Source organism: Gymnogyps californianus, chromosome 2, assembly GCF_018139145.2.
Source record: "Gymnogyps californianus isolate 813 chromosome 2, ASM1813914v2, whole genome shotgun sequence".
NCBI classification, from domain to species: domain Eukaryota; kingdom Metazoa; phylum Chordata; class Aves; order Accipitriformes; family Cathartidae; genus Gymnogyps; species Gymnogyps californianus.
In genome coordinates, this window is record NC_059472.1 from 81879446 (window position 1) to 82143468 (window position 264023).

Consider the following 264023-nt stretch of genomic DNA (forward strand, 5'->3'; position numbering starts at 1 on the left):
AAAATACAGAGAATTTTGTATAAGTAAGTGAAGAAGGGGATGCTTTCCTGTTTTGCTTTTCATCAGTGCCATTCTCATAATGTCAATAAACTTAACATAGGTTTATTTCTTTCAGTGATTAAAAAAACCTACATGTATATAAATTTTGTGTACAAATTTTGTCATGGTTGTTGAAATATGTGAGAGCATATGTATCTGTAACAAGATCTGATAGATAATTTGCAGTGTGCTTGGTATGTGACATGTGTGTTTAGAATTCACCTAAGAAGAAAGAGCTGCTCAAATTAAAAAATTGTTTATGAGGAAAAATAGTAACTTGTTTTTGAAACATACATTAGACTTTACTGATCTCACTGTGCTTGCATGAAAATTTCTTCAAGCTGGAAAACAGTGGTACAGCAGTTGACTTACCTCAGACCTATCATCCTGGGAATAAAGAAGGGGGTTTTTTTTCTGTGTCCAAGTTGCAAATATTTTGCAATTGATTAGAGTCAGTGAGGAGACTACAAGTACCTCACCAACAGATAGGTCTTTTCGTTGTTCTTCTCTTTCCTGTCACAGGGAAAGGTCATCCTGTCAACATGGTAATGAAAAAGAGACAAACTTCATGCAAAGGAATTTTGCACAAGAACACTGAATATATGCGAGGGCCCAACGGTGAAATGCCAAGATGTATATCAGTGTGCTAACTCTACTGTTATTATGGTAAGCAGGCTTTTACAGCATCTAGATCCACCGCATTGTAAATACACACCAGACTCCCCTGAATGAAAGTGTGGTATTGATTTTGGTGTACACTGCTGCACTGTTAGGGTCCTTAATAACATGCTGGTACTTCAAACAGCATGACAAAAACTTACTAAAACAATCTATTTTTCCTCAGTAATTAGAGGCAAAGCAAAAGTTAGATGATCCCAAACAGTCTGATGAGAATTTCTCTTACTGCTTCTTTTGATCTCTAGTGCTCCTGCTCTGAAGTAAAGCATCTAGGTAAAAATAAAATCCTATTAACTGTTTCATAGGAAAATGTTTCTCTTCTAGAGAAATTTCAAACATTTTGTCTCATTAAAAAGGTCTTTGCCACTGACCGTACTGAGATAGGGTTTCTTAGTAACACCTAGTCGCCTCTGGAACACTGGGTCAAGGTAAAAACCCAATTTTGGGTTTTGAAAAATGAAGGTAAGGTACCACAGCAATGGTACCTTGTGGTTCCATATTTATTTTCTCCATTCTCTCCCATCCTGCCCATTTGAGCTGGCAACAGAAGGAATATAAAGTCTGCCTGCACTGGGTGATGCAAAGATGAAGTTGAACACCTTGAACCTGTTCTGAGTTTGGTACAAAGTTGTTACGTGTCCGCCATCCCTTTCTTCAGGGGACCTTTCTGTCCAGCTCCTATGTGTATCAAAGGACAGATCTGTGTGTTGCCTCTTGAGATCATCTGCTTTACAGTGCCACGAGTATTGCATGAGGTTATTTTACTATGGAGATTGTTAGTAGTGAAATGAGTTTGGGAGTTTAATGTCAGGTAAGGGAATACAAGATGTGATATAGCAAAATGTCGCTAAGAATGAAGCTATACAATTTAGAGGATCTAGCTTTTTCAGGCATTTGTTATAGCACAGTGAATGCAGTTCATTTCAAAGTGATTTCAAAAGCAGATAAGCAAGTATGTGCATTAAAGGAATCACTCAAAGAAGATGGTTTGAGTTTTGCGACCATTCCTCTCAACAATGCTTCAAGAGTGCAGAATACCACTTGGTAATTTAAACTTTGCCTTAATAAGGATCTATGACATTGGCATTTCTTAGAGATGATTTTTTTCTTTTCATAGAAGAGAAACACTTACCATACAATTAGAAGACTCAGATCTGTCCATTACCGAGATCATGTTGTGTCCTTGAGACCTGTGATAGAATCGTAGAATCATAGATTGTTTTGGGTTGGAAGGGACCTTTAAAGGTCATCTAGTCCAACCCCACATCTTCAACTAGATCAGGTTGCTTAAAGCCCATCCAGCCTGACCTTGAATGTTTCCAGGGTGATACAAGTTGTGATGTAGTTCTGCAGTGCTTCTTCACTGTCCTGTGCCTTCTGCTATGTGGTGTGCATTTGTAAGCCCATGAGAGGAGTCAGGCATAGTCTACAGCTTTCACACTTAAATTTCATAATGATAACAGTAACTTTACTTTGAAAGAAGATTATGACTGGTGCCTTCCCTTTTCCAATGTACTTTTTTTGTTTTCCCCTTGCCCAGTACCACTTTCCAAATAAATCTTTTCCCTTTCTTTTCATCAGTCATTATGTAAAACATTGTTCTTCCATCCCTGACGACCCATGCACCAATGTTAATCATATACAAACTATTTCACACAGCCATATTGTAAAGTGACTAAGTAGTATGCATATCAGAAAGTGACAGACAGTATAAGCGTTCAGTTACTTGCCTATACAAGGTTATTGAATTAACCTGGACATGATTAATGGTACTAGTTACCTTATTAAAGGTAATTGAAGGAGAATCTGGTGTTTCAGTGTTAAAAATCCACAGAAATACAGTTTTAATAAAAGCAATTGCAACTGCAAGTAACTTTCAAATTTAAAAAAAATTGATGAAAGGTTATCTGTATGCAGAATTATATGGTTAAGTTTCTTTACTGGCTAAGTAATCCATCCTGCCGGTCTTTGAAATGAAATTAAGGGAACAACTTCACAAAAGTTTTAGGAATGCGGTAACTACATTTGAGTGCTGGGTTCAAGATATGTGTGGAGCTCCAGAAGAAACCGCCCATACTGACCCCTCAGAATGGCAAACATGGGACCTATGGCCAACTGAGCCAAGGAGAGTTGCGTGCTCAGCTCTGCTGGCATTGGTACAGACCTCTCATAAAGCACGTCTGTGCACATGCTCTTGCTGTGCAGAGTGAAATCTGCCATGACAAAGACTCTATCAGTCTGCTAAGACTTGTGTTCCTCATATGTTCTCGCCGATAAGCCATAAATATCCTCCAAGCTAGTTGTATGGTACAGCACTATAGTTATGGTGGTCAGGTTTCTGTTAAAAGTACCATGTAAAAGAGCCGAGAAATGTGAAACAGATGAAAAAGTTGTAAAACAAAGATGAGAGATAATGGCTGATCTCATGATAACTTCAGAAATTGTCAGTGCCATAAAGTGATGTGTTAGTCTATGGCTTTAGGAGAAAACATAAATGCAAAACAGGTTTTCTGTCTTTCTCTATTCAGCTAATGAGAATTTGACCAGGGTATAAGCATTTCATCTTATACTGACCTGCTATTTTCACTCATTTTGGAAAACAATTGAGACTTGGTTATTTTGTGTAACAGCTTTTGTAACCCAACACATACATCTAATTTAGCAACTTGCTGGATCATTGCATCCCTCATGGCAACGTAGTCCCTGCTACGCACTGAAGCAGGCCCCTGCTCTGCCTTGACTTGATCTGAGTTTCCTGCTTTGGCCACATCCCTTTCCCTCTGCCCTTGGCTCAACATTTTCTGTGCAGCATTCCCTCCAGTGGGCCGGATGACAGTGTAATTTTGTACTGCACCTCATCTGAGATCAGCCAGTCTCTCCCTCCTCCTAAGGGTAGGGACAATGGCTGCTTTACCTAAGAGGGTGATAGGAATGGAGAGTGGCTTCAGCCTCCCTGTCTTCCTCTGTGTAGCCACAGGGCAGAAAGAGGGCTCTAAATCTGTCAAAGTTTTATGAGGGATCTGTAAGTCTCAAATATTTCCCTGTGCATGCAAGAAGAGAACATGCAGCTAAAATGTGTGATGGTAAACCCCTTAATTCACTGTGTTAATGCCATTTATTCCTAGCATTGTAATTTTCCCTTTCTCATTTTACCTTCTTCCTGTCTCTCCCCCTGCCAGCTGTGAACCACACAGACAACCTCCTTCAGAAGCTGGACTTTGTCATATTATTGAGTGTGTGCCACAGCTGAAAATGCAGCTTCTCCCAAAATATCACTGCCTCAGTTCCTGTGGCAAGGTCACTGAAGCCTCATTAGGTCAAATGATCCATTCAAGGTATCTGGGTGCTATTTTCAGTTTTGAATGAGCCAAGACCAGTTATCACAAAATACTCTGCAACAGATTTGATTTGCTTAAAAGTGGCACAGTAGTATCCAAACCAACAAGAGGGGTTGCCATGAGGGGCATCTTAAAATGGGTGGACCACTAATCAAAAGATAATTAAAATTATTAGCAAAATACGATTTTGAAAGTGTATCACTTTCAGTAGTGGTTTTTCCTAGGTCTCTGTTTTCTTGTACTGTAAGGCATAACAAGAAATAAATATCCTAAAACACAGGCCCATCTGCAGCCTCAAAAAAAGCAACTAATGTGAAGGAACAGTAACCCCAGCTCTGGGGGTTTTTTGTGTTGTTTAAAGCCCTACATAAATCAAGAGGAGGCCCACAAAGGGAAGACTGTTTGGCTTCAGGGACTGGTCTTGATTTTCTGCTTAGGATAATCAAGATCAGGAATCCATCTCTAATTAAAGGCAAACAGAAAATATGCAGGATTTTCACATACATTCTTTTCATACTCATAGTTTAACGTGTTATGTATACAGTATTCTTTTCCTTTAATTCAACTTTCTCAAATTATGTGCAGACAGCTTCAGCTGCAAGGAAAGGTGGGAGTATTTAGGATATCTAGAATTTAACTGTTTCACTCCTACTACAGAAAGACCTGTTTCTTTATCAGAGGTATTCAATAGAAATGTGGTTTCTATTTTCAACAGAAAACCTCAGTGATTCTGTGTGATTCTGTTGGGGGTGGGGGGGTGGGGGGGGTGTTTTTGGTTTTTTTTAAATGGGTAGATCCTAGTGAAGATGTTGGTCTGGCTTCTTTGAAGAAAGACATGCTTTTAGTTTTAATAACCATAGTGCTTTTTCCTCGTCTGCTTCTGTTGTAGCTCTGGTTCTTTTTGCAGTGATTTTCCATGGAAATGTCATTCAAGTAAATGAAATTTAAGCAGGATGTGGGTTTTGTCACTTTGATGGTGATGTAGTTTCCCAGATGTAAGTTTTTCATTAAGAAATTAATATTGGCAGATTGGGTATTACAGTAAACTGAAGAAGCTCGAGTATGCGGTAGGACCACATCATTTTGTATGGTGATGTTCAAGTTTCCCTCTCTCCCCGCACAGTGAAGTCTGGGGTTGATTTACATAAATTCTTAGATTTCTAACAGCAGCACCCCATAAGTTGAACTATTCCTCATGCTTTTGGCTCCCTTTCTGAGACATATTGCTGACACTTCCATCACTGAGTCAGTACAGCCCAATGAATCAATGTCTGATGTCTAGTTTTTAACAGAGGGAAAGGTTTCTGATGATATATGTGGTTGCATTTAATTCTATGGCAATAAGGTGGATGAAGATTAAAGTTTGGCTGAGATAATTCTACCCTGAGATCCTCTTCACCTAACACTCAGAGAACACTTACTCACACAACTTGACTTTGTCCATTAAACATGCTTTCCATAATTAAAGAAGCTCTGTGTGTTGAACTGGACGCTGAGAGCCAGCACAGCCTTCTGCTAGGCCAGTTGTCCAGAGTGGTTTAAATCGTAAGCTCTTAGGAGAGGCAATACTGAGGTAATTTCCAATCAAGCAAAAGATTCAGTATCTCCAGCAAAATAGTTTTCTCAGGGGAAAAAAAAGCATTAAGAGCCAATTTCCTTGAATAAAAGAGTGAATGCCCTTCTTCCCTGATGTAGGAATAGTAATAGCTGTGCAAGGAATACTGGAATATTTTTTTGTAATGACTGTTTATTTCTGTGGGCTGTTGGTCCAGTAGTTAGAGGCTTCCTGTAAATCATTGATATTCATGCGGGTATTTTGGGGGTATGTATTTTTTAAGAAGGTTATTTAAAATATTAAAAGCAAACATGCACTGCTCACTTGGTTAGTCACCAGTGCATCCTTGGTTCTGCCTTTTTCCTTCTCTTCTGTTCATACGGACTCCACCATTTACTCCTCTGAAAAAAAGTGAACGGTAAGAGAAGGCTGAAAACAGAGAGCAGGCAGCTAGGTCTGAAGTAATTCATAAGGACATCACTGCAGAGGGAAGTTTAGCTTCACCAAAATGCAAATAAACTGCCCATCCTTCCCGCAATGCTATCAAATTGCATCCCTTCCACAAGACCAAGTACCTTTTGCTTTCTGACTATTCTCAGCCCTGCAGCTGTTGCAGCACGCACCTATTCTTACTCAGATTTGCTGAGTTACTGTGACTCACCATGGTCTGCTTTCTCTGCTGCACTGATGGCCTGTGAGTCTTCCCTGTAGCCATGACCTCGCTGCAACTCCTTCTCTCATTTTGCTGCACCATAGTCTGCTTTCTTCTGGGCACGATGGGCTCGCTGCAGGCTTTGGTTAGAAGCACCAACTCATGAACAGGGGTGACTTCAGCTGAAGTCCGATGCTGTTCCTGCTTTGTTGTCTGCCTAACTCCACTGTATGGATGGTTTACCTTCTTGTAAAGCAGCTCCTGCATTGCCACAGGTCATAGCAGAGTAATATTTTAGTGGCATGAGAATGACCTCATGAGTAACTCAGCCTGCATGGGTGGTACATGTCAGCAACTGCACTTGCAGGGCTAGCCTAAGCTGTGCTTGCTTGCAGGCCAAAAACCTCACGGGTGTTCAGGCTAATGGAGGTGACTAGATATGACACTGTCTTTAGTTAGAATAAATGCTGATTTTATTTGGCTTTTCTGAGGTGCATTTTATAGCTAGTGTTTTTCACTGTATTACTCATCGATAAGAAATTAAATTGGCAAGCGGGTAGAATTGCGCTTCTTAAGAATTTTTCCTTCTTAAAATTGACTCTAAGCAAGTTTCTGATTTACGTATTTTGAAAAAAAAATGCCTTCTAACAATTAACATGTTACTTTTTTTCTTATAAGGAATCTTATTAATATCTCACTTTTTACAGATTTACCATAGTGGAAAAGTTTAATCCAAAAATATGTAAGAAATCTTTTTTCTGTAACTTTAAAATTGGCAGTGAACAACCACTGTAATTTTAAAGCAGATATTTTGTGTTTTGGTAAATGTTGTTGCAGCTTTTCTCTTCCAGCTGAAGAATATTTTTACTTTTTCCTTTTTCTGTTTTCAAAGAGTGTAGAATGTTGTGAACAGTTCATTTTTTTTCTGTTTATGTATTACAAGAAATATTATCTTAATTATTCAAAGAATAATTTTAAAAAAGGCCTCGTTTTTTATAGTATCACTTTTTTCAGATAACCTTATTTGGCTTATTTTCTTCTTTTCCTTTCTTTTCTTTTTTTTTTTTTTTTTTGGTAGTTTTTGACTCTGAGAGTGTTTTCTGAGCTTCTTAACACCATATCTTCCATGCTTGTTCCTACCTGTCAAACAATTGTCAATAGTTTCCTAAAAACATTGTCGGCCCAGTGCCTTTGTTGTGCTAATTACTGGCTTTGGGAACTTAAGCTTCAAGCGTGCTAATCTAAAGTCACTTACTACGAGATAGACCAACTTTTCTTTCCGGTCTTGAGTCTCCTACTGCATGTTGCTTGATGTGGCCAATTTGCTTATGTAACTGAGACCACCATTTGGTCTTGAGTAGCTGAACTCCTCGTGAAATCTAAGACTGACGAGTATTTCCAAATAAGAAAGAGGTAGTTATGTATAAACTGTATACTCTTGACGGCATGCAAACTGGTTTTTTGAGTACAAGCACAGGTAGGGATAAGCGTTGTCCTGTACAAAGGACCCCCACCACCTGACCTGCACTTTTACTGAAGTCCAAGAAGGAAAGAAAAGTTTGTGGAATTTACACACCTTGTGGAGTTTAAGTCTGTCGATAAAGTAAAGAAGAAATGAAAGTGAAGTGTGTGCAATTTTGAGTCATCTGCTAGCTGACTGTAAATCTACAGCAGTCTATTTATCACTTTCACCCAGGCTACAGCAATTCAAACAGGCAAGAGAATACAGCTGCCTGTGCCTGTACGCAGAGCCTATAGACGGGTCAAAAGCTGAACATAAATCAACAATATCGAGCTGCTGCATAAAAGGCAAAGCCCACAGTCAGAGGGAGAAATGGAGCAGTGACTGCGTGCGAAGTAGCCCTCAGCACTGCGTGGGACAATCAGGTTCTGATAAGGTTTTAACTTGGATATTGTACCTAGTTCTGGGTGCTGCGCTTAGAGACGCTTACAGACTAAGGAGAGAAAATCCAAGACCACTCGTGAGGTTGATCAGGGCTCTTAACAACATTTCTCTCGAGGAAGGACATAATGAAGTGGTTTTTTTCATCTTGGAGACGGGAAGACTGAGGGGGAGGTATGATAACTGTGCTCACATATGTGAGCACTTCATGTCCACAGTGGGTGGAGCAAAATCTGGTGAGGTGCAGCAAGGAAGATTCAAGTTTGATATTAGGAAAAAGTTTCTCACGGCAAGCATATGGAAGTACTGGAGAAGTTGTCTTCATCACCAAAAGTCTTTGCAACTGGATTAGATAAGCATGGGCCAGGAACAGTTTACGTAATCCCTGCCTTTCCCAGGTGACCCTCTGAGATTCTTACCAGCCTTGAGATTTCTGTTGGAGGACGACCTAAGTTTCTCCTTTCCTGTACCTGAATAATGTAGCATGTTTTTTTCCCAAACCTTGCAGTGACATAGCCTAAAAGCAATGGTATCTACTTAAGCACCCAGTCCTACTGTAATTTGTTAACTGTGCCAGGCTGTTTTTTTGTGAGAGCTTGTAAATTTTACAAGAATTTTATGAATGTCTTATCTAAAGATATACAATTACCGAAGTTTTAGAACATCTTCAGAAAGGCTTGGAGCAGGGACAGCCATCCTGAATAAGAAGAAATGTGTCTCTAGGTGTAGGTGTAGCTTTTCAGGGCATGCCAGTCCTGGGATAGCTTGTGAGGCCGGTCACTTCGCCTCCACCAACCCATCTGAAATAATGAAGCGCTTACAGAGAGCTCTTGACGGTTAGGCCTGATTTTTTATATTCCCTTGCACTTTTCTAACTGTTGGAATTCAGACTTGTTCTTTTATTTTTCAAGGCAAAAGAGCACACATACTTCAAATTAATAATGATGCAATAATAAAGCTGAGTTGCACTGTTCCGACAAACATGGGGTGCGAGCGTGCAGGGTTAGGAGTCCTGGGGTATTTGGGGCACTGTTTTACTAAACTGCAGGGGCCTCACTGTAGGCTGATAACTCAGGGTGCCAGGTCAGTGGTGAGATATCTTCTTTAAGTGTTAGCCAGAATTTGTTGGCAGGCAGCAGGGAAGTGGATAGGGGACTCGAAGGTCAGATGTTGTTCCAAGTTTGTCACAAGTATGCATTAGGGAACAGCAATGTGGGGGTGGACAGGGCTGAGATGCTAGATTTAAGCAGGAGACTGGTGCCTGACACCACCATCATTGCAGACAGGAGTGTGGATAAAAGAACACAAAACTACAATGCTGTTTTTCTTCAGACTTCTGAAATAATGAAATAACTGTAGGGCTGCCCATAATCTATCAATGTTAACCCGGCTCTATCCAGTACAAAAAACATGATCGCATACTTCAATAGTTTTGAGGCGTGTCTGCTGAATGTCATGTAGATTCCTGATGGTGCAGTTGCAAGCAGGACAGATTTTAACTGCCTATGAAGAAGGACATAAATTCTCTAAATGCTCTACAAAATCAGACCAGCTGTCTTGCCCAGTACACTTTCTCCTCAGCAGCATGGATAACTGTAGTTGCTATTTATTGAGACCGTGCAAGCTTAGTCATTTCCTCTGGTCCACTCCCATTGCATTGCACCAGATCCACCACTGTCGGATTAGGGATGTTACAGGGTGCATTCCCTCCTGTTCCCTTTCTGTTTATGGACCTACTGTCCATAAATTTGTGTGATCCTTTCTGAATCCGCTGATGGCAACTGCCTCCATGATCTCCTGTGGCAGCAAGTTCCACGAAACTGATGTGAGGTATAGTGTGATTTTTCGTGAGAGGGACTCCTGAGCCTGCCTTTCTGATTTTCTTTCTAGAAAGTTTTGGTTCCTGTACCTTGGTCACTTCAAAATAATAGCTTTGAAGCATGTGGAACTGGGGATGGAGTTTTCCTTCTGCACCTCCATTTGCACGTATCTGTAGACTTTCTGCTGGCTACCAGTGGGACTGCATGTACATAACAGCATCCTTATAGCCTTTTATCCACTTTCTTCCATGTGATGTATCCTTAAGATGGCGTCCATATTTCACCATGTAGTAACAAAACTAGTCAAAGTATTAACTAAAACTGATGCACTCCCATCTTAATCTTTTTAGATGTCTGGGTTTTAGTATTTAAGCAACAAGTGTTACATGTGCCTATAGCTAATTCAGGTCAGGATCACATCATTCTGCAGGAAGATGGGTGGTGTAGGAGTAGCTATACAATAGGGAAGAAACTGTGAAGAGTACTCCTCGCAGTATATCTATACTTTTCGAAGGGGAAGTGTTTGATCCAGTGTTCACAATATGGGTTGAGGCTTATCCGCCACACAGGCATACCCTTGGTCTCTCTCCTGTGAGTGAAGTCATTCCTACGGAGACGCTGCCTCTGCCACTGCCCTGAGTGTCCTCAGTCTGTCACAGTAGAAGCTGATGGTGGAGCAGCCACTGGAGCTTCCTGTGGCTCTCCCAGATCCTCCTTTCAGAAGGATATGAGCGCACAGAGGTTTCTACTGATAAAAGGCTGGTATAGCGCAAGGCTTCCGGAGTTTTCCTGGTGGCTCTTGAATGTTCACAGGATGACTTTACGTGCAAAATGTTAAGTCAGTCTTTCTTCCCCTGTAGTGCCTATTGACACAGAAATGCACTCTGCAGCCCTTCAGCCACGCTGAATTTTGTGGCATGGGAGTGAAAGAAAAGGAAAAAGCCTTTGACCTTATTAATTGAGCAAATTGAATTTTCTGTGGCTGGCAATATTATGTCATCTTCGTGTCATTTTTACAGTACCTTTCTGACTCTAACCATACTGTAAACTATGGCCAGAAGTGCATTTTCAAAGCTCAGATCTGGAGCTTCTAAACAATTACTTTATTGAATTTGAGAGTGGTGATGGTAGCTCACCGGGTGTTACTGCAGCCAGAAACGCAGTTAAATCTAGATGGAAATAGAAAAAACGTCAACATTTGTATATTTTCTGTAATAGCCTCTATTTGACTAATCTGAACAGGTTCATACCTGGAGCCAGAGAGGCAGGCTGGTTTTTTGTTGGGTTTTTTTGCCAATCATTGACAGCTCTTTACCAGTTTTCAAGAAGCAGTCAACAGAAGAAAAAAATATTAGAATGGTTAGAAAGTTAATTTAAAAAAAAAAAAAGTATCCCTGATCTTTTGGTATAGATTTATGTTTTTTCCCTGTAGACAAAAATCTCTCAGAAGCCTGGAGGGTAACAGGAGCTGAGATGGAACATCTTAACTTAATTCCTTCAGGTGCAGTATCATATATTTGGGGAAAAATTTTTAAAGTGTTTTTTAAAGTTTTGAAAGTTGGGGAGAGTTTAAGTATTCAGAGGAACACACATATCTTTAAACAGATACAGAAAAACCCTAAAAGGAGTAAGTGGTTTTGTGTTTGTCATATACATACAGATATACTTATGCACATATACAAACCCACATTTCATTTAACCTTCTTGTTGATAATTGCCGAAGGCCAAAAGAGTAAAATCCTGATTTGCTGCACCTCGGAAAGCAACCTCCTCCTTTCAGATGCCTTTGGCAGGAGAGAGCACAGTTAGTGAAACAGAGCACTGCTGGGTTGAAAATGCTGCCAATACAGATGACAGCAGCACTTTGTCTCAGTGGAAATGCTTTGTAGCTTGAGTCATGCCTTGCCCCTTCAGACATGCTCCGTACAGCTCCCCCCCGTCCCCCACCTCCTTCTCACAGCCTTCCTAAAATGCCTTTCCCTCAACAGGGAGGGATCCTATGTTGAGGGTAAACATGTAGCTCCACCTATTTGCCTTTTTGTTTTACTTCATTTCAGGTTTTCAATATTGTTTAAGCATAAGATACAACATATTGCAGAAATGGCAATTCATCCAGCACTTCTTTAAAAGTTAAGATATTCGGAAGCAAACTTAATGCTTTCTTTTGCCTATATTCCTACTGCACAAGTCCACATAGGATGCAGCAAGTTATAGTTGTTGGCATATTGAATTATTTTAATAAGATCATTTCAGAGGATTCCTTCTCTCCACTTCTCAAATTCTCCAAACTTATCAGAGTGTCAGAGGAAAGAAGGAAGTGTGTGACACCAGTTGCATTGCTTATTTATGGGCTCACTGGTTTTTCTTATTTTTATTTTCATTTTTACTTGCTCTCTCCTAGCTCCTTGCTGAAATAGCAGAAACATCTGTCTCTCTTCCTTCATTGAGGAGAATCATTTATGAGTCCCAGATTTACCAACGGTATCAGTTACATCCAGCAAACCTCACTCTTGGTCTTATTAATTACTTTCCATCTGCTTTTCCCTCAGGCATCTTGGTTAGCAGAAAAATGCTGACAATCAACAGTAATGGCTTCTTAAGTTAGTTATTTATTAAGTCAAGCCTTTTGCAGATACAGTTTCAATAAATACACGTTGGTTTGTTTTTTTTTTTAAGAAAGAGTCATCTTTGAACTGGACCTAGTTGAAAAACAAAAATGCAACAATTCCAGAAGCTGGGGACAGTACGGGAGGGGGGAGTGGTTTGCTTTTTTTTATTTTTTGTTTTATTTTAAACTGACTGATGGTCTTAGCCTCTGCTTTGAACTTTTAAGCTGAAAGAAGCGCCATTTGGATTCTGTAGTTGTATGCTCAACTCATGGAAAAAGTAGAGCTCCAGAAGCTGCTGTTAGAAGCAGTTACTGTGGGCAGAAGGGGATGGTCCTACTAGGGTTTGGGGGGTTTGCTTTTGTTTGTTTTTTTTTTTTGTTTAAGTGAACATTTATATTCTTCTTTTCCCATGAATTTTCCCTCTTTTGGCTAGGTTGCTCCCTCGGTCTCCTACTGGGAAAGCAGCATTGAACTTGCAGTGCTGAAAAGATGATTAATGATAGGCAAAACTGTATACAACATGCAGTTTATTTGGGGGGGAGGAGCGTGCAGTGAAATGCTGCATTGGAGAATTCTAGGCAAATGGTGTGTGAAATTGTTGACAAATTGCCCTCATTAAGCTCCCTAAATGAATGCTTTCATGAGAACATTGGCTTGATATCACCATGTATAATGTAACTTCTACTTGAAATTGCGTGTGCTGCTATTCTTATCTTTTAAGCCCTTGTAACAGCTTTAACATCCTGATAAAGCCAACCATTGTAGCTGTCTTCACTGTTTAGTACATGGGATGTGAAGGAAAATTGCTGAGGGTGACTTCCATGAGTGGTTCTGAATTATTCATTAATTTATTCATTATAATGAACCATTCTGAGCCTGGTCACCAGAGTTCATAAATGCCAAGAAATGGATTTAGAAATGCCTTAAGTTCCTCAGACTCTTTAACTTGATCCCTGTCAATGAAAGGGGCAGTAAAAGGTCAACAGTCACAGAAGCCTCTGTTTTTGGAAAATGCAACTTTGGACACTGTTTAGCCTTGTTGATGGTAGAAAACTTTCAGAAAAAATACGTCTTCAAGGTGATGGTGTTTGATGATCCAGCACGTTCACTGGCATTTGAGTAAGGTCAGTGTGCACTACACACTTGCCCTACCAAGTTGAATTCTGGCCATCAGCCTAAATATGCCCCGCTGGGCAAATAATGAAGTGTGAAGCCATCACAGGGAGAACTGCATAGACAACCGAGACCTTCAAAGATGAAAGTCAGGCCATGGCCTAGCGTCCAGGCTTGTACCACACACAGTGTGTGTTTGTTACCAGGTTTTACTATAGTAAGAGGGACAGTATCCATGCAAAAAGCTACCAATGTAAACTGTTTACCTTTGATTAAGCCGTTGCTTTAGCTGCTGCAAAGGAGTAGGAGATGACAGTCAACCCATATTGAAAGATGACCCATACAATGAAAAGTTGAAAAACCCCTGTCCTAAACCAAATGTATACCATGCAGAAAATGACAGTATAGATATAAGGCTGTCTTTCTGTTGAAGACTGCTGGTACTTTTGAATAGGAATCATAGTATAGGAAGAAATATGTGGCATGAATATATTGTCAACCATTGATCCACTTGGGCTAAAACCAGATGTGGATGGTCCTTCTTAGAGCTTTTACTGCAAGGAAAGCCTGGCTGGAAAAAGCCGTCATATAGGAAGAAGAGGAAAAGCACACCATGTAAACAAGAGAACAGGAGGCTGGTTTTCCCTCATCTTTCTTCTCTATCACACAGTGTGACTTCTCAACTCATTTTGCACGGCTCTAGTAACCCCCTTTCCTTTCATTACAGCTAGGTAAGCATGGGTACAGGAACATCTGGGAACTTTGGGAGAGATTTTTCATTTGTAACTTGGCTTTCCAATATGGGAAAGATTGGGAATGATTGAATTACATCGATCTCCACTGTTATGAGCTGCACTAGAAAACTGCATAAGCAGCTGCAGACAGGGAAGGGTTCGTGCGGGTGCTCTGTAGTTGGCCTCAGGCAAAGTCCGGGGTGTACCTTAAGGTACCTTTGTGGGCCGTTAAGCTCCCCTTGCTGACTTTAAACTAAAGTACCTTGAGGAGGGTACCTGTGATCCCTTTCAACAGTAACACTGAGGGTGTGAATACACCTATGGTAGGTGACTGGCACAAGCACTTGGTAACATAAACATCTGTCTGCATTTTAGTTCAGATAAATAAAATAAAGCCACTTAGATCTGCCAAGCTGTCTTAAGGCAGGTTATTTGGTTTATTTTCTTACTTGGGGATGAGTGTGAACAGATCTTCCCCACTACAACAAACTATGCAGTCCAGTTTCCGACATTTAGGGAAATCTCAGATGAGCTCCATTACCTTGGTAAAGTGTTTCCTTGAATATGGTGTCTCCCCTGCTGTAAAAATCTAGATATTCTGTGGCTGTGATGTGCTGAGGCTAAAGCTTCGGTGGGAGGTACCTCTGGGATTTGAACTTGACTTCTCCTGTTTACTAGGCAAGAACTTGAACCAACTAAGCTATTCTTGCAAACAGCTGTGTAAACTATGTCCTCACTGTTCATCCTGCTGTCCAGAATAGTCTGGAGTGGCCTCTCTACTGGTCAGCAGTGTTGTTGACTATAGAGTACATTGGACCTGAAGTGGGTTTTTGAGTCCTTTAGAGAGGCAGCATGTTGATTGTTATCAACTCAGAGCATCCTGGTACCTCATAAATGGAGTACATAAACTGTGTATCTCATTTTATGTGCTATAGGATTTAAAGCTGGTCATATAAAGTAATTTTTCTAAGACTAGTAAGTCCAAGCTTCCTCTCTTTTAGCAATCATATTAGAAAAAAGTGACTTAAAAGAACAGTTGATATGTCCTCCATAGCAAATCTGCTAGTGATCGCAGCCTAATGCAACATCTGAGAAATTTTACAATTAGCAGGTTACAAAATCAAGGAGTTATAATAATGACTACATTAACCCACTGTGTTTAATCTGGGAGTTAAGACTTGTTGGGAAAGAGGGCAGGAAGGAAGAAATAGGAATTGTGAAGAACATGGAGAAATGAATAATATCCTGCTTGGGCAGGCCTAGTGTTTCTATTGAACGTGTGGGACAGATACTCCACAATCATTACAAGCAGCCTGTCTTCATAAGCAGCCTCTCCTGGGAGGTGTCCCTTGAAAACACCAAGGATTATGGCACCAACTGTCCAAGTGTTCATGAATATGAACAGCTAGCAATTAGAGTAGTAGGAGTGTTTTTTTGTAGGCACCCCCAAACCTTTGTTGACAGAGACAGTTTGAGACTGGAAGGGATGTAAGAAAAATCCATGACCTCCACAAAGAGGTGCTCCCAAAGATGTGGTAGCCCTGCAACAGACCTTGCAGCAGCTTCTTGCAGCTTCATGGAGCAACAGACTGAGCTGGCAAGGCTGTCGGGGTCTGGAAGATCTCTGAGCCTTGACTGATGGATGGCTCAGTCCCAAATGCTCCCTGTTGGAGTAGACCATATTTAGCTGCTAATGCCTTGATGGTCCACCAGTTCTGGTTAGAATAGCTACTTTAAAGGCATTGTAAGCTTGCATTTTGGTACTTGCCCTTGTGATGTGTATCTTAAGTATCATCTTGCAGTATTATGACCTGAAGGAGAAAGCTGAAGTTCACCGTTTCTCCTAGAAACTGCTTTACATTAAGACTCTGGCTAATGTTCCTCCAACAAAGGCCTGTGGGAGTTTAATATCCCACTGTCCTTCACCTATTTGTAATGTCCATCCATTGTCTGTGATCCTGGTGTGAAGCAGAAGGCATCTTTTTGCCCAGATGCCTGTCATTCCAGTGTGCTAACACAAACCTGCATTTATTGATGGTTTAAGTGAATACCTGGCACCTTGACCAGAGGTGGCTGAGGAGTAGCACTCAGGTTTTAAACCATTTTGGCTACAAAGCAGTGACTTCTGACATAGGAGGACACACAACTTGGGATGGTAAAAATCAGGTACTGACAGAGCAAAATCTACCAGAAGAAATCTGTTAAAGGCTTTTAAACTGTTCATGGCAGTTTCTATGGTGGTTGGAAGATGCCAGCTTTGAAAGCAGACAGTCTTAATTTAAGCTATTCATTTTGATATTCCTTTAAGCAGTATAACATTAGATTTTGACATATAAAGAGAAGGCAGTGGGGTGGAAAAAAACACCTAAAGAGAAAATATCCAGAGCCTTAGTAATAGACAATATTTCAATATGGGATTTAAAGTTTTATGTCACCCACTCCTGTACTGATTGCTATCACCATCTGCTTGATCTATTTGATCTTCTGTCCAGGGGAAAGGAATGAGTTAGGTACTTGATCCGAGCTCCTGTAATCTGCGAGTTGATATGAAGGCCTCTTCTTCATTTCTTTCTGTCAGATCCTGAAGAACGGATCTACCCTTGTCTGTTGCACTCTTTGCACTGTCATCAGGTGTCTCTTTGAGCCAAGTTTTGTGGTAATGAAACTGGCAGACTCCTCCTGGAGCCATCAGTGAGGGGCACATTGTGTGGTGAAGGGCAGAGTCTCATAAAACAGAAGTATCAATGAAAAGCAAATTGGAAAAGTAATGCTTCAGCTGTTGGCTCACTTTGTAATAAGATCCCTATAATATTTCTCTTAACTATGAAGGCCATGTGCAAGTGATTTAGTATGTATGAGCAAAAATATTTAGAAAAATAGATCTGAATGTTAGAAATGAAGCAATGACACTTTGTTTCCCAGAAGCAATTGACTGATTTAATTAAGCCAGAAATTAGCCTGTTAGATGATGGCTCATAAAATTTCTGGAAATATCAAATGCATGCTAATTGTGCTGGCTTTACATGCGGACACTGTCCTTATGCAAATTTCCAAATTAGTCATGGACATATGGGACAAGGCAAGCTGTCTATGGGGGGATGAAAACCAGAGGAGGCAGGGGGGCCTTTTCACCGAACCTGATGCACTGTGTGCTAGAATCACTCCGCTGGAACATTTGCCATAAGCAGAGAAAACTTGCTCTGTTATTATGTGAAAAACCTCCTAGCAGAGCACACAAACAAGACTGTCCTATTGCGCAAGGGGAAGTATACGTGCTCTTCATGGGCTCACGCTTGAACCGTTCCTTTGCATCAGGACAGCTGCCATCAGTGTCCTCTGTGGGTTCATGCCTGGTGTTCGCACCTTAGCTTTGTTTCAGCAGGTAAATGCCAATGTTTACATAGACGTGCACTTTTCCTGCACTGTAGCACAGTAGTCCAGCTTACAGTATTGAAAGACCTTCTTGTGCATGCTTCTTCAAGCACCCATTTTTCTCAGAGTACCACACTGCTGTTTACAAACCAAGTTCTGGTTCTTGGTTAAGAGCGCAGGACATGGTGATAGAGTGGCGTTAGCGTTACTGACAACAGAGGCACCATTTGTTGGCTTTACCTTCGGGAGAAGGCACATAGCTTGCTCTCAGTGGGCACAAACTGCCTCAGAGGAAACGTAGTTCAGCTCCATCTGTGAGTCAGGTGACCCAGTAACTGGGCAAGATATGACTCTGCCAGGTCTGTGAGGAGATCTAGGGGCATCAAAGAGACTTTTTTCCCCCCCAGTAAGCCTCGTGCAGAGCTACCTGTGAATTCTTCACTGGAAACCGGGGAAAGTCAAGCCAGGATCTGAAGAAGTCCAGGCTGGCTGTGCAGGGAGTGACACCACCAAGGGAAAATTAGGCATTCTGGCTGCAGGCTGGACAGCTCAAGTGTGATGTCTCAGAAAGCTCTGGAATACAACCAAACTTTCTGATAGAAACTTGGTGAAACTCCCCTTCATGTGGCTAAATTGTGCTGCCTCTCCTTATGAAAGGAAGAAAGAACTGGGAGGAAGCCCGTCAGGACTGAACAATTTAAGAGCCACTGCCTGTGAATTTTCTTAGGATGTTTTGCATTAACATCTGTCTGAGGCAGAAGAATGGAACTGGCGGCAGCAGTGGCGAGAGACCAGAAGAAGGTTGGTTCAGGGAACACCGACGAAGACTGAATATAGAGGGAAGTTAGTGGAGTTTAGTGCTGAGGGGAAAAATTCTGTGGAAATGCGAGAGGTTACTGGTTACTGCCTTGTGAGGGAAGACAGTAGAGTAAGGAAGAAGGAAGGGAAGACCAGAAGGGTGGAAGGGAGCTTTGTTGAGTGAGGTATCTGGGATAAATGGGGCCTGAGAAGCTGAGACTACAGCTATCCAGACGTGAAGAAAGGATGTGAAATGAGGCGTTGGTGTGCATGTGGTATGGCACTGTTTGTATGGGTAGTGGACCAAGGTCAAAGCAGAAGGAACAGTGTTTATAGAGATGCAACGGTCAGAAGAAGCTCGTCTAATGCAGCATCCTTTGTCCAGCACCCCGTGATCCCACAGCACCTGCTGCTTCTTGGGAGAAGATACACATCGCTGAAAAAATGCTTTATTTTTCCCCAATGTTGATTCCTGCAGGCTGTTTCTAGACAGGGGTTTCCAGAGTTTTTCCACATCCCTGTTTGAGGAATGTCCACAGTGTGAGTGTCCACTACACACAACCCAGGCACAAATCTCACCCTGCTCTGTTTTTCACAGAAAGGAAACCTGGCCGCATCAGCTGCACAGTGTGCTACAGCCAGGGTCCCGAGAAGAAGGACAGCGTAGACACAACCACGGTGCTTGGAAAATCTTCCGTTGCCATCAGTGCTTCTCTTAGTCCAACTAACAGCAGTCTGTTTAGCAGAGCTTAGGCTTCCAACCCTGCAAATGATTGCTATAGATGTCAATGAGATGAGGCAATGTATCTTCTTAAGTTCATTCTTTGCTTAGTTCTTGGAGAATGCACCGGCTAACCCTGTGTTTTAAACCAAAAAAACCCGCAACCCTACATTAAAATCGCAAGGTCAGACATAAGCTATGAAACGCCAGAATTCATTTTGCCTCTACAGTCCCACTATGTCTCCATTGTGCTTATGCATTATAATGCCATAATTTACATAATCGCAAACTGCTTCTGGAAATGAAGTGGGTTTGCAGTGTTGGCTGTGGGCCCCAGCCTTGTCTGTTGTGGAAGGTGTATTGTGAGCAAGGCAGGGGAGCTCAGGATGGTGGTTCTGGAGCTGCACACAGTCTTCATTCCTGTGTTTTCTAACACTTGGGACTTAGGAGCTTGACTTTGCAAACTCACTGTTCTTTTCAACAGACTTTACATGTGTTGTAAAACATGTTTCAACTTTATTTATTGCTTTTGTTGGTGCAAGAAAGGAAAAATCAGGTCCAAATGAGGATTTTCTCCTGTAAAACTGAAAAAAATCAGCAAAAATGTCTTAAAATCTCAAGTTGGTGTCCTGGTTTCAGCTGTGATAGAGTTAATTTTCTTCTTAGTAGCTGGTACAGTGCTGTGTTTTGGATTTAGTGGCAGAATACTATTGATAACACACCGATGTTTTAGTTGTTGCTAAGTAGCGCTTATCTTAAGCCAAGGATTTTTCAGTTTCCCATGCTCTGCCAGCAAGCAGGTGTGCAAGAAGCTGGGAGGGAGCAGAGCCGGGGCAGCTGACTTGAACTAGCCAAAGGGGTATTCCATACCATGGAACATCCTGCTCCATATATAAACTGGGGGGAGTTGGCCGGGAGGGGTGGATTGCTGCTCAGGCATTGGTCAGCGGGTGGTGAGCAATTGCATTGTGCATCACTTGTCTTTTCTTGGCTTTTATTTCTTTTTTTGTTGTTATATTCCTTTTCATTACAATTATTATTATTATATTTTATTTTTTTATTATTATTGTTAGCATTATATTTTATTTTACTTTAGTTATTAAACTGTTCTTATCTCAACCCACGAGTTTTAATTTTTTTTTCGATTCTCCTCCCCATCCCACTGGGAGGGGGGAGAGGGGAGCGAGCTGCTGCATAGTGCTTAGTTGCTGGCTGGGGTTAAACCATGACAGTTGATTAAAATCTTTTTGTTTAAGATTTGAATTAGTTGAACTTCTGAAAGAAGTTTAAAATAAAACTGGATCTTTATTTGATAGAACTGCCTGTACTTCATCTGTTCTGCGATCCCATCAGCATCTACCATAAGACAAACTCGTTAAAGTCCAAAGTGTCCTAGAACTTGAGCACCACCTCGATTTAATGCATTTTAACCAGACCTATTGAAGTCATTGTGGGACCAGAGCCTTTGCTTGGCTGGAGCAGCCTGACCTCATGTGAGGGGATGCTATGAGAGTTCTCAGCCAGCAGAACAGACTCTGCTAAAAGCTACCCTTTAAAATACAATCCGAGCTCTCCTTAGTTCCTGCAGCTTTTTAGCCATGTAGATCAAGTCACTCATAATTATACTAAGGCTACTAATGATAAAATGGCACATACTCTCAGATCATATGGCAATGAGGCCATGACTTTTATCTGTAATGATGAAGATAATCTAGATTTTTTTTTCCTTTAGGAGGTAGGTAGTATTAATGGATCATTCTGTAGTTAATAAAACAATATGCTTTTGATAATTACTTTAAGTTGCCAGCAACATATTAGTCAAATTTCTTTTGGATTCTTTTTCACTTTAGAATGCCCAAAAGCAGTCAACGCAGATATTATCATGGAGTGTTCACAAAATATATGCAGCCATATGAACATGGTGATGTAAAAGTAGAATTAATTAGAAAAATATTACTTGGCTTCTCCTGTCTTTAAAAGGATACTCATTTTTTTCATAATTTTATTTAAATACAAAGTGTGAAAACAAATGCTTAAAATGTCTCAAGTATGAAAAATCAAAACTTCCTACACCAAATAGGAAACTAGTCTTAGTTTTGTTGCTGGAATTTGAAGGCCTGGGATACAAATGGCTTTTAAACTGAAGTTCAACATAAAGCTAGTTGGAAGTAGCTGGAAGTTTTTGATTTTTGTTTATTATTATTTCAAAGAGGAAAGCTTAGACTAAAACTGAAGGAAAAAACCCACCAAAACCAACTGTGGCAAAAATTCCAGAGCCAAAATATCTAGTCTTGGAATTGCTGTGATGATGCCTTATGGAAATAGTTCAGCTGCTTTCAAAAATTTTTTTTTTTTTTCTTTATCCAGAACCCTTTGTTTGGCTACTTCTTCCAAAATTGCTGTGGTTTTATTCATGGAATAGGAAAATGGTGCATCATGAGACATGTAATGCACCACAGAGGGAGGCCCGTAATGAATAGAGATGTAACACAAACAGTCCCAGGAACAATTGTAGCAACACATCCAAATAGAAACATTTTGGCCCATAGCTTTCTTGGTCTTCCTCAGCCCTAGTAATTTCTAAGTTCCTCTTGCTGGGACAGGATACAAGTCTAAGAAAAACACATTGATGTCTCCTTGTGAAGAAGGAAAACGGCAATATAGGAAGGCACGTCTCATATAACAATGAATCTTTCCCAGTCTTGCAAAACCAGTAGTTGATAGTACTCCATCTCCTCCCGTCTTAGGTGGGCTCCTACTGCTCATATTAAGAGGCAACAAACCCAAAAGTTATTCTTACCCTTACAGAAACCACTTCGTCACCTTTGGATTGTTGAAAAGATGGCAGAACCGATGTGCTTTCAGATTCTTTGCACCGTTTTGAAGGCTAGGGTGTCTTAAAGGGTTATTGTAAACAGTTGCACAAAGGAATTATATGTGGTGGTTCAGGCAGCTTAACTCAGTCACAGCCGAGAGACTCCTATCAGTCCTTTGTACTTATACATAAACACACTGTGTTTGTAGTTCAAGCTGGATAGTCTCAACGTGTAAGGTACTGACTGACTGGAAGACAAGGAGCAAGTAGAAAAAAAAAGACTACTACATAACTTTGCCAAGAATGAGTGACACATCTCTGAAACTGTTAAAAGAAAATATCTTCTTAGGTCTCATCCACAGGCACCATAATGGTACTAAGTCCCAAACCATATGGCTAGGCATAATAGGCCTCCCAGACTCCCACAGCGAATCCCACAATGAACCAAGCGTTGGGTAAATACTGAAGGGCCATAAGATGACTCAGTCCTAGTTGAAACTTGTAGGGCCTCTTTGAACTAACATTTCCCAGCTTCTCTGTTCATGTTGATGCTTTTGGGCTAATGAAGCTCCAAGACTGACTGTCCTAAATGCCTTGCACAAAACGGTTACCCATTGTCAGTAGTATCATCCGTGACGAATACATTTCTGCTGAGAGTTTTATGTCTTTGTACCAAAATGAGTGTGGTACTTTACTGCTTCTCCATGTGCCCTCCATCTCATTCTCCTCTCGAAAGAGTGTAACGGGATGTGCAGCAGAAATATTCAGTCCTTCATGTGAAAGCTGAATTCTGATCTCCTAAACCAAGATGTTGTTTCCCCTCTAGGCTTTTTTTCTGGTTTTGTTTTGGTTTTTTTGTTTGTTTCTTCATTTGTTTGGTGGGGTTTTTTTCCTTTCCTTTTGGTTCTGGTCATGTTGGAATATTCCTGGGATTTATGTCACAAACTTGATGGAGTGGTAACTTGTTTGTCTAATGTCTTTATTCTTTACAGGACTCCCTCAACAGCTGAGCTTCCTGTCTCACAAAGCAGCAGCCTATGCTATTCTTGATGAGCAAAAATACTCCTTGGCAAAGGGATTCATTTTAGTTGTGGTGCATCAAATTTTGAGTTTGGAAGGAAACTGTTATATTCCTTCTCGTGGAGGCTCTGTTCTTTCTGAATCCCGTAAAATTATTTATGTACAGCTATGCACTTGGGCCTATGTGAGATTATGTTTCCAATCGGTCTAAGAAATTTCTCTCTTATATGCAAGAAAGGTTGCTGCAACAAATGCAAAGCCTTCTAGGAGTTAGAAGTGGGATCGTTGGCCTTCCTGGCCCTATGACCCACACAGGAAAACTTTCAGGTGGTTGACCGCCACGGGATGAACAGCACACAACGTGACGTGAGGAGCTGAGAGGTTGCCTAGGGAGTCGTTTGCAGCGGCTACTCCCATCACTGTGTTTCAGGCTAAGATTAAGCGCAGCCGGGCTGCACATGGAGCAGGGACACGTGTTGGTTTCAGCCCGCGTGTGCTCTCCCACAGCTGGGGACTAGCATTGCCCCGCAGTACCTGCTGGGGGGAGGGTGGTATGGCTGGGTATGTTAGCCACAGCTGCCCATCGCTGAGTTGGAGGTGAGGGCTTGAGTGACAAAGCTAGGCTGCTGTGCCGCAGAAAGCCCTAGTTTTTTTCTTTAACATCCTACACTCCCTAGGTGAGTTCCTAGCAAGTGTTTGGGCTGGGTTTTTCAAACCCTACAAGCCACACGGCAGGAAAAAATAGTACTTGGTTGTATGTCTGCGTTGGCAGTCTGTGGGCTCGTACGTAAAGGCAAACATTAACCTTGCACCGTGATCTTTTACCTTTTTACAGAAGGCAGATTCTTCTCCCCCACCCCCTGAACAGGTAACTCCCAAAAAGAAAATAGAGGATGTTAAAAGCAGACACTTGTGTCAAAGCCTACCTGCCTGTTGTAGCACAGTACAAAGTTTGTTTAATATCAGTGGTTAGAAATTAACCTTTGATTACAGAAAACTATTTTTAGACTAATTCACATTTTCTTTTAAAAAACCTAGGATGGTCATTTGATGAGTCTGACCCCAGAAGGCAATATTTTCTTAGACCTTCACTGATTTTTGAGAATTGAAGAGTGTGTGTAGTCATCTTGAATCAGGACCAAAACTTTTTCACAAGGAGAAGCATTAATGACCAGTATCTGATGGGATTAGAGCCTAATTAATGTTGCCCGATTACTTGTCAGTCATCTGTGCTGCTGGTACTCATTTCAGCTTCAGGTAATTAGCCCGCCTCTTAATGAAAATGCATATTTTTTTCTTTTTTAGTTAACCTCCAGTCCCCAAAACTTCAGGTTTTAGAAACTTTCTCTGTAGTGCTGTCAGTGTTGATGTTTTTGCCTCTGCAGTTTCATATGCCATTTGCATATGTTTACAAAGATGTAATTTGCTTAGAATTATCTGTACATGCAGTAATTGTCTTGTGTGTGTTGTGATATATTTAGGAAGACAGGCTTTTTCATACATAAGATCATAGTGTGGTGCAGGGAAAACTGCTCAACTCATGGTTTAAATCAAATCAGGATTAAAGCGGTTTTGTCTTTTTAATAAGGACACGTAATGACCTAGCAATCAGTGAGCTGTATGCTGAGGATCAGTATCAGCAATACAACACATAAGCCACAATCACAGATACTTGCAAAATGTTAGTAAACAGCTATAAACTTCTAAAGACCCTTCTATAACTAATCCTGAAGAGTCCTAGTCTCACACACGCATGGCTGCGGGCACGCCACTCTCCAGGCTGTGTGGGTTACAAGCACACACACCTCTTCTGAGGGTGTGGGTCCCCCTGTTTGCACACATCTCCTGCAGGTGCCTGCGTAACCCACATCTTAGGTGTAGTTACATGTACCTGTGCTGCTCCCTGTGCTAATGTATGTCCCACAAGTACCCCCGCACACCTGGGGTGTGGGTCCCCGCTTGTCGCACCCTGACCTGCCACCAGGCAGAGAGCCGGTGCCATCAGGCCGAGGCAGAGGCGAGATGCCAGCGGGGCGACTTTTGGCAGTGTCAAACCAGGTTGGACTGCTGCTCTGTGCCTGCTCCAAGGTCTCTCTCCACCTATCGCAAACTTTCATCCTTCTTTTTTACTTCTTTTCAGTCTGACTCTTTTCCAAAAATCCTTTGGTAACCCCTGATTACCACTTAATCTGGGTAATAGTTGTCTTGAGCAAACGCCATCATTATTTTTGTTATTTTAGTGTTAGCCCTTTGGGGGCGAGGATCCTCTCAGGACTGGCAGTTTTGGTATTAACCTGTTCACGCACGCAGTTTACACTCACTCCCATCTGGCAGCATCTCTTGTTATCCAGCCCCTTTTGCTGGGCAGAGGCGGTGTGGACTCCCCCGTGGTAGTGAAAACCTTGATTCCCAATTCTGTTGTTAGGGTGGGCTGCCCTCAGGAAAGGCCCTTACCCCATCAGTGCTGTCCCTTACGCTGCTGAGCATAGTCCACCATTCCAGATACGTAAAGTCCTGTTAGACAACATCATTGCTAACGGTAGGTGAGTCCCTATCAGAGTTTGTAGTAACAGCCCTAACGTTTGAGCTGAATGGGCATATATTGCTTCTGATTTCCTGACAATCCCCATGGTCTTGAGAGTTAAAGAGTCTGTCTTTTGGGGTGAAAGAAGGAGAAGCTGTTTTTTAAGAAAGCTGAATTAAATAGAAACATCTCATCTCGAAGCACCAGCCCTATAGGATAGCTGAAGAACTAATTTCAGGATGTTAAACAGTTGGGTTTTTTTCTGCGATGTGGTGACAAAGGCTAGGCGTGATTCAGTGAAGTGGAGTGTTTGTGGGAAGACTATTGGCAAAGGAGAAAACAGCTCGAACTCTGGAGGAGCCGGGAACGACAGGTAAACGGACTGCCTGCGTGTCTTCCTTGTACACACGGTGGCTTTCTGACAACTTCTGAGCGCTGCACAGGGTTGGAGGGTGCCACGAAGGTGCCCGACCCGCAGCTTCTAACCATCGGAAGGACAGCCGGGCAAACAGCTTCCAGTCCCGCCCTGGATGGTCCTCTGCCAGCTGTGCTGCACAGCCCCCCCGCTGCAGCGCCCGCTGCCCTCACGATGGGCTCCGGGGCTCGGCCGTGCGGCCGGGCAGCCGGGCGAGGGCCCGGCAAACCCTCCCGTCGGGGCACGGCCGGGGGCGAGCTGAGGAGGGCCGGAGGGCGGCGGGGCTGGGGCTGGGGCAGACCCCTGCGAGGAGAAGGGCTGGAAGGCCGGGCCGGGCCGGGCGGCCCCCGGGGCGCTCCGCTGGGGCACAGCCGGCGGGGGCGGCCCGCGGCCGGGCGCGACGCCGGGGGAGGCAAGGAGGGAGTCGCAGGCTGGGGGCCCGGGCTGGGCGCTGTGTCTTTAAAGGCCGGGGCCGGCTCTCGGCTCCATCCTCCATCTCTCCCTCCCTCCCCCCCTCCCCTCGGCCCGGCGGTGCTGGGCGCCGGGAGGAGGCGCCTGCCGCTAACAAAAGTCTGCGGCGGCGGCTCTCCCCTTCCTCCCTCCCCGGGCAACAAGTGGCTGGCGGCGGCTTCCCGGGGGAGGCAGCAGCAGCGGGGCTGCGAGGAGGAGGAAGGCGGAGCGGCGCGGCGCTGAAGTACCGGAGGAGCCCCAGGGCCGGCCGCGGGGCGGCGGAGCCTGCGCCCGGGGGCCGTCCCGCCCGTCCCGCTTGTGGATTATAACCAGAGCCGCCTCCCCTGCCCTGACACCCCGGCTAGAAACCGGGGCGGGGAAGGCGCCCCGATACATCGCATTTTTTATTCTTTTCCTCTTTTTTTTTCCTTTTTTTTTTTTTTGAGAGAGGGGGGAAGGGAGGGTGGTCGGCCACCCGAGAAGAAGCGGAGGAAGTTGCAGGGCTGCTTTGGACATGTCGCCGTGAAAGCTCCCCGGGATTCCTCCCCACCACCACCACCACACCCCGGCTCCACTCCATCATCCGCGGTCGCTCGGCGCCCCGCGGTAGCGATGCTGCGAGGCGGCGTGGGGAGGCGGCGGCGAGCATGAAGCCGGCAGGATGGGCGCGAACAATGGCAAGCAGTACGGCAGCGAGGGTGAGTCGGGGGAGAAAAGAGGGGTGCTGGGGTAGCAGTGGGGGTCGCCCCGGGCCGGGGGGGGGGGGGGGGTGTGCCCGGGCGAGAGGCGCCGCGGCGGGGGAACCCCGCCGCGGCGCCTCTCGCCCGGGCACCCCCCCCCGCCGGGAACCAGGACACGGCCCTCGGGCTCCCGCTGCGTTGAGACCCTTAAAATACCCTTAATTATGTTTGTTGTTTTTTGGGGTTTTTTTTTTTTTTGTTTTTTTATTTTTTTTAATAGGTAGGAGGTAACTGCTGTCTCAATTCCTGATGTAGGGGCAGCGGTGTGGCTTAAAATGTGGAGGCAGCTCAGGGGTTATGGCAGCGTAACTCTGCTAAAAACTTTTAGGGCGCTCTTTGTAATCCTTTTCTACTTGTCTTTATATCCCAGGATCCTTATATTATGCGGTATGGTATATGACTGCTTCCTGTCTGAACAGAAAAAAAAAAAAAATTAACCCCAGGAAAGAGGGGGGAGAGTTAATGTTCTCCAGCTGTTATCCATAGATTGTACTCCTGCAATTTCGCTTCAGTGAAACTTTAGTGGGTTTGGTTTTAGATATACAGGGCCTGATTCATTCTTGTGGAAACCTATTAGTCTCTCTGGAGTTGCATCAGGGATGAATTTCAGCTGCTTTGCTGCTGGTGTGAAGGACTACTGGAACAGTCAGCTGGTGTCAGGCAAACCAATGGCAAAGTACAGAAAGTTTGTTTTCCTGCCAGCTAGTTTTAAGCTTTCTTTAACTTCTAGCTGTCTTGTATATGTGTTGCCCTCATAGTATTTAGGCAACTATGTAGGATATATGTTTTCCCCTCATAGTATTGGGCAACTATATAGGATCACTACGTTCGCGCCTCCCCCCCCCCCGCGCCCTTTTTTTTTTGTTGTTGTTGAGGGCTTGTGGGTGGAGCGAGGGAGATGGTCCTATGGTCTGCTCGATTCTTTGGGAGTCCAGAAGGTAACTGCCAAAGAATACACCTCTCTCGCATCCAAAATATGCGTGAAAATTGTGAAAAGAAAAGGGGAAAACCCACCACTTCTCGAATGGATTCTGCAGTTCCTTTCATTTAGTGCCAAATGAGCTCTGCTTTCGGAAGAGTTGAAGAAGTCAGAAGCTTTGAGCTAGAGAGATTCTCACTGTTGTGGGGCTTCACTCACTTGATACCATCACTAGAGTAACTCCCGCATAAATGGGGTGAACCTGGAAGTTGCAATCAAAGCCTCTCTGGATTCCTCCTGAAAGGGGAAATCCTAGTTTGTCCCTGGAGTTGAAAGGGTCAGTGTTTATAGTTCTGGTCACTTGCAAAAAAATCATGTTGCCGAGGGGTGTTTAGCTCGATGATAGGAAGGCATGGCTGCATCCCTGAGCTTTCCTATGAGTTCAAAGGAATGCTTGCTTCAATTAATGTACCATTTTGAGGGAGGAATGTGATGGACACCGAGACTTCTGCAGCCCTTGGTGAAGTGGAGGAGAGCTTTACTGTTCCAGAACTACTTGATAGGAACTGTGAGGAAGAGGAGGATTGGTGCAACTAGGATATTCTTAATTAATTCACCTCTTTCCTCCATTCAGAGTGGAGGTTGGATCTGGGAATGCAGACTAGATGTGGCAAATCAGTCTTTGCAGTACGGACCATTACCTGGGTTGAGAAATAGGTAGAATACTGGTTTAAAAATAGAAGAAAATAAATTTAAAAAATCCCCAACCCCATGGCCAAAACTTTGATCTTTCAATTTAGGTAACTTGTCCCATGCATCATTAGTGTTCTCATAGATCTGGGTTTCCTGGCAGTTTCTATACATCATCAATTACTGTGAAACTTAGAGAAGCTCTTGTTTGCTACTTTCTTTCTGGGTGATGCAGAGGACAACAAATCTAAATCTGATAAAGGGAGGCTTTTTTTCATAAGCTACTGGGGCTTTTGCTGCCTTTGACAATTGAACTGTTTAATTGCCATAAAAAGTTGCTTTTTAATAGGATGTGATTATGATCCCGGGTGGAGGGGTAGCATTCTGAGGAAACACTCAATTGCTGTGTGCTTTAAGAGCAACCTGAATGTCTGGGTTGAAGTTCATAGCGTGGCATTTGTGGTTAGGTATGTGGTACATAGTTTTCAGCATAGTGGGCTTTGTAGGCTAACATTGTACTACAGTATGCCATTTTAGGGATGGAGAAAAGTACCTTTGTTAGCTAAACTTCTTGAATGCCGTTTTCTCATCTGCTGCTTGCTAATATCTTAGGTGAGATTTCAGAAAGACAACTGCAAATGATTTTTAAAATGGCTGTTGTTTTTTCACACAGCCTTCCCATCCGCTGTGAAACTGCGGAACATCAGGAATTTTCCTGAATTGCTTCTCATCTCAAAGCTGAAGAGATACATTAGGGCAAGGATAAGTCCTGCTCGAGATACCACTTCTGAAACACTAGATAACCTTTATTACTTAGAAATTATGTTTTGCATGGATTGTTACATTGTTACAGTACTAGACAATTTTTTGAAATTCACATATACACTGTGTATGTAATAATCTCAGGCAGCTGTCTAAGTGTTTGTGACTAATCACATAAACTACACTGTACTGCCTTATTTATTTATTTGCTTGTCCAAGGCTTCATTGAATAGAATTTTATTGGAAGTGACAATTGTCATGTTAAGATGGACAGGAGAGTTGCATGTTTGAGGAGTCTAAATTAGTTTGTTTACAGCATCTGGTGAATAATTTCTGACACCTTTGAGTATATCTGTTTTCCATAAATTTAATTTTCTAAGACAGGCTGAACCTTGCTCTGAATGAAGCTTAAATGTGAATAAAATTGCTTCTCTGAAAAATCATGTCATGCAGATGGGATATGAACACAACACTCATTTAAAAAAAAAAACCAAACTATAACATACCAAATTTTGTCTATAGGAGTTTACCTCTTTTAAAAAGTAAATTATTAAATACAAGTTTATTTTCCTAGTTTTCATTTGGCCTTTTAAAATGTTTCTATAAGGGAGATGATTTCTGAAAGCTTCTTTACCTAGAAAAATACGGAGCTTGAGATTTCAGGCTTATCATAGTGTGCAGTAGATTCTGACTGAAGTGTTAAAGCTTGAAGTTAGTCTTTCTGAATGTGTTCCAGCAGTCATGTTTGAGTAGCATGACTGAAGCTAATAGATCACTGGAGGAAGAAATCCATTCGATCATGGAGCAGTTCTTGTAAGGCTTGCACCTATGCAGTGGAAATGTATCATCAGTTACCTTAGCAAGAGTGCTTATTGTCCTTCACTTTCTTGCCTTAGGGATAAATCATTCACATTTCTGTCGATGATTTAGTTCTTTGCTTGATTTTTAAATAAGAGGAGGCATGCCTACCTCATGTCTGATAGTGGAAGGAACAGCCTATTGTTGTAGAAGCTATCAAAAATCAGGGTTTTTTTGTTCAAGGACCTTTGTTAAAATGTATTATTTGGTGAGCTACAATTCTCTTCAACAAGACATGATTCATCATCACAGATGAGGCTGAATTGAAGTATATTGCCCTTTATTGCCGAGTTGATGAGACACCTAGGCAGTTGCTGTTCGTACTTTTCTGCACACCTCTTCTGTAACAGTTCTGTGCGGAATAACCTTATGTGCGCTGGGCACGAGGCTAGGCGGAGGCTGGCTATATAACCTGCTGTTGGAGTGGGGAGCAGCTGGCATCTACCCGCTTTCTTTGGGAAAAGGTGACTGAACGCTGTCCCTCTTACCACCTGAGACAATTTTGCATCCATAAGGGGAGGACTTTAAAATCGCAGGCTTCTGTTCTATAAGGAAGTTGGCTTTGTGACATGAGCTGGAGGAGCAATCTGTGTTCTTAGGTACAAAAGGAAGATGTGGCATTGAGGTGGAATGGCTGCTTTGCAAAATAACCATAACTTTTCAACACTTGTCGTCTTCCCAAGTGACTTCTTCATTAAATTGAGACCTAAGGACCAGTCAAATTTTTGAGAGCAGCTAAATAACGGTACAACATTTTGACAATACCGATGTTCAGACCTTATGAAGGGATGTCTTTTTAATAAATCAACTGTCCAGATTGCTGCAGTTGTTGATAAAACTTCCTTTGGGTATCTCCTGCACTTTCTCCTTCCAGAAGCTGGTCTAGAGAGGGTTGGTGACAGCGTGCAGCAGCTCCAGTTGATCAGCTAAAACGTATCATGAAAGACTTGATATGACACAGGAGCCTGGTGCTGTGGAGAACAGAGGATGGCAAGGGAGAAACAGATGAAATGGCAGCTTAGGCAAGGAAAGCAACATCGTTCCTGAATCACAAGCCTTGCTGACAAACTGACTTTTTTTTTTTTTTTTGAATCTGAGTACTTAACTTGGGAGGATTTAAATGGAAACCCTTTGGGAACAATGTTAACTCAGTTCTGGTTTTGAAAACGTTCCTTCTCCAAACTCTTATTTGTGGCATTTTCTATTCACAAACCACTTGGAGGGAGAATTCCTGTGTAGATCCAAGTGTCCTGCTAATGTAACTGGCAGTGCAGAAACCTGCCTACATCACGGGATATAGTTGCCACAAAGCACAGGCAACGTGGTTCACAAAGGTAGCTTTAACTATGCTGTTGTGTGAGCTGGTGTATGGTAGCTGAAGCTTTCTAGGGATTGCCAGCATGTAGCACTGTGGCAAAATAGGTCAGTCTGTGTTCATTCGGGAGTAGGTTACTCTCTTAAATCCCTCCCTTCAGCAGGGGGAAATGGTTAAGCTCTGCTTTACAGACCTAGGATTTCATACTTGTGTTCTTTTTCTTGAAGGTGCTCTTGGACACAGTAACTCCTTGTGAATGCTGCCTTTGATTTCAAACTAGATTTCTACTAATTCAGTGAAGGCAAGTGTTCAGACACATCAGACATTGTGTATGGAAATCTTTCAAATCCAAAAGTTCTGTTATTCAGGACCTATAGACTTTTGCATATATTGGGATTGTTTCCTCACAAAGTGTTGGTAGATTAACTTCAGACGCACTGCTTATGTCAGGTGTGGAAAAACAGTATAATGTGGTGGTCTTGCACTAGAGAAACGGTATTAGTGATGGGTAAGCTGTTTTGTTTAAAGAGTTGAATCATAATCGTTTACCAATGGTTTATACTGGTTGTTAGAATCTCACAGGGTATTTTAATGAGGGTAAGGGAATGGAAAAGACAGTAAATTAGCTTTTACTGAATTATTTAATTACAAAATTGTGAAACCCGCACCCCCCCACCCCTGTGGTATCTTCTCTGTGCACTGCATCTTCAGCAGCAAGGACAGTTTTTGATTCTGGTATTTTTTGTTTTTTTCCACCCAATAAGATTCCCAGAGTCAAGTGAAGAGTCTCATCAAGTGAGGTGCTAAATGGCTCCTAGGCTGTGCAGTTTTTTCCCACTTTTTGATGTCTGAGTTGCATTTACACATTACTATCTGACATGTTAAACATGAAGTTTAGCATATGGCTCTTACTGCTGTCTTGCTTACTGTTCTGATTCTTTCCCAGGTGATCTGTTGTGATGATGTATCTTGCTGCTCTTGTAGAAGTCTTTTTTTGTTCTGGTTTGGCTAGTCTTCTCTCGTACACCTCCCCAGTGTGTAATAGCTGCAACTGAACCTTAACACCCTCCATAGGACTACTGTAAATATTATGGTGCTGCTCAATGGCACTTATTGTGTTGTGCTTACTTATGTGATCGTGTTCTGCTTTCTGGTGCTTGGCCAGGGTTGCTTCTTGCGTTTTACCTGTAGCTGAGTTTCACTCTGCTGCATTCAAGGAGTTGAGACTTGCCTCTTAACAGTAAGATTGGGACAGGAAATATAGCAACCTTCAAGATGTCAGTCCTTCAAGCAATGTTGATTTTTAAAAGTGAATTTGCACTCTAGACAGTGGCCAACTGCTGCTAACCAAAAGTAACCTTCATAAATGCTGCTTATGATATTCTTTTTTTATGTAACTTTCAACTGAGCAATGCAAAAGGATTGTGTGTGTATGTGTTTACTCAGTTTGTCTCCAAAAAGTAAATTTAGTCTAAGCTCAGTGCTTATGTTGCTTGTTGTCCAGATCACATGGCAGGGGCAGGAGGAGAGTCGGACACAGCACTTAACTGAGCTACTGTGCTGCTTTCATTTTCTCATAATACAGTATTTTCTTTTTTAAAAAATGAACTGCCTGCGTGTTTATGTACACAGGCATGTGTGTTTATACACACACACACGAAGTAACAGATTTGTGGGGGATTTAGGCTTTAAAAAGTTGCTAATGTTATCTGTAGTTACTTTCTAGAAAGTAACTTAGTGGCTCACATGCATGCTATTTCATAAAATGTTACTCTTTCATAAAATGCTTCTGGGGGAAGGTAGGGTCTTTTTTATTTTATTATTATTTTGTTAATAGATATAAGCTAACAAACTGTACTCTAGGGAGTTATCTTTGACTTGGATGGTTGCTTCAGCCTGGTGCAAAACTAACTGGATGCTCTTTCTTTTATACGTTAAAAAAAAAAAAAAAAAAAATCATTAGCTGGGTGCCAGTCAGAGGCCTGAATAAACTTTGGTGCTGGTGATGCACGACATGGAAAGCTTCTAGCAGACCTCTCTCAGCTAAGGTAGTAGGAGTCTAGGACTTGCACATCCTAGTCCTTCTTTTACCTGCTCCCCACAGGCAGGGAAGGAAATGAGATTGCTTTGGTAACTTTCCTGAGCTGAAACTGTATTTTTGTTTTCCTGAAAGAAAGTCCTTCTACCAAACTAGACTTGATAAAATCCAAGCTGAAGTTGATATTGTATCATTCCTTGTGGAAAAACATCGACAGGTATTCAGAGTTGGGTACCTGGTTTTAAGTCTAAATTGCTAACCCCAAAAATCTCCTCAGCAAACTTTTGTTTTCTGGTGTCTTCAGTCCTTTGGCTACTTCTGAATTCCTCACTTCTGTGAACAATTCCTAACTAGGAGTTGGTTTGCTTCTTTGTGGGTCTTGTTTGTGTTAGGAAAGTGATTGGCAGGAGGCAGTGGATGACATTTGGAGGCTGAAATGCACAAGTGGTTTATTTTTGCTCTTTGTTTTGTAGTCAGCAATGTCTGTATCCTTTAATACAGGACATGTGCTTTGCTAAATTAGGGCAACTATTTCATTAAGGAGTGAAAACCTTCAAAACTTGAAAAATGGGTGGTGGGCTGCCAGTAGAATCTGTTCCTTCTTAAGGAAAAGAAATATGCAACATTTTCTAGGTATATAGATGTACAACTTGTGATTGGATAGATGTGCTGCGGGACTTTGTTGCTCAAGTAGCTTTTAGGTTGAGTACTAGTAGTGTTGTAGCTGACCTCGGGGAAAAGCTATTAGTTCGGTCTGATCACACCTCTCACTTTAGTTCCAAGTCTACCTGTGTGCCTTCTAGCATAGACATCACATTAAGGACAGTTTTATGCGAGATCTCCTTGGAGGAGTTGAAGCATAGAGGAGATGCTATCATCTTGATGTTATGCTGTAGGTCATTAAAGAAGTCCCTGTTATCCTAGATCACACCTCTTACATGGTTGCCACTGTGGTGTCTGTATCTGCAGGTGTCTGTTCACACAAGGAGAATTCAGCAGGGACCATGGCCATTCTTCTCAAGAAATTATTAAAGTCTGTGTATTGACCAAAGTAAGGGTCTTTACTCCAAGAAGCTCTAAAGCAGAAACAAACAGGACTAAATTGTGCTGATCAGAGAAATGCTCTTGTGTATCTTCTGTATGGAGGTGTGAAGAAGTGCTGTTGTGATTGTGTTACATAGACTGAACTGTAGGAAAGCCTGCAACAAGCACAGTTTCAAGTACTGCCTTAAAGGAAAGGCTTGAGTTGGCTGTGCTTGAACAGATATTTAAGGAAAAAGCTCCAACTCTGTGCCAGTATCCAACCTCAACAAAAGTAATTTCTTGGCGAAGTAGGTCTCTTCACTCTACACAGTTTTGTGACCTCTGCCTTAAGTAACTGGGGAAAAAAATTGTGGGGTGATTTTTTTTTTTCTTTTTTTCTTTTTTCCTATATGCATTTCCCCCACCCTACCAAGTTGAAACCCATGTTGTAAGACTACCTGTCCATGCAAATGGATGTTTAACACACGTATCTCTATTTATTTGAACTGGGTAATTACTGTGGGGAGCTGCATGGCATTGGGAATTTTTTTCCTTCCTGTGCTCAACAGCACTGTTTGCTGAAAATGCAACCCGAGGTTTCATTTATGTGCATGGGCTTTTAGACGTAGGAATCTATAGTGGCATATCAATTATTGCTCTGATTTTCATGGATCTTTGCTCAGTGGGAAGGGTTTGTTTTCTAACACATCTGTTTTGGAAACTGAGATATGAAAATACATAACATACAGCAACTTGCATTCAGAAACAGGTGGCATAGTGACTTTCTTGAGCTGAAGAGTCATGTAGTTAGACTTACGTTGCCATCATATCCTTGCTTCAGTAGTGTGCATGGTAGTATGGTACTTAACCTGGAGCTCTATATTCCAGGCAGGCTGTGCTAGTAAATTCTTCCAAAGACCCTTCTTGGAGTAAAGAGAGAAACAGGAAGCTCTCTTTCATGCCCGTGTTTTCAATCAGGAAATTCCTGTCTACAATACATAAATTTGTCATATCAACATCTTAAATCATGTGACACTTTTCTTTCTTGGGGATTTGTGTACATATGTGTACAATAGCTGCAGGAATACTACACTGAAGTCTTCTCAAACAGCATATTAACTTGGAGGAAGGTGTTTTAGTACTCTTTTCAGTGAATCTATTTTAAAAACTATCTTCCTCGATTTCATTCTTTGTCCCTGTAAAACCACTAATGAAATTTGCAGATGATATTATAAAAGGAGCAGTTATGAGGTCAGATGTCTTGCTTGTTTGTTTTAAGAAAGAAAAGAAAAAGGAGAAGCCAGAAACACTGGCATAATGTCAATGATAGTTAACTAGGAAGAACCCCTTTTGATCAAGAGTCACACAGGCTTGTTTGGCAGTGAAAGGGGAATTTGGATCAAGTCTAGTTGTCACATTACAAGTATAATCTTGTCAGTTCGTGGGGAGCCCAGACTTTTATTGCTTGTATGACTGCATGCATTGTGGAGAAGCAGGCCATCTATTTAAGGCTCTGATATTACTTTGTTGCCAGATTGCACACAATCCTCTTTCTGTGTAAAAGTGTGACTGCATGGGATAGAGGAACTCAGAGGGTTTTTTTTCTTAAATTGTGTAATAATTACTTAAAGAACTAGTATTTCATTTAAATCCTATCCTTGAGAGATAGTAAAGCTATTGTGGGAACTGATGAACAGAAAGTGCATGTATTTGAGAGTTTCTTATAGTGCTTGTGGCTCTTATCGTGAAATATGTTGTTGTTTTGTCACTGGCGCAATGATGTTAGTACTTGACCTAGCTCACCACTGGCGTGCAAGTCAAAAGGCAACAGCTGGTCACCAACAGAAGTACTGAACAGATCATCTTTTCTGTAGTACCTAGTGAAACATATTTCTATTCTCCATATTCCATTTGCCTTTTCTTTGACAGTTTATAAGGAAGTGCCTTGTGGCATCAACATAACTTTTTTTTTTTTTTAAACTAAGATGATGGAAACAATAAGCTATGGCTGAAATATGTGGTGAAAACTGTTGATATTAAACTGCTACGACTCATGCTTTTAGAATTTTTGGAACCTTAGGATTTACTAAAAGAGGTATAAATAAAAGCCTCAGAGCAGAAGGATTTCAATTCCAGTTAGCCATGCTAGCATTAAGTTGAAACTAACAATATGCTCTCATATGTCAAGAAGATCTAGTAGCTGACCTTCCTACTTGAGTTCATGTTTGATTGTACTCTTTTGTAGCCAACAAGCTTGAAGGCCCTCATCTGTTTTTAGCATGGTTTGAGAACATAGGTGCTCTTGCTGCAAAGCCTCTTGCTGAGGAATTGCTCTCTTGTTCTGCAATACTAGACTGCCAGTGGAGATCAGTACAGGCACTAAAATTACATTATGACGTTTTCCAATCAACTCCTGGCCATATCTCCATGTCTGCTTTAGAGCCTGATGTATACAAACTCACAGATTGGAAGTGACATCTCTGGAGATGTCTAATCCAACCCACTGCTCAAAGCAGAGTGAACTAGAGCAGTTTGCCCAGAACCATGTGCAGTCAGATTTTTGAGCACCTCCAAAGATGAAGACCTTACAACATCCCTGGGCAGCCTGTTCCAGTGCTCAGTTACCTGCACGTTTAAAGAAAAAAAGTATGGATACTTTGCTATGTTTAAATGGAAGTGCTTGTATTTCAGTTTGTGCCCATTCCCTATTGTCTGTTCACTGGCTGTCACTGAAAAGAGTCTGGTTCTGTTTCCTTTACTCCGCTCTCTTCCCCCTTCAGGTATTTATACACATTGATAAGATTACTCCTTGACGACTCTTCTCCAGGCTAAACAGTCCCAGCTCTCTAAGCCTCTCCTTATGTGTCAGATGCTCCAGTCCCTTTATCATCTTTATGGCCCTTTACTGGACTGTCTCCAGTATGTCCACGTCTCTCTTGTACTGAGGAGCCCAGACCTGGACCCAACATTCCAGATGTAGCCTCACCAGTGCTAAGTAGAGGAGAAGGATCAATTCTCTCAGTCTGCTAGGAATGCTTCCTGCCAGCAATGCAGGCTGGGGTACAGCTGGCCTTCTTTTCTGTGAAGGCACATTGCTGGCTCATGTTCAACTTGATGTCCACTAGAACCCCCAGATCCTTTTCTGCCAAGCTGCTTTCTAGCTGGTTATACCTCCCCAGCTGCAGGACTCTGCATTTCCTTTTGTTGAACTATCTTCCTGAGGCTCTTGTTGGCCCATTTGTCATCCTGTTGAGGTCTATCTGAATGGCAGATAAGATAGATCTTGGTGTACCAGCCGCTCCTCGCAGTTCTGTATCATCTGTGAACTTGTTGAGGGTGCACTCTGTCCCATCATCCAGGTCACCACTAATGATGGAGTTCCAGGTGCACTTCATGCTGCTGATCACAATAATTTGTGCCCAGCAGGTTAGTCAGTCTTCAGTTTGTCTCACTGTCCATTTAGCTAGTCTGTACTTCATCAGTTTGTCTATGAAGGTGCTATGGGAAACAGAGTTGGAAAGTCTTACTGAAGTCAGGATAAACCACATCTGCTGGACTCCCCTCATCCACTGAGCCAGTCGTTTCATTGTCAATGTCTGTCGGGTTGGCCAGGCATGACTTCCACTTATAAATCCACACTAATGACTCCTGATCATCATCTTGGCTTGGAAATGTTTTCCAGGAAGCTCTATCACTTTTCCTGGATTGAGGTCGGGCTGACCAGCCTGTGGCTCCCTAGATTGTCCTTCCTGCCCTTCTTGAAGATGGGGTGATTTTTGCTTTCATCCAGTCCTTAAGAACCTCTCCTGATTGTCATGACCTTTCGAAGATAATTGAGAGTGACTTTGCCATGGCATTGGCCAGATCACTCAGCCCTTGGAAGTGCATCCCATCAGGTCTCATGGAATTGTGTCTGTCCAGTTTGTTTAAATGTTCCCTAACTTGATCCTCCTGTACTTCTACTGGTTACTTATGTTTACAAAAGGTACTACCAGGCTTTCAGAAGCAATAGAGTTCAACTGTAGCAAGTCCTGGCAAGTGTTAAGGCTGTCTTACAGTAGTTGAGTATCTCTAAACAGTGCTCTGTAAACTTGTGTCTACAGCTCATTTGGAGTTTTTCAGCTGTAATTTATTTTTACCTTGTATTATTAAGGTTTAAAAAAAAAAAAGTCTTCATTTCTACTGTGTAAAGAAACTCACTCTGTCTCAATGACTATGCTTTCTCTTGGCAGAGAACAGTTAAAATAGAAGAATCCTCTTAAGAGTTGTGGTGGTAGAATCTGACTCTTGTTTTTTTTGTTGCTGTTTCTGGCAGCGTAAATGGCTTGTGCTTTTATAAAAAGCTTTTTCAATGGAGTTTTGCTTGTTTCAGAAGGAACAACTAGCCCAGGATCACTTTTTTTACTTTCCTAGAAAATGAAGATTGTTGCTTTAATTAATGAAGAAATTATATTTGTATTAATCATGGTAGGAAATTTCTTCAGTTTTCAAGTTTATGTAGCCATGACTGGTAAAAATGCTTGGCAGTAATCCGTATTCTGCTGGTGTAAAGATTTGCTTCTTTCCATGTATTCTAGAACTGGATCAAAAAGGATTTAAATCCCCCATTTAAATTGTGGTGCAAGGGGTAGATTAATATTCAAGTTTAGAAGAAACAGCTTATTTTTCATATGTGAAATAATGAAATACAATTATCTTAAATTTTCTTCTGAAAACAAAAACCAGTCATTACCAGACTACCCGGTTAATTTTTAATGCTCTAAAGTGCTACTAGAGCCTTCTCAGTTTAGAATCTTCTCTTTAAAACTGAAGCCATGTACAACACAATGTTCTGGGTATTGCTACATTACGCTACTTGGCAATGGAATTTATGTTTTGGTTTTAGTACCGAAAAGGTACCTTTAGGTTAATTCACCTGTTAACATTATCTATTCCTTGAACATTTGTTCTGTGTGGGAGAAGGGGTAACTTTCCAGCAAGGTGGAAGGTTAAGTGCCCTGTGACATAATCAGGTCTATGAAAGATATTGGGATCAGAACTATATCCACAGTGCCCGAATTAAAATGTTCAAACATAAAAGATTTTAGGAGTGACTTTTTAAAAAAGAGATTTTCTTTCCATTTGTATGTATAGACTATACAGCATAGTCCAGTATGAAGTTTTCTTTGGCACTCATTAGGCATGAGCAGAATATTTTGCTTATGTCTTCATTCCTCTTGGGAAATTTTTGCTCTTTATTCCCCTGTGGGTGTACCTTTTGTTGCAGTGCATGGTTGTCTTTATGGAGAAACATGAATGCTTGTTGTGGGTATTTATTTCTCTTGCCAGGAACTGCTGGAACAAAGGTGAATGTGAGACTTCCTCTCCCTCAAACAATTACTAATTTTTCCCGCTTTGACTCTGGTTTCAAGAGGCTGCATGCGAGAGCGCTTTTCTCATATCTGAGAAATTATCCAACTGTGAATGGGCTTACAGTTTATCAAGAGGTAACACAGGAACTGCGAGTAAGCGGAAGGGTTAGTTTCTGTTTGGTTGTCCAGGAACTTATTGATTGAAGGATTGTATTTTGATTTAGGGCTTTAGTGATGATGTCATTTGCTTCTCACGGTGAAAGTACATAGTATGTCAAGCTGTATTTCTGACTCTGAGAGCTGAACTGGAATGACTGTCCAGCATCTTAAAAATTGTACTTGTTTCTCTAGTTGTGGGTCAGGTAACGAGGTGGAGTTGAACCACCTTATTGCTTACCTTTTTTGAGCACGGGAAGCAAATGTTGCCAGCAGAAGTTGGACACAAGTGAATGTTGTAGACCTGTTCCTTTCTGGGTTTCCTGCTTTCATTTTGCCAGGCCTCGTTTTCTATAGAAAATATATTCATGCCCTTCTGTGGATAAGATCTCCTCCTGCTCTCCCCCTCTCCGTGTCCTTCACTGAGGTGTAGGGTTTCTTCATTAAGTCCCTACATGAGCAAAAACATTCCTAGAAAGTGAAGTTTGGCTTCCACAGGATTAGAATCTAAACCAGAACAAGTCTAGTCAGACACAGGAGCCTTTCACGCAGCAGAGTTGGCTGCTAGTGGTTGTGTGGTTTTGTCTGTTTGTGCCTTTTAAGCACCAATTAATCCTACCCGTGTTTTCCTCAATTTTCTTCCTAACTGAGGTATCGGCACTTGCCTAGAAGGAATGTGGTAGGTAGGACACGGAGCCTGGTCTTTTTGTGAATTAAGTCATACTGATAACTGCCTTGTTTCTAACGCTAGTCATCCATGGTTTTGAGGAAATGTAAGACAAATTGTGAAGGAATCTGAAAATTTAGGAGGTATTTTTGAGCCAAGGCCAGGTCTCTAACTATGCACTTGAGAGAAAAAGAATCCTCACACAATCTTATTTTAACCCTGTGGATGCTGGCTTATGGGTAGCAAGTGGAGTGTGGACGAAATCCCTGTATGATCAGTAGAACTCATTCTTCTAAGTATTTCTTTGTTAGTTGAACAAATCCTGTGTTCACCAAGGGCTGAAAGTGGTGGTACTTGGCCATTGGGCAGCCCTGTGAAGAGAGCCCGCAAGTCTGCTGGCTCATACCCAAAAGTAACCGTTTTGTACAAGATGAGTCCTTTATCTCACATGGTAAAGTCTTCCAGTAGGTAGCATTCTCCAGAAATAATGAACATAGTCTAGTAAAAAAAACCTCGCTGTAATGAATAGGATAGATCCAACTCACCTATTGGTATGTAGTAATCCAGGCCTGTAGTCCTAGATGGCTGATGAGGAAGCCTGTTTTACGTACCCAGGTAAGGAAGGGCAGGGTGGGGAAGAAGGTGATGTCTCTGGAGTTCCTCAGTCTTTCACACAAATCCTTAACTAGCAGGCAGCATGACTGCACTTAAACAACTGTGCTATGTTTTATTTTCAGTTTTACGTGACAAATCTACTTTTGGTCTTTGTGTTTGTAACGTAGCAGTGTTGAAGGTGAAGGATGAGCAATGTGAGAGCTCAAGGGCAAATGCAAAGAATTCTCAGGGTTTTCATTAATTACTAATCCACTTTGATTTAGCGTACTCTCCAGAAACTGTATGATAACGGTGCAATGCTGCTTTGTAATACCTTTGCACTCAACTTTTTCCAACTGTCCCTTAAGCCCTCTGCAGTTCCTTCCACTTCTCTAGAGCTTTACCTTTCCACAGGAGGAAAAAGTATAAATAGTTTCTTCTTCATAGTTCTTGCACGTACTGTACTTCACTTGGTTGGGATTTGATCTGTTTGAGGTTCTGTAATGTCCAATGAAAAATCTTTTTATGAGCAAGAACTGCTGCTATCCCTCTTCCATCCTTATAGGTTTGGATGTGTGTTGCCAATACAGATTATTGCTACTTAAATCAAGTAGGGTTGTAGGAGAATTGGGGACTGCTCTTTAGTTGGTAGCAGTGGATGTCAGAACTAAGATTAACAAAACTGTTCCACTTCCTCTCCCCCACTTTACAAGTGGTAGGTGCTCTAAATTGATTTGAAGATGAAGATTACTCTTTCCCAGCATTTATTGCATTGTAACAACATATGCTGTTCCAATGTGAGGATTTTTGTGGTAAAACCTTTTCTTTGCTGTAGACTTGACAATAGTTGGTTTCAGGAAAAGATTCAATGTAACCTCAGCTACAGATTCTAGAGTCTTTTGAGTGTTACAGCTGAAAGCACAAAGAGGTGGGGTTGCAGTGGAAAGGTGTGTCTATGTACAAGATTAAGAGAAAAATCTTTCCTGGGCCATGCAAGAGATGTTTAGCAGGTACCCAGTAGAAACTTCTCTTCAATTAATAAAAAAATCCTTTGAATCAATGCTTTACAGATAGTAGGTCAATCTGTTTCATTAGTGAACTGAGATGTTCCTGGTTCTAACTATATGTGTGTTTGGATGATAGAAAATGGTGGAAGATTAGCAAATTACATGAAGTGTTCTCTGCTATTCTCTTCTACAGCAGTATCAAAATTGAGTTTGCTTCAGTTTTGAGAAAGAACCCCTATCTCATGGTATGGCTGAGCCTATTGCCTCTGGAACAATAGCTACTGCTTTTTTAAAAAGGGTATCTTTTTAAAATAAGGACTTTTTTTTTTTTTAATCATCCTTCATGACGGAGCCATGAAAAGTAAAAAAGAAAAAAACAAACAAACAAAAAAACCAAAACCCACCAACCCCCCCCCCAAAAAACCCCAACCCACCCCCTGCCCAAAAAACAAACAAAAAAAACCCCAACCAAAAACCGACCCAAAACAACAAAAAACAAGAACACCCTCCCCACCCTCCCCCCCCAAACCTTAATATGCTAATTCTTGCATCTAGATTTTGAGTTTGCCTGCCAGACAGCTGAAGTCCTGTGTTAGTGATACCAGGACTACAACATGAGTAACATGTTTTGAGCTTCTGCAAAGCTGTATGATGAGAATAGAAATACCTGAACAACAAAATTCTTTAGGAGACTGGCCTTAAAATTTTAAGTTCTATAAGGTCAATGTATATAATGGAGATGTTGTGTATTCACACTATGCAGTGTGTTGATATTCTGGCCTTTTAGTTTTCAGTGTAGTGTATTTAAAAAAAAAAATAGTGTTCACAACTTGCTTCAAGCCCCTATTTCTTCTTAGTGTATGTGCTAAGTTAATGGAATTGCTAAAATATTAAGCTCTAGAATTCCAGTAAGAATCCTCAAAGTAGTTTTCAATCTGGTTCCAGTAAAATGGCTTTGAAGAGTTAAGGCTGAGAATATGATTTTCAGTGTTCTGTGATCAGCATTGACTTTTGTGATCTAAAATGGATGGCTTATTTCTGAAATACTTCATTTGAGTAATGGAAGTGTACTGTTATTACATTTTTTTATTAAAATGTAATATTCTGATAGGGACAGTCAAATGTACTGAGTTGTGACTTAAGAAAAAACGCAAACAACCCAGCACAAGTGATGCAAGAATGAAATGTGTTAAGGAGACTGGAAACCAGACTTGCTGTACTTTCCTTGTGGCTGTCTAGCCCACATCAGTTACACAGGAAGGTCATTAAATCCTGGCTATCTTCTGAAATGCATCAGCTGAATCCTGATAATTGTAGTTGCCAGCAGACCAGAAACCAACTAATTGCATTTTTCATAAACAGTTTATGTTTTCATAGCTTCAACAGAGAAGGGAGGGAAAAGATATGCCCTCTGACTCTTATGTGAGACTGAGAGACAAAGAAATTGTAGCAAAATCTGTACTCTTCAACAGATGCATGCATCTTCAACTGATGGGTTTTATGTAGGTGTTCTCTTCACCAGTGTTGTCTGTTTGTTTGTTTGTTTTTAAACAAGTTTATATCCACACACCCCCTTCCCTGGTATTAAAAGTTTTAGTAGTGTCTTCATTAAAAGCAGAATGTGATTTGTATTTGAATGTATTCAATATATACAAACAATGCTAACACTAATGCTTTGTGTTAATATATATTAATGTGGTGCGTTGAACTGACCCAGTGAAATGTGACAGCCCTAGTCTTTTTTTGTAGGGCTATACCCTTTGGAAAGTTGGGGAATTAAAATTAATTTATTGATGTAATGTGTTCTTAGTTTGCTGCTCTCCTGGTGGAGATGAGATGAGGCACCAGATGCAATAAGCTGGGTATTCCCCTGGGACTCTGGTGGTCTGTGATGGAGACAGGGATGCTGCAGTGGCAGAGTAACTCCTATAAAGTGGAGCTGTGTAATCATAACTTTTGTGAACTTAAACAAATTTGTTGCAGTCTTCCATTTTCTAAAGGACTGACTTTTACCTTTCTTTTTCCCAGTAGGTAAAAAGAACTAGAGTAGCTTAATATTATGTTTCCTGTTTGGTCATAGTCCAAGACACCTCAAGGATCTGGCACATCAGGCAGTTCTTCAGTGCTAACTAGGTTGGGAAGAGTATCATTGGTTTGATTTTTCTTGACAATTTACTTTTTACAGTAGACATAAGAAACCTCCTCTGAAGAGATCACATCAGTTGTGAGCAGTAAATGGAGAACTCTTCCTATCTTATGTTTTGTAGTTGCTTTGCCACTTACATGAAGATTTATTCTGAAGTGTAATGGATTTATGATTTGATAACATTGTACAGATAGATAACACCATTTAGGTAAGTGACACAAAGGCTTTCAAATGTATTTTTAAAAAAAGCTTGCCACTTCAATTACTTCCTGTGCCATCTTGCAGTGTGAACTGCTATAACACTCTGCAACAAGTTGGAACAGTTAAGATTAGGTAAGAAAGATGTTCTTATTTTTGCAGGTAGGGCTTTGAATGTTTGTATGGAGTTGAAAACAGAACAGGTAAGGAATCCATCCAGAAGCTGCCAAAGGAATTTAAGTTTGTAATTTTGGGTCAAATCTGGTATCGCTCCTTCAAGAGCTGCCTCTCAAATTGTCTCTCTGCAGCTGAAAGAAAACATCAATCTAAGATCAGTCTGGATTCACCTTATTGTATTCTGAGAGACGAACATCACTGCTTGTCTCTGATTCTTTGATCCTTGGATTCACCGTTAATCCAATTGCCTGCTGCCCTCTTGTAAAGTCTGACGACAGTTCCTCATAGTTCAATGGCTGTCTTCAAAGTAAATAAAACCTTGGGTATGCTCCCATGTGGAGAAGGTTGGCTGGCTGCAACTGCTGCTTGACTCTTTGCAGCTCATGTAGTGTGGGGTTTTTTTTCCTGTACTGGTGTAGTTCAGACTGTCCAGAAGTGTTTAACATCCTGAAGAATTTTCCCTTACACCTCCTAATCTCTTGAGTAAACTGTGAAGTGGCTAAGAAGCTATTCTTCCCTTGCTTAATGGCACAGTTGCCTCCTCAGAAGAGTATAAGTATTTCTCTTCTGCTGTGTAGTGTGAGGAGAAGTGTGGGAGAGTGGGCACTGCAAGTTCTTGTGTTGTTCTGAAAATGCTTCTTGGGATCCAGACAAAAAGTAACGTCTGGAATATTTCTGTTTATTGTCTGTGAGAGGCACAGGAAATAAGAAAGGCCAACTAAATTATAGCAGCCAGCAAACTGAAGCAAACGAAAATTTAGGAGTGACAGAACTGGGCCTTGCTGCCCACTAGGTCTCTGTTGCACATTTCTCATAAATCTAGTGACAGAACTGGATCAAGGCTCCTTCATTCCAGAAAAGCAGAGGGGGAAATGAAGCCAGAGGTTCAGAACCAGATTATCGGGTAGAAAAGGGAGAAACCTCCCCTCCTCTCGCCCAAAATCTCCTAACTCTGTAGGTGAGTTCTCAAATAGGTACCAAAGCTGCAGGCAAGTTTATAGGCAGGATTTTGTTCCACTTTCACTTAGTAGAATAAATGGTTTTGATTTCCTCATGCTAGTTAGAGTTGCAGATGATAGTGGAGGATGCTAAGGACAGATATTCTGTCTAAATGTGAGAAAACTGATATAAAATCCTGGATGATCCTGTATTGGCTCAACTAATTGGGAATCTCCAGGCTTGGTAAAACTTTACCTACGTTGCTGTAAAGATAAATGACCTGCCAGGTTTGCAAGTCCCCTCACCTCAAGGCAAAGTTGTTCACATTTTCTGCCTTCTGTTTTCTTGCAGCCGAAACTGTACAATCGTTAGGTTAAACAGATGCATGAAAAAAAAAATTAAATCTGGGCATTTAGCCATAGTAAACAGACTAGAGTTGCTGCTTCTTTGAATGTTTAATGACAATAAATTGTTGTGAAGTAGTTTATGCCTCATTTGTAGCAGAGTACCACTTTTATCTTAAAACGTTGTTTGCACGTGTGATGTAAAAATGCTATTTAGACTTGAACGTCTTTATTTTTGGTTGATACTAACCTCAAATGGTGATTGATTCCTTGGGATTCATTAGCATGCTTTCTGCTAACCCAAAACGTGTACTTGACCTGTGAGAGTGTGCTGCTGTGGGACTACTTGCCTTCCTCTAACATGTGGTCGTCTGAGTGTTTGTCCTTCAGAGCAGTACTTTTTTTGTATGGGCTTCTATCAGGGAGAGACTCTGCGTGTTGTGCTGTTATATTTCTGTCACGGAGTTTAATACTAATTCTTTGCTCTTATGCTAAGAAATGTTGTGTATCAACTGTGCAGATGATGCTCATCTCTCAAGGCTGAGAGCTCAGGGTTTGTGTAGTGACTGTGTGTGTCCAACAATTAATGACTTAAATTAAAATCTTAATGGTAGTTATCAACAGTAGCAGAAGTAGGAATTGGAAGAAAAGGGCTGTATGGGCAAGATTCCTCTCTCTAAAGACATTCCTGGAAGTACCTTTGCACAGAGCCTGAAATACGTGTACTGGCTGAAACAAGATCCCTGTAGCCTGGTGTCCTATCTTCCACAGTAACCCTTAGAGAATCTCGAAGAAATAATAGTTTAATGGAATCACATGAAGAGTTATTTGACAGAACCTGTAAGCTAGAATTTTTTGGGGGGGTATGACTGGTATCTGAAGCAGGAATATGAGATATGTAGGTGTTAGGTCTTCACTCCTTATTTGAAATACTACAGCTACAGTAGTCAGAAGTGAAAAGCTGCAGTCATGTTTTGTGTTTAAAAATTAAATCCTGCAAATTGTGATCATGCATCACCACAGTAATCTGAAAATGTTTGTTTCTGACACCTTGTGGTTGAGCCCCAGAGCAGCAGCAATATGAGAAATTTCATCAGAGAGGATGAGTCTGGTGTTTTGGTTTTTTTTTTTCCCCTTGCTGTATAATGCTGCTTTTCTAGCTCTACTCCAAAAGTGCAGCCTTGTTGTGTGACAATGTATTAACCTAGTTGTGTGAACTACTCCTCTCAAGATGAGAATTAATTGAAGCTCCACGAATTTGCGTTGAACTATGAAGGACCCTTCTAGGGTTCTGGAAATTCAATTTTGTCACATGTATAGTACATCCTTAACTATTGGATTTATGGACCATAAGAAATAAAGCTGCCTTTTTCCAAGCTTTTTATTTTTCCTGCATAAGCATTTTTATTGTTCATCTGTTTTCAATAGCTCTCAATAAGGGATGGGTTTTATAAAACATTTTTACAGTAAAAGCTTTGAAGCGTATCGTTGCTTGAGTTCATCTTACCCTGAAATAGCTTTTTCTCAAATACTTCGCTTGTATCACATGGGACTGCTGTAGCTCCAAGCCCTGGCTTGGACTTGATGGGTCCGATTGGGACAACTTTCACTGAGAGTGACTCTGTCTGCAAGTCTAATCTCTGTTTGCATGCAGAAGGTATGCTGCTTCTTCTGGAAGTCTCTACTTCAGAACAAGTGAGACTACCTTTAAAACTGAGGGTGAACATACAGTGACAGCTAATCTACCAGCTAGGTATAGCTATAAGCCCTCTTAGTTTTAGTTTGGCTTATACTGGGAAAAGGACATTTTCAAATGTAGTCTGTGATGGTTTCCTCAGATCAGGTAAAGTACCATTGGAGAATCAATTTATTGCTGGTATAATTGTCTAAACTGAGATCCTCGTCCATGTAGGAGCTTTGCATGGGAAGAAATGTTGTTGCCAATGGACATCACTACTTCAGCAAAAGTTTCTAAAGTTGATCTGGCCTGTGAATTTCAAACAACTTGTGCAGAATTCCTTTATGACTTGAAGCCATTCCAGGGGTTTAAGAAGAATAGGATTGTGAGGTCTGTGTTTCCTACTTGGTAAGGATAGAAGACAGGCAAATGGACACATTTACTATCTGTGATTATTGGCTGAATCCTGCAAAAAGCAGATTTTGTAGCTTGATAACAGCTCTGACTCAAAGCTGCATAACTTGCATGTCTCTGTTTGTAATTATCTAATCCTGCTTAGGCTTGCTTTTCCTGAATACTGTTTTTTGTATGGTGAGCATTTCCTGCAATACAGGACTAATACAGGACTGAGGTCCTTTCCCATCACAAGGTAGGATGCTCCATATCTAAACAAATGTCTGGTAGTAAGGGCTTAATTTTTTCTGACTTACTCTGTAGGTCATATTTCTCTTTAGACCTAATGAGAACTGTTGCTCTCTCCTGGACTATAGTCTTAAAAGAAGAATGCTAAGTACTCTAAATATTTTAGGTACTTTACTAAAAGCTGAATACTGTTGGCATCTGCTGCTCTTCTCCAAGGAGTATACTTGTTACTGGCCCGTTTATTCATGTTTTGTGTCTGGCAGCAACAGCTCCTGGTAGCTGGATGTCAGATACCCTCAGGCATGTCAACATGGCTCTGCTTCCCATGTTGGGGAATCTGTGTTAATCTGGATTAAACAGAGCAACTGGGACCTGGAAACACTGCCTGTTCTGCATGCCATGGCCCTCTGCCTCTTAAATTAGCAAACAGCTGTAAAAGGTGATTCAAATTGGGGGAAACCCACTTCAGGGAAACTTGTTCTGCAGAAGTGTAAGCAGCGAGGAAACCTAGGCCTGAGGAGCTTTTTTTCATCTACATGTGTTGAATTTTAGGTATACTGTTGATTATGTAACTCTGGAAATACAGAAGCAATCCAACTACTTTTTAGTTAAATGTCAGATCTTTATTAAAAGCTAAAGTACTTGCATGACTTACCAGTCATTGATTGATTCATATAAAAAATTTTTAATAAAAACCACTATGGGAATTGTCAAGATAAGTTCCAAAAACATAATAGTAAGATGTGGTTCTCACTTCCTACACAAATCCAAAACTGTTGAGAAACATATGGAAAATGACAGCCTAAGTAGATATAACAGTGTGCTCCCAGCGTGGCTAGGTCTTCAGAAATTTTTCCAAGCAGGCGTTCAGACTTCCTGCCATGAGAAAATCAAGGTAAATATCTTGCTTGTTTTTAACAGCAAATCATATACATTCTTTTTGTTTTCTGCTTAGTTATGCTTTCTGTTAGAGGGTCCATACATTGAGGCTTGCTTTTGTCATGAGTTTTCTGTTTCTATTCATATTCTTGTTCAAATCATCTGCAGCAGACACAGGACCTAGAAGCTTAAGCAGTGTGTCTAGGCTGTTTAAGACCTCTACTATTTGAGCTAACAGCAGCCTGTGTTAAACCCTGATAATAAATTGTTGTTATTCCCAGGGATTTGCTTATTCAGTTGCGCAATTGACCAACTTATCAAATATTGTCTAGTAATCATGGTTACCTCTCTTCTTAATATGGTTTTGCCTGAAGATCAGGATGGTGATATGGGTAACTACGTGGACCCCAGTATTTACAAATATGATAGAGAGCTCTGCCTTATTAGTACATTTTCCTGAAGCAGGTCTGCTAGGCAGTCAGAATAGTTACAGGGAACATTTAGCATTCATTGCAACAGTTTTCACTTCTATACAGGTGTCCTTGGGTAGCTTTTAATGCAAATGGTGTTGCAGAGCTCCTAAAGGATATGTAGACTGTGAAGTGTTTGTAATACTAATTCTCACAATAATTGGCATATAGTAACCTGGTTATGGTTTAGAAAGGTCTGGTTAAAAATTGCTATCCTTTAATGAAACTATTGGAACCTTTGACATGAAAGAAAAATAAGCGTATAAATTCTTTATGTTAAAAATAAAATTTGACAATGGAATGCAAAGAGCCATTGTGACTGCTTCTGAGTGAGTTTGGAAACCAGGTGGGGAATACCTGACATTAAGCATATACTGTAACCCATTAGGAAGTCAGATTGTAGTTAGAATTTTCAATGTTTCTTTAAGAATTCTGACTCAAATGTAACTACTAATTGAAAGAATATAGGTATATTGTGAGGTACCCAACCAATGCACATCACTTACCAGTACATATGTAGTTACACACTTTTTTAACGAAAGGAGATTGGGAGGAGGACCTTTCTGAGATGAGATCTGACACCTCTACCTTGCTGGCATAAGTTTTTGTATAAGCAAATGTGTTTCTCTGTTTTAATTCAGCTGTGCTCTGTCTTGCCTGCCTGCCACAGTACTTCTCTCTACTCCAGACTTAGCAAGTTAGTAGTGGTCTTTGGTGGAAACACATTCCAGAAGCCTCATCTAAAATGTGGGTGTACAGAAACAGGTGTTTGCCCAAGGTCATCAGGGTCATCAGGACTCCCATTGCTTCTTGCTTAGGCAGAATGGAAATTACTGGCCTAGTCATAGCCATGACCCAGGAAATATAGTTAGTATTGGTTTCAAACAGATGGAGAAAAATAATCTGCTGTTATTAACCTTGATAATAGAAATTGCATTCACAATGCATACCAGCTTTCAAGGTGTCTTTGATTGTGTTTTGAAATCATTGCAGTCATGAATTTTGACAGCCTTTAGGTAGTTGGATTTTTGTGGAGAATTTTAGCCTCCATTTTTTTAAAAATGCCTGTCTATTCAGAGTTAAAATGACTATGCATACAAGAACTTAAAATCTGATATGTCATATGGGATTAAATGTGAAATTTAGTGTTTGCTACTGTGTCCTATAGAAATCCAATCTTGGCATGAGAACAACTTATAATACCATGCTGCAGCTATTGTATACAGCAGAGAAACTTTTAAAAGCTTCCCAATTCCCATAAACTTTCATTTGAACATGCAATGTGCTTGTAAAGACAGTCCAACCTCACATCTTCCCTGTAAGGTACTCTGTCTGGAAACTGCTCGATTTAATGGGTTCTCATGGCCAAACATACAAAGTTTTTCATACATTTGGAGCACTACAGTGTTTGTGTACCAAGATCACGTATTCTTGAAAACATGGGTTACACTTAAAGCAAGTAGCTTGACTTTCATAGCATTTCAATTATTTTAGCTGCAGGTATTATTGCTATTGTTGGTTTGTTTGTGGGTTTTTTGTTGTTAGGGTTTTTTGTTTGTTTTTATGGGTGCTTAGCTTTCAATTTTTACATGTGCAAGTATGAATCTTAGTTGACTGACTTAAAAGTTCAAGTTCACTTTTATGGAGTTTGACCATAAATCAGCCCTATGAGTCTTCACTTGACCTTGTGTTCTTGGTGGCAACTGTTACAGTTTTGTTTTGTTTTTGTTGTTTTTTTGTTTGTTTTTTTTTTTAAATTGGATTGAAAGAAGTTTGGTAAAGGGAGAGGAGACCTTTGAATGGATCTGTCACATATTTAGTGTCTTACTCTTCCTTTTCTCTCCAAACGCCATCGAAGAAAGTTTAATGATTGACAGTTCACAGATAGGAAGCTGTAACGTTTTTTGTAATGCTTGTGGTAATGGTTGTCATTATATTGAACATGATGCTGCTGGGTTACGTTTTCAAACTTTTCTTTTTGTCAAGCTGAATTTTAGTGTAAAACTATATCAAAACCAAACCTACATCAGTTTTAGTTCCTTAATGAAAGGAAGCTCTACCTTAAGTTGTTTGTCTAATGCTTACTTCAGAAAGGGAGTGTGTCTTCCCAAGGATAGTGTCTTTTCTACTGGCCAGTACCTGCAGGGTCACTGCAGCTCTTTGCTGCCTCATCTCCTTTTCCCCTACCACCAGTAGTCCTTGCAAACCTGTCTCCTGGGACGAGGCATTACCTTCTGAGCGTGCAAGGGCTACTGCCATTGTAGTTCAAATTTTCTCAAGTAGTGAGGCCTGCCTGTCACAGGCCTTTCAAGGGCTTAAGGAAACAAAATTCACGCACAGTTTGTCTGTGTAACCCTTCAGCCCTCTTTCAGAATCCCCTTCCTGCCTGGGGTGGTAATCCTCTGTTCTAGAGGGCCAAAGATCTCTTTATTATAGGGTAGCAACTGCAAAGAAAACAAAACTGTACAGCAGCAGTTTTCTGGTAGCCTCTCAGGTTAGGGAGCAGATGGTGGTGATTTGAGTGGAGAAGGGAGAAATTAAGTACTCAATGGGAAATAATTGATTCAGGTAGTTGGCCTGATTTTCATCTTCTCCAATTCCGTGCATTTTTGAAAGTGAGAGATCAAGCACAAGAGTTAAATGTGAACTCAGGCAAGAGATACTATGTTGGCAAAGGTGGGTTGTTTCCAGTTGAAATGTAAGACAATTGATTACATCTACTGCATTAGCCTTGCCTGTGTAGATTCAGTTAAATCCTCTGATACAGCTTCCTGTTGGGGAAAAAAATGAGGATTGAAATGAGACTTGTCTTTGAGTGAACAAAAGCTTGGCTGATGTGAAGAGTATAATAAGTTGTTTTCAAGAGGGAGTTACTACAATGGAGATGTTACTAGTGCTGTTCCCTCAGAGACCTGTCTTGACTAACATTTTCATTATTGACTTTGAACTAGATGAGCTCCAGCAGTTTGTGAATAACAATGGGAAACATCCCTACTGCAAAAGGACTGTAACATACTGCAGTGACAGAACTTTGTGAAGTGGTAAAAGTAGAAATGCCATGAACTCAGTGGTGCAAAATGCCGAGTAGTGCAGGGAGGAGACCATTACACTAAAATTTTTAGTAGGCATCTCATTGATTGGAGGCAGCTGAGGAGAGGGATCAAGCATGTATTGCTTGAGTCTAAACTGACCGTGGATTGTCAGCATGGCATAGCACACAGCTGGAGGCAGGGGGAAGGCCAGGTACATCAGGTAAAGTATTTTTGATAAAAGAATACTAGAACCTGTGTAAAAGATCCTATTTAGAGGGCCAGAATGGCAATATTGATTTAAACCAGAACATCTGTAGGAAATTACTGTTAGAGTGTTTGGAGAAAGTGGGAACTCTACCTTCCATGTAGACTTCCTTTAAGACTGTTATGTTCAGGACTGTGAAACTAGAAACGGGTCTTGTCTCCCAGAGGTAGAACAGATGTTCTGGGCAGATGTGCTTACTCTCTGTGTGCTTCTGGGGAGTCATCCTTGGTTCCTCTACATATGTTCAGAGGGATATAAATCACTCATGGGAAAACAGGCTGAAACTGGAAGTTGTAATGCTTGATCACAGGAATGAAGTTCTAAAATTGTCTTTCAGACCTGGCAGCAGGGGTAGGGATTCTATGTTAAAGCAAGAGGTCTTTAAACTGTTACAATGGTGCTGGCCTTTCTCTGTAACATGGGGGGAAAAAGTCACTTTCTAGGTAAAAATACCTAAAAAATCCTGACCGTCATGCTTGCTATTTTATCTTCCTGTTGGGCATTACATTTGTGTCTAGGGAAATGTGGTGGCATGGCTATTCTGTGGACCTTTTCGCACAGGAGACGGCAATTTGGAAGGACCCAGACCATCTTTTCCTAATAGTGGCTGTACAGCTTTCATTTGCCTGAAGTCAGTCAACGGCGGTTTTCACTGTTCTTGGAAAATGTGAGTGGCTTTTGTACTCCTGGGTGTAGACCACCCCCTTTAGCCTGACTTTAGGCACCCAGTGATCTGAAATGTTACATTCCTGGTAGAACTGGACTGCTCACAAAGTCAGTACTGGGCCATAGGGAAAGAGCTGCTATGAGGCACATCGTCAGGCCTCTGTGTCTCTTGGTCCGCCTACTGTGGGCTTTGCTTCAAAAAACGTCTGTTTAATTAAATGCCAGGACTCTTGTCAAATTCCAGCATGATGTAATTAAAACATTCTCCACAGGCAAACTCTGACCGAGCAGTCAGTGTTGATCAGAAACCTGATGCACCCTGGGGATTGTGCTCTCTGGAGGGTGTTCTTCCAGTTTGAACAGAGACCAAAAGGGGATGAACAGATGGGGAGCAAACGAGCTCATCTGCAGTACTGTAAAGTTTTCAGTGAACTGAATCTCTTCCTCCTGCCTCTGCAGGAGAAGTAGTAAGTAGCCATTTGCAAGCACACAGCTCAGTCATCCGTCAGTTACCGATACTTTTGTGGATTTTGACAATGCTGTCATGAAAGTCTGTCTAGTTCAGTGCACTGTATCAGTGCAGACTTGTTAGATGAAGAGAGTGACATGACCACCTACTTTATCCCCTGATTTTTACAACTTCTTTAAAGGAATAAATCATTGTGGAAGATAGTGTGTGTCATGACCCTGCATTCCTCTGCAGGGATCCTGTTATATGTCACTTGGCAGTTTGTTTTACCCACTGTGGTGGGTACTTGATCAACTTGCAGAGAAGTTCTTATTCTTTGCCGTTCTCTTCAGTGAAAATTAGAAGATTAACTGCTTGCCCTTGCCAGCAATAGGAGGAAAAAGCTTTCCCTGGACTCTTCCAGAATTGAAACATTGGTTGGGTTGGTTGTTCCTGCTGCTGGACTGCAGCAATAGAATAAAATTCCAGTCCTCCAGAGCTTGTCTTGTGTGTTGAATGAGTCAGATATAGAAAGACAGATTTAAGCAAACAAATAGTATTTAATACTAGTTGGCTTGATAGATATTTGACTACCTACTGGCAGACTGCTTAAGTCACGGAGAACTTCAGCTGAGAGACTCGAAGAGGGAGGTAGCTTTAAAGAGGTTTCATGAGCTTGAAGGGTACCTTGGGAAAGTGCCTGTCGATGTCACTAGGGAGTAGATGGAATTGAAGGCTGTGAAGGAAGAGCTGTTTGGCTGGTTTGTTTCAGTTGACCAACAGGCAGGATGGGTACAGTAAACTGTGAATAAGCCTGAGTCAACCAGTCATACCTCCCTTGTGTGAGGCAGTCCCTGGAGATAGCTTTCATTTTGTTGATTTTTAAAGTGAACAGTGCATGCAATGCGAGTCTTGCTGTAAGATGTTTTTTTTTTATCAGTGGTGACTATTTTGGAAAGAGAGACTGCCAAAATGCTTAAGAAAGGTTATTCTGCACTGTTGTAAGCCAGTGGAGTGGGGTAATGAAAGCTGAGGCTGAGATTTATCCCTCTGAAATAGGGATAGTTTTACATAGTGAAAGGTCACCCTCGTGACAGATCAAGCTGTACGTAATGGATTCCTCAAAAAAGGTTCCTTTTCAAATAGGTATTTGCTAATGGTTGTTACATGGCTTTAAGGTAAGAGAAAATAACAAGGGTGTGATAGTAGTCCTTTCTGAGAGAGGTGTGCTTTTCTTCAGAGTCAGATATGATAACTGTGCCAAAAAGGCATCTGCTGTCTGGCATTGTCAGCCAGAGCTTGGAGACCTATCAGTCTTCCTGTCTGACCCAGTCCAGCGGACACATGCTCAGTATCCATCTCTTCCGGTGTGTGCCAAAACCACTTTGGCAAAGGATCTTCAATAGTTATGTATATTTTTAAATGCTTTAGTGTGGTGGGTTGATACTGGTTGGACGCCAGGTGCCCACTAAAGCTGCTCTATCACTCCTCTGCTCAGCTGGACAGGGCAGAGAAAATACAACGAAAGGCTCGTGGGTTGAGATAAGGACAGGGAGATCACTCAGCAATTGCTGTCACGGACAAAACAGACTCGACTTGGGGGGGGGGGGGCAGGGAATTAATTTATTACCAGTCATATCAGAGTAGGATAATGAGAAATAAAACCAAATCTTAAAAACACCTTCCCCCCACCCCTCCCTTCTTCCTGGGCTCAACTTCACTCCCGAGTTCTCTACCGCCTCCCCCTCAGCGGCACAGGGGGATGGGGAATGGGGGTTGCAGTCAGTTCATCACACGTTGTCTCTGCTGCTCCTTCCTCCTCACACTCTTCCTCTGCTCCTGCATGGGGTCCCTCCCATGGGAGACAGTCCTCCACGAACTTCTCCAATGTGGTCCTTCCCATGGGCTGCAGTTCTTCACAAACTGCTCCAGCATGGGTCCCTTCCATGGGGTGCAGTCCTTCAGGAACAAGTCCTGCCAGCAAACCTGCTCCAGCATGGGCTCCTCTCTCCATGGGTCCACAGGTCCTGCCAGGAGCTTGCTCCAGCGTGGGCTTCCCATGGGGTCACAGCCTCCTTTGAGCATCCCCCTGCTCCAGTGTGGGGCCCTCCATGGGCTGTAGGTGGATATCTGCTCCACCATGAACCTCCATGGGCTGCAGGGGGACAGCCTGCCTCACCATGGTCTTCCCCATGGGCTGCAGGGGAATCTCTGCTCCGGCACCTGGAGCACCTCCTCCCCCTCCTTCTTCCCTGACCTTGGTGTCTGCAGAGTTGTTTCTCTCGCAGATTCTCACTCCTCTCTCCGGCTGCAATTGCTGCTGCACAGTAACTTTCCCCTTTCTTAAATAAGTTATCCCAGAGGCGCTACCACTGTTGCTGATGGGCTCGGCCTTGGCCAGCGGCGGGTCTGTCTTGGAGCCGGCTGGCACTGGCTCTATGGGACATAGGGGAAGCTTCTGGCATCTTCTCACAGAAGCCACCCCTGTAGCCCCCCCTGCTACCAAAACCTTGCCATGTGAACCCAATACATCTAGATACTAGATTCAAAATGTATTTGGTCATTTGTGAGTGGACTTACTAAAGATGTTTGTCATTAATAGATGCCTCTGTCTACAGCTTCAGATTTTATGGTGATGCTTTCTGAAGTTGGATTTTACTACTGTAGCTCAAATTAGACTGTTTTTCACTGCAACAAAAAGTGCACTGTATTGCAAAGGAAATAGTCAAGGAGCGTTGCATCTTAAGAAGTATCCAGTGAGAAAACTTGCTGTGAGGTGTTTGCTAACATCTGAAATACAAATCGTGAATTTCAAAGTAGTAATACTGGTGCAGTTTTTGCATTGTACAACTTCCATTTCTGAAGTGATCTTAAAAATGGAAATGCTATTACATTTCTTCTTGATTGTATACATCTGTGTACGTGCATTTATATGCAGAAATGAAGTCCCTGGCTGAGTTTTCAAGTCAGCATGGATGTTCAAATAGCGCTTATTCTTTGGTTTAACTATGAATTACTAGTTGTGCCATGCTGATCAGTTGCAGCAGGAATCTTTCTAGAAAAGAAACAGTGGTGGTTTACTGTCTAAAACTTAGTTATTTTACTACGGCAACTTCCTTTTGGTAGATTTTGATTTTTATTTCAGAGGTGTGGTGTGATCATTCCATTAGTACAAACATCTGTTCCACACTGTTGGAAGCATAGGAGGCTGAAAATAAACAGAAAATACTGTTTATATCACCTCACCTCTGCTACCCAATGTTTTCCATATATTCCTACTTGTTTTCTGACATAGGCATAAGTTTTTCTTGTATTCTTCACTTCTTCCTTCCTTTCCCTACAGACTGTCACTGCTTATGTTTTGAGCAAGTAACATCTAATAAAGTTTGCTGCTTCTTTTGACAAAGGCTATGACAGACAGTGGAAAAACAGGTGTGATGACTTTAAGTATTCTTGCCTTCTCTCAGGTCCTCTGGTAGCACATTTAAGATGAATGTGCAATTATTGGCGCAAGCAGAAAAATCAGCCTATTCAGTTTAAAATGCCTCTGGAGCTGGCTTGAGCTAACATAGCAGATTTTTGCACTGAGGCACATACTGTGCAAGAATGTGATCTGCTCCACTTGTGTTGCAAGTATTGCTTGCCACCGGTGCAGGTGAGGCAATAACTGAAGGGAGGGTAATAGTAACACGGACTGCTGCTGCACTGGGACCTGGTCTGGGTACTCACTGTGCTCCCTGGAGAGGGTGAGTGGGCTTGATTTGTTCTAGGGTGATGTAGGACTGTGATGGTCTTCCTGCTGCTGTAGGGCTTGTACCGACGTTTAGAAAAATGTTAGCCTTAGATTTCCTTTAATGAAGGTAAGGAGTACCCAAGGAAATACTCAGATAATGTTTAAGTGAGAAATTGCTGTTTCAGTATGTTGTATAGTTTTGGAGAAGTCAGCTTTAGTAAATGAGTGCTTGTGTTTCAGTATTAATACATATCCCATTGGCAGTTATTCCCTGATACATGGAATTATTTTTGCATTTCAATTCAATTATATTTTGCACTACATACTAGTGAACTGGTAGAAGAGTGTCTCGAAACCTTCTCAAGGCCCTTTCTGTGTTAGAGCAGTGGTTTAGCTCAGACTCTTTCCTGAATGTAGCACTGAATAGCATAGTGGAGAATGAGATAAATCAGCAAAACTTCTAACTGGGTTGGACAAGCAGTATTGCTCCTTGTTGTCACAGTATAGATGGTTTCTGAAGACTAAATTTTAAGAGGAGTAAGTCAGGTTCTTGGCATGGCATGTAGTATTTCTCAAACTGTAATTTTACAGTGGCATTTAGTTAAAACATAGAATATGTTGGGGGGGGGGGGAATCATATGAGCAGTTAGCAGCTCTCCTAAGCACAGTTGGCAAAGGATAAGCTGTCCTTTTAAAAGGATATTGTGGAAATGAGCACTGAAGCAAGCTTCCTGCACCTGTGTCTCTTTGACATCAGCTATGTTTTGATCTGATATGCAGCCATGGGCATACCAAGACTGGAGAGATGCAGGTGTTTCCCTCTGGCTTGTGTAAACTATATGCTTCCCTGGAAATTCAACACAGCTTGCTATTGCCTACAACTACAAAAGTAGATGCTTACTAGTTAAGGAAGTGCTTAGATATGAAAGGTGCCAAATAGCACTAGACAAGATTTTTCAAAAAGGAGGGAGTGGGAGGAAATGCACAACTGTCATCAATTCCCAGGACATAACTTTGCTGCTCCATGCTCTACTTTTGTGTACAAAAGTCCAAACTTGCTCTGTCTGCTAGCAAAAACTTACTAACATGATTGTAAATTTTATTAAACTTAGTTTCTAGAAATCATCAGGCAGGTTGGAGCAAATGCAGGAAAATGCAAAATAAATCCCAAATGGCTAAATTGTCAGACGTCTCTACTCCACACTTGAAAGTCGCTTTGAGAATGTTTCTTGTCAGACAGATTGCGGTCGAGGAGTTGGAGTAGTGCTCACAGAAATGAGTTAGCAGTGATGACTGCTTTCAGCAAAATGAAGCTAACCAGAGAGACTGAAAGAACTGGAAAAAGTTGAGTTGTATTTTGTTCAATGAGAAAAGTATTCGCTTATGTTTGGATACTCTGGCCTAACAGGTCTGCCATAAAGGCTGCTGTTCTGAACTCTGCTTAATTTCGTTTGGTTAATCAGGTCACATCTTTCAAAGTCACTAGGAATAAGGTGCTAACCCTTAAGTAGAGCAAACTGGGCCATCTCCCTTCATTGCACTGCACAGGTAGCATAGTTGGTTTCAGGATGATGCAAAAACCATTAAAATGAATAATTGAGTGGAAGTTTATGCAAGGAGAGAACCAGAAGGAGCTCATAGATAGTGTGCTTGGACCTTAGCCTGTTGACCACAGAGCCTGGTCTGTGTTTTCCATTAGCCTCAGACCAGTTGACAGCCCCATTTGGATTTGTAGTTTCATTCCCATGTTACCAACCCGATTCTTGACAGCATTTTTTGAGATAATGAACTGTTTCTTCTGTAATAGTTCTGTTATACTGCTGTAGGTGATTGTACCACTTTATATGCCCTCTCTGAACTTTTAACAACTCCCTCAGTTACTACAAAGCTTAACAATGTTTTTTGTTGGATCATTTTAGAGAATTTTTTTCATATTTCTTTGGTGTGTCTTCTGTTAGTTTTTACCAGTACTGCTTAATTAAAACTTGTTAAAGTGGGATCAAGAAGCAGAGATGATTTACTGAGGTTACACTGAGTGTTCCAGGGTGCCCACATAACATTGTAGTAAGTGTGGTGAAGATCTGGTGTCAAATGACAGAATACTAATGCAAGCATCGTGTCCTCCTCTGTCCCCCCTTCTGTACAGGTGATGAGTTGGGTCAGAGGAAGAAACTTAGCATTAATAAATGAACATTGCAAGAACTAGTGTGGTGCAGGGCAGGATGGTGGGGAGCTGGAGACTGGCCTTGCTGCAGTGTTGCTGAGGCAGGGAGTGATGGCCCTAGGGGGGCTGAAATAGGGTCCTGGGCTGCAGGCAAGTGGGGCGAGGCCCAAGGGGAGGGGGAGTGGGTATGGACAGACAGGGCTAGCAGTGCCCTCCAGGCCATAATGGTAGTGACTTTCCCCTGCTATGCTTTTTCGTTCCCTGAAAACCATCCGGATGAGAACATCCTGAGCAGGAGATTGTTTGGACTGTCATGTGTAATGGTCACCAACATATCCACTGTATGTAAATGTGGCTAACCCCTTTGGCTTCCAGTGTCCTGGGCCAACTCATTCTACACCTTTGCCAAAGGCTCTTGAGATTTTACAGACCTAATCTACTTCTCATTATCTTTTCTGTTTTTGTCTTAAATGCAAGAAGTCTAGGCTGGTTAAAATTGAACTGTGTGAGCTACTCTGGCTGTGCCAAACTAAGGTTAAGCAGTTGCTGTCCTTACCCTTCTTCCAGCTGCTTATCTTGGCTCCGGCTATTAGTGGCTGTGCTGTTGTTTCTGCTCTCTTTAATTCTGCTGCAAATGTACTCTAGTTTCAATATTTTTTTCCTCTAATGAGGTGCTAATACTGAATACTACAAGGATGATTTATTATACCTAAACCAGAATTATTTCTGGTCTGTACTGCAGGAAAGAAAGAGGACTGAAGCATGTCTTTTCACAAAGATATTGGATAAAACACATTTGAAAGCAGTGCCATTCTGAAATTCTTTCAGAATTATGCAGTTCAATCTGAGCTTCACAGGTATACTTCAGAAGGGATCTTTTTTTATCCTCAAACTATAACCAAACAATCTTTATGCCAGTGGCACACATACTACTAAATAGTGAGAATGAAAAAAATTTCAAGAATAATTAGTCATTAATCAACAGGGTAGATATTAGCTACCTTCACTTTTGCCTTAATGTGCCCTACTCCCACTGAATACCTGTATGGGTTATAAATAACAGGGCCCGGAGAAGGTCATAGGGCAGGCTAAAAAGTGTCCATTGTCTTTTTGCTGCTAGTCTGTTGGGATACCTTGGAGTATGCTATGCTTAAAATAGATGAGGAAATTCTAATGTCTTGTGGCTGATGCATTTATATTTAACTCTTCTGAGAGTTTCCATGCCATGTTTCCATGTTCTCTGAAAGGAAGGTTTATGTGGAAGACAGCTGAAATATCAATAATGCTGCAGAAGAAACAAAAATGCTGAATTGGCACTGAAAGCCACATTATTTCTATGGAGAATTGCTATCCTGCTCATATTCTGAGCCTCTGTGTTGTTCTGGACAAGCATGTATTCCCAGTGTTCAGGCAGTGAGTGCAGCAGCAAATTGTAGTGTGCTCTGTCTCCGTACAGAGTTAAGACCAGAAGATGATTAAGTTATGCAATTGAAACTACAGAGGGTTTTCAATAGGTATAAAGGAATTATTTCTATTATAATGAAATGATTTGTTAAAACTTTGTTTAAAAAAAAAATCTCAGGCAGGTACTGGGTGTTTTTTGGTTTGGGGTTTTTTAATTTTGCTTGCTAACATTGTCAGACATCTGTGGTTAGTGCAGCATTAGAGCTTCTTTAGATTTCTTCCTCCTTTTTCTCTGAATTCTGTGAAATTCAAAGTTGATTGTCAAATGTACAGTGTGAAGCCTTAGTTTGATTCAATTTTCTTTTGTAAGCACAGCTTCTTTCATACTCTTAATTGTTTTTAATTTGGTTATGTGTGCTGATGAGTTTGGTTTCTGAACCTGCTAGTATGTGGCTTGTAACTTTCCCAAACTTGATGGTCAATAGAAAAAATATAGACATATTTCTCCAGTGTGTGGATTATCCTTTTAATTGCCTTTAAGATACCACTTTGTATCACTGTATGCCTTTTTCACAAATCTGTTTTATTTAGTTTTTGTAATCCCACAATTTTTCAAGGTCTCCTTTTACTTGCATCCTTGAGTCACCCACTTCCCTTTCCCTTTCTCCCCCTCCGTGTATCCATCAGTAAAGAAAAGCTGGAAGGGACTGTGGTTATCTAAAGGAGTAAAGTGATCCTTGTCTGTTTTTCCTTAGCTGTCAGATTCCTTTGTTCTTCTTTACTTAAAGTTGTCTTAGGCTTTCAGATCTGTATTGTCATGTGAAAAATTTTCGCATCGCTTTTCACAGCGTACATTGATACCAGAGTACTTTGTACACTGCCTTGATAAAGCCATTTTGCTTCCTCACCTCTTTACTGTTAACTCTGACTTAATGAGCTGTCAACATTCAAACTGAAAATTTGGGGGCTATTGTGAGGTTGGTTATTGTGGTGTTACTATGTACTATGCTAAAAGAGCTGCTCCCCCAGCACTGCTGCAGCAGCCACCTCCAGCTGTGGGTTCCTTCTGCTACCGCTGTACCTGATTTAGCAGTCATGCAGTTATAGGAAGATTCTGTTTAGTTTGCTGATCCAGCTCAGGACTAAGATAGAGCAAAAAAGGAATTACTTTTTAAAATCAGATCTGCAATCTATGTATACCTTGTTGTGCCAATTTAGTGTCAGACCAGGAAAGTAAAACACCTTTAGTAGAAACTTCTGTGTGAATATTTTCAACCTGGTACCCAAACTTTGTTAGATTTCAGATAATAGCATCAAAAGTAGGCTGTGGGAATACTGATACCATGGGAGAGACTTTGGAGATCTATTACCTGACTTAAGCACATGCAGAAGCTCCTATTTGGGTAGAAAGACTTCTGTAAAAATCTAGACTTCAGTCAAGCTTGACAGATGTCATACCAATTGCCTTCATGCTCTGTGGTGCTGCTGCTGTGCTTGTTTTGGTAAGTTGGAGAATTTGCCTTCACTTGTCAACCTTTCCCAAGTGGTGTTCTGCAAACTAGTCACGCTAAGAACCAAGTCTACAATGGAGGCTAAGAGCAGGGACCGGTGAAAGCTTAGCCAGCCAGCGAAAGGTCTGGTGAACTGTGCTGGTTTTGGCTGGGATAGAGTTAATTTTCTTCATAGTAGCTGGTATGGGGCTATGTTTTGGATTTGGGCTGAAAACAGTGTTGATAACACAGGGATGTTTTCATTATCGCTGAGCAGTGCTTACACAGAGTCAAGGCCTTTTCTGCTTCTCACACCGCCCCACCAGCGAGTAGGCTGGGGGTGCACAAGAAGTTGGGAGGGGACACAGCTGGGACAGCTGACCCCAACTGACCAAAGGGATAGTCCATACCATATGACCCCATCTGATCAAAAGGATATTCCATACTGTAGGATGTCATGCTCAGCATATTAAGCTGGGGGAAGAAGGAAGGGAGGGCGTTTGGAGTGATGGCGTCTGTCTTCCCAAGTAACCATTATGTGTGATGGAGCCCTGCTTTCCTGGAGATGGCTGAACACCTGCCTGTCAATGGGAAGTTGTGAATGAATTCCTTGTTTTGCTTTGCTGGCATGTGCAGCTTTTGCTTTCCCTATTAAACTGTCTTTATCTCAACCCATGAGTTTTCTCACTTTTACTCTTCTGATTCTCTCCCCCATCCCACTGGGTAGGGGGAGTGAGCGAGCAGCTGTGTGGTGCTTAGCTGCTGGCTGGGGTTAAACCACGACATGAAGTTAACAGAGTAGTGTGTAGTAAGATTTCAGTAGAAGAGATAAGTCAGCTACTGAAAAGGGGTTGAGAGCTGGGAAGTGGATTGGGACCAAGACTTGCTTTGGATCCTCCTCATGGATGAGCAAGTGGAGTTGTCCAGCCAGACTGACTGGGTAACTTTGCTTTTAGACTTCCTTTTGGATGGAGAGATGAGGCGTGACTGGGGACTAAACACTGTATTCACGAAAAGGTTCTGCATGCCCTGTAGTTACATCTTTAAGTGCTGATTAAAACTCCATCTGTGAGACTGATGATGTCTGATAAGCCGTAAGCAGGATAGCTGGGCCTTAATACCAGAACAGTCACAACTACTTTTGACTGTGAACATAGTGCGTCTGTTCCTGCAGCAGTAATAGGCACTTTGTGTTTTAGTGCATGCATTGGATGCAGTTCTAATAAATGGATGAAAACTATCATTGAGAATATCGTAACTTTTGTGCTTTAAGTGAAACGAGCCGTAAAATTGATAGTGCAAGTTTAATATTAACCTTTTGTGCTCAAATGCTGCGACTAGTTGCTTGTGAAAATCTAAATACAGATTATAAGAGTTGATAGTATTATTGTGGAAGACAAACATATATTTGGTGGTTTTGATTTTGGACTTCTGAACAGTATGTTACTATCTAATGAAATTCAGACCTATACCAAATGCCTGATGGGTTCCAGTGCAACGGTATGTTCTGCAGCCACTTCAGAATCTATACTGGAGTTTATCCTCTCAGGCTACCTCCATCCACTGGCATGTCTCACATGGTAACGTGCAAATGAAGTCTCTACCAATTTATGTTTGGTATTGAACTGAATAGCTATTGCCTTTTCTGAATACAAAGGATTAGAATTTTGTTTTAAATTACAGTGGAGTTGGGGAAAAACAAATTTGAAGCAGCCATTAGTGGAGGACTTGGCAATGATGTGACATTCTCAAAGATTGTATAAAGCCAAAAAAAGGATTTTTTTTTTTGTTCTGACTCAATTGTGTTTATTAATTTCTTGTGTTGATTGAATAATTATTTTCAGCTGTTAGATTAAAATAGAGTTAAGGTTAGGTAGTATAGGAAGTGTTATTTCTAACTAAACTTTAGAACAGCGTATCTTGAGTAAATACCCCTCTTGAAACATGTTGGTGATTGGAAGGCAATTTGTAATGAAAAGCCCAATATTGAATGAACGTAACAGTTTCTAATAAAATTCTGTGATTGGTAGGAAGGGCAAACTTTCATTTCCCTGTTTCTGCGGCAAAATAGAAGGCTATGGAATAGGAACCGCTTTTGGAGTTGTCGTGGTTTAACCCCAGTCAGCAACTAAGCACCACGCAGCCACTTCCCCCTCCCCCCTCCCAGTGGGGTGAGGAGGAGGAAAGGAAAGGAAAAAAAGTAAAACTTGTGGGTTGAGATAAGAACAGTTTAATAACTAAAGTAAAAGATAATACTAACAAAAGTAATAATGAAATAATAATAGTAATGAAAAGGAATACAACAAAAAAAGGAAGGGGTGGGGGGAAGAAAAAAACCAGTGATGCACAATGCAATTGCTCACCACCCGCTGACCGATGACCAATTAGTTCCCGAGCCGCGATCTGCCTCTCCCGGCCAACTCCCCCAGTTTATTTACTGGGCATGATGTCATATGGTATGGAATATCCCTTTGGCTAGTTCAGGTCAGCTGCCCCAGCTCTGCTCCCTCCCAGCTTCTTGCACACCTGCTTGCTGGCAGAGCATGGGAAACTGAAAAGTCCTTGGCTTAAGATAAGCACTACTTAGCAACAACTAGAACATCAGAGTGTTATCAACATTATTCTCACACTAAATCCAAAATACAGCACTGTACCAGCTACTAAGAAGAGAGTTAACTCTATCCCAGCCAAAACCAGGACAGGAGTACAGGATAAGCCATTTCAGTGAAAGGTAGTATTTTAAGACTCAGTCACAAGACATGCTAATCCTGTTAAGTAATAAAAAGAGGACGTTACAGACTTCTCATCTTGTTTTCTCACTTTGAGTTCAAGTAAGAAACGTACTTGCATTCTTTCCTTCTCAGGAAGCATTACTTAAATAGTATTTACCTCCTAGACTAAATTGTTCATGGGCTTTTACCAGGGTTTGAAATGTAGAGCTTAACACTTGGAGTGGGTGCAAAGTTTTGCTGCAAATTAGCATTACCTTCTGGCATGCAGGCTGCTTAGTAGGCTTCAAAGAGAGGCCTTGTATCAGAGTAGTTTATGACACATTATTACTTCTTTATAAACTCGGCAGTGGTGTGTGCTGTTCATCACTCTGTACTGTGAAATGCTTTTATAAGTAGAGATGTACTATCTTCAAAAATGATGGTGAGTTTAGTCCCATTTAGCCGTTCTTGGTTAACAAGCCTCATCAGTGAGTGTTGAAATTCTCTGGAAAAGGGATCAATATCATCAACTGTTAGATGCGGGGGGGGGGGCAAAGGTACAAGAGAGACAGGTTACTTGAGAAAACTGAAATATGTGCCCTGCCCCTTTTTAATCATTAGATTAAATGAGTCCACTTGAAGACTTCATTAAATAAAGTCTTTAGCCGTTCTGAAATCAAAGTGAGTTATTTGGCACCAAGATGTGAGTTAAGGATGTCACAAATACAAACCCAGTAGGCTTCCAGCACGGCACAGCAAGTAGAATCTGTGTTTATACGAACAATCTTACTTAAGCTTTACATTTTTAATCCAGCCTTTCTGAACAGGCTTGCCTTGCTAGCAATAAACATCATTCTGCTCAACAGTTCTGAAAAATTCAATCCCACACGTGCATTTTTATATAAATTTTTTTAAGCATTATGTCTTACTAGCTGCAGAACTTCAGTCATATTTACCTCAGAATTAAACCAATCCTTATTGCCCTCCATATTACAGCTTCACCTTGCAGGTGGCTTGTTGAATCTCGTTGTAACACTGATTAGAAAAGGCGGTACTAAGAGGCTGTCTCTCAAGGCTTTGCTACTCTGAGCCACCTGCCTGTGGCTGAGGGGCTCAGCTGCGCCCTGTGGTGGGGCGGCTGGAGCCGGCTGGAACCGGCTGTGTCTGGCATGGGGCAGCCCAGGCTGCTCCTCACAGGCCCCACCCCTGCAGCCCCCCTGCCAGCACCTGGGCACCTGCACCTGGTACAAATTCCTAAAAGATATTAAAAATGAGTAAGGTGGCTGACTCTCTACAAGAGATATTTTAGTATACTAGTTATGTTCTGTTAGAGTTTGCAGGAGATTTTGTAGCATGCTGTGAGACTTGAAAAGGTGAGGAAGGCAGTGACTGGAAGAACAACAACAGAGGCCAAATTGGCTGATGTGGCCTGAGTTGAAATTTAGCTTAAAACTTACAGAAATGCTGCAGAACTAAGTATACTATTTCATAGCTAAGTTACACCAAATTTCACAGCCAAATTAAGTGATCCTGGAGGCTGCAGTTATGATTTAAAAATAAAAAATAATGTAAAAATGCTTGTAGAGATTGTACTCCTAAGAGTTTTAAGAAATACTGTCCCAAAGTGCCAGTGCTACCACATATCTGCAAACTCTTCAGTACGCTTCCTGTGAAACATTCAGCTTATTTCCTTTCCTTGGGGTTGGAGTTTGTGCAGATTATTGTTTGTTTTATCATATCCTGACAAATGTTGGGTGGAATGAAATTTGGAGCCCGTGTGTGTTACGTTGGCACATGTTTTAATTTGATTTGGGGGCAAAAGAAAACAAAACAGAACAAAACCACTTGAGAACCCTCCTCCTAAGATTCTAAGGCAGAAGGACAACGTGGATTTGTAAATTAATGTATAACCCATTCTGAAAGTGGTTCAATGAGTGACAACACTTGTAGGTAGGTAACTTCAATGTTAAATCAGTGGTAGTTTGCTTAGCAGTTGAGAATTAATAAATGGAAACCAGTTTTATGACATAATTTCCATTGGTAGAAATGTAAAGTCAAGGAGAAAGATTGTCCAAAGTGTGTAGTCCAACTTTGCTTTTACTTTGGATAAATAAATTGATATATTGCATCTTTAAAGGATGCCGTGTATCTTCAAAGCCTAAGTATCACAGCAGGCTGCTGATTTCCATGGGGATACTTAAAAACATACTAGGAGTCTGCGGTCTCTGGAGGCACAGATTGTAAAGAGATATATTTGAGGTTTTGGAGACTTGGACCACCATAATGTGTCATGGAAACAGGAGAAGGAAAAGAGATTTTTCTTTCCTCTTGCATGATCTCTGATGCTTTGAGGTTTGGATTGGGTTTTTTCTGGATCTCTTCTTGATGTAGTTGGCATATATTTAATTTAAAAAATCTTGTCTGAAGATATAAAAGAGAAAGTAATGATCATCTGGTAGAAAAGCCATATGCATATGCCCTTTCATGCTGAGAAGTTGAATTTGACTAATGTCATTTGTATAAGAATTGATGGCTTAAGTAAACAAATTTTTCAGACTTCTTTACATCAAAGTCATTGCAATATAATGCTTTTGGACAATTAAAAAGATTAATGGCTCTTATTTTTCTGGACTTTACTGCTTTTTGCTCTTTTTTTCTGAATTATTATGTTTTGTTTTTCTGTTTTGGCATTTTGTCTAATGTTTCACTTCAGCATGGCAAAGAGTGGATTTAGCCCTACTGTCCATTTAACTCCTGAGGTAACTGTCACTGCCTGCTGAAGGCAGATGTCATTAGATTAAAACTTGATGTCAAGAGTAATACTGCTGTTACGTTCCAGGGTGGCATATAAGAAGTCAGCGTGTTTGTATGAGATCTTAGAAGGGCATGTAAAATACAGCACAAAAATGCCCATGTGTCAGAATACAAGAGCAAATGTGCTGCAAAAAAACCTAGTAAAGCTATTCCAGAGCAGAGCGAAAGGGACTCACTACCAGGACACACCTTCATGGTGTCAGGACATCACATAGGTCAATGAGCCTTGTGTATCTTACGACTTGCATCACATAATTTGAGCAGCCTCTGTTTAAGCTTGCTGGATGTGCAGTAACAATGAGGAAAATAACAAAATGCAACAGAAGAGGTGGCAGTCATACAGTCAGAAACACTGTAATAGGACAGGCTTTGCATATGTGCTTCTCAAAATGATTTTTCAGTCTTGGACAGTTATAGACTGTACTTTCCTGGGTAAGTTTAAATTGCATTGCTTCTGTCCTGACTGACTTGTGATGTCTTTGACACTTTTCAGCAGTGAGTGTGACTGGCAGAATCCAAAGTTTGCTTTTCACTGGTTTATGCTGTTTCCTTTCCAGTGTTTATCAAATGCTTCCATTTGGCTAAGATGCCTTGTGTGTATTTAGTCTTCTGTCCTGCAAGTTTTTGACAGCCTGAAATACATTGATAGAGGTGTTTGGAGCTCTAATAAGTATGCTTTTGAAAAAAAGATGATAACTAGCTATACAAGCAGCAGGGAAAAGCTATTGCTTTTGTGCAGCAATATTGAAATATGGAGTAAGACTACCCAGTTCCATGCACAACCTTCTAGTAGTGTTTCATTGGATAGTCCATAGCACCTGTTTTATTAATATAGGTATTTATTCTGTTCTGATAGCAAAACTGAAGATGCAAGCACTTTTATAAAGCAAACCAACCTAATGTTTTAGTCAGTATAGCCATCTGTGATAAAAAGAAAATGGAACACATTATTTTAATAGTCACGACTCAAAAAGAGACCAGGTAGATTTAGTAGGGCTATAGGGCTATTGAATACAAAGACATATATGACTAAAAACATTCCTTGGGCTACAAAGAGCTGGAGACAGAGACAATGTTTAGGGGAAGTATCTGTTATATGTTTACCTTATTCTAGTTTTCTTTCCAGCAGGATAAAAATAAAATGTGTAGGAAATAGCATACTACATTAGATGGCTGGAATCTTGTTTCTATGACTATTGTAAGACTTTGGCACTAGCAGATGGAAAAAATATCTATACTCTTGCTTCTTCAGAAGCAGGTCAGAGGCATGATTTGAATTGCAACTGTGTAGCTGTGTGCTTCTTTGCAGGTACGGTGAAGTCCATGCTACCTTCGCTCCTGGTGTGAATTATGTTGTATTGTAGGAAAATTTGCTTTCTTCTACCATGTCTGCCTACTACCATAGTGCAGTTTGCTTTCTTTTGAATTGCAACTTCTGCTTTGAAATAAAAAACTATTGAACGTATGAAGGAAAATCTAGACAATAGCAAGGCATGCTAGGGAAGCATTTGGCAGGCCTTTAATTTGTTTAAGCAGAGGATCAAATAGAGTCATTACTTCTGTAGTCTTTGCAATATTGCCCTCTGTTTGGTCCTCCTAGTTGTCATTGCGTTAGAACCCCTGTCAGGTTATATTTACTTGCTATAACTTTCTCAGTGCACTTTTTAAATTGAAGAGGTGAACTGATCTCTGAAGACCAGTGCTATGCTACACCTTAAGTTTTCCTCTGGCATTAGGGAAATCAGCAGTCTTTGAATTTAGATGGTGTATTAGGCAGATAATGCCCTGAGAAAAGCACTGTGGAAGAACCCTGCCTCAGATGAGCTCAGGTGAGCGTGAGACCTGGGAATTCATGCTACTTGCTGAATGTTTGGCAGCACCAGTCCCCTGTACTACATCATAATTCGCCTCTTTCCTTTGCCTTGCAACACGCTTCCTGAAAGTGTTATGTGGGCATCAAATATGGCTTGGCAAAAGGCTTCTCTATTGAGTCAGGTGCTTTCTGACTTGAGGACTAGATGGTGTCTCCTCTAACGCAGAACTTCTGCTTAAAACATTTCTATTGAAAAGTTCCCGACTGTTAGAGACCCTTCTTGATGTGCTTTTCAGAGAATGAACCCTGGATGATAGGCTTACTTTCTTTCATGTCTGTTTAGTTTTGGGTGTTTAACTTAGTGTGTGTTAAGGATTATAGAAGGTGGCTACTACTCTTGCTTTTATTCATTACTAGTGCAGCTGCCTGCAGATCTTTGTTAAAGAGTTTGATTAAGATAAGCTGTGTAAGGAAAAAAAGGCAACATCTTTGGGAGCTATTTTTGCAGCTATTTTGGGTATATATTTGTTGGATATAGAAGTTTGTAGTGAGTTGCGTAGTAAGATCTAGTATTTTACTATTAAGTTGCTACTATTAAAGGTACAAAATGAAGGTGTGGTAAAAACTGGTGTAGTCACTTGGAAAGGCATTTGTATAATGAATTTTTCGTAGAAGCGCTGAAATCATGGGATGATTAACACAGCTTACTGGTCTACAAAACGCTGTCCTCAGAGGCACCTGAATTATAAAATTACAGAATTGTTGAAGTGGGAAGGGACCTCTGGATCATCTGGTTCAACCAGTGCTCAAAGCAGGGTCAACTAAAGCAGGCTGCTCATGGCCATGTCCATTTGGGTTTTGAGTATCTCTAAGGATGGAGACTCCACAGCCTCTCTGTGCAACCTGTTCCAGTGTTTGACCATCATCACAGTAAAATTAATAAATAGGTAAATCTTATGTTTAAATGTAATTTCTTATATTTTGATTTGTGCCCATTGCCTCTTGTCCTGTCACTGGGCACCACTGAAAAGAGCCTGGCTCCCTCTTCTTCACACCCTTCTTTCAGGTATTTATATACATTGGTAAAATCCCCCTGAGCCTTCTCTTCTCCACAGTGAACAGTTCCAGCTCTCTTGGCATTTCCTTTTAGGAGAGATGCTCCAGTGCCTTCATCTTCATGGCCCTTCTCTGGAATCTCTTCAGTATGTCCCTGCCTATCCTGTACTGGGGAGCCCAGAACCAGACCCAGCACTCCAGATGTCTCACCAGTGCTGAGCAGAGGTGAGGAAGGATCACCTCCCTCAACCTGCTGGCTACGTTCCTCCTAATGCAGCCCATGGTGCTGTTGGCCTTCTTTGCCACAAGAGCCCATTGCTGGCTCGTGTTCAACTTGGTGTCCTCCTGGATTGCCAGGTCTTTCTCTGTCAAGATGCTTTCCAGCTGGTCAGTCCTCAGCATGCATTGGTGCATGGGGTTATTCCTTCCCAGATGCAGGACTTGGCATTTCCTTCTGTTGAACTAACTTCCTGAGGTTCTTGTCAGCCCATTTTTCTCAGCCTGATGAGGTCCCTCTGAATGGCAGCAACCTCTTGATGTATCAACTATTTCTCCATGTTTTGTATCATGTGGGAACTTGCCAAGGGTGCACTCTCTCCCATTATCAAACCCAAGTTGTTTGGAGGATACTTAAATACTCTTACGTGTTAGCTCTTGCACGTGTACATGAGTCTGCAGTAGCCAAATCTAGCATATTAAAGTGAATGGCTTTGTTTTGCACTAAAAGAACAGGTGTAGTGTCTGCTAGTTTATTTAAAACACATTGAAAATTTACTAGAAAGTATCTAGCTCCTGCTTCTCCCCCACCTGAATGGAGAGTTTTAGTAGACAGTGAGGAAGAAGTCTTGTTTCGGGGCTGTATGCAGTAAGAGAAAACTCTAACAGTATCATAAAATATTAAAAGTATAATTGCAGGAAGAACTGGTATCCAACAAAAGCAGTAACCACTATGGGTTCTTTTTTCTTAATTTCTAGTTTTAACTTCTCACAAGGAGTTAATGTTTTAAAGTTCAAGTAGATTTAAATGGTAAATATCTAGACTTATATCTGGCATTTCACAGTTTCTACAGAAGTGTGCCATTGTAAATAATATGTTACAGTGGGTAAAATATTTCTGTTGTGCTCCTGGAGGCTTGCTTGTATGTGGTGTAAACAGAAACATTGATGTTAATGGGGGAGGTATGTAGCTGCAGGAAGCATTCACTTTGTGAAAATAACCTATGCCACAGATGACCAGCTAGCAACTCTGCTGTTGTTTTGTATCACTGACTTCCTTTTCCCCCAAAAAGATTTTTTTTTTAGAGGAAATCCTGTTTATTTGCTTTGAGGAATAAATTTTTTCAGTTGGTCTTTTTTTGTTTTGGTTGTTTTTTTTTCTTTCTATTAATCTGTTAAGGAGTGCTGATACTCCTTGGAAGCTTGTTTTGTGCCTCTGCAGTTGCAGTGCTTGGTACATGAGGAGTTGCTGGTAGCGGCAATACCATCTAAATACCTTTCTTGTCGTCAATGATTTGATTATCAGCTATTGCAGGTGTTTCATGTTCTCTGGCTTCTACCTGGGAAAGAGCATTTTACATTTATCCTTCTCTTTTTCTCATCTGCCTTCTACCACAACCCTAGTTGCCTTAGCTGGAGAGCTATTTTGGGGCAGTCATTCTGTAAAGACCACAGTCCATTACTCCAACTCATGTCACAGCTTGAAAGCAATTGAAGTGATATTCTAGAGGTACTGCTTCTTGGGTTTGCTTAACTTCTTAAAGGAATGTAAGAAGCAGTTAGTGAATCACTGAAAAATATAATTTTTTTTTTCCTCTTCACCCAACTACTAGCCTTAGCCATTTATTTTTTACTTCCTTCTGGCCTTTTTAATATCCTTTCACTCCACAATCATCTCTCAAATCTGAGCATGTTAACTTAAGCAACTTTATGTGGAGAATGATTCTCTAGGGCTGGCTGACGGATTAAGTGGCAGTACCTTGGTTGTGAAGCAACCTACGTTTGCACATTCTCCAGTCGTTTCCCATTAAAACTTAAATCCTTGTTCTGTTGTGGCACCTTTAAAAAGCAGACCTCCTCCTTACATCTAAATGTTATGAAAACCAGGCATACTGTAACCCAGAACCCCAAGGAATGCTTGATTGAAATAACAGATCAGAAAAGTCTCTTGCTAACATTCCTATGATTATAGGTTTACTCAAGTGACAGAAACATGGTGTCAGCTAGCTTTCTGCATACAGCCTAATTTTGGTCCAAAAACTAAAATAGCTCTTAAAGGCTTCACTGATGCAGTGTTTGTGGGGATAGATACTTCTTAAAATGTAACAGTACTCATTACCTTTCCTCTCTCTAGAATTATCTCACGTATTGCTGATTGGGTGGTTGGTCTGGTTCCTGCTGCGGAGCAGAATGTATTCCCTGTTAGTAGTTAATGAGGTTGAGTGGAGTGAGCAAAGGGAAACAGAAGTGACTCATTCTTAGATCCTCACAGGTAACCAAAAAGACAAATTTGTTTTAGACCCCTCTGCTCTTCTGTGGTATCTGTCTCACTTAATTTTTTCTTTGGATTTCTTCTGTTGGTAACTTGTGCCTGGTTTGACATCCCACATATAGGTCTGAGGGCACTGATGTAGGAAATGCAGGAAAAAGTCTTAAAGAAAATAAAAGAAGAAATATCCATTGGTTCTGTTTTACAGTTAAAAAATGAAAGGTGAAGAACAGCAACTGTAGAAGTTAGTTTAAAAATGGTGTATTACATCAAGCAGCGAGCACGGTGTAGGAGGAAACAGCAGATACCTTGCTTTCATTTTCATGTGACCAAGTGACTTGAATACATGATGTGAGCACATAAAACAGAAATCTAAACTCATTTAACACATATTGAATTTAAGCCTTCATGCTGATGAGGGTCAGTGTCCATTTGTCCTGATCTGTGTTAGAGGTATTTGAATGAGAAAACTGATCATGAAAGTTCTCCTAATGTTGTTAATCACAAACTTTTTGTTTACAATGGAGCTTAGCAAATATGTAATGAGAGCCCCTGTGACACAGGAGGCTGTTTGCAGCCTTTGTACACGTAAAGATGCACATGCTATAAGTTATAATGCAGTTAACTCCTACCCCAGTGTCTACAAAATGAACATCAGCTGCTTTAAACTTAGTTTAAAGCTTCCTGGAATTGTTCCAGGTTCTGATATGGAAGGTCTTTCTATTTCACTGTTGATACTCATGTTTGTTCTCTCTCCCTCCCACCATCTCCACCTCTTTCTCCCTTTGCAGGCAAAGGCAGCTCAAGCATCTCATCCGACGTGAGTTCAAGTACAGATCACACACCCACCAAAGCCCAGAAGAATGCAGCTACCAGTGAAGGTAGGCAGCTGGTACTCATTACCAAGGTCAGGCCCTCCAACATAATCCTAGCAATTTTCAGAAAAGAAACCCCTCCTCCTCGTTCCTTCTGTGTACAGTACCATCAGTGTACTAGAAATTAAGGAACAGTTGTTCTTCCTGTATACAGCTTCCACTACTACCTGCTGTAGTTTCTGATTTAAGCTTGTGACAAAGGATTTAAGATACTTCTGCAGAACAAAAACGTAGAGGGTTTTGAGTAATTTTGCATGTTACTTTTTCAGCAAAGGCTTTTATACTCAAGATTTGATGCGATCTGATTTTGAACTTACTTTTGAAGAATATACTTAATGGAAGTTTTTTGCATACGTTCTAGGTTAAATCTCAGCCCCTTATTTTCATACTATGAACACCATGAAAATGTGAGTTGTTTGTGCCAAGTTTTCGAAAGTGTAGCTATGGACAAGAAGAGCTGACAAGGATTTAATTAAATTGACACACCTCACCTACAGTTACTGGAGTATGTGATCATCCAGGACTAGATTTTTAATGTCTAGAGGAAGGAGATGTCTTATGTGTCAGTATTAATACAATGTTGTACTAACTAGCCTATGAACAGAGAAATGCTGATCCTTCCCTGCTGCCTTCTTATATGTGAGTAGGTGTGCTGTGTTAAATGAAAGTAATTGGCCCTAGTTTTTACAAGTGTCTTCGAAGGCTGAGAGGAAATCATTAGATCTATATGTAGTTTAATGATGTAAGCTGAAAGGATTTTTTTAAAATGATAAATTTATGTGCCCTAACCAGCATTTCTGCTCAACTCTGTCATAATAAGTTGGTGGTACTTGGTAATTATCAAATAATAATTCTGATTTCTTACACTTCTGTTATTACAAATTAAGCTACAAGCTCTGATTGCTCTCAGTGTGGCTTTATTTCTTATGGTTAAAAGAAATGATAGACTTTGAATAGCTCTAGTTTGGCAAGTCTGACTATGACTGTAGAATCTGTACAGTAAAAGCAGTTCATGTAAGTAATAAATGACCATATAAATCACAAGAGTTTATTGTTAGGCATGCATAATCCCATATCAAGGATGAAGATCTGGCACCTGTGAATCATGAGAGATACCGGTTTAGAATCTTTGCTTTTTAGTTCAGGCAATAAATGTAACAATAACTGAATAAATGGTTAATAAAGTTAAGCTGAATAGTAGACTTCATGTTTCTCTAAGCCTTAGATGCAAAAGTGTTGAGGTACCTGAAGGAGGTGAATTGTCAAGACATGAAATAAATTTAGGAAATGTATAAAAGCATTTTAACTTCTCTACGTGACAGCCAGGAAAAAAACGAACAAACAAACCACAAAGGATTAGTGGAAACTCTGAAGTCAGTACTTAACAATTGCTTTAAATTTCTGTTTTACTTCAGTCAGTAAAGCATGTTTTTTTTTTCCCTTATTTTCAAATCAGATAATGCAAAATAATCCTTTACTAATCTCTAAGATTTATGTTCTTAATCTCGCCCATTGTAGAGCTAGTGAATACCAATGTTGATCCTGAAATCTTCACCACTGGTTTGCAGCTGATTAATTCATTAGTGAGGGAGGCTTAAATGCAGGCCAGCAGATGCTGCAGTAATGATATGTTTTTATGAGTTCTCGTGCAGATTCAAAAAGAGTCCAGAGCAGTGGAGTTGTGTATTCTATACCTGAAGGCAATTTGAGATGTGAGCCTAGTTTTTCTGTGCCCTAGAAGAGTGTGATTTGACAAACACTTTCTTTGACCAACAGCAGAAGTAGTCTCTTCCTCAGCCTGTGCTACTACTACTTTCCTACCAAGTTTTTCTACTGAAGAGTTACTAATGTGGATCTGTTTAATATAAATTGCCTTAATGGGGATTGCTATATAATCTGGCAGATATTTTGAACGTCATAACCAGGGAGCATAAGAGTTCCATGAAGGCATGCGAGAGCAGAGATGTGGAAGTGGTGTTGGGGAAAAAAGGGACTGTTGAAACCAGTGCTGTTACTGGAAGGCACATTTATCAACCAGTGTGTGTCTGGATTTTTTACTAATGCTGCCTATTTTCCCCATGTACAGTACACTTATGCTGTAGGAGGATTCAGCTGAACAGAAAGACTCATACCTTCTGCAAGACAAGTAGAGTTCTGTGCTTACAAGACTGAATGCTTTTATACTGTTCAGTTATATAGTAGTGTCTAGGGACCAGCTAAGAACAGGAGCCTGACTGTGTTAGATGCTGTACAAGCAGTGGCAGTTATGTCTTTTCATTGGGGTGTTTACATAACATTTTATAACTGTTAGTTAAATTTACCTTTATAGCACTCCATGCTCTAGTATTTGCTTGCCATGATACAGTAGTACCTGCCCACCCCAGAGGTTGGTAAATGTATCTTGCTCTTCACCATGGGACTGGTTTATCACAGGGACAGGATGCTCCAATTCTGCCCTTTGCTTTAGCCCCGTATTGTAAATTCATAGCACTGTATGCTGTCCTATGAATGAGCCACGTGTTGCGTGTGGTGAGATGTATGCGTCCTAGGTACGGAGTGGGAAGGACTGTGAAACATTGCAGGTGAACTCTTCTTCACCTTCATTGGCATGTGAAATGATCTTAATTGAACAAGTAGCAGATACCTTCTTTGCATCGCTTGAATTTCTGTTAACAGCTGAATTCCTGAGTGCCCAGCTCTGTGAAGAGCGTAGAATTTGTGTTTGAGGCTGAAGGCCTTTCATGGCTCCTGCTTTCCAGCTTTGCAAACAGACCTAATTCTTTCCAGTTCTGCACAGCATGTCTTCTCTTCTGTTTCTGTAAGACAGTTGACACAACACTTGTTGAAGTTGAATCAATGAAATGCCTTGAAACAACTAGAAAGAAAATCTGTGGAACTGATTCATACAAGCTCTGTGGTGCTCTACAGCAGAGAAGCAATCATGTAAAGTACTAAGGCAGATATGGATTCACAAGGACTACAGAAAGGTGTCAAGCAGGACTCTTGCTTGAAAGAGCAAACCATCCCAGGAAGTATCTGACAGCAGGTGTTATCTTGCCATCAGTTTGAACAATCAAACGAACCACACTCTTTGTCTTGTCTACTGCAATAATTATATTTGTCAGGTTTCAGTACTGTGATGTTTTTCTATAGGATGGGTACAAGAAATGGGTAACAAGCTGCTTGAAATGGCTTATGTGGTGTTCCAGTCCTAGATATGCTGTTAAAGCAACTTCAGTTAAATCTCTTGATGGGAATGGGAGATGCAGTTATGGCCAAAATATGGTACCCTCCCTCACATTGTGGATTATGAGCATCTGTAGAGTTGTGGAAGGAGATTTTATGTTTCAAAGAGACAAAATGCTTGTCATGCTATTAAATGTGCCTGGATGAACTGCACATCCTCTGCCAGTGAAGAACAGACAGTATGTGTTAGTATCCTTAGCCAAACCAGCTTCACTCAGTGATGCATTGGAGAGGTAACTACTACCCTGTTTCTGTTGTGTAGAGGAATGCAGACAGTAGCTGGCAGTCCACGCAACTTCCTAAATTCACACTTGAGATACCAGTGATGCACTTGAAGGATGCAAAGGTGAGGCTGTGCTGGTGCAGGAACTGAAGTCCAGTCACTCTCATTGTGGCTTTCACTTTCTGTATTTCAGTGAAGGGCATGTGGCAAAAAATAGATGTCTGGTCCTCTCTGTAAATCGGAGTATGCTGTAGGGACTGTGTGGGTACAGCTTGGCTCAGAAGGAAGCATGGTAGACTGCGGGTGTGCATGCACACTGATGCCTCCACACTGTCTCCTCTTCTGAGGATACAATTTTCTTTAGCTTTGAATAGACACTGCTTTTACTTCTTTTCCAGTCTCAGACATTGTCTGCAATTCTTTACCCCATCAATCAATTACAGTTAGAAACTTGAGAATGCATGAGTTTTTGCTACCCCCCATTGCTCTTCTGGCAAGTGAAAGACTAAATGGATTTTTGTGGGCCATTTAAATGCAATTTGCTAGACACAGTCTCAGCTGGAATATTATTGTCTAAAGCTTGATTTAGAAGATTAGACTGAATGTTTTTGTATGGGCTTACCTTGATCAGGGAGTTTTCTTCTAACACTTACCTGCAGAGCGTGGAATGTTACGTCCAGGCTGGATGCTTCATATTAACTTGACTGTTTTTCAAATAAAAAAATCAATACTGTTTGTACTTCATGTATATGGCTGTTAAGCGGTAATCCAGAGGCAGCTTTAAACTAAGAGCTCGTGTATGAGCTCCATGTATGAGTTCTAATTTATTTCTCAGTTTCTATAAAATCAAATTGAAGGATTAGGCCTGAAGCAAAACACTGTTTTAGCAGAGGGGCTCAGTGCTGAAATACCTCTGAATATCTTCTGTTAAATGTTTATATTTTGAATTTTGTGGAAATACAGTGAAGTCAGCTGCTGTATTCTGCAGAAGTTAAAATTATATCTACTTTTAGTAATGTTGACTTTTAGGGAACTTCAAAAAGTATTTAACTTTTTTGTCTGTTTGTTTTTCCTTCTGCAGTACTCTGAGAATTCTAGAGTCTGGCTTCCTCATATGATGTTCATGTACCTTAAAGATACTTTAAAAAGACCATGTTTGGAAAACGGACAAATTAAGAGAACACAGCTTTTCACCCATTAGCACTGCAATGCATTTGATCTCCACACTAAACATAGATTTGTTCTGGCAGTACCTGTTTGTATGCATCTCAACAGAAGAGGTATTTCTTCTGAAGTTTAGGTGTGTACTAGAAAAGTCCCCCATTCTCATAGTTGTACCCTCCTTTCTGTTTTATTCGGGCTTTTTAGTGGTTCTGATGGACTTGGTAGTGTTAGGTTAATGGTTGGACTCAATCTTAAGGGTCTTTTCCAACTTAAATGATTCTATGATTCTGGGAGAAGCAGGCCCTATAGCCTGGCTGGAATAATTACGTTCATTAGGAACCATTCCCTCCATTAAATCATGTTTGGGCGTAACTGTGTGAAAATGTAGCATTTTGCAAATATGTAAGGTTTTAATTACTCATGTAAGAGTGTTACTTTATACCCTGTGCAAGATGATACTTGGCTAAGGTTGATCAGGCTGTGTTGTTGTGGTCCTTGGCATCCTTTTATGGTGAGTCCCTGCCACTGAAGCTTCTTGAAGTGGATGGTATATTAGTGAGTGCTGGTCTATGCTATGGAATTTCTGCTGTCCGTCATCTTCCCCTGGCATGTGATAAGTTCCAGAGAAAAGGATGGCTGTGAATGAGAAACTAGCCTTCTCTCAGTACTGGTTTTCATTCTGCTGAAGTCCTTGAGAAAAAAACCAAACAAAAAAACCCCCGCAACCAAAAAACCCAAACAACAACAAAAAACCCAAACCACAAAACACCAAACAAAAACCAAAACCAGGCCAACACAACAAAACAGAAACAACCAAAACCAAATAAACCCACCAAAACCCAGAGAAAACCCAAACAACACCCTCCCCAACTCCCCAAAAACCACCCCCCCCCCCCCCAAAACCCCCCCCAAAACCAACAAAACCCCAGAAAACCTGGAGCTAAGAGTTACAGCTGGTGGCAAGTTTCATGAAGTTAGGAACTCTCAGTAGGACTTCTACTATTCTGAATATAGAAGTACAGGTATTCACTCAAGTTTTCTTTAATTATAGAAATACCAGCTACTTAAGTAGCTGAAACGGGATTTATATCCAGTATTACATGCAAAAAGCATAGTTGGATAAGCTTTTCTAAGAGAAGTTAGCCTTGATTCATGTAATAATAGCAAAAGTCCTTCATGCATTTGCTGTACTCTTCTAATAATTTCTTAAGAAAATAACTTTCAAGTGACTTTCAAAACCACTGGAATTTGACTACTACTACTGCATTGCTTTATTCTACAAATTGCAAGTGATTTAATGTGTAATTAATATCTAATTGAGGAAAGTAGGAATAGAGAGTGTTCAGCCATACCATTCTTACTTTGACACTTAAGATATTAAAATCATTTTAGAAGACTACAGTGAATAATGGAACAAGCAGCTACTTCTGAAACATTTTTTATGAACTGTGGAAAGACAGCTTGAGCTTTATCAATATGTGAAATGTCTCGAAGCAGTTGTTTTGCACTCTTATTTTCTATGTCTAAGAATGATAGAAACTTTTGTCCCTGGATTTCATACTCAGAGGTACAAAAAATTAGTGACATCTTGGCTCTCTATATAGAAAATTTTCTTTTCCAGAAAAATGTTAGCTCTATATTAGAAAACATTTATCACTGCTCTACATGGGAATAAATTAAGTGACTTTTCTTGAACACAGAAAGATTTATTTGGGTTGTGTGCCTTTCATTTCACCTTACAAGTGAGGGAACAAAGTACACATTATAGGATATTTTCAGGGAGGATGTCATTCTGTTAATTTCTCTTGGCTTCATAATCATGTTCTTTCAAAAGGCTGGGTGTCTTTTGAATCTCCGAGTAATTCTCAATTTATTCAGTGAATTTAAGAGGAGGGTCCTTGCGTTGTGCACAACGATGGACACTACGAAAAATTTGGAAAGATGGAATGGGTCCTTTGCTACTGAATGCTTTTGGTATTTAAAATGGTTCCTGATGGAGAATCTGATCAGACTGAGATTCGGGTGAGTGCAATCCTGATTTTATTTCAGAGGGAGATAAAAATCTCAGAGAACCAGTTTGCAAATAGGCAACCCTTCTGTGTATTATGGTTCACGTAATAAGGTAGGTAGCTATGTTTAATATATTGGAGTTCCATTGAAGCTTTTGAGCGGTTCGTGTGTTCTCTCAGGACATTGAGCTGATTAAGTGTTGTGACAAAAGACTGTTGCTGAAAAGAGACGCTGTTTTCCACACAGTTTTTCTTGACAATCCTTTTGGTAGAAAGAGCTCTTTTGATCCCTTCCGATGTCTGATACCTGTTAAGAAATCTTTTCCCACCTCAGTTCTTTAATATTTTTCCTTTCATTTTCTCCTTAACATTAGAAACTTACTAAGCTAGTATCAGAAATGAAAACCTATATATGTTCCTTCTGGATCCATGTAAGCATATGAATAATTCCTGATTCTTTTGATGGCAGTTCTCTTCCTGTTTCTCTCTGTCCTCGTGTCTTTGCAGCGTCTCTTACTGGGAATTTGGGCTCTTCGTTCTATTGTTGAAGTACTGCCCAAGCAGACTTTCTGTGCACCAAACCATGTCTGAATTTGATATGAATGCCTGAATTTGCCCCTGCTTACTTGGAACTGGGCTGAGATTCAGTTGGCTTTGAGTGAACTGTGGCTGTTTTGAGTTGGTAGTGAAACTGGAGACCAGGTAAGTTTCCTAGGGTTTTGTGTTACTGTTCTAGCAGTGGAGTTTTCTAGAAAAGTGAAATGTTGCATTACTGAATGTGCCAAAACAGAATCATTTGAAGCCAAAAAATTGGGGAAGAATAAGAGGGGGGTGGGAGGCGTGACAGTTAATAAATCCAAAACTATAAACACTTTGGCAGAATAAACAGAGCTCACTATTTAAATTCCTTTAACCAACATATCTGAATGCATACGCAAATATAATCACCTCGAGCAGTATGCGGAGGTACAAAGTAGTATAGAGGTTGTTCTTAGGCACTATTTTTTGTGTTTAACCACATCTTGTTATGCTTTTGCTATCTAATAGGCAGTGTTCCTGCAAAGCTTTTCTGCTAATTATAACAATACCATTGCAATCAGCATTTAAATCAGAGTTCAAATACAAGGCAAAAGTAGTTGGGACATTGGCAAGGTTAAAGCTGCAAATTGAAACCTTACGTTATTCTGGCTAATTTGTACTGAAATGCTATAGCCAAATGTTTAAAACTTGCCCAAACAATACTAGGAACAAATTGGAAAGGTACATAAAACTGCAGTCTTACTTGATCTGCTGCCTGAAATGTGAGACCTACCAGAGCAAATGCACTTACAGTACAGTTAAAGAGAAATGATCCCAATTGAAAAACCTGGCATCAGCTTTTCCAAAGTAAGGTCTGATGCTTGGTAGGAGTGATTACGGTTTATTCAATTACCTGTAAATCTGATTTTAAGGAATCCAAGATCCCAAATGTAATTCTTTCTGTAAAATGCTGTACCAAACTACTTAAATACTGTTATCACAGGGAGGTTCTGACACTAAACTGTTCTTTGTCTGTTATTGCCTATGCTAGCTATTTGCAGTAGTTTCCTTCTTTGAAAAGTGATGAGTCATCTTGAAGAATCTGACTGCTCAACATTTGCTAGTCTAAAAACCATCTTTCTTGAACGCTAAACTGTCTCCTAAGACTGCCTGAAGAATATATACAACCTGATAATGCATATTTAAATGTTAGGCTTATCCCTTTTCCAGAATTTATGAACTGACACTAGCAGTTCCTCCAGATTAATGCTAGTACTTGATCGAAATAATGAAATAAAATTGGAACAGCAAGTTTTTGCCTTTAACTTGACAATCCCTGTTAAGATGCTGTAGTTTAAATTTATTGCACAAAATATCCTGCCTTATTTTCCTGTATCTTATCTTTTTATGTCAGCTTGTCAAATGACTGTATAATTTTTAAGACTGATACTGCCAACAGTGCCAAAACTAGCAGTATGCTTGAGAAATATCCACTTAGAGTGGCTGACTCATTCTGTTCTTCTCTTCTGGCTATTGTACCACAGTGCCTGCTACTGTGTTTTTCTCAAGTTACTGAAGTTTGGCGTCTCCTTTTTTCTGCCAGCATTCCTCAGATTTCCCTTGAGAAGTATGTACTGAGATTGGCTGACGAAAATGGCAGTGCAAGAATGGATAATGGTAATTCTTATGTTCTTGCTAATTCTGACTGATGGATCATCATTGGTTTAGGCAGTTACAGTAGACTAGGCTGGAAGTATAAGCAGAAGTTATGAGCATGAGTATAATCTGGTGATTAGCCGTCTACATATTCCTCTGACCTTCATCAGCTGCACTTGAACATATAACTTGTGGTGTGGTGGTGTGCCTGCTGCATGTTCAGCAACTGTCCATTGTGATATATCCTTTCATATTTAAGGCTAGTTTTCATCTTGAATTGTGATGATGGATCAGGAGTTTATTATCTCTTGAACCTCAAAGTATAATTGTTGGTTTTGATAGTTTAAATAAAAGATTTTTTTCCAATACAGGAAAACAAGTGCACATAGCAGCCTATCAGCTATACTGAGCTAGGAGATTTGTCCTCGCCTACTCTGGCCTCTTGTGTGTACGTAGGCTTGCCAGAAGGTGGGTGGGATTTCTTTAGAGATGCATTGTAAATGCTTGTTTGTAAGATTTGGTAGTCAATTTCGATCAGCTAGTTTGAGTTACCTTCCAACAAAGTGAAGTATGGAGACTTTTCATAGGCAGGTAGCCTACCCGTGATGTGTTTATGCTGCCTTACAGATGTGAATACGTGAGTGGGAAGAAGCTTGATGGCTTTACTGGATGACTGTAACCTGTTATGCTGTTTCCAATGACTTGGATATATTGTAAATCTCCATTGTAAATTATTATCAGCGTCATGATAGTGAAATTTCAGTTTGTACCAATGCCTAATCTAATCTATAGTGCTTTTGTTTTTCCCTAACATGAAGTCAATTTCCACCTTGTATATCCAAGAGAGTGACGTTTTACAGCACTATCAGGTATTCATTGTTTGTGGGAAGTCTTTTACTTGTTCGTTATACGTAAATAGTGCTAGGTGGGAATCTCTGAAAGACAAACATTAATGTTAAGAGATCTCAAGGATGTGGGTAGTAGGAACAAATTCTTCTTCCCAGCTGTGAAGCTTGTGATTTGCTTAATCTGAAGATATTTATATGTTCATGTAGACATATGTAAATGTAGATTTTTTTGTTGTTGTTGTTCTTTTTTTTTTTTTTTTTTCCCCTTAAATGTCCCTATCACATCCCCCCTGGCAAGACAAACATTTGTAAGCCTTGCCAGGTAGGTTTTTAGCTCCCATTTGAGCAATAAAAACTCTGTGTGGCACCTGAAACCTCAGAAACTGTGCACTATGCAGAGCAGTTCTTTACCTCGCACAAGGAAGGACTTTTATAGTATTCCTTATAGAACAGAAACAAATGTGGTCTAAATGATAAAATAATAATTGGACTATCTTCAGTGGGCTCTAGCTTGGGAGACTATGTTTACTTGATCCTTCTTCAGTGTGGGCTGAGATAAACCCACATCCTGAAATCATCATGCTCTTTGACCCTTTTGCTTTTCTTTTGCTTTTGAAACAAGATTTAGGTAACTTTTTGTAATCTGAGGCAAAATTACAGTCCAGTGTGATTTTTAGCTGTGAGGGTATTTTCTCTTTGCTGTTCCAGTAGAGTTAACTTTCTCAAATTTCTTTTAATGCCCTTGTACCTCAGATTCAGTTGTATTACGCATTATCTGTCCAGCCTTGCATTTGTATTTGGAAGGCTTTTGCAATGTTAAGCATGTGAAACTGATCAAAAGCTGATGTGCTTGGTTTTAATGGGAGATTATTCTGGATCTGGCTAAAATTCACAATATTCTGAATCTGTTTTGGCTACTTCCAGTAAAAAGAACTGACATCAGTAGGTGTCAATTGGTGCTGTTAATTTGTCAAACTACTTGACAAATATATTTTTTGGGAAAAAAATTCTTGAGGAACACTTGTTTTTCTTTCTGCTGATGTGGCATTGGATGAATGATGAATCTGCTTGTATGCTTCAATATTTAGTAAAGATCACTTCTGTCAGTGTCTAATTAAGGAAGACAGACTCCCATAGCATTTAATGAAATCTGAATATTTTGCTGGACTATGCTAAGAATGTCACCCCCAATGAAATTGTATCCGAATCAAAATAACAGCACTACCATTCACTCACTGGGTTCAGATTTTACCAATCACATTAAATAGCTTTTTGGGATGAAAGAGAATTGGTCTCTTCTCAGCTTGATGTGTTAACGCTTTCATATACTTTTAATTTTGTAAATGGTTTTTGTTTAGAATGTGCATTTGTATATGGCCAAAAAAAGAAATGAACCCAAAACACGCAGGAAATACTCACCTCCACCTAATATTTTCTGTGTTACTGTGATGATACCAGTCTTCTTTAAAATGTTGCTTATAAGGAGAAGACTGGGAGGCTTCAAAAGCAAACGTGAGATTCTGTCGTGAGAAACTGTCATGATATCCATAGATGTCCATTTTGAATTAGACAGCAGACAAATGCTGATGTGAACTGAAAAAAACCAAATGACATCAGAACTGATGTCATTTATCTCATGTCCTGATTTCTGTTATTGGTTATTCCAGTTCTGATTTGGACAGATGCCTAAAGGGGAAGCACAAGGGTATCCTCTTGAATTTGTTGATAAATTAATGCCCAAATTATTAGTGTAACTTTATTGTCATTCATTCTTTGACTCAGAACTTTAAGTGGTTCTATGCTGCTTAAATTTTGCACCTGCTAATTTCATAGAAATTGGAACATACTGTATTCGAGCAACTCCTTATATATCCCTATCTAAGAGAGAAAGATCTTTTTTCTCATGTATCTTGGAAATAAGGTGAGCATAGAAGGACAACATGCCATGAACTTGTTACTGTTTAACATTTGTGGGTTCTAAATGTTTAAATATGTAACATTCTGTGCTATTTAGGAGGGAAGAATAATGAAACCATAACCAAACAGTAACTAAAATATTGGCCTAAGGGGGGAAAAAAGGAATGTAGGTGGGAACTGCAAGCAGTAAAACTAGGTGAAAGAAATTGAAAAACAGATCACATTAGCTGCAAAGTCATAAAAAAATGAGAATGTGGTTAAAAGTATGAGTGACCAAACCTTTGTATCCTACTGTCTATTGCTCAATATGATATATTATGCTTATAAACTTAGCAGGCTCAGATATTGCTGAAAGGATAAAGTGTTTCCTTTGGACCCCTTCATAGAAATTGTGTCTCTTTGTCTGAATGGTTAGCCAATTCAGGCCAGCGAAACAAGCATTTTGTAGTGGATGGCTTAGTTAACAGCAAATGTAGTCATGGTGAATCTCTGGAATTTGGTGAGTGCTGGGAAAACTGAGGTATCATGTTACTTTGGTAACCAGATAGGCTTCCTTAATCCAAGAGAACTCATAAACTTTGTGAAACTTACTGATATCTGTCTTGGGATTGTGACTGTGGTTCTAAAAAATAGTTCACATATCAGTCCCAAAATGTTGCTTATTGTCCTGGATTAAATTATGCTTTTACTCTTGTCGAAATACAATAGTAACTGTCACTTAGTAATTTCAAGTCCTAACAGAGGCCATATTTCTTCAAAGCTTTCAAAAAGTTCAGTCAATGTTTGAGGAGGTTGTGGAACCTTGCAGATATATGCCATCAAGAAGTTTCCTTAAAAACTGAAATATTTGACTGCTAGAATTGTTCTTGAAAACTTATTTGCACTGGAATAGGGGTCTTGAAGGTTTAAAAATGCATCCATCTTCTTAAGTTGTTACTGGACCGAAATAACTCATGAAAAAGTTATTCCTTTGTTAAAGGGATATAGAAAAATAATATCCCCAGAGCTAGTAATAAACCATAACACAAAGCCTCTACGAAAAGACAATAGCTGAAAATTGAGTGAAAATCTGAGCCATGTTTGTCAGCTCCTTTTAACCTCAGGACCAAGGTCATCTTTGGTATGAAATGGACTGCTGTCAATGATACTGGTCTCCATTTATGTCCTGACACATTTCTCTGTAGCAAGAAAAATGTGTGTATTTTAGATGCTAAGGTGCTATTTGTGTGTTGGGTTTTTTTAAATTTATTTGTGTTTGCATTCATTTGCTTGTGTCCAGGAAACTAAATTCAAGATTTGGATGAGCTTCAACTCTTTCCATCTGTGCACGTATTGGAATTTTCAAGAAACTTGGCATGGGAGGATGCTCAACTGAAAACATGTCGCCAGTCTTCACCTCTTTACACACTGTATTGCAGTAGTTTGCGGTGTGTGTGTTTACTCATTAGAAAAGCTAGAAAGGTTTTGTTGCCTTGGTTGCTTCTTGAAAATTAAACAAGTAACATCAATTCTGTTCTGACTTTGAGTATGTTTTAATACTAATGTGGTTCAAATATCAACTGAAAGAATTTGTTTCTTCTTGGACAGTAATCTTCTTTTCAATTCTGACCCAGTTTTGTGGGCACTCTTGTCGTGGTCTGTGAATGACTTGTTCGGCTCAGAATTAGGTCTTCTACAGGGCTTGGAAGTTTTTAGACTCCTGTGCTGTTTTATTGACATACTAGCTTAACTTCCTCATTTGTATATCATGTCTGTGTTAATTTGATCCAAATGAAGGACACTCCTGCCCCCAATTTGTCAGGGCATCCTACACAGAACTCTGAAAGCATGAAGTGATGCCTTTGCTCACCAAGTCAGATGCATTGAGGATGATTCATCTTAATGCAGATGTACAGATTAGCTGAAGCTTTTGAAGCTTCAGGCATCCTGGTCCTGGTTATCCTGGTAATCCTGGTTAAATTGCCATTTAATATCTGGAAGTAGCAGAAAAAAATCAGCATTTTCTCTTTTTCCTCAAGGAAAGAATTGTAGGCTGACAGAACAAGGCCAGGGAAAACCAGGTGTTTAACTGTGTTGCATCATCTTGTAAATACTGCTGCCTTACACATCCGGAATATGATAGTCTTCAGATACAAGTATTCAAACCACGAATCACTTGATGGCAAAGGTTTAAAAGGGTGGGGTGGGGGGGAGTTTATATGTAGGTGTTGAAATACATGGTCTTATTCTCAGTGTTTGAACACTGTATGTTGTATCTTGGGCCTGGGTGAAATACTGTGTAGGAAACTTAAACACTGATTTGTAATGGTTTTTATCTCCCCCCCCCCCCCCCCCCCCCCCCCCCCCCCCCTTTTTTTTTTTAGGGTGAACTTATGACTGTGGAGTTGAATCTGGTAACTCCTGTTCTTTTGTGTCTAATTTTTGAACTTGAATGGAACAGTCAAGTAGGTATTGAGCTTGTGACTGAGTCTGAATGAACTAGGATTTTTTTGCCATTTCTGCCACAAGTTAGTTTGGTTTCGTATCGTGGAAGTACCAAACTGAATTTTATTTTGGGGAGGGAAGGAACTACTCAAACTAAAGGCACTGAATTTAGACTGGGAAAAGGAGGCAGTGATGACAAAAGATAGCAAAGGTAGTAAACCTTAAGTTGAAAATAAAGCTTCTGTGCTGTATAATACTAAAAAGATAGATGTAGTTTCAGGTTTCATATGTAGGGGTAACACACTGCTAAGCAGGGATAAGACATTAAGGCACATGTAGGCCATTGCATTCCAGCGCTCGTGTCCCTTTACAGAAAGCTTCTGGTGGAAGCAACAACATAATCTTGATAAACTAATTTAGAGGTCTAATAAAAGGAACCTTGCCAGTTCTAGGTGGATGGAAATCTGGAAATGCTAGAAGACTAGTACATTACTGAAACAGTAATAGCTTGTGATGTCAGATAATTTTGAGTTTGTACTCACTGAAGAATCTTTGTGCTGGGCAATCCTTGAAACAAGGTCTGTGTCAGGATGGTTGGATTGTTTTGCTCTGGGCAGTAATGGCCTTCTTCATGCACTGGTTGGAGCTTATGACTGTAGGTATGTACCACTGAACTCAGCTGAGCAAATGCATTTCAGCTATGAAAAATGGCATGAAGGAGCTAAAAAGAAAGTCCTTGTGTTTACTTGGAATGCAGTAGAAGCTGCTTTCCATTTTGCATAGAACATCACTGGTTCAGTATTATAATCATAGAATGTTGATATTATGATTACATAGAATAGACATATACATAGAATAGCATATTACACATGCTTTTAACTTCATGAAGGACAACTGATGGAATAAAAGTTGAGACTGAAATTTGTAATGTTTAACTGAAGTCTACATTGGAAATCATACAGTTCAGAGTTTAATTCCTACTTCTCTCACTGGAAAATCTTATAGAAAATTCTTAATTTTCTTTAATCTAGCATGGTGCTCAAACATGCAAGTCAGACCAGCAAAATCCTTTTATTTCTGTCTGCTTTCCTGTGGTCACAATGCCTCTTTGCATGGCACTGGTTTTACCATTGCTCTGGCAAGCTTTGGAAGACACCAGTAACCAATATACTAGAAACCTGTTGGATGATGGAAAGGCCATGGGTTTAAAGGTCTGTATGCCTGCCGCCTCCTTCTCTGTCATGATCAAAGCTTGTTTTGCTGGGCACTGTGTTCCCTCGGTCACATGGATGATATAGGACCCTGTCCCTTTAAGTTTAGCTCCTGGAAATGTCTTGCCATTCCTTATTCCTACACCAGTCTTCCACTTTCTGAATGTGAGATGAAGCTGTTCTCACTGCCAGCTTGTTGTTTTCCTGAATATGCTGGCCAGGCTGAAATGATATACATCGTATTACAGGCTGCTTGCTGCCAAATTTTAGTCATATATATATTGCTCAAGCTGCAAACCTCCAAAGCAAACACAGAGAGGAAATCAAAATTAAATTAATCCTCTCCAAGGGTGTATAAAGTATGGCTGCACTGAGGTTTACAAGTTGAGGGTGAGAGGGACCATTGGTTGTGTGGGAGTCAGAAGCCACTGGTATGCACAACCCCTTTCTATTGCATTGCTTGTTGGGCTGGAGTTGCTTAGCATGAAGACCTTAAGGTTTTTTAATGATAGCTAGACAAATGACTTTGCAAAACCATGGTTAACTATAGAACCATAGGGCATTCTTGGCAGTTTGCATTCACAGGATTAAAAGCAAATGAGTCACCAGTTTCTCTGGAGCCCTCAGAGCTATGCATTTGCTTCATGTAATGTAGTCCGAGCATCTTAGCTGAGACTGAACAAAGCTCTGGAGTCTTCACTTTTGGGCATGGTATGAAGGTTAGGTTGGAGACCTACTTTCTGTTGTTCTTTGAGATGACTGGTTTAGGGATGGTGCTTAGTTCTGTTGTACTGCTGCTTTCCTCTAATGCTGGGTTTGGGCTGGCCAGCAGGAGAAATCAGTGTCTCTTGAAGGCTTTGATGCCAGCTCTCTCTCAGCTGGCATGAGGGGCGGAGGTGTGAAGTAGTGGCTGATGGCTTTCTTGAAACACCTAGTGGCTATACCTAGTCCATTTTCATGTGGAAAACATGGATGAAAGAAGTACTGCCTGCAGGAGATGAAAATTAAATGGAATTGCATGGCAGAACTTTTTCCAGTTCTAAAGTAGACCTGAATGCTATTTCATCCAGATTTTTTTTTTCTGGCTTTTTTCCTTTCTTTTTTCTGGAGTTATAGGCTTTGGATTTTGATAATCTCACCTGAAATGAAATGATATCCCATATTGTATAGTTATTCAGAAAAAAATGCCTTAACAAGCAATGGCAGCCAAAATAATTAATCTAGTTCCACAAGCATAAGAATAGGCTTGATTGCTGAAGTGACAAACATGACTATTCTTTGCCAAATATTGTGCACAGGAAAAAGGAAGTAAAAACCTTACTTATTTTTTTCTATAAGCTTAAAAGGGCTTCAGGATTGTAAACCTAATATAGAATGTCATCAGTGATCACCACGATCTACCTGCTGCTTGCTCTGAAGTTTGTTAAATTGTTAGGGGCAGTTAAACTGTTGTCTTGGATAATTTAAATGTCTGGTTAAATTGTTTTGATAAGTAAAGCTCTGAGTAGCTTAATCTTGAGTTGTTCTGGGGGAAAAAATTTGAAAATGAACAGACCTGAAGTAGATGAGTTCAGTGGTTGAAAATGTGCCCTGTTTATCCTGATAATACAGAGGAAAGCATCTGCTTGCAGTCTTGTAATATTATCTGTTATTGAGACTTTGCTGCTACTCCCATGTTGTTCAAGATGAGACTTGTAGAGAATAGTAAAGCTTTTCCAGAAGAGCTCCTGTGGCGGGAAGTTACCAATGTGTTGTCCCACTGCAAATTATCTGTCCCATCTTTCGTAAGCTTAGTCTTTGTACAAGTCCTGTATGATTAATTTCTACTGATAGGCAAACAATTTTCCATGGCTTCCCTGCTAAATATGTCGATTTAGGTTACTGGTGAAACTCAGATGTCATTAGTCAAGCACATAACGTAGACCTAGAAGGGAGAGTGTAAGAATTATTGTCTATCCTTCTTGATGACTGTACAAGGACGGACCGCTTGCCAAAGCGGTTAACAGAGTTGAAGTAATGTACTGTGAATGTCAACTTGTTGATCTGTAGACCTCAAAATTTTTCCATGGAGTACAGAGTCCAATCGTGAACTTAAGCTTGCTGACAATAAGCTTGCTTTTTTTAATATCATTGATAGTAAAAGTTCTGAACCCTCAGATAGAAACTTCTGATATAATGAGATCTCTGCTGAAAAAGGAGCTGTTCTGGGGAGAATCAAGGAAGTTGCATGTCTTAGAACCTGTCCCTTGAAGCTGTAATTTATCATTTCAGTCCTTTTCCTCACCCATGAATGAAGCAGGGCAGCTATCTGCCATAAAAGGCAAACTTTAACAAGATGTAAAAAGGTGGGGGGTTTTTCGTTTGTTTAAATGGTGAATGTTAAGTTATAATTTTAATGACTCATTTAACTATACTTTTTGTCCTACATGTAATAAACTTGTGTCTAATTTGAATAGACAGGTGTTAAGTATCCATCAGTTTGATACTCGATGAGTCTGAATCAAGTTAAGGCTCTGACTTAAATTGTATTATATAGCAAAAGCTTAGAGCACAAGACTGACTTAGAGCATGTGCTCTACTTGATAGCTGTGTAAAACAGCAGAAAATACAGTAGGAAAGGTGGCATGTATCTTGCAGTAGTACTTAAAAATGCTCAACAGATTTGGCAAAGTTGCTTTGGGAATTGCATGATCATAAGAATACAGTTTCTTCCTTAAAGGTCTACACCATTAAAATTATTGCAAGATATTTTCACTAACGGAGAAAAGTTTTAAGATGAAAAATGTCATGCCAGTGGGCAATGCTTTCTCATTGCTTTTGTATTCTTGCTCTTGCCATGTTGTAGATATGAGTGTCTGCCAAACTAGACTGGTTTGTAGAAGACAAATGCAGGCCCTAGTAAAGAGGAATTGTGTAATTTTAGGTAGTTTATTTTTCATAATCTATTAACTTAAAACTGATCATAACTTGGTTGTGGTTTACTGAAATGTCTGAGAATAAAATGGAAGCTGAATTTCCTCAAAGTTAAATTCTAAAATAGAATAAGGATTTTGCTTTGATTTTTTTCAAGTTCAATGAATCACAGTGGTTAGCCAATTAATATTTAATTTTTTTCTTTTTTCTCTAAGCTGTTACAAAAGTTCTTCTGCAATTGGAAAGCTCTTCTTATATAACTAGATACACAAATGTGTATACTTGGTAATTGTTTCCTGGTAGTATCTAAAGCAAGCATTGGTATTGTAAAAAAGAAGCTTCCCTTGAAAGATGGCGTAAAATGAAGTGTAGCTCTTTAAACCCTGTAGCTTTTGCTTGAAACACAGAGTAATTTTATATTCCTATTAGTGGATGTATGCTGGATATATGGTGTATATATATATTTATATATATTTATATAGCCATTTTATTAATATATAAATAAAAATGTACATAACTGGAAGCTCTTCAGTCTTACAAGAAATGCTAGCAACTATCTGCTTTAGACAGTTGTAGTAAAGCCCTTAAACTATGGAAAATAAGCATATTTCCCTTTTCTACCTTAACAGAAAATTATTCAGAGATTATTTTTGTATGATTATTTTTTCACAAAAACAGGTTTTCATATTTAGCTAACATTGTCTTATGTCAAGTAGCATGGCTTGAAAAGTAGTCTTTTGAGTCTTCAGATTTCAAATGTGTTTTTTTCCCTGTCTACCTTCCACTTCTGTCCTGCACACATAAAACTATAGTGAGAAAATTAACAGTATTGAATTGCATTAATTTTTACTCTTTCTCCCTGTCTTATATTAGAGGCCAACCTAATGCTCCATCTAGGTAGACGATAAATGGAATTGTTCCAAGTCTTGTGTGTGAAAACAAGGCAAGGATAGACTAGAGCTGAAAATCTGCCAAAACAAACTTGAGTGAAATAGCTTAGTTCGTCCGGTGCTGCACTTTCTAACACCATGGGGCTTTTTAAAGGTATTTCCGTTCTCAGATATATGTGGTCCATTGGGTGTTGCGAGAGGCAAGTGCCTTTGTAATGAATGAAGTCCGTGTCCTGCAGCACTGCGGTGGGATTTCAGTCATCTTGGTAAGGAAGAAGGGACTGAGCTAGGCCCAGCCGTGCTGTTTGACACCATAGAAGCTTGTGGTATTTAAAGTAAAAACTTCTATTATGTGTATAGGTGGCAACAAGTACTACAGGGTCTTAAGAAGGCAAGCTAATGTAAATGAAGTTCTTGCAGAGTTCTTTCATGTTGGCATTTCAAATGCCTTCCTTCAGCTTGCCAAGCACTTAAGTAGAATAGATGAGCTTCTTTCTAGATTGAATTTGAAGTACTTTGCATTTTAAGCTGTGTATTTACTTTTAAGAAGCATCCTGATAGCTGATTTGAGGGTTTATGAGTGTATTTCATTAGAAGGGTAATGATTAGAATAAGTTCAAGGGAAAACAATAATGAACAGAAGTCCAGGAAACCTGACCTATAAGGGAGATCACTGAAAAATCTGTATTTCCTTAGTCTAGGATAAGGTTGGGAAGGGAAGAGGAAATAAGTGTGTCTTTGAATACAGAAAAAATTACTGCAAAGAAGAAAGGATTAAGATCTTGTCCATGCTTGCTATGGATGAGAGAATTAGATTTTAATATTAGATCAAACCTTCCCATGTGTATTGAACTAGACTGTGGTAAGTTCTGGTGTCTCTGCTGAGATGTGAAGGAAAGAAAGATTGGCCTAGATATTTGTAGGACTTATGCTAACTAACAGCTAAAACTGCTGTGAAATAGAAGAACTAAAGATAAAGATTGATAACCTTTTGCAGACTCTACTCCTTATCTGCTGTCATGTTGGACTTGTTCACAAATGAACATTTTCCTTATGATAGTGCTAGTTTTAACCTGTAAACTGGAAATGGATTGTCATTTATGAATTAAGAGTGTATTCACACTGTGGACAGACTCTGCCTGCCTATGTGAAAGATAACATCCTTCCAGCTTTGCTACAAAATTCTGGATTTTCCCTTTAGAGAATACTAGCCTAAAGAAAACAGGGATTTGAATTGCCTCACAGGCTGGAAAAGCATCACTGACAATGTAACTGCCAAGGTAGTTTTCTTGTAAATGACTGAGAGGTTTTGTAAAGGGTCTCCAGGAAGCCTTCAGTACTTTTGATCTACCTGTTCTGTTGTTGGATCAGCTTTTATAGGCATTAAAACTATAGTAAAATCTAGCAGAAGGGTACATGGGGAAAAAAATTACTTGGCCTCTCTTTGTAGAAACATGAGCTAAAACAGAACTTAGATGTTCTCCTGTTGCATGGGAAGGAGTGAAGTATACGAAAATGTGTTTAGGGAGTTCATTGAAAGTGTGATGCATGGTAAATGAATAAATTATTTTGCTAGAGCAAATACACGTAAATAAAAGGGATCACTATTTGCTACAGATGTGAAGATCAGGAGGTACCCTGTTATAGTCTCCACTTCAGGTAATAAAATGTGCTTAGTTGCTGTATCAAAGCTTGTAGGCTCTGACTAAAATAGAGTATGTCTCAGGACATTAGCCTAACTGTGAAGTTTGATAGAGTTAGAATTTACTTCCAAATTCTAGATACTGAGTATCGTAATTTCTTTCTCTATTACATTGAAGTCCTTCCTTAAACCTTAGGATGAGAGGATAATCAATGTAGGAAGGGACAACAGGAGGTTGTCTGTAGTTTCCTGTACAATCCTTCTCACTTTTTTTGATGATGATTGCTATCTTGTAGTAGCTTTTTTCAAAAAAAAAAAAAAAAAAAAAAAAACAAAAAAAAAAAAAACCACTCAAAAAACCCAAAAGCAGTTTTCTTAGTGAACTGATAAGACTGCAGGCTTAGAGTATTTTCCAGATGTGGAATCTCCCTCCCACTCCTTTCTCCAGCTCAGACATAACATGTATATGTGCAGGTTCACACTGATGCTATATGCAAGTGACTTGCATAGGATTACCAGGAAGAGCTGAAAATTTTCTTTCCTGAAAGTGAAATCAGTCAGCACTGCAGAGTGTGAATAGTAAATATGGAAGATCCCTGAAGGTAAACAGAACAAGCTTACTCTGAGGAGATAAATAGATAATAAAAAACCATAAGGAGATGTCCTTCCATTTTTCAGTCTAGAGAAATGTTTAACAATTTTAGTAAGATTACTGCTTGAAAAAGTATAGCTCTGTTGTCTAATTTGAAACTGCTAGGCCTGCTAGAAACCAAGAAGAGGCTTGATATGAAGAAGTAAAATAATAGATGAAATTAAACTTTATTTTCTTATGGAAAGCACTAAGTGCTTCTGAAATATTTCGGGTACAAAATTATATGGTGCTGTTCAAAAAAACAATTTTTAAATATGGGGTGATCTTATAACAAGATAAAATATAATTCATTTTAGCAAATAATTGTGAACCTTTTAAGAAGAAAAGATAAGTTTCTTACAGTTTGAAGCAGTGCTCTTTAATGTGCGTGTTGAAGCTGTTCAACCATTAAGATAACCTGCACAACACTTATACAAAAGGATGACAGAAGTTAAATTACATCACTTCTTGGTGTGTGTCTGTGGTATGTGCTGTTGATCTTTAACTTTTTTTAGCCTTTTTCATTGCAGCAGATTAACTATTTCTGTGAAGGTTAATTGGGAAAAATATTTTGTAATCATAGTGGAGTTTTATTGTTTATTTCTCTAGCTGGGGAATACAGAGTCCTTGGTTTGAATTAGGGTAGTGTTTGTCAGAAGCGTGTATCCTTGGGGTGCCTGATCCAAATTATGTTGAGTTACAAACCCTGGAACATTCAGTTTGGCTGTGTTTAATGAGACTTGTTAGAGCTTAGCCTTTAAAACCTTAGGTGTCACCATGAACACGACCCAGGATCATTTGCAGAGGTACTAAAGCTGATCAAGAAACTGCTTCCTAATTTCCCGGTGTCATCCCTCTACTGCTTGCACAGATGCTGTGGTTTGGACTGAGAAAGCAGAGAAAGAAAATAAACAAGGGTGAACAACTTGTGAAGAAGGAAAAAAAAAAAAACCAAAACAAAACCAAAATCCCACCCTCCCCACATTCACACCCCAAACCTCCAAACCCTAGAAATTAGGGGCAGACACTGGATGAGGAAGTGTTTGTGTTTTGTAGCTATCTGTGAAAAGGAAGCTGGACAGGTATCTGAAGGGGGAAAGAAGATAAGAATAAAAGTCTGAATGGTAAGAGTCCTTGCCTGGTCACGAAGAGTGGGACAGGGTAGGAAACCTCCAAAGTAGATGGCTACTTAGTGTCTTTTGTTTGTAAATGCCTATGAAACCCATTAGTCACCTCTCATTCCAGTCTGCTGCCCTCCACCATGGTGCATGACAACAGCTATTTTTTTTAATTCTCTTCTTGCTTGAATAGCAGAGGTTTGTGTAGTAGATCAGAAAGTGACCAACAGTTGTTAAAACAAGCAGGTTTCAATGCAAGACAGTAATGTAAAATTTTATTTTAAGTTGCATCTTTTTAAATAAACTTAGAAGTGGTATATGACCTAAGTTCAAACAGCAGTCATAGCTTTGAACTCAAGCACTTTATAATTAGGAGATTCTGTAAAATTTGAACTTACCTTTGTCATGCTTACGAATTCTAACAATCTGCATTTCAGAGCTTTTCTGCTTCAATTGATATTAAGACCAGACGGTGCTTGTTCAAGGAGCTACTGTTTATTTTTTGTGGTCACTCTAACTGTGGTACCAGTATTTCAGGTGTAGTCCTCACAGCATATTTTGGATAGAGTGGTATTTGCCTATCTTTCTGATGTATCAAGAAAGCTTTGGGGCGGGTTGCATGTAAGCACTCTTCAGTTGCCTAAGAGTTCTTGGGGGTGCAGTGATAACCTGTCTAACAACTAAGACATTTTGGCATTGTCAAGTGTCCTACATTTTAACCTTAAGTTCTACCTTACATGCAAGAACATATGAAAGCACACTCCATGTGTGCAAAACGGTGGCCCAGAGCTTTAGGGACTTTGTTAGGGGATATCTAGACTCCTGGTATTGGAATACTGAGCATCACAACAGCAAACTCCTATTGTGGATTTTGCTGTGAATGAACTAGCCCATTAATAATCTCATCACACAGTTCTCTTTTGGCAGTGTGCCTCGTGCATGTCATGTGTGGACTTCTCTCTTGAATGACGAGTGAAAAACCAGTATTTTGTCTTGTCAATGACTACTGTATAGTATAGTCCCACACAGTAGAAAAGGAGGAAAACTAACAGGGCTCTGATGTTTATTTTCCAGCTCTGGAGTGCTTGACTCTACAACCTGACTCGTGTTTTTAAATGCAAAAAAGAAAAAGTGTGTGATTCCAGTACTGCTCAGTCCAGTTGCGCAGGCAACTGAATGGAAGAGTTAAACCCAAACTTCTGGCATCTGGATTCAGCTCCCAGCTTTGCTTCAGGCTAATTCACATTGCCTGATTTCTGCAACTCTTCCCAGTTTTCACATGGTTATAGGCTTAGATTTTTGAACTAACTCTTAACGTATTTTTAAATATATATATATATTCTGGGTTTCTTAAATGCCACATTTAAAAATTTTTTGACTACCTGAACCTCTATGTCTAGCATAAATCATATGAGTTCCTATGACCATCAGATGCTAGTGTGTGTAGATGCATTCTTATGCTGTTGTGAACAAACAGGAAACAACGTGTATCTGTAAGCTTCACAGCCATCTTCCTTCCAGTTAGCTATGATTTCTGTAAACCTAGGATCCCGTTTGCTGTGACCTCTCTAGGTAAGAGAAAGGGAGTGGGTTTGTAGTTTGCCTTACTACTGAACTCAGGCCAAATAGTGACTAATGAACATAGCAGATGTTTCTACTTTTGAAGGCTTTTTTTGGAAAGAACTTTATTAACCAATTTATCCTTCCTCCCAGGAGATAACAGGACAGCAGTGTAGCTGAGATCTGACAACTCATTACATAAGAGAAGAAAATATTAATGTTGACCCTTGCTATGTTGACAATAGGATTTGAATCTAACCTCTTCTGCTCTTTTTGCTCAGAAAAATACATTCAAGTAGAGTTTTCTTCAAATCTTTCAGCTACTGTGCTACGTTGTGATGTCAGCCACATTTTTAGCAATTTGGAATACAACGAGCCAGATTTTGTGTGCAAATCCAGGGTAGCTGCATTGACTTAATAGTGTTACTCCAGATATTTATTCATCTTACCATGAGATCGTAATCTGACCTCTGTTTTTGACGAACAAACAACCCATGTTTGATTTGGTTTGCCATTGGGATAGGAGGGCTGTGGAACTGAAAGGTTATGGTAAGTTCCTTCTCCCTCTTTGATGAGCTCTCAAAGGCATTCATCTGTAGTTAATTATGTTAAGCATGAGAGAGGATGGCTGTGTTGAAGTTTCCTACCAGAAAGTGCAAGGAACTTTTTGCAGGCAACCTCATTTCTAAAGTTCTTTTTGTGCTTCAGTGGATGTCCTCCTACCTTCTCTTCCTGGCAGGAAGGTAAAGGTAGCAGCTGTGAGGACCTCTGTGTCGGACAGCCAGTGAACAGGAGATGGTTGTAGTTTCTTTAGTTATTTTTATTAGTAGTGGAAGTTATGCAAGAAGGTCATGAAAAAGAGAATACAAGCATGGAGATATCCTCATAGTCTTTGTTCTTTGCAGCTCTTCCCCAGGGACTCCCTCTCTGGGTGAAAGGAAGCTCCACTCCTTGGTACCTTGTCCTGCTGGGCCCAGGGGAGTGAGTGGCAGCTTCTGCAGAAAGAGCAGGGTTTTGCATGGCTCCTCTCCCTCCCTTTCTCTCATTATGTGCAACCATTCCTCTAATGCCCAACACCCAGCTCTTACTCCAAACACTTCAGTTCCCTCATCCTGCACCCAAGAGTTCAGGACGCAACGATATTTTGAGCACCTCATGCAGGTGGTCTCTGTGTCAAGAACTTATGACCTTGAAAATCGGTTTCCTTTGATCACCCTCTGTTCCATTGTTCAGGAAATATGCTTAACTACAAGGGGTGAAGTCAAGAATGATGTAATCGTCATGGAGCCATTAATCAGTACAGTCACTGTGCTTTTCCAGGTGGAAAATAGTAACAACAGTTAGTTATGGTCACATCTGCATAGAATATGTACAATAAATTATGCACAAAATCAAACATCTTCTAAGTGAGCAGCATTTAGGGCATGCTTCCAGAAATCGGAAGAACCAAACCCACTTGATAAGCAGGTAGTTGCATCATTTCTACTGATTGCCTGCAGATTTCTGCTGAGGCAAAAGACTGGAGCAATGTGGGTTCACAAACCAGTTTGTTGTCTTGAGCCACCCAGTTAATATGGGTGGCTCAAAATATGGGGGGTGATCAAATTTCTTTTGAACATCAAATTTTAAACAATAGGCTGACACTTTTAAAGGGCCATTTTAGTCCAAAAAGAGGCTGTTCTTGATGTTCAGATAAATCAGATTTAGTCCATACCATCTATCCATATCTCTGTGAAGCAGTGTAGATTTCAAGTCAGTTGGGAAAAGGACTAGAGCACTTAAACTTCATTTCTAAGCAGCAAAGTTGCTTTGCTTTTGTAACTGGATACGTGTTCTCCTTTAGTAACATCCCTGTAATCATTTGTGTGTGTGCTGACTGCTCCCATACACAATGTGGGCTAAAGTCCTTTCTAGCTGAAAATTCAGGAGTTTCCAATGCACATTGTTGTTCTTCCATGCAACATAGAAGCTTCTTATAGAGCTGTGTTGGTATGTGCCCTGCACAGGCTTGTGGAAGGGCAGAGACAGTCCTTTTAGTCTTCTGTTTCTGTGGCAGGGTGCTCCAGCCCTGCGCTGGAGAGGGGAAGAACAGAACCAGACCTGGCAAAAACTGAATCTGGTGTTTCAGTCTGTGGTCATTGTAGAGAAAAAAAAAAAAAAAAAGACTGCTTCAGTTCAATACCCTATGTGCCGGGAGGGTGCATGCAATTGGACAGCATATCTAAAAGTGGGATTTTTTTTTTCCCTCACTTTTAAGCTTGCTTTGTTCCAGAACATGGTGGCTGCTTATTGGTGGTCTAATAGTAAGATTTAACTGTGTTGCTTCTTTCTTCTTGCTCATACATTGGACAGAGTGTTTATATTGGAGTGTTAAACTGTGATTCCGAGCACCTCCAGTCTAATCTGGGCCTTATTTTATGAGCTAGTATATGTATGGGCCACATAGTGATAACTTAGTATAAAGAGCTTTTGAGCTGCCACTGTTCTTGTGTGGCTTTGTTTGTTTGTTTCATGTGACTTAAGGTGGGAAGGAGGCTCTTGACCTAAATACTGTATTAATATTTCACTTGTCGTCTTGTTAGATGTTTTCGTGAGGTTGTAAGTGTACTGGAAGACAAGAATAAGCTTAAAGATGAGTTCTGAAGTTGTTTAGCTGAACTTGGAATATCTTTCTTGGAGCAAGACAGAGAAGGAAAGAATAGTGGAAAAAAAAGGCAGCAACTGAAGGGGGGGAAAAGCTGGATGGGTTTTACAACCATAAATGGTAAAAGTAACCTTGCTCTGCTGCCAGCAAACAGAACGATGGAATAAGGTTTTGATTTACAGGAACAGCTCAGCAAGGGCCTTGTAGAGTGCTTCATGCCTGCTATAAAAATGTGATTAGCTATAAAATGGGAGAGATTTAACAAGAGAATTTAAGCATCGGCAACAGCGCTGTTTGACGCAGAATGTGGATGCCTGCTTTTAGAGTTCTGGGAACACAAGCTAGTTTGGAAAACATGAAGTTTTCCAAGAGAGAATATGGATTATTTTGACTTATTACCTGAACGTGTTAAATTTTGGTTCTTTGCCCATTCATCATGAGGTCTCTAAAACTAAGCAACATTTATCCTTGTAATTATTTCTTCAGATAATTGTCTCCCAGGAGCTAGGCTTACAGTAAGCTGCCTAAGGACATACAGGTAGGTGTGAGATGCTTTCCCTTAATTCCGGTATTCTGTCTTGTTGATATATAGCCTGTATTGTCTCTCCCTACCTGTATATTACAGCTTTATTCAAGAAGGTAAATTTGTCAGCTTTAAGCTCATGTGATTAGTTGACCATAAAACTTGGCAGTTGTGGACAGCAAAAGCCTCTCCCTACTTTGTTATTCCCTAGCCTCCAGCCCTGGAGTGATGGAAGCTCAATGCTTAAGTTTTCTTAACCGAAAGCTCATGAGCAAATGACTTATCACCATATGTGCCAAGTGATGTTTGGGGAGTGGAGGAGGGGGAACAGTAGCATTTTTGAATGCCCAGTGTCTTTCCTTGTGAGGACTCCACTGGATGGGAGAAGAGAGGAAATGGGAATTTCTTTCTGAAAAGTGAAGCATCAAGTTGACGGTGAAGAATTAGCTGTCCCTGTTAAAATCTGAGGCCAAATGTTTCCTTTAAAGGACTTGCTCTTAGTCAAAGACAGGAGAAGGGGGGACTCAGCTGCGTACCACTGTATGACTTAAGCTGAAACCGAATGCTGAGATTATCACTCTTAATTAAGCCAAGTTAAGCCTTTTTCCTTTGTTTTAATTGCATCTCCATAATACTACTGATATTTCAGATAGTTCAGAAACAACTGGCTTAAGAATAAACACAACCCTGAAAGTGTGCAAGAAGCAGGATTAAATTATTAATGCCAATTATTTTCTTTACATTGAATTGGGAAGCAACTCAAAGATTGTGGGACACCAGTGTAATAGAATGTATAGTTGCCTATAAACTTGTGGGTATCTTAAGATATTATTTTTGTTTCTTTTTTAAATCTAATGGAAGCTTTCTTAACCTCTAATGAAAAACAAGCAAGGCTTTTATTTTGGTTGTTTGTATGGCTTGTCTGAAGACCGTTGATGTGAATGTCATATCTTGATAGGAACTTAAACGATTATTTGAAGTTTCATTTTTGTTTGGAGGTATCAATTACACAGCTGAAAAATTGGATTTAATCTGCCATGCATAAATTCAAAACATCAATATGCTTTCTAAGTGTGTGTAGCTGAAAGCTAATAAATACATTAATTTATACTTAAACCTACAGTGTGTGCAACTATTGATATAGTTCTGCCAGTATTTCAATTCTAAACTCTTTATTTCAAGGTTTTGAAACTCTGCACAGTGGTAAAACTGTGTTCCAAACTGTCTGGAGGACATTATCCTCAAGAGGTCAGGAATAAAAGCCCAGTACTAAAAGTATTTACTTCTTTTAAGTTTTGTAGCATGCACAAAAAAAATAAACGCAGAGATCCTGAATGTGATCATAGAATCATTTCGGTTGGAAAAGACCTTTAAGATCATCAAGTCCAACCGTAAACCTAACACTGCCGAGTCCACCAGTAAACCATGTCCCTAAGCGCCACATCTACACGTCTTTTAAATACCTCCAGGGATGGTGACTCCACCACTTCCCTGGGCAGCCTGTTCCAATCCTTGACAACCCTTCAGGTGAAGAAATATTTCCTAATATCCAATCTAAACCTCTCCTGGCACAACTTGAGGCCGTTTCCTCTCGTCCTATCACTTGTTATTTGGGAAAAGAGACCGACACCCACCTTGCTACAACCTCCTTTCAGGTAGTTGTAGAGAGCAATAAGGTCTCCCCTCAGCCTCCTTTTCTCCAGGCTAAACAACCCCAGTTCCCTCAGCCACTCCTCTTGAGACTTGTGCTCTAGACCCTTCACCAGCTTTGTTGTTCTTCTTTGGACGCACTCCAGCACCTCAATGTCTGTCTTGTAGTGAGGGGCCCAAAACTGAACACAGTATTTGAGGTGTGGCCTCACCAGTGCAGAGGACAGGGGGACGATCACTTCCCTAGTCCTGCTGGCCACACTGTTTCTGATAGTGTGATATTACACCTTCTACTAATTTGACTTGAAGGATATTTGCTTAATAAAAATAAAATTATTTAAAACTTACTTTTCAATATATCTTTGCTATAGGATCAATAAGCAACACTTTCAAACCACTAAGTAATAAATCTCCTTAATCGAAAAGACTGAGAGGATGCATACAGTGAAAATACTGATTTTTCTGTAGTATTGTACTTAACGTACTTTGGGAAAAAAGATTGCTAAAATCTCTCAAAGATAAAAAGATTTCTTTTTTCCTCCACTGCAGTTACTGTGTTATTCATTAGTATCATGATATACTGAGAAACTATTGCACTGTAACAATTTTATGGCTCTCTAAGTATGCTTACATCAGGGTCAGGGTTATGATACAGATGCAGAATGCAGAGTTGAATTTGGAATACCTTTTCTTTGGCAAAAATTTAAGTGTAGCTTTCCTCCCTGTGTTATGTAGTCTTTAAATACTGAAGGTTTAAAAAGTTAAAATTAAGCCCAAAGATGCAAAATTGGTTGCTAAGTAATTATTTCTTTGATATGAAAAAGCCATTTTGCATAGGCTCTGAATACAATTCTATTTTTAACCACAAAAAAAGTTGTGATTGAATACAGTGCATTAACCCTCAAAGGAAGAAAGTATTTAATCAGTTCAAATTTCAAGGTCAGTGATGTTTCTTGATAGTTCAGAAGCAGAAAGAGGTTAAAAATTTGGATAGTTATGCTAACTCTGAAGACTTAACTTACTGATGGCTGAGGTGAATGATTGGCTTTTCCAAATGATCACCTAGTTACCTACTGAGGAAAGTAATTCTTGGAAACTGCAAAAGAAAGCAAAACTGCATCAGTACATCCAAAATTGAAAAGATACATGCCAAGTACAGCCAAGATCCCATGGCTGTATATGATGAGAGATTAATCCTGTCAGCATCCGTATATGCACTGTTGCTGTACGTTAACTGAAATCTCAGTGTATGCCCCATACAAGGTATGGGGCCTTCTACTTGCAAATCTTAAATGCAGATGCATCCACTTCAGACAACATATTGGTTTAGTCACATATCTGGGGAGAGGAATGCACAGCTGTGTCTTTGGGTTTTTCCCCCCACTGATTGTTAAGTTGTGGTGGAAAAATTATACTTTTCATTTTGCCTTTAAAGGGAGAAGTACCTTGAAAAGGTTAGTCATACTGTCACTACGCGTTACACTAAGTGACTCCTTGCTATTTTGTGGGTGTCTTGTATGCAACCATGAGTTTGATCTGCCATGTTCTTGTTCTGATCTCTCACTTCCCCACATGGAACGTGAAAATCTCTTCCCCAAGGTTAAGAAGCATGTCTTAGTTACTTAGTAGTGACTTCTTCCTTTCCTCTGAGTTACAGACCTTAAGTAGCATCAAGTCAGACTTCAGGGTAGGGAGATAACTGCTAAAAAACCTTGGCCTTATCCAAATTTGGAGGTTTACCGAGGTGCAAAACAGAAAATGCAATTCCTGAACTGTTATAAAATCTCCTTGCCTTAATTCTTTTTTTTGACCAAGAAATGAAAAGCTGCTAAGCAATTCAAAGCTTGACACCTGTACTTCAGATTTACTAGTGCTCTGAGTTAGCTTTGTGCATTTTGGTCTCCAGGGCTGGCTGAGAAACATAGGGTCATACTGTGGTAAAAGCTGTTTTTTCTGTGGTATTCATGGTGTAGGGTCTAAAGATGACTTGTCTCTGCAGAGTAAAAAGATTTTGTATCTTCTCAGTTGTATCTGTGTCTCTGTAAGTAGATGGTATTCCCCTGATCTTCACTCATGTGAAATGGAAATGCAGTCATTAATATCAGAGCTGAATCTTGCAGTGTGGACAATTAGTTAAGACTATAAGCCACGTCAGCACTTTCTTAACACTGGTGCAGAGTTTTGTTTCCATAAATGTGTGGTTGAATCTGTCCTGCTCGATACAGAAGAAATGTCGCTATAATAATAATTACTCGATCAACCTTAAGATGGATGGTGACTTGCAGAAAAGGAGGTGCTCCTGCATGTTCCAGTTAGCTGACTGTTGTCTTATCAAGTCTAAAGCATGACTTACCACTAACATTGGGGAATAGGGTAAGTTGAACTTGTTTTACTCTTTGCACCTTTGCAGGTGTGTTGTCAAATGTTTTGGGGCTGCTTTTTCAGCTGTAAATTGATGTCTTAAATGTATTGTTGTGACTAATCCTGGTCAAGATGACTATCAGTACACAGAATTACTGGTTCAGAGAGTTCAGAATTATTCTACTGCAGTGAAGTTTTAGATAATACTGACTTCCCCTTAGACAATGTTCATTACTTATGTAGACAAAAATAATTAGACTTTTCTTGCATAGACAAAAATGTCTGTTTGGCATAGCAGTCCTGCTTAGGATTTAATTAATGATTTTGTTTCACTGATACAAGCATTAATCCCTATATTTTTATGCTTATATTAAGTAACCTGCCTAATAGTAACGTGAATTAATGTAAAAGAAAAAAGTGATATTTGTAAGCTTTTATTAGAAAGGCTTAAATGTAACAGTTCTATTCGGACAATGGAAAATGCCATTACCATACCAAGAAAACACAGCATAAATATCCAGTGTTAGGACTTAGTTTTGTGCTTTTTTTTAATGAATTTGCCTCAATTTATTCACGTATTTAGCACTGTGGATTGAGGTTTTTGCTCTGAACATAGCATACTGCTTCACAGTGCAACATATTAAAATATTTAAAATGCTTTGTGAGCAATACCACATGCTTGACATTTCATATAAATTAGTGAAATGCACTAGGGGCATGGGTAGCACTAATTCATCACTTCTCATTTTTCTCAGGGGTAAAAAGAGAGCATCCCCTCCTGTGCTAAAAAGGGGAGAGAGCTTGATGCTTCCTTTGCTCCCTTTCCTTCTTATCTGACAAAGACAACTCCTCACCAGTGGAACTTTGAATAATTGCAACACGTTATTTGAACAGACAAACCTATTGACCAAAGCAGGACTTTATTATTCTTCAGTGTAATAAAACCTGACTAGAGATGTTTAGCTGTGTTGCTCCAATTTAATAATTTTTCCAGTGTTGGCTGTGTACTATCTTGTATCCGAACTTTGGAGTTCCCGTGTATTCATATTTTGATGCCATTAGGATCTGAAGAAACCATCTGAGGATGGCTTTTTTCGAGAGAGAGCAGGGTGTGGTGGGAGTGTATACACATATACATATGTGTGGTTTTTTTAAAGAATTGGCCCTTACACGTTTTCCAGTCTGAAGGAGACCCTGTTGGTAAGTAGTAGTGGGTCAGTTTTACAGCTAAAGAGCTTGCCCTTCTTGAGAACGTGTTCTTTACTTTCCTACATGGGTTTATGAGGAAGTGGAAAAAGCACTGGTACCAACTTATTTGTAGGCACAGGACTCTTGGCTCATTGTAAAGTACGGAATTTCTGTTGTAGGTTCAGTCAAACCTGGTCAGTGATACGAGGGCCAACAGTTGTGTAAGGAATGTCCAATTTTATGGCTACATGTCAGGGTGGGGGATAGTCCATCAGCGCTCTTGTCTACTGAAAGGTGTTTCTTTGCTGGTGTGTGTATAAGTGTACCACTATAATTGTGCCACAAAATGTATGGCTAGGTACCCACTGGCAAATCTGTTTTCCCGTTTATATGCAGGGAAAGAAAAGGACTGATGATCATCCTCAGGACCCAGGAATATGAATCTGAAGAGAACGGAGCTGCTTCTGCTGAGCTCCAAAACCCTACAGAGAATTTGTTATAGGACAGAGTGGAGGAGACTTGCTTGTAATTCTCTCAAAGTCCAGCTTTTATCCTAACCCAGTTAGGATGTGTCCTCTGGCTAGTAACCTGCTTGTAAATATGTTGGGATTAATTCCACTGGAACCTGCACAGAGTACTTAGGGTGGGGAAGGCTGTTACTAACTGTGTAAAAACTACTGACTGGTTCCACATGTTGAATTTCCTTCCCCTTGTTGTTCACATCACCACGAAACATTCTCTCTGGCAAGCACACCCTTGCTTTCAGGTATTCAGGCTCAGTGTTGAGAAGTAGAATGTAACATTCTTTTCTTTATGTCCTTGCCTGTATTTTTCCCTCCCTTAAATCTCATGTGCTTACTGTACTTAGTTGTGCCCTTTTGGATCCTTAAAACTCCAAACTATTTATTCTTGTCTGCATTCCATTTTATACTCATAGAAATTAATTTAATTTCCTGTGCGTACCTACCTCCCCTCCTTTTTTTTTCCTTCCCCCAATCTGCAACTTTGTACTGTTTCTCATTATCCTTTGCTGTGAGGCTTTGAGAAAATTTACAAAGTAGAGGGCTTAATCCCCGTAACTATTACTCCCCACCACCCAACCCCCTCTACCCCCAAAAACAACAATTCTTTAACAGACATTTAAACAGTTAGCTGTGATCTAACACCCAAGGACAAAGATTACTTTTTGACTTTCCAAGTCACAGTTTAGTTACTGCTGGTGCTTGAGCAGAGGGAGTCTTCCCTCTGTGGCGTTCTTGCTCCTTGCCTCTCTTTCTTCATCCATTTTTCTTTTTGTGCAGGAATTTGTGAAGCTATGTAGAGCCAGATTTCTCAGCGAAAGGAAAAGCATAGTGTTACCTTGCCACCACAGTTCTACTTGGTTTCTTTTGGAGGTGGCAGTTCTGTAGGACTGTATGGGGTACCTCTGGGTGAAACTGTTTTCTCAATAGTGCCAGTTCTACAGTATAACTTGATTGTTGGTTTCTTCTCTTAATTTTCCTGGTAGAGTTAAGCATCCTCCACATAAACGCATACTACTTTCATGGCCACGATAAAAAATTGAATGTCTGTAGCTGTTCTGCCTCCAGCAGTGACATATCCTTGTGTTGGATGTGGAGACGATTCACATCCGGTGTGAATATATTCCTTTTCTTTGGGACCACTTGTCATGGGTATGATTTTGAAATGGGTGTACTTCAGAATGGAGGGTCACCAGGCTTTTCTTAGTAATAGCGATATTGAGAAGTGGTTGTGGTTAAGCTTTTGAAATACTCTCTTTTGTCTGTAGAACTGAATCCATGAGTCTAGTTAATGGCCTGGAAGTGTGTGTTGGTGTCTTAAGAATCTACTTTGTGAAATTTCATTCTTGGTGGATTTGTTTTGAGTAAAGCCAAGAAATGAGACTTTCTCGGGAATAGCAACTCTTGAGTTGTTGTCAACTCTGGTTACACATGCTGCTCTTCTGGCAGTTTCCTCTGTGAAGGCTGTACTTGTAGGAAAGGAATTCTGATCATACTCTTGTACAGTAACCATTTTATAGCAATCAGGAGAAAGGGATAAAAACACTAAAAGACTTTAGCCAGGCATGACTTGTTGATGGTAGTGTTACTCATAAAATTTCAAGTCTGCCGCATTTTCTGTTACTGCATTTTTCTTAGTTGTGATCAATTCTGCTACTTTTGAGGAGATGATTACCTCTAGGACTTAGACACAAGGACTTAGTCCAACAGCTTGCCATTAAGTTCTCTGATGGAGGAATCTTTTAACTCCTTCCCTCAATTGCTCCTAGAAAGGAAGGAGTAACAGCCCATCCTGGTTTTCTAGCTGGCTGCACCTGGAAAGTTGTGCCTGGAACATCTTTTTTGAAAATGGGATTTTGTTCTTCCTTGACATCTAGTGGAAAACCAACACTTTGATTATGTAGGCTGTTACCTGAATTCAGTTTGCTATCATTCTGTTCAATTTAGGAAAATGTAATTTAAGTCCTACTAGCAGTTGAAGAAGCAGTCGTTGCATTGTGGTGAAATGCCAAGCAGAGAAGAGGACTGTAGTTAATGTAACCTCCTGATTATTTTCTGGAGAGCTGCATGTATTCCACTTTCCCCATGATATTGACTGATCTATATTTTATGACCTGTGCTCAACCAAACATGCTTCCATCCTTCGAGCCTTTCCCTCTGATATCTGTTGTCCAAGTTATTCAAGCTTTTCAGTATTAGACTAGTGCAGGAATCCTTTGCAATTGCTCCAATATGAATGGGGTTCAGAATATTTACATCTGTGAGGGCACAAGAATTGTGAACAGAGATTTGGTTATTTTAGGTAATCTTTGACGGTATGATTACTGCCTGGTGGTTGCTTAAGAATGGCTTTGGGACAAGCAGAGGAGAAGGGCCTATATAAAACCAGTACTACTCCTTTCAGTTAACAGAACTCAGCCTTTAAGAACATTTAGGGGAAAGATTGTTCTTGCAGAAACTAGCCTCTGATTTGTGACTTTAAGAACAGTATGATCGTCACTATTACTCGATAGATAGGACTTTGAAAGATGTTCACTTTCCTCTCCCAAGTGCTAGGAGAAAAGTGCTTTTCCTGTTGTAGGCATAGAAGAGCAGGCTTGTGGTGCCAGCTGTGAACAGTATTAATGGTGCTTTTTGGACAAACCATAAATGCTTTGAAGAGCTACTTTCCTGTAAATGTGTGTCCTTACCTACACTTAAATTTCACCCTCTTTGCAGATGGTTGGTTGGGGAAGTGGGGGAAGGGAACAAACAAAACCCAAACAAAATAAGTTGAGCATCTTGGTGATAATCAAAAGTTACTCCTTTGGAAATGTTTTCTGACTTAGAAATTATTGCTTTCAGCTGTGAAAATAACAGGCTTTTCCTGCAAAGAAAAAGAAGAGGGAGGGAGGATGCATTTAAGTATTTAAATATAAATTCTGTTTTGCAAATATGGAAAAATAATGACTCTTGTGTTAAGATTGCACAGGGATTCCATAAATATTGCTTGCATTTGTGGATGAGTTATTTCATTAGGTCAGGTCAGAGAAGCCCTGCTTGAAAAAGGAGCTCTTAATGTTAATGCTGAAGCTGTGCTGACGCCCTTTTTGAGCAATCTCTTCAAAAAGAAAATACCTTAGGGGCTTTATGTAAACAGAAGCCTCAAATAAAGGTTTCTTTTATTGGTTGCACTGACATAATCTAGCAGCAATAGTTATCTCAGGGCTGGCTAGCTGCAGAGTGCTCGGAGAACGTTTGAGTGAGAACTACCAGTCTGTCAGAAGATGGGATGTTTCAAAACACTGCCAATCAGGTTCATTCCATATCTCCCACTTTTCCTAAAAAGCAGCCTGACATTTATTCATGGTACCTTCTCTCTCTGACAAGAACAACCACTGTTCAGCCTTTTTTCCAAGTAGAGTCAAATATTTTACAGAAACATATTGTGACTCAACAAAGTGTGACTTGGTAATTGGAGTGGAAGCCTCCCATGAGCGTGCAGTATCAGATAGCTGGAAAATAAACCTTCTTGCTGGCATGTTGCTTTCTCTGACTGTTCAAGCGTTATGGAAGGAGAAAAACAAAGCTTTGTGTAAAGGGGCTACATGTGCCACCCAGTGAGAGTTTCAGGCCTCTCTGGGTTTTTTCTGTTTTCTTTAAGAGCAAAGGTCAGAGTACCATTTGCCTGGTTTCTTCAAATTCCCCCACCCCCCACAGAAGTAGTTCCAATTCAGTCTGAGACCTCCACTGAGCACCCTGCTCAGAGGAGTGTTACCTGCTGGTCCTTCCCACTGCAGCATGGAAATCTGCTGTCCCACATGGGAGGATGGGCTTTGAGTGAGAAGGTCCAGTGTTACATTGGTTTTGTGATCATTTCAGGCAACAAGGATGGAAATGTTTTGATGAAGGGGCTGTTTTGAAACAGAAAAGGTGGGTATTATGCTATCTGCCAGTTGCTGGGTGGTGTTGGTAGTGGCTTTGCTCTAAAGAAAGACCATAGTGTGTTTTTTCAAAGACAACTTAAGTCTCATGCCAAAGTATGGCTTAGTGAATGTATTGTGTGAAAGATGCTTTAATCAGGCATGTGCTACCAGTTTTTTATTATACTAGTCAAAGGAAGAATTTTTGGCAGAAATTTATTTAATAGGTAGCCAATGACTATTGCTTTCAAAGGAGTTGCAGAAGTACTACTTGGAGCATAATGTTAGCTTACTTGGCCTTTCCTGAAGGTGATGTACAATAGAAACTAAATGCAGTTTCATGTTCAGACAGGTTTAGTTGCAGAGTTGACAGTTTGAAAAGCTTAAACCTATGTGTGTGATAAGAGAATGGAGAATTACTCAGCATGGTTTCTCTTTTCAGAAACTTGAATAAAATGTTAAATGAGAGTGGTTCTGTAAACAGCAGCACTTCTAAAGAATATTACTGCAAGTAATGCCGTCCACATCCTGGGACGAGAGAGAAATAGGCAAGACACGTGCACAGTGTGGTCCTGCACATTAAAGCATAAGGAGTCCAGTTTTTAATTTTGGGGCTTACATTCCTTGTTTAACACTAATTGAAGAAATGGTGAAAGCCACTCCCTTTTTTTTTTAAGCTCTTTCTTTGAAACAGTAGTTCAAACTTAGCCCAGACTGCTATTGGCCAAAAATGATGAGTAGCTGTAACGTGTTCTCCCTGAAGCACCTAGCACAAAAGAATTGTATTCCCATTTGGCCTGGGTTCAGCCTTGGTGGGCAGTGGTGGTTGGATGGAGTTTCTCTTTCAGGATGGAACTAAAGATACTGCTCCTGATGTGTTCTGCTGTGGTCAAAGACTTGCAGGAGACCAGTAGTGACTATTAACATACTTAGCTTGCCTAGGAATAAACTTTCTACTTACAGTATTAGTTTTAAAGGGTGAATAACAATATCTATGGTTGCTAAAGCTTTACCAGACCAACATTGCCACGGAGCAAGATGGGGGGAAAATGAAGACATGAGCACAAACTACCAAATACTCATCTGAAAGTTTCTTTTAGCTTTTGATGAATTCTATGGCACTGGTTGATATAGAAAAATATCTTTTGATCATTATCCTATTTGTGTTACTCCACTGTTTTCCACGCTCTGGCTTATGAGACACAGTCAGTTGCTTTCTGTTTTCTTCTTTCTTTTGGACTAGTTTGTTTTGGAAGGTGAGTAGGCTGCAATAATTAAGCAATTACATTGTCAGCTTGAGTTGTGCTCCCCATTCAGATTAGGTTCAGATCCATGAATGTAACTAAGGCGGAAACTTGCATGCCAGGAAAAGTAAAAATTTTGAGCAGCTCTGACATGGAACAATATGCTATTCTGCTTTTGTGTCTTTCCTAGAGGAGACTAAAAGATTTGATAGAACGGTAAGTTCTTGGGAGTCAAGTGCTTTGTGGTCTGGAAGCCATCAGTTCTCTCTCAAATATCTCTCCAGATAATTTTCTTAATGAAAATGATGAGACTTTCTCTTGTGGTGGATTATCAACTAAAACCTGCAGTTTGCCTCTGGGGTTTTAGGTCAATTTGGAGTCTGAAATTTGAGGCAATTTTTTTTTTTTGTTCTTTGAAGAATCTCATTTATTCAGTAGCGGGGGTTTCTAATGGACATTGCTCATACAAAGTGGGGATTTTTTTTCTGATTAAGGAGTCTTGTTTTAAGATATCTTTGAAATACTGGAGTAACATGTCATTATTTGGGTACAGATTTAAATGATAATTATAGCTGACCGTTGCAGTTCTTGAACCACTGGAAACCAGCATTTTTCACCAGAAACTGTGACAAAGTGTAACGGGAATGCTCATATGCATCAGATGGAACACAACTGTCAATGAGTGTAGGGTGAAAAAACAAAGAATTCCAATGATACAAAAATCACTTTGCAAAAATGTCTTACATGACAGCTTTTATTCATGAGCACTCGTCTACATGCTAGGTTTCAAAACAGGCCTTGTACATGAAGACTCCCAACTCACTCTGGGCTTTACATAGGAGTTTTGAAGTCATGTCTTAGTTGTAAAACTAGAAAATTCTTTTGGTTTAAATGAACAATATTGTTTTAATAGATGAAATACTGTACATAAAATGTTTGATGTGTGGCTTAGCTTGGAACCTATCTTTATCCTTTATGGTGTGAAGTTACCATTATGTGTTTTCTAAAAGCACAGCAGCAACTTATAAGTGTAGAAGAAATGCAGTTTGGATTATCATCATTGATGCATTTTTTCCTATGGTGCACAGCATAATGGATGGTTTTTCTGAATATGACAGCAGATACCAGTGCAGTATCAGCTTGATAAGAAATGAAATCTATGTGTGTTTTAAGCAGAAGAAATAGTTGAAAATATTGTGTATTAATAAGCTGAACTCTTATTTCGGATAAAGATTAAAACAATTTAAATGCAGTATTGTCTTTAAACAAGTTTTCTGCCAAACATGATACATTATTACGTCAAAAATGTTGCCTGCCTGATTTCTAGCTATTGGTGTGACACAAGTTTTGTTCTGGGGGTGTTCAAAATATTGGTCCATGGATCTGGGGGGAGGTCTATCAACAAAATTGGTGCAAAAGTCAGTATCTTAAGTTATCCTTCACTGTACATGTGGAAGTTTAGAAAAAGGAAACATTATGAAATTATTTGGATTATTTTGGCAGGATTAGCTGTTGTGGAAACATGAAAGAAAAATTTAGTGACTGTGGCTGTTGGTTTTTCTCTGAGATCGTCTATAAGTTGTGAACTCTTTTCTCACCCCCTGCTTGCAGAGCATTGTTCAATGTTTTATAGAAGTTGCTGTACAAGATGCGAACCCCACGAAGACCTGTCATATAGAGTTCAATCCTACTTGGAATGAAGTGTGCCTGTAAATTCATTGGTTTCGGTCAGTGTTGCTTCTAGCAAACTCTTTTTGTCTTAACGTGGAGACCTATGTTACTAAATATGCATCAGCCGGCTAATGCTCTCTGACCATATATAGTCTGCCTGAGAAAATGTACTTTAGTGAAAGTAGTATAGAAGCTATGTAAACATAATCTTCTGGCTTCAAGAGTCTTGGTTCTTCCTGTTGAGACTGCATACCTGCTCAAAAATTGGCAGATAACTTCCAGTAGCACAGCTGGCAGACTATTGGCTGATCACCAATATATGAAGTTATGTGGTTCAGTTTTGTTCATATTATCTCAGTTTAACTCTGGGCTTCCAAGGCATTGCTTTGATGTGAGAGCAGAATTTGACCCTTACCCTCAGGGTGGTGGCGCTCACTCTGCAAGAATTAAGATGTATCGTTGGCTATGAATTTCATAACTGTATGAGATAAATACTAGATGGGAACCATGAGTGATAAATACAGTAGTGCAGAAGAAAAGTACTGTTAGGCAGAGAGACTTATTCTTTCTAGTACATGACATTTTTGTTTCTTATGAAGGTGAATTATATGACTTGGTAATGAGCTGTGATTTATTTAACAATGATATATAACTTATTCTCAGAGGCATTACAGTCACAAGAGGAGGATTCTGTGTGCATAACTTCATTAATCCAGGAATTTCCCAATGAGATGTTGGTTTATTGGTCTCTTAGATCCATTCGATACCTAAAAGAATGTACAGTATATTTTGGGTTTGGACACTGATGAGTGTTAGCCTTTTTTAATGTACTAGATCTGATATTCCAAGTCAAGCACTGCTTTCTGTGTACGGTGATATTAGTCTGTGTTCATCGGCTGATGCAATTTGGTTTGCTGTGTTGTGAAGTGGCGGAGCAGTGCATTGCTAGCATATTTCTGTATATGTAAACTATGTAGTGACTGATGGGTCTGATTTCACTCACACAGACATGTAATATTTCTGGTTGTATGGATTGAGAAATATTACCAAGAGCAGTCTTTCTGGTTCATGGAGACTGGTCTCTCACAGACTTGGAGAGTGATACTTGGGCTTCCTAAGAGCCTTCTGTAAATGCCTTGCCTCTGTATTGGGAAGAATGGATTGTTTTTCAGTGTTGACATGGATGTGACTAACATATTCTAATTTAGTCTCTCACAGGTTGAGCAAGCATTTTGTTTCCAAGTTCTTCCTCACTCTAGGAGGAGTGGATTTTGGAAGGCTGCCTTAAGGCAGGAGATATTTTGCCTAAGTCAGGAGGAAATGTGAGGGAAGACAGAGGTATTACCTGCACTCCTGGTACTGTTCAATTGATGTGGGATTTCAGGGAGACTGGATGCTTGAGGACTGCGGGACTAAGCATGACTAAAGATTGGAATCTCCAAACAAGTCTTAAAGTGGCCCTGGGAAGATACTGTAAAACCAGATGCCCAGTTGGTGACAGCACGCACACTAGCAAGTTGCCTTATACAGATAATATAGACCTCAGTTTTGGGGTGAAATAGTTACTTGTCAAAACTCACTTGCCATGTGAAAATGAATCAGTGATAGGAATGCTGAGTGGGGACCCTAAGATCACAACATTAATGAAACATCTAATGGACGATCTGGAAGTGGTTGAGTTGGAACAGTTTAAGAATTCTAGGAACTGAGCCTTGAAAGAGAAAATAAAACTGTAAATCATCTGAGGAGAAAAGCATTCAAAAGGAGAATAAACAAAGTAGATCATAATTCTCAGCTAATATGTTTGCTGCATACGCAGTATTAAAACCCCACACTTAGTGTTGATTTAGAACAGGCTTGTTGCAGTATAATTGGATTTTTATGACCTAACATATACTGTTATGATCAATGGTTTCCTTAAGCTGAAATATTTCTCTGTAGTATTGGCCACTCAGCCAGAGGTGCAGGTGAATGAAGTCCAAAGTCCAGACGGTTTCTTCTACTCTGGTAAAAGAAGCAGCAAAAAGTAAATGAACTTTTACAGTGCCAGTATATTTCCATTTGAATACATTTAGATTGGTCAGCTATTAGTCTTGACATTGAGTTTCAAAGTACTTGGTTCACTTATGCCAAAAGTTAAGTCTTTGACATATGTTTGTAAACTCAAGCATCCAAGCATCACTTAAAATTTTTTGCCCTTGTTAGTTAAATGTTATAAAAACATCTTTACAAGCATTAAGCTCGCAATTAGTCTGCTTGAAGATTTGATGATGACAATAATTCACCTGAGGGCTTGTTTTATTACAGAATTTGGCTATTTAATGACTTTAGATTGCTTTGAAAATTCTAACCTAATTGTGCTGCTCCTGTGTGGAATTAAATCATGTTTTAAAAAGCACCTACTGTTCTCAAATATGGAAATATAGTTCGTTACAACCCCCAGTACCTCCGTTTTTATTTACCCTAGAAAAACTTTTCTCAGAGTTTTAACCTGTCAAAAGCTAACCCTATCTGATACATCTAGGCAGAGCATCCTAGAAATATGGAAGACAAACTGGAAGGAAGGATTCCCACTCATGTTTTTGACCCCCATGGTCTTTAAGGAGTGTGTTTGATTTCTGTGTGAGGTGCTCTAGTTTCTGTTTTGTTGCCTGTAATTTTAAATCTAGTTCAGGTGAGGCCAGTCCACTTCTGCAGCTGGTAAACACTGCTCTTTTATGGCACTGTAGTTGTAATGAAATCTTCTCAAGTTCTGTATTAATGTTGCTGTACATGATGAGGGATGGAGCTGTGGGGCAGGATGGATGAAATTGAAATAAATTCCATGTGTCTGTCTCACCCAAAGGGTGCGATAGATGAGTTTTGTCTCTGATAGACCTCAGCTTTTTTACTTGCCCTGTGCTTCAGGAGGTTTCAGGAAGGCTCTCTCTAAGTATGTTACTGCTAGTTAAAATTCAGCACTGGGTTCCTTGTTGCAGAGCTGTTGAATATAGCGAGGGAAAGGGGGAAGAAGAAAGGGCTGAATCTGTTTAATTGGCAATGTTTTTTTTTTTTTTCTGGCACACTAGCATGCTCTTGATGATGCTATTTATGGATGCCCATTGCCAGAAATAACATTCATGTCAAATTACACTTCATGGTTGACAAAAAATTATCTCTCCAGCATGTTACCGTATTTAAGCCATTTGTTCACTCTCAGCTATTATTTGTTGTTTTAAACCCCTTTGGTGAATCTTTACAAATCTTTTGCTTGTTCTGTATTTTCTTTCACTCTTTAGAAGAAAATTGTAGATCTATAATTCAGTATTGGAAAGTTGGTTCTGGCAAATGTAAAATAAGAAGTCTTACAGTAGTTCTGAAGCTGTTTGTTTTCTATATCTAAACTGCTTTCTCTTTCTCGGACATCAGTAACTCTGTAACTCTCCCACTAGTCAGCTACTGTTCTTTTTGTTATATTTGAACAGTTTTTCTGACTAGTAGCATGCATTTTTCATGGAAAGAGGAGAGTTATTCTTTGTTGTCCAAAACAAATGCAGATTTCAAGTCTTAAAGCACAGATTTTTATCTGAATTCCCAAGTTTCCTGTCTGGTAGCAGTGTTCAGCTGGCATCTGTGTCGAGCAGCATGTTCTTCTGTGCTGTTTCAGTGGCCAATATCTAGTCCCAAGATACTATGAATTACATGTAATTATCAGTTTTTCATTCAAATCTTTTAGTTGAATTTTGATGGGGACTCTGTGGTTTTTTTCTAAAAATGAGCATCTGTTACAGATAAGCTGAATTACGATGGAATTTTGTTTTTAAAGGGCATTAAGATCCCTGTGTGCCTTTCCAGATGTCTTCCTGGGCATATCTATTGCAAATATGTAAGTTTGTAAGGAAAACTAGTTTCTAACAGTCAACACTACCAACTGCAAGCAGCTGTCTCGTTTTTCCTATGTCTGCAGCTGCCTGTCTTGGGTAACCAGATGATTTTGTATTCTCACCTGTTGTTTGTGAATTTAAAAGTTCTGGCTGCCATGCTAACTCCAGCCTTCTTTTTCCCTCAGGGTTTGGCCATATGTGGTCATCAAATCATAGTGGTCAGCTGCTGAGACCGATTAAGTCATTTAGCTGTTCAGGTCTGAAATAAATTAAGCAGCATGAAGTAAGGCCAATCTCCCCTACACAGTTGTCAGACTTGCATCTCTTTCCAGAAGAAAGACATGTTATTTGCTTACATAGTACATCAAATGGCAAATATGCTTGGTTTTTTGTGCTTGCCTTGGAACGGCTGCAGTCTTGGAAGGGCTGGAAGAACAGTGGGAGCCAAGTGAATTACCCAGAACTCCATGGGACTCTTCTGCAATTCGTCTAGGAACTGGAAATCAAATCTGCAAGGAAAGAGAAACTTTCATTGCAAGACAAGACTCTTGACGAACGGTGCTATGCTGTGGCAATAAAGCTACCCATAGCATTTTTTACTTAAAATATGAATTTGTTTCCTGACGGTTTAGTTTTGGTTTGGTTTGTGGTTTGTTGGTTTCTTTGTGTGTGGTTTTTTTGGTGTTTGGGGGTTTTTTTGTTTGTTTTTGTTGCTGTGGGTTTTTTTTTTTAGAGTAATGGGCGATATAATCCTAGTTCATTAGGATATACAGATATAAGTACTCTGTGGCAAATTACCCCTATCTAGCCAAAAACATACTAATAGAAAAGCTTTCGTATCCTGAGGCAGACTTTGCCTGTTTGTTTGAAACAGAACAGCTGTCTGGAAATGTGCAACTCATTGAAATCTGAAGTGAGAGAAAGATTCTTTTTGCTTCACTGTATGCTAGACCCTTTGTATTTATTTCTTTCTTTTTTTAGTAGGTAGGTAAATTGGGGAGCTGCTTCTAAACTTTTTTGTTTATTCACTGTTTGTGTGGGTTTTTACTAAGGACAGTTTTGTATCATGTTTTCCAGAAAAATGCCATTGTCTATATTGTAGTAGTATCATGTTATCCTTCGCTCCTTTCTACAGGGGGAAAAACTAGCATATTAATACATTGAAACACCAGCAATAATTCCATCCATATATCACTGCGAACTGAAAGGTAGGTCAAATGATCATAAGAACATAGAGATATATGCCAGAAAGACACCTTGTGTTTCACAGGAAATTTGGTCAAGAACATACCAAGATATGCACATCTTTCCCAATTGTTTTTGTGTTAGGAAAAAACCCAAAGATAAATCATTTTAGTAATCTTAAATCATTTGTAGGGTAGTTAACATCTTACTAGCACATCATATTTACCCGTCATGATGATGAAACTTGCAGGGGTAAAATAATAAAATAGTATGGTTGGAGATATGGTGGAGTTGAAATACATGGCTGTATTTAACTCCCTTTCAAACTTGCTGTTAGTATTTCCTATTGCCCTCTCATTTGTGGCAGCAATATTTTAAATAAGCAGCATGCTGTTACTGATACCTGCACCTTTTTGGTGGCAATTGCTTGAAGATTAGCGTCATTTACTGTCCAACTTCATTTAACATCCAAGTGGAACAATGGCAGCTCCACAAATCTGATGATAAAATATTATAGGAAAGCAGACTGGGTTGTAAGTGGATAAATGAAGGACTTAAATTTGCTAAACAATTTGCAGATGCTAGAAGCACAGGGGATTAAAATGAGAACAGCAAATTTAAGACTTACAAGTATGCACACTGTGGGCCAAGTTTGCAGAGGCCTCTACTTGGCATCTTATGTACTATTTGGTTACTTCCACCCACAATTGACTTGTTGAAGCAAAATTGGAGCCACAAAAAACAAAATGTGAAGTCCTCCTACCATAATGTGCAGAGGCAAACAGCGCCTGTACCCATAAATCAGGTGTTTAACTATCTTCAGTAACTTGAATCTGCAAATGATTGAAAGCTTCCCTCTCCCTCCCATGTGATGGAGGTAATGCCTTTTGAATGTTTTTATGCATAGAATAGGCAGCTCTGAAATAAAGGCACCTTGTCACCTTATAGAATAGCTAAATGTTATTTCAGAACTGCAGCTATACAGTATTAAGCAGTCGTGGCAAAAAACAGCTTTTGCCATTCACACCTGCACTTAGAAGTGCAATTCAAGTCCTTTCACAGAATAAAAATCTGGAAACTGGCTTTCAGAACCCTGATTCCAAAAGTGCTGTTGGGGTTCTAGGAACCACCAGTGGGGATGTGCTCACTGTAATGCTGCACATTATTAGCCCAGCCGGCAACTAAAAACCTCGTGGGCTGAGATAAGAACAGTTTAATAGGACAACACAAGGAGAGAAGAAGTAATAATAACAATAATACTAATAAAAGAATGTATAAAGCGAGTGATGCACAATGCAATTGCTCACCACCCGGAACCTGATGCTCAGCCTGTTCCTGAGCAGAGATCTCTCCTCCCCAGCCAGCTCCCTCAGTTTATATACTGAGCATGATGTCATATGGTGTCAAATATCCCCTTGGCTAGTTCAGGTCAGCTGTCCTGGCTGTGCCCCCTCCCAGCTTCCTGTGAAAATTAACCCTATCCCAGTCGAATCCAGGACAAATGCTGAGCAGTGTCAGCTGTTTGAATTTCTACGAATTCATATTGTCAGGTATGGTAAGTACAAGCCTTCTCAAAAATTGAGATATACTGATTCCTTGAGCCAAGGGACAAAGTGCATTTATATTAGCAGTATCTTGAGACTTGCAATAAAACTGAGTTACTAGTGTGAGGTTTTCTGGCTGCAGATATCAGACTCTTGCTAAAGTGTTTTCATTTGTTCAGACATCTTTCTGGGAGATCAGTGACAGCTGGAATATTCCAAAAGTGAGTCATTTATCTAGATAGCTTCCAAAATGTAGTGGTTGGTAAATGATGGAAGTGGAAAATCTGTGGATTTAGGAATCTTTTGGAAGTCCTTGGTCTGGTGGTTCTTCTCTCCCCCCATTTCCAGTAAAAGTAAAACATTGTTCTGTCCCCAAAAGGCAACACTTTCATTGTGAGAGTAAAATATGTTTTTCTACATTTATTTTCTGTTTTAAGATAGCACAATATATATAGGTCTGTTGCTAAAGGGTGTAAGAATCAAAGAAGCATATAGTAGTACAGTAGGATGATATCTGGAAATAAATGCTACAGCCTGTTTTAGTCTCTTCCAGACTCATTTGGTCAACTTCTTATGTATTCCTAGTTAACTTCCAGAGTGTAGACTTGTCCTTAGTGACTTCGTGCTTAATCACGTGTGCTGTAAGCACCTTTAATTCATGGATGTTTTAACACTTGTAGCATGAAGTTTGTTACAGAGAGTATCTTGTGGGACCAAGACCTCAATATTCAATAGTTGGCAGAATGAAGTACTAAGTAGAGTCCAATGCTGCATGCGTGAGGTAGTAGTTGCCTGGCCTTGACCTTGTTAATAAAAGCAGACAGGAGGGAGATCTCTTAACACTTCTGCTGATAGGAAGCCTTTGGACAGAGTTGACTTGTAATGCAGTGTAAAGGGTGGAATCCAGTGGGCTGGACGGGACAGACCTCAGTCCTGGTTTTTGATCTACAGTATGATTGGGATGGTTTGTTCTTTTCATATGAAATAAGTAACTCTTTTTATATGGGGCAATAGTATGAATGACTGAATGCCATGAGGCACTCCTGAGTTTTAGTTCTAGATCCTTCTGGGAAAGCTAGGTGGTATTTTTTTCATTGGATTGGATATAGGTTGTCCATGCTGGGAAGAGCTGCTTTGGAAAAGTTTGTGTACATATAGCTTATGTAGGTCTGTGCTAGCAAATCTGTCATATCTTTGAGTATATCATCCTATAGTGGTGATTTCCTGTAAAAATGAAATAGTATTTTCCAAAATTCTAGAATAATTCAGATTGGAAGACAGCTTCAGTGGACAAGTCCAACTGCCTGCTCAGAGCAGGGTCAGCTATGTCACATCAAGTTTCCAGGTCTTTATCTAATTGGGTTTTGTAAACCTCCAAGGACAGTGGCTGCATAAGCTCTAAGCATCCTGTTCCACTGCTTGACTTTTCTCAGGGTAAGAAAGGCTTTCCCTTTTATAGCATCTGAACTCCTCATTTCAACTTATGTTCATTGCCTCTTGTCCTCACACCACGCATCGCTGTGAAGAGCCTGGCTCTATCTTCTTGATAACCTTCTTGTAGGAATGGGAAACTGCTGTTAGTCCTCTCCCCCCGCCACTTCCCCCAGCTGTCTCTTCTCCAGGCTGAAGTCCAGGTCCCTCAGCCTATCCTCACAGGGTAAGTGCTCCAGTACTCTGACCACCTTGGGGGCCTTCTGCTGGACTTGCTCCAGTTTTTCGACGTCTGTCTGGTATCAGGGAGTCCAAAACTGGAAGTATTGGAGATGTGGTCTCATGAATGCTGAGTAGAGGGTTCTTAACTGGGCAGTCTCCAGCCTGTACCATTGCGTGGTGTTAATCCTACTCAGTGCAGGGCTTTGCATTTGTCCTTGATGAATGTCATGAGGTTCCTGTTGGCCCATTCCTCCAGTCTGTCTAGGTCCCTAAGAATGGTAGGCCTGCCCTCAAATGTGTTGGTAGTTCTCCCCAGTTTGGTGTGATCTGCAAACTTGGTGAGCCTGTACTCTGTCACTTCTTCCAGATCATTGATAAAGGTTTTAAACAGGAGATGTCCCAGGATTGACCCCTCTGGTGCTTATTACTAGCCTGGGTAGAGTACAACCAAGTAATCACTACCCTCTGGGACCAATCAACCAACCAGTTTTTTGCCCATCTGGTTGTCCAGCCATCCAGACCTTGATGGTACCAATTTGGTTACAAGAATATCGAAGAAGATAGCATTAAAAGGCTTAAAGCCAAGGCCACTGAATCACTGAAGGCAGTCAGGTGGGTCAGATGTGATTTCCTCTTGATAAAGCCGTGCTGACTGTTCCCAATCACTTTCTTACATGTGCCCAGAAATGGGTTCCAAGAGGGGACCCACCTGAACTCTGAAATTTGGGTCAATTCTTGGATGGGAGAGGTAACTTGAATAGGATTTGGATGGGCCCAGTTCAAGAAGTTGTTAATTGCAGGATGATTATTCTGCTGCAGTTTCTCATACCAAGGACTTTGCTATGTAAAGATTTTCATATGCATCGACAGAGCTGAAAACTCCATGAATTTTCCCATTGCCCATAGCTAATACAGATTAACAGCACAGTAGGATTGAATACTGAACAGGCAAATTTTTTTGACACAAAGCATCACTCCAATACCAGACCCTAGGCTGACCAAAGCATTCAGTGGAGTGTCACATTAGAAGATGCTTTGTGCAGTGCAAGAAACGATCTTTTGATTAACTTTCAAAACAACTATTGAATTGGCTGGTGGTTTCCTAGGTGTTAAATATCTGGCAGAGGTGTTCCTACTGCCTTTCAGGAGGCATGAAGAATTTCCTCGGCAATCACTCCGTTGCTATTACTTATAGTCAGTGCTTGGCTTTGTCAGCTTTGTTCACCCCTTCTAGGTCTAGCCCCACTGCTTGCTTGCATGGGGGCTGCTTTCCTGCGAAGGCATCCAGGCTCGCCACAGCTTCTGCCAAGACCTCTCTCAATGCTCCCCTGTGGCTTTCTTCCAGCAGCACTAGAAAGGGGCAGTATTCACCCCCCTCTTCTGTTGGTTTCCTTGCGTTTTAAATGCAGCACAAGGTCCTGGAAACAATAGATTTTTGGCTGCTCAGATGCTCCTTCCTCACAGTCCCTCTCCCCAGTTGCCTGTGCATCAACTGCATGCCCTTGTGGGGGTGTCATCCCCATTCAGCTGTGGCACCTGGCAGCCCTCCAAGCAAGGCTGTCCCACAAAGCCAATGCCCCCAAAGCCCGCACCAGCTTTCCTGCCTCTTCTCCATCTGCTCTGTCGACCGGGACTCCAAGGCTGATGCCAGTTTTCACCATGGTGCTTGTGTGCCCAAAGTGGGACTTAATATTTCCAGCAGAGATGAGTGATTTACTTAATTTGACTTCTCTACAGGTCCTGTAAAGTCTGTTGTTGTTTTTTTTAAAACATACAAGCAAGAGAAGACTTAATTTTTTTTAATGCTTTTGATTGCTGTTGGCTGGGTATATGCAGCTGCCTAGACACCGCAGTTTTAACAATTTTTGCTGTGGTTTATACAGATTGACGTATCCCGGCAAGGAATGTAAGCCACAGAAAGCTGAAGATGAAACCGAGCAGGGACTATTAAACTGGTAGCAGTGAACAACTTAGTTGCAGTTTAGAATAGTATTTAATTTATGGAGGCTTCAGTTACATTGTTCTGTTTTTCACTTGACATCCCGGCAGCTGAAAAGAAGCCCTTTACATACAGGCTGCAAATCCCTCGACCCAGCTCTTCCTGCCCCTAAACTTGCATCATAACTACATATGCCTTTTAGCATTTTTGCTGCAATAGAAAAAGTGCTACATTCCTGAAGACTTACTCCGTTTCTGCTTTTCTTCTAAATTCTGTGTTCAGTTCACTAATTTAAGTCTGTATTTAATTGACTTGAGAGAGTCAAGTTTCTTTACTGTGGGGGGAGAGGTCTTCTCTCTGTTAAATTTATATTCTCATTCTAATACATCTAGTAAACTTTTATAAAATCAAACTTCTGTCTTAACTTTTTACAAAGGGATGAGGAATAGTACAAGTTTAGAAAAATGTGGGGTTTTACACAGTCTGGGAATATAGCTAATAGAGTGAGATAGAGATCAAAATTTGCTGTAAAGATAGTTTACAGTATAAGACTACTCCAAACAGGAAAAATTTTTCATTTGATTGTCATAATTTTCAGTTGTTTCCTGTCAGTTGAAACTTTATTTCTATTTTGACTTTTAATACTGTTTTCCTAATACTTGATGCAAGATAAAGCATTCATTTCACAATGAAAAAAGTGACATTTATTTCTGAAAATCTTCAACTATTGTGCTGACTTCTTCCTAAAATTGGACAAATGATTGGCCATTATACCAGTCTTCTGAAAGACACTCATTTTGAGACATATCTCACCAAAGTACTTACACTGGAGTTTTTACAGGCGTTTTTCTGTAAAACTGAGTTAACATTGACACGTTAACAAACTGTGCTCTGAGCATGTCTCAGAATTGGAACCAATGTCATTAGGGATGGCGGAAATGCTTTCCAGTGTCTCTTCACTTGTAGAGTAACTTGGGATTTTAACAACCTTGGTTTACTCCCATACAAATCCATCCATTTTTGGAGATGGATTAACTGTATGTGGAGGAGAAAAGGCTATGTAGAGCAATGCTTCAAGGCTTTTGTTCTTTAGCACTAACACTTGTTATTTCTTCAGTTGGATTTTTTTTTTTGCACATAGTGATGAAATAAAAGGTTAAAAAAGGTTTGCAAATCATTACAGTGTGTGAATGTCATACTGGCTATTGTAATAAAGGTGGGCAAGGATTTCACTGGCTTTTTCTGGATGAGAACAAAGAATTTGAAGGGATGTCTTGGGACACTGCAACCAACTGCTCTGCTGTTGGAGCAACCGCCTCATGCAATCCCTTTCATTAATTTTTTGTCCCCTCCCCTCCATTTCTGTGGGAGATCATTTCAAAGCTTTATTTCTCTGAGGATCCAGAATATTTCTTTCATTCAAAGCCTAAAATTGTTCAGGGCCAAAACACTTATTTGTTCTTAAGCAACACCCTTTAGTTACAACAGTAAGAGAAGAGCTGTTTTATCTTTGTTTAGGAGCAGCCTGATAACTATCTTCATCTGCAGTTCTTTCCGGTTAGCATCTCTACTACTTACCTTTGATTTTTCTCTTTTCCTTTTTTTTTTTAACATAGCTGAAGAACTTCTTACTAGATATTTAAATCTTTCAAGGTCTAATTAAACTTGATTTTTTGGCAGTTCCTGCATTATCCCTGTGCTTCTTGACTGTGACCAGTGCTTCCTTTGGTGTTTTCCTATTCCCTAACAGCACCCTCCTGTATTCCAAGCAGATGCCTAGATGTCATCTTTCAAGGAAATCAGTGGTCCCTTCTTATAAACTTCCTTCCCTCCAGGGCACTCCTCATGCGGGATAACTTCCTGAGTTCAAGCACTTCTGAATCTGAGCCAGCTCTCCTTCTGCTCCATTAGCTGTCTTTAAGTAGTTCTCTTGTTGTGTCATTGTTTGTGCCTTTTCAAACTGAGCACTCTCCTTCCAGGTCGACTCATGACGTGTCACTTTTTCTTGGGTGGCTGTAGGAGCTTGTTGGCTCTAGTGTCGATGGAGTATTACTTTCCTAGGGACCTATACTGTCAGAGAGCTTTGGGAGCTGGTCCAGATTCACTGGGATTTTCAGCAGAGTCCTGCCATAGACTGGGCATAAATTTGACGACATTAGATGTTTCAAACAACACACTTTGAGCTCAACAAATGCTCATTTCCAATGATACTGAGTTAATCAGAAAAAAAATCGGCTAACTGGAGCTGTGAAGTTCATTCTGGATTTACTGCATTCCCAGCTGCAAGTTCTGAGTCTTCAGCATTGGAGTTCAAGCCTAGTCTTGCCCTTTCAGGTGTCTCAAACTTGTGACAGAATGATGTGTATCATAAGTATAAAGATATGGCAGCTTTTAACTACTTTGGACTCACCTGGGTCTGTTGTCTGTCCTTAAAGAGCAGTGTTTAGCTTTCATTAGAGTTCATCTCAAAAGGCCTTTCTTTTCAGTTTTATATTTGCCAAACTGAGAATGCTTTTTCCTGCTAGTTTTTGTGGATATTGTGGTGTTGGGCTTACAATTTTACCACTCTAACTCTTAACCATTAGGGTACTGCCAAAACCATTAGGTTAATCCTATTAAAGATACCTTTTGAAAAGCCATGTTTTGAGCTTGGACTAGATGATCTCCAGAGGTCCCTTCCAACCTCAATCATCCTGTGACTCTGTGATCTGAGTGTGAGTAAATAATATCAATTTTATTTTTCTGCCTGTATCTGTTGATTGTTAGAATAAGTACTCAAATGCATTGCTTCTAATTGATAATTCAGATGTCAGTGGCATCCTTTGCATTTCTTTACAAATTATTCCTATGATCAGATTAGCTATCCTCTTCTAATTTTAAAATGTCATCAATGATTTTCTGGTATACTGTTTGTGGATTTGTACCTTTTCATTTTTATCCATTCTGTAAAAGCTACTCTAATGTAAAGGTAGCTCTCTTAGTGTCCTCTGAAATGAAAGCCAAGGACAAGAGACATGTTTCAGAGGACCAGGTTGTTCAAACTGCTAAAGACAGTGATTGTATGATTGTTGGGGGGGAGGGGAAGGGAAAAATATATTTATGCCCTTTTTTGACAGAAGGCACCATTTTAGCAAAAATCAAGCAGTAACTTAAGTTGCAAGTGATCTGCATGCAGTCCTCCATCCTGCTCAAAGCAGGTTCAACTAGATCAGCTTACTTCAAAGATGAAGATTGCACAGCCAGTCCAATGTCTGACCACCCTCATGAAGGAAAAAAAAATTTCTTTTTCTATTTTAAATTTTGTGTTTTGCTACTTGTGCCCATCACATCTCTTCCTGTCACTGTGCACCTTTGAAGAGAGTCCACCTGCATCTGTCACCTGTGTCAGCTGCCTCTTGTAGGTCCTGTGCTCCATCTGCCTGCTCCCCTGGGGGGTCCTCCTGGGTGCTCGTTGCAGCTTGGTCATGTCCTTGTTATGGGGAGCCCCGAAGTGGACCCAGACCTCCCAGTGGGCTCTGACAAGAGCTGGGAAGAGGGGAAAAGGTTTTCCCCACTGTGCCAACTTTGTTGTGGCTCATACAGCATGATCTGTGGGTAACCACCTTTGCTGCAAGGGTGCACCTCTGACTGGTGTTGAACTGGTTGTGCATTGGGCTGCCCAGGTCTTCTGCAAAGCTGCTGCCCTGGCCATGTGTGATACCATCCTGGGGGCAGGACCTGGTGTTTGCACTTGATGGGATTTGCATTGGCCCTTTTTTTTTTTTCCAACCTGTTAAGATCCTTCTGCCTACCAGTCCTACCTCCAGCACGCTGACTACTCGCCCTGAACTGGTACTGTCCCGAGACTTGCTGAAATAGCACTCATTCCCATCGTCCAAGTCCTTAGTGAAGATGTTGAACGGTATTAATCTCAGTATCGACCCTTGAGAGTTTTAATCTTAAATTATTTAGACAGTTTAAGATGAGGAATTGATATGCTCTGTAAGTACAGATGAAGCATAAGACGAATATAAATTGAGTGATTAAACTGCATGATGCCATCAGTCAAAGCCAGCTGGCTGCCAAAATATTATCACATTTTTAGTGACACTGGAGCAATAAGTGTTTATAAGGAGTGAACAAAAGATGTTTCCTGCCTATGTAAGGCTTAGAGGAATCACTTAAACTGTGGCAGGTGCTGGTTTATATTTGCTGTTCCATCAGATGAACTGTGATGTTTCCCTGTGCTTGCTAGGAAAGTATGAAATTGGATTTGATAGGGCGCCGTGCGCTTGAGGTTGTTCTTTGCTCTTTGCTGCCTTCTGGGGAAATGAAGGAAACTGTTCATCCCCACCCTGCCCAGCCATTTTTCTTTCTCTTGGAGAGAACATAGACGCAGACACACATACAGTCCTTTCAAATGTTAGGCAACAACTTGTTGCCTAAGATACCAGGCCGAGTTGTTCGACATTGCTTAGAGGGTTGAAATGGCACTGTTCTGCACAAAAAAAAAAAAATTGCAAGCTTTTAAAAATGCAATTGTTTTAAGCAAGCAAGCTACTCTTGTTCTCTGTAAAATTCTCTAATAGAAAATCCCTCCGCCCATTTCCATGAATAAATTATACAAGCTTCAAGCTTGATATTTAGCTTTGGACAGAAATGGAGCTGCGACTGTTCTCACAACTTTTGCTCTAGAGATGCTGCTGGTTTAGCACTCTCCAGGCTTAGACCTCAGTGCCAATTTCGCCTATATGAACAATCCCTCCTGTAAAAATCCTGGTGAAACCTAGGTAATTTTGTTGTGATTTGAGGTAAACTAGATGAGTTCGGTGATCGTTTGTGGCCTATCTAAGGCTATGGTGTGTTGTCTCCAGGTGATTTGCTTTGTTTTCCTTTTTTAAAGCAAATTAGTACTGGATGCCCGCACACAACCCCATGCTGAGTAAACTTTGTAGCATCACCAGCACCACCGGTCATGCCTTCAGGAGCCCAAGAGGGAATAACCACCCAACTGTTTACCTACTCTTGTGGGCAAGTTTTGCCACCAACAAGGTAAATATATCTGAAACTGAGAGTTAATTTTTAAATGACAAATTTTCCTCAGCCTACTTATGTACATGAGTTTTTTGTTTTGTTCTCTGTTCTCCCCACTGTGGTGAACAAATACTAATTGGTCTTTTTAGCTTAGTAGAAGACTAGGATAAGTGTACGGGATGCTTAAACTATCATAGGCTGGCCAGAAAAGAAGGAATCAAAATGGCAGCAATGCAAGGGAATAATGAAAAGCAAAGAAATTGACAGAGGTCCTGCAGATGCAGGTGCCTAATAATAGCTTTTTTTCTCCACCAATACCTTGGATTTTTAACATTCTGCTCTGAGACTATCAAACTGTGAAAGCTAATCTGTATACAGTTATGGAGGGCAAAGGTTTCTTTTATCCAGAGGGAAATACTAAATGCTGAGTAGAACTGTGGGTAGATTTTTCTTGCATGTATTCAAGGTTGTTTAGGTGTGTAGTTCAAGACAGTAACTTGAGGAGTGTAAGATGTGTTAGGTAGGTAGCCGTATCTCAATGGGGATATGCCTGCACTCGTACTGACAGAAATGGTTCTGTGCAAGCTGCTCTCAGTCTGGTTTGATATGTCCACAGTAATTCCAGGCAGTACATACCTATGGGACAATTGCAGTGAGATTTTTTTTTTCTTACCACCTCAGCCACAATTTCATGTGATAAAAAAGCTTACTTAAAGTTTAGATGGTTGAATAATTACATCAGTTGGTGTAAGAGAAATGCAATGGTAGGTATCTGAAATGAAATTTCGAGTTGGTAATACATGGTATTCAGTTCTCTTCATGTGCATTGCCTCAGCAATAGCTGTGGTTTATTAGAAAGCCTGAATTGTCCTGATTTTTGTCAGGCTGAATTAACATCACTGCTCTGAATGACAATTGTATACGGCTTGGAATGTGTGGAGTATGTCAGTGATGCAATTTAGAAAGAAATAAACATAATATGTAGCATTCTTCCAGTAAACTTTAATTCTGTTGTATAAATGTAATACATCTCAGTGCACTAGAGTTGGAAGCAAATGACTTCTAGCACTTAGAAAGCCGTGGGCTCTCAAACTTCATGGCGGTTTAAAAGCAGCCCTCATGATTTGGTAGACCCGATGAATCGGAAACAACCTTCAATAAACTGTAAATTTTAGTGTTTAAAATCTGCATGTATTGATTTAATTTCCCAATTCAGTTGTTTATGAAACATTTGCTAAAAACATCTCATTTACCTGTTGTAAGATGTTTAAGAATATTAACTGTGTATTAAACAATAGACCAGAGTTAATGACTTGTCTGGGAAGATTGTGAAGACGTGTCAAGTAGTCTCAAATCTTACTCCACAGCTAGCATTGTCTGAAGAACTGCTTATTGTTGGCTCAATAAGCAGGTACCTGGACAAACTGACCTTTTTCCTTTCTGTTGCTTGCTCCCCATTCATTTTTTCAAAGGAAGTGGGGAGATGTGCAGAGATGTCACGACAAAATGTAAAGTGCACAACTGCAGATCATGCAAGCAGGGAAATAGGGTCAGTTTGTACACGATTACATATCTCTCCTTCAAAATGTTGGAATTGAAAACTGCCCTACTTTGCTTAGTCTTTTGGGCAGGTACAGCAGAAGGTGCACATGGAGGGAATGAGACGTTACGAGAGGTAGCGTATTGTATTGATGTTGGAAGGAACACGATTCTTCAATTTCCTCTCCTTTGTTGCAGTGTACTGCTGAGTAATACGCAGCATTAATTTAAGTAGGTAATTTCCTTTTCTCGTCTTTTAAAAATAATTGTAGCAGAGTGTGCACCAAAAATATTTCTGCTTTCTGTCTAGGGTTGAGATGGAAAATGGCAATGACATACTGCAGCTGTCCAGCACGGTGGCAGTAAGAATTACTCCTGTTGTGCGTAAATAGGACTTAGGTTATATGGGAATGGTTTTCTACATCAGAAATAGCTCGAATTGTCTGGAACATGCATGCCAACATTCATTTTTCTAGACAGTGAACCCAGTTGACTTCATAGTAAACCAGTAGCCTACTCCAGGTTGTATCTAGGTATGACTTTGGCCCACTGCCTGAGTGAGAGCCCTGGAACGCTTCAATTTATATGTGCGCTGAGCAGTACGAGTTCCTGTTATTTCTCTCATCTGTGAGAGGCTGCACAAAGCTTCATGAAATCATGTTGCCTTGCTCAGAAGCAAGCTTACAGGCTGTTAAAAGTAATTTCAAGTAAGGATTCAGTCTACATCAGTCTACTCTTCTGCAAGTATCATGCACTTTTCATACCTGTTTAAAGGAACTGGATATTTTTCTTAATTCTATTGAAAATTCCAGGTGGTTTTCCTCATGTTAATAAGAACTAGGAAACTCGTCCTTGAGACACATTTTTTTTTTGCTACTGATTTTTTCCTGAGCATGGAGGGAGAATATTGTCAGACTTAAAGGAATATCATAATGGGGTTTAAAAATGAATAATTAGGTGTCTTATTTGGGGTTTTCTTTTCAGCTTTTTTCTTGTCTTTTCAGACAAGAACTCCAGATGTTAAGAACTTGAGTTTCCAGTACACTGGGGAAATTAGGATGAGTAATCAAGAAACTGATGAAAATAAGGGCTCTTTGTAGCACTGTCATAAAAGATGAACTCTAGTCTGGTCACACATAATGTATTTAGTTGGCGAATAAAAGAAGCCTTTCCTAATTTTGAAAGTTGTCTCTGTCTTGAAATTTGGTGAATCCTTTTCCTAACATGAGGTAAGCATGCAGGCCTCTGTAGAAGTTCTTTTAAATTAGTTTTGTTCCCCTAAACCACTTTCTGCATTTCTTCATCAAAAGGCCATATGAGTAAGCCTCTTCCAAATTAAAAGTGGCTGAAAGGCTGAGGTAGCAGGTTACAATGTTCTTATAAATACCTTTGTTTATGCATGGTTTTGTGCTCATATGTGCTCTAAAGGGTGACTGATTTTTTTTTTTTTTTTTGTCTTCCCTGTGCTCCCAGGGCAGCAGAAGAAAAACAAAAGCTGGGAGTAAAGGATTTGTTACCAAGTTAGTGTAAGCATTTGCGATACACCTTTCATGTGAATTTTCTGCTAGCCAGATGCATCTAGAGATTACTGCTTTCTGCTGCCAGGGCAATTGTTACAGTCTTTTGCATCTCTTAGACAGGAATAACTGTCGCTTCAGAGAGACAAGCTGGTGTTCATCTAAGCAGGAGGTTCACAGAAAAACTACCAAATACCTGTGTCACTATATTTCTGAAGGTAGTGGAGAAACTTTGTCAGGGTGGGAGGAGGTATCAGTTATAGTTTAGAGGAAAACTTGTCCCAACAGCACTGTAATTCTGGGCTGGCATATCAACTCTGATCATGTGTCAAATTTCACTGTCCTCTTTAAGAGAATTATTTGGGAAAGGTGGAGTAGGATGGGGTCAAAGAATAAGCTCCTGATTCCAAGGCAACTGTTGGCAGCTGGCCACCTTATTTAATGTTTTATTTCCTTCATGACCTATTGTTGTCTGCCTTGACCTCGGTTTGAGCTTTTAGGCCCTGGCAACAGTGAGATCAGATTAGGTTAACTCCTATATTGTTTAAAAATCACTAGACTGATAAGTACAGCAGTCTTCAGTGTAGCCTTCTAACAAGATTTTCAACCAAAAACCAACCTGACAGATGGTCTTGAACAAAAATACTTCATTGTTTCACTCCTCACTGCTACAATACCATAAAACTTTCAGTGGATTTCAGATTTATACTTCAAGGTTAAAAATCCCTGATTTGTCCTAAGCACCACTTGTTAATGTCAAGGCTTTGATAAATTCTGTCTTTATCCTGTTGATTGCTGGAAACTAATATGTTCCTTTTTTAAAAAGGTATGGTGTAGATACTATTCATCTTACCATAAATTCCTAACTTGCATGTAATATAAGTGTAATTCTTCTTCATTAACCCCCCCAAAATATATTGACAAATTCTGCTTTGTTACTCCAGTGCAGTTATAGGGTTCCGTTGCCTCGACATAGCTGAGAGCAGAACCTGGGTAGCGGCAGCTGCTGGCAATTCCCTGGATTTCCAGCAGCACTTCTTTTTACGGTACCTTTTGGAAAAGTTAGTCAACAGTCTGGGGGGAAGAAGTTAGTAAACTTAGTTATAAGAGACAAGTGTGTATTAATGAGAACTGAATTTTAGAGTTTGGGAGAAATTTTTACCAAGTGTTAGTGTCTTCAATATCACTAAAAGCAGAGAAGAATGTTTGAAGACTAATTAAAAAAATACACAAATAAAAGCCATTACCAGGTTCTGTGACCAGGGCTTGAAAATGCTAAAGGCCTGTTGTTAGAGGCCTGATGCAGCTGTTATGACTCCAGTCTTGCAATAAGCTCAGATTGCAAAGCTGTTGAGCACTTCTAGCATCACCCTAAAAAATTCAGCAAAATGGACATCTTAAATAATGAAGCATTAAGTCCTCTTCCCTTCTTCCCCCTCCGCCTCCCCCCCCTTTAATTTTTAATTTTGCTTCATGCTTCTGATTTTTTCCTCATGTGGTCCCTCTTCCTGCTATGGGTTATGTGGTAAGGGAATGTTGTAATTTAATTAAGTCTTGAATGCACTTTCTTTTCAGCTGAGGCTGCTGTGACATTCCTTCACTAGTAGGCAGTGCCTTTTAATTGATTCACAATAGACTAAGGATCTGAAGTGATGGAAATTCTGTTGCTCATTCATCATGGGCTAAAGTGGTGGGACACTTTACAACCCTGACGTTGGGATGTAGGCTATTTTCTAATTAATAGATTTAAAATTTTTTTCAGTATCAATGACTGGACATTCCTAAACTAAGATTAACTTCTGTGAAGTGATAACTCCTTGTCTGGGGTTTGTGTGGCAAAGTTTTGGTAGCGCGGGGGGGGGCTACAGGGGTGGCTTCTGTGAGAAGCTGCTAGAAGCTTCCCCCATGTACGATAGAGCCAATGCCAGCCAGCTCTGAGACGGACCCGCCACTGGCCAAGGCTGAGCCCATCAGTGACGGTGGTAGTGCCTCTGGGATAACTTATTTAAGAAAGGGGAAAAGAAGTTATGGGGCAGTAGCAATTGCAGCTGGCGAGAGGAGTGAGAATCTGTGAGAGAAACAACTCTGCAGACACCAAGGTCAGTGAAGAAGGAGGGGGAGGAGGTGCTCCAGGCGCCGGAGCAGAGATTCCCCTGCAGCCCGTGGTGAAGACCATGGTGAGGCAGGCTGTCCCCCTGCAGCCCATGGAGGTCCATGGTGGAGCAGATATCCACCCACCTGAAGCCTGTGGAGGACCCCATGCTGGAGCAGGTGGATGTGCCCAAAGGAGGCTGCGATCCCGTGGAACGCCTGTGCTGGAGCAGGCTCCTGGCAGGACCCGTGGACCCATGGAGAGAGGAGCCCCCACTGGAGCAGGTTTGCTGGCAGGACTTGTGACCCCGCAGGGGACCCACGCTGGAGCAGTTCATGAAGAGCTGTAGCCTGTGGGAAGGACTCATGTTGGAGAAGCTCGTGGAGGACTGTCTCCCATGGGAGGGACACCACACTGGAGTAGGGGAAGAGTGTGAGGAGTCCTCCCCCTGAGGAGGAAGGAGCGGCAGAAACAACGTGTGATGAACTGACCCAAACCCCTATTCCCCATCCCCCTGCGCTGCTGGGTGGGAGGAGGTAGAGAAAATCATGAGTGAAGTTAAGCCCAGGAAGAAGGGAGGGGTGGGGGGAAGGTGTTTTAAGATTTGTTTTATATTTTTCTCATTATCCTACTCTGATTTGATTGGTAATAAATTAAACTAATTTCCCCAAGTCGAGTCTGTTTTGCCCATGATGGTAATTGGTGAGTGATCTCTCCCTGTCCTTATCTTGACCCACAAGCCTTTTATTATACTTTCTCTCTCCTGTCCAGCTGAGGAGGGGAGTTATAGAGCAGCTTTGGTGGGCACCTGGTGTCCAGCCAGGGTCAACCCACCAAACTGCTTAACGGATTGGACAAATAAATGTTTTCTCTTGCAAGACTCAGGCATTGTGTGAAGCACACCTGCTCCATCTTGAACTCTCTTGTTGGAGTATCGGCACCTTGTGTTTTCTCAGTGTCGTGCTGCAGCTTCTCAGTGGTCATCGCTAGAGTGTACACAACCAGCTCCAGTTGGAGGTTGAATGTAGTAAGCTTTCTTGACAATTTGCAAAACCTACTTAAGTATACAAAACAAATGCCAATCAAAGAGCTAATCTATGCAACCTTATTAAGCAATGGTGTACAGTCTGGGTGCACTGGCATTCTCTGTTCCTCCAATTTGAATGCTATACTGTGCCAGGAAATCTCCCTTCTGAGATGATGCTAAATGCGCTTTACTTACTGTCAAAGTAAATGGTTGCAGAGAGAGAAGTTGTAAGAGAATCTTATCTTGTATTATAGAGATTATGATCGGACACGGACTATATCAGGCCACTGGCGCAGGTACTTGTGGCCTGCGGAGATTTATGTGAAAAACAGCACAACGCTCACTATTTCAGTCAAAGGCCATCCCTGCAGAATCATGGCTGGTTACATGGTAACTTGGCAGCGTCAGTGCGGTCCTGGTTTGCCCTGTGCTGTTAAACTGTTAAAGGCTGTACAGTTTCTCATTGTTGGTAAGAACTTTTCCCATTGTATTATTATTCTTCATCCTTTTTGTTTTCTCATGGTGCACCTCTTTTTTTTTTTTTATAGTTCTTTAATGGAGAGGTACTGTGTCTTCTAATCTGTTTCCATAGAAATGCTCAATTAGAGTAATTTGAAGAGATAGAGACACAGCTGCCAAAACTCCTAAAGAGAGAGGAGGAGGGGCGGGGAAAAGGGGAGAAGATTTGGGCTGGCAAAATACAAACAACTTTGCCTGTCTTCTGCCAGCTATTTCCTAACACTCGTCTGTAAACTCATATCTGACTGTACATCTTGCGCCCATTTGGTTTGAGCTACATCTGTAATGCATTTTAAAACTATAATCGAGTCTGGTGCTCAGCATATGTGATGTTAATGCTTGGAATGTGAGAACTTTTTGTTGTTGCATTGCTTCTTTCATATGTTTTTTATCAGGCAGTGGCCAAGGCATTGAGACCAAAAGGGGAGGGGAGAAGAATTGAGGCATCTCCCTCTTGCCAATGCCTCACGTATATACACATGTTGAAAAAGACATTTTTTGACCTTGCTTTGACACAGAACAGGGTAACCCAGGTACCTATGATTCATTGGATCTCAAACCATTTATGAAGGAAAAAAAAACCCAAACATGTTCCATTGAGTTAGTTTTCTGGTAGTTGAATGATTAGGTGATCTGCCTGTCTTCTTTTGGCCAGCTGGAGGCAGTCAGGTATTGAATCCTACTAGAAAAGGAGAATGGAAAGCAAAATGAATGAAGCAAAAATAGAGTATTAGGTGTATCTTTTCCCGTAGGTGCAAAATCTATTGTTTGCATATATAAAAACATACCCCTACCCCAAGAATCATCTTTGTATTTAAAAGTGCAACTTTGCTACTGCTGTTCACATAGGAAAGAGGATGAAAATTTAATCTGTCATGGGATGTTAGGCTCTGCTCATATGCGTAGAAATCTGTACTTTACTGTGATCACAGCTTGCAAATGCCACTTTAATTTCTGTTTTCTCATACACTGATGGGGCTTTTTCAGTATTTTCTTTTACTAAGTATCATCTAGACTGACCGGAAGACTCCTTGCTTTTCTTCCTGACTATAGGTCTGCCTTCCAAGACTCACAACAAGAAAACCACCAAGCCAACTAAACAAACCCAAAACAAACAAAAAAAAATCCCCCCCCCCAACCCCAAACAAACAAACAAAAAAACCCACATAAAGCCCACCCTCAAAACCCTATTTTTATCAGAGATTCTTTGGCACAGGGACATGTTAGAAATCTGACCTTCTTTAGGGAAGTCAATTGCAGAAGCTAGCTAATATTCATGGTTGATTTCTACTCAGATCTTCAGGAAGATAACCAGGACAGACACTCCAAGCCTCTTCGCTGGCAGATTTCCAGCCTCCTCTAGAGGCAGCAGCGGCTTCAGGTATATCCCCATTTGGTCTGCCTCTGCTGCCCTTTGTGCAGCTAAGGGATTAGGTCAGTGCGGTCTAGTAGCTTTCCTTCCTCTTCTGGTTGTGTCTAACAAGCTGTGTACAGCTTGATTGTCAAAAGTTTGCACAGTGATCGATATATCACAGTTTCTGTCAAAATGGATTTGGGAGTACCTGACATGGGGATTGCAGCCCAAATAGCCAGTGTAGATACCACCAACTGATTCCACAAGTCTTGCTGGCAACCTTTAATGAAGGTTGTCATGAAGTCATGGTCAGGTTAAAAGGGTGTGGTCTGTATTCCCTCTGTGCTGTCCAGGTACCTGCTCAGTGGGGTTGCAGTTGACACATGCAGGTTGGAAGTCAATTAATGGCAGCACCCTTAGATACATGAGGAGGAGAGCGAGAGCTTCATGACCTGTATGTTGGAGGGTCTCAACAAAGTTGTGCGTTCTTAGATGCTTTCCTCATCCTACCTCTAAACCTTCATAGAATGAGGTGATTTCGACAATATTTTAAAGACCTTAAAGACTGTAAAAAATTGTTCTGACTGTTCAGGGAATTCTGAGACTCATGAGGGAGAAAGACCTTGGGGAAGGAGAGAGTGGTTTTATGGTTCTTCTTAATACTGTTGTTGAGTTAGTACATGTTAAAGAATTTATTTGCAATTTGTTTTGTTCAGCTGGTGGGGAATCGGGATGGTTCCTGGGTTAAAACAGAGTGGGGAGAAGAATGTAGAAACCTCAGTGGAAAAGTGACTTTGTGCTGTGTTTGTGTCCTTACAGCAAAATGGGCACTAGGTTGCCTAAGAGCACCACCTTCCCATGGCATCATGAGGCATAATTAGGACCTTAGGACTTAGCAGAGCAACTGCTGCAGTGCCTTCTTAGACACATTGTCACTCACTTTGCCACACTGTCAAAACTGCAGTGTTCGTGAATATTTTAGATCTGACTGATATCTCGTAATTGATAAAGCTGCAGTGTTTTGGGCCTTCAGGACATGCTTTGTGGGTTACTAAAACTTTCCAGCCACTTTCATTATGGAAAGTAAAGGCAATATAGTTTAACATTTGAAATTCAGTTAATTGAAATGGAAATCTGCTAGGAATCTCCTGTGACTACCTTTTGCCAACCAGGTACACGTTACATTTAACCCCAGGGAAAGCAAGGATGCTCTCTGAGCTTATGCAATGTAGTATTGCAAGAAAGCCAATACTTTGTGTTGCTGAATGAAGATTAGATTAGAAAACTGTCATTCAGGTTGAGTAACAGGTGGTTTGTGATTAAGGTGTTGCTGCCTTTTTGCTGTAGAAAAGACGGGAGATCAGTCTTTTTCTGTTTAGGTTGTCATGCAAATTTTCCACAGAATAGAGTTTCTCAACGTTATCTTGGTGGAATGAACAGTCTTAAAAAATGAAGCAAACAACCACCCCCTAATAAACAAACCCAACCCCCCATAAAAAAAAAGAAATTATAAACAACACTCATTCAAAAACATCTGCAAGAAACATGGAGTGAACTGACAAACTTAAAATCTTCTCTTAAAGGAGACTGACAGTATCATGTTTAACACCATATGTTTATATAAATGTGGATATGTATGTATATAGGCCCTTATTAGCCAGCAGCTCTGATTAATATTGAGCGCTTAAGCGAAGTGTTGACTAGTGTGTGTAGTTAATTAGATGTAAGCATCTAATGGACCCCTGTCAACAGTTGCTTCCTATTAAATGCTTATCTCTATTACAGAAACATGTTGCTACAGTTTTCTTTCAATGCTAGAGTTAGAATATATGTATTAAAACTCTATTTGTGGAGTAAATTTCAGGTGTACTTTGCTAAATGCTACCTGTTTTGAGAGAAGTTGATGGTATAAAGTTTGTTTTAGTTGCTTCCAATAATAACTATAGCTAATGCCACCGGTGGTTTTGGCAAATGGTCATGATTTTCCTATTGCATCAAAGTCTAGACTGGACATGGAGAGACTGAAGTGCTACCAGCCTGAGCAAGTAACTTTGCCTTTCACAAAGTTTCTTTTTAATATCCCTACAATTTAGTATGAACAATCGATGTAGCTTGGCATTAGAAAAGCTTTTTAAAGGAATTACCTTGTTATATTCAGCTTTTTTGTGGTGGTCTTTAAGTACTTCTAAGTTTACAAGAAAAATATATTTTCTGCACCTGTAGCGAAGCAGGAACTGTGAAAGTTTCTTGTAGTTCAACCAGCCAAAATTTCCAAAAACACACGTCTTCCACAGAAACAACCAATTAAATCATAAAAAGCAAAGTACCTGTTATTACCAGACCTTTCTATAAATGCTGCTCTTCTGTTTGTGTGATGTATCTTCTTGATAGCAAGTACTCATTTTTCTGCTTGTAGATCTTTAAGTCTCTGCATATGTATAGCTTAAGCCATATCGCATGAGCTGCCTGCTTCCTGCTCCTTCCTTTTTTACCAGCAAGGGTTGTGCCAGTGTCAGTCTTCCAAGTTTGCTTTTTTCCTTCCTGATATTCTGATTAACTACAGCTCTGCTGTTTTTTTTTTTTTTTTACAGCGTTCATTACTGATGTTTTCATAATGGAAAGTTTATGGTCTAAAATTAATTGTTAGATGATTTTATTTGGTAGCAGTGATTTTCTGAAAACTTCCCACGCAATTTTGGGAGGCCCCAAAAAAACTTTATTGTGCGGTATTCCTTAACTCTTTCTCTGTTTGTATGGCTGCAGTATTCTTTTATGGGTTCTTTGTTATGAAATAATAAAGTGTTCTTTGTTATGAAATTAGTTTGGTTTGGGTTTTTTTGTAACAACATTGTATTTAAACAAAAAGACTGCTTTATGTAATACCCTGTAGTAAAGATTTTTTTTTTTTTTAGTCCTCACTTCTAAGGACAAGTGAGGAAAGCAGCAGGAGCCAGACTCTGAGTTCTAACTTTGAACTTGTTTTCAGCATCTGGTTTTAGGATTTGATCCCAGTGAAATTTCATGATGTCCTGCTCCCAAGGCTGCCTTTTGAACACACCTTGTGCTGGTTTTCCTCTATTCCCATTGACATGACTGAGAATACCCTTAAGCCTTCTCTAAATCCTGAGTGGTATGAGGAAATAAATTATGAAAGAGACTTGTAGGACAGGAGTCTTAAGCTTGTTGCAGACATTTTTACACCATGTACACACCCAATTTATCTCTAGGATGATCTTATCTAGTATGTGCCCACTGTTTTCTTACTGTGGAAAAATGAAGAAATAGCGAAATGTGTTGCAAGTAATCGGCAGATACAGTCCTACACACCAACGACAAACCAGAATTATAATAGTGAAAAGCATGAAGTTTAAAACAGACTAGAATGGCTTTTTGAAGGGAAGTTTGTAGATTGTCAGTTCTCAAAGTCTATTCTTTGTTGTCAAAGCATTTTTTGCAGGTGCTGGAAAAGACATTGAGTTTATCTGATGAGTGACGGTTGTTATTTAAAAAAGTCACGTGTTAGAAAAGCAGGCGCCACTAAACAAGACGACTTGACAGTTCCATCTGTAATGTTTTTGCTGGCACAGTAAATCAGATATCGTTCCAAGGTCTGTACAACGCATGCTGCAAACCTCTAACACTGGAAAGAACTTGAGAGTTTAATGTGTTCTGGCTTCATGTTACATAAACAGGGGTCCCCATGGTCCTATATTGATTGGGCTTGTGTTCCACCACTGTTTTTGTGGGTATGTGCTAGCCCATAAAATCACATTTTTGTTTTTGCCTGCCAACTCTCTTCTATTGCTTTGTCTATTAGGCTGCAGTGGTAAGTGCTACAGCTGGTGTGCTGGGGGATCCAATGCAGAACAATCAGACCACTAAATTTCAGGCTGATGAGCCTGGGAGAAACCCTTGCAATTTGATAGTACAATTAAATGTATGTCATGAACTGTCAGAATTACTTTATGCTATTTTGAGGATGACTGTGTATCGCCTGGTATCAGCACAGGCTAACATCACAAGCACTACAAATACTTCGCAGCACATCTCTAGCAGCCATAGCCTAATAAAATGACTACTGTTTGTAACCCGGGGGTAGTCAGATGGGGAGAAGACCCTGAAGTAAAAGATCACATGTTTAGTATACTCCAGTTATTTCATCTGTTCCCTCTCGTAGCCTTCAAGTTTTGTTTTTTTTAGTAAAACTTTTCGTCATCCTTGCATGTGAGTGTGGAACAGTGAAATCGGGAAGCCTTCCTAGCTTTCTTGACTGGTTGACGTTTGACTACACAGTAGGATTTAGGAAGTCATCAGACTTCTAGGAATTTCATTTTTTTAATTAAGCAGGCAGCAGTTAAACTGACTTAATAATCCTTGTACAAAGGAGACTGCAGCTTCCACTGTCAGCTTACACAGTTATGTGGTGTGTTTAGACTTCACTAAAACACTGGCTTAAAAGAAGGATGTCTGACACCTGTGTGGTGAAGGACTCTGCAAACTGGCATCCTTAGACTCAGGATTCAGTTTATGTGGCCTTCTGCTGCTTCCTGTCAAGTACATACCTACATCTCTCTGATGGGCACAGACTTTTTAGCAGGGCCTGTAGCAATAGGACAAGGGGTAATGGTTTTAAACTACAAGAGGGTAGATTAGGCTAGATATAAGGAAGAAATCTTTTATAATGAGGGTGGTGAAACACTGGAACAGGTTGCCTCTGGGCAACATGGTAGATGCCTTATCCCTGGAAACATTCAAGGTCAGGCTGGATGGGGCTCTGAGCTGTTGAAGATGTCCCTGCTCACTGCAGGGGGGTTGGACTAGATGACCTTTAAAGGTCCCTTCCAACCCAAACTAGAAGAGCCAGGGTAAAACCTTTGCTTAGTTTTGCACTGGCTTGCAATGCCTATTTGACACACATACTTAGCTGTATTTTCTTCCCTGTTTCCCTTTTGAACACTTCACCTGCAGATCTTCCTGTGACGTGCTGTGCCTTAGCTGTGTCTGCAGCAGTTTCCACTAGCTTGTGCCCACCTGCATCACTAGTTTGATGGTGAGGATCAGGCTACACTTGTATAGTAGGGTTTAAATTTAGTAGGGAGTGACAGGGTGAGGAAAAAGAGCGTCTCTGTATTAAACTTTCTTGACTGTGACCAGTGTCCATGTGAGCAAGGTACTGATAACTCTAGTTTTACTGCCAAGGAGTGAACGACAATGAGGTTATTTTTTCAAGGTAATGAAGTCATCCTCTCGCCTTCAACTGTTGTTGATATGTAAGTTGTTATGGCTAGCATGCTTATTTCTCTGTAGATTTCCCTGTGCCAGTCTCATTAGGACTGTATCCCAAAACAATCCATTGTCTGCCTTCTCTTTGTGAATTGGAAAAATGCACTGGTCAGTGAATATGATTTTTTCCTATCTGCAGCTTCTGTCCTTATGATCCCTTCCCTTTCATCTGTTTTCACAATGCTCCCATGTGCTGTGCAATGTGGAGGTAATGATTACTTGACAGAATTGGACAAAATTCAGCATGCTGTTCTGCCACAAGTTAAGCAAAGATTCACCAGGTCTGTTTGTGTGGAAGTTATGAACAGCGCATCTTAGCACTGTGTAGTGTACCATTCCATGAGGTCAAACCTTTCTTAAACATCTACTGTCTTTTAAGAAAAGGGGACTTTATTGACTTCACTGTGGAGTTAGTGCAACTATACTAGAGTGAGATGATGCCCATGCAAAACTGAACCAAGAAAATTTTATCTGAGTGCAAGAGGCAGCTGCTGAGTCTAGGTCCTGTTGGTAAAACAGTTGCTTATGCAAACTGTAGAAACATAAATATTGGAATAATTTAAAATTAAACTAGACGGAGTGTTTCCAGCATATTTGTGTGCTCTGGACTTCTAGTAGGATGATCCTGCAATAAAAAGCCTTTCATTCATTGACTGTCATGATTTTTATGACAGCAAATAGTTGAGAGGCTGAGAACCAGCATGCATTTGGTCATAAATTCTTTGAATTTATGATAGTTGCTTTTATTTTGCATATAGTTTTCAGGTGTACTTATAACTGAACTTCATAAAATTAAAGCCTGTGTAAATTTGCATTGCAATATTAATTCATTCAGAGTGCGCTGACAGAGGAAGCTATGTAGACATTTCCTAGGTCATCTACTACATCTAGTATTTTTAAAGATGCTGTTTGCTGTCCAGTTACATTTTGTGCCAAGGATTGCATTACAAAAGTCATCACTCTAAGGAAAAAAGCACTTTGATAGTATTTGAGAATAAGGAACTCAAAACACTGGAACATCATTTTCTGGTGAGATAAGATGCCTATAACAATTGCTCTAGTTAATAAGTAATGTCCTGTGTCACTGGAGGGAACGCACTGTGTAAGGAACAACTAACCATTCCCAGGTTAGCTTTCAGTTGTCTAAGGCAATGCTTTCTCTCACCCATTTCTTACTGTGGCACTTATTGTCACAGGATCAGAAAGTGGCAAAGGCACTAGGGTCCCTATTGTGGTAAGTGCTATGTAATACAAGTGAGAGTGTTCCCTCAAACAGTTTTTAATTCATAGGGGAAAGGTAAAGCTGAGTCAGGGAAACTAAAATATCCACAGTTAAACTTCCATTGCATATAGTTTTCTTAACGATTAGTACAGCTTTTGTAAAGATCCTGTCTTCTGGTTGTTGATTTCCTTGTAGCCACTCCTGTTGCTTCCTGCCTTTATTTGCCAGATCTTGGATGGGTTTGCATGTGATGGCATGGGGATGCTGAACAAGACAGGCCTCCATGTGAAACACGCAGTCAAAATCTGGGACGTGTTCAGTCCTGGGGGATTTTAAGTGTCTTATTTCTACTTTTAGCTTCCATAACTTTGGCAGATCAAGGCTTTCTTTAATCTCTGTTGAAATACCGTAAAACAATTTTTAACTTATAATTTTACTGTAATATAACTTTACACTATTTTAAGAGCTGTGTCATTTTTGGACGCTTCATTCACCTGAAATTCTCTTTGGACGGATCATTTTGCATGTAGTCTTAACATGCTTTCTTTTGGTTTTCACATGCATCCTATAGCTGATGTCTAAGGTGTGACAGCTAATGTCTACCATAATGCTGTGAATACCTCATCTGTATGTTGCCTAGAAAAAAGCTGGATGTTAAATTTGAAAATCAAAGTATTTTACAATTTCCTTAATTATCATCCTGATATATCATTATATTATCATAATATCTATTATTGTAACACATTAAAATATAGTTATACGGTATTATATAATAACTTGAAATACATTACTATATAAAATTATGTTTCTTTAACAATATTCGGGTTTTTTTCTGCTGTTGTTTCAGTTAGTTTTGCCAGGCAGGTTAAGTCTATTTTTGGTTGAGTAAATGCATAGCAGGACAACTTCTATCATTTTATCATGATCTGAAGCAAATTGAGGGGCTCCTCCTGAATATGGACTGTTTATTTTTACCTCTGTGCTTGGAGGGAGATTTTTGTCCTAAGACCAGAGGTGTGTTAGGACTGCTTTAAATATGCTTCTGGTACATGTTTTGTGTACCAGATCAGTAGCACATTTTATATGAAATATAATTTAATATCTGGACATAAACAATACAAGAGGTAAATATTCCACCAGTGTCTTGCAGAGCAGGAGTACTGCAATGGAAAGTAGTGAGACGTGAAGAAAATGCTAGCCTGTTCCTCTTCCTTTTTTTTTTTTTTTTTTTTAAAGCAGAGGGGAGACACACCACACCACCCTCACCCCCCCACCCCACCCCCCCCAAATACAATGAATACAGTGTGGAGTTCAAAGAAGGACAGTCAGACTTGAGGTTCAGTGATATCTATCTTAGAACTGTACTGAATTTAGGATGAATCTTCTCTTCCCCAGCATGTAAGTCAGAGACTACTTTGGATCACAAGCACCTGAGCTGTCAAGTTAGAGTAGTGTGAGTTGAAGCAAGCTTCTTGTTTTCATAGTATATTTGGGGTTCTCGCTGGCCGTTTAATCTGTATGGCTTTGCTGAATGGAATATATGGTGTTTAGCATGATTGGTCACCATGTGCAAAACAGACCATACCTAAAATGATCATCTCTTCATCTAGAAGTAACAGATGCACTTTTCAGCGAAGGCTTATAATTGTGGTGAAGAGTTTCACCACTAAGCTTGGTGTGTAGTTTTTACTTTTGCAAAGTGAAGGAGTAGGGCTTCTAGCAGCACTTCGCAGCCCTGCTGCTACATTGGGTCAATTAGTTGCAGCGTAGTGGCAGAAGCGAAAAGTTGTCTAAGGTGGGCATCATCTAGTTCTCCCTTTATTTTTTTCAAAGTGGGACAATTCACTCTTATGAATGAACACCACAACAATTTCCTACTTGCTTGTGGGACTCTGACCCACTGAAAACACAAAACACAAGCACAGCATATTATCATTATATCTGCTAGTGTGGCTGAGTGAAGCAGCTAACTGAAATCCTTTGATGCTACAGAGAACAGGCACAGCTGTAAACCAGCTGAAAATCTGCACAGCAACTACTGCTGCTGCACACCCAGAAGGCTCTAGTTATATTGGAACCAGCCAAAAACACTTCTAGAAAAGTCTCTCAATTTCTGGAATGATACTTCTGCCCTGGCTTGTAGAGTAATTTTGTTACGCGGGTGTCCTCCACAGGGACTATGTAATCTGGAGCTTGGCCCTTGTAGGCTGGACCTACCTCAGAGATGCCGAGCAGGGCAGTATGGGTTTTGGAGCTTAGGGAGTAAACTGCTCAGTGTCTCAGACCCTCGTTCATGTTCAAGGACATAAAGTTATGATTATTATTACAAATAAATGTTCCAGCTCTAGGTCAGTATTCTCATTTCTCCTAAGAATATTTATGGTCAGAATAATTAATCATTTAAGCAGTCAAAGCTGACAGCAGTTATTTGATGGAGGAAACCACACAAGGAAAGAAAAATTGGCAAGAGATTGTGGGAATACTGAAGTGGCCTTCTGCATTGTTGGAAGTGACAATTTTGTTCATTGTTTCCCTCGGACTGTCCTTTATCTTCTCACTAGTCAGCTGGGTAGCTTTGTGCCTGCAGTGTTTCGGAAAGGTTGGGACACAGGGCTGCACGATGATCACACAATTGTGCACAGAGCTTCGGCTCCTGTATTCTTGCCATAGAACAAAAAGGCTATTGTTTCCAGCCTAATAATAAAGCAGGAAAAAAATCACAAAGGTCTTTCCTCTAGATAGAAGGCTGCCTTAGCAACAGGCGAGAGAACGCTAGCAAGGAGTTTATCTGCTGGGAATGGCTTCCCCAGTTTGCATTTTCATTTCATCTTGTTTTACTGATGGCTGGAGAAGACACTTAATAACACAACTGCAAAATCAGGTAGGGTAGATTTTTGACTGTGAGCCGATGATATGAGTAGTCTAGCACTGGAAACTGGGGGGGTTTCACGCTGTGTTACAGTACAGTTTTTAGAATCATTAAATCCTAGCGGAGGAGCAACCATGCCTTTGTGTATGTGCCTTACTCTGTCAGATTGAGGGGGCTTTAGACACTTGTTAGGAGCAGCATACATCAATAAGAAAATACTTAATGACTTGCCAAAGTAGAATAAATAGTACACATTTAAATGCTGTCAAACATACTTAATATTGCAAATGATCTTGCATTGTTAAGTAAGCTAGAAACATGTTAGTGTTTTTCCCTTGTTGATTTATGTAACAGAAAAATAGAAAATATTCATTTTGATGCTAGGTAAATGAGCATTATATCCACACGGCTCAGAAATGCTGCTTACATGGAGTCAATGTTATAATGGCACAATAATGAAGAAATTTGAATTTCTAGAGGAAAACCTGGAAAATGGATATGGCCCATTATACATAATGATGGTGGTGATAATACTTCATTAGAAACACTTTATTAAGACCATCAATAGCTTGGCTGTGATGAACACACACACACACGAAGTGTGAACGCACTTTGTTCAAGTATCACAAACAGTTCCTGCCAGTGCAAAGGGAGAAAGTCTTGGCAATTTAAACAGTACCTACAGACTGCATTTTGGCAGCACTGTTTTATAGGAGCTGCAGCTGATCAATGCTATGCCTTGAAATAGAGTAATATCATTTGAAATACCCGGTGCACTAAAAATTTGTTAGCTTTTTTAATGTGAAATCTTTCAGAACAATTTTTCCAGTGTTCCCATTCCCCCAGCTTCCTTTTCTCTCTTTCCCCCCATATCAATTTAGGTAATGAAGCTCTTCCTAGGTTTTGGAGAAGAGGAGTGGTTTTGGACTCCCTAATCTCTACATGCTGCCTTACCTGAATATTCCTGCCAAATGCAGTAGAGCTGGGGTTTTTTTAGGTAATTGGTGGCACGCTCCAGAAGAAGGAAACAAAGTAGCCAAGACAGGGAGAAAGTTTATGCTGAAATTTATATTCAGACACTGTAAACTTGTAAACAGAAAAGTTGGACCCATTCTAGGAAGTAGTCTGAAAACCATTTGCAAAAGGAATTTGAGGTAGAGATTCACAACTCTACCCTTGAGATAGTGAAATAAGAAAAGGAAAGGTCTTCTGAAATAGTGTATCAGAAGGAAGAGTAGGGTTTTTCTTCTGGAAGGAACCAAGATTGCTTCTCAGCTTGCTGAGATGTCATCTCCAGCACAGCTGGAGAGCAACAAGCACTTTACAGACAAATGGAGCGTGCTGTGGCTGGCTTACTGCAACATGCTGCCCGGGCTGCCAGAGAGTCCTAGTCTGTCCCTCTTGGGATGTGATAAGCCAAGTGATGATGGATACCTGTTGGTGCTGTTTTCTGGAAGTAGAAGTCATGAGGTATTGATTTACTTCCCTTCATAAGCAGGAGGCCAAGTTGTCAGATATCTTTATATGGCTGCTGTTGCTTCGTTGGACTGCTGGAGAGGTTTATGCAGATGAATAGTGAGTTCTGGCATCACTTCACCCTTACCTGTAGAGTGACTGGTCAGTGCCATCGGCCCTGCTGACTCTTCAGGAGAGGCAGAGTCAGTTTATGGATAGAATTTCTGGCAGTTCCCCTATGGACCGAGGGAGACAACAGGACGGCCTTCCTTTTGTCATGCTCCGTTACTGTGGGGTGAGACTGGGCAAACTTTCAGCAGTGCTGAATTCCCGTTTGAAACAAGAGACAAGAAGTGCTGCATATGGACAGCAAAACACTGGAATGTCTGCTCATTCACTTCCTCCCAGTGAGAAATTATATCTTCCTATTTTTCTTGTGTTTTTGACAGCCATTGAATGTATCAGACTGGCAAGGGGACAGCAGCACACACTGGGCACATGATGTATTGTCCAAAGAGTGGTTTGGGTTGGAAGGGACCTTAAAGATCATCTAGTTCCAACCCTCCTGCCATGGGCAGGGACACCTTCCACTCGATCAGGTTGCTCAAAGCCCCATCCAGCCTGGCCTTGAACACTTCCAGGGATGGGACATCCACAACTTCTCTGGGCAACCTGTTCCAGTGCCTCACCACCCTCTCAGTAAAGAATTTCTTTCTTACGTCTAATTTAAATCTGCCCTCTTTCAGTTTAAAACCGTTACCCCTTGTCCTATTGCTACACTCCCTGATAAAGGCTTCCTCCCCATCTTTCTTGTAGGCCCCCTTTAAGTACTGGAAGGCTGCTATAAGGTCTCTCCAGAGCCTTCTCTTCTCCAGGCTAAACAACCCCAATTCTCTGAGCCTGTCCTCACAGGGGAGGTGCTCCAGCCGCCTCATCATCTCTGTGGCCCTCCTCTGGATCTGCTCAGGCAGGTCCATGCCTTTCTTATGCTGGGGGCCCCAGAGCTGAACACAGTACTCCAGGCGGGGTCTCACCAGAGCGGAGCAGAGGGGCAGAATCACTTCCCTCGACCTGCTGGTCACACTTCTTTTGATGCAGCCCAGGATGCAATTGGCTTTCAGGGCTGCGAGCGCACATTGCTGGCTCATATTCAGTTTTTCATCCACTAATACCCCCCAAGTCCTTCTCCAAAGGGCTGCTCTCAATCCACTCATCGCTCAGCCTTTATGCATGTTTGGGATTGCTGTGACCATGTGCAGGACCTTGCACATGGCCTTGCTGAACTTCATGAGGTTTGCACGGCCCCACCTGTCTAGCCTGTCAAGGTCCCTCTGGATAGATTCCCTTCCCTCTAGAGTATCAGCCACACCACTCAGCTTGGCTTCATTCACAAACTTGCTGAGGGTGCACTCAATCCCACTGTCCATGTCCCTGACAAAGATGTTAAATAATACTGGTCCCAATACGGACCCCTGAGGGACACCACTCGTCACTGGTCTCCACATGGACGTCAAGCCATTGACCACAAGTCTTTGAGTGCGACCATCCAGCCAATTCCTTATCCACTGAGTGGTCCACCCGTCAAATCCATGTCTCTCCATTTTAGAGACGAGGATGTTGTGCAGGACAGTATCAAATGCTTTCAAAGAAGCAGATGTAATATGGGATGGTGCAGAATGTACCTAGCTCAGTGATTCTTAACTGTTAAGAAATGCTGTTAAAGGCACCATTTTAAAAAATGGTGGCAATGTAGAGAATTTAAGTTGTTCTTTATGCATGGAGTTAACCCAGAAGTTCTGAAATTTTGTTCAAACTTAAGTGGTGGAAATTGACAAAACACATAAGAAAGATGCTACTTTTGATGCCTGATGGGTAGTGTCCCACTTCCTTTTGAAAGAAGGAAAGGTAAGAACTGAGCTAACTTTCCTTTGTCACAACCAGGTTATGGAGAGAAAGTATTTTGATTGAAACGTGGTATACCTCAGTGTAGTGGACTGAATAATCAGGCTGTGACCCTAATGCTGTTACAGGGGTGAAAATGGAAGTATGATGGGCTATCTGGAGAAGAAATGGCTGAAGGATGCATCAGGTTTAGCAAGCAGAGTTTAGATAACGCTACCAATTTTACTTTGGAATTTAATTAAATCCTAGTAGTATGTCCCAATTATTAATTAAATTACTTGTTTCACTTGCTCCTTTTACTTTGTATGACATAGCTTGACTGGACAAAGTGGAATAGTTAATACAGCATGTTGAAAGATCAGGATGAAATCATCCATATTTTTCTAAATTAAGTTGTCAGGACCTGGTTTAGACTATAGGAGTGTTTCAGGCAGGACTGATGATCTTCCCATGTTTCTGCAGTTCCTTGCACACTGCTGTCATCATTCAAACATCATGTCAATGTAGGTGATGCACTTACTTTGACATAGCATCCAACTCCCACTGGAATGATGTGTGGAAGCAAATGCTTTTGACTTGGCGTTAGAGTTGTATCATTGCAGCAAGCACTGCATTAACATTGCCTGTTGGGTTTTGAAAAACAGCTGTGGTGGTTTTGCATAGAAATATTTTTCATGAAGGAAAATGTAAAGAGGTTTGGGCCTTGTCTCACTGCTGCTTAAGCAGGTTTTCTACTTGCTTCTTTGAGTGTGCTGATTATTAACATGGCTAGGAGATTGAGCTGGTTATTCTAACTTAATGGATCATCAGTTTTATATTTTTTGTGGTAGCCTTTGGAAGTTTTCAAATGTGAATTTTTAATGTGGTCCTTAAACATCTTTGGAGTGGGCTGGACCATGCATTGGGAACGTGAGGCCAGTCATGCAGCATGTGCATGTCCTCCTAAGTTGGTTGGTAGGAAAAGGAATGCACGTAGCAGCAGGTCCCTCAGCAGCAGTACATAAGTGGCTGCTGTTTTGGCGAAAGAGTGGGACATGACTGTGTGAGGCTTGACAGGGCTGTCATAGGCACATGTGAATACAACTCCAGTGTGACAAGCATTGTCGTTTTAGTGAGATATCTAGATGTCTGGAAGAGATACACAGAGGGAGAAGAGAATGGCCCACAGGACACACAGTCCAAAAAACCCAAACTAGTTAGTCTTAAAGCAGTGAAGCGACTGTCAAATAACAGTCACTTCCTTTCCTGCTATTTGTTTTCAAGTTCGCAAAGTTTTTTCTTTTAACTTTCAATTTTTGATCCTTTACAACTCCAGCCACTGTTAAGTTTCTTTTCAAGGATAGCAAAGTTTGGTGCATCAGCAGAGGTTGGCTCACCTGCTGAAACACGGATGTGACAGGCAGTTGCATTCTTGTTTGGGGAAAAGAAAAAAGTTGTTATAACACAAGCAAAGACTTTCTAATAATTCTGAAAGAATATCTCCTACAGCTGAGTTTCATGGGAGGGGCTTTGTTGTTGGGTTTTTTGGTTTGGTTTGGTTTTTGTGTTTTTTGACAACTGACTAGTCTGAGAAATGTAGTTGGAAAGAATAGTTGCTTGGATTATCTTACGCTGCTTTATGGCAAAGATTTTACTTCCAACTCTGTTAGAACTTTTAAATGCAAGATGCTAATATTCTGTCCTGCCTAGTTCTTTCAATTTGGATGTGGACTAATGAACCTTGTCTGCAGTGGTGCTGAACTGGCCTTTAGTTTCCTTTGATAGTGGTTTTCAGAAGACCACTTACAGTTTGTGACTGAGCAGACTGCACACTGATGCTGATCTTCTGCTCTTCTGCCCCTAAAAGACAGTTTGCCCATATTATGCCTTACGCCAGCAGGGTTTTAACAAGGTTTTAGCATGGCTTAGCTGACTAAAGAAGGCACCTGTCTTTCTGCTTTGTGTGTCTTAATGGAAAACTTCATCTGCTGCCACTTGAACTTTGATATAGTTATGGACAGGTACGGGGTGGTATTTTGTTCTCTTTCAGCTAACAGTAACTCCAGCCATTTTTACCTTTCATCGCCTTTGAGTATTTTTAACCGATCCTGTACAGGTTGACCACAGGGAAAAAAAAAGACCATACTTAAACTAAGAGCTCATGGCTTGTAAAATGATAATCAAAGCAAACCAATGAACTTGAAGAGCTGCTAGATTTGAAACTTCTTTTTAAACATGCTTTGAGTATTGCTGTGGAAATCTCTTGTCCAGTTTTGGGTTGGTTAGTATTATGTTGTGAGAAACCATAGCATTTTCTTTCTACTGTTCACACAGTAGCTGTTTGGATAAATGACTGTGTGATTAAAGGCCCTGGAGTTGAATGCTAACGACTGAAACTTTGTGGTTTTTCTGTATGCATATAACAAACATATTTATCAGTATATAGTTTTCAATAGCTAGGCAGGCAGTTGTTCCACAGTGAGAAAGTGAAGCAACCAGTTAACAAAACCCCTGCTGTCATTTGGCAACGCTATCGTGAGCAAAACCTGTAGTTATGTTAGAGACCACTGATGTTTGGTATGTTGCTGGTAAACTGCTCATTTTATTTGGGAGGGCAGATCCCCCAGTGTCTGTATGCTGCAGCATACAGCAGTAGATGTAGCCAGAATTCACATACACACACTTCTGCCTTAAAGTACTTTCTCTCTTTTCATAGAGGGACAGTTTAGGATAGGAGCTCTTTGGTTTACGCTTCTTTTCATCCTGTATTATTCCCTTCCTAGCTCAGTTTATAATTCCCTGGCTTTTTGTGTGCAGATAACAGACACTGAAATCTCTGCATTGTTTTAGTCTTAATCAAGTACTGTTGTTTTTGTTTTGGGGCCTGCTTTGTTATTTTTAAATGTTTTCCCAGCATCTCTGCTGTTTTGGAAGGTTTTAAGAGCCATTAGTGACCTGTGATAGCAGTGGTTCTGTAAAATGCTGACCACAATTTTATTTTTTTTATTTCTAAGGTTGTTGGAGTCTTGAAGGTCATGCAACAGCACTGAAAGCCTACAAGTGTTAAAACTGAAATCCTACAATTATCTTTGTCCTTAGATGGTAGAAAATAAAATCTGGTTAAAAAGAAGAAAAGAAGCTTTTTGAATTTGTAGTTTTATTTTGTCAGCTATAAACACCAAAGACCCAAATTCTCCTGAACTTACTTAAATGTGGTAGTACCGAGTGTTTTTGTCTTTCCTTGCACTTGAAAGGAACTGCATACAGGGGAATGAATACAAACATCAGTCTGGTCTCCAATCCTAACCTGAAACTTTGCCTAGGAACAGAAAATCCCCATTTCTCCAAAATTATTTTACGGGATCTGGGCCTCAGTCAAGCTCTGAGAAATTAGGTGACTAGTTCAGTTTCCACCTTAACCATACAAGCTTGTGCGTTTTCACATCTTTATGACCCTTAAGTCAAACAAAACTAGGCATTTCTGGCTGGTTCTTTTGTGTTGTAATGCAGGTCAGAAAGCAACAAAATTCTGGGAGTGGCAAGCCTGTGAAGATAAATGCTGCCAAGTTTCTCAGAGCCTTGATTTGAGCTGCATATGTACACTGGTGATCGAGATAAGTACAAGCTGTCCTGGGATGCTCGTAGGAGAGGAGGGAGTTTCTGCTTTCAGCATGTAACACTTTGTAGTTGCAAGATTCTTTTTTCATGACTTTTTGCATTAGAAGTTCTGCTCTAGAAGAGAAGGGAAAACAAACGTAATCAGAAACCTGTGTTATAGGAAGGGAGCAAAACAATCTGATTTTCAATAACCATATGTTAAAGATCATGGAAAGCAATTGCATGTAAAAATCCTTCCTTAGGCACTGCTCTGAAGTTGTATTTAATCCATTTTCTTGACAGTTCATGGAAACTTAGGATGCGGCTTTGCATGGCACTGATTTAGCTGCATACCTGTGCTCAAGCTAGGATTTTGCCTTTGTTTTGATCCATAAAGTCAAATCATCCTAATCCAGCTAAGTAATGTAAATTGCCCATTTTCTCATCCGTGGCATACCCAAACTGTCTATATTCGTCTTTTCAATCTAGAGTATCACGATATGTTGTGTAAAGCAGCATCCATCTACAAATTCTTTGCCAGTCTTCCCCTGTGTCTATTGAAGCACCTTACACCCTTTCATAACCATATAGCTTCATTGTCATGTTCCCAGTTATTCTTCCTCATCTCACTTCATTGTGTCTTGGCTAAAATAAGAGGATAAATTCTCTGGGCCAGAGCCTGTGTTTATCTACTGCACTAAGAAGAGGTGCCATAAAATAACATAAATACCTGAATCAGGAGGGTAGGTATGGATGGATGGCCTACAGGACAAAGGAGACTTTCAGTAAAGGAATGTTTTTAATTGCTTGCTTTATTTTAGTGGCATCAGAACAAGTTAGGAGCTCTTCTGAAAAAATGTGTGATCTTAATAAGGTATATTTTGATTTCTCTAGTTAGCTAGTCATTTTTTGTTTGGGAGGCTGAAACTGCTGCAGATAATTATTTATGACTTTAGAAAGAGTTGGTCCTCTGAAAAGATTTGAAAATTGCTCAGCTGAACTTAAAGCACGTCAAGGACTACTGCAGGCTCGCTGGTGCTGGAGAGGGAGACCCTGACAAATGAGCAGGCTTCCAACAGCCAAGATCTATAGCTTTAACTTGAGTAGCAGAAACTGGTGCTCAAACAGATTAGCAATGCTTTACATAGCCTTATCTTTCATCAGTCCAGGAGAGACTTGTTGCCATATTAACAAATTCTTTTAGGACACTGTTTTGTTATTTAACGCAAGCTTGGCAGAGCATCAGACAAAACGGTTCTTCTGTTCTCCCCGAGCTATTTTTCTTTCACGCTAATCTTCCCCAAAGTCTGTTACAGGATCCCGCTTCTCTTCTGCAACTTCTGTCAATCATTTCTCAAACCGCCCCCCCAACAATCCAAACCAAAATAAAATGAAAACACCCTGACCCCTGGCCTGCCACATCTCATAATTGTGTGGGCGTGGTACTCTGTTCCAGTGCTTCATTCCCTGAGATGGAATCACCTCTGAATATGCATGTGGTTTAGTCATCTACTTTATTTCATGACTATTTGATCTTAGATAGCAATAGAAATGTGTATTTTATGTGGCTATAATTTGCACCAGTGTGTACACTTATGTAGAAAAGCTATGTGTAGTTCGTCACTGGTGCTGGACTAGTGGTGCTGGATGTGCCCTTTCCATTCCTAGACCCTCACAGGGTCTTTTCCCCACCTCTCATGGCTGGAGACAACACCTTGTCTTCCTTGGCATTCAGTACCGCTGCAGCTACTTATCTCACTGTGTGAATGAATAGAAAGGGATGTGAGATGACCCTTAGAGGCAAGAAAACATTAATTAACAGCACTGAGCAGTTTTCAGATGAGGAATAACTTTGCTCCATGGAAAGAGCACTCCTCACTAACTCTATTATATATGCAAACTTGTTAAGCTCTTTAAAAGGCTCAAGCCTGTGAGATGCCTGATGCTGTGAATTGCTATGGAAGTCATGGGGAGCTACAGCAGGTGTTGCTTGCTTGCAGGAGACATTAAGGATCCTAGTAGATAAAGGAAGGAGACGCTGGTGTATTTAAGTCAGTTAACAATGTTCATGTGACTGTTGCATGTTAAATGCATATTTTAAGCAAAGCAGGAGATGAATTAATCTCTCCTTAATTAGAAATCTGGTATGTGAGGGAGGGAGGAAAAGGATTCTGTTCAGTAGCAGCAAGTTATGCTGTTAGCATAACTTACTATAGAAGCCTGGTAGTTAAATCTCCCAGATCATAAAAGTGACAGTTGAGGCCACAGAAGCAGTTGGGAGACTTATTACGGATCCTGTATTTTCCTGTGAGTGCAGAAATATGGTCATATCTCTTTCCAAGCTGTACAAAGAACTTGCTAACTTCTGTTAGTGAAGTGTACAGTAAATGAGTTTATCGACTTAGTGTATTTTAAGTGGCAGCTGCCAGCAGGTAGGATGGAAATAAATGAAGCAATAAAATGTGTTTGTGGTGAAGGATATGAACTTTATGTAGTGTTAGGTGAGTGTGGGAACATTTGCCTTTAAGATAGCCAGCAGTGAGAAGAGAAATTAGGGCTAGATCTAAAACCGATCCTTTCATGCTTAGCTCCTTTCCCAGCATTTTGGGCACTGCTGGTGAGGTCTGCAGGGATTGCTCAGCCTTCTCTCAGGCTTCACAAAGTGTGTAGTACATCTGCTCCTAAGTCTGAAGGTCTCCAGTTGCTTAAAACTTGAGTTCTCTGGGAAGTTTGGGCTGGTGTTTATGCTCAGCCCAGGTCTTCCTAAAGTGCTGCAAAGCTGTGGGCTTTTCTATTTTTAACTTTTATTTTCTTTTTTTCCTAAGTTCTGAGCAAGAAAACTTCTCTGTCAATCAGTACTTTCATGGAAGTCAGGTGATTGCCACAGATCATCTGTTTATAGCAGGCAGTGAGCTAAGCTGCTTGCAAATAGTGTTTCCATTGCCCTCTCCACACCTGGCATGGCACAGACTGACAGAGCTAATGAATTCAAAGTCTTCTGTATAATTCAGTTTCATACTGCTTGAATCCATGCCCTTTAAAAACATTGTGTATTTTAATTTCCCCTCTTCCTGTTTTTCCAAGGATTTTTTAAACAGTGTGTATACATGTATGTATATCTAAAATAAAATCTACATGCATACATGTTGTACATGTTTAATTGCCTATGCTATCAAAATTCATCAGTAAGGCTTGTCAGTAATATATTGTGGAACTGGAGATGGGAGAAAGCAGATGGTTCACACTGAAATGCCTCTTGCCTTCTGGATGGGCTTAACAATAAAATATTTGGATGCAAAGTTATAGTATTTGATCCTAGGGCTTAACTGAAAGGCATGGCTGCAGATAAAGCTGAGCATCTCGATTCAGAGAGAGCATGTCTGTGTGTTGCTGGATCAGGCTCTTGTTTTTCCATTCCCTTTACTCTTTTGAAATTTAATAAGGGAAGATAAAGCACTTAAGTAGCCTAATATTTTCAGAGATGGATGTCAAAGGCACTATTCTGTCTATTGACACTGAGAATGTTTCTGATAAGAGAATTCTTTTTCTTTGGAAAACGCTGACTTGTTGGAATCAAAACTTAATAGGAATGCATGTGTCTGGGGAAGCAGAGGTACCATCTGTTTTTGAAATGGCCAGAAGTTCAGTTACTAAGGGTATTTGTCTGAGACATGGGAGACATGCACCCAAACCCAATCTTTCCTTGAGTAAGGCAAATCCCAGTTTTCAGGAAAACATCTTTGAAGAGTCATGTTTTAATCCTAGTGTGAAGTAGAAGAATATTCTGTTGACTAAATAGTTTGCTGTGACTACTCAGTATCCAGGGCAGAAGGAGCACCTTGCAGGAAAACAGACACCACTAAATGCCTCAGCAGAGGCATGTTGTGCGTGTTTGACATTCAGTGGATCTTCAGCAAGGCTGCAGACCTGCAGCTGCAGTGGAGCCGAGCCATCGCTCTCTGTGGTGCCCAGGAGGTGCAGCACTGCACAGTAAAGCTTAGCTATGATCTGTTTCAGTGCTGCCACGAGCTGTGGAGATGCCCATACTCATTGCACAGATCAAAAGAGTGGTCGCTGACTGCTCAAAGCTGACTGACTCTCCAGGGAAAGCTGTCTTCCTTGCAGGTTCCTTCTGCTGTTTCATAGCCCACAGAACCATGAAGACAAATACCTTTTGTGTGTTCCTGCTGCTGGAGGCACAGTCCTCTGCAGTCTTTCTTTGCAGTTTGAAGCAGTGTTTGCTAATAGCACAGGTTCTCAAACTAATGTTGTTTGTACATGGTAGAAGTGTATTTCTATAGAAACATCCACTACAGGTAATAATCAAAGTTAATAGCTTTTCATTTTATCAAGAAGCTCTCAAGCAGGATAAGTATATGAGGGGCTGGATTAGAAAATATAATTTAATGCTGAAGTGGAATGGCTTTGCATTCTAACCAGGTAATTCATAAGCTCCCCCTACCCCCTCCTGGCATGGTCTGTCAATTTTTGAAGATTAAAAACTTAAGCATTATTAAATGAGTTTCTTCTCAGTAAGAACCTCTCATACTTGACATCAAATACAGGTCTCCCAAGCAATGTTCCACAGCAAATGGAACTGAGTGGGAGTAGATTCCTTTGGAACTGAGAGCAGAAGTTCTGCATGTGCAGTATCCTGCTTGTGGAGAAAAAGCAAGCTTCAGTTGTGGGTCTGGACAATCGGGATCCCTGTCATATGTACTCCACTGCACTGATTTTGGGGGATGACTGTGAAGCTGTCCATCTTTCTGTGGTAATCTTGACAGACTGTCCTACAGCTTGCACTTCTGACAAAGCAACTCTAAGCAGCTCTCGGTGTAAATCATTCCCTGAGCTGTGGCATCACTGAGAGTATGTGGTGCTTCCTGGTTAACGTACAGCAACACAAAGTCCTGAACTTGTGCCACGTGGACTTGTAGTTCAAGGAAACAAGCCTCTGTTAGGACAGACACTGGGAGGTGTTTTCTTAAAGAAGGTTTTTCATGAACTCTTTTTTTTTTTTTTTTCACCCCACACTATAAAATGCATTTCAGAAGCGAGATTATTGGTTACAATATGAATCAGCAGGTGATCAGCTGCACAGAATTCAGCTAGCAGCCAGTTACCAGTGGTATCCCTTGGCGATTGACACTGGGGCCAACACTGTTTAATATCCAAGTTAATAATCAAGATGATGGTATAGAGTGTGTTCTCAGCAAATTTGTGGACAATACCAAACTAAATGGAGTGACTGATACACTTGAGGGCAGGGAAAGCATCGAATGGCTGGAAAAATGGCCTGAGCAGGACCTCACAACATTTAGCAAAGACAAACGCTGAGTCCTGCATCTGGGAAAGAATAACCCCGTGCAACAGTACAGGCTAGAGGCCAACTGACTAAAAAGCAGCTTTGCAGAAAAACGCCAGAGGGGACCTGGTAGACACCAAGTTGAACGTGAGGCAGCAGTGTGCTCTTGCACTGAAGAGACCCAACAGCATCTTGGGCTGCATTAGCAAAAGTGTGGCCAACAAACTGAGGGAAGTAGTTCTTTCTCCTCATTTGGCACCTGTGAAGCCACACCTGCTATACTGTGTTTGGTTTGAGTTCCCCAGTCCACGAAAGACATTGGCCTAATGGAGTCAGTCAAGTGAAGCACCATCAAAGACGGTCAAGGGCTGGAGCACTTACCTGTAAGCAAAGGCTGAAGGAATAGGGCTTGTTTTGCTTGCAGAACAGACGGTCTTGGGGAGATCTTATTGCTGCCTACAACTACTTAATGGAAGAGTAAAGACAAGATGGAGCCAGACTCTTCTGGCCATGCTAAGGAAGGTGGGTTAACCTCAATTTGTGCTGTCACACTGGCTGTCAGATGAGCATGCTTGGCTTTGCTGTTGTTTCCCCAGCAGCAGAAGTTAAATCCTACTGCCCAACTTTCCATCACTATTTCCAATACTTGTGTAGTACTGACTACCCCAGAAGTACTTTGAGCTGTACCAAAAGGTATATTCAGTGACATAGTCATAAAAATAGCAACTATATAACATCTTCTGATATTGTCACACTATTCAAATAGGATTTTGCAGATTCAGTTGATGGTCTAGATAGTTCCTAGGGAGCTTTTAACTTTCTGAACTTGAGTGAAAAAAAATCTATTACACTTGTGTATTTGTGGCATGAAAGGATAGCTCTAATGTAAAATCTTGATTAGAAACTGAAGTCCTCTGCAAACACTGAAATAAGTTATAATTGATCAGTTCTTATTCAGGTTAGGTTAGATTTAATGGATAGAGGAAAGTAATTAGGCTATTTGCATACAGCTTGCATTCTTGTAGCTAAGCATGCTGAAGCCAGCAGATTTGCTGAGATGTGAAGTGATACCATTTTGTTAATGAAGGGGGAATAGAAGGCCTTATCCAGCAATACACGGTGTGTAGAGAGACTATTCAGGAAAAATCTGATGTCCTTCCTTATTTCTCAGAAGGGATTTGGCACCTCATTGCTTGTGCTGTTCAATGAGCTCGGTGGCCATGAAATTTGCAGGCTTTGAACCTCTGGTAGCAATAGTATGACTCAAGTACTTGTATATCAGTCTCTATAAAATTAGAAGATACAGAGAGAAAGGTTCTGGCTAAAATTTAATGCAAAAAACCTAGCTTGTCTCTGCTGTTGTTCAGATCCATAAATTTCCTTGTGAGATACCTATCATAATTATTGACTTTTTTCTGCGCTAATCAGGATTCATTCTGGAGTTTTGGCAAAGAGTTCCTGTCACCAAGAGCTTATGCACTTTGATTCTGATTCAGTATTCATTGTAGTAACTATCTGGGTGGGTTTTGGGGCGGGGGTGTGTGTGAGGTTTTTGGTTTGTGTGTGCGTGGTTTTGTCTGGTTTGGGTTTTTTGGGGGGCTGGGGTGGGGTTTTTCTAGGTTTTATTCCAGAACTTTCATTCTAGCTCCTGTCCTAACAATGTGCTACTGTTGTATAGTTATGCAAGGAAAAAAGAGAATGAAGGATATTTGGGGGAAGAAACAACATCTAAACATAAATATTTGGAGGACCTTCAAGCAAGACAGCTTTTGCCCAACCCTTGGTAAAACTGCAGAACTGTGGAGAAGAATCAAATGGTAAAGGAGCAGCAGGAGTAGGGCTGGAAACAGTATTAATAGCAGACTCATCATTCAGTTCCCAAGAAGGAGAATCTTGCTATCTAAGGCTCTCCAAGCAACACACAACTATCAACAACTTCTTCAGTCACAGTGGTACCACTGAGTGTTATTAAATCTGCCAAGTAAATTGATTGCATGTACTCAGTTAAACAGTAATTGCTTTGGGTAGGAACAAAACTCAGGGCAGGAAACCTGGAGTCAGGTCTGGAATTCCTCTTCCAGATGAGGAAGATGAGTGTGAACAATCATGTGGGTAGGGTCATTTCTACTGTATTGGAAACGGTTTAATTTTAAACCTGTTTACATTTGACCTATTAGGCTGAAGACATTCTTTCTTCATTAGTCTTGGCTTGAGAAGATAAGCTTCTCTGTTTAGAGATTAAATGAACTGGAACAAATGACACCAAATTGCTTTTTCCAAATGTTTATAGACTGTAATAGTGCATGCTATCATCTAGAGAACATCACCTGCACGTTTCTTTAGTTGGAGTTTACTTTCTCCTAAGGGTTTATTAGTATCTTGAAAGTGATGGTGTTTTTCTTGTTTTGAATGTTCTATTTTAAGTGCCAGGGCTCTAAGCAACATTTTTCAACAGTATTCTTCTTCCAATAGTCCTATAAGACCCTTTCTAATTTTAATCTGGTTTTTTTTTCCCTTCATCCTCACAAGTTTATTCCCATCTCTGAAAAGCCTTGCGTAAGTTCTGACAATTTTGAATTCATTTTTTTGATCAATTCTTCTGCCTTAACACTTTGCCCCTTTCACGTCTGTTCTGATATCCATCCACTTTGTAGCATATCTGTTGCTTCACAACTGGAAGGCCTCTTTTGTTATCGGTCCTCCCAAACTCTCTGGAGTTCCCACCATACGAGTCCTGGGGGAAAAAAAGGGTAATTTTCTGGTTTAAGTCATGCTCCCAAGATTTTTCTTTTAGCCAGGGGAGGGAGGCATCGTTTTGAAGCATGTGTGTGGTGGAAATTTCATGGTCACTCTGCCTGTGGAAGGTCTTTCCCAGATTGCTGCTGTTGCTCGTTTTAAAGCTAATCAATCAGGCAGGAAGCAGGTGCTGTAGGAGTGTTGATGAAACATGCATCCTTTTGCCTGTAGGTTACAGGCTCACGGTCACAACTTTTGTTACAACCAGAGGGTGATGACTAGTGTCACATGTGTTGCCTACCATATTTGTTGGCTACGCTCTCTCCTGTCTGATTTCTGGTGGAAAGACGGCCAGAGTGTGGAGAAAGATTGAGGAATATTTCGCTTGCTTGGCAAATTGGCATGAAAACTATGGGAACAGAGATCTAATATTTATTGGATGACTCAACAATGAATTTATGGCAGAAATACCACTGAGGAATTTCAAGTTAAACTGTTGTAAGCTGTCCTCTGATTCCTTGCTAAGTCACATTACCTGAGGTCATGGTTGCTTTACAGAGGCTTCTTGAGTGATTTCTTCTTAAAATTCTGGAGTAATTGTTAATATACACAGTATAGAAAGCTGACTCAGGAGAGCTCTCCTGTATTTTCCACTTCAGTAAGAAATCCTGTCACTCCCTCTGCTAATTGGAAACCTAGTTGCCCTTTCATTCACCTTACTCCTTAGCATCTTCCTCTGGATGGTGTAAAACTGGAATGAGCATGCAACTAGAGCAGGTAACAAAGAAGTAAAACATAATGTTTGAACATGCATTTTCTATCATGAATTGTCTGAAGTTTAACATGCGTTAATTAGCTGCTTCATGTAATGCTAATTCTTTCTAAGCTTGCTTATTTGAAGTGCGGAACATCACCCATAAATGACCGGACACCCTGAATTCCCACTTAGGGACTAACACTTGTGAAGTTAATCCCTCTCCCTGTGTGTGTTTTCTAGATAACTTCCAAGCCTTCACAGATGCATTATGCAACGCACCAGTCATGTTTTGGCTGGGAGCTGTTTTCATCTGAGATACCTACAATTGGTGCATTTTGCTGAATTTAATTATTTTCCCTTGCTGATTGTCATTAAGGTTGTATACGTCAGTTGCCTGCAGTGGGCCATAACACAATTAAGAGGATATGACTCAGTTGCCAAACTGCACAAGCAGCATGAAGGAATAGAAAGAGCTTTCGGCTGTGTAACCTCTACTGACTTGGGGAAAACATAGCTTGCTCCCGGCTCTTTGGTTTTCAAAGTGTTGCAAAAGCCTTGCCAAGGTTGTTTTGCTGCTTCTGTTCCGGACCAACATTGTGTGACTGGTGTTCTCTTGCCACCGTTATCCAAGTTCAGTTATCGTAGTAGAGGAACATTACCCATAGAATCGTAAAGCCAGTTGCAAACTCCCTAAAGTTCAGATTTCTTGACTGGGATTTTGGTTCAGGTCTGCTAATTTGTTAGGGTCTACTTTTGTTTTAGGAAAAAGATTCCCAGAACATACGAAAACACATTACGCTAGGAAATAATGGCAGGAATAAGACTTTTCCACTCACAAATGAGCATGTTGGCTACTCTTGTCATACACATGGGTTTAAATACAAAACAGTTTTAAGTTGCACTAATTCTCTATATATGAAGTATAATGAAACTTAAGTGAAAACAAAACCCTGCTGCTGTTTGTTTTGTTTGGATATTGGCAAAGTTTGAAGCATGCTTTTTCTTCCTCCTTTCATAACTATTTCAATAAAGTGCAGACAAAATTAACTAAGAATTACTCTGTCCCGTTCATAAGTGAAAACAGGCATCTCTGAATGCTCTGTCTATTATTCAGGTATGCACAATATTAGCAGAGTATAGAATACTTTGTTCCTGCTGTGGAACTGCTTTTTGCAACCTCATTTTTGGGGAGTTGAACATGGAAGAGTGGTTTTAGGTTTTTCCTTAGGAGAAAGAATTTTGCTTTAGAAAGAACAATTAAAGTAAGTGCGAAAAGGCTTTGAAGGTAGAATATGCATGATCTGATGTCTGAAGAACTCCAAAGTAAGAGTGTTTTATCAGTATCATCCACCCTCTTTTTTCTTTTTCCTCCCTCTGTCCTACAGCATCCTTACCCAAAATCACTGTTCTGACCAAAGAGCAAAAATCAGTCTACACTACATGCTGACAGAACCTGAGAGCCTATCAAGCAAAGTATGAAAAAACTTCAGGTGTTGAAAATACTTACTTCGTTATTTAGCCTGTGGCATAGTGTCTTCACAATAGTTTTCATTTGCCATCATACTCTCAATGTCTAGTTACTCTGAGCCCTCTGAGCCAGGCCCTTTCTGCTTTAACAGCATGTTAAAAGTGCTGCTTTGCATTACCAGTACCTCAGATAAGTTTCTTTCAACTTCTTCCAGAGCTGTGGATTGGCAGTTGAGGTATATCATTGCTTAAACCTTTGGAGGATGAAGCTCTCAGTTAAATGAGAAGCCATTACCTTGAACCTTACCTTAATGGGGTATCTTCATATGTGTCTCAAGGTGATGAGTCATCTCACAACCTTGGAGATGCTGTCTTTTAAACTGTAGACTCTTGTTTCACTACTTCTGATATCTTTTGAATTTCCAGCGTTATTTTTGTCTGACTTTTCTTTTAGTATTTTATTTCTTTACTCATCACCTTTATGTCTGTCACCTTATACTTTTGATTCTTTTGAAGTTGCAAGTAAAATTTTCCACAAATGTTTTATTTTTATTATTGTAATGAGTAAGAGGATATAAAAACAAGGTACATTCACTGCAAGTGCAGGAGCCTAGTCTTAAAGCAGATGCTGTGCTGGAATGGTGCAGTGGAGAATCAGGCCCAAAATAATGATTGATTTTAATTTATTGTAAACATGGGATTTTTTTTCCAAGCAGCAATTTTTTTGGATGAAAAGTACCCAGAATGTCTGAATTGACTCTAACATTACAGCCATCCAAAACATTCATAATAAAATCCAAACCAGCTCAAACGTACTTGGTTTTTAGTGTTTCATTATAAACCCTTAACTCAGCCAAGGTTAGCAACCCTCTGAAAACCTGGCCAGAACCGTGAGGGAATCTAAGAATGAGAGAATCTAGGTCAGTTTATTCTTTGTGGATGGAAACATGTAAAACTTGACAGTTTTACGTGGTTTCAGCTTTTTAGCCAGGCAAAAATTCAAAGTTGCATTAAGCTCCAAGTGAGCAGTACAGCTAAAATGAGTGGCCTGCTTCCTACATTGTGCCTGAGCTGATTCAGGTTCCAGTGCCTTGCATTGGGTCTGTGAAGAAGAGGACGATGCTCATCACTAATCTTCTATGTGGCACAAAAGACATCTGTAATTGCAGTCTTTATTTGGCCTTTTTGGGCATTATTTCAGAGCACAGGGCAAATGGGAGAGAGAACTAAGGGCAGATGTTCCAGGAGAGGACAATGGGTTGACCCTCCCACTGGCAGTGCTGTCTGTTGCAGTATGTGTCCTCCAGCATCACAGAACATGGGAGGGGAACACTTCTTGGAGCCGTGACTCTGACTGTATAAGCAGAGTGCACTAGTCAGGCGCATAAGAAAAAGGATTTTCTGTCTCCAGCACAGAGTGCTCGTTTATCCCCAGCCTTGGCATGTTTCTGGTGGGTCTGAGGAAGAGGGGAAGAATGTGCCCAAGTATGTACACTTAGCTGTGATCTGGGGAAAAGGCTGTTCCTAGCTGAGGTAGTGGAACATTTGATGTCATCAAGCGTAAGATTTGGTAGTGTTTCTTGTAGTCTTCATCTGTTCAAGTGTCAGGAATGCATTAATGGGTAGGTAAGTTCATTCCCAGAAGGACTAAACTCTGGTGATATAGGGCCCCTTTAGTGCTGACAGCCTGTTGCTGGTTCAAAGGCTAATCAAAGCTGATACAAACCTAGTGTGGAAAATATAGGTGGAAAGGGTGCTGCCCACATCTTGCCTCATACATGTTTGGTCCTCTCCTGTGTGAATAGGATGTCACAGAATTTCTAAATGCAATGGACACTCCTATGCGGGTACCCAAAGGTTCTCTTCACTGGCCTCCTAGACATGTTGTGGGCTATGTTGTGTGGCCTTCTGTGCAGAGAGAAGATCTTTTGTGGCAACTTCTTAATAACAACTGATAAATCTTTACTTTTTAATAGCTTCTATTGTAGCTGCACTGTAGCTGGGAGAACTTAGGAAGTTTCACAACAACAAAAATCATGATTATGAAAGCAGTCTTTCAGTGGGATCTGGACTTAAAACCATCCCGTATCATAAATCACCAGGCTAGCAGACAATTCAAAGTACCAATTATGTCCAGAATTATTTTGGGTGCTATGACATTATTAGTGCTAAAATTGCTCTATTGCCTCAGCCAGCAGAAACTCTCAACAGGTTTTTTTGTTTGTTTTGTGTGTGGGAGGGGGTGTTTGGTTTCTTTGTTTGGGGTTTTTTGGTACATTTGAAGCAAACTCATCTTCAGTGGTTGTGTCAGTAGTAGCTGTTTGCAGACTCATAGGACAAAATGAACATCTGGATAGAAATGTAGAATGTGAAAATGAAGTGTGATTACAATACATCCTGGGAAAGCAGTTTGTTTATCAGATGAATACAAATATTCATAATGAGAATGGTGGTTTTACCCTTCTCACAAATATAGTGTGGGGGAGAGAGTATTAGAAAAGCAAAGTGTAAGAAATGAAAAGTCATTGAAACAGAGATTGGTATTTCTGACCTGGTTCTCAGTATTTTAGGAGCTCCTGTGTAACTGTAGGAATGTACAGAACAAAAATTTGTTTCTGTAGGCAAATTATGAAGAGAAGAATATACTAAATCTGCTTTGCTTGAGTACTATTTCCAACTTAAAGCAGCTATCCACAGAATTAAATTCTGCCTAGTGAGGATTAAAATTATTTTAACAAGGCCATTTACATTTGATTAGGATTGATGTATAAGGCAAAAAGACATGAAAAAGTGGTGGTAAAGAGGCTAAATAGCCAAGTACTCCTGTCCTGACCTTACCTTCAGAAAAAGGAACAGAGCTGATTTTCATTCAGACCCTTCAATTAATTTTATTTTCATTTCTTCTGAGAGATTGCTATTTTATAGAGGTGGATGCCAGATCTATAGCTTGTAGTCAGCCTCCAGGTTGCTCAGGCTGTGAAGGTGTGGACAGAGAATAGACCGTAAAGTCTTCCGAGGTGTCCGGGCCTGCCTCTTACAGAGGTCCCCCGCTCTTCATGCAACCCAAAAAGCAGAATTTCCTCTTGTGCCAGAGGAGCCTGGTAAGTGTGCCTGCTGATCCCCTGTTTGCGGCCTGCCTGCTTGCTTGGTCATGCTCCGTCAAGCACGCATAGGTTTTACATCACAGGGGACTGAGCCAAAGTGCGTTAATTCTGTGCCAGGTACACGGTGTTGCACAGGACAGGGGACTGGCTGTTGTGCGCTCAAGTCTTGAGAGTCACTGGAAGAGGCTGCGTGGGCTGAAAGTTGGGTAATTCAGCTTAAACATCAAACTAGTAGTACCACTGCTGAAGGCTGTGAGTGTGGGACGGTGCCCTGAAGTGAATGAAACTTTGCTGCAAGTTCTTCCTGTGCTGTCAGGATCATTATGTTATTCATTATAAACATGCTTTTCACCTTCAAATTCACATATGAAGAAGTGAATATGAATTCACATATGAAAAAACTGAAGCCTTACGTTTACACTTTAGCTAGTGATCTTAATTTTCCTGAAATGCATATAAAAAAATCTCACTGGGAGCTTGAGAATGTGTTTTATTTAAACTGCTGGTTTTCACGCCATGTTTTGTTTTTGACGGGGGGGGGTGGGGGGGTGGGTGTTGGCATTCAAGTACTATTGGCTCCCTCTTGTGGCTAACTTAAAAAAAAAGTAAATAAAAATATATCTGTTAGTTCTAGTGCAGGTTTTAATGCCTATTCGAGACAGTGATTTTTCTGTATCTAAAACCTTTCTAAATACTTCCCCTGGATGTTCTTTAAATGTTTACAATGGAGAGGGGAGGCAGAATATAATAAAAGGCTGCAATTAAGTGGCAACAGTTTATTTCAGGTACGGGTGGTCATTTGTTTTTAGGCAGGTTTCAATACAGGGAACTAGTCTTCTGGGGAATGCTGGCTCTTTGCAAGCAAATAGTCCTTACCCCTAGTCCATCATCTAAATATCTTTGCATTTCAGTGTTTTCACACTTACCATATGTAAACATATGTGTGTGTGTGTGTGTACAGAGTTACATGAGGTTACTGCTTACATTTCTGATCATATTTTTAGTACATCACCAAAATTTTCACTTCCACAATTACTCAACTGATGAAGCTGCAGCTGCAATAGAAAGTATAGTTGCATGGTCAGTGATTAGAAGATTTCCTTCAGATTTTTCTAATGAAATAGCACCTTCACCTATGGGTCAATGGCCAATATCTACTTTCTTTGTTTTCTTGTTCACTTTTTTTACTATCCAAATATTAGCATTTGAAGTGTTACATAATACAGAGTTGCAGAATAGAGCCTGTAGATACCATTCTATGTATGAGGCTAGCAATAACTTTTTTTTCCTATATGCCCCATTTTCATTCACTTCAGTTAACACTAAATTGGAGGGAAAGGTCTCTGAGGTTACTGTGCATTTATGATGTCTCTTTGCCTTGTTTGATTTTTTCTTTTTTTTCTCTCTAGCAACTTATCACAAATATTTTTATTGTTAATGTAGATTCTGTAATTTAGGATATTCTGCCATCTGATCTCTGTTGTTAAAGGATTAATTTTTTCAAGTGCCTCTTAGTGGCCTGGCATGTTTTTATTCCATCACAGCAACATGGGAATCTTTGCTCTTGCTAGCACATGTTCCCCAGGCTGTTCCAAGGCACTTTTTTCACATGTCATTAAACTACATCATCAGATATTTAATGAATAGATTACACTGCCTTTGTTCTTAAAATGAAGGATTAAAACCACTTTGTTCATCTGGTTTTAGAAACAGTTGTCCCCATGACTAAAGAACTTGTATGCTTAAAAAAAGTTGCTAAATGAGAAGTTACATTGGTTGTTACAGGGCTTTTAACTTTTTTCTGTATGCCAGTTAAGATGTACTTAATGTTAAGTATGAAAAGAACAGTTTTTTTCCTGTTGTCTTCGGGACTTGTTTAAAATACAGAAGACACAAAATATTTAGTGGAACTCTTAACTGGAGTCACTGTATTTAGCATAGTTTAACTGCAGGCTTGGTCATGGAAATATTGAATTGAAAACATGGAGGTCTTGGTCCTCATTCATCTAAGATCCAGTGATCAACAGACGTACAGATCTTTCTTAGGGCCACCCATTATTCTAGTTTTAGTCTCGAGCCTGCCCGCCAAAGTTCCCTTGTTTTGTTCCGTCAGAGCGCCTCTTCTCTTAAGCACTGCGCGCAGGTTGCTGGTTACATTTGATCCAGTCGGTGACTGCTACTAATCTGCCTGGTTCTGAAATTTGTTTGAAATACCTGGTCTCCTGAAACACATCCAAAGCTGGTGGGAGCTTCAGAGGAGAGGGAAGCTAGGAGCAGACATTTACTCTTCTCACATAGTAAGGTATACTGCTCTTCTGTATCGAATGCACCATACCACTACATGGCTTGGACAGCCCCTGGGACGTGTCTGTAGATACCAGCATCAAAAACTGTACAGCTTAGGCAGCAGGGCACCCAAATGCAGTAAAAGCTTTTAATCAGCTTTTATTTCAATTTTTTTCGCAACTCCGTAGTAGCACCAAGGAAAGAACATCACCTCAGTTGCTTTAACGCTTTGGGTTTTGCCTCCCTGTCAGCTGAGTTAGGGATCCAGCTGAAAATCTTCCATCTCGTTCCAGCTGCCACTATCTGCCTGGAGCAGAATCGCAGGTCTGTCGATTGACTGATTTCGGAAACTATTGATTCTCCAGGGGCTGTAGGAGACAACTGCTTAATGATTTTAAAGGATTTTGGATGTGCATTTATTTGCAAAAGGCCCAGTTGTTTAACCTCTAGAACCCATAGTCAGACATATTTCAGCTTCTGATAATGCACAGACATACGGTGTAAGTGTGAGTAGACGCACTGAGATGAGTAGCAGTACTTACTGCTGCTGCTTAATGAGCCGTGAGGCCTCCTTATCCTGGCGGGGAGCAAACCACATGTTCCTCTAATGTGCTGCTCCTACCGATAGACCCGTTCTCTATCGGAGAACACTGCTCCCTTTGAAATCAAGGTGCAGCACAGGATGCTGATGCTCCCCCACTTCTCACTTCAATTTGGGAAGCGAATGAAAATAAGTTTCTAACAACACAGGAAAATGTATTTTTAACCATATTTGCCACCCACAGAATAGTTTTTGTTTTGAAATATCTTTATGGCTTTTGTTGTTCTATGCTCTAATACATTACCAAAATCAGAATTAGGCCTATAAAAAACCTCTTCAGACACCTTTCTTTAGAGAATATTTTTACATTTTGTTAAAATAGGAAACAAAGCTGAAGTTTAAACTCTTAAAAATTTGTCTTTGTTTTACCACTTATTTGTCAGAGACATGGAGTTTCTGTATTTTACAGTATTTTAAAAGTTACTTGGATTAAAAAATTAGCACCATTATATCTTCAAAGGATAGATGTTTATGCCTGGATTGTAAGGAAAATCTAGAGAGATATATATACACAGAAAGTAAATTCTGACTCATCACCCAGGCTTTTGATAGTGTAGTGCTAGACAAGCCATTTAAATGCCAAGCCAAGTTTCAAAGTGGGCTTTGTCAGATCTGGGATTAGAATGAACGTTTCTGGCTTTTTGCTGATTATACCATCAAAGTAAATTCTGAAGCCTTTGACCTTGGTTAATAATTTTCTTATGTCAGTAAGTTCTTAATGTAGCAATCTGTTGGGCAATAATAGGGACACATCTATTGTGCTTTCCATATTTTTGGTTTTCATGGCACAGTGGTTTTTTTCTCACATGGCTCAACAGTATCACATACTGTCTCACACTTTGGCACGTGTTAAGTGCTGTGGTAAAGGAACAGTCTAGGTTTTAATAGCATGTATATTTTTATATTACGAGCTGCAATGCATATGTCTTAATTTCATGAATCAGGCTGTGTTGTTTTTTCTTTTTTCTTGCTCCTTTGTAAAACTCTTACATCATTCTGAAAGTGGTCAATTAAAGAACTGCTCTCCCTTTTGCAAACAGGCTTCTGCTGTACAGATTTGTTTGATACAGAACACAGCTTTTGGAGCTATTAGACATAAATCAGCAGGGATATATTTCCCTCAGCTCTTTCCTGAGCAGAAAGTTGCCAGATTATTTTGTGGTCTTTTTTTTTTTTTTTTTTTTTTTTTTTTTTTTTAGTTTGTATTCTTCAAACTGTCCATTGGATTCTGAATCGGTGAAGTAATTTCCACATACAGATGGTTCATGCCTTCATACATGCGCCTGCTTTTCCCTTCTGGATTCCTACAAGTAAATTAACAAATGAAGCTGTAAGCCAGTAACTAGCCAGCAGTATGCTCAGCCTTTCTGGTCTCTTCCAGACTCCTCCTGCTTTGCTCTGTCAGTGGCGTCAGGCTGTGCTCCACGTTGTGCTGGCAGGGAGCTGGCTTCGCAGGTCTCCTTCTGGCTTTGCACGACGCCGGTGGAGTCTCCTTTTAGCTTTTATAGCTATGCATGTCTTCAGAGACAGCCAGGCCTCGCTGAGTGATGGTATCCTTTCTTGTACTTGAGCAAAGAAGCTCCCCAGATTGGAAAGGGGTGCCAAGCTGGGTACTTTCCCCAGGTGTCAGGAAGAAGGTAGATAGCAGCTACATCTGGGTGGTCTCATTGGTGCGGCTCCTGCCCTGGGTGGATGCCGAGTCTCGTGGGAAGGTGGCAGGAGCCTGCAGCCTGTCTGAGAATATGCATACGGCAAAGCAGAGCCTTCATCATCTTCACTTTTCTTGCCTGTGCTCCTTTCTGTTATAAATAGATTTCAAAATTTTCATTGGGTTAGCTTGATGTCTTGGGTACTGTTATTAATAAATTTGTTGCTGTAAAGGAAGTCCACTGATTAGATGTCGTGGACCTTTGCAGAGCTTGGTCAGGGGTAACATCCTCCTTTCACTCTGTGAACACGGACAGCTCTCTAGTGTGTCGGTGACCTCTCTGATTTTTGCCAGTATATTCTGTTAAGATCTAATGAGAGACTGATGAGGTACTGTACGACAACAGCTTCATTTCAGCAGTTGCTAGCCATAGGGGCGGAAGTTTCTGCATTCACTCTGAGACTTATTTTCCCGTTGAGCTTGAAACAGGTTTCAGCTGTTGATAGTGCCTCTGAGCCATCTATTATACCTGTGAGTGTAATGCTCAGCAATTTCTCCTCCAGTGAGGACATATTTGAAGCAGTGAGCACTTCTGGTGTGCCGAGGGTCTGAAGGAGGTCAGCACTGTGGCTGTGGCAGCAGGCTACCTCTCAGGAGCCGCTGGCTCGCAGCCGGCCAGTCCACAGGCACATCTTTTAGTAGCAGCGTGGTCGCCCTCCCCGCCAGAGGCCATGGTAAGGTGGCTCAAGTGCCACACACGTCATGGCATCTCAAGCCGTGGAGGAGGGAGGCCTGTTGGCTGGCTGCGGCAGGGTTGAAGGAGAAGATGAAACCAGAAGACCAGACTCCTTTTCTGTCGGTTAGTCACCAGATGGTGATGTTGCATGACACTGGGCAAATGCAGGGTACGTGAGCAGCCAAAGCTCTTCAGATACTCCAGAGCAGCAACTTTGCACTCACAGAGGGGAAGGCAGCGCTCTGCAAGAGCAGATGAGAGGATGCAGACCAGCTGCGGAGCATCTGTGTTGGGGATGTTTTGGTTCCTGGAACTGAAGGCTCCAGATATTACTGAACTATAATGTGAATTAAATGGTACTTATCCCTTTTTTGGAAAAGTTAGCAAATTAAATGATTTCACGATATGGGAGATGCCCTCCTTGTATACTAGCTCTTGCATTAGGCATAATAAGGTAATATATTGCTTTTTTTTTTCCTCTCCATCATTCCTCTTTCATTCTTTGTAGTTACTCAGGGATATTGCTTAAGTGGTTGCAAAGATGGTGGCAGAATAATTTTTCTTAAAAAGTTGAAACCAAATTCCAGCATAATGGTAATTATTTCCAGACCTAACTGGTGGTGATTCTAAAAGAATAATCATCTCTTTGAAGATGTTGCAAAATATCTTTCAAGTTTCTATGAATTCAGTAATTTCTCACACCAGAAGGCACTGTCATGAGTGCATTTTACCTCCTGCATGGACGGGAGCCACAGACCTTTCCTTCCTTATATGACAGTATGTCTTTTTTAGAACTCAGCTAAAAATCAGCTAAAAAATGAGTAGAGGGAATCCATCTTATAAGTTGTTCCAGAGCTTCATTGGACTTGATGTTTTCAACAACTACAACAACAAAATCTTACTTCTAGTAAGAATGTCTACTGCAATTTCCAAATGTTATACATAATTATATGTTTTATATCCAAAGTTGAGTGGTCCTCTATCAAATCTGCCTTTTCCTACTGGCACTTACAAATGGTTATCCTGGACCTTCTCTTTAAGATAAATATCTTAGGCTGCTTGAATTTCCTAGTTTGATTAAATATGTTTTAGTCATTCTTGTGGCTCTTATTGATCTCTCTCCAATTTTTCCATACTGTTTGTGTTGTGAACAGCAGAACAGTGTGGTATGCTAGCAGAGGTTACGTTGGTGCCAATAGAGGCAGCGTTATCTTCCTGCTTGGTATTTCCTTATTCACATACCAAACCACAACTCTGTTGTGGTTGCTCATGGAAGATGATAATATTGGATTATATACTTTTTCCACAGAACAGGGGGATAAAAATCTAGTACCTTTGCAATTGTCTTCTGGTTGAACAGCAGATCCCCTGAATTGGAGTCTGTAAAAGATGCTTATCTTGTATGTATTGTGTAAGTATATTTGTAGGGCTTCCTTACCGGGTTGTATTCCATGGGCATCCCAAGAAAGGTATTAGGATATATGAGAGGCAATGTAGTGTGAATCCTTATGAGGACCACTTGCAACAGCTGCTACCTTGTCTGATGACAGAGACTGGGAACTTTCAGAATTAAAATCAGTATTTTTCCTACACTGAAGAGATGGGCTCTGTGATGTGCTGTGGAGGTTCTCTGTGGAGATGGTGGGTGGGGAAATGTAGGGGGTTTAAAACAAACAAACAAACAAACAAAACCCCAAAACCCCCACAACAACAACAAAGAAAACTGATTGCATCCCATCTTGCATGTCAGAGGGTATGCTGGTAAGTGTGATGCTTCCTTTTCCCATCTGAACGTCTGAAGGCAACCACAGGCAGCACTTCATTTCCCTTATGCCTTTTAGAAATGTTGTTGGTTTTGATCAACTGGAATAGTGTCTTGGCACTCACTTGCATCTGTACTGCCAGGACTCCAGAACAGAGGTAAACCTAACAGCAGAGCAAAGGTGCCTGAGCTGGATCAGTGGCAGCACCTCGGCAATATCTCACTTGTGCCCAGAAGGACCTGCAGCACCTGAGAAATGGGTTATATTAGCTTTGCCAGGCGGGAACTGCCTCTCTTGCTGTCACAGTACAATCCACTCTCTTCTGGGGTATGTGGATACTACCTCAGTGCATAGGCATCTAAAAATGTAAAAATTCTGAGCTTAATTGTTAACGAGTGAAATACACACTTGGAGCACAATAGAACAAGGAAATAGATGAATGAGGGAGAGAGAATTGGCAGAATCTGTCAATTTTTCTTTCTTTAAACCACCAAATTGTTTTTTTAAAAGGTTAAATGAAACCAAGCAACCACACATTAAGTTTTTTTTAAATAAAAATAAAAAAATATTTATTGCATTTTTTGGATAAGCCATGTCTCCTTAAGGGATTTAAAATCTTTCTTACCATAGACTTATTTGACAGTTCAGTCACAGTTTGGACACGGTCTGATCAGTATGGTTAGCCAAGAGCATCACCAGCCTGGAGGACATTGTTGATATTTGATGCCTTAATAAACAGTCTGGGAGCTGCTAAAGGAAATATAAACAATAGAGAAGTTTTTCGTGTAAATAGAAGCACAGAAAATAACCCACATTCCTTAAAGACCTTGTGCAGGATGAATCATTAGCATTGCTTAAGTAAATCACATGGAGTTGAGGAGGGCCTGCCTGGCAGCATTAAGTAGTTAGAGATGGAAAACAATTAGAAATTACTGTTAGCAGATGAAGGTAAAGATGCTGCTGGCTTGGAGAGCAACACTGAGCTGCGTCTTCCTGATGTAGCTTTGGCAGCACCCCACTTTGCCGTGGGCAGTGTGCTTCAAGTTTCACAGGCAAGATTTGTGAGGAGAGGCAATTTATTTTTTGGACCAAATAATATAATATTAATGGGTGGGGGGGAATACAAGTTTTTGGACGCACAAGCTGTTCTGTAGATCCAAAATAGCTGCAGCAGTCTTCACAGCTCGTTAACAGTTTAACAACTGTTTGGAGTATAGATAGACTGCGTTGGTCCAGCCACCTGACAGCAGAAGTGATGGGTGACTATAAAGCAGGAGGAAAGGTGGACAAATGCTGGGCTCTTATGGAAAACAGCATGACCTGAAACTTGCACTGCCTGTGGATTGTGGAGAGGCTGTGTGGGAGGAGGAAGGGGAGTTGGAAATACCTCAAGACCAGTATTCCTGTTGAGTCTGTAATTTTGGGTTTTTTTTTTTTTTTTGGTGTCCAGTAGAACCTATATGAATTTTTGTTTCCAGATTCTCTTCTGAAGGGATCTTATATATTTCTTTAAAGGATCCAGACTGAGCAAACACAGGGTTGGGTTTTTTTTTTCCTCTGGTGACTGAATATTTCTGGCCTTTATCAACTATGTGTTCATTCAGGCATCTACTGGCTGCGGTTTCTTACCCACACAGTTACCCTGAGGGCATTTTGTCCACGAGATGATATGTATTGCTTATTGGGAGGCACAAGCCTCTGCTCCCATCATGTTGCTGATTGTGTTGCGAGGGGTATTTACCACCATGGTTGTGGAAATGTGTTGGAAAAATGTGTTAGCCCAAGCACAGTTTAGTTCCTTTTGGCACCTATAATTTAAAAGCATTAATACATTTCTGATATTGTATGAACTTAGCAAATTGAAGCCTTGCTTAAAAGTGTAATTAGAGATAGGGAAAGCTTTCTAGGGAAACCTTTCTTTGAGGCCAGTATGGGTTGTGGTTGCAGTTCAACTTAGCTGAAGCGAGCTGGAGGTACATCACCACTTTGCCAATCAGGGGTGAAATGTTCAATCTGCTTCTTCTCGGCCATCACCTCCTTTGAGTTATCCAGCAGACTGTGCAGGGACTGTACCTGTACTTTGGCGAGCAAAACGTTTAAACTCTATCCTTATTCTCTAATGTTACGTTCATGTGAATGTGACCAGAAACTTGTCCCTGTGTTACATTATTTTTTTTATAAGGTGAGCTCCAAACATTTGTCTTACGAACAAAGTCTTCCAGCTCTCCTTGTTCATTAACTCTTCATTTTCTTAAGATGTAAATGGTTGTCTTGTGAACTAACTTGACTGATACAATGTTATCGCACTATGGAGTTGAAAAACAAAGCCAGCAATCCCACTTCCGTGCTATAGACAGAACATTATTATTAAATTATAAATTGTATCATTAAATTATATTATTTAGCAAATTATATTTTCTCCTGTATTCTATTCGGTTCTCTATAGGTAAGTTATGGAGGGGCTTCATCCAGCCACTGCCAACTGAGGAGCTCCCTGCTGTGATAGGTTTTACTCATCTAGCAGCTGATTGCCGTTTCAGCCAGTGACTACAGAAGTGTGAATGTAAAATGCACAAGAAGTCAGTGGTGTGAGAGTCATGTGGTACTTCTGTGTAATGCTACGCAAATGGCTGCACCCTGACATCCTGTGGGGAAAACCAGTAACGATTGCTTGAGCATTTCCTATTGCCACAGAACTACTGTAGAGGTTGCACTTCAGGTATTACTCTGTCAGAAGGAAATAAATATGCATCACCTTATTAAAAGGCTTTTGTTTTTAAGTGTTTGGGAAGGTGATACAGAAAATGAATGTTGCTGGATCAGATACTTACAGCCATTCTCTAACTAGTACGAGTGCGACTGAGGCACAGACCAAAGCCCCCAAACTAGGCCAAGTAGACCATAAAAAAAAAAAAAACAAGTGCTACATAGTCCCTTTTCTTCCTTCTTCTGGGGAACAGGAAGGTAAATTATCACTCTTTGTGATTAAATAGGCAAGCTAGGACCTTTGTTTTATGAAGTACCATTTCAGATATCCCCTAATGGTAATCAAGCATGTGACTTACCTCTTATAAAGAGTAGGAGCTAATATGACCCAGGTGGGTTGTGGCTTGCACTGTACTCTAAGCAGAAGAATAATAGAGCACTTGGATGACAGGGTTGTAAGCCCCCAAATTTGCACAGTAGTTCACTTGTTTGATGGAGTTGAGGGTGGCACGTCCACTTTTTGCCTCCTCCTTTTTGACCTGATCATGCTGTACATCAAGTCAGTTGGTTGTATTGACGAAGAGAAATTTTGCAAGGAGAACAGATGCAACAGAGTCTTCTTCATGGCATCAAACAAGAAAGCGTAACTGCTTACAACAGGTGCTGCTTTATTCTGCAGCATCTTTAAGAAAGGCTGGTGAGATGCCCAGTCAGTAGCAGGATAAAATGTGATTTGATGTCTGAAAGCCCCCCTCAGAGCTGGAAGAGTTTATGATAAGATGTAGTTTGGTACATCCTGTGCCTTGGGGGGTGGGAGCCTTCAAGTCTAGTTTCCTGGGACTCCCAACATTTTGTCCCATTTTCTCATTACATTGACCAAGGCGTTTGGCAATCCTTGATCTTGGGGTAAGTTTTGTACTGAATATAAGCCTGGTTTCAGTTACAGCATTAAATAAATGTGTCTGTGTTATCTGCTTATGTGTCCAATCCATAAAGTTCATACAATGGACCCATTTATAGGGCAGTAAAGATTATTTGGAAATAATGTGAAGCTTCATTCTGGAACCCATCCAGCAGTGTAGAACATGTGCTTGCTAAATAAGACTACATATAAGCATTTTGTGCTTAGCTTTTTATGCACGTTTTCTCTTCTAATTCTACTGAAGCAATTGAGATTTTATATACATGTTTCAAGAAACAGAATTAAAAAATTATGAATAGAATTTGAATTCTGTTGTAAACTATGTCATTTTCTTTGCAGTCACATTCAACATGGGAGCATATTTTGTACTAAAATGAGAAGGGGCATGAGGGGAGAAGACTTTATAAAGATTAAAAAAAAGGCAGCAGAAATGGTTGCTTCTAACAGTCATCTAAACTCACTAAACAATTGAATTCATCTGTGAGTAGCAAGGATAGTGTCTGGAGTAGTTATATGGCAACAGCGTGAGTACTTTAGGCATTTCTCCCTGTGGATAGTTTGCAATGGTTCTATACTATTCATTTAAAAGACATTTGCTTGGGAACAAAAGTATATTATTTCATGTATCTTACAAGCCTGCAGAGGCTGAGAGTGGTTCAGAACCTACACCTTCATCTCTTTCCCAATGTCTGGACATTCTGTTCTTGAAAGCAAAGGTTAAGCACTGGAAATCCTTTGCCAGATGTCTATAAGTACCTTCATGTTACAGTTTCATTGTCATGAAGTTAGCTTTCCATAGGTCTCTTCAGTTAGTTGATTTGTGGGTCTGGTCTTGTATCCTTTTTTATTCTTGCTGCATATATCCCAACTGCAACATGCCTCACTAGTGATGAAGGCACAGTGGCTGTCATACCATGCTTGAGCTCATGACGGCAGAGTTACAAGATCATGTCTCTGCAGCAAACCTTGGGTTTCATTGTGACCCCTGGCAGAAAACTCCCCAGTATGTGAGATGATGCGGAGCATTACATCTATTGACACTTCAAAGGACTGCTTTTGGCCTCTTAAAACTGGCCTCATTTTGGCTGCAGCACAGCACATCCCACCTGGGGTTCAATGATCCATGTCTTCTGGCATACGAGAGAAGAGACTGTGGTGCTGCCTTCCCAAATCCTGAGCTAGAGCCAAACTTCTGAGCGGCGGGACTCAGCTGTGCGAGTCATGCAGTGCTGTGACACAATAGGATGCTCTTACAACTAGAGCATTTCGGCAACCCAGTGAATGATGTGGCTCCACGTGGAGTCACATCAACCCAGTTGACAGGGTGGAACCTCCTGCATCTGGCTCAGCTCTGAAGAAAATATATCTTGTAACTCCGTCCTGTGGTGTGACAGGTTTGCAGTATCCAGAAGAGCAGAAACAAGCCGTTAATCAAGGGCAGCTGCTATTTTGGTCCTTGAACTAAGAAAGTGTTCTGCGAATAGTGAGAAATCCCCTGGAACGTTTCACCTTGTCTGTCCCTCAGAGCTTGTGTTAAATTCTGCAGAGTTGCATTCTGTAAGAATAATTGCTTTCTGTTCCTTAATGCTCCTGATTTTGGAGAGCCTTTCTGCCCCATGTGTGCCAAGGTAATGCCGTTGTAGTTCCTTCAGCTTGGCATAGAGTTTCTCTAGTCTGAGTAATCTTAAGAGAATGCGGAAACCTGTGAGCCTGTTAAATTATTGGAAGCACTGGAAACGTATGTCTGAGTCGCCCAGAATCTCAGGTAATGGAGTGGAGGAATTTCTCAAGAATTGGTCATGTTTTTCTTTCCAGAGAGCATGAAAAGGTAGTTTGTGCCCATGGATGATGTAGTATACTTCAGAGATAAACCCATCAATACATTACTTCGTGCGCAAGTTTTGTCTGCTTTTAGAACTACAGTAGCTTTTAGAGGAGGAGGATGCAGTTGTTTTGCATTTTTTCCCCTTTAGAGGTACAATATTCATTACGAGTAATTAAAATATTTTCTATAGCTGCTATAGCTGGCTGAAATGTATATGAAAGGATAATTTTATGACATTACAAAAATGTACAAGTTTTATAGCCACCGCACATCTTTGCAAATAAATTAAATTAGAATTTCCATAGGATAGGTACTGAATTTAGGGCAAGCTCTTGGGTGCAGCTACACCAACGTCAGTCTGTAGGACTCTTTTTCAACATTACCAGAACCAGTGGTGAGTCAAAAGTGCAGAAGATTCAGTAATAATAAAGTTACGTTCCCAGGAAGTTTCTTGCCCTTCATTATTTCATGACAATCCATAGGACTGCAAAGATTAACCTTGCATATGACAGCTTTTATTTCCTTTCAAATATTTCTGTATTTTGGCAAAATCTTAACCACGCAGAACCCAAGCATCTCTTTTCTTGTCCTGTATATGCAGTGCTTCTGTTCAACCTGGACTCTGCAGGGGCAAGGGTCTTCTTTTTGCTTGTACAGCAAAGTTGACTTCAAACTGCACTTGTGGACCACAACTTGCTGTTTTTCTTGACACTCTTCAGTCACACAAAGTTGCAGTTGAAAGTCAAGATTATTTTTTTTCCATGGTCTGGTGGAAATGTTACAATGGTAGAGCAGATTATGCTTGTATCTTGCGCCTTCATTCTCTTTTCCATGCCCCATTGTAGAAGCCCAAGCAACTGTTTATGGCAAGTCTGGGTGTAGTCACTCAAACTGAGCATTCAGAACTGGTGGCTCCCAAAAACGTGAGTGCTTGCACTAAGTATGGAAAGCTTGGCTCCACGCAGAATTTCCAAATGGGCAAGAGCTCTTCCATGTGTTCTTGGGAAAGAAATGTAAATAGCATCCCTGAAAAAGTTAATGATGCGCTAACCTAGCGTATAAAGTTTGTGGAGTTGCCTTTAAATATGCTAAAGACATTATGGCTTGAGAAAGAAATTAGTGTCTGGCAAATTATATGTTTGCGTGTAAAGAACAATAGTGTCTTAAAACGGAAAGTAGACTTATGGGAAAATCCAGGCTGTGCACATTTGTGTGCTGCAAATGCTGTGATGAGGGCAGAGTGAAAATGCCCTAGAGCATTTCTGGAAACTTCAAATGGAAAGATTAGGAATAAGTACAGAGGATGATAGTGCATAGGAGTACTGTGTAGAGCATTATGGAGACTTAAACTGAACAGACAAATATAGAGACCTATGATCAACTTGTATCACAATTATTTTCTTGTTGTCATTAGACAGAATTTGGGCCAAATTAGGATCTCGGAGTAGTGTGACTCTGAAATTGCTACTAACCCAAGTTTCAGAGTGGCTTTCTGGACAAGTTCTAGTCTTTAACCTCTTACATTAGTATCTCTGTTTCTCAGATATGGAATCTTGCGGTAACCAAAGAGGAATGCTTTTCTTGGTCAAGAAAAATTTTCCTGGAACAGAGGAGAGTGAAGGCATCAGTTCAGTTTCCAGCAGAATCTGACACTTTCATTGGCATTTTTTATCTTATTTAGGGCATGAAATATTCCAAGAAGCAATTGGACAAACTGATTAAAAATTGAAAATGAAACACCTGATTTTGGTGCTAGGATCTGATTAAGAGTTATTGGTCTTATAATAAAGTTTACTGTTCGAGAGACGTTATTAAAGGTAAAATTGAATTTTCACCGTAAAGTTTATATGATCATGTTTATTAACGTTGCTTTCCCTAGAGTCACTCACATTTTGTTTAAGTAAAATACATAAAAAGTTAAATACTGGTCTGGCTGGGTTAAAGCAGTTATATGTTAGGGTCCTTTCCTTTCCTCATTACATTTTTATGAAGATCAAAAGTTTCTGTATTGGAGTGAAGGCTTACGTTCAGGAAAACTTTGTAGTCACATCAAATCAGAGTGAAAATGGAATAGTTTTGCCACTCGTTAATACAAGCAATGCTTTCAGAACGCTCTGCAGTATGAATGTAAACTTCAGAAATTTGGAAGAAGTTGCAAGTATAAATATTGATATCCAGATTAAAATGTGTTTTACATTGGCATTCAGTGGGTCTTATGCAAATATATAAAATAAAAAACCTCACTTATTACATATTTCTAAGTAATTCTAGACTATCACATAAAGATTGAGTCTGAATTCTTTGAAAATAGATCACATAAACCAACACAATAATGTCTAAATTTTGAGCTGTTGATAAGTTTGTGAGTTTCTCCTTCTAAGTGCCTGATTTTTGTACTTTAAAAAAAAGGAACAAATTCAATTTTAAATTGTTTGCTCTCCTCAGCCTTAAACTCTTGATTCTTTTATATTTACAGTTAAATAAAACATCTTTTTTTTTTCTTTTCCTGTAGACAGGATCAAATGCACTTTGTTTGACATTGTATTGCGCTTTCCCTCCAGCTACACAGAAGAGGCTTGCATGCAACGAATGCTTAACTTCAGCAGGCAAAGTGAAACTTTTGATGCTGAAAACTAAAACTCTAAGCGCATCTCTTTAAAGACGTATTTTAATAAAAAGTGTGCTGACTAAAACTGCTGTACAACACCATCTCTTCCTGCTAAGAGGCACACGGGAGAGTCAAACTCCAAGAGCTTGCATGGCATTGTGTGGAGTGTTTTGGTTAGATACAGCTATTTGACTTTGAATCCAGCACTTTAGACCACACACCTTTTGGCTTTGTTTTCCTTCTCTTTGTTTCTGACAAGGAAAAGGTTTTCCAGGCTGAGGGTGTTTTAGGGGGGCTTTTTTCACACACCCCCACACCCCCACACCCTTTTTTTTTTTTTTCTTTTGCTTTTTTTTTTTCTTTTACAACTGGTTTATAATTTGACTCAAGCCATTCCAGGGTTTGTAGAGCCGTTAACAATGTTTACTGCATAAGCTGGGATAGTGTCTGCTTTTTTCTTTAGTAATTTTGTTTCTCCAGTCAGTTCTGTAGTTTCCTTCCTGAATGTGCAAAGGTGATGGAGGCTATAAAAAGCCTATTAGAGTGTAAAGAAGTGGGAATATAAAACAGCGATACAGATCTCCTTTGGAGCTTTGTTACCTGAGGGGTTTCTAAGGTGGAGAGTAACAAGTTTCCCTTAAGCTGCAAATTGGTTAGTGTCTATGAACTAGACGTGGGTTCAGAGAAGAATTAAAATTATAAATGCTGAAGAGGACAGGATTGTGCATGAGCTAGGAGAAACTACTGAGGGAGCGCATGAGAGAATCTTGATGATGTGCCTGCTGCACAAGTGAGAAGACAGAGTCCCTGAGTGAGACAGGGCTGCTTTTTCATGCTAGAAGGTCAACTGGGGTGGAGAGCAACTGCAAAAGGGCTGTGGGCTTTAGGGAACACAGAGCGGTAGGTAACACACTTTATCCCTTGTTCTGGGTGACTTATACTATTTGAAGACATGAATTTGGGGGGGAGGGGTGTTTGAGGAGGTCACTGGCTGCTGACTATACTCCAAGGCCATTTGGGTCTGCTGAGGATCATGGAGGCTGTCCTGCGGTGTGTAAACTAAGTCTTAGGCTAGAAAGTCAGATGGCAGGATCCTGTCCTGGTAAAAGGCACATTCCTGATGGAAGAGGTGCACTTGGAAAGAATCAGAGATGCTTCAGTGATGAGACTAGTGCAGTAGCAACGGTATTTAGTATCTGTAACTCGTTTAAGAGATTAGGCAGTGCTGTGCTCTATTCCACAATCCATTCACAATAGGGAACTAAAGGTTTGATAAGCATATGCACATACATATTCTGAAGCAGAGGTCTTAGGTGGTGCTAGAAAAAATGAGGAATATTGTGAAAAACACTGCAGAAGATTATGGCAATAGGCAAGAATTTCTTAAGGTGAGATCTTTCAAAATGTCTACTGGTCATGGGGAAGAGCAGATGGAAATCAAATGATAGTACTGAGCAGAGTTTTATTAGTAAGCATACCATTAGAGTAGTCTCTTGCATAAACATTTAAGCTGGATGGTCAAGTGGACACTAAACAATATCACAGCAGTCTTTCAGAAAGAAATGCCAGAAGAAGTAGCATGAAGCTTAGAAGATGAAGTCAGTCAAATGAAGCAGGTTGAGATAAACACACTAAATAGGAACCTATTTTTAAATAACCGTGCAGAATAAAGATGACCATTGCCTTAAACTGCAGGGGTGAGGCTCAAGGCAAGCGGTCACTCAGAGGTGAGAGGGAACTTATCAGTATTGATTATTTTTTTTTTTTCTGTAATTAAGTAATGGCAGGTAAACTTGTGAAGTTCTTCTCTGAGGTATGCTATATGCCTTTGTGCTTATACTTCTGGTGCGTTGGCAGCGATCTCTGCTATTGCGTCTGGGACTGCATGGGTTATAGCTACCCTTGTCAAGTGAGCAGGGTTGACCTCCAGGATGGGACTGGCCAGGTTCTGCCTGTGCTACTAGGCAGCTGAATGCCTTCGTTGGCTGGCCGCCACAGCTCCTAAAAACATGGTGGTGAGGCTTTTCTTCTGAAGGTTTGCATGAGAAAAGATGAGGATTCAAGACATCTAACTTTATTTTTTCTGCAGAAAAGTCAATGAATAATATTTTGATGTTCAATATACCTTTCCTGACAGCAGTATAGGTGGTCTCTCAATTTACAGCTGGTTTTTGTGTGTTGATAATACTGCAGTTGTCAGCCCAACCATGGTGATTTGCCTCACTGATAAGGTATATAAATCATTGAAGGGAGTGGGTTTTTTCATGTTATGGCAATGTGCCTCCTTACCACAGGTACCATATTTCCAGTGATTCAGACTGAGCATCCAAACATATCTGTAATTCCTTTTCTGGTGTTAAGTCATTAATGTCTTTGTTCCTGCTTAGTTCACTTCCCTTTTTCTTAATGCTCTTACTGTTCCCTACAGGTGTTTAGTATACTTAAAAAGCTGTAATAAAGTTGTCAGATGATACCCGTTCCTTTTCAAATAGCCTAAAGGGAACTTAGCTCTTAGCTCATGTATTTATTTATTTATGTGGCTCTTCATTGTTCCTGGAGTACAGCAGACCATTTCAGAACCAGCAAAAGTGTTGAAAAAAATGTATAAAGTATATGAAAACTGAACTCCAGTGAACTCTGTGTGTTAGGTGTTTTATTTTGCTGCTTTTTCATTAAGTTGCTTTCTTACCTTCTTCCTCTAACCAAACCCTTTAAAAACACCTTGGTGGAGTTTCCTTGTTTTATCAATTACTGACGCACTGTGTTTTCAGCACTACTGTTAAAGTAATGTTTTTGATGGAGTTGTTCGTTATTGCAAAAGTGACCTTTCTGCACTTGTAAAATTAGGGCAGTCTCGAAGGTCAGCATGAACAATTCACTGAAAGCAGCTTCACTTCAAGTTGACTTCTCCCTTCCTGGGATTTAAACCACTGGACAAGCGTGCGCTCCCCTGGCTCTCGGCACACCCTCTGCCTCTTAGGCTGCTTTAGCAGCGATCCAGCTCCACTCTAAAGCAGTACTCGCAGCTGTAAGGCAGCAAAAGCTGCTTGCTGCTGCACTTGGACACTGCTTAGGGCTGCTTGATCTTGTAATTACACGCGACTAAAAGGACACTGTAACATAAGTACACTCAAGGAAGATTAATCATGCTTTGGCTGGGCAGTATTTGGTGTGTGCAATACAGATAACTACAAGCCACAGTACTGCCTGGGAGCCTTTCTGTAGTATTCTGGGCCCTGGGGGGGTGTCTCTACTGCAGAAGCTCAGGCGTGTGTGTGAGTGGAGAGAGGCTGAAGGGGGAAAAATATATTCTGGGAACATGCCACTGCACAGTTATTCTGTAAATTGTGCAGAAACATCACAACTGTGGCTTAGGCTGCCTGACAACTCTGTCTGCAGTCCTGGACCAGATGTGGTAACTTAACTAGAGGATCATTCTTCCTTCCCACCCAAGTGCCCTTTTCCCTTTCCTCAGGTGACAACAGCAGCTTTTGCTTCTTCATTCACTGGAAATGAATTGCTTTTTCCATATCAGGCATTCCCAGGTTGAGGCTTCTGTATGTGAACTGCTTGTGTGAGCCTGTTCCTCAGCTTCTGTTGCCTCTCGTGCCCTGAAGAGGGGAGCTGTTTCTTCTGTATTACATTTTTTTTGTCTGACAATAACCAGCAATAACTTTTAGATCCTGTTAGTATTAAACCTTGTCTTTCCTTGCCATATACCTACTACAGTTCTATTTACTCATCTTGAGATTTGGATAGCTGGGAAAATATTCTCCTTTCTTCCTTGACTAGATTTTAATAAAAGTAGTGTCAAATACCAACCATTTTCTGGGTGTTTTTGTCTTGCAGGACCTTCTGGGGAAACAAAATTTCCCTTGTTTACACCAGAGTTCTTGTATAACACTGCAGGTGGTCAGACATGGATCACAACTCTCCTGTATGATTTTTACAGATGAGATGGTCTTTGGCTGAAATTTAAAAAATCTGACAAGAAAACTCTGTCAACTTTGCAGAACTCAAAATTCATTTGGAGTAATGCTAGCTTGAGCCATTGGCCAGTATATAGGTACTGGGAAGGTTGTTTCCAAAAATTAGTCTAAGAATTATTCTCCCAGTTCTCTGAACTTCAGGAAGGCGCTAATGCAGTTACGGTACTAGCAAGCGGAGGAGCTTGCTTACGCAGTACACACACCAGTCTTCTGAGTTAAGTCACTAGTTCCCGTGTGTGTTACCTAGCTCTACCTCACCTTTGTGCTGTTGTCAGAAAATGCCCATCTCCTGCTGGTTTTTTTCTTGCTTCAGACATGTTTATCAGGAAGCCTAGTATTTACCCTCTTAAGCAATTGACTGCACATTAATTTTTTAGTCCTAAATGCCAGATTGCCTGTTTACAACTTAACCTTTTCTTGACCCGGTTCACAGCTTACTTTCTTGACTTATGGCCTTCACCAGTTTTTCACCACCATTTAGCTCTAGCTGTTCTTATAAAAAGAGACATTTAATTGCACCTTCCAGTCAGCCTTAGGGCTTGAGAACACTCATCAGTTTTAATCATGTTTGCAATACTCTGTATAGAAGAGACAGCAGCTCTTAACACTTCACAGTGTAATGTGTTTTCAGTCCTATATTTATTGGAAGTGCTTATATGGCATTCTTACGGGATTTAAAAAACCACGTGGGAGAGGAAGGAGTGAGATTTAAAACAGTGGTGGAGCTGAGCAAGAAGTATAAGCATTATGAATAGGATAGGAGAAGAGGTGATAGGTCTTGTTCCGCAAATGCTGCTATCCTCCAGCTAGAAATCATTACCATCTCGCATCCATTTGTTTTGAGCCTGTCAATGGTTAGTTTGATTTGTATCCTCTGTTCTCTAGTGCAAGAGAATAAGTGCGGTATAGCTTTTTAGTGCCACTTGTGACTGTACAAATCTTCATCATATTCTTTTTCAATTGTCTCTTTTTCTGACTGAAGAATGTTTAGTTCTTTTTCATGCAGAAGCCATTCCTTATTTTTGCTTGTCCTCAGTATCCTCCTCTGGACCGCTTCTGCTTATACTAAAGCGTTTTGAGAGGAGAGGACCAGGACTGCACACAGTACTTGAGTTGTATTTTTGCTTTGTGATGATGATTGCTTTTTCCTGTTCTTTATTCCTTTGTGAGAGTTTTGCTCTTTTTTTTTTGTTTGTTTGAGATGATGTTTACTTGGAACTACAGTGTGTAACAGTCTATTGCAATCCCAAGATCTTGCTCCTCAATAGTAATGGTCAGCTCAAACTCCTTCACTTTGTATGGAAAATTGTATATTTATGTGTGCATGCCTGAAAGTTTATCCAAATGAGTTTCATTCATATCTACATTAAATAATTTGACAATGTAATGTCCAATAACCGAGTGTGGTTAAGACTTTTCTGCAGTTTTTCAGAGTAAGCACTCATCTTTATCTCCTTGAACAGTTTAATGTATCAACAATCATACTTATTGTTTTCCTATTAACCACATTTTCTAGATTACTTATGAGCATATTGAACTGTCTGGATCCTTCCTGTAAAGGCAAGAAGCAACTGATAACTCTTACTCTGTTTCCTGTTCTCATAAATAAATAAAGAGTTCATCTTCGAGATCTTCCCACTTCTCCTTTTGGCCGCCCAGTTTCTTTCAGGACCTTCTAGGTAGACGTTAATTGAGCATCTTCTGGAAACTCAAGTGGACTATATCCACCAGGTCTTTCTCTGTCCTTTTAGTACTTTTTTTTTTGTTGAGGCTGCTGCCTGCAGAGGTTTTGTTTGCCAGCTTACAGGTAACCCTAGATTTTCCATATTTTGTCCCTCTGTATTCAGATCTCTCTAAGCACTCGATGCTGAGCTGTGTGACTGAGAGGCTTTCTGACTGAAAGGCCAGTTTAAACAGCTTGGTAATCGGGCAGTTTCTCTTCTTTGTCCGTAGCTGGTGGAACTTGGGTAAATTACCCTCTCCAGCTGGATAGCTTAAAACCTGCAGAAGGAGATGCTGGTATCCGCACTCTGCAGTCCAGCAGGATTGTTTAAAGCAGTATCAGTGGGAACAGTTCCAGGTTAGTCTCTGCAGCACAAAAGACCTACTGTGAGCCAGATCTGTGTCCAAGATGTATTCACATTATGCAAGTATTTCCTGTTCAAGATGACTATTAATCAAACCAGACAACTCTTTTACAGCAAAAGCTTTCTATAAAATTCATATTTAGGACATGGCGTAAAGTTACTCCATAAAAACAGTTGTTGATGGTTTAAAAAAAAAATATTAAAAAAAAAAAGAAGATTGGGGAGTAAAAAGACTGCTTCTGGAAAGTAGAATGGCATTTAGCTCTTGTATGATCTCATCTTTATGCTTTTCATGATTAATGCTTTATATTTCTACTAAAAGATGACTGTGTTCATTTAACCTTGAAAGCAGGTTCTACAAGAAGGGGAACTTGCGATTTTATTTCAGATGTGCCTTTTTGAGAGTGTAATGCATCCTGCATCATGAAAGATAAGCTCCTTTATTATAACTTGACAAGTGTTATGAAGTCCCATTACAAGATCTCTGCTAATCATATTTGGACATGGAAACTGTATTAGGGAGTGTTAGTGACTTTGGCTTATAAAGAGCAAAATGTGCTTTCAGCCTGCAAGTGACTGGTGCTTTCCACTTTCTGCATTGAAACATTGAATAAAAGTTGCTCAGGTGGTGGGTGACTGCTGCATGGAGAGCAAAACAACCACTGAACTTTACTCAAAGGTATGAGTTTTCCCTGTCATATAATTAAGAATCCCCTAATTTAGAAAATGCATTTCACTTCTGAAGTATCTTCTCATCAGGCTTTGTTGAACAAAACAACTGCCACTTTCCTGGAAGGCTTTTTCCGTGCTGCGTTTCTGTTCTGTGCTCCAGCAGCTGGTGGTTGTGCAACGACTCTGCCCACCGAGCGGCTTTCCTTGCACCCGCCAGCCCTGTCTTCCCTTCTGTTGACATAGTTCTGCAGCACTTGTTTTAAAAATCTCTCTTTTTTTTTTTTCCCCAAGATGAAGCTCAGCTACTCTAGATCTGTCCCATCCTCCTCTCTCAGAAGGACCTCTGTGGAGTTTCACACTTGAAAGTATGATGGAGGGTTTCCCCTACCCAGGGCATCTCATACTAAAGCAGTTTCAATCGTTACTGATGGTGAGGAGGTGTGTGGCTGAGGAAAGGGAGAGCTATATCACCTTTCTGTTTCCTTTCCCTGCTGCTGCTGTGGCTTTCCAGGCAACTAAGCTTTCTTTTTCATTAAGTAGATGATTTCAAAGGCTCAGTCTGGGTGTTGCCTTGTGTAGCAGAGGGCGTGTGATGCAAATTCTGGAGAGGAAGGAAGAACAGCGGTCCTCAGGGTAAATAGCCAGTTGGCTGCAGGCCACAGGCCTGTTCAGGTCTTAAAGTCTTGTTGGAGTTACAGGAATGACAGAGCTGATATGTAGGATCATTTTTCTGACACCGTTAAAGGAAATCCATCTATGCTTGGTACTTGACAACTCGCTGGGAAGCACAGGCAGCCAAGTGCGCTCGCTTGCAGACCTCAAATGTGTTTTATGTTGGCAGTGTTAATTCTGAATAGAGCAGTGTTACAAAGATGTATTTTATTCTTTTGGAAGTTATAGTTTAATCCATTCTCTAGGGATAGCATGGTCTTTTTAAACCCCCAGCAGTGAGTTTTTACTTTCCATCTCATCTGAACAGACTGCAGAAGGGGCAGTCTAATGTTCAAACCCTACCCTGCCCTAGTGCACAGTGACAGTGAGGTACTTATTAACTGATGTGTACTATGATTTTTAAATTTTTTTTTTAAAGCAAAACCAGTCCAACTTTATAATTAATTTTATAGATGTATAAAAGCAAAAGCTTTATCTATTCCTCCAAACAATTCCCTTGCCCAGCTTTCATTTGAACTGGAGCAAGGCTTGATCTCTTCCTCCCACTCCTCCCCCCATCCAATGGTTATAGCAGAGATTTCCTCTCATTAAGTGAACTTCAGATGGAGGCCACCCTCAAATAAAAATCCAAACATTTTGCTTTGTTTTGGGCAAAGGAGGCAGGGAGGCATTTAAAAGACAGGAGAAAGACAAATAGCCTTTCTGAACAAACAAAGGATAATTGCTCTCATAAATGTGGGTCCTCATAATTTAAGAGCAATAGTTTATATACTTGGTAAGCCTTATAAACAGGGAGGAAAGACAAGGGCCAGAGTTGTGTTCAATAAAAGGTCCAACTCAACAAGGCCCTTGATTGTTAAGTTGTGTATTTTGTGAGCCTCCGCCAAGTTTACTTGCTAGCAGCACTGTGCTGTGTGTGCTGATAGCTCTGGGAGTTTCTCCGCAGAGAGTCATAGGAGTTGGAGGGTGCTGTGGCTGAGAGAAGTTAGAGGCACAAACAAACCATCCCGTGGATGTCAAATCTCTGTTGTGGTGTGCAACGTGATATTTTGGGTTTTGCAGGTGGAAGGTTCATATACAAAGCTTAAAACTAGTATGTGTTTATAGTACAGTATATAGAAAACTAAAAAGTGTCATATATTGGCCAGATGGCAGAAACCAGTGGTACAAGCTTTGACTTCACCCTCGCCACAGGCCTCTGACAGTAGGTAACTCAATGTTTTAAAGGAAGCTGGTTAATTTACCTGGTTTGATTTCTCTTTTCTTTTTTTTTTAAGTGACATCAAGTCTTTCTTCATAAGATTTTGAAACAGTTAATGAGCGAATGTTAAACAGTCTTCCTCTTGAACAGACTTTGTTGTGATTATTGATCTACTAGCTGAATCCTCATAGCATGTCTCAGCTTGGATATGTTCTGTCATACAGGTAAACAAAACTTGAACTGAAAACGAAACTATTTCAAATAATGAACCTTAGGGTTGACAGGTGTTTCAGAGTTGCTTGCAAGATGCTGGTGATTCCAGACTGCATAGTACAGTGGTATGTCCAGAGAGTTGTATTTCAAGTCTGCTAGCATCTCTAACCTGAGGTGTTTGAGAAGTTTGTGTTGTATTATGCATTAGCTTCTTTCCCAAGCACCTGCAATGTGCTTGCTTTTGCTTTTTCTTTTTTTTTCTTTAAACTAGAACACTTTGTATCTGCATATTCAGATTTTGTCTGCTGCAGCTGCTGCCTGCAATGGTGGCCAAGTTACACCTGGCTCTGGCTGCATGGTTTTTACTATGAGTGCTAGGAAACAACAGGTTGCATTTCAGCAGCGTTATCTGAATGCTCAGAGTATTAGAGGGACCTCAGGACAGAGAAAGATGCATAGCAGGGTGAGCACCACTATTAGATGCATTACTTACTGTAGTTTCCAGTATGTCATATTCTGCATCATCTTCATGGGATATCTAACACAGTCAGGTTGGTGGCACCATGTGGTCACACCAAGCTGTAATATTCCTGAGAGGAAAGAAATCTTTCTGCGGCTCTGCAAACCTCACTTGCTTTTAATGCTCCAGTACCAGAATGTGCAATTGCAAGGAAACAGACCTCTTCTGCGACGAGGCTGTGCTTGCTGTCTGAGAGCTGCTTCTCAGGCTGCTAAATGATTATTGGTGACTAATTAGATGTGATACAAGTAAGCTGCCAGTGCTACAGTGGGGAATGTAGGAGGCAGCTGATACTGTGGCATGCTCGCAGATGACTGATGTAATTTAGGTGCCTGTCAGCTGCTTTGAGAGCACGGATGTCTCAGAGTGCCCTGGAGCTCCTTCGTTCCTTCTGTGTTACCAGGAAGACGTAAGTGCTAGCTGCAGAGGAGGCCGCTTAGCCCTGCTGCGTGCCATGGCTGGCTGCGTGCTGAAGCTGGAGAATGCTGATGCAAGTGTACTGATGGGGAGCATGAAGCCAAGTGGCTGAGATGTCCTGTTCAGCTGTCAAAAGAAGACAGGCAACTTATTTTCTCCAAGTGGTGAATCTGTCAGATGCAGCAGAGTCAGGTCTGTTGCTTAAGCTTCTCATATCAGTTAAAACATGAGAATAAACCTCAGGCTTCATCCTCTGGCTCCACTTGTCATTATCTGTATGACATTTTTGACATCATATTGTGCAGTGGAGTTGTGGGTTTTAACAGAGGGCACGCAAAAGGGAAATGAGTGAAATGGCAGCACTTTTACACCGTCATACTGAAGCCAGCTCAGTGCATGTGGTATCCTCTGAAACCACTGTGCTTCCTGTAATTTGGGAATGTGTCCCATTGCTGCAGCATGTCTCCCACAGCTGCAGCTGCCCCTGGCTCTGGGCTGCACTCCACATTTCCCATGGTTGAGAGTTCTGGTCCTACATTAGTGCGTCCCCAGGCTGCATTGCCCCGCTGGCTGCACTGGAGCTCACCTGAGGACCAGATACAATCCAAAATCATTTCAGGGTTTACCGTGTCTGTGCTTGTGCCACTCTGCTGAAAGGGGAGACGTGTTTAGTAAGGGAGAATTCAGTTAAAACATGGGTAGGAACCTGGAAAAGACTATAGTATAGTCGTGCCTCTCATAGGTTAGTACACCTCCAAGTAGCATTACTCCCAGGAAAGTGAGAAGGGCCATTGCCTGGCTGAGTTACAAGGATGCACTGGACACACACTGGAAGCTGTTTTCCTTGTGGTGTACATCTACAGTTACAATATATCGGTAGCTTGGAATCTCTTAAAGTTTTACAGCTCATATCTATCTGTTTTCTGAGCAGTGCTATCACAAAGTGTCTCAGTTTTAAACACAGCAGATGAAACCTGTGTAAGTGCCCCCTACTGTAAAGGTATATCAAATACTTGTCAGAAAAATATTCTGTGGCTTAACTAATTAATTTTTAATTAATTTTAGCATAATAAGCTAAATTTAACTCAGCTTAAAAAATAGTCATTACCAGTGTACCTCTGGTTCTTTTTTCTTCGTATATATATAATTCTGCAAAGAAACTGATCTATTGTAGCATGCCAATTCCTGATCTTAAATATTTTAAGACAAAAAATAAGAAAAGAGAGAAAGTTAATAGGGTAAAATCCTTCTGTTTAAATGTGTGATTGGAATACCCTCATAAGGAATTTGACACCTTTCTCTAGAAAAATATTTTAAATAATTTATCTAATTGTCTTTAATTTGGTTTCCTAATGATATTAGGTGTATATCATTAAGTTTTCCCTGGCACACACTTTTATAAATGAAAGGTAAGCTTTTCATTCAGTCATAGCACTTCTGTGGTTTCCAGTACTTTCCATACTTAGTAAGAAAATTCAGAGCTGCTGTTTCATTTCTGGCCATCTGTAATTATAGTAATCTGCCTATAGATATAGCCAAATATAGCTATATATTGAAATAATACACATATATGTATGGAGATATAATTAGATTATACCAAGGTTGTGATTCCCTACTGGAGAACCAGAGTCTGAATCAGCTGCAGTCCTTGCCAAGGCAGAACATGATCCCTCAGTGCAGGTGTTTAGCATCTCCCTGTTGCTCCACTATGCAGCGCTACCGGTGCTCCACAAATCCACAGTGAGATCCAGGTTGGTTTTGGAGTTTGTCCACACCTTTTCTAAGCAATGGCTTGTTGCAGCTGGTTAAACAACACTCTTTAATCCCTAGCTTTATTTTGAAACTCTCTTCAACACCTGCTATAAATCGGTTTTCTCATCCTTAAGAATATAACAGAAACAAACAGCAGTGAGTGATGTATCACAGGCACGTGCTGCACTGGAATACTAATCAGTTCACGTAGTTTAAACCAAAATTCGGATAAAAGCAGTTTAATAATGACATGAAATTAGTCAGTAGACCATGAACTGCACATTTGGGGTCAGTACCAGTAACGTCACAGATAAATCACAACACTGAACACTGAATGTATGTTAATAAACACCTACAGATAAACAGCTTTAATCCCCAAAAGTTCTAGTCTCTCTTTCACAGGTACACACACAAGCGCACACACTCTACTAGCACGTGTGGGTTACAATCCCCCCCTGCCCCATCTGGGGGTGCACCCACGTCCTGCAGGAGATGCGGGTGCTCTCACCTCGTGGGGCCCTGTGCTGCTCCTTGCAGCTGGTGAGGCAGCACCCATGAGCGCACGTGCACCTCATGAGGTGTGGGTCTTTGCCTACAGCAGCCTGCCTGAAAGCAGGCAGCTCATGGCCTCTGACTGGGAGGCTGCTCTACCTGGCTGATGATTTTCTTCCTGTTTAAGGTGACTGGTTGCAGGGTGATGATTTTCTTCCCTTTTGACATGATCAGTTTTTGGAAGCACCCTCTGGTTTTATGCATTTTTTACACATGCACAGCACAAATGGTTCACTCACACTCCTATCTTAAAAGGTGGTGTTACCCACACCATTTGCCAAGGTTGGGCCATGCCATCATCATGTGTTCCTAGATCTCATTTTGATATCAGCAGTAATCTCATGCTGCACAGGCAGGGTGTAGAAGCACACCCTCCATCCATACCTTTGTGTACAGCAAGGCTGCTAAATGCAGTTCAAGTGTGATGAGATTGCTTGCTGTTCCTGACATTTTGGAGTTTTTCTGTAAGCAAAAATCTAACTTTCCTTCAAGGATCAAATAGCTGTTCACAGAAAGGCTGGTGAGCTTGCTGCAATGTACTGCAGGCAGATGAGGCTTGTTGTGTTACAAGGACTTAAGCAATTTGCCAAAGGAGCGGGCTCTACCAGCTGTAGTCTCAGCTAAAATAACTTATTCTGCCTGAATTGTTCCCCAGATACGGCTGCACTTGCATGAAACTCATTATACTCAGTAAAGAAGACTCAGTAGCATCACTAGTGAGTGCTGTAGATATAAAACGTAATGAAGAGAAGTGACCGATTGTCTGGGGTGTGCAGGAACCATGGCTCAGTCCCAAGGCAGGCACCCCACCTTTGTTTCAGAGGAAGAAAAAGCTAATGTCCATGCCTAATGATCAGCCCTCGTGGGTGGAGGCACTGCACGCCTCTGAAGCTTTTTCTTATTGTGTGGTTTTCAGATGGCTTCTGGCTGTTTTATATCATAGCAGATCACTTGGGAATATAGGCTTCTCTCCTTCCAGAGTTTATGAAATAGAGATTACTATATCAACAGAGGCCATTCAACATAAAAGCCTTGTGAGTCAAATATCACTTTGGCAAGGTATGTGTTTGTTACCTCATTTCAGTAAACTCAAAGCCTTATAAGGTGTTTTCCTTAAAAAGGCAGGATGGTCAAGACCAGGTTTTGTTCAATAAAGGGTAACGCTCTATGTGAACTCTGCAGTCTGTCCATCAACCTTGCACTCTGCTAATGCAGACCCTGGGAAGAGACACCTTTCTGTAAGGTAGGAGCTACTTTCATGCTAGGGTTTTATGCAGTTAAATCACAGCCTGATGCTGTAGTGGCAGAATTCAAATACTGCAAAAGCCACGTGCAAAGAAGCTTGGTGGAGAGACAGATCATTGATAGCTTGTTTTCCATCTCAAGGTTGATGTACAGACGTCCCATTTCAGCAGGTAGTGAACAAAAGACTCATTTCATGGGGTATGGAGATGCTCCTAGGGAGAATTTAACTCCTGAGATTCAAATGGAAGGACTTCAGTGCTTTAGTACTAGAGAGACCTCTCTAAGACACAAGCTGCCACGTGCCACTCCTGTCACTGAAAATGTCCTGCTTCAGAAGGAGCAATGCTTTTGTCACCTCCATTTCCTTCCATGTCCCATGTCAAAACAGTCAATCCAAACTGAACAAGAGGGATGCCTTGTGATGCAGACACCTATTCCTACAAACTAAAGTCATCAGGAACTGGCAACAGATTTCACTGTCTTCCAAACTGGATAAGATATTAAATAGTGAAAGCTTCAACATTTTGTACTAGTTCTTGAATCACCCTCAAGGCTACAAAAGTATTTTCCTGAATTGTCTGTAATACCAGTATTATCACTGCCTTGCACATGTCTCACATGTTCTGTAAATGGAATTAGAATGAAGGAACAAGTAAATGTCACACTAACTGCATTATAGTAGCTTAGTGGCCCAATGTTTGCAATTTCATCTCACTTCTTAATTCAGCATTTCTCATACTGACACTTTCACAGTGTCATGTTACTATACATGGTACATGCTATAAATAGTCATGAATTCAGCATGAATGGAGTGTAGCTCAGTATAATGAAATGAGGGGAATACTTTCCAGGCAACTACTGATGTTGGAAAAGTCTCTTTGCCACAAATAGAACAGAGAAAGTGAACCAACCCAGCAGTGTTTCAGATTTAGCATGAGGTGAGGGGCGTTGTGATCCTGTGAGATGCTGACTGCTCTGAACTTACAGTAGCCACTGGTACTCTGCACATCCCCAGTAGTACTCGGCATCCAGATACTGCAGCATCAGCCTCTTTGCTTGTAAATCCAGTGAGCTGGAAAATGTGAAGTCACTGCGGGTTTCTAAAACATTTCCTAATGTAAATTCTTTTTATGTCCTCATTAGAAGTTTTAAAATGTGACTTTGTGATCTCTCTTTATTGGCTGTGCTCCATGTTTCCAAATTATACTGAAAAATGTTAGAAATACATTTTTATAAATTTCTTTTTTGTGTTAGTCTTTTGCTGGAAGTCTTGTGCGATTAAGAAGGAGAAGATGAAGTCATTACTATAATTTGTCCACCTGAAACTTCAGTACCTAGTGGAACTGTAGCACAGTGTTAAATGCCTTTTCTAGAACCCGAGGCTCATTACATGTACCTTAATTTACATCACACATCCTGTAAACGCAACCTTGTCATCACTTTGCTGCTTAAATATAATAGTAGTATAACGGTCGGACACTGCTTTCTCTCTCTGCAGCTTAACAGAGCATAACTTTCACCTGTGCTTTGTGTCAATCAGTCTAACTTCTGAAGTTGGTCTTATAAAGAAAAGTGTCAGTTGAACTGAAGGTGGTCTGAGCGTGAATTCACTAGGACTTCAGTGCCAATTTAGTAGTTCAGGTAGTCCTTGTCCTTAAGCTTAACATAGTGCATCCCACCAAGAAATCTGTAGCCTCAGCTCTGCAGAGAAGGAGAACACATGCTACTTTTTCTGCACCAAGGAGGAAGACTAGCAATGGAGTATGCTGCTCAGGAGTCCCAGAAGTGAGGCCAGCGAATGCTGTCTTTCAAACTCAAGTTATAAGTTACAAGGATCTTCAGTGTATTCATTGTATTACAGGAAAACAAGAGAGCAGCTTGAGGAATTTTCACTGAAGTGCAGAAGTCTTATCAGCCCACATGAACAGGGTTTAATATGCTTCTGTGGATCATATACATTGCAGTGAGCTTCATCCTCTTTTCTCCCAAAATGGAGAATGGTCTGCATATTATGAATCATGAGTACAAAATCTGTAAAAATGTGTACTGAAACAACCTTGAAAAAGTTGTAGCAAGGACATTGCTTCTCAGCACAAAGTGCGTATCTATGCCAACCTGATGGAAAAAAGTGGCACAGCTTCGCTGATGAAAATAAGCATCGATTACTCACTGTTATTCTGTCCTTCATTTTTCATGCACCCTGACAAATTCTTTCAGTAAGAGTTTTACTTCTCTGTTTTAGAAGGGCAAGGATGTTGACAAATCAGCGCTGGCTGATGATAAAGGGTGGGAAAGTTCTTGGGTCACCTTGTCTAAACAGCAGCTTAAAGCAGAATTTTCTTCATGAAAATGAATTCCTGTATTGTGTTTTTGGTTTGTTTGGTTTTTTTATCTCACTGCTTCCTAGAAGGCTCTAGATATCAATCCCAACTCACCCGCTCGGCAGGCTATGCCTTCAACTAATTGTGTACTGTGTGATAAATTTTAATCCTCAACTACAATGTTTTCTCTTAGTCTCAAACTTTGCTACTGCTCCTTCTTACATAGCTTCTCAAGTACAGTAACCTTTCCAACACCTCTGTCTTCTATCTACATACATTGGAGGTAATGGTACATATTAGCACATCCTTTTCTATCTGCAGCTACACAGGTCAAGATTACTTAACCTCTTCACTCAGAGTTTGTGAATGAACACATTTATTATGACATTTTCATGAGGGTTTGATTTGCTTTGTTTCGGCATAGTTTATTCTTCCATGTGAGACCTCAAAGAGAAGAGGCTTGATGAGTTCAATTGAATTGGTAATCACAGAGTAGTTGAGTTTAGAAGGGACCTCTGGAGATTGTCCAACCTCTGGCTCAAAGCAGGGCTGAATACAGCACGTTGCCCAGGACACTGTCTTCAAGGATGGAGACTCCACACCTCTCTGGGCAATCTGATCCCATGCTTGACCACTCTCACCATGAAAAACTTTGTTTAAATAGGAATTTCCTGTATTTCGATTTGAACCTACCGTCTCTCATCCATTCAATGGATACCACTGAGAAAAGCCTGGCTTCATCTTCTTTACACCCTCCCTTCAGGTATTTATACACATTGATAAGATCCCCCTGAGTCTTCTGTTCTCCAGGGTAACCAATCCCAGCTCTCTCAGCCTCTTCTCATATGTCAGACGCTCCAATCCCTTGATCATCTCTGTGGCATTTCTCTCCAGTATGTCCATGTCTCTCTTGTACTGGGGAGCCCAGAACTGGACACAGCACTCCAGGTGTGGCCCCACCAGTGCTGAGCAGAGGGGAAGCATCACCTCAGACCTGCTGACAACATTCCTCCTAATGCCACCTAGGATGCTCTTGGCCTTCTTTACAGTGAGGGCACATTGCTGGCTCATGTTCAACTTGGTGTCCATGAGGACCTTTTCTGCCGAGCTGCTTTCCAGCTTATCGGCCCCCAGGCTGTGCTGGTACATAGGATTATTCCTCTCCAGGTACAGGACTCTTCATTTTGCTTTGTTGAACTCTGTGATGTTCCTGTCAGCCCATTTTTCTCCAGCCTGTCAAGGTCCCTCTGGATGACAGCATGACCCTCTGGCATATCAGCTACTCGTCCCAGTTCTGTGTCATCTGCAAACTTGCTCAGGGTGCACTCTGTCCCATTATCCAGGTCATTAATGAAGTGGTTAAATGGTATTGGCGCCAGCACACCAGTGGTGACTGGCTTCCAGCTGGACTTCGTGTCATTGATAACAACCCTTTGAGCCCAGCAGTTCAGTCAGCTTTCGATCCACCTCACTGTCCACTTATCTAGTCTGTACTTCACCAGTTTGTTGATAAGGAAGTTATGGGAGACAATGCCTATGTAATAGCTTAAGAGGATTTTTTTACCCATAGATCACTAACCTTATGTTCAGGTAAACCTGATATTATCTGTCACATGTGATGAGGGTACTACTGGAAGTTTTGAGGTAGACTAGTTTTTCCGTGAATTCTGGCAAAAAGTCCCCATCCTTTCTACAGGTACCAAGAGCCAGTGCTGAGATTCAGGGAATTCTCTGGATTGGGGGCAAACACTGCAGAACAAGTATCCCTTAAGCCAATTCTCACTAATGGCTGTGTTACCAGCTGACAATATTTGCCTACTTGAGCTTTAACATTTAACGATGACGGTGATCATTTATTGTCTCAGTCACAAAAAGTATTTTTGAACAGGAGGATCAGGCACCAGTTGAAATGGAGCTTGAGCTGGTATAATGAAAAAAACAAACTCTGCAAGACCCCCATGATGGGAGATCAGATTTGAAGATGCCTGGAAGCATAGTGCAAAGGTTCATACAGTGCCTGTTTGAAAGTGGGACTTAAACTTCATGTGCTCTTTGTAGGAGGTGTGTTAGAGTTATTTCATAGAATCACAGAATGGTTGAGGTTGGCAGGGACCATGATCACCTCTGGAGGTCATCTGGTCCTAACCTCCTGCTCAAGTAGGGCCACCTAGAGCCAGTTGACCAGGACCATGTCCAGGCGGCTTTTGAATATCTCCAAGGACAGAGATTCCACAGCCTCTCTGGGACACCTGCGCCAGTGCTCAGTCACCCTCACAGTAAGAAGTGTTTCCTGATGATGTTCAGAGGGAACCTCCTGTGTTTCAGTTTGTGCCCACTGCCTCTGGTCCTGTCACTGGGCACCACTGAAAAGAGCCTGGCTCCGTCTCCTGTAAACCCTCCCATCAGGTATTTATATATATTGATGAGATCGCCCTGCCAGGTTCACTTTTGTCTTGGGCTTCGTAAAGAAAAGGGCCTTCCTCTTTTGTCAAGATGCCAAATATTTCTTGATTCCAAATGCTAATGCTGCTGCTGTCCTATCTTTAACTCTACTCCCTAAGGTATTGCTATAAGCTGGTGATACTAAATCTGAGGATACATGTGAAATTGCATACAGAGCTAGAAATCAGTGTTTAATATAATTAGGTTAGGTTAATATGAAAAATAAGAGGCTGAAGGTTTTAGATAATGCCAGAGTTCTTGCTTTGAATAATAACTCTTTCAGCAATTGTGTAGATGTAAACATCACATTTTCTTTTTCCGCATATTGATTTTGATTTAATGAAATCAAAATGACATGAAAACAATCAGTGAATAGTTTTGTTTATCTCATTTCAGTAAATTGAAATCACAATGAATTGAAAAGGAATAATTACAGTCAGTTAATATTTTATGCACAGTGAGGCAATTATTTATCATGGCTTTCAGCAGACTGGGAAGTTATTGAAGTTGCCATAAATACAGAGTGCTGAATTCTTGATTTACTTGCATGTATGTACATCTGATACTCCTCAAATGTCAGAGTACCATATGCTATTGCGTATAAATAGCAATCTGCAATTTATACATCACAAGTCACAGACACAGCAAGTGGGACCTCAGACGGCAGGGCTGGGTTTCAGATGATGGCTAATGCACTGCTTTTGCAGTTGTAAGTACCATCTGTTTAGCAACAGTCTGGGGCTGCTTCACACTGGTGGTCAGGAATCCACGTAACTTAGTGCACTTGGGCTTGAGCCAGTTACATTTTCTAGTAGGAGAAAGCTGCCAGTGGCTATGTCTCTTTCCCAGCTTAACTCCCGAATTTCCCATAAACAAAATTTTAATCCTTGTGGTTCTGAATAAGCACTATGTGCTTGCTCAGTGCATCGTTGTATGAATATTGTGTGTGTTTGTAACAGAAGAGGGGACTGCTGACTGTCACTCCAGGACTCTTAAAACATGAAGTGTTTATTATGAAAACCCCTCGGTTTATGTATCTTTGTTAGAGAGGTGTTGGATAAGTTAGATTGCGCTGGTGTCCTGGCTTTCTGCTTTGGAGACCTACATTTCTTTTCTTTTATACCCTCCAGAGTGTTCCGCTCATCCAGGTCCCAAAGGCGATTTGTTGGGGAACTGGCTTTGGCCAGCTCTTTGCTGAATTTCTTCCTTTGTCTGTAAGCATAGTGGTGGCATTGTGGATTTGTAAGAAACATAAAACTGTGGATTAAGTGAAGTTTTCTACCATTCCTTCAAAAAGCCCTGGAGACCAGCTTTGCTTTCTCAGTTTGGCCACGTGTCAAAAGGGAGGAGGGATGCAACCCTAGGAATGAGGTATTTGCCTGCAAAACAAGAGAACGCTTGCCAGGATGCTAGCAGGTGCTTTTGAAGGAATCTCATTCCTGGGAAAGAAAATAAACTTTGGAAACTGAAGTGTAAATGGATCCAAGCTGATCGGGAGCAGGTGTTGCAGGTCGGCCTTCAGTTACGCTTTGCACAATTCTGCTGATTTTCTGTAATCTGTGGTCATCCCACAGACCCAGGCAGGGCTCTTGATGGTGTCCCTCTAGTCTGCAAAAGCATTAGTCTGGGAGTAAACACTTCTGCTGATTTGTAAAGCCTGGAAAACTCTACCGCCTCAGTGTAATTCTCCTACAGGATTGAAAAGAGCTCACCTCGCTCACCCTGGAGTGAGCAATGACATGGTAACTAACTGAGCAGTTTTTACAGAAAAGGGTTGTGTTCTCTTTTCTATTGGTAGCATTTTTTGTTGTTGTTTTATTATCACTTCCTTACTGATAACTTAGCTGGTAGAGGGATATGTCATCTGCTTTGACGTACGACTCCTCAGCTGGGACGCCGGGTGGGCACTTGCAGGTGTCTCACAGGACAATCCAGAAGGAGCTGGGCTGAACCAAGCTGAGCTGGGATTGGCTTTACCTTCTCATTTGGTTTTGGGTGTTTGTTTTTTTTTTAACTTAGAGGCCTCTTCTTGTGCTGTGTACAACTCTGCCCCGTAATTTGGAGGGTTGTCTCTTCCCAGCTTATCAGCAAAGCCTATGTTTACAAAGCCTGAATTTATTTTAGGAAGGATATTTGGTCTATTCTAAATTCCATTGATTTAATGAATCTTTAGCATCTAAACTTGAGTGTTAAGAGAGGAGCACAACTTCGTGGCTTTAAATCTCTTGCTACTTTCCTTCTTCTGTTTAGCCTATTGCTTACCATTTATTTCTCCAATTTTGGAGGTCAAATCCTGGATTCCCTGTTAATTTGAAAGTCGATCATTTCTGAGAGTTGTGTGCTTTTAAAATGCCATTATTTGATTATGAAAACCAATGTTCTTTTACACAAATAATTCACTTTTGGTGAATATGCTGGAAAGAGTCATTCTTGGGGGAATTATTTGTCTGCTGTAGAGTTTGCTACCAACTGGATGCAAGTCACCTGATTACACAACAAAGTGATTATATTGTCAGCATTCCTCAGAGGCAAGCATTCCTCTGCTTTGTATATTATTTTCCATTTAGAGCAAAGCACATCTACCAGAACTACATTTCAGGGTTCTGCAGGTCCTCTTGGTTTTGATCCACGTGAACAACTGGGGATTTTGAAAATGTTTCCCTCCCATAAATTTATGTCCAGCAACTTATCTTGAAGTTCTATAATAATGCAAACTGATACATATTTTATTCTAAATTCATCCATTTTTAAGAGGTGAAATAGTGGAACAGCTACGCCTGACTGGAGCCGCTGACTGGATTTCTGCATTTTGAAGTTGGGAGCCATTAGGCATTTGTTCCAGTTTTCTATATAAATTGCAAAGATACATTTGCATCAACACAAGCTTCATGTCAGCATATCATTCAAAGACAGAGTAGGATCTGTTTGCCCCAGCTCAGTGTCACTCTACGCGACTGGTTCTGGCCGCATATGTATAGCTCGAGAGCCAGTACTGAGCAATGTGTGCTCATCTTACCTATATTTATGTAAAGTGGGTTTTAAATGAAAAATGAAGATCAATACATAAAAAAGTGGAACATGGAAATGTAAATGTTGCCTAGTCAGGCAGAAAAGTGTTTTATCTGACAAAATTTTGACCTTGGAGTATGTCAGAGTAACACAAAGAAAGGGCAGAATATAGTTGTAAGCCTGCTTCACTGAACCAAGTGGTTCTCTGGATGAATTGGGAAGATTTTTTGTATTCACCAGGATAGAGTTCCTGGGTGAACTAAGACTTTCTAACAGCTTGTCAGGTGGAGAGAGAGAGAGGATGGCAGGCTTTTTAGTATGACTTTGAAATTAAGCAAACTAGCTATCTTTTTGTTTTATTTATCTTAAGCCTTTATATAGAAGTATATACAAGATGCTTATATATAAGCATCTTGTAAATGCTTATTTTCATTTTAACCACAATTGGTTTGCACATTTCAAAGCAATGCATTGAACAGCAAAGAACTGGATACCCATAGGTGTGGTAATCCTGAAAATGGGGGATGATGAAATGCAACGTGTCCGATCCATTGATAAACCAGTTCTGAGAACCCAGCAGGGCACAGGATGCCTCTCCTCTAGGTGGTACAGGTTAGGTTGGGAAGTGGTAACTCAGGATTTGGAGGAGGTGGACAGGGGGTTCTTCACTGACCAGTGGGTTCATCTACATTAGCATTTTTGTCCAGGTCCAAAGCTCACTGTTGAAATGACTCTCCCTTTAGTCCCTGCTTACCATGTTTTACTTACCACCGCAAGGTATATGAACCCAGTCACTCGCAGGTGAAACTAAAGCAACAAATATGTTCTGGCAGGACACCTAAAGCACCAAAGGCAACCCCTACTGAGCACTCAGGTTTGGGGATGAAATTAGACATTGTCCAAAAACTAACACCCACTTCCCAGGCCTGTTAATGTTGGGTTCTCAGCAGTAACAGATTTGCTCCACAGAGCTCCTCTTTCTGGGCTGCACTCCTTGCTAATGTAGATATAAACTAGCTCAGCTGGAGGAGCTCCCTGGCATACCGCAAGGAGTTGGGAGAGGATCTGACCTGAAGGGGTTTAAGAAGAGCTTGTATTTAAGCGTGTATGGAATTCATTTTGGGGTTAGATATTTACTGAACGTGGAAAAAATGCACCATCCCATCTATCTCTACGTAATTTCCCAGCAATGATGCACTGACAAAACCTTTTCTCAGAACTGATGTGCTAGTATCATCAGTGGTACCGAAGGCAAAATTAAGATGCTTTGACTTCATAAATTAATAGGTAGATTACTTTTTTCCCCCCTCCTCAGTCTTCATATTTTTAGCTCTGTTCAAAAATATGGGAATAAAATTAATTCTTGCCACGTGGCAGGGGACAAAGTCAGTAGGGGGGAAATTAGTTCCAGCTTTTGACAAATACTTTGTAAGGAGGAATTATTTGCTTAATAAAACTATAACCATTACTTCACTTGCAGTGCTGTTTCACTTTAAGCATCTAGTGTGAATATGCCAGGAATGCAAGATCAGGTCTCCAAAGGTACGTGGAGGAGTTTATAGAGTAAAGAAGGCTGGAGCTCGACATCACAGGGAAGTTACATCAGTATAATCCAAGGTGTAAAATGTCACACAGAAACTACTATGAAATGGCTTTGAATTTAAGTTAACATATCCCTCTTCCACATGGTCTTGTAACAATGCCTCTAGTCTTGTACAATAGGTACAGTTTCTTATTACATTCAATGGGAGGTTTTTAAAAACTATAAAAGGTTATTTTAAGTTCTGTGGAACCATTCCTTCCAGGAGCATGTGGATGCGATTACTTCATGAGCTCCAAGGCTGCTCGTTCTTACACTGAAAAATTGAGCTTTGTCGCAGGTCTTTGCTCTCAAAAAGAGAGTTGTACAACCTACAAGATCTCACAGGATGAGAAATAAGTTTTCATCTTTGCTAAAGTTCTTTTGTTCCTTTGACCTTACTTTTCAATCTAGTTTTCTGTGTTGGTAAGAATAAATTGTCTGGTGAGAGGGAAACGGTAGCTGTAACCTATCTCAGGTTTATTTAGACTTTTGCATGTCTGTGTTGGAAACAAGCTGGTGAAATATGGACTAAATTAAATCATCATAAAGTGGCCACTGAAGGGGAATAGTATATTGCGTAGTTATCACTGAGTATTTGTCAACTGTGATCACGTTTCAAGAAGGACCCTTTAGGGATCTGCCCTGCTATACCTTGCAGTATTCATTAATAGGTTGCTAGACTTTCCATCCCTCTCCAGAAGCCATCTGTTTGAATTGAATTGAGACACAAAGCTACCAATATACAGAGGAATGGGTTAAAATTTATGACACTGAACCTGCAGTATATTTGGAAAACTGAAAATGAGCACAATTTGAGAAGGTTGCTCAGTACTCAAAATGCTCTTGAAAAAATAGAAGATTAAGGAGCAGGAAAACATACCACACTCTGAGGAGACAGGTGTGGGGAAGATGAATAAATTATATAAACATGGATGAAGAAAATAAATGGCCAGGCAGCTGTATGGCACATGGGAATCCGGGCAATATGTTGAATCACATATTGAATGCATCATCCTTCTGAGACTGTTGAAATCTGGAAGGTTGACAATGTGGTTTCCATGAAATATAGGTGGGAAGGACTCCACTTTAGCCGCTGCTGGTGAGGTGTGGTGGTGTGCGGTGCTCAGTTTGGAGCGTTGTGCTTGAAGAGAAATGCACACAGGTTGGAGAAAATTTAAAGGAAAAACTAGGAGAAACTGTGAATGTTAGTAATGTGACCAGGAAGAAAGGGCTGAAGTTTGAGCAAATGCATGTGAGAAATCCTTGCAGGAAGAGTGGAGACCTCTTGTTCTTCACAGTCACTAGGAGAGGGGCAAGTAACAGCTTCTTGTATGAGTTGGGTAAGAGGAAAAACTTAGAAACTTGATACGGTGACAACACTGGAACAGGCACCTCAGTGAGCTGAGTAATAGCTGTCCCTGGAAATTAAGAACAGGGCAGACATGCACATCGGAGATGTTTTAAGTGTACTTGGTGTACTTGGAGAGAGACAAGAGAGTTCATCCAACTCTGTTTCTCATTCTGTACATTCATGATTGTAAAAGGTTGCAAAATCACGTAGGTATCTCTGCCGAGCAACCCTTTCCCTCTGGCATACTTGACTGCTGCAGCCCCACGCAAGTTTGCATGGTGAGTTTTGTTCCAGCTGCCTCTTCGCTATCACAGGCTCTCCGATTCCTCCCAGCCTCCCGGAGCTGGCAGGAACCGAGGTCAGTAAGGTAACTTAGCCTGAGAGAAACACCTTAGGACATTTGCGATGTGGAAGACGCTCTTTTCTAGGTATCACTTTTTCTGGGACTTCGTCTGTGCCCAGGGCCTTAGAAAGCAAACGGCCCTGTTGTAGCCTGCTGTCCTAGCTAACTCCTTTTCTTAGTCTCCTCTAAGGGCACACATCAATATTTGACATCTATCTGTCAAATTCACAAGTCTCTCCTTGAATCAGCCCACAATGTTCCCTCTGTAGAAGCCTGTCAGCTGCTTCTGTTCCCCTTTGCACCATAAACTGTAGCTGCTACAACCATTAAACTCCCTCTTTCCCCAGTCTCTGTAAAAGGGGTACTTCCTTGGCATGCACAAAGTTGATGATATCATGGTAAAAATGTGAAGTCTATACCCACGTTGCACTTAGTAAAATATGTAATATCTATGCTAAGTAAGTGACATTTCTGTACTATGCATAAATGCTTCTTGCACACATTATTTTGCATCTAACATTTTGACAAAAATGCCAATTGCTTTTTATTTTTCTCAGCTATACTGACTTTTCAGAGCCTGAACATAGTTTGGTTTAATTCTTGCCTTAGTTTTGCTAAAAACCTCAGTGGTGAAAGCAGATCAACACGAAGGATCCTTTTTAGTTGTCAGATAAGAACCTGAAGTTTGATATTTACCAAAATTTTCATTTTAATTTTATTAACTTGAGGAGCTCAGTATAGGATTCACTTTAAAAAAGGCACACTCGCAATACCATAGTGGAAGGTGTGGTTGAATGCAGTCACGCTTTAAGCATGGAAAATGGTTCAATCTTAACAAGTCCATGCTGAGGTCCGGACATCAAGTGTCCCATGTTAGCATACATTGCTGGACCAATAAAATACAACATTGTTTTCTCTCTCTGGTTCTGAAATCGGAGACTGCATGCTGTTGTCAATGCCAGAATGAACAGAGACTAGATCTTGGTTTAAATCACATATATTTAAAGGCTCTTTTTCCCCAGATGTATGTATTAATTGAGAAAAAAACTGGGGGGAAAAAAAAAATCCTTTGAAATAAACCAGATTCCTAATGGAATAAGAAAACTCCCTCCAGTGCATTTTCTCCCTCTGTGTCAGCTTTTATAGTTCTGTTTCTGGCACGCATCTTTTGAGATTTCTTTAAAGATTGTTAAGAAATTTTCTCGTACATCAACAAACAATTTTCAGAGCCCAAGCAAAGCTTTAATAAAAAGCATCTTGCACAGAAGATTGGTAATCAGGGAGGGAAAGGGGCAAAAGAGGTTGTAGGGAGGGAAGCACAGGGCTGCTCTGTAATTTGTTTTTTACTTTCTAAGATCACCAAAATGTAAAGCTGCATTTCAGGCTTGTAAACAATTGGTTTTTTTCAGGAAAAGAAGTGCTTGTGTGTAAAGATGTGTATTGAGAACTGCGATCCGTAACTTCATTTGCACTGGCAGAGTTGTGTTTATTAAAGTCACACTGTCATTAAGTTGCCCTGTCTCAGACTGACTCAGCCTGTTAGCTAGCACTCAGTAAATGGTGAAGAACAAAACTTGAAGGAAACCCTTAGAGGTTCAGATAGTGCTATAGGAAGCCCCTCCCAACAATACTTGAAAAGCCTGGAAAATGTACAGTAGACTAAGTGTTTTGCTGAAGCTTTAAATGCTAGCAAAAAGCTTTCCAAGTTTTTACTGGCAAAAAGCTCCTGGACTCACCTGCTATTTTTTTTCTTTTCCCCTTAGGGGTGTACAACGAACAGTAAGCGGGAATACCTCTGTACAGAGTTCAGCTGAGCTACCAGCAAAATTCCTGTCTGAGAGCATATTGCATTATGGGCTCAGCAGACCAGTAATGCTCTCTTGACTCTCTTGTTTAAACATAATGACAACACTACAGTCTTTTTCCAAAATACTCTGGGGTGGGGAGACAGGGTGCGTGTGTATGTATGTGTATGTGTCTGTCTGGAAGTCCATGCCCCAAAGGTGGAGGGAGCAAGTTTCACATGACGCACTTTCAGGATTGAAGGTAAAGGAAATACAGGATGCACATCTGGAACTGCTATACTAATGAGAGAATTAAGAGAGCACGAAGCAAGCACGGAGCATACCCATAAAACAGAAGGTCAAACCTTTTTTAGCTCTAGGTCTAAGTTAAAAACATTTACCACATTTTGGTAATTCATTATGCACCCAGAACGTCTAAGGTATTGATTATTCACAGAGTGCCCAGGAGTGATGAAGGGATGCCACTTTTGATCCAAAAGGAGCGGAGATTAGCTGTATTAGCTTGGTGCTTTGATCACCAGGGGAGAGGGGGGGAATCATGGAGTATTAAAAGCTTTTTTATACTTAAGTAGGAATGGAGAGTAGGGAAGAATGTAACCCTGCAGAGATTTTTAGGTGTTTTCAACAATAACTGACTAAAAATGTATGTTTTCAAAATATGCTGTGAGACTGTCTTACAGGAGGTAATCATTCCCACAGTACTAAAAATTGTTTATAGCAGATGTTAAAAATGAAACTTTTTGTTTTTGATTTTAGTTCCATCTATTTTGTGGTGTAGAAACAAGTGTTTGTTCTGTGGGTTTTATTTATATCATTTTGTTTTCCCTTTTTGTTCTGATTTGTAGAAAAACCAAACAAACAACAAACAACCAAACAAAAAGCCCAAAGCAAATTAAAAAGTAAAAGGAAAGGAGAGGAATTCACAATACCAAATATATGTAGTAGTGGAAGATACAACCAGCACTTGAAAAAATGTGTATTCTTTTATATTAGAAGCATCCTTGTCTTAAAATCTCAAGAAAAGAGCAAAAAGTAAAGGCTCCAAGTCTGCCACATCTTCTGCACATGTTCAACTTCAGGCACTGTCATTGGTTTTGGTGGTAATGTGAGGGAGGTCAAACATATGGTAAGTCCTTGCAAAAATTAATCTAGGGGACTGTTGCTTAAGTGGTCTGTGGAGTCAGCGCTTGTCTGCAGGAGCCTGGCTGCTGCTGGTGTTTTGTTTTTTTTCTCTCCAGCTGTAAATCTCATTTTTAAAATACTGGAGTATACCAGACGCTTTCCAAATAACACTCCTCGATGCAATTATTTGCAATAGCTGCCAGGGGGGTATTAGGAGGTCTCAAAGGGGAGCAGAGTGTCTGCAAAACCCACTCTGCGTTAAGATACAGTTCTTGCTCAAAAATACACAAATCCCTGGGTTAGGTCCACGTAGCCATAGCATAGATGCAGAAGCCTTGAAGAAAATGTTTTTCCCGTTAGTTGCTGAAATACTGAGTTTCTGTCTTAAGTAAAACAAGATACAGAAGAAGAAGAGGGAAGGAGCTGGGTAGTGTAGGGTTTTCCTTCACAGTGTGAGATGATGATTTTGATCTCTCTGCAACTGAACTAGGTGATCTTGGGCAAGCTGCTGGACTTTGTGTCTTGGATTCTTCAGCTAAATAGTTGTGCCTCTCTGCCTTGCAGACACACTTTGAAAATGCAGGCCTGTGGTTGCTACTGTTGTAGCTAGTGAGATCAGAGCATGCCTGTGCTGGGCTAAGTAAAAGCTTGATGGGGAAATTCATGTGTAATACACTGATCAAATTAATCTGAAATGTACTTAATTTAAAAACTCTGCCTAAACCCGGATTTGGGCAGGTTTGTTGAATGCATTTCTGGCTCTACCCTGCTTAGCCCATATCTATGCTGTCACAGTCACAGAGCTGTAAAGTCGGTGTTACTTAAGGAGATGGCTTTGCACGCTTCCCTGAAATGTCTGAACACTGAAGTGATAGCAGAAGATGTGACGTGGAGGAAAGCTTGATGCTCTAAAACCACTGTTCTTACGCCATTTGTGATATTTTTTATTCTACTGGGCACTAAACTGTGGTTCCTGCATTCATCTCTGGATGGTGCTTTCCTTCATAAATAATTTCTGTTAAGATCACTACTGAGAGGTTGGAGATGGAAGGAGTGTGCTCAGCAGCAGCATTCATCTCTCATACACTGGTTGCATCTTGTGTAGCATACTGCTGAAATATCTCAAGGTCTCTAAATGTATTGCCCATGGCATTTGCTTGACTATCAAAATTATATCCTAGCTGTCTTCCAGTCTTTTACTTGCTTTGCTTGAAGAGCTGGGAGCAGGAGTGGAAATGACTCATAGGCAGCAATGTCAACACAAAGGGAAAACAGTTGAAATAATCTTACAGCAAAGGCAACCTTTCTTAGTAGCAGAGGCCCTTTATTTTTGTGCCTGCTTTTTGCAAGTAAAGTGAAATAAAGAAGGTAAAGAAGCAGCAAATTGTTTTGTGTCAGGTTTTTTGGGTTGCCTGCTTCCAGTGTGACAGTTAGCCCTACCAAAAAGAGTACGCAAATGTTGTGCAACAGCTCTGTAACAAGTTTCCAGGCATACTGTTTCTTCGCCACTTACTTTTCTGGGCTCGTTTTTTCAAATCCAACTGAAGTTCACTTTAGTCCATTGGAAAGGACTGCTTTCTACGTGCACATGAAGAGGCACAGCCAACCCCTCTTCAAGAACTAGTCACTGGGCTCTTGGTTGAACTGCTGAGTCCCAGTTAGCATGAATGAAAAATGAACTTCTTTAATGACACAATGAAAATAAGCGCACGGGGTTGTGCTTTTCCCATCTGCCCAGGTCTGGTGAAGGAAGTAGCATTTGCCTTGTGAGCTCTTCTTTGGCCTCCCACTGAACGGCTGAAGGAGCTGAGAGGCGAAGGACCACAGTGTTCCTTCCCTAACAGCTCACAGCTGCCTCAGTAGTGCCAAGGTTATGGGCAGTTACTCTGTCAAAAAAGCCTGTGACTGATATGTACTCATTTCTTGCAGTGTTTAGTTGAGAGTATAAAGAATTGAAATCCCTGGACTTCCACTGCTGTCTCTTCATTACAGGGCTCAGACCTGCAGCCCCTCCTTTGCTAGCATGGCTTTGACAGCGCAGCTGGGGGTGCATCTCTGTCATGTACCCAACACTAAGGTGAACAGTGTTTTCAGAGTGTACTCTAAGACAGATTTTGAAATATGTGTTTCCTCACTTTCACTGGTAAAAATGACTGCTTAACCCCCAACAAACCCTGAAGCCCACCATGATCCGTTAACAAATGGACTAGCGGGGCGCTGTGCTGCGCAGAGAGCTCTGCCTCCGCCCACCGCTTACTGAAATCGTGTGTTTTGTCTTCCAGACTCAGACCTGAGCATGCGGACGCTCAGCACACCCAGTCCAGCATTAATATTTCCACCGAATTCCCCCGGTTTCCAGAATGGCAGAGGGTCGTCGACGTCTTCATCCTCAGTCACTGGGGAAACTGTTGCCATGGTCCACTCGCCGCCTCCAACCCGTCTCACTCATCCTCTCATCCGGCTGGCGTCCAAGCACCAGAAGGAACAGGCCAACATAGACCGGCTGCCAGACCACTCCATGATCCAGATATTCTCCTTCCTGCCCACCAACCAGCTGTGCCGCTGTGCCCGTGTGTGCCGCCGCTGGTATAACCTTGCCTGGGACCCCCGACTTTGGAGGACTATTCGCCTGACCGGCGAGACAATCAACGTAGACAGGGCTCTTAAAGTGCTAACCCGGAGGCTTTGTCAGGATACACCCAACGTATGTCTCATGTTGGAGACAGTAATTGTTAGTGGCTGCAGGCGGCTCACAGACAGAGGACTCTACACCATTGCCCAGTGCTGTCCAGAACTGAGGAGGCTGGAAGTGTCTGGCTGTTACAACATCTCCAATGAGGCGGTCTTTGATGTCGTGTCATTGTGCCCAAACCTGGAACACCTGGATGTGTCAGGTAACAGGAGATATTTCAGTACAGATGCCTCTGATTCTAAAAGCCTCGTGCTTGTCAAACCCCTGGCCACACAACTGCCCACTTTCCCTTTCTGTGTTGTCTTTTGAAGTAGGAAAGCCAGTCTCCTAACACAGTACTGGTGAGACAGGCACTGCTAGAATCTCAATGCCCCAAATGCCAGCAGCACCTCTTGAGTGGCCAGGCCTCCTCCAATGGACAGGAGCTAGCAGAGATGGCCTGTTCAAATAGCACGAGTACTTTTTATAGATTTTTGCACAAAGCACCCTTACAAGGGCCCACGTTGCAGTCAGTGCTACATCATATGATGAAGGCTAGTTACTTCAGCAAAATTTGTTTTCTCTTTTTCATATATATATAAAATTTATATGTAGATTATATGTATATAATTGATATATCTGTAATCTGATAAGTGACTTGAGGAGGAGCTCAGAATCAGTGCTAGGCTTTTGTCTGAGTATAAGTATCAGTTGTCATCCCTAGCTAAACTTCAATGTCCCCTTGTTTCCATTGCTATTTTAATGAGACTTAGCTAGCTTGGACTTTTTTTTTTTTTTTAAATAGTGTATATATTTGCTTAGCAGCTTTCTGCTTTTCCTTTCACCCAGTTAGAATGTATCACTGCAGCTGTTTAGATCAGCAGAAATGTTTTAGACAATTTTCCTCAGATCTGGTCTGGGAAACCAAGATGTTTTTTCCCAAGGGCAGCCACACAGAATTTCCTCTCTGCAAATAGGTTCATATTTAATGGAAAGGATGTAGCCAAGCAGAGCACGGAAGTAAATTTGATGTTCAATACTTATTTTGTGATCTCGGTTGTTATCAGTCTACTGTTGTTATCAATCAGCCAGACCAGAGTTGCCATTGCAGGGGTACTAACGGCAACAAGCAGGACAAAGTGGGGATAGGAAGCAATGCTATTGAGTCACTGGTACCCAGATAAACTGATTTTTCCAAGGCTGCCTATCTGGTGTACACTGATTTGCTTTCTTTTTGCTGCCTTTTATTTTTTTTAACTGATTTATCCAACTCTTTCACCTAATATTCCTAGGATGGCAGAATGTAATAGAAGGCATCAAAACAAACAGCAACAAATCAGAATTATTCACTTTTTGTGATTGCTCTCTGAAACCGCCAGGTGATAAGGAGTCTCTGCGGGACTCCATGGACTCCATCCTGTTCTGTGGAGTCTATTCGCAATGACCTTGCATATGAATTACTTATTGTTGGTACATACTGACGTTAGTTCTGGATTGCTAGCCACGCATTCAGGTTGAAGCACCTCCAACACCAGGAGAAAATGTATGTGCCTGTGTGATTTAGACCTAGAGCTACATATCACTTCAAAGGCTGGCTGAATCCCTGGTATATTTATGCTTTACTTACTACCTCCCCTAGGTTGGTATGGAGAATTGAGTGGCTCAAGCATCCTGGGCCTGGAGAGACAGGACAAGTAGAATTGCTGAGCTGAGGGTGAACTGCTGTGGCACACCAGTCTGTTAGCTGACACCCTGAGTGCACCTGGGGGCTTGTGGGTGGCTGCAAATGCTTTGGTCCACAGCTCCTACTGATAGATATGCTATAGACCGACGGTGACTTTTTCAAAAGCAGGGAAAATGAAAAGATGATACCAAGTCTTGAAATAGGTTCTTTTGGGGTCTGTCTTCATTTGTGGTTTCCCCAAGCCTGTTACTTTCAGACCTAGAAGATGGTGTCTGTCCCTAAGAGCTCATCAGTTTGGTCCAAAGTGTGTAGAGGGCGAGTAAAATACCTGTCTTCCTTGAATTTTGTCTCATCAATGGGACAGGAAAGTAATTTTAATCTCACATTTTTCTAAGTTGTCCTTTCTTTTTGGAGCAGGCGAGGGAAAAATCCTGGTTTTGAACATGCTCAGAAGTCAGGGTGTTTGGGTTCAGACATGGCTTTTGCTGCATATGCCTGCATATGAATTGAGGATAATTGATTTCTGGGGTCTTGTTTTGAGTCCACTTTTTTCATTCTGATGTGGATAATTTGGAGGATGTTTTGGAAGCAGGATTCCATTTTCCCCTCCTTCCGTCTGTAGTTAGGAGGACAAGGCTTGCACCTACACGCTCAAGCAATTCTCAGGACTGGAGTGGTTCACTGGTTTGGTTTCATACTGAGCAAGAGAAGTTGGGTACATGTGCTGGGGGATGACGCTATACTTGTAGCTAGTTAATTAAAATCCAGTTCACAGTTGTACATCTAGTTGAATCCCTCTCCCCCTTGGATGGTTACTTGGCAGCATTAACGTACCAAAATCTTTAATGTCAAAACCAGATGTTCATATTAAGAGTTTTCCACCATATAAGTTCTGTCACTCTCAGCATCCACTTTGTGGGCAGGTCTGAGATATCTCTAGAAGTTGGTTGAGCTAGACTGCAAGTTATTATCTAACACGCTAGCCAACATTTTTTTCAATCTGTTTGGAAGTTTCTCCTCCCTTTTAAAAATTAGTTATACTTACTTTATGGAAAATCCTGTTACAAGACCTTTGTTTTTACATTTTTTATTATTTAGGACAGAAAAATTGTTGCAGACCCAGGAACCTGTCATTTTGCCTAAAAATCAGGCAGTTCTATATCAACATGGACTCTTTTTTCTGGTGAAACCATTTTGAATATCCTTCCCATGAAATATTTTACAATGTAGCCAAAGTAACTAGACAAGGCAATGCTGAGCTTGTCAAAACAGTGATCACACACTGATATATGTGACTCCAACCCTGCTGTGAGACTTCTGACGCATTCACTTTCTAATTGTGGTCATTAAAGCGTTCCCCCTTCTTGGATCTTCAGCAGACAGAACATTCTCCTCAGCCTCGTGGACCCTTCATTCTCACTTAGCCAGATTTTAAAATTGAATTCTGGTCAGCATGTAAAATATCCAGACTGACTGCTTAATCCAGCAACCTCCTCAGGCAAACGCAATAGTGACAGCTACATCAGGTCCAGCAGAACTCTGCCTAGGTGCCAGCTTCTTCTGTGGAAACCCAGCTCAAGGATGGGAATTCCTGTGGTGCATTTTGTTGTATCACCTACTCCAAAGAATGTATTAGAGGTGAAATTTTTACACCATTAGTGTTGTACTTCTTCCCTTTAGAAAAATCACTTTGCGTTATTGAGCGTGTATGTAGTACTTATTTGAAGGCAAATGTATTTCCAAAGATTGCACCTTAACATAGATGGATCTGCAACACAGTCTGAAGAGGATATAGCAGCATTCAGTTTTAAGATGTTGTTTGTTGAACGAAGTGCTTTGCTTCAAGGTCGCAGAGCTTCTGCATGACCTGTGGACAATTTGCCCATTTCATTGTGTGAGGCCTAAGGTAAAATTTGCATCTGTTCAAATAAATTTCAAGCCTAAATTAAAGATCCAGCTGCAAATTCAAATGATGAATGTAGAAATATAATTGCAGGTGGCAAACTGTTTCAAGTCCATATCCCATGCTTCTTACAGCATTTGTGTGGGCCCACTGGATTATCTCAAGGGATTTTTTTCCCTCTTTGTTTTTAAGAACTGAAGCATATTCGTACCTTCCACTAAGCCTCTGAATGAGAACCTGTTGCATCAAGTGGTATGGGTTTGGGTCATTCAAGTTTTTGAGGTGGTCTCCGTACATTGTCATGCTCTTTACTTCCGGACTACAGGATTTGTGCAGCATTTCTGATACATGGAGCTCTAAGGTTGTCATCCTAACTTTTCTGGCTTTTCATGGGTCACTTCATCCCCGTTGGCCAGTGTTTGAGCAACACAGAAAAGCTCTTTTTATCCGTACCTGAAGGCACCTCTTTAGGCATAAGCTGCAGAATTTGTCTGAGTAGACATTTACAGCTAAAACTGTTGGGCCTTGATCACTAACAGGTAGACCCCCCCTTCTTCCTTGCAGCTGTTTCTAGCTATGCTAATGCAATGTGCCCAGCTGAACTTGGCACAGATAAGAATTTCCCTTCAGGACCCTGAGATTGCCAGTTTGCAGTGCAGCAGAAATGGCATTTTCCAAAAAAGCTTTCATTCACCACCATGCACAGACTGGAGGTTAAAAATGGGGGAAGTTTGTGAGTGCTTTTCCCTTTAATCCAGCTCTTTATCTTTCCTTGCAAGGTCTGGTGTTCCTCCTCTAGTCTAGTTACCTCCATTCATGGCCAGACTTTCTCACTTGAAACACTCCTTTTCTGTGTCTGTCCATGTCCTCCCATGCCCTTACCACTCTTGGCTCCTGCTGACTCTCCCCATTCTCCTTAGGTTACCCGAATCTCCACCCTTCTGCAAGCACATAGTCTTGCCATAGTTTTGCATCCTTCCCACATTGCAGGCTTGGGGCTGGATTCACATCTGTTCTCCAAATGCTTTTTGGAACGTGGGTGGGGTTTGTCTTTTTTATAATGGGGTTGGATGGTGAAAGAGCCTCTGATGTTGGTTTACAAACTCAGCCAGTCAGCAATGAGACTGCCTCTGATCAAAAAGCTGCGTTGGCTGTCATGTAGTACCATTTTCTCAAATTATCACTGGGTTTATATTGCAGTAACAGATCATAGACTGTCCCTAGATAAACCTAGGACCATCATTTTACATTTGGGATGTGGACAAAATCAGTCTGTCACTTTGCTGGTGCTCAAAATCCCAAGGCAACCTCACTGACTCTAGTGGAGTTTATTTTCTCTGGTGTAGGGACACATCACAGCAAATCCAGACGAGTCAGTCAGGATGATTGTGCTCTTGCAACATGAAGATATCTTCATCACATCCAGCATGCAATTTCATGCCCACCTTTCTGGTCTTGCTGTGTGATTTGTTTTTACTGTTTGCTTAAATTCACTGTGTTTTTCCTCTTAGGCTGCTCCAAAGTAACATGCATCAGTTTGACTCGCGAAGCCTCCATCAAGCTGTCTCCCTTACACGGGAAACAAATCTCCATTCGCTACTTGGACATGACAGACTGCTTTGTCCTGGAGGACGAAGGACTGCACACCATTGCCGCTCACTGCACTCAACTGACCCACCTGTACCTGCGCCGCTGTGTCCGCATCACCGACGAGGGTCTCCGCTACCTGATGATTTACTGCACGTCCATTAAGGAACTGAGCGTGAGCGACTGTCGCTTTGTCAGTGACTTCGGCATGCGGGAGATTGCCAAGCTGGAGTCGCGCCTCCGATACCTTAGCATCGCTCACTGCGGCCGGATCACAGACGTGGGCATCCGTTACATAGCCAAATACTGCAGCAAGCTGCGCTACCTCAACGCGCGGGGCTGCGAGGGCATCACGGACCATGGTGTGGAGTACCTCGCCAAAAATTGCACAAAACTCAAATCGCTAGATATTGGCAAGTGCCCTCTGGTCTCAGACACCGGCCTGGAGTTTCTAGCCCTCAACTGCTTCAACCTGAAGCGCCTGAGCCTGAAATCATGTGAGAGCATCACTGGGCAGGGCCTGCAGATTGTAGCTGCCAACTGTTTTGACCTGCAGATGTTGAATGTGCAGGACTGCGATGTCTCTGTGGATGCTCTGCGATTTGTTAAACGACATTGCAAGCGCTGTATTATAGAGCACACCAACCCTGCCTTCTTCTGAAAGGAACCCCACACCTGTCGTTACAATGCAGTATTAAAAACACTGATGTATAAACACACGCTCCCATATTCAGTAATGCTGTCTTTTCTATAGCTCACGGGAGTCAGCTTTTCTTGTATGTTGTGAGTGAGGGGGGTTTCTAGAGGACTATTTTGTTTGCTTTTTGTATGATCACTTTTTAAGGTGCGGTGGGTCTCCGTGGAGAGGCTGCCTTAATGCAAAAGCAATGAGTGCTCAGCATTCCCAGTGGGGTGCCATTTCCATAACAGCCGTCATCTTGTCCCAGGCTACAGTAGCTACCTCCAAAGGAAATAGCACATAATCCCTCCTTTGGAAATGCTACTAAGCTGTGTCAAATACATCTGAATTCCAGCTGTGCTCATGAAGCTGACTATGCAATATGTGTCTGTGTTCCCCAACTTCTTCCAATATGGCTGATAAAGCGTCCCCTTGTCTCCAAGTAGTTTCTCTTTGGTAGTCATCCATTGTAATCCCTCAGGAAATACTGGATAATGTTCTTAAACATACTTGATTGAGGCAGAATAAGACCTGCTGGCCATGGCCGAGCACTCTGCTGAGTGAATCTGGAGATTGTGCCCATGCGTGGATTCTCTTGGAAAGCCCACCTCCAGGTCACTCGTGCATCATCACTACTTGCCTTCATTTCTAAATCCGCCCTCTCCTACATGTGTAGTACAACCCTCTGGTAGCAGATAGAGACTTCTGGGTCTGATAAGCAGTGACGTATTCACCTGAGTGAAGGAAAATAGATGAGATATTGGTGGCCTGGCAAAGGGAAAAGCCAGCAAATCAGCCTGAGAAGCTGCTGTAATTCTGCAACAAGCTGAGATAGCACTGTAGTACACCGGGGACTCTCTGAGGCGTTGCGGAGCAGCTTGCGCGGGGCAGTCCCAATTGCTGTGCTGCGCGGCTGTCACCAGAAGGTCTGTCTTTGTTCCGTCACTGTATCTCTTCAGCAGCCGTGGCACCACTGCAGCTGACACTCCCTGAGCAAACCAGGCACGTGCGTTGTGGTAAATTCAGTATATGCCTTAACACACATAGAAACCCAACCCTTTTCTGTGGCCTTCCAGTTCAAAGGATAGATGGCTGCTCTCGAGACTTCAAAGACGTTAGCCCGATGTTAGATAACACCCCTGGGGACAGAGGGACTTATGGTGTTACTCACATTAGATTTAGATTTTGTGAAACCTTGTCTGTGCATGTTCCCTTAGGCTGGAGAAACAGCTGCTGTTCAACAAGGAATTAAAACACCAGCATTGCCCTGTGACACTGGGAGCCCCTTGTACTCTCATGGTCACTCTTGCTCATGCAAGAGCAGAGTGGTTTGGAGGTTCCCCCATCTCATTGCCTCCTTCCCCAGAGCGTGTGGTCATTTCATGGTTACTTTCTTCACAGTTTTCTGGCAGCCATTTCTCTGCATTTTCACATGTAATGCTCAGATCTGAGAGCCAGACATGTTAGGGGTGATGATATTTTCAGGCAGGCCCCCTGCGCCTGACTGACAGGTGAATTCATACGTTCAGCTCAAATGCTATAAATGTCTCGGTAGAGAACATAAGAAGGGAAGCACCGTGTCTGGTTTTCATAAGCAGTGGTTCCATCATCTCCAGACAACACTAATAAAATCATTGATACGAAGTGAAAATCCATATGCTCAAGAAAAATACATAACTGCTGAAGAAATACTTGTAGCAATGCTCTCTCAAATTACAAAAAAGCAATGGTTTGGACATGTCCTTGCAGAGGGAACTTGTCCTGCTGCTGCAAAAATTCCTGTAACTTATGTATGTTCCTCCAGTTTTGAGTTTCTTAACATACAGGATGTCATCAGGTCTGAATTATAAATCAGATTGTACTAAAGCAAAGAGGGCCATGGAAAATGAATTTGTCATTGCTACTATTACTGGTCAGTGACTAATAGGGGGTGATACCATCCTTTGGCCAGTTAATATCACTTTGCTTTTCCTTTCTGTATTTTTAAAATTAGAGATTCTTCTCCAGCAAGTAGTACAGTATATTTTATCCAAGCCAGCTATACTCTCTGTTTATCCTTTATCTCAAAATGGCCCCGAGGATAGTTAAATGTTAAGCCCATTCCTGAGGATGGTGGGATTTTGAGCCATTTGCACTCATGAAATATAAGGCCTCATTAGTAACATTTAACTGTTTATTAAAAAAAAAAAAAAAGCTACTTTTCTGGCTATGCTAAATTGAGTGAATAGTGCTACGTGGTTTTTAAGGTTTCTGATGTTTAAATTGGCCTGTACTGTACAAATTTCACTATAAAGCCTTAATTTGCTACCAAGAAATAAAGCAATATATTGGTAACTGATGAGCGTGCATCGTCATTTGCACTAATTGATTAACTTCTGGTGAAAAAGAAAAGAGTAAGTACTTGTAAAACTTTTCTTGAGAGGTAGGTAGGTGAATGAGCACATCAGGTAGGTGGATGACTATATTAAAAAAGGAAAAAAAGAAAAATTGTTATCGATTATGACCTTGCCTATCTGTCTCTTTAAAATTTTATTTTCCTCATGTGGTTCTTCTTGACCCTGAAACATAATCAGTAAGTGGAAGTGTTAGTAAAAGAAAAAACAGTATATAAAAAGCACGTGCATAAAAATTTCAGGAGGGCCTCTGCATTGGTTTAAAGGCAAATTAACATATTTGATGTGAAAAGCAAAATGGAATGACTGAAAGGGTAGAACACTTACTAGTGCAGTGTTGCCTTTTGAAAGCTCTGAAAAACCCACTCTGGGGGGCACTAGTGGAAAATGAATAAAGGTAATTTTTCTAAGCCAAACATTTTTAAGTATGTAGTCTTACATGATCTGAGTTGGCACTCTGAGACTGCTACTTATTTCAAGAAAATTTGCATTTAACTTATTGATACAGCTTGCCTGTTTTGACTTTTAACCTTTTTCCTATGTCTACTTGCAAAATGACAGGACCAGAAAAGAAACTGAAATACTGCATGTGGAGCTGAGTTTGCTGGAAGGGTTGCAACATGTGACTGATGTGTCTTCGTTCCAGTTTGAGGCTGGCAAAGACTATAAATTTCCTGAGCAAAAACATTGTTGATTCTTGAACCATAAAATTCGGGCTCAGGCACTGAGGCTTCTTCTGCTCTGCAATAGCATGTGGTGATCTCATCAAAGAAAGCAGTGATGAATCACATCAGTCAGGCTGGCACGTTGTTTATGTCTTTGGAATAACTTGTGTTCTGTAGAGAGACATCTCTTAGAAAAGGTGCGTCTAAACTACCACGCACTGTGATTGTAGCCAAAGCTCTGTATCTAGGTATTCATCCTTCTCATTCCCTTGGCTTTCGTAAAAAGCGGAACTGTGTTTTCCCCGTTAGCAGCATGAGATTGATGTGAAGTCCAACACTTTTGCCTTTTTGAGCTATGCTCATCTGGCTTCCTACAAAACACAAAACAGCTTCTGTTGGATGTCTTGGACTCAGAACCGTGGTCCAGACTGTAACCTTCAGTAGTGGCTTACGTGGTTTCTGAAAACTTCTAGCCTTTGAACTGGAAAATTAAAAAGCTAGTAAAAGACCTAATTTTAGCACTAGGCTTGAAGCAGGTCCAAACACTCATTATAAAGAAATATAGTGACCATTTGGACTGCAGACTGGCTGCCCCGCAGCTGCCAGTGTTAGTTTAAAGGGAGAGAAAAGTTCTCTGACAGAGTTGGTGCATGGCTCCTCTTCCCCCAGCGTTCCCCAGGAAAGTAACCTGCCCTCGGTTTTTTATAATTTTGTCGATTTAGCTATTTGTGCTGAAACTTCCCATGCTGGGCTTTGAAAATGTTAGTTGAAATGGTTCATCTGGTTCTGTAAATAAAGCTAGGAGGAAATGTCATTTTGCTCATGTTAAACTCCTGGTGACCTTTCCTTTGAAAACGGTTCATTGCTCCTCATCTCCTCTAAGGCCTTCAGAGTGAAAGTGTGAGCCTTGCCAGGAGGTCAGCTTTGGGACAAGGATGTGTGTTACTGATCTCCCAGTTAAAATTCACCCAAATTTAGCTACATTCCGTGTCTTTGAACATCTCCAACTCCACGACCAGGGAGAAAAGGGGCACGCTCAGATCTTCTGGAGCTTGCAGTCTGGCGAGGCTGAGATTTGGCAAAGCTAAGAGGCGTTTATCACTCTGGCAGGGTGAAGAAGGAAATGACCTGAATTATATGGAAGCTGCCTGGAAAGTCAGGACAGGGTTGAAAGATGGGGTTTTGAGAACTGGGGCAAGAAGAAGGATGAAGGAAGGTTCCTGGGCAAGGGGAACTGGGACTGAGATGAGGAGAGACTGAATGATTTTCAGCAAAGAAACTGGGGCTGGGGTTAAGAGAGGTGGGTTTGTATGACTTGTTGAGCAGGGAGAGTTGGGCCAGAGAAAGTGTAAGTACTGAAGAATGAAGTTTGGGGGAGGAGCAGAAACATGAAGAAAGTTAACTGAACATCACGTAAATACAGTACACTCCCTCGGCGAAGGCTCTGAGAAAGGCTGACGAACTGTTTCAGTGAGGATGCCTCAAATTTGAAACAGCCTTTCAAAAATGAAATAGTAATTTTGCATTTAATGCATCCAATATCTACGCTTGTTTGTATTTTGTGAAGCCAGAAAATCTTCACAGGCAGAACTTCTGCCTTTACCAGCAAATGTATACGGAGGCCTGCGACATTGTCAGCCTCAAGTGTCTTGTTCCTGCCTTTACACCTTTGTGCGAGGTAGTCTACTGAGAAGAACAAGGCGAGGCAGGTTTGTAACATCTATTCTTCCTTTGGCTTTGTATTTCAGCAACACCAGCTGTTCAGCTTTGCGAAGGTGCAGGCGTCAGTGTGGAGCCAAATTCATGCCCTTTTGATGACTGTTAAAGGGCATAATAATAATAGGTTCAAGTTACTGCCAGGCAGTAGACATCAGAATTCAAACTTAGCTTAACAAAAATACATTTAACTGAACAGCATTACTGCATGCTATTAAAGAGATTAAATCAGTTTTCTCCATAAAATAGCTGAGGGATGTTTGTTTTCATGCACCCCTGCTGTACAGCCCTATGCTTCAGAGCAGGTTTTTCCTCTATTTTTGTCTTCTGTGAAAACTGGACAGAAACGTCAGGTCATTTTTCCCTTGTCCTCTGGATGATCATAGAGGTGCGTCTGAGATTTAAACTAGTTAATGGAAATCTTTTCCAAGTAAGCTCTGCTAATTAATACAAATTTTAAAAAATATGAGTGCAACAATCCAGTTGGCCATAGATATGTCAAATTAAGCCATTATAAATATAAAAGTCACTAAACAGGCACCAGAGGGAGAACCAGAGGGACCAGAAGGAATGATCTTTTTAAAAAATAAAAAACCCCGAGCTTTTATAAATGGCCCCGATACTCTTTCTGCAGAACAGAAATCTTAACCATTCCTTCTAGCACTAAAGATACTGTGTTCTTTGGGTTAGAATAGATTAGTTTTCCTTTGTTTTTTAAAGAAACATTGCATGCTGTAGCCTCAAGCTCACATAAATGGTAGAGATGGAAAAAGTCATCTTAAAAAGATGAGAGAGAATGCAAACAGGGATTTGTGCCAAAAGGAATGAATATTTTTAACAGTTTCATGTTGCATTGTCTGTCTTTGATGGCTCCTAAAATATTTTTTTTAAATCAAGTAATTGGCCATTCTTGAGAAGTTTCCGTTACTTCTTGAATATATTCCATTCACACGATTGCCTCAGCAGAGCTTCAGAAAAACTGAATTTCTAGCTATAAAAAATAAGTGTAGCTAATTTACTGTTTATAATTTGCCTTATCAAGTGTTTTCACATCTTTATCACTTGTCATATAAAGGATATATCCTAAGCCTTTATCAGGACAACTGAAAAAATATTTCTATATATTTATTAATAACAAAGTCTATTTTTCTGACACCCAGATTTTGCTCTAGTTGTCTGTTCCTGGTCTATTGTGTGCTGTGAAAATACTTTGAAGAATAGAGCCTATTTCTGGACTTGAATTACACTGTATTTGATTACTCTGTGGTCATGTATCTCATGTGGTCTTACAGCTGTTGGTGTGTCTTTTGTGACATGACACTGCAGAGCGGCTACCTGCATTGCACCACGGAAATAGAATTGCCTAACACATGTGACGCATGACAGTTGTCAGAGCTCAGATGTCATGTGTGACTGGCTGCTGGGGGTCTGAAAATACCCATCCACGGTAGTGTCAGTACTTTTGTAGTGACTCATTCCTTAACTGCATGAAGCATCTTCTGTTTTACTTGGCATCGATTACAGGAGCAAACTCTAACTTCAACACCTGCTTTGGTGAAGGTAGTAGAGCTGTGACCTTTTCTCCATACTGTTCTTTCCATTTCTCTTCTGCCCTCAGAGAGTTACCCAAGCTCCTGCGAGAGTCTGAGGTATTCTGCCTACGCAGTCATGGATAATACAAATGATGAATGGCTCGGTATTAATAGGATGAGTAAGGCCATTTGCTTGGCAGGCAGTCCAGGTGATGGACTGAGGAGATGATCGACTGCAAGTCAGTGACCACTCAGTGGCCAAATCTTGCTCACGTTTCTCAGTGGAGGTTGGAAGTCCATGCATGAACGTCAGTAAATATGATGCTTTCCGATGCTTGTTCTTATAGTCATATGTAGAAGATGAATCAGCTGGGGGGGTGGAGGGATGCGGGAGGTGGTCCACATAATCAAATCATTAAAATCCTCTTTGTTAAAGTAGCGCAGTAGGAAATCAGGTATACATCTATCATGGGCCACAACGGCTTTCACTGATTGCCGGTATAAGCCCGAGCTGCTGGTGAGTTTTCATAACATAGCAGGTCATCACTCAGTGACACTGCTGGGGCAGCACCGGGTTGGTTTTTTTCCTCTCTGGCGTTGTATTCCTGTACCTGCACAGCAGAGAAATGACCCAAACTTTCTCTCTCTGTATCTGTCCCCCAGGTGACAGGTAAGTATTGGTGTTTTGCTTTTTAATCTCCCACGAACTCCTGTCCTGAACCCTCTCTCTCACCGGCTGACATGCTGGGGAGCCAGCCCAGGGGCCCTCTCTCAGCGGGATCTGGCCAGGAGGTATCATCTCCGCTGCTGCCGCCTCCCCACTCGGGCTGACAGCTTCTCTCGCTGCTGAAACTTGAATCCTTGCCGGTGTTCCCTCTGAAATGTGGTTGTCTCTCCCTTTTCCTTTCCTTGAGATATGCTCACCACAAAAAGCTCCCTTTCGCACTGGCAGGGGAGCAGCGGTGTTGCTGTGGTGGGACCCACTGCATTTTCCGGAGCCCAGAAGGAAGCGAAAGCTCAAGCAAGCGAGGAAGCGCCTGGCGTATGACAGTAACAGCAGAGCTGTGCAGCTGGGGAGGAGCAGGGGGGCACTTCATCTGTCAGGACAGAAGGGAATGTCCTGGAAGTACAGCTGCCTGAAATGGCCTGGGATGCAATGGAAAACCTGGGAAAGGTTTTGCAACAGTACGTTCTTGCTGCTGTGGCATCACAGCGTTTGCATGGTTGTGTGTGCAGGGGGATCTGAAGTCTTTAAAGCAAGGATCCCACTGTTAACATCTCATCAGTGAAAAGGGAGAAGAAATGCCATCCTTCCCTGTGGAGCCAGGTCTGAAAGGGAGGGAAGCTCTGGCCAGCTGGGAGGGGGCTCTGGGGCACCCTGGGGCATGCCGGGCATCATGTCAGGTGTTTGGCAGCTTGGGTCACTTTAATTTAAATGCCATTTGTTAGATACTGGAGTTGCAAATGAGCGGGAAGTCTGCTTGCTGTGGTGTGGCTGGGTGAGGTGCCCACACTGCAGGGGCTCTCGGAGCCCTGTCATAAGTCAAGGATAGAGAGGGGAGAAAGGGTTCAGGGGCTCCTTCTAGAAACGTGCATTTTGCTCTCCTGGCATCCGGACTCTATGGATTCTCTCCAAAGAGTTTACGCTGTGCGGGACTGCTCAGAAGCAGCAAAGGGAGCTGCGACAAGGCAGACGTGACTGTGTCCTGATAAGCTGAGGAGAGGTTGTTGAAGATGCAACACAGGCACATGTTAAGAGACTCCAAGCTGTCCAGCTTATTTTTGTAAAAAGAGAAGAGGGGGTGGGTTTTTTGTTGGTTTGGGTATTTTTAAGTAATGGTCTTTCAGGGTTGCTTGCTTTTTACCATCTGTAGGGGAAACTCATTCGAAAACACTGAGACTGGCTTATCTTCAGATCGGAGGGGTGTCTGATTTCTGAACATTGGTTTACTTTTTGTAAGGCAAATTGATGAAGGCACAAGAGGGCCTTGCAGCTTGAACTTTGGAGTTCATAAACCTCTGGCAGGTTAAATTTCAGAGCATGATAAAGCAGCCTTCCCTTCCTCTGCCAAAAAATAAGAAAAAGCAAGGGAAAATTGCGTCAAAACGCCCAATAAAGACAGTAAAGGAATTCAGGGCTGAAAGCTGAACTGCAAATGATAATGTGTAATCTCTTGCTTAAAAGATATTTTCTCCTGCAGGAGTCAAATATGGTCCTGTGAAGCTGGAGGGTAAATTGAAAGCTATCATAAAGATTATGTATAGTGAGCACATGGATAAATGTGGCAGTAAGGAAGAATCAACACAGCTTTTCTACAAGAAATCCTCCCATGGGGTCAACAAATACATGGGGGGACCTGTCAGGCCGGGGTGCTGGGGGCACCAGAAAAGGTTCGAGGACAGCTTCTGTGTCTGGCATCTCAGTGTGGGCTAGGATGCTTCATCTGGAAAAGAGATAGCTAAGGTGGGATATGACGGGTATGACAGAGGTCACTGAATCATGAACGGTTTAAGGGATGAGGGGACTGAATATTTACCATGACTACTAGCTTAAAAAAAAAAAAAAGTTAGGGGGCATCAAGTGAAGCCAGCAGGTAATAGATCCATAGCAAATTAAAGTAGTTCTTTGTCTGCCCTGTGTTAAAGCCTTGGACTCTTGCCACAGGGTGTTGTGGATGCTAAATGTTCACATCATTTAAAAAGAGACTGGCCACGTTTGTGGAGCAGAAGTCTGTGTGCAGCTATTAAATACAACAGACAACCTCTGGCTTGGGAAACGCCTGAGGCACAAAGCGTTGGAGACTGGCAGGCTATGCTAGGAAAATACGCTTGCTCTATTTTTGTGCTTCTCTCTAGGCATCTGGGTTTTGGCTACTGTCAGACAGACTGTTCAGCTACACGGACCTTTTGTCAGCAGCTGTTTTCATATTTTGATATTTGTCTCAGCCGATCCCTGACACAGAGCACATGCTCACTTCTTGCTTGCGATGCCATTAGTCAGAGTTGCTCAAGGTCCTCCAAATTAAATATTTTTTGGCACTGTCTTTTCTAAAATCCTTATGCTCCAGAGTGGAAAACCTAATCTTGTCAGGAGCTAACATCCTCATCTATTGACTCTCACAGGAGTAGGCACTTGAAATTTTGCTGGGGGGTTGGTACCCTGCATATTTAGGCCCTATTGCTGCAGGCTGCAACAAAAGCATGTCTGTATTCCAAAGAAAGAGCAGGGGAAGGAGAGCATTTTGTGCTCCCTCAAACTCCTGCAAGTCGGGAAGCTGGTCACGGAGACACGCTGCTTTTTCAGGTCTCTCTCACTCCTCTCATCTACAGGGAAAATTTGGGAAATCAAGAAACCTCTTGATTTCTTTGACAGCTGTGCTGCATCTTTGTAATCAACACCAGAATTTGCCTGTAGCCTCTGCTCAGCCAAAGAAGTTTAAGCATCTCTGCTTCCCTTTATTAATTTTTAAAAGGGTCTGCCAGTTGTGATAATTTCAGACTCAAGAGGCTGTATAAGGGCAGTTGACTGCTCAGTCAGGTATTCAGCAGTATTCAGACAACTGGCTCTGATGCTTGACATCAAAATTTAATCTCCTTTAGATGCCTGGAAGCCAGAGCATGACCAGTGAACATAGACTTGGTACGAACTGTACCGTCACTAAGGGGCAGTTCATGGGACGGTGTGATTCCCAGACTCATCTGGAGGAGGCAGAAAAGCTGTCCAAATCGGCAACGCAAAGTCCCTTCTCTGCTTCTTCAAACCCTTTGCCTACTTCTGGCCCTGGGCCCACACAAATACCCAAACACAGCGAGGAATATAAACTCGCAAGGGTCTCAGCTTTCATAATATGACTAAGTTGTTTTGATTTAAGAGCGCTCGTCTTGCCAAGATTGGAAAAAATGAGTCCATTCTCTTCACGGCTGGATGTCAAAGTACACCCAGGTTTTCAGACAAATGCCCCAAATGCGCTCACTTAAATGAACAACTGGACCAAGACTTGAGTTAACTCTTTCTTTAATATTGTTTTTAGGGAAACCTGGAGAAAAATAGGAAAAGCAAGACCATTATCAACCTAAGTTAAAAATAGAGCTAAGAAGATGGGGAATCATGTATTTTTCTTATCATTCCCTTCTGAGGCCAGCAGACACGTTTGGTTGCTCGGGGTGCTGTTCTGTAGAGCACAGAGCATCGGCAATGCCTGGAAGCAAAGTGGGGGGAGGGAACTATGGCACTACGAGAGGGTCAAGTCCTTGCTCTGCACATGTCTGAAGTCACCCACGTTAAACCAATAAAAATGGAAATAAAGGTGCATACAGAATTACTGTGCTGACCTTAGAGTACTGAGACACTATTTGAAATGCTCCTGGACTTCACTTAATTTTCTCCACAGAATTTGCCTACAGTGCTGCAGTACATCATGTGTTTAAGAGCTTTGCTCAATTTGCCCCTTTAGTGCACAGTGCGTGAATAAAAGGTAGAAACAATACTGCTGATATTTAAACATATTCTGGGTCTTCTCTAGGGTCATCAATAACTACTCCTTGCTGTGTAGTCTCAGCCTGCCTTTCTTTTTTTAATGAGGGCCTTTCTTTTTTAATAAGGTGTTCTTCCTGTAATACCCTTACAGATTAATGTAAATGTAGACACGTATTTGGGATAACCATAGCAGTGTAGAGCAGCATTTTGCAGGGAGACCTGTCACTGCGAAGGAATCCACACATTGTGGATTCCTGGCACGTTTGCATGCCTACATTTATTCCTTATTTGAGCCGGAGCTTCAGGAAAAGTGTTAGACCAAAGGCTCAATTTAGTTGTCAAAACACAGGTACTGGATGCCATTAGAGATGCGCAAGGGTATCCGAGCCATCCACAGGAGGCTGGCAGGGACGAGACTGTCCCCGATGAAGACTTGTGCCCTTTTGCATTGGCAGAGGGAGGCCAGGCAGATGCCGTCATGCATCTCAAATGCCTTGAGTTGTCCTTACTTAGGCAAACATGCTTCTGAAAGTTATAGGGAAGATGTTTGTGGTTAAGGTCAGACAGGCTGTTCACTGGGCCACAAACACACAAAAAATAAACCACAAATGATTGACTATGCAGGCAAGTATAGAAATTACTGTCATGTGAGGGTATGATCATTTTGTAATGCTGGCTGCCGCAATTTTTGTGCAAATATTTATTCTTGGAGAAAGGACAGTTTGGGCTTCCTTTTCAAAACCAAAATGTTTCTGATGTTTAAAAAAAAAAAGAAAAAAATGTGAGACATCTTAGCTCTTACTGCCTGGGCTTTGCTGAAGGTCTCTAGGCCCCTCTCTGGGATTTGAAGGAAGAAGTCCTCTCAAACTGCATCACTGGCTCCATCCCCGGCTGAAGGGGAGGGGATGTTGAGTCACAGTCTGGGAATCACTGAGGACATCCTAACACCTAAAATAGCTGCGAGGATACCGCCCCGCTCTGCTTTCAGTTCTGCCATTTAGCTGCTGAAGAAACAGCACCTCATGTTGGGCTCTGGGGTGACGGGAAGAAACATGGAGCCGGTTGCCCTTTGCAGTTACATTCAGGCTCCTCTCCAGCCCTACGCAGGGGATGGTGCATAGCTCGGCGTGCCTTGCCCAGGGCGCTGCGAGGGATGGGGTGTCGAGCAAGGCCTGCAGGGCTTGTCTGACTTCTGGCCTTGAGCCCCAGAGCCTACTGCGGGAGAGTCCTAACTCATCCCCTAGCTGGGGACCTCCACGTGGCAAACTCCAGGAGGGCTCAGTCTCCCCTTCTTCCTCCCTTCCCTCCTCCGCACATCCCAGGTGTAAGTGGCGAGCAGAGGGAGGGGGGGATGAAGACCTGAAGCCCAGCTGAGTTTTTGAAGCAGGGACCGTAGTGCAGGCTCCAGTGCTGAGGGGTCTTTGCTGCCAGCAGCTGCATAACATCAGTTTGCAGCATACCCAGACACTTTAAGGTGTTGCAAGTGTCGTCCTGGGTTTCTTTTCCTGCATTATATTCTACAAGGTACTGACAATTTGCACTGCTGCCCGTTTTTCAGCACTAAATGATTTGCTATTAAATAGTCTCTTTGTTCTGTCTGTTTGTTTGTTCCCTGGGTATTTTTGATTTGGTTGCCCGTGCCCCCCCCCCCGCCATCTTCCCTGCCTCTGCAGTGGCTTTCACACCCTACCTGCTTCATTTTGATTTAAAATCAGCATATTTTCTCTCCACCTACCAGATGCCCTGAAGGTCTCTCAAAAATCCTTCATTTTTTTTTACTTTTCCCTCAGAAGGCCAAACTGGGAAGATTTTACCATAAACCATTCACTGCATATATAAAAGGAGCTAGAGCCTTGCTTTCCATGATTTCAGACTATTAAATGCTGAAAGCTATCCCCCAAATGTTTTGGGTTGGGTTTTTTTTTTCCAGTAGCTACAACAGTTGATAGATCCTTTGCAAGTAAAGGCTGGTTTGTGTGGAAAAATCTGGCGGCTGATGACAGCATGAAATTAATTTACTTTTGTTTTGCACATGAATGTTTTCCTGTAAAACAGTCATCCTGGATCGTTACCCAAAACGAACATTTCATGTGAAAATGATAAATGTTTGCACTGAATCGCGGTGTTTGTGATACTCATTGAAGGCCATATCAGCTCTCGTTGCTAAGCAACAGTGCCTATTTAAATAAAAAGGTGGGGATGCCTTTTCTATCCTCATAACATGAAGAAAGATTAGCCTCAGTTTTTTTGTAAGAAGGAGGTCTTAATGGGTTTATTCTGCAGAGAAAATTTCCCATCTCTCCTTCTTCATCCTTTCTAATAAGATTAAATTCTCTTAATGAACAAGGTGATCAAATTTCTATTTCACTTAAGTAGTAGAAATTACCCTAAATAAAGCCATGTACTGTCACAACAGTGTTAGATTGAAAGTTATGGCTCCTATAAGATTCCATTCTCATATTGGGAAGTTTACATCACTAGGAAAAATCGTGTCACCCATGACAAGACACCTTATATTTAAAATACCAAATTATACAAATGCCAAATAGCAAATATATTAGATATAAGAAGTATTCTGGTTGCGTGACTCCTAAGTGTTCATGTCAATTTTGAAAATTAGATTCTACTGTTTATATTTCTTTCATCTTGCAAAGTTGTTCTGAGGGCCTTCTGCTGCCTGCGTCTTTCTCAGCAAGACAGCGCCTCTGAGAGCAAAGGAGACTTCTTCCAAAGACTTGCTGTCTGGAGACAGTGGTCCTTGAGCGGATCCTTGCAGTCTGAACAACCTTTCCTCTGCTGAAGATGCGTTGGCATGCAGTGGTTCATTTGAATTCTTCATTTCTTGAAGAAAAGGAGTACGCAGGTTTTGTCAGATTCACTCAAGACAAAGTTCAGGTGAGAACCTGGGACGTTCAGTTCCAAATTGATGACGAGTTTGTGGTTCTATATCATAAAGAACTAAATATTTTTGTAGTATCACACCACGTTTCACAATTGTGGGGGCTCGGACTTCATTGCTCACCCAGTGTGAAAGCAGTATATTCAGTACATGCATTTATCTTCGTCACATTTTCTGAGTAGTGACATTAGTTAATGTCACAGCTCTTGATTTTCCTGGAATGCTGTTGTGTTTCCTCATAGCCTGACCAGATTCAAAATACAGAGGACTCTCTCATACTGAGACATGTAGTTATTTCTTGGCATACTATTATTGATAACATCTGTCTCAGTATTATAATCTAGTTCTCTGCTGCACTGGCAGCCAAGAAATGTGGTGCTTTGGGATCAAAAATATTGCTGGTTTTGTTCTTGAAAAAAAATTTTTTTTAGATGAAACCATTTAATTCCTCGTGAATTGTGAAATGAGATCAGTTTCACTGACACAGAACCAAAATATTTTCAAAACAATTTTAAAACATTTTTAAATGCTGGGCTTTTCATTTTGGGTTGGATAAAACCTGTGTTGCATTCCCGTCCTTCCGAGTCTGACCTGCCTCCTGACCAACCTGACCAGCCTCCCTCCAAAAATGTCTCTGTTCACTGTTCGAACAAAAACACTTAAAAGCAATTCAATGAAATGATAGCAGTTTCCAAATAAAACATTTGGAGTTCATCAACATGTATCATTTTACTGGGTTTAGCATGATTCATTTGGATGTATAGCTCTACTCTATGAACACTTTTAAAATTGTTTTCTCCTAGTTCAGGATAAAACAAAATTTGAAACCTGCAGTGTTTTAGGGGAAAATGGCATTTGCAGATTTGTGTTGGCTCTTTCCAGGAGACGTGGCTTGCCGTGCTCAACCACTCACCGTTCCTCTTGTATGGATGGCAAACTATAACACACACCTCACCTGTGCAAGCACAGAGTGATCCATAAATGAGTCCTACGGAAAGGTCAACTGCTAATCACAAGCAACGATAGGAAATGGGATCAAAATGCTGCCAGATTTTACAGGTTCCTGCAGAATGGGTTCTTTTCCTGGCAAAAAAAAAAAAACAAAACAAAAAACCAAACATGGTTGCTTGACAACTGTGCTTACATACTTTTAATATCTTTTCAAGTCCCCGTGTGATCCCGATCCCCCGTTAGGCCAGCAGTGAGCTGCCGGTCCCGCTCTACACTTCCCCACCATCCTGGCTTCTCCTGGAATTTGCTAATAAAACCAGCTCATTTAATATAAATCTCCCGGAGTGAAAAAAAAAAAAAAAATCACAATCTGATAAGACCGAGAGAATGAGCAGCTGAAACCCGACCCTGCAGCAGAGTGGCTTTCCCCCGGCGTGGGGTTCAGCCAACGCGCAGGGCGGCTGCGCTGCCGCTTGCTTGAGCAAGGGCTCCATCTGCGGGAAAAGGACCAGCATCCTTGCCGAGGAGATGTTACATTCTTGTAAGAAGAAAGGGAAAACCCTCAGGGTTTCTCCTTCTCCAAAGGCACTCTGAATTACTGCTTTGCTAAAATGCATTGCCTGCAAAACCCACACAGAAAAATTAACTCTCTGAATCCGTGTTCAAGTAGCGAGAGAAGCAAGCCAGGCGCTACTCAAGCGGTGAAGCTGAAGGGTAAGGATTGGTTTTCTCTGATGTTAGGTTACTACATCATTAGCGCTTGCCTCGAACCAGTACCAGCACAGGTTATCCGAGCATTTCATGTGTGAGAGCAAACTGGGAATGCTCCTGTAAGTGGCTCTGTATGTGTGTGGGCGCGTGCGGGCGTGAGCACACTGCTCCCTCTCCATCTGCATTCCCACTCTTTTTTTTGTTTTAGTTTGCTGTTGCCGTACATGCAAAGCATGGGCATTTGGCGTTGTACCTGTCGGAAGGAACATTTCTTCTGCACGTGTCCCCTGCCGTGGCCGAGTTTGTCCAACGTCACTCAGCGGCGGCAGCAGCTGGCGTTCCTAGATAGTTTTAGAGTGGGAGAGCAGCTGAATGCTGATGCTCCTGGAAGTGCCTAGCGGGGTGAACATTTTCTCACAGCTCTTGTTCATGACAATCCAGCAGGCAGTTCCCTATTACTTTTTTTATTACCTCATGTAATTTGTCTACGAGCTGTCATCTTCTGAGTTTATATATGGCTAAGTGCAATCCCTCTGTTCAGCAAGGGAGAAACGTGGCTCACTGATAGCTGGGGTGTCTTCTGCCGTTATGAAAACGACAATGTTTTATTTCTGAGGACAGAAACCTCCACTCCATAGCTGTCATCTCTTATTTCTGTCATCAGCTAGCAAAGTGTCCCATGCTTTACCATGCTGGATGGTTTTAATGAGATTTATTTTTTTTCTTTAGGAGGCCCAAGCTCAGTTGCTGGTTCATAAAAGAGAGAGGAGGTTTTGTTCAAGGTCCCCACACATGGACCTGCATTTTGCAGTCTGGGCTTTGCAAGATACCCACCTGGCTTGTCAAAATGATTCCTTTGGGCCTTAGAGGCTATGAATCCATATCAGTGTTCTCTTCACATGGGAATTCTCCTATAGCCTGGCAAACAGCTTAGCATGAGCCCGAGATCCAGTGACTTCAGGTGAAACATGAAATACTGCTGTAAATTTGCTCTGTCTCAGCCTGTGTTATTTTTTTGCAGAAAAACAACAAACCTATCAAGTCAGTAAGTGTCCTTATAGCCACAGGCAGCAAAATCCAGAGCTAGCACGACTGAAAACACGCAGGATGTTCAGTTTTCAAACCACATCCTCTCCTAGCCAGTGCTGTGCCAGCTGAGTAGAGCCAGACGTTACAAGCCCAGGAGGACTCCCTGCCCCTGCCCCTTTTCTAGGAGGCTATGCTGCTTCTCTCCCTCATTCAGCTCTTCGCTGGCCGGTCTGGTGATGCTACGCGTGGCCTCCTGCCAGCCACCGGTCGGTCACGGGGCAGGATCCCACGTGTACACGGAGGGGCCGAACCAGTGTTTGGCTTCGGGGTGTGCGCGGAGGGCTGCAGCACGTGTTGTGTTTCCATCCAGATATTTCTCTGAGCGTACTGGTGACTTACCCACGAGCTGGATACTGAACCAAGGCTTCCCAGGCCTTTGTTTCAAGAGGATTTTTCTTCCTTTAAGTAGATAATGTATTTCTACCAAAAATAGAAAGCTGGTAAGTAGCCATGGTTAAGGCATAAAAGTGATAGCTTTCTACCTTAAGTATCAGCAGGAAGCTCTTGTGCTTTAACAGCAATCCTTTTAACTCCATGGATTATTACAGCTGACCAAAAGGTGTCTCCTAATTGTTAGCCATATGCAAATCCCTCTGACTTTAATAGGAAAAGGTCTTTCCTTGCTGTAGTAGGTCAGTTTCTGAATTATACTGCGTATTCTTTTCTGGTTTAAGTTTTCTTATGAGACTCATCACAGAACAGGTAGGAAATACTTTTACTGTTGTTCCTCTGTATAGATAACTGCTTGCTTACCTTGTAAAAAATCAAGGCTATAACCATTAGCAGCGTCACTGCACCATTTCCCCCCTAGTGTTACTGAAGTAAACATTTCCATAATAGGTATCCCAAAAGCTCCCTAGGGAAGAAAAGTATGTATTGTACTGCGGGAAAGTTTCCTTTGCTTGCTTTCAGCACTGTTAACACCATGTCCTTGCCATGCTCTGATTAATTGCCCTGCTTTTATCGTGATTACCACATTTACCATTAGGCTGGCCAGCTGTCAAGCTAAGTTCAATCACAGCGGACAAGCACTAACTGCCTTTGTGAATTTACATTTCTAACAGATCATCCCAAGAAGATATAAGGCCCAAATCTCCCAGCCCTGCTTGTTCCCGGCAGAAAAAAACTCCTCCCTGCACAACTACTGGTACCAGCTTCATTAACCTAACTTGAAGAGGGCATTGCACAACAGCAGAATTGAATCAATTTTCTTTTTTTTTAAGAACAAATTGTATGCAATTTAGATAGTGGAATTGCTTATGCGCCCAATATTCAATTACGTCTGGCTCTAGAGGAAAAAAAACTTTCCAGACAAATTGGATATCACTTTGCCTGCTTCTGAAACGCGCACGTTGACATTGATGCGCAACAGGAAGTTGGGATGCGGGGGAGAGGGAGAGGGGAGCTGGTTTTCTTACCGGTCTCTGCGTCACCTCTTACCGCTGCACTCTTACAATGGAGGGAGCAGACACAGCTGTCATCCAGAAGCAGCGTTTGAAAAAAACCAGCAAAACTTAGCCTCCCCTTTTCTTGGTGGTGAGGAATGAATTCTGAGTCTTAACTGAGACAATCCTGCTGTGATTTGAGAAAGTCTAAATCTACAACATTACGTTCCAGCCCCTGTATTATGCAGCAGCTCGGCACACATATGTTTTCTTTTACTTTATGGACCACCTCATCTGGTGCTGCTTCACTATGTTGCTATGTTGTTTTTGTCACTGCCGATAATGATCTAATTCTTCTTTTCAGGCAAAATGACTGGGGAATGCATAGGATATTGTTTATCAAGGTTAGATTTTCTTTCAGATTTCAGGGATAAACAGATGTGTGCATGTACACTGGGAGCCCAGTCCAGATTTCATGAGGAACCGTTTGGTCATCAAGTAACCTGATCTGCTTGCAGACTGCAAAGCCTGAACTTTGATTCAGAAATAATATCAATGAAGGGAGCTCCTTTGTGGAAAACTGCCCATTCCCCTGTCATCTGTAGTGAAGCTCATATCTACATTACCTAGCGTTCAAATGCCTGTTTAAAACAGCTGGTTGATGGGGGCAGGGGAGGAAGGCCGCAGCACATCTACTCTTAGGACATTGTTGTCTCTTGCTGTCTACTAGTTTCTCCCTTCCTCTACTAAAACGTGAGCTCTATAGGGACAAATCAGTCTCTGACCACTGTGCATGAAAGAAGAATAGACTTTCAATGCCAGAACAGCAATTACAGTCTAGGTCTAATAGTTTTGACTTCTAGAGAATTAACGTAAGTAGGTTGAAATGGCCTAGAAAGTGTAGTATAATCGATGTAGCACAAGTATTTCACTGTCTCAAAGTAGCTGGTGTACAGGTGGCTGCGTTTTTACAATTGTTGCTTGGTAAAAGTTGTTAAGACCTGAGCTCATTGCAACACGGACAACTGATGCTCTCTCTGACACTTAGAGGTGGCTGACATGGTTTCCACCAAGTAAGCCACATGGGAGCATTTTCTGGGTTAAATAAGCCAGAGTTGTGCCCTGTTTGTCACTACTGAAAGTCATTTTTTTCCTTTTTGGCAGATGCCACCATTATGATCTTCTAGACTGAGGTATTTTAATCCTTTAGCTTCCTCCAAAACCAATAGCCAACCATTACTGGTGGATTTGCAGTGTGCACATAGGGAAACTTGCATGAGATGCTTCTGTTCTTTTCTCATAGTCATAGTCAGAGTCTGGCTCTGAGCTCAGGTTCCTACAGGTGGATTTCTGTATTACTTGGTCCTTTTTAAATAAAACTTGCATTTAAATACACTGTGATTTAATAAAGGCTCTCCAGAAAAATCTAACCTCTCCTCTGTAATATTTCTCTCTTCTGCTCTAATTTATCCTTTAAACAGCAGTATGCAATTCACTGGCATTAATCTGTGGACTTTACACTGCAGAAGAGGACAAATAAGTGGCTGCTCACAAATAAGTATAGTTATCCCCTTTTCCAAATACCATCAAGGCTAATTTCTCTGACTTGCAGATGAGACCAAGGAAAGGTTAGACTGTAAGTGAGAATGGATTCTCTTTTATACATGTGGAAAAAAATATTTAACACGCTTCTGCTCTGTGGGTTGTAGCATTCTCAGCGCTCCAGGTTAAAATAGCGTATTGCTTGCTTTTGTACAACAGCAGCACCCCTGGCTTTAGTTTTGCACAGGAAACTTCTACGTCATTGTTGATGCTGAGATAGCACATACGGGGTAAGTCTAAGACTAATAGACCAGAGCAAGTGTGGCTGCAGAGAAACAACATACTAAAGTAGAGGCGGAAAGGTTGCATAGAGGAGCCAAAGTGCTAATGTTTCTATGTGGTGTGGTTTAACCGCAGCCAGCAGCTAAGCAGCACGCAGCTGCTCCCTCACTGCTCCCCCCTCCCAGTGGGACGGGGAGGAGAACAGGGAAAAAAGGTAAAACTCGTGGGTTGAGATAAGAACGGTTTAATAGCTAAAGTAAAATATAATACTAACAATAATAATAATAATTAAATATAATAATAATAGTAATAGTAATACTAGTAATGAAAAGGAATATAACAAAAAAAGAGAAAAAAAAAGAAAAAAAAAAGAAATAAAACTCAAGTGAAAAAAAAAACAGTGATGCACAATGCAATTGCTCACCACCCGCTGACTGATGCCCGAGCAGAGACCCCCTCTGCCAGCCAACTCCCCCCACTTTATATACTGGGCATGATGTTCTATGGCATGGAATATCCCTTTGGCTAGTTCGGGTCAGCTGTCCTGGCTCTGCTCCCTCCCAGCTTCTTGCACACCTGCTTGCTAGCTGTATTGGGTTTGCGTGGCAAGGTTTTGGTGGCGGGGTGGCTATAGGGGTGGCTTCTGTGAGAAGCTGCTAGAAGCTTCCCCTATGTCCGATAGAGCCAGTGTCAGCCGGCTCCAAGACAGACCCGCCGCTGGCCAAGGCTAGCCCATCAGCAACAGTGGTAGTGCCTCTGGTATAACATATTTAAGAAAAGCAAAAGAAGTTACAGGGGAGTTGCAGTTGCAGCCAGAGAGAGCGGAGTGAGAAGATGTGAGAGAAACAACTCTGCAGACACCAAGGTCAGTGAAGAAGGATGGGGAGGAGGTGCTCCAGGCGCCGGAGCAGAGAGATTCCCCTGCAGCCCGTGGTGAAGACCATGGTGAGGCAGGCTGTCCCCCTGCAGCCCATGGAGGTCCACGGTGGAGCAGATATCCACCTGCAGCCCATGGAGGTGAATGGTGGAGCAGATATCCACCTGCAGCCTGTGGAGGACCCCACGCCAGACCAGGCGGATGCCCAAAGGAGGCTGTGACCCCGTGGGAAGCCCGCGCTGGAGCAGGCTCCTGGCAGGACCTGTGGACCCGTGGACCCGTGGACCCGTGGACCCGTGGAGAGAGGAGCCCACGCTGAAGCAGGTTTGCTGGCAGGACTTGTGACCCCGCGGGGGACCCACACCAGAGCAGTCTGTTCCTGAAGGACTGCACCCCATGGATGGGACCCATGCTGGAGCAGTTCGTGAAGAACTGCAGCCCGTGGGAAGGACTCATGTTGGAGAAGTTTGTGAAGGACTGTCTCCCGTGGGAGGGACCCCATGCTGGAGCAGGAGAAGAGTGTGAGGAGTCCTCCCCCTGAGGAGGAAGGAGCGGCAGAAACAACGTGTGATGAAGCGACCCAAACCCCCATTCCCCGTCCCCCTGCGCCGCTCGAGGGGGGAGGAGGTAGAGAACTCAGGAGTAAAGTTGAGCCAGGAAGAAGGGAGGGGTGGGGGGAAGGTGTTTTAAGATGTGGTTTTATTTCTCATTATCCTGCTCTGATTTGACTAGCAATAAATTGAACTAATTTTTCCCCAAGTTGAGTCTGTTTTGCCCGTGACGGTAATTGCTGAGTGATCTCCCTGTCCTTATCTCGACCCACGAGCCTTTCATTTTATTTTCTCCCCCTGTCCAGCTGAGGAGGGGGAGTGATAGAGCGGCTTTGGTGGGCACCTGGCATCCAGCCAGGGTCAACCCACCACACTGGCAGAGCATGGGAAACTGAAAAATCCTTCACTTAAGCGCTACTTAGCAACAACTAAAATATCAGTGTGTTATCAACAGTATTCTCACACAAAATCCAAACCACAGCACTGTACCAGCTACTAACAGGAGAGTTAACTCTGTCCCAGCCGAAACCAGGACAATATCCACCCCTTATTCTATACCATTTACGTCGTGCCCAGATCCCACACTTTCCGATACATTTCCAATTAATCACCATCACTTTTCCTGTCTTTTAATATATCACACAGATATCATTCCCGCAGTCTCTGGGCCATCTCTATCGAATGTCTGTTGAGTTCATTCAGTCCATGACTTCGGGCTCCATCTGTCATAACAGTCTGTCTGGGCAGGAGGGACGATGCAAAGTCCGCTCAGTCGGTAGAACAGGATCGGGCTTCGGTGTGATGTGGCAGGCAGGTGACATTGGGCGCAGCAGGAGGATGGTGTGTGGTGTCGGATTGTTGCATGCTGAAGTCAGTCCTGGTTCCATCACTACTGCACTTCACTCAGTTTTGTCAAAGTTCATTCTTCATTAATTTAAGTAATTATTACTGTAATACCATTGATATAGCATATAACAATTACAATAATAATGACATACAGTGGCAGGGTTATTTAGCAATTAAAATCATACAATTTAATTCACTGGCTGTTCTCACCTAAAATCAAATCCCCTTGAGGCACACATCGGACTTCCCCATCCTTCCGCATCACCCACCAAGTGCACCCAGGTCCTTGAGCAAAAGGAATCCCACGAATGGGTTTGCCTTTGCCTGAGGCAGGAGTAACCCAGACTGTCTTCCCTAGCATATTTTTTATGTGCACTACAGGGACCTTATCCCCTTCTACAGTACGTAAAAGTTCTGATTGGGCAGGGCCAGCTCGATTGGCAGATCCTCTAGTGTTGACTAACCAGGTGGCCTTTGCTAGATGTGTATCCCAATGTTTGAAAGTCCCACCACCCATTGCTCTCAATGCAGTCTTTAACAATCCATTGTATCGCTCAATTTTCCCAGAGGCTGGTGCATGATACGGGATGTGATATACGCACTCAATGCTATGCTCTTTGGCCCAGGTGTCTACGAGATTGTTTTGGAAATGTGTCCCATTGTCTGACTCAATTCCTTCTGGGGTTCCATGTCACCATAAGATTTGCTTCTCAAGGCCCAGGATAGTGTTCCGGCCAGTGGCATGGGGCACGGGATATGTTTCCAGCCATCCGGTGGTTGCTTCCACCTTTGTAAGCACATAGCGCTTGCCTTGGCGGGTTTGTAGGAGTGTGATATAGTCAGTCTGCCAGCCCTCTCCGTATTTATATTTCAGCCATTGTCCTCCGTGCCACAGAGGCCTTAACTGCTTGGTTTGCTTGATTGCAGCTCATGTTTCACATTCGTGGATAACCTATGCAATAGTGTCCATGGTCAGGTCCACCCCTGATCACAAGCCCATCTATATATTGCATCTCTTGCCTGATAGCCTGAGGTGTCATGGGCCCACTGAGCCATAAGTAATTCGCACTTATGTTGCCAATCCAGATCTACCTGAGCTACTTCAATCCTAGCAGCCTTGTCTACCTGTTGGTTGTTTTGATGTTCCTCAGTGGCCCAACTCTTAGGTACATGAGCATCTACGTGACGTACTTTCACAACCAGATTCTCTAGCCGGGCAGCAATATCTTGCCACAATGGGGCAGCCCAGATGGGTTTACCTCTGCATTGCCAGTTACTCCGCTTCCATTGCTGCAACCACCCCCACAGAGCATTTGCCACCATCCATGAGTCAGTATAGAGATAAAGTATTGGCCATTTTTCTCATTCAGCAATGTCTAAAGCCAGCTGGATGGCTTTCACCTCTGCAAACTGACTCGATTCACCTTCTCCTTCTGCAGTTTCTGCAACTTGTCATATAGGACTCCATACAGCCGCCTTTCACCTCCGATGCTTTCCTACAATGCGACAGGACCCATCAGTGAACAGGGCATATTGCCTCTCATTTTCTGGCTGTTTATTATACAGTGGAGCCTCTTCAGCACATGTTACCTCCTCCTCTGGCGATATTCCAAAATCTTTGCCTTCTGGCCAGTCCATGACCACGTCTAGAATTCCTGGGCGATTAGGATTTCGTGTTCAACTTCGTTGTGTGATCAGTGCGACCCACTTACTCCACGTAGCATCAGTTGCACGATGTGTAGAAGGGACCTTCCCTTTGAACACCCAGCCCAGCACTGGCAGTCGGGGTGCCAACAGGAGCTGTGCTTCAGTACCAACCACTTCTGAAGCAGCTCGAACTCCTTCATATGCTGCTAATATCTCCTTTTCAGTTGGAGTATAGCAGGCCTCGGATCCTTGATATTCCTGACTCCAAAACCCTAGGGGTTAGCCTCGGGTCTCCCCTGGTGCTTTCTGCCAGAGACTCCAGGTAGGGACATTCTCCCTGGCTGTTTTATAGAGCGCATTTTTAACACCTCGCTCTGCCCGGACTGGCCCAAGGGCTACTGCATGAACTATCTCCCGTTTAATCTGTTCAAAGGCTTGTCGTTGCTCAGGGCCCCATTTAAAATCGTTCTTCTTCTGGGTCACTTGATAAAGAGGGCTTACAATCATACTATAATTTGGAATATTCATTCTCCAAAAATCCACAACGCCTAAGAAAGCTTGTGTTTCCTGTTTACTAGTTGGTGAAGATATAGCTGCTATTTTATTGATCACATCCATTGGGATATGACGACGTCCATCTTGCCATTTTATTCCTAAAAACTGAATCTCCTGTGCAGGTCCCTTCACCTTGCTTTGTTTTATGGCAAAACCGGCTTTCAGAAGGATTTGGATTATTTTCTCCCCTTTCTCAAAAACTTCGTCTGCTGTGTTGCCCCATATGATGATGTCATCAATGTATAGCAGTTGTTCCGGAGCTTCACCCTTTTCCAGTGCAGTCTGGATCAGTCCATGGCAAATGGTGGGGCTGTGTTTCCACCCCTGGGGCAGTCGATTCCAGGTGTACTGGACGCCCCTCCAAGTGAAAGCAAACTGTGGCCGGCACTCTGCTGCCAAAGGGATTGAGAAAAATGCATTAGCGATATCAATTGTGGCGTACCGCTTGGCTGCCTTTGACTCCAGTTCATACTGAAGTTCTAGCATGTCTGGCACAGCCGCACTCAGCAGCGGCGTGACTTCATTCAGGCCACGATAGTCTACTGTTAGTCTCCGTTCTCCATTAGATTTTCGCACTGGACATATGGGGCTATTAAATGGTGATTGAGTCTTGCTGATCACTCCTTGGTTTTCCAGTCGATGAATCAGGTTATGGATGGGAATCAGGGAATCTCGGTTGGTGTGACATTGCCACCAGTGCACCGTTGTGGTAGCGATTGGCATCTGTTGTTCTTCGACCCTCAGCAACCCCACAACCGAAGGGTCCTCCGAGAGACTGGGCAAGGTCGACAGCTGTTTAATTTCCTCCATCTCCAAGGCAGCTATACCAAAGGCCCACCAATACCCCTTTGGGTCCTTGAAATACTCTCTCCTGAGGTGATAGTCTATGCCAAGAATGCACGGGGCCTCTGGGCCAGTCACAACGGGGTGTTTCTGCCACTCATTCCCAGTTAGGCTTATTTCAGCCTCCAATACAGTTAGCTGTTGAGATCCCCCTGTCACCCCAGAAATACAAACAGGTTCTACCCCTTTATAGCTTGATGGCATTAGGGTACACTGTGCACCGGTGTCTACTAGAGCCTTATACTCCTGTGGGTTTGATGTGCCAGGCTATCATCGGATCCACACAGTCCAGTAAACCCAGTTGTCCCTCTCCTCCAGCTGGGTGGAGGCAGGGCCCCTCTAATCCTGGTCATAGGATTCTCCTCTCACTTTTTGTAAAAATGGATTAGAATTCCTTCTCATAGGATCAGGAGTAAGATCAGCCCTTCCACTCTGTCTGGCACACCACTCACACTGCCCACCAGAGAACAGAGCAGCAATTTTCCTGGAAGAACCCTCATTTGTGATTGATTGTTTTTCCTTGCAATTCACGCACCTGTGCATCTAGGACCGAGGTAGGTTTTCCATCCCACTTCATCATATCCCCTCCGTGTTCATGCAGGTAAGACCACAGGGTACCCCGTGGTGTGTGCCTTCTATCTCCTCTCTCTTGAGTAGAGGGATGCTTATTCCTAATACCTGAGATACAGGCCTGTACAGGTGGGAGGCAGAACTTATCCTCAAGTCGCTGGAACTCTCGGGACCATTTCTTGGCTAGTATGTCTGGCAGTTACTCCACAGCCGAGATGAGGGAGGAAGAGAGACTTTCTTTGTATTGCCAGAGTTGGTGAGCCAATTCATCTACTGTTGGTCCCTCTTCATTTTTCCAGTCCATTACTGACAGTGAGTTGGCATAGGACAATGGTGTGCTCTGTGTAAACTTCCACCACACGGGTCGTGTGCAGTGGACTTCATCTGGATCTGTGGGTAACTGTGCGTTGTCCGGGTCATAATAAACCATCTCCTGCACAGCTAATTCCCTCAGGTACTGGATACCTTTCTCCATGGTAGTCCACTTGCTTGGATGACATACAACATCTTCCTTGAAGGGATATCTTGACAGAAGTCACCTCCAGAGGTTGAGGGCTTGTGTCTTTTTTCCAATTGCTTTGTCAATGCCCCCTTCCCTAGAAAGGGATCCCAGCTGCTTGGCTTTCCTACCCTCTAATTCCAAGCTACTGGCTCCATTATCCCAGCATGGGAGCAGCCAGGTGATAATGTGCTCGCCTGGATGACGGCTGAAGTCTTTTCACATATCTCGCAGCTCACTCAAGGATAGGGATTGGGTGATTATCTCTGATTCTGCCTCTTCCTCCTGTTCTTGTGATGACCCTGGTTCACCTTCGTCCTTCGCTAAGCAAGCTGGTTTTTTTAAGTATTTCGTCTTCTGTGCAGGGGTGACTGATACCGGCACGGGTTGGTTCTCTGGTTCAGCTGCAGTGCCTGTCACGGGGGTTGGAGTAACCGCAGTGCCTGTCGCTGGGGTCGGAGTGGCTGCAGTGCCTGTCATTTTGTTGTCAGATCCAGAGACCTTCACTTCCCCTTGAGGGTACTGAATAGTGTTCAACAGAGCTCCGTAGGCATGGGCCAGGCCCCAGCACATTGCAGTGATTTGTGTCTCCCTGGAACTGTCGGGGTGACAGCATACTTTTTCCAGATGTTCTACTAGTTTTTCAGGATTCTGCACTTGTTCAAGGGTGAAGTTCCAAAGCACTGGAAGTGCCCACCATCCTAGGCATTTGCCCATGCTACCCACACACCCTGCCACTCAAACTCTCCAGCCTTGGGGCAGATCTCTGGGTAATCTCTTAAATAGATGTTTAACCTGAACAAGACCTGAACCACATTCAGGAACATGCTGGTTCCTAGCAATAGGACCATGTTAGTTTCAACATTCCAAGGATATTCAAAATTTTCAAAATTCTCAAATGCTACTGTAATTAGCCTGGAGGAGAAGGGGAAGGGAAGGAAGGTGTCTCCCCCATAGACTGGCTCTCCGAGGAGAAAAGGTAAAGGGTGTAATTATTAACAGTTTCAGCTACATAGCTCCTGAAGTACGGAGATAACTGCAATGCTGAGTAAAAATACTGGATTAGTCCCATGACCGATAATTTTACCATACCATAAACCAGTGTTACATAGTACAGTAAAGCAAAAACCTTAACCCACCTCACCTTATGGGTGATAAGCAGCAGCACAGGGACTGTATACGGCAAGTACGGTGATATGTAACACAACTCTAAGAACGAGCACCACAACTCTAAGAGCCAACAAATCAACTTTGTGACCAACGACTATTAAACTAATATAATGAATGCTTATAACAAATTCATTTTAACACACTCTGGTCAGATCTGTCATTATCATCTCAACCCTTCGTGCCCCATGTTGGGCACCAAAAAGGACTGTCGTGGTTTAACCGCAGCCAGCAGCTAAGCACCACGCAGCTGCTCCCTCACTGCTCCCCCGCTCCCAGTGGGATGGGGAGGAGAATAGGGAAAAAAGGTAAAACTTGTGGATTGAGATAAGAACAGTTTAATAACTAAAGTAAAATATAATACTAACAATAATAATAATAATGAAATATAATAATAATAGTAATAGTAATAATAGTAATGAAAAGGAATATAACAAAAAAACGGAAAAAAAAGAAAGAAAAAAAAGAAATAAAACTCAAGTGAAAAAAAAAAAGTGATGCACAATGCAATTGCTCACCACCCGCTGACCGATGCCCGAGCAGAGACCCCCTCTGCCAGCCAACTCCCCCCCGTTTATATACTGGGCATGACGTCCTATGGTATGGAATATCCCTTTGGCTAGTTCAGGTCAGCTGCCCCGGCTCTGCTCCCTCCCAGCTTCTTGCACACCTGCTTGCTGGCAGAGCATGGGAAACTGAAAAATCCTTCACTAAGTGCTACTGAGCAACAACGAGAACATCAGCGTGTTATCAACATTATTCTCACACTAAATCCAAACCACAGCACTGTACCTGCTACTAAGAAGAAAATTAACTTTATCCCAGCCGAAACCAGGACACTGTGATTAATAATCACCTACTGCCTGTTCCACTTTACCAAATGCTACTGAAAATAATGATGTACCTTCAGCATAATGAATTTCCCCCAGCTCATCTGAAACTCTCTTTATCTGGGTATTTTGGCTGTCCTCCACTTTGGCTGAGTAGAACTGTTTCGTCATTGTGAAACCACTTGAGAATTTGAGTTGAACAGGACGAAAGGAAAAAACAAAAATCTGAAAGAGCAAATGGCAGCTCAATTTGAAAGAGACTTCATGTAAGCAGAGAGGCCCAGGCTGGCAAAAGCTAAAATGCTACAGGGTCTTAAGTTTCTTTGTAAAATCTGGATGATCATTTTTTCAGAAATATGCTTTTTCTTTTATAAAGGAAGGCTCTATAAAAATGTTGGGGGTTTTCTCCTTACCAAATCTGGCCTCAAAATCTTGATCACTGGCTTTGTATTTTCTTTTAAAATTTCTCCCTCAATCAAAATGATCGTGTTTGAATGTGCGCATTAGAACCAGAGTTTCAATACACCCGTGTGTTTCTGTAAATATTTCCCTTGAAACAGTAAGTCTGTCTTACTGAATCTGCATGTGTTTCTCCACACTGTATCTTTACTTATTAAATTAACTGTATTCAAGTCAGCATCAAATGCTGGATTCATATTTAGTAAAAGTTTTGTATTATCCTGGAGATTTAGAGTGAGGATGCTGTTATATTACATTACGTTACATTTAGGTAGACTTTAAAAGGCCCTGCTGGAGAGTGGAGGCTCCTTGTGATATGCTATGTACGCACAGCAAGGAAGCTGTATATTAAAATAAAAAAATCTAAGAATCTAAACTCTAATCTAACTACATAAAGGTTGAGGGGGATCCAGGCACAGAGAAGCAAAGTGAGTGAAAAGTCCTCAGCAGGGCGAGGATGAAAGCCTAGGTTCCTGTTTGCCAGTGTCCCTTCCATCAATAACTTTGTTTTTCCTGTGCTACCTTGGCCACTTACCAACTAAACTGAAGAGACTTTGGGCTTTATCTGTGATTTCTTCAACTAGTTGATTCACACTGTCAACATGCTTGAGGTTTTTTGTAAATATGCAATTACCAGCCTTACTAGAAAGTTAAGGATGGAACGATATTTTTTTTAAAAAAAGAGTCACCAGACGATCAGCGTCAAGTGATTTTCAAATATGAATGGAAGTACATCCTAAACAAATTGTAGCCAAAAAGAGGGAAACCAGAAAAGGCATTCTTTTATTTTTTCAAGGAAAGATAATACTCACCCCCCACCCCAATCAACAATTTTCTGCTTTCTTTCAGCTGATTCAGAGTTAAAAAGTGAGACAAATTTCTGAATTCAAGGAGGATAACCAAGAAGCTAGATAGCATCATGTACGCTAGGGGCTTAAGAGTTTTCACAGGCTTTCTTGCATCATATCCAGAAGGTATTGGATAAGCTGTATTATGGAACATGGTGAAAATTGTACACGTGGCAAAAAAAAGCATTGCTCATTTTGAAGATGTTAGTTATAAATGCATGCAACATTGAAACAGGGATACTGCCTCTAAAAACTGCCCAGTTCTTTGTATGTAGTGAAGTATTCAAGATGATGCACTATAGTAGGCTTAAATATTAATAATTCACTTCGCCATAAAATACATTTTCTAAAACTAGGTGTGCTGATCATCCCAAGTGTCTATTTTGAATTTACTGTCAATGTATTTTTCACTCAGGCTCTACTTTTAGAAGTGGTTTCCAGCTCTGTGGTGTTGACATCTGGGAATCTTTATAACAGTATCTGTAAATACCCAGAATCAATAATGTGGTTCTTCAGGGTAATGTTCTTATCTAGAAAGATATGTACGGAGTATTATTCACCATGCAGTTAGTACACGTTCCTCAGTTGCAAACAAACTGTAGGTAAAGAAATCATCAGACAACAAAAACTAAATTACAACTGGGCCTGAAGATGAATCACCCTGCCTTCCAAAGGATTAATTTTATCATACATGAAGAGGAAACAAAGAAAATTGGAAAGGAAAAAAAAAGGCAATACAGAAATACAAAATGCAAATATAAAAGGACTGGGAATCCTACAAGTTTGGAAGCTCCCATATTTGGGCTGCCTTATACCCTACTCAAAAAAAAGGATTTTCTGCAGATAGGAAAAATTCTGTGTTTTTCAGGTAGCTCTGTATTTTAATACGTACTACAGATTGGAGGGCTAGGGCCACACAATAAATCAGGTTTGTAGCCTGGTAGTTCTCGGAAAACGTCACTTCACAATCAATTTTCCTGTGTGTAAAGGGATGTGATTTGGTAGCTTGCATCTGTTTCCCATGGAAAAATCTTTTTATAATGGAATGCCTAACAAAGCTTCATTTCCTTGCTGCGAACATACTCAAAACTAGACAAGCAAGTGTTTTATACAGTGTTAAGGTAGCAACTAATTGGAGAATCCACAGAAAACAATTCCTTAAATATCTGAATTAGCTCTGCAATAAATAGTTGTTCAAAAGATTTGTCATGACATCGGGGGTTTTTTGTGGCTGAATACTTGGATGGCTGCACTAGTTGCACACATCTTTTTCATGGCCTTGCAACCTCCAGGGCAAAAAGGGAAAGCTTTGTGGCATGTTCAAGATTTCTCAGCAAAAGAAGGAATTGAATCCCAGCCTCCTATGGCATGGAGGAGTCAACTAATGACGGAGCTGCTGAGTGTCCTTCCGTCATGCTCAATCTGGCAGAAAGACTTTGAGAGTATTTATTTCATTCAGCCCTACATGCAAGGGAGGGAGACGAATAGCAACCTGCAGTTTGTGGTGGGAATTATGGATAAGCTTTGCTGTGTTGCTTTTGATAAGTGATGCGATTTGGGCAGCTCTCAGTGTGTAAAGGGACCTCCCTGGCAGCGACTAAGGTAGCTCACAACCCTTACATGATGGCTGAACCAAAACATTTTAGACTTGTATTAAAACAACAAGATGGACTGTCCTGGTTTCGGCTAGGACAGAGTTAATTTTCGTCCTAGTAGCTGGTATAGTGTTATGTTTTGGATTTAGTAGGAAAATAATGTTGATAACACACTGATGTTTTTAGTTGTTGCTAAGTAGTGTTTATACTAAGTCAAGGATTTTTCAGCTTCTCATGCCCAGCCAGCAAGAAGGCTGGAGGGGCACAAGAAGCTGGGAGGGGACACCGCCAGGACAGTTGACCCAAACTGGCCAAAGAGCTATTCCATACCATAGGACATCATGCCCAATATATAAACTGGGGGAGTGGGCTGGGAGGGGCGGATCGCTGCTCGGGAACTAACTGGGCATCGGTCAACGAGGGGTGAGCAATTGCATTGTGCACCACTTGCTTTGTATAGTTTAATTCTTTTAGTATTACTATTGTCATATTATTATTATCATTATCATTGTTTTTCATTCCTTTCTGTCCTATTAAACTGTCTTTTTCTCAACTCACAGGGTTTTTTTTTCTGATTCTCTCCCCCATCCCACTGGGTGGGGGGGAGTGAGCGAGCGGCTGCGTGGTGCTCAGTTGCTGGCTGGGGTTAAACCACGGCATGGACTTAGCTACCCACTCCAGCAGTAGTTAGGCACCTGAGATAATTAGACTCTCTCGAAGATCATTATGAGCAAATCAGGTTACCTTCACCATGGATGAGGCTCAAGATTTAGTAGTAGGACCAGGGACTCTCCTACAAACCCAAACACCACAACAGGCAAACGCACTGTGGGGGTGCGCTGTCCCCTGGGCCAGGCAGCCACCAAGTCTGGGATGAATCTGAAAAATTGGAAGGTTCTCTTAAGTGGAGGAGAGGAAAGGGGAAAGCTGGCTTGCGCTAGCTGTTAGGAAGTTGCTTGCGAGCGGTAGTGGAGAAGTTAGAAGAGGAGATATGTAAGAACAAAATAATAGAAAAAGAAACAGTTATAAAAAATAACATAAACACAATGTATGCAGCTAGAAAATCAAAACAAGTTCTAAAATCCGAACTGCAGCCTCAGTTCACAGGCAATTCTCACGTGTAGGGATCATTTACTATGCTCTACTCAAATAGACCCTGTTAAAGTGATGGCAGCTATGTATACCAGGGACAATGAATAGTCAGGAATCATCTGGCTTGAACCTGATTCTTCCGATCCTCCTCATGGTGATGATTCAGATGATCCAGGACATGAGGAGGCCACTGTGATGGCCACGTGCATGGACCACCTCTGGGAGGCCCCACGGACTCAACAGTGCCACTTCTGCTCTTGTGCTTGGTGTAAAGCCAATCGCTACCTGTAGGGTCAGGAAGGAAATTTCCCCAGGTCACAGCGGCTGGGACAAGGCAGGTTTTTCACCGTTCTCTGCAGCACGGAGCGCCAGCTGCCTGCCACCATCACTTGGGTCCACCTTCTTCAAGTCACCTCTCATCTAGGCAGGCTCCTTGTGCCCTGCTCCCATCTCGCCTCTCCACACCTCCCACATCTGCCTGGGAAGAGATTTTTCTCTTTTTTATATTGTATTTTTATCTCAATAAAAATTGGTTTAAATTTAATTTGAACTGTATCAGTGAAGAGTTTTTTCATTCTAAGAGGTTTGTACTGTCAATATAAAACACTGTCTGAGCTTAGACGTAAGAATCCAGCTGGTAGTGCCAAAATGTCATATGTCCTTTCAAGCATTACCACCAGGGGTGGGGGAAGCTGCTGAAGCTTTCCCTCAGTTAAGGGAAGGGCTACCATGAATGTCAGGAGAATTAATTTCTTGCACTCTGATGCCAGAGGAGGAAGATGGGAGCACCATAAACCCATGTGCTGTAAGGGTAGCAGCACGGAGCTCCTCAGGAAAGCCTCTCCGCTCTTACTGCGGGTAGGGAGAGAGCTGGGCCCAAGGGTAGGAGGTTGGGTGTCAAGCAGGGCTGTCTGCTAGGTTCATCAGGGTCTACCTCATTCAGCTCTTTTCCTGGTAATCAAGAGGCCTCAAACAATGGGAGAATTCATGTCCTCCCACGGGTCACTGGCAGAGGTTTGTTCCTGCCTTCTTACACATTTTCCTTTCAATAAAGGAGTGGAAGATAAATCAAGTTTTCCATTTTGGACAGCTGAGGATGTCTTTTAAAGGAAGCAATTCTGTATTCGAGAGCAACACCCTGCACGCAGCAATGCCTTTTGCTCTTGCCAGGATTATCTCCAAAGGATAAAATTTCCCTTGAACTCGAGGAGGAAAACGGTCAGTGAACGGCAAAAGATCCTAGTGGTATGGCTACGCTGAATACCCAGAGGCATTTCAATCTGATGACTGGCAGCTCCACAGATTTCAGCATTTTTGAGCCCTCAAAGCTGGCATGCCAATGAGGCATTGGGAGGGAGAATGAAAATGTAACAGGGGTTAATAGGACAGTGTTGGGCACAGACACTGTGCCAGCCGTGAGCTATAGCTTAGACCTGGTGCCAGGCCTATACTCCCACATTATACCGAACACATGGTATGTCCTATAGTGAATGCTGGCCTTTGCTTTCCCCACCCAGAAGTGAAGGAAAGGGCAGGCAGCATCCAAGACCCATGAATGCAGGTGCTCGGGAGATGGTTGTGACACTTTGCAAACAGATTGAAGGAGAATAGCTGATCAATGCTGTTTCGCTGCCTGTTTCCACTTGGGACTAATCCCAATCTACTGCAGCCTTGTCTGAAGTAGCTTCTGCTAGGATTACTTCGTGTCCCTCCTGCTGTTCTCCTACCTCTGCCTGCCCAGACGTGGCCTCTCCTTCTCTGCACGTAGACTTGTTTCCAAGTGGGAGTTTGGTAAGTGCCGCCTGTGTTTTCTGGAAAGCTGCAGTAGAAGAGGAGGTGAAGTTCTTTCCCTTCCCATTGGAGACAGTCAGCCAAAGAGGCAGGCTCTGCTGGTGGCCGTGCCCCAGAGCAGGGCAACGGGGTGTGAGGGGGGTGCCAGGCACCGGGAGGAAGGCCAGCAGCAGAAGAGCTGGCCCGTGCATGGAGGGAGTGAGGGAATGTTTGGGCATCCTTAGGCTTGGAGTCGCTAAAGAAGTAAGAAAGCAGTCTGTCCACTGCCAGGGACCTCAGTTTGTCCCTGGCAGAGCATGCCTGTCTCCGGCTGGTGGTGGTGGTGGTGCAATCAGATCCAGCAATGTCCTGGGGACTGGGCTTTACATGCAGTCCCTCTCCTGAGGAGCGTCATCCTCACAGGCTGTTTTTTGAGTTCACAGAGTGCAGCAGTAAAAGGATGCAGCACTGCAGCCATCACAGCTCCTTCTTGCTGCTGCTGAAGGGCAGTACATAATGAAGGGCCTGGGCAGGGGAGGGAACAAATTCTATCTCCAAGAAATCTGGTTACAAGTAACTTTCCTTTTTCCTTCTGGTGGAGCTACTGCATTTTTCCACTCGTGGGACAAGATGAACAAGGCGCATTGATGAGAAGGGAAAGGCAGAATGGGGAGACGTGGCAAAGGAACGAAGGCCTGTTCAGCTGAACTGTGCAATGGCTGGTCATGTTTTCTGTGCACATAACGGGACGGCTGCTGGCCTCTGATGGTTTTCATAGGGCACAAAGTGTCTCAGCTCTTGAGGTTGCTGTGGCATGAGCAGAGTCCATGTCAGCTGGGGAACCAGGGGCAAATGCTGACATGCAGATCCTTAACTACAGCATTTAGCCCATCAGGATGACTGCCTGACCTCTACCCCTTCCACCAACAGGGTGAAGGCGCAAGAGCTGAATGCTAGTTTGACCTAAATGGTGAGTTTAAAGCTGTCCTATCATGCAAAGCATGCACCCTTCAGTGTGTGAGGCATGGTGTCTCTGGGGCTGTTCTTGAGTGATTGGTTAGAAACTGTCACAAAAAACATAAGAATTTGGGAAGAGGACAGGAAAACTAATTTATTCTTATGAATGACTGGAAATGGTGGATTGGTCATTAGGGGTTGTTACTTACCATGAGATTGTGTTTACATTTATTTAAAAGTGTTGTGATTGATAAACAACATGAAGCACACTTTTCTCCACTGGAGTAAATGGGTGTTTTATTAAATATATAACACCCAAATTAATGTCCTATGAAAGTGATAAACGTTTGATGTGAGGATAAATGTTGAACAGGTCTCTTGGAAACTCCTGTTTCATGGACAAACGCCAAATTGTCATTAGTGGCAAACGGGGTGTGGACAAATTACCTTAACATCTGGGAGTGAATGAGAGCCCAGATGTGTTCAGTGGGAACAAATGCCCCACCCCAGTGTGCGCTGAATGTAGCTTGAAATGTATTGCTAATATCTGCCCATGTACAGAAAAGTTTCCATTTCAAAGTGTAAAAGTTTATACAGATTCTTTTCTAAAGTTCATTAATACAAGGTGAATCTGCCTGGGACAAGAAACAGCCAAGTCTGACAAGAAACGCTACCCAGATGGAGCCAGGCTGTGCCTGGATGATAGACTTCCTTGTCTTGTTAGAACACTAGATCGGGGACCTACTGCACAGTTTGGGAAGCTATGTCTGAGGGGACAAAACACGTTATGTTAAAATTATTTGGGCCTTTTCTGGATTTAATTGCTTTATAAGGGAGGTGAAAGAGTTACATTCGGGGATGCTGCTTGATAGGAGAAATGCAGCTGGCACTGAATTTCTGTCCCTACACCGGACTTTAGCTACTATTCGTTTTGACTGGTTGCATGAGAAAAAACAAAGCCAAGTATGTCTGTGCATCTAAGCAGGAGGAGCTCGTACGTTTGTGACCGATGGTAAAACTGTGTTGCTTATTCAGGTTACTGTGCGGTGTATAGGTTGTGGCGGGCAGGAGGGAGGACAGCTGCCTGTTTGTCAAGCCCTGACCACAGCTCTCTGGCTGAGCTGCACTTGAGGGAAGGAAGGGACACCTTCCTCTGGGGCAGCTCTGCTGGCAGGGACGTCTGAAGCGGAGCAGAAAGGCGAAGAGGGGCTGAGACCCATTGCAGGCATGCAGGCGAGGACTTGCCAGAGGCCCCTGCCAGCAGCAAAGAGCAGTGCCAAAGCCAGCCCCAGCAGTGATGGAGCCTGCTGAGGCTTCCATGGACTGGGTCGGTTCCCAGGCAGCCGGTAGACAGTGCTGCACTAGGTGAAGCCTGACTGCAGGGGCATGGTGAAGGGGGAACATCACTCACATTCAGTTTGTCTCCTTGTCCTGGTTTCTGCTGGGATAGAGTTAATTTTCTTCCTGGTAGCTGGTACAGTGTTGTGGTTTGGATTTAGTATGAGCATACTGTTGATAACACGCTGATGTTTTAGTTGTTGCTAAGTAGCGCTTATCTTAAGCCAAGGACTTTTCAGTTTCCCATGCTCTGCCAGCAAGCAGGTGTGCAAGAAGCTGGGAGGGAGCAGAGCCGGGGCAGCTGACCTGAACTAGCCAAAGGGGTATTCCATACCGTGGAACGCTACGCTCAGTACATAAACTGGGTGGAGTTAGCTGGGAGGGGGGGATAGCTGCTCAGGCATCGGTCAGCGGGTGGTGAGCAATTGCGTTGTGCATCACTGTTTTTTTTTTCCCTGAGGTTTGTTTGGGGGGGGGGGGTTGTGTGTGTTATATTCCTTTTCATTACTATTATTATTATTATATTTCATTATTATTATTGTTAGTATTATATTTTACTGTAGTTATTAAACTGTTCTTATCTCAACCCACGAGTTTTACTTTTTTTTTCCCTATTCTCCTCCCCATCCCACTGGGAGCGGGGGAGCAGTGAGGGAGCAGCTGCGTGGTGCTTAGCTGCTGGCTGGGGTTAAACCACAACACTCCTACAGCAGAGTTCAGTTTTCACCTCTTTAAAGACTTAGCTGCTCCAGTTCAACATTTTGAATTCTAGCAAAATCTGGATGAGGAGCATGTGGTGACTTTGATATGCTCCCTTAGAAAAACAAAGTTTCCTGCTTTTTGGCTGCATTTTTTTCCGCCCTTTTTCAAAACTGGCAGGGCAAAAGTTGAAACTAAGGAAGGGGAGAAGTACTCTTTCCTCAAGAACTAGTGGTGGTCAGGCATAGAAAATGGGACCTGTGGATGAATTATTCAACATAATTTTTGCTTTCAGAAGTTTGGCTGTTCCTCTTCCAGCTTCATGTGTGGGACCAAGAGAGGTTTTGGGCCAGGAAGGAGCTGTGGAAACTGGAGGAAGTTCTCTGCGTCACCAAGCCACCTCTGTCCAAGCCCCTTTCATTCACCTTAACTCTTGCTCTTGTGGTGACTGCGGCGCCATTTCTGGTCTCTGCCCATGGCTGATCCTGAATTCTGGCACTCAGGCGGACTTGCCAGCATGGACCTGATTCAACACAGTTTGCTTGGACTGGTATTAAAACAAGTTCTGTGGTTGGCGCCAGCCAGCTGCTTCATGCTGGAAATGCCATTTTATGAGGCTTTTACAAATTTTCAGCCAGCTGATACGTCTTTTTTCCCTAAGAGGACAGGCCCTCAAGCCCACTGCTAAGGTCTTCTGAACTAAGGGAGCAAATGGTGACGAGTCAGGGTCAAATTCAGCTGGAGTCTGTACATGTGGAGACTCCAGGTGAAAGGATAGTTTCAGTCTGTCAGGTGAGAACTCATGAAATAGGAGGATGATCATGGGTTTCTACATGCCTGCAGCATAGTTGACTGGCCACAGCAGGAGAAAATTATGCCACTGATTGCTATTTTTCTGTTATCTGCAGGAGATCTTTGAAAGGTGTTTATGCTTCTCAGGGGCCCGTCTCCTAGTGTTTCCTTTTTATTTTTTGCCATGCGACTGGTTTTAATGTATGCATCACCTTTAATTCAGACTGTGGTTGCACTCTGCAGTGCATTATAAATATCTCTTCTTAAATCCAGGAGAAATGTCAGTACCCGCCTGACAAATTTCTGAATGTGGAAAGATCCGAAACCTCATTTCTGATTTTAATAAAATGAAATACCAGTATTACCAGTTTTTAAAGATATCTCTGGTGTCCTCTCTAAGGTAGTAAATTCAGCCCTGAACACTGCTTTATGTCCTCTTACACAACAGCTAACAGGTAATTCTAGGAACTAGTAACTCACTCAGGTTTTTTGAAATTGTTAAGAGGTTTATGAAAACGAATTCTTTTATGTAAGGCAAACAAGAAAGATGAAATGTTTTAAAGAGTATCTTCATTTCTCTTCAGAAAACCTGCTAACAGTTCTTATTTTTCAATCATTAGAAAATGTTCATGTTCCTTAGTACATAATTAACGGAGTCATGGATCTGATAGATAATAACAAACTATTTTCAAATTTAGTCCACTAGAAATCTTCAGTTCTCTTTAAAACATCTGTTAAGGTTTCAGAGGGAGAAGTATGCTTCTCAGTATAGTAGCACCTGCTTGTATTGTCCTGTCCTGCCATACATAGATTTGAGGTAGATTTCAATATTGGTAATCATTCCATGGAAATGTCGTTTACAGAATAGAGATGCAATAAACTAAGATATTCTGTAGTTAAAAAAACCAAAACATTATCAAGCGACTAGTATGAAATGTGACCCACCAAATCACATATATCCTTTCCTCAAAGCTTCTGTCACAGTCGAGTTCAAGTTGCAAAGCAATTCCTGAGTAGCTAACAGAAGTTTGCTTTGCAATCATGACGGGTTCGATAGTACCTTATTAATGGAGTAAAAAAATTCCTGTCATATGGTTGTGGCTTGGTCTGGAGTGTAATCAGGCTGGCAGAGCACAGTAAGCGTGCTGCCTATTTCGTTGCAGTGCTGTTTGAATTGCTAAATTTGATTTACACACCAGAGCAGGTTAATACTGATGTTACGCCGTTTCAAGAGGAGAATATGTGAAAAGGTTTGCTTTAAATATTACATGACTTGTTTTACAATAAGTTGAATTTTAAATATAATTCCAAAGGAAAGAAATGAGAATGCAGGGAGCTATTCCGTAGAGGTCCCATCAGATTAGCTTTCTGTGGTCAAGAAACTGTTTATGAAGCAGCTTTATTTTGTTTCTATTGGTTTTCTTATTGATATTCAAAAGGGTAGGGTTCTTGAGTGTGTCCAGTCCAGGGACCTCTGCTGAGTTTGACTCCCTAAACCACATGCCTCTAATAGTAATCTAATTGTTATAAAACTGGATTTTTTTACTTTAAACATTTGAAAACCTTATATGTACAGTAGTGGCTGGAAATGACTTTGTCCTTGAGAGCCTTGGAAGACTGTGTTTCACCACGTACAGTTTTGGAATAGTGATCTTTAGTTAAAGCAGCCAACACTGCTATCCTTGAATGAGCAGAATCTGATTCCTCCTTGCTTTCAAGGTGATATAAATGCATGGGCCGTTCCATGCACAATTCTTGCTGTTTCTACTCTGTCCCTACAGAGAAACTCAAAAGTTGCCCTTACGCTGCCTGTAGTCCGTTGTTTTACTGCCAGTGGGGACTAATGCAAGGAAAAGGGAAAAAATCTGACTTTCCAAAGGTGGTGGTGCAAAACCTTTGGTTTGTGCTACACCTTCATTCTCTCCCCCTTGCTGTTTTAATATTCAAACAGGATGGTGACTGAAATACAGGTTTTACATGAGGTCTGATTTCCAGTGTTCCTCTGTCTGGAACTTCAGGCAAGACCTCACCTCACATCGTAATCTGGTTCTGTGGTTAGATCAACAGTGATTTTCTGGTGTCCATTAAATACATGCTTCTCACATAACTTGATAAATTCCAAAAAAGTTTAGTTGTTTGGAGGAGACATGAAATTCTTCAGAAGAGCAGATGTATGCATTTTGTGTCCATAGAAATGAGCACAGAGAGGGAAGGGTATTAATCTCAGTCTTCTGCCACCACTAGTAATAACTTCTCAATTATTTCCAGAAAGTCATCAAACTCCCTCTGACACAGGTTGGATGTTTTGTTGTCGCTGTTTTTATTGGGAGGCTCTTCCAGTAATTCACTGTGGCACTCTCAGGAAAGACAAACAGGAAAGCCAGGCAAGGAAGAAGAGGAGGGGGGATGCCCAAGGCTTAAAGGAGCAGCTGGGATGTACGGAGCTCTCCCGTGGGACAGATGAGGGTCTGGTGAGAGCTCGTGGGTCAGAACCAAGGGGAGACCAGGGAGGGCGGCAGCATGGAGGGAGCGTATTACTGACCGTGGGGTCAGGGTGAAGGAGCGGATGAAGCCTTCCTTAAACCTCTCGAGGAAGTCTAGGGAGGGCAGAGCCTGGTGTTGCTGGGGGCTGTGAACCTCCCTGGCACCTTCTGGAAGGGCAGCACGGCGGGACACATGCAGTCCCAGAGATTTCTGGAGGATGTCAGGGACAACTTCTTGATACAGGGCCTGGTTGGGCCAGCCCAGGGGGTCACACTGATGGATCTGCTGTCCCTGCCAAAGAGGCACCAGCAGGGGAGGCAGCGACCCATGGCAGCCTTGGCTGTAGTGAGCGTGAAAGCGTGGAGATGAAGATCCTGAGGGGAGGGAAGGAGCGGTGTCGCAGAGCCCAGACGCAGGGCACCAGGCGAGCAGCCTGCAGCTTGTCCAGGGAGTGGGCAGCTGGGATCATACGGGAGCCACTCTGCAGGGTGAAGGAGATGAGGGGAACTGCCAGGACTATATGGACCACATCCTCCAGATGTGAGAATGGTCCATCCTGATACGCGGGAAGACAAGCAGATACATCAGCAGCCCAGCTCGGCTAAACCGGGAACTCATGGCACAGCTCCACTGCAAAAAAGCCTCGTACAGGAGGCAGAAACAGGGCCAGGCTACAAAGGAGGGCTTTAGAAATATTGCCCAGGCATGCAGGGGTGGGTTTAGGAAAGACAAAACTCATCCTGAACTGACAAGGACATCAAGGGCAAGATGAAGAGCTTCAGTCTCTACATAAGCAGTAAAAGGCCAAACAAGGAAACGTGTGCTCACTGCTTAGCGGGGTGAGTGATTTTGTGGCAGTGGACACAGAGAAGGCCAATGTCCCTAACGCCTTCTTTGTCTCTGTCTTCACCACCAAGTTCTCACAGCCTTTGGTGCTTAGTGAAGGGGCTCAAGGAGGATAGGAACAGCGAGCAGTGGGTAAAGACTGAGTCAGAGGTTATGTGCAAGAACTCGTAGAGATCAGGGAGGACCCTGGCAACTGGAGAGAGCAAATGTCCCACCCATCTTCAAGAAAAGCCCAAAGGACAACATGGGGACCTACAGGCTTGTTGGCTTCACTGTGGTCTCTGGGGAATTATGGAGCAAGTCCTCTTGGACCCCATTTCCGGAAGAAGAAGGTTGTTGGGAACAGCAAGCCTGACTTTACCGAGGGTAAATCATACCTAGCCCACCTGACTGCCTTCTGGGTTTGAAGGTCTGCATTTGTGGTTGAGGGGAGAGCAGTGGATGTAATTTACCCCAATCCCAGTAAGACTTTCCACACTGTCTGCCACAATAGTCTTCTTTCAAAGTCAGGACATTGAGGTCTGAATAAATGGACAATTTGATTGCAAAAAAGGTGGTTGGATGGTCGGGTCCAGAAGGTGGTGGTTAATGGGACCTACACTGCCTATAGGCCAGTAATAAGTGGAGTAATGCAGGGGTGCTGGGCCCTGTCCCATTTCACATCTTCATCAGTGATCTGCAGGAGATGACAGACACTTCTGGTCTCAAGTTTGCAGATGATTCCAGCTTGCAGGGACGCACAGTCAGGTCAGGGCTGCCATACAGAGGGACCTAGCCAGGCTGGAGGAATAGACCAGCAGGAACCTCATGAAATTTATCAAGGACAGATACCAAGTGCTGCCCCTGGGCAGGAAGCTCTGGTGCAAGGACATAGGCTGGTCCCTGCCTGGCTGGGAGCAGCTCTTCAGGAAGGGTCCTGGGGTCCTTGGCAGAGCATAAGCCAGCGGTGTGCCCTGGCTGCAAGGATGGCTAACAGCACCCTGGGCAACCCAGTACAGGAAAGACACGGAGTAACTGGAGCAAGTTCATCAGAAGGCCCCCAAGCTGGCTGAGGGCCACAGCACTTGCCCTGTGAGGGGAGGCTGAGGGATCAAGTCTTGTTCAGCCTGGAGAAGAGAGGGCTTCAGGGAAGGCCTGACAGCAGCCTGCCAGGACCTGAGAGGGGGCTATCAAGAAGACAGAGCCATCCACTTCACAGTGGGACATTATGGGAGAATGAGAGACAATGGGTTTAAGCTGGAACAAGAGAAGAGGCAGGTTAGAAGGAAATAATTTTTCACTCTGGGGACAGTCAAGAACTGGAGCTGGCTGCCCAGAGAGGTTGTGCAATTTCCATCCTTGGAGAATTTTAAGACCTGACTGCTTAAAGCCCTGAGCAACCTGATCTGACCTCAGAGCTGAACCTGGAGCTTAGACTAGATGTCCTTCCATGGGTCCTTCCAACTTGAATTGTTGTCTGTGATTCATTCCATGAATATTTTAAAACTACCTTGAACTTCCAGCTAAATTTATTTGTGATCTATTTGTATCCTTGAGTTCTTGTGCTTCTTAGGCTTGTTCTTTGCCTAAAATAAATTTTAGTCTGCAATGTATTAACTGAGAACAATAACATTCGCTCTCAACTTCTGTTAAGCAGAACAAGCCATGCTTTTCTAATTTCCTCATGTGAAATAGAGTCCCTACTCCTTTTTCATCGTAATATCCCCTCTCTGCACCTGTTCTAATTTGAATTCATCTATCTTGCATGTAGGTGGTCACAGCACTGCAGTACTGCACAAATCCAAATACAAGGTCAACGAAGAAATATTCCTATCCTGCACTAGGCACTCTTGCTACTGAAAACATTCCGCAGGACAACACAGCCATGGATTTCATTATTTCTTTACAACTGCACCCTGCCCATACTAATCCTGTCACTGTTTATCATTTCCTGACTTTGCTTTCTACATATAGAAATACATAAATGCAGACATATGCAAAATTATTGTGCCATAGAAATTATTAATGATTAGTAATCCTACTATTAAAAAGGCTTTTCTGATATTTGGCCTAAACATTTCTCTCACTACTAATTTTCATTACTCTTAATTGGACCATTTTTTTCCCTCAGAAGCTGTTAAGTGTTCTAGACCCAAGTGTCTTTCAAATATTTGTACACAGAAATCTTGTCCTCTCTTAAATTACATCGATTGATCTTTTCTGGTGAGTCATTTTTTTCCAGCACCCTAATTATTTGGATATGAATGAAAAAGATTTCTTTACAACAAAATGTTTTCATATAGTTCTCAACTTTGTTTTTAGGATCCTGTAAAAAGACCACTGAAATATTCTTTAAATCCCAGGGATCACAAGTACCCAGAAGGTGTGAGACATAACCTTTTAAGTATATTGATCACAGAAAGCCTTATTCTCCTTGTATTATGAGTGCTTTTTGAGATACTAACTCTGATCTCAATCTGGTCATGTGGAGTTGTGGTCCTTCTGGGAAAACGGGCTTCATTTAAGTAGTAATTAAGAACAAGTAATTCCCAGTGATATAGCAGGTTGCCTCAGTCATAGTTTCTCTTATCTTCTGTCTGTTTCTCCACAAATTCCTCCTCTGGGAAATTGTTTGAAGATAATCTAGACGTGAATTCTCATAGTTTCTCAATGAGATTGCCTGTTGTATGTTGGTAATTTGCCATGCAGGAGATAAATTGGCTTTTTTTGAGATAGCATTTTGTTGTTCATGGCTTATATACTGCTTTTCACATTAATTGTTTAAAGAGCAGTAAGTCATCTGTAGATTTAGTGAGTGTAAATTTGAGCTTGTAAGACTGTAACGCAGAATGCTAGGCCCTGGGTAGAGTTCATTGGCTAAATGTTTATGAATATATAAGGAGCTCTTAGTTCCAATGCTTAAATGCTTTCTATCTCCCTTCGAAGTGTAGTTACAGAAGCTCCTGTGTCTGGTCTTGGCACGTGAGCTTCTTATAAAGGGAAGGCACGCACTGATTCCAGCACCATCCCGTTGATCCCTCGGAGGGAATTTCCGGCCACAGCACTCCAGCTACTGCACAAAGTAACTCTAAAATTATTCAGCCATTGGTTACAACTTATTTTGAAACAGAAAAATGTTTAACTGTGTACTGGGTGCAGGTGCCCAGGTGGGGGAGGTGGGGGTGGGAGCTGCAGGGACGGCCTCTGTGAGCAGAGGCTGGGACTGGCCCGTGCCAGACACAGCCGTTCCCAAGCAGAGATTCCCCTGTGACCCTGGAGAGATCCTGGTGGAGCAGGTATTTCCCTGTAGCCCCTGGAGAGACGACGGTGCAGCAGGTATCTCCTGCAGCCCATGGAGAGGACCATGCTGGAGCAGATATCCACACTGCAGCCCATGGAGGACCCCACACCACAGCAGGTGGCCATGCCCTGAAGGAACTGTGGCCCGCGGAGAGCCCATGCTGGAGCAGGTTTATCCTGAAGGACTGTGGCCCATGGGAGGGCCCCATGCTGGAGCAGGGGAAAGTGTGAGGAGGAAGGAGCGGCAGAGAGGAGCTGCTATGGACTGACCGCAGCCCCCCTTCGCCCTGTGCTGCTTGGGGACAGGAGGTAGAAGAGTTGGGAGTGAAGGGATGAAGCTGAGCCTGGGAAGAAGGGCGGGGGGGGGGGGGGGGGGCAGGTGGAAGGAAGGTGGTTTAGGTTTTGTCTTTGTTTCTCTCCATCCAACTGTATTTTAATTGGCAATAAATTAAATTAATTTTCCCCATGTTGTCTCTTTTTCGCTTGTGACCGTAATTGGTTAGTGATGCCCTTGTCTTTGTCTCAACCCACAAGCTATTTCATCTTATTTTCTCTCCCTGTCCTGTTGAGAAGGGAGAGAGAGCAGCTGGGTAGGGATCTGACAGCCAGCCAAGGTCATCCCACCACAAACTGTTTTAAGTAAGCTAGCACTCTCAGAGTCATTTCAGCCCTACTTTTTCATCTTGACCTTCAACAGACTCAATTATTAACTTGGAAATTATTTCCATTTCCATTTGATTAAATTATATTAGAATTTTTGCCATGAGACAAAAACAGAGAAGCAAACTTGACAGCATTGATTAGCTATCATGATAAAGACGAATATTGGCTCATTTTTAATATGATGATTCGTTACCTGGCAAAATTAAGGCTCTGCATTATTTCTACTTCAGTTTCCATTAGGATTTATTAATATTCCTGAAGTTGTAAAGTACATTTCTTCTTTTTTTTTTTTAAAACATGGGATGTCAATGTCCTATAGTTAGAATGGTACTAGAAATTCACAGGCTGCTAAATTCAGCACCACTGCTCGGAAGGTAATGTCATTTCTGTGCACAGGCACAGCACCAGCACTCTGCAGATCTTAGAGACTCGAGAGGAAATGCAAGACTCTTCCCCTGTCTGTGTCATAGTTGTGTCTGACATCTTGCACGTCCATGTGGGAGAGCTAAAAGAAAAGAAGAGTTCGCATCTTCCCTTTGTTTTGTAGAACACCCACTGG

At 41.4% G+C, this 264023-nt stretch overlaps 1 protein-coding gene across 1 annotated transcript; it reads left to right on the plus strand.

The window, feature by feature from the left end:
* Positions 1 to 26706: 26706 nt before the first annotated feature.
* On the plus strand, positions 26707 to 220940 carry FBXL7 (F-box and leucine rich repeat protein 7). The gene is made up of 4 exons (XM_050892234.1): positions 26707 to 27254; positions 75022 to 75111; positions 212374 to 212985; positions 217861 to 220940. The coding sequence occupies exons 1-4, from the start codon at positions 27218 to 27220 to the stop codon at positions 218595 to 218597; spliced, it is 1476 nt and encodes a 491-aa protein (XP_050748191.1). The 5' UTR covers positions 26707 to 27217; the 3' UTR covers positions 218598 to 220940.
* Positions 220941 to 264023: the final 43083 nt, after the last annotated feature.

What these genes read in the sequence shown, in the direction of transcription:
- FBXL7 (XM_050892234.1), top strand. Translation starts at nt 27,218, where the DNA reads ATGGGCGCGAACAATGGCAAGCAGTACGGCAGCGAGG. An exon ending in GAATGCAGCTACCAGTGAAG is followed by an intron (nt 75,112 to 212,373) that starts GTAGGCAGCTGG and finishes TTTGTCTTCCAG; the next exon opens with ACTCAGACCTGAGCATGCGG. An exon ending in GGAACACCTGGATGTGTCAG is followed by an intron (nt 212,986 to 217,860) that starts GTAACAGGAGAT and finishes TTTTCCTCTTAG; the next exon opens with GCTGCTCCAAAGTAACATGC.